Source organism: Schistocerca americana, chromosome 10 (assembly GCF_021461395.2).
Source record: "Schistocerca americana isolate TAMUIC-IGC-003095 chromosome 10, iqSchAmer2.1, whole genome shotgun sequence".
NCBI classification, from domain to species: domain Eukaryota; kingdom Metazoa; phylum Arthropoda; class Insecta; order Orthoptera; family Acrididae; genus Schistocerca; species Schistocerca americana.
Window position 1 is genome coordinate 106125613 of NC_060128.1, and position 283105 is coordinate 106408717.

General features: G+C 43.3%; 2 protein-coding genes and 1 pseudogene across 2 annotated transcripts in view; 2 read left to right on the forward strand and 1 right to left on the reverse strand.

The window, feature by feature from the left end:
- LOC124552279 (synaptic vesicle glycoprotein 2A-like) overlaps window positions 1–3537 on the reverse strand; it is a 160095-nt gene extending 156558 nt beyond the window's left edge. The window contains exons 1-2 of the mRNA XM_047126557.1: window positions 3517–3537; window positions 3160–3286 (exon numbers count right to left, since the gene is read on the reverse strand). Coding sequence (XP_046982513.1) covers window positions 3160–3286; window positions 3517–3537 — 148 coding nt within the window. The remainder of the gene's footprint in view (window positions 1–3159; window positions 3287–3516) is intronic.
- A 94826-nt stretch (window positions 3538–98363) lies between these two features.
- LOC124552280 (tyrosine-protein kinase Fer-like) lies at window positions 98364–217232 on the forward strand. The gene is made up of 6 exons (XM_047126558.1): window positions 98364–98438; window positions 142289–142798; window positions 156166–156336; window positions 180608–180827; window positions 202298–202450; window positions 217108–217232. Exons 1-6 carry the CDS (start codon window positions 98364–98366, stop codon window positions 217230–217232), a joined length of 1254 nt encoding a protein of 417 aa, XP_046982514.1.
- A 16093-nt stretch (window positions 217233–233325) lies between these two features.
- On the forward strand, window positions 233326–233443 carry LOC124552759 (annotated as a pseudogene).
- The last annotated feature ends 49662 nt before the right edge of the window (window positions 233444–283105 follow it).

Consider the following 283105-nt stretch of genomic DNA (forward strand, 5'->3'; position numbering starts at 1 on the left):
TTGACTTACACCTTCTAGAGCACGTTCGGTGGCACGGGATACATGCGGAAGTGCATTGTCCTGTTGGAACAGCAAGTTCCCTTGCCGGTCTAGGAATGGTAGAACGATGGGTTCGATGACGGTTTGGATGTACCGTGCACTATTCAGTGTCCCCTCGACGATCACCAGTGGTGTACGGCCAGTGTACGAGATCGCTCCCCACACCATGATGCCGGGTGTTGGCCCTGTGTGCCTCGGTCGTATGCAGTCCTGATTGTGGCGCTCACCTGCACGGCGCCAAACACGCATACGACCATCATTGGCACCAAGGCAGAAGCGACTCTCATCGCTGAAGACGACACGTCTCCATTCGTCCCTCCATTCACGCCTGTCGCGACACCACTGGAGGCGGGCTGCACGATGTTGGGGCGTGAGCGGAAGACGGCCTAACGGTGTGCGGGACCGTAGCCCAGCTTCATGGAGACGGTTGCGAATGGTCCTCGCTGATACCCCAGGAGCAACAGTGTCCCTAATTTCCTGGGAAGTGGCGGTGAGGTCCCCTACGGCACTGCGTAGGATCCTACGGTCTTGGCGTGCATCCGTGCGTCGCTGCGGTCCGGTCCCAGGTCGACGGGCACGTGCACCTTCCGCCGACCACTGGCGACAACATCGATGTACTGTGGAGACCTCACGCCCCACGTGTTGAGCAATTCGGCGGTACGTCCACCCGGCCTTCCGCATGCCCACTATACGCCCTCGCTCAAAGTCCGTCAACTGCACATACGGTTCACGTCCACGCTGTCGCGGCATGCTACCAGTGTTAAAGACTGCGATGGAGCTCCGTATGCCACGGCAAACTGGCTGACACTGACGGCGGCGGTGCACAAATGCTGCGCAGCTAGCGCCATTCGACGGCCAACACCGCGGTTCCTGGTGTGTCCGCTGTGCCGTGCGTGTGATCATTGCTTGTACAGCCCTCTCGCAGTGTCCGGAGCAAGTATGGTGGGTCTGACACACCGGTGTCAATGTGTTCTTTTTTCCATTTCCAGGAGTGTATTATGTGGCAGGTGTCATTAGACGCCGGCCTGAGTGGCTGAGCGTTTCTAGGCGCTACACTCTGGAACCGCGCGACCGCTACGGTCGCAGGTTCGAATCCTGCCTCGGGCATGAATGTGTGTGATGTCCTTAGGTTAGTTAGGTTTAAGTACTTCTAAGTTCTAGGGGACTGATGACCACAGCAGTTAAGTCCCATAGTGTTCAGAGCCATTTGAACCATTTTTTGTCATTAGAGCACAATCAATAAAGTGATTTCTTGAAGTAATGGATAAACCAGGCACTCATCTTTTGTGTTTACCACGCTGGTCTCGTTGTGAACTCATGGCTCAATCGTCGAAAATCTAGGCAGTGATGATTCCAAGCTCGGATGCAAAGAGGCCTAGGTGTTATTCTGCGATATTCAAAAGTTTTACAGATGTGTTTCATAAACCATTCTTGAAGATTAAACTTTTGCAAGTTACGACAATGGTGATGTAAAAAAGTAATCAGCACTCCGAATTTAAGTTACATTCTTTTTTATTACTTTTGTTGCAATATCACGTAACTCGTTCCAAAACATCACTTCACAATATAAAACATACTTGAAAATATCTTCCTCACTGTTAAAGTTCGCATTTCATAAACTGGCTAATATTTGTGTCTTTTTAACATGACGACCAAAGTTTGACTCTCTAATAACCGCTTACGTACCCAAAAATCAGAGTTACAAGTACGTCAACGATCATAATGACAAAAGAAAGAATACACATAAGAATAATATCATCGCAATATATACATATCGATGTATCGAAGTACCTCTACATTAATGAAAGCAAATCTGAATGTTGTCACAGAAATATGTTAACTATTATACAGAAACACAGTAGAATATTGCTGGTATCGAGAGGTTGAGGTGAGGTGCTGTAATGGTTACGTAATTCAAGTACCATTACACGCTGTAGTTGGAGGAGGGCACCCTGGATGGTCTGGACTATTTTATCTGCTGGATACGAATGTTGCAATGAGTGAAGGGCACTTAGTGAATCGGAACAGACAAGAAATTTAGGACAGGAAGAATGTCTCATCTGCTCCAGTGCCCGCAGTTGCTACGTTTTCCCTTTCCTTACGTTCTACTTTCTTACGTAGCATTTTCCTTCTTTTCCTGCTTTCTTTTTGCGTGTGTGCTTCAGTTTTACTGGGTCTGTCCACATTCGTTCCTTTTAATGTGTGTCAGGGCGTTGATGACCTGGACGTTGAGCGCCCATAAGCCCCAACACACACACACACACACACACACACACACAACAGAACTCTCCCGAATGTTGTGAAATGTTCTGGAACATTTTGCACCATTCGAAGCCTTTTGGTATGCTCTGGAATTCCCCTGTGGTGGGGCTACTCATTTAAAACAAGGCCCGTCTTGGATTCGAACGTCAGTTTCTTATCAGTGACGAAAGAAGGAACCGAAAAAGTAGTGCAATGAGTGAATAAAAACAAACAGTGGAGTGTACTGTGAGTCTTACTGTGACAGGGCAATGTTTTCAGGACATTAATACCGGAGTCGTAACTGCTCTTCCGCGCGGATTAGCCGAGCGGTCTGAGGCGCTGCAGTCGTGGATTGTGCGGCTGGTCCCGGCGGAGGTTCGAGTCCTCCCTCGGGCATGGGTATGTGTGTTTGTCCTTAGGATAATTTAGGTTAGGTAGTGTGTAAGCTTAGGGACTGATGACCTTACCAGTTAAGCCCCATAAGATTTTACACACACAAAAATGGTTCAAATGGCTCTGAGCACTATGGGACTTAACATCTGAGCTCATCAGTTCCCTAGACTTAGAAACTACTTACACCTAACTAACCTAAGGACATCACACACATCCATGCCCGAGGCAGGATTCGAACCTGCGACCGTAGCGGTCACGCGTTTCCAGACTGAAGCGCCTAGAACCACACGGCCACACCGGCCGGCGTTGAGAACGAATGCGGCTACTACAACGAGAAATAGTGTTTGGCGTATGTCAGTGAATTTGTAAGTTTTTAGTGCCGGCTCACACACACACAACTTATATGGACTCTTAGGTGTAATTATAACAGGTGGCAGTGGGCTTTCAAACTGGAAACAAGGCGCCAGCGAAGGATATTTCACTGACCTGTGAGGCCGATGGCGACCTCGAAGGGCGTCGCGGCGTCGACGTCTGCGTTGGTGAGGCCATTCACTTGGCCGCCCTTCTTCTGCCCACTCTCCGTATCCTGCCCTGCAACAGAAGAACCAAACATCTGCCGTGTAAACTAACCGTGTGAATGAACCTGGGGGTGCAAAAGACAGCCGGGCGGAGTAGCTGCGTGGTCTTATGTGCCCCCCCGTCCGTCCGAGGCTGGAGTCCTCCCTCGGGCACGGGTGTGTGTGTGTGTGTGTTGTTCTTGGCGTAAGTTAGCTTAAGTTAGATTAAGTAGTGTGTAAGCCTAAGGACTGACGACCTCAGCAGTTTGGTCCCACAGGAACTTACCAGCAGCACCACAAAAGCCATGGCCTTGGTTCAAATGGCTCTGAGCACTTTGGGACTTAACATCTGAGGTCATCAGTCCCCTAGACTTAGAAGGGGACGCCGCCAATTGTGAAGTTCAGATTCGATTCATACTGCGCATAATAAAAGCTCATGGCCAGAGGTGTAATGTGGCAAAGCACCAAGATGCACTTCTCAGCCGCTGTCGAGAAAATCGAGTTAAAAGAAACCGTTGCGGTGAAATACTCTCGACGATTAATAATTTTCTACAGCGTCGTGGCGCAGCGGTAAGCGCTCGGGTTCGTATTCCGAAGGTCGCCGGATCGAATCTCGCGCCATGCACATTTTTTTTTATTATTAGTATTTTGTAATATATACATATATATATATATATATATATATATATATATATATATATATATATATATATATATATAAAGTATTAATGAATTGCTTATGCATGTTGGTGAAGGCGGATCGCTCTACAATTGTACCGCCTCCACTTTTCCGATTTTTTTAACAGGGTGTACCAAAGCTCTCCCGTCCGCACTGATTTTCGACAATGTTATAAGTTGCGCTAGGGACCGCATCTACCTTCTTTCAAAGTTAGCAGGCAACTATGCTGTTATGCGGCGGCTCGTTTCAGCCCATTCAACATCTGTCATTCAAGTGTAACGAGCGAGTAACGGAGTTTGTCTTTCATACCTGCCACAGTAAATTTGTGTTCGTGGGGTCTCTATTCTAATTCGAACGTTTGACTTAACGCTATACGTATTCGTTTCGGAATATCGTTTCTACGTCTTCCGTTAACTACACGTGGTTAACATTATGAAGACAATTAATAACATTTGTGAAATACAACTTTGTTTGCGGAAAACATAATGATGTCGCCAGTTTTTCCACGACAAACGACTTTCAACAACTTATTATATGCATAATTGTTGCAACTGATTGCCGGGAATTATATATATATATATATATATAAAAGAAGGTTGCATAGCGCGAGATTCGATCCGGCGACCTTCGTATTACTAAACCGAGCGCTTACCGCTGCGCCACGACGCTGCAGAGAATTGTTAATCGTAGGGAGTATTTCACCGCAACGGTTTCTTTTAACTGTCGATTTTCTCGACAACGGCTGAGAAGTGCATCTTGGTGCTCTGCCACAGTACACCTCTGGCCATGAGCTTTTATTATGCGCAGTATGAATCGAATCTGAATTTCACAATTGGCGGCCTCCCCTTGTTAGTACTACTTAAACCTTGTGGCCCTCGCAGCTACAGCCCCTCGATACGGCAGTGCCTGCGTGCCGCCAGCGGTCCCGGCATGTCCTCGCGCTGCCGGACCTTACTACTGCTCTGTCCCAACCGAACTTCTCGACACACTCTGACCCGGAAAACACTTGACGCCCTTCCAAAGATAGAACTAGAGAACTAGATATCGATAACCGCTGCTGCTGCAACTCATGGACAGACAACAATAACAAATGTGGTGGCGCTAGTAAACACGAGAATAAACGAGACGCCACTATCCCTATTACATGATGCCAACCTACCAACGTCACCAACGCGAGCCGCAACATGGCTCAACCCATACCTCGATCATCACATGTGCCAGTTATCGAGTACACTGACGTGGATACATAGTCGATTGATGAGTTTAAACCATCATGATCAGACCTGTAACTTTTCCTGAACATAGAGAGTCACTAATGTCAAAACGATCCTCCTTAAAACGAAGAAACCCATTTTGTTGGTGTGCACTGACCAGCAGTGTTTTCCCCAGACACGGGGCAAATGTTTCTGGCTGCCTCTGGTGCTATTACTGCTCTATTGAACTCAGACAGTAGAGTATGTAGGAAATGTTCCGATATCCCCACTCGACAATCCATTTTGTAGCGTCCACAGCTATCTCGAAATGGCCAAATAACAATACGTAAATTCAAATACAAACAGTGAACCAGAAATAAAAAATGACAGTCTATAAATAAGCCGATAGCAACCGGAATACCAACATGCACGACAAAAACGCTGGTAACTTATGCGCCAAGCCTAATAGAAGCAACTGCCCGCGGGTGTGGCCGAGCGGTTCTAGGCGCTTCAGTCTGGAACCGCGTGACCGCTACGGTCGCAGGTTCGAATCCTGTCTCGGGCATGGATGTGTGTGATGTCCTAAGGTTAGTTCGGTTTAAGTAGTTCTAAGTTCTAGGCGACTGATGACCTCAGATGTTAAGTACCATGGCGCTCAGAGCCATTCTTTTAATAGAAGCAACAAAGTATTGACAGGAGAGATAAAAATGGAACTGACACAATGGCTCACTAAACGCATAAGACGATGAATGGTAATTTTAAAAGTCAGACTAACTACAAATGAAAGAAAATAACAAGCCGTGAATTCTAAATGAAGCTTAAGTTAATGGCACTATTTGTTGCATACGTAAAATAATCTCCTTACGTAGCTGACGACTCGTAGCCGTGGTGGAATTGGGTTCGATTGCTGGTGACAGCGAAAATGCAAAATTACACACTCGTCACTGGAAAGGCCTCAGATGAAAATACCAGGGTCGTTCAATAAGTAATGCTCCGCATTTTTTTTCTCAGAACGTATTTATTGTTAAAAGTCAGAATTTGGTGACAATATACATCAACATGTCTTGTCTACGTCCTATTTCTCTACGTAGTCTCCATCACGTTCCATGGCCGTACGCCAACGTCGTTGAAGAGCATGTAGTCCCTGCTGGTAAAAGCTCTTGTCCTGTAGGCGTAGCCATGTTTTCACTGCACGACTGACACTCTCGTCATCTTCAAAGTGTGTTCGCCGTAGAGAATCTTTAAGCGGCTCAAAGAGATGGAAGTCCGAGCGTGTCAGGTCTGGACTAGAGGGTGGATGCGGCAATGATGTCCAACTCAATTTGGCGATGTGTTCCCGGGTTCTCAGACGTGTGTGGGCGTGCATTATCGTGTTGGAGCAAGATTTCTGCTGGATTCTTGTCCGATCGAACACGTCGAAAATGGTTCTTGAGTCTATTGAGTCTTCACGTACGCCTCTGAATTGATGGTTGACCCTCTTGACATCACGTCCACGAGAATGGCGCCATGGCAGTCCCAGAAGACTGTCACCATGACTTTTCTGGCAGAGTTGTTTGTCTCGAATTTCCTCGTTTCTGCTGAACGAGGATGATGCGACTCTGTGGACTGCCTTTTTGTTTCAGACACAAAGTGGTGCACCCAGCTTTCGTGCCCCGTAACGGTCCGTGGCGGAAAGGCCTCTCCAACAGTCTCAAAAACCTCCAACAATTCATATGAAATGACTTCCTTTGAATCTTGTGATCCCCTGTGAGCATTTGTGGAACCCATCGTGAGCACCTCTTTGAATTTGCGAGAGTCTCGATCATTGCAGATGCACTTTCAATGCTGACCGACAACTGTAGAGGCAATTGTGGAGTTGTGATGCGCCGGTCGGCACGAATAATGGCATCCGCACGATTCAGCCTGTCTGGAGCAGTGGCTGTGACAGGACGTCCCGAGAGTGGCTGATCATTGAACTCTGTTTCTGCATTTCATGAGACTGTGACTTTCTTTACCCATCGCCCAACTGTACTATCATCCGCAGCATCGCCATACACTGCACACAAACGGTTACGGATGTTCACAACGGTTTTTTTTTTTGTGCACACAAGAATTAAATAACAGCCCTCTGCTCGTAACGTGAGTCGTACAGGGTGTTTCAAAAATGACCGGTATATTTGAAACGGCAATAAAAACTAAACGAGCAGCGATAGAAATACACCGTTTGTTGCAATATGCTTGGGACAACAGTACATTTTCAGGCAGACAAACTTTCGAAATTACAGTAGTTACAATTTTCAACAACAGATGGCGCTGCGGTCTGGGAAACTCTATAGTACGATATTTTCCACATATCCACCATGCGTAGCAATAATATGGCGTAGTCTCTGAATGAAATTACCCGAAACCTTTGACAACGTGTCTGGCGGAATGGCTTCACATGCAGATGAGATGTACTGCTTCAGCTGTTCAATTGTTTCTGGATTCTGGCGGTACACCTGGTCTTTCAAGTGTCCCCACAGAAAGAAGTCACAGGGGTTCATGTCTGGCGAATAGGGAGGCCAGTCCACGCCGTCTCCTGTATGTTTCGGATAGCCCAAAGCAATCACACGATCATCGAAATATTCATTCAGGAAATTAAAGACTTCGGCCATGCGATGTGGCCGGGCACCATCTTGCATAAACCACGAGGTGTTCGCAGTGTCGTCTAAGGCAGTTTGTACCACCACAAATTCACGAAGAATGTCCAGATAGCGTGATGCAGTAATCGTTTCGGATCTGAAAAATGGGCCAATGATTCCTTTGGAAGAAATGGCGGCCCAGACCAGTACTTTTTGAGGATGCAGGGACGATGGGACTGCATCATGGGGCTTTTCGGTTCCCCATATGCGCCAGTTCTGTTTATTGACGAAGCCGTCCAGGTAAAAATAAGCTTCATCAGTAAACCAAATGCTGCCCACATGTACATCGCCGTCATCAATCCTGTGCACTATATCGTTAGCGAATGTCTCTCGTGCAGCAATGGTAGCGGCGCTGAGGGGTCGCCGCGTTTGAATTTTGTATGGATAGAGGTGTAAACTCTGGCGCATGAGACGATACGTGGACGTTGGCGTCATTTGGACCGCAGCTGCAACACGGCGAACGGAAACCCGAGGCCGCTGTTGGATCACCTGCTGCACTAGCTGCGCGTTGCCCTCTGTGGTTGCCGTACGCGGTCGCCCTACCTTTCCAGCACGTTCATCCGTCACGTTCCCCGTCCGTTGAAATTTTTCAAACAGATCCTTTATTGTATCGCTTTTCGGTCCTTTGGTTACATTAAACCTCCGTTGAAAACTTCGTCTTGTTGCAACAACACTGTGTTCTAGGCGGTGGAATTTCAACACCAGAAAAATCCTCTGTTCTAAGGAATAAACCATGTTGTCTAAAGCACACTTGCACGTTGTGAACAGCACACGCTTACAGCAGAAAGACGACGTACAGAATGGCGCACCCACAGACTGCGTTGTCTTCTATATCTTTCACATCACTTGCAGCGCCATCTGTTGTTGAAAATTGTAACTACTGTAATTTCGAAAGTTTGTCCGCCTGAAAATGTACTGTTGTCCCAAGCATATTGCAACAAACGGTGTATTTCTATCGCTGCTCGTTTAGTTTTTATTGCCGTTTCAAATATACCGGTCATTTTTGAAACACCCTGTATGTAGACGCCATTTTGACGCTGTACTACGGCTCTGCCATCTGCCAGAACGGTTCGAAATTTCACCGGCGCACAGATGAAACATCAGATGTGAAGCACCAACAAGGACGTTTGTCTATGTATATTAATGGCTTTTAAAAAAAAAGATGTGGAGGATTACTTATTGAACGACCCACGTACCTCGCATGCTCGGAAAGTACTATATTTTAATTATTTTAGAATAATCGTATTTGAAAAAACGCAGGATATTGATGATACAGTTGTTGAGTGTTTTTCGACAAGTTTCTTTATGCCCTCCTCGAACAACGGCCCCCACCAGCGCCTTCCCACGTTTCAGAACATCTTTCCCCCACTTGCTCGGCGGTCGAAAATTTAATACAACTCATGTGTGCCTTCAGGGAGGTGAAAAGATGACAAGCTTTAGGCTCCAAGTCAGTGGAATACCGAGACTGGCTCAAAACATCACAACCAAATGAGACCAGGAGCGCCTCGGTGACTAAGGTTGTGTGAGGACGGGTGTTGTTGTGGAGTGACCACACTCTTCTCGTTAGCATTCCTCACACTCTGTCCTGAAAGCTCCTTCTTAGTGTTTTTAGGGTCTCGCAATATCGTAGTGCACTGTTAGTCACCGCCTGAGGTAAACATTCGACCAAAATGATGCCTTCTCTGTGACAAAACACCAAGGCCATGCTCGGTCGCAGGTTCGAATCCTGCCTCGGGCAGTGCAGTCCGGCAGTGTGAGGACATGCCTGGACGGCTGGCGGCACGCAGGCACTGCCGTATCGAGGGGCTGTAGCTGCGAGGGCCACAACCTCGTTCTCCACTGGACCCAGGACGTTTGAGTTGAGTGAACATTAACCCAGTAGTGAAACCTCCACTATTTTGAGATCACGCCGTTTGTTCGCGCGTTGCTGCTCGTAGGGTCACTGAGATGAAGAGCAACGAGTGGAGTGTTTGCAGTTGGCGAAATTAATTAGCTGTCCTTCATCTTTTATTATTAATCATTTAATTCCTTCTGTTCATTGATAAAGTTCAACCAGCGGTATTTTTCTGCCTAGTGGCCGCTAACGCCCCAGTTACCTGCCTTGGAGGTTAGCGTATTTTCGCCTCAGCGTACCTTTTCTCGCCTTGCCGCTGCTTTCCAATAAGGCGGATATTTATTTCTTTCGGACTACTTTGGTCACAGTGGGTCCTTGTGCTTCTGGATGTTCTAAACACCGGACTCTGAAGACGTAGTGCTGTCCGCCGGTTCCGCGTTGCCTGGGTTATTCCATTGTTGTGTTGGTTACCAGACGTTAGGCAGATGTTGCAAGAGTGTTGGTCTGCGTTTAAACTGTCACTAGTTTGAATTGCCATACGGTTAAGTGAATACAACTCCTGGCTGCCTGTCTCATTGTTTACAAAGCTGAGCGACTTTTCCAGGTCAGTCCTTGGAGTAGTGTCTGAGGCTCACTTCTCTCTTGATTTGGTCAGATTGTGATAATTGTCAATAAGGCCTTCAGCCGTGAAAGCAATTTGTCTTAATAATTTTTAATTAGATATTGTCTCTTAATAGTGAAAATTTGATGATAGTCCTTTTTTGTAATATTTTAGTATCTCTTGGAGAAGTTTAATTCGTTCTTAAGAAATTGCTATTCAGGCCTTCAGCCGTCAAATTATTTTTTGAGTTATTACTATTGGGGCCTTCAGCCGACAAATAAGTTGAATTTCTGGTCAGTAAGGCCTTCAGCTGTGAGTGCAAATTGCTTAAGAAAATTGTTATTAGAAATTGTATCTTAATAGTCAAATTTGAAAATTGTTCCTTATTGTCAACCTTATTTGCAATTGTTTTCAAATAAAGTGCGTGAGATTTAAAAATGAAACTGAGCAACCAACGGTAACTGAGTACATCCCCGTCCACGCTGAGTGCTGCCTTTCCCTGAGTACCACGTCTCATGGCTACAGCATACTCTAACCCAAAATCACAGAAACAGGTGGGTGGCATCACGTGCATCTCTGTTTGCTCGCCATTAATTAGCTCGTGAACATCAGGGACCATTCCTATCCTGCATCGCTCCTGGTGACGAGAAATGGTCTCTTTATGCTAACGTCAGTAAAAGAAAGGAATGGTTGAGCCCTAAAAAAAAGCAGCAACTGCCCGTACAAAGATCTGCGCACATCCATCTGATGGAACAGCGATCCTGTGGTGTCCTACGAATTGCTTCCGCCAGGTATAACCTTCACTGCTGAAATTTGTCAACAAATGAGACGTGTTGTAGACACAGTCCAAGAACAACATCTACATCTACATACATAATCCGCATTCCACCATACGGTGCGTGGCGGAGGGTACCTCGTACCACAACTAGCATCTTCTCCCCCTGTTCCACTCCCAAACAGAACGAGGGAAAAATGACTGCGTGTATGCCTCTGTACGAGCCCTAATCTCTCTTATCTTATCTTTGTGGTCTTTCCGCGGAATGTAAGTTGGCGGCAGTAAGATTGTACTGCAGTCAAACTCAAATGCTGGTTCTCTAAATTTCCTCAGTAGCGATTCACGAAAAGAACGCCTCCTTTCCTCCAGAGACTCCCACCCGAGTTCCTGAAGCATTTCCGTAACACTCGCGTGATGATCAAACCTACCAGTAACAAATCTACCAGCCCACCTCTGAATTGCTTCTATGTCCTCCCTCAATCCGACCTGATAGGGATCCCAAACACTCGAGCAGTACTCAAGAATAGGTCGTATTAGTGTTTTATAAGCGGTCTCCTTTACAGATGAACCACATCTTCCCAAAATTCTACCAATGAACCGAAGACGACTATGCGCCTTCTCCACAACTGCCATTACATGCTTGTCCCACTTCATATCGCTCTGCAGTTTTACGCCCAAATATTTAATCGACGTGACTGTGTCAAGCGCTACACTACTAATGGAGTATTCAAACATTACGGGATTCTTTTTCCTATTCATCTGCATTAATTTATCTATATTTAGAGTTAGCTGCTATTCTTTACACCAATCACAAATCCTGTCCAAGTCATCTTGTATCTTCCTACAGTCACTCAACGACGACACCTTCTCGTACACCACAGCATCATCAGCAAACAGCCGCACATTGCTATCCACCCTAGTCAAAAGATCATTTATGTAGATAGAAAACAACAGCGGAGCTACCACACTTCGCTGGGGCACTCCAGATGATACCCTCACCTCCGCTGAACACTGACCATCGAGGACAACGTACTGGGTTCTATTACTTAAGTAGTCTTCGAGCCACTCACATATTTGGGAACCAATCCCATATGCTCGTACCTTACAACGACCAGGAAGACTGCATGAAGTGATGCTACTCCATGGTAACTGACTGTGAGACTGGCAAAAAACACTGTACAGGAGGTGGGTTTGGAAGTCATTTCGCACCCACCTTATCCGCCAGATCCTGCGCCCTTCAGGTTTTCACCTTTCCCTCTCTCTAGAAGACAATCTTCAAGGAACTTCCTTTCTGGATGAAAATGCGCTCGGAACATGCCTCGAAGAGTTCTTCGCCTCAAAACTAGGTAATTTCTACAGTCCCTGAATTGAAAAGTTACGGACTGTTGTAAATAATCAAGGAGAACATATTGTGTAAGTAGGCTGTTTAGGTTTTTACATTGGTAACGCTACGTAGCACTCTGTATGAAAATCACTGACTGTGCTGTGTGCAGTCTGTGGCTGGTTTGCATTGTTTGCATTGTTGGAATATTCGCTATTGTAGTGTTGGGCAGTCGTATGTGAACAGCAGGTAGCATTGTGCAGTTGGAAGTGAGCCGCCAGCAGTGGTCGATGTATTGAGAGACATGGCGAAGTTTTGAGAGCGGACGATCTGGACGTGTGTCCGTCAGAAAAAGGAAATTTGTAAGACTAAATGGTTCAGATGGCTCTGAGCACTATGGGACTTAACATCTGTGGTCATCAGTCCCCTAGAACTTAGAACTACTTAAACCTAACTAACCTAAGGACATCACTCACATCCATGCCCGAGGCAGGATTCGAACCTGCTACCGTAGCAGTTGCGCGGCTCCGGACTGAGCGCCTAGAACCGCGAGACTTGTAAGACTATATGTCACGATATATATATATCTTTTGAGCACTATTAAGGTAAATACATTGTTTGTTCTGCATTTGCTAACTATGCCTATCAGTAGCTAGTGCCTTCAGTAGTTAGAATCTATTACTTAGCTGGCAGTATTGGCACTCGCTGTATTGCAGTAGTTCGACTAACGAAGATTTTTGTGAGGTAAGCGATTCATGAAAGGTATAGGTTATTGTTAGTCAGGGCCATTGTTTTGTAGGGATTATTGGAAGTCAGATTGCGTTGCGCTAAAAATATTGTGTGTCAGTTTAGTGTTGATCAGAATAAGTAAAGAGAGAAATGTCTGAGTACGTTCAGATTTGCTCAACTGTTTGAAAAACAAATAACGTAAGACGTTTTCCAGCACGGTAATTGATAAATTTTTCTAAGGGGATGTTTCAGTTGGTGACTACAGTCTCTGTTCCGTGTACGTGAGGTGTTTATTAAACTTATGGGAAAACGCTACGAACTTATTCACTAACCTAATATAACAATAATAATAATAATCCGACTGCGCGTTGCCAAAAACAAATCATATCTTGCATTTCCAGACGACCCGGCGATATTAACAGAGGATGAGCAAACTATAGTCAAACAGCTGTAAATACTCAAAGAATGTGCAGAAAAAGTAGGTATACAAATTTAATTTGAGAAAACTGAATTCTTTTGTTCAAAAACAGAAATTGCAAGCATGAAAACAAAGTATGGTAAAATTAACAGGGTCCCGTATTTTAAATACCTTGGAGGATTCATCGAACCGACAGGTATTGAAAAAATCTCACAGCAACATAGGCTTCAAAAAAATTAAAAAAAGGATTAGAGTGAACGCAAAACCTCTACAACAAAAAATCAATGTCAAGAAGGGCAAAAATTCGACAGTACAGTACTGCCATAAAACTAACAATCCTCTTCACAAGTGAAACACTAACCCTTAACAGAACACAACTTCAAGACAGCAAAAAAGAAGAGAGAAACATCATCAGGAAAATTCTAAAATGTTGGTGCCTAAGTTCGTAGCGTTTTCCCATAAGTTTAATAAACACCTCACGTACACGTAGCAGAGACTGTAGTCACCACGGCGGTTATAGTCTACAATCAATTAAAACAACAGAAAAGTTTTCAAACACCGAAACTGATATTGGGAAAACGGCGAATGAAATCCTTTGGTCATCTCAGCCGACTACCAGAAAATCGATTGACAAAGAGAATGATAGATTATGTAGCCACACTTAAGAATTCCACACCTTGGCTAGATGAAATTGAAAAGGTCCTAAATAATGCAAACATAACACCAGCCGGCATTGTAGGAAGAGACACCTTCAGACACAAAGTAGACAAATGGGAAGTTATATCAGAGCAGTCAAAACAACATCAGTACAGACCAAAGTGGTCGGATAAGCGTAAACAATCCCCTTCTGGAAGAATGAAAGCAGTTCTAGGCGCCTCAGTCCGGAACCGTGCTGCTGCTACGGTCGCATGTTCGAATCCTGCCTCGGGCATGGATGTGTGTGATCCCCTTCCCCCAGCCAGAGATACATGGCCGTCATCTAGCTTCTCACAACAGGAAGGGCTCCCTCAAAACACTCTCCTCCAAAGTTTCTGCCAGTCTGCAGCCAGATGTCAGCCAATGTCTGTAGCAGCTCCAGGCCGCTGGTTGTAGGGCTTCACGATCTTCTTCAGCCTTTGAAACTGGTTCAGGGAAACACTACCAGTCGTCCAATCCTCCTAACGAAACCAAAGACAAAAAGAAGTGGCCCTCTCGCCACTATATCTCACACGTTCTGCTTCTGTGTCCATGGCAACGACCCCAGTGGACGCCGAGGCTCCATATCACACCACACAACATGTCTCAGAACCTATGTGTCTTGATACCATACTCTACCAACCAGAAGTAGCAGGTGACCCTGGGACATAACCTGCCTCTTTGGTCCCTTCATGGCCTCACGTTATATCGACAGCATGATTCTCCAGTGGAACTGTAGTGGCTGAGCTATGACGTTTTCTGCATTGCCCTTCCATAAACCTGGTTACCAGCAGAGCACACTCCTGACCTTCATGCTTACAATGGATACTTTGAAAATCTTGGCAATAGGGTGGTTTCTACATATGCTCTGGACTCTGTGTATAGTGAACTTGTATCTTTTGATATAACTCAGGATGCTTTGCCTGTCTGGGTAAGGTCATTTCAGGATTTTACTATATGTAATCTTTATCTCCCTCCTGATGGTGGAGTGACTCAGGACGTATTGGCTACATTGATTTCCCAGCTCCACTAGCTTGTCCTAATTTTAGGCGACTTGAACGCCCATAACCCTGTGTGGGATAGAACAATGATCACTGGGCATGGTAGAGACACTGAAAACTTACTGACAGATGTCGACCTCTGTTTCTGGTGCTTCCACACACTTCAGTGTGGCACATGGAACTTACTCACCCACTGATATTTCTATTCTCAGCTCTGGTCTTCTCCCATCCATCCACTGGAGGGTCCAAGATGACATAGATGGTAGCGACCACTTCCCAATCTTCCTGTCACTCCCTCAGCGTCACTTCACTGAGCACCCACCTAGATGGGCTCTCCGCAATGCTGTCTGGGATGCTTTCACCTCCACTGTCGTTCTGAGCTTCTTGATAATTGGAGGCATTGATGAGGCTGTCCATGAAGCAACAGCAGCCATTCTAGTGGATGCTGACGTAGTGCTCCCCTATTCTTTGGGATCCCCCCATTGGAAGGTAGTGCCTTGGTGGACTCTGCAAATCACCGACGCCATTAGAGATCAGAGACAAGCTCTCCAACACCATAAGTGACATCCATCAATGGAGTACCTCAGTGGTTTTAAGCAGCTCCATACACGGGTCCACCACTTAATAACATGAGAGAAGCAAGGATGCTGCGAATGGTATATTTCAATACTGGACCACATGTGTCTCCTTTGGGCGACGATCGGATGCCTCTATGGATACCAATCCTCTGCAGGTATTGCCTCGAGTGGAACTGTTTTCATTGACCCGGATACTGTAGCCAAACATTTTGCTTTGGATTATGCTCGACCCTGTGCATCTCAGAACTATCAACATGTCCTTAAACAGGGGAGTGAGTGATTGTATTTAACGTGGAGCCCTATAATTCACCATTCAGTGAGTGGGAATTCTTAAGTGCCTTGATACCTTCCCACAGGACCAGACCTCATCCACAACCAAATGCTCACACACCTATCAATCAATTGTCAGCGCCATCTCCTTACCATCTCCAAACATATATGGAGCGAGGGTGAGTTCCCATCTCAATGGCGGTAAAGCATCATAATTCTGAAACTAGATAAGTGTGTCCTACAGACGGACAGCTACTGCCCAATTGCTCTCACCAGTGCTCTGTGTAAGCTGATCAAATGCATGGTGACTGTGTTGGCTCCTTGAGTCTCAGGGCCTTCTGGCTCCACCCCAGTGCGGTTTTCGCCGAGGCCATTCCAGTGCTGATAATTTGGTTTTCCTGCATTTTGCCGTTTGGACAGTTTTCAACCGATGTCAATACCTTATTGCTGCCTTCTTCGACCAACAAAAGGCTTATGACATCACATGGGGACACCCCATCCTCGCTACCTTACTTGAGTGTTGTCTCTGGTGCCCAACTCCGATTTTTACCCAGAACTTCTTGTCGCATCATATTTTTTGGGTTCAAAATTGTGTTTCCTACAGTATCCCCCATATCCAGTAGAATGGAATCAAATGGTTCAAATGGCTCTAAGCACTATGGAACTTAACATCTGAGGTCATCAGTCCCCTAGACTTAGAACTACTTAAACGTAACTAACCTAAGGACGTCACACACATCCATGCCCAAGGCAGGATTCGAACCTGCGACCATAGCAGTCGTGTGGTTCTGGACTGAAGTGCCTAGAATGGAACCCTTCAGGGTTCTGTATTAGGTGTCCCTCTCTTTCCAGTGGCCATCAACAGTCTTGCAGGAGCTGTGGGATCTTCAGTATCACCCTTCTTTTACTCTGACAGTTCTTGCTTTTACTGTTGTTCCTCTAGTGTGGATGTTGATGAACGCCGAACACAGGGCGCCATTAGAAAGACGAACTCATGGATCCTGACCCACAACTTCCAGTCTGCCACGAGCAAGACTCAAGTCATACACGTCCACAACCAGACTTTACCTCAACGACCAATTAATGTTATTGAGACTTATAGCGTTTTTGGGATTGGTCTTCGATGCCTGGCTGAGGTGGCTGCCCCATTTTCGCTAACTTAAGCAAGGGTGCTGGCTATACATTAATACGCTTCGCTGCCCTAGTACACCTGCTGGGGTGCATACTGCTCTATCCTTCTGCAGCTTTTCAAAGTCCAGATCCTCCCCAGTCATGATTATGGGAATCTGGTATATGGTTCAGCACGGCCCTCAGCATTACACTCACAGGACGCCATACACCATTGTGGAGTGCAAATTGCAACAGTAGCCTTTCGAACTAGCCGTAGAGCAGTCTGCATTCTGAGCAGAGTACTTTGCGTGGAATAGCTGCATCGTCTGAGGTGCCTTGCCATGGTTCACGCAGATCCCCCTGTCGGAGGTTCAAGTTCTCCCTCTGGCATGGGTCTGTGTTTTGTCTAAAGTTAAATGTTCAAATGTGTGTAAATTCCTAAGGGACCGAACTGCTAAGGTCATTGGTCCCTAGACTTACACACTACTTAAACTAACTTATGGTAAGAACAACACACACATTCCCATGCATGAGGGAGGATTCGAACCTCCTGTGGGAGGGGCTGTGCCATCTGTGACATGGCGCTTTAGACTGTGCAGCCACTCTGTGTAGTATTGTAAGTTAGTTTAAGTTCGATTATGTAGTGTGTAAGCCTAGGGACCGATGACCTCAGTAGTTTGGTCCCATAGGAACTTACCACAAACGCAGAATGGCTCACCCGCCATACCCCCTCTCACTCCTCTCTTACTTCTCCCTGATTTTATCTTTGTCATACAGGGTGATTCAAAAAGAATACCACAACTTTAGGAATTTAAAACTCTGCAACGACAAAAGGCAGAGCTAAGCACTATCTGTCGGCGAATTAAGGGAGCTATAAAGTTTCATTTAGTTGTACATTTGTTCGCTTGAGGCGCTGTTGACTAGGCGTCAGCGTCAGTTGATGCTAAGATGGCGACCGCTCAACGGAAAGCTTTTTGTGTTATTGAGTACGGCAGAAGTGAATCGACGACAGTTGTTCAGCGTGCATTTCGAACGAAGTATGGTGTTAAACCTCCTGATAGGTGGTGTATTAAACGTTGGTATAAACAGTTTACAGAGAATGGGTGTTTGTGCAAAGGGAAAAGTTCTGGATGGCCGAGAACGAGTGATGAAAATGTAGCACGCATCCAGCAAGCATTTGTTCGCAGCCCAGGAAAATCGACTCGCAGAGCTAGCAGAGAGCTGCAAATTCCACAATCAACTGTATGGAGAGTGCCACCACATTGGACTTATCTGTCCGTAACTACCTGAATGTCAACTACCCGAGGCGATGGATCGGCCGCCAGGCAGCCCGTGACAGAGCACTACATCGCTGGCCTCCAAGAAGCCCTGATCTTACCCCCTGCGATTTTTTCTTATGGGGGTATGATAAGGATATGGTGTTTTGGCCACCTCTCCCAGCCACCATTGATGATTTGAAACGAGAAATAACAGCAGCTATCCAAACTTTTACGCCTGATATGCTACAGAGAGTGTGGAACGAGTTGGAGTATCGGGTTGATATTGCTCGTGTGTCTGGAGGGGGCCGTACTGAACATCTCTGAACTTGTTTTTGAGTGAAAAAAAACCTTTTTAAATACTTTTTGTAATGATGTATAACAGAAGGTTATATTATGTTTCTTTCATTAAATACACATTTTTAAAGTTGTGGTATTCTTTTTGAATCACCCTGTATTGTGTCTTGCTCACAGCTGGTCTTCCCCGGATTTGCGATTTGCATCCCTCTTCTGATAAGTATTCCTGGTTCGACACATATAGGATAAAGGGACTGATGACGTTGCAGTTTGGTCCCTTTAACTTCAACAACTAATCAACTAATTACTTGACAGATGATGTTATTAGCAGCGTCACGCGTTTCGCAGATGATACAATTATCTATAATGAAATACTGTCCAAAAGAAGCTGCACAGATATTCAGTTGGACATGGGAAGATTTAGCCCGCCCAGCTAGCCACGCTTTCTAACGCGCTGCTTCCCGAGCGGGAAGGCGTGCCGGTCCCCGGCACGAATCCGCCCGCCGGAGTAGTGACAACGTCCAGTGTGCCGGCCAGCCTGTGGATGGTTTTTAAGACGGTTTTCCATCTGTCTCGGTGAATGCGGACTGGTTCCCCTTATTCCTCCCCAGTTACACTATGTCGAGCCGGCCGCTGTGGACGAGCGGCTCTAGGCGCTTCAGTCTGGAACTGCGCCGCTGCTACGGTCGCAGGTTCGAATCCTGCCTCGGGCATGGATGTATGTGCTGTCCTTCGGTTAGTTAGGCTTAAGTAGTTCTAAGTTCTAGGGGAGTGATGACCTTAGATGTAAACTCCCGTAGTGCTTAAAGCCATTTGAACCATTTTTAAACACTACGAGGTGCGGCTAGAAAAAAACCGGACTGATGCTGGAAAAAACATTTATTTACAATTATTTACAATTTCATGTTATCTCCTTCAATGTACTCTCCTCCTCGGTCTCTACACCGCTCCATACGAATTTTCCACTGTTCATACCAATGCTGCAGATCATTTTCGGTAAGTCCATACATTACTTCCGTCGCTTTTTCTTTTACTGCTTCAACAGTCTCAAATCTAGTTCCTTTCAAAGCTGACTTGACTTTAGGGAAAAGAAAAAAGTCACAGGGGGCCAAATCAGGTGAGTAGGGTGGATGATCTAAGATGGGAATGTTGTGTTTTGCCAAAAACGTCTTCACTGACAACGCACTGTGAGTTGGGGCATTGTCTTGGTGAAGGATCCATGACTTTTTTCTCCACAAATCGTTTCGTTTTCTCCGTACTCGCTCACGTAGGGTAGCCAGGACGCTAATGTAGTAATGCTGATTCACTGTTTGTCCCTCTGGTACCCAATCAGTGTGCACAATCCCTTTGATGTCAAAAAAACAATCATCATTGCCTTGAATTTCGATTTTGACATTCGTGCTTTTTTTGTCGTGGAGAACCAGGAGTTTTCCAATGCATCGATTCGCGTTTAGTTTCGGGATCGTAAGTAAAAAACCACGATTCATCGCAAGTAATAACATTTTGTAAGAAGGTGGGATCACTTTCAATGTTTTCCATGATGTCAGAACAAATCATTCTTCGGCGTTCCTTCTGTTCAATTGTGAGACACTTTGGAACCATTTTTGAACACACTTTGTTCATGTTGAAACTTTCATGAAGAATCTGCCTAACACTTTCCTTGTCAACTCCTGTTAACTCAGACACTGCTCTGATTGTTAAACGGCGATCTTGTCGAACAAGTTTACCGATTTTTTCAATGTTTGCATCAGTTTTTGCTGACAATGGTCTGCCAGTGCGAGTGTCATCACTGGTGTCTTCGCGGCCATCTTTAAATCGTTTAAACCACTCAAACACTTGTGTTCGCGATAAACAATCATCGCCGTACACTTGTTGTAACATTACAAACGTTTCACTTGCAGATTTTCCTAGTTTGAAACAAAATTTGATGTTAACACGCTGTTCTTTCTGTACACTCAACATTTTCCGACGCACAGACAAAACGTCAACTACTTAAAACAGACGCCACGGGCAGACTGAGTGCAGGAGGCAGATGAAACTCGAGCAGTAGGCGGAGCGAGAGTCACGTGACAGGCCACGCGACTTTCAGCCTTATTGCATTCGTTTTATTGTTTCACCAGTACTAGTCCGGTTTGTTTCTAGCCGCACCTCGTATCGCCTCAGTTGTGCGACTGCATTCGTGATTTCTTGTCAGAAAGGTCACAGTTCGTAGTAATAGACGGAAAGTCATCGAGTAAAACAGAAGTAATATCCGGCGTTCCCAAAAGAAGTGTTATAGGACTTCTGTTGTTCCTGATCTATATCAACGACATAGGAGACAATCTGAGCGTTCCTCTTAAATTGTTTGTGATGATGCTGTCATTTACCGTCTTGTAAAGTCATTTAATGATTTGTATAAGATATCAGTACGGTGCTGAATAAAGAAAAGTATCAAGTTATTGATATGAGTACTAAAAGAAATCCGCTAAATTTTGATTACGCGATAAGTAACGCAAATATGAAGGCTGTAAATTCAACTACTACTAGGGATTACAATTACAAATAACCTAAATTGGAACGATCACATAGTTAATGTTGCGGGTAGAGCAAACCAAAGACTGCGATTCATTGGCAGAACAGTCAGAAGGTGCAACAGGTCTACTAAAGGGACTGCTTACACCTCGCTTGTCCGCCCTATTCTGGAGTAATGGTGTGCGGTGTGGGATCCGCAACATTTGGGACTGACGGATGGATGGTATCGAAAAAGTACAAAGAGGGGCAGCTCGTTTTGTATTATCGCGAAATAGGGGAGACAGTGTCACATACATGATACGTGAATTGGAGTGGCAGTCATTAAAACAAAGGAGTTTTTCGTTGTGACGAGATCTTCCCACACAAACATTTGGGGTTACACTCATATTGTATGACGCTCCGGGGAGGTGGGTGGTGGGGGGGGAGGGGTAGGGGGAGGGGGGTCCACTGGGGGTGGACCGGTGGGGCCTGTTGTGGAGTAGTGAACCACTGAGGGCTACGGTGGGGCGATGCCTCTCCATGATTTCTACGTCCCCAGTTTAATACACAGTACACAATACGGGAAGATTTCGTAGGAAATTGCTTTCGATGATCAGAAATGTAAAATCGTGCATTTCACGAAACGAAACTACATGTTATTCTATGACGAAGGATCGAATAGAGTAACTAGGTTCAACTGCGTTAAATCTCGGCTAGATAAATCGCAGAAATTTGAAGGCTGTCAGTTTCAGTAAATACTTAGACATTACAACAACGAATAACTTAAATTGGAACTAACACATAAATAACGTTGTGGGGAAGGTGAAACAAAGACTGCGTTTCAGTGACAGAAGACTCAGAAGATTCAACAGATCTACTAAACAGAGTGCCTGCACTACGCTTGTCCGCCCTCTTATGGAGTACTGCTGTGCGGTGTGGAATACTTAACAGATAGGATTGGTGAGGACACTGAAAAAGTACAGAGATGGGCAGCTCGTTTTGTATCATCGCGAAATAGGGTAAACAGTTTCACGGACATTTGACACATGTACACCACAATGCATGCACATCTGAATGCACATTCAAGATTCTGACGGATACACTCGTTGTTAATGTACCAACATTTCGCATTTCCCAAGGCATATCATGTGCTTAAGGACCTGGAATAGCAGTTCAATACAATGGACCGTGTCTTGAAAGGAGGATATAAACTGAACATCAACAAAAACAAAACGGGCGTAATGGAATGTAGTCGAATTCAAGCAGGTGATGCTGAGGGAATTAGATTAAGAAATGATACACTTAAAGTAGTATATGCGTTTTGCTATTGGGCAGCAAAATAACTGACGATGGTCGAAGTAGAGACGATATGAAATGTAGACTGGCAATAGCAAAAAGAGTGTTTCTGAAGAAGAGAAATTTGTTAACATCGAGTATAGAGTTAAGTGTCAGGAAGTCGTTTCTGAAAGTACTTGTGTGGAGTGTAGCCATGTACGGAAGCGGAACATGGACGATAAATAGTTTAGACAAGAAGAGAATAGAAGCTTTCGAAATGCGGTGCTACAGAAGAATGCTGAAGATTAGATGGGTAGACCACATAAGTAATGAGGAGGTATTGAACAGAATTGAGGAGAAGAGAAATTTGTGGCATAACGTGACTAGAAGAAGGGATCGGTTGGTAGGACATGTTCCGATGCATCAAGGGATCACCAATTTAGTATTGGAGGGCAGCGTGGAGGGTAAAAATCGTAGAGGGAGACCAAGAGATGAATATAGTAAACAGATTCAGAAGGATGAAGGTTGCAGTAGTTATTCGGAGATGAACAAACTTGCACAGAATAGAGTAGCATGGAGAGATGCATCAAACCAGTCTCCGGACTAAAGACCACAACATCATGTGCTTAACATTTAACTGTGATCTTGCAATGTTAATCACTTAAATGCGTTACCTAGCCAAATTTATTCCCAAAATTCCATTGCTCTACATTACTTATTTTTTGGTGTTGTAATTTTTTTCTGTCAGTGTATATCGATTCTAGGTAAACGAGAAGAAAGGGGCTAAGCAGCCGAACAGACAGCTAGACGGACAAAAAAATCATTGCTGGCACTGAAAGACATAAGTATCCGTTTTCCCGCGCGCCGTTAGACAGGAGATCGGTAGAGAAATAATCTGAAGGTGTTTCGATGAACTCTCTGCCATGCACTTCACTGTGAATTGGAGATAAGTCATGAAGGCGTAGATGTGGATGTTGCAGTGGTTGGGCGGAAGTAGCGTGGAGAGCTCTACGAAACCAGTCTACGGACGGAAGACCACAACAAGAACACTGGCCATAGCTGCGGGTTGTCGCAGGAGCGCCGTGACAACACGGGGACGCGAAAAGCTTTCGTGCTCTGCTACTCACCCGCGTCCATGCTTGCCCGCCGCCGTCGTACAGTGCCGCCGGGGCAGAGGACAAACGGGAGTCCCTTTGCCCTGCCGTCACCAGGTGGGCCTTATCTGTCGAGGCCGATGACAGTTAGATCCTGAGATAAAAGAATGCAGTCTCATACGCACACGCAGCTATTGCGCAACTTTGTTGCATACACCATAAAGTCTGCACAAGTGTTTTCGCTCTTTCGCGCGTATAATCACGGGAAGACGACGTTTAGAAGTCGTTTCGTCACAGCAGTTGACATGGTTCGTATATATACTTTTTTAATTTCATTACTCGTCTGACTGGTTTGGATGTGGTCCGCCATGATTCCCCTTGCCCACGTCTTCATCTCAGAGTAGCACTTAAACCCAATTATTTGTCAGATCTCCATCTGCATCTACACTACTGGCCATTAAAATTGCTACACCACGAAGATGACGTTGCTACAGACACGAAATTTAACAAACAGGAAGAAGATTCTGCGATATGCAAATGATTACCTTTTCAGGGCATTCACACCAGGTTGGCGCCAGTGGCGACACCTACAACGTGCTGACATGAGGAAAGGTTCCAACCGATTTCTCATACACAAACAGCAGTTGACCGGCGTTGCCTGGTGAAATGTTGTTGTGATGCCACGTGTAAGGAGGAGAAATGCGTACCATCATGTTTCCGACTTTGATAAAGGTCGGTTTTTAGCCTATCGCGATTGCGGTTTATCGTATCGCGACATTGCTGCTCGCGTTGGTCGAGATCCAATGACTGTTAGCAGAATATGGAATCGGTGGGTTCAGGAGGGTAATACGGAACGCCGTGCTGGGTCCCAACGGCCTCGTATCACTAGCAGTCGAGATGACAGGCATCTTATCCGCATAGCTGTAACGAATCGTGCAGCCACGTCTCGATCCCTGAGTCAACTGATGGGGACGTTTGCCAGACAACAACCATCTGCACGAACAGTTCGACGACGTTTACAGCAGCACGGACTATCAGCTGGGAGACCATGGCTGCGGTTACCCTTGACGCTGCATCACACACAGGAGCACCTGCGATGGTGTACTCGACGACGAACCTGGGTGCACGAAAGGCAAAACATCATTTTCTCGGATGAATCCAGGTTCTGTTTACAGCATCATGATGGTCGCATCCGTGTTTGGCGACATCGCGGTGAACGCACATTGGAAGCGTGTATTCGTCGTCGTCATACTGGCGTATCACCCAGCGTGATGGTATGGGGTGCCATTGGTTACACGTCTCGGTCACCACGGTACTTTGAAAAGTGGACGTTACATTTCAGATGTGTTACGACCCGTGGCTCTACCCTTCATTCGATCCCTGCGAAATCCTACATTTCAGCAGGATAATGCACGACCGCATGTTGCAGGTCCTGTACGGGCCTTTCTGGATACAGAAAATGTTCGAGTGCTGCCCGGGCCAGCACATTCTCCAGATATCTCACCAATCGAAAACGTCTGATCAATGGTGGCCGAGCAACTGGCTCGTCACAATACGCCAGTCACTACTCTTGATGAACTGTGGTATCGTGTTGAAGCTGCATGAGCAACTGTACCAGTACGCGACATCCAAGCTCTGTTTGAATCAATGCCCAGGCGTATCAAGGCCGTTATTACGGCCAGAGGTGGTTGTTCTCGGTACGGATTTCTGAGGATCTATGCATCCAAATTGCGTGAAAATGTAATCACATGTCAGTTCTAGTATAATGTATTTGTCCAAAGAATATCCGTTTATCATCTGCATTTCTTTTTGGTGTAACAATTGTAGTGGCCAGTAATGTATGTGACTATTCTCCAATTCATACTTAAGTGCCTGGCAGAGGGATCATGGAACCGCTTTTACACTATTTTTGTACTGCACCATTGTGTAACAGCGAGCTTTATATCTTCATTTATACCCACATAGATATTCCGCAAGACACCATATGCTGCATGGCTGAGTGTACCATGTACCACTCTTCCACTCGCAAACAGAGTGAGGCGAGAACAACTCTCTACACTTGTATATTTGCCATAATTTCTCGTATGTTGCCTTCTTGGTCCTTACGCGCAATGTATGTTGGTTACAGTAGAATCGTTCGTCGGTCAACTTAAAATGCCGGTCCTTTAAATTTTCTCAGTGTTGTCCCTGGCGAGGATGTCGGGTTCTCTCCAGGGATTACTATTTCAGTCCCCAGAAAACGCAAGCACTCCCTTTTCAGGTCACATGTGGCCCATCGGGACTATCCGACCGCCGTGTCATCCTCAGTTGAGGATGCATATAGGAGGGGCGTGTGGTTAGCACACCGCTCTCCCAGTCGTTATGATGGTTTTCTTTGACCGGAGCCGCTACTATTCGGTCGAGTAGCTCCTCAATTGACATCACGAGGCTGAGTGGACCCCGAAAAATGACAACAGCGCATGGCGGCGGGGGTCGGGTGGGGGTGGTCACCCGTCCAAGTGCCGGCAACGCCCGACAGCGCTTAACTTCGGTGATCTGACGGGAACCGGTGTATGCACTGCGGAAAGGCCGTTGCCCTATTTCAGTCCCCAAAGCGTCTCCGTAACACCTACGTGCCAGTCGAGCTTTCCAGCAACAAATCTAGCAGCCCGCCTCTGAACTCCTTCAATGTCTTACTCTAATACGATCTGATATGGATCCCAAACACTCGAGCAGTACTCAAGAGTAGGTCACACCTGCGTCCTACATGCAGTTTTCTTTACAGATGAATCATTCTTTCTTAAAACTCTCCCAATACACCAAAGTCGACCGTTCGCCTATCCTACCACAGTTCTCACATGCTCATTCCATTTCTTATCTCTTTGCAACGTTACGACCAAATATTTAAACTACTTGCTGTGTCTAAACATTACAGGTTTGATCTTCCTACTCATCTGCACTAATTGACATTTTTCCACATTTAGGGCTAGCTCCAATTCATCACACCCTACTGGTAATTTTACTTAAGTCGTCTTGTATCTTCCTTCAGTCACTCAACTTCCTTACTGTACACCACAGCGTCATCAACAAACAATATGAGATTGCTGCCCACCCTGTGCGTCAAATGATTTATGCATACAGAGAACAACATCGGTCCTACCACACTTTCCTGGGGCACTCCTGACCATATCCTTGTCTCTGGTGAACACTCGTTGTCGAGGACAACATATTGCGTTTTATTACTTAAGAAGCCTTATTGCACATCGTGAAACTTCTCCATATGGTCGTACCTTCGTTAACAGCCTGCAGTGGGGCACCGTGTCAATTGCTTTCCGGAAATCTAGGAACATGAAATCTCACTGTTGCCCTTCATCCATAATTCGCAGAATATCGTGTGAGAAAAGGGCAAGCTGAGTTTCGCACGAACCGTGCTTTCTAAAACCATCTTGATTCGTGGATAGAAGCTTCTCGGTCTCCAGAAAATGTATTATATTCGATCCGGGAATACGTTCAAGGATTCTGCAGCAAACCAAAGTCTTGGTCGGTAATTTTGTGGGTCCTTTGTTTAAGCCCTCTTATACACAGGTGTCTTCTGCGCTTGGGACTTTCCTCTTATGCTATGGAAACGGCCATTTCTTCCAATATAGGTGGGTGCCATCAAAATATTTTCAAAGTCGGAGGAAAACGTTGGCGTTTGAAGTTTCATGAAGAGATTTCGCTGCTACGAAGAATGTCTCTGTTTTTATGATTGCCGCCCCAACCCGTGTATTATACGCGTGACACTCCCTCTCCCCTATTTCGCGATGATACAAAACAAGCTGGCCTTCTCTGAACTTCTTCGAATTCCTCCGTCAATCCAGTCTATTAAGGATCCCATACTGCACAGCAGTATTCTTGAAGAGGACGAGCAAGCGTTATAGGGGCAGTCACTTTGGCAGACCTGTTGCGTCTTCTAAGCGTTCTGCTAGTAAAACTCAGTCTTTGATTTACCTTCCCTACAACATCATCTATGTGATGGTTACAATTTAAGTTGTTCGTAATCGTAATCTCTGTTATTTAGTGGAATTAACAGGCTTTCTCACACAACCGAAATCCAACGGATTCCTTTTAGTACTCGTGTCCTTATTTAGGGTCAATTACCACGTTTCACACCATGCACATACCTTGTATGAAGCAGTTTGGCATTGTTTTTGTTCTTCTGATGACTTTACTGGATGGCAAATGACAGCATCCACAGTCTCTGTCTTCCACTACAGTTTTTACTCTCTACAGCTCCCTCTGGTACCAGGGACGTTATTTCCAGATGTCTTAATTCTGTCACTGTTCTTCACCTATTAGTATCCTCATTGACAGTGTGGAGAACATCCTTATTCTGTACCTGTCCACCTGGTCTTCAACATCTTTCTACAGCAGCACATCTCAAACCCTTCCTTTTGCCTGTCGTCAACATCTTATCAGTGTCTTCTTCCACTTGCAAATGGCTTAAGACACCACATGGCATCACATCTTGGTGCCCTACAGGGGTCGAGTCTCTGGGGTCATTCCAGATTTTTGTTGGGAACTTCTTGTCTCACCGTATTTTCTGGGCTGAACTTGCTGATTCCCACAGTACCTACTCCCCCGCCCCCTGGTTCCCACCTACATGCAAAGAGTGTCCCTCAGAGCTCTGTATTGAGTGTGCCCCTTTTTCTGTTGGCTATCTATGGTCTAGCTGCAGTTGTGGGGGTCTACGGTGTCACCCTCCTTGTATGCTGACGACTTCAGAATCTCGTATTTTTCCTCATCTGGAAGTTTTTCTGAACGCTGACTAGAAAATGACGTACTAAAGGCACAGTCCTGGGCTCTCAGCCACGGCTTCCAGTTTTACGCAGACGAGACATGTCTCGTACATTTAAGTTGCAGTTGTACTGCCCATCACCAACCAGAATTCAACATCGAAGTCAAGTGCGCAATGTGGTGGGTTCTTATCTCTTTTTGGCATTCGTCCCCGAATTCCAATTGATGCGGCTTCCCCATTTTCGACAACATTAGCGGACATTCTGGTGAGACCTTATTACTCCTCGCTGCCTCAGTAACATCAGCTACGGTGCAGACCGCTCTTCAAAGCTCTGATTCTGACCTCTCATCATTACTGTAGCCTGGCATGTGGCTCAGCATCGCTTTCAGCGGTTCGGATGGTGGACTCAGTATAATCTTGTGGAATTTGATTTGTGACAGGTGTTTTTCGGAACAACCCTGCGAACAGCCTACTCGCGGAGGCTACCATTCGTCCCCTAGAGATCAGACACCAAGAACTGCTGCTTACTCAGAGTTATGGCCAAGCTGATGCCCTTTCTAAATTTTTAATTCTTCTCATTCTTCTACTGGGGTGCACTCAACCCTTGTGAGGCAAACTGAGGGGCTACTTGATTGAGAAGCAGCGGCTCCGGTCTCGGAAACTGACATACGGCCAGGAGAACGGTGTGCTGACCACATGCCCCCCCCCCTCCCGTATCTGTACCCAGTGACGCCCCTGAGCTGATAGGATGGCACGGCGGTCGGTCGGTGGCGTTGGGCCTCCCAGACGGAGTTTTCAGTTTTGTATTCTTTTACATCTGTCGTTGTTATCACTCCTAAGATTTTACCAAATCGTCCATGTGGTTAGTTTTTTTGTGGTAATGAAGACTATGGATGCCATGGTCACATGCAGAGAGGCTGCGTCCATCATCGCATAATGTGTCTCAAATGCCTCCACTTGCTTGCTGCCTGTGGCAACTCTCGCAGCTCCACCCCTTTCTCCCCTCTCTTTACATCTCTTCTTGCATCTCTCTCCTGGATACTGAGAGGTTCATTCGACTTTTTGTTAAAATTCATGGTGAAACCTTCAGCTATTATTTATTTTTCGCAAATCGCTATTAATTTCGGTCAAAGACCATTATCAAGTTTAGCCTAGAAAGAATAAATCTCCATTAGAGACTGCATAGCTTACAGCAAAATATGAGGTTAAATCGTATTTCACCTAGTAGTATAAATGGCCGAAAAGTTCAACCATATTCTGAACAAAAGCAATATTCTAGGATTGTTTGCACAAGTGATTTGTGAGCAATCTGCTTTGCAAACTCCATTTCCCCAATCTTCTAACAATAAACCGAAGTCTAGCACCTGTTTTACCCACAGCTGAACGTATTTGATTGCCGGCCGAAGTGGCCGTGCGGTTAACGGCGCTGCAGTCTGGAACCGCAAGACCGCTACGGTCGCAGGTTCGAATCCTGCCTCGGGCATGGATGTTTGTGATGTCCTTAGGTTAGTTAGGTTTAACTAGTTCTAAGTTCTAGGGGACTGATGACCTCAGCAGTTGAGTCCCATAGTGCTCAGAGCCATTTGAACCATTTTTGAACGATTTGATTATTCTGTTTCACATCCCTACAAATTGTTATACCCAGGTATTTGTATGACTTCAGGTTACAACTGTGACAACCTGATACTGTAGTCATAAGATACCTTTTCTTTTCATTTTGTGAAGTGCACAGTTTTATATTTCTGAACTTTTAAAGCAAGTTGCAAACATGTTCACCACCCACACACGGCACAATATTGATAGGAAACGTAATATTTGTCCACAAAATGCGACTTCCGCTGTGCGCAATTCCAAGACGCACGGGAATAAAAGCACGCACAAAAATTAGTGGATTTCCTCGTGTCCACTCTTTGCCTCATATCACAAGCTGTGCTGTGCATTCCCTTCTTCACTTGTGTGCATCTGCTCCAATTGCCACGTAAAGTCGACAGAAAAAGTAAATGCAAAAGCGGCTGTAGGTAAATTATCTAAATACAATAATAGGTGTTAGCAATTGTGGCGTTTTGTTTGCAGATTCGACGTCACAGCAGAAATCTTAATTTCCTACTTGGAAAAATGCAACAATAAGGGTGGAAATAAGTTAGCTAGTAACCAGCAACTTACAAACTAGTATTTATTTCGCAGTTAAAAACAAACCGTTTATTATTCCTGAAACTGAAAAATACTTCAGGGAGTTTGTTAGTCATTACGTGAAGATTAACTTTCAACGCATCAGTTTCATTTCACAAAGTTATTCACACAAATTTAATAATGAAAAACGTTAACATCCTCCAACTCGACAAATTTGGAAATTTCATGGACGCCAAAAGCAACTAGAATAGAGGTTGTTTCTTCCATTTGTTTCTTCAGAGTCCTATGATGTATTCCTAGCAGTTCGTTGAGGAGCTGCACACACGCTGCGAAGTTAAGTATTGTGTCTTTTCGTTTTGTAATAAAACTCATTAATACCATTTGATTGAATTGTTTGTCTACCGAACCGAATACGAAGGATTCTTAGACCGCATATATGACGACGAGCAAGGAGACAAAATAGTTAGTCATAGGATACTGCTTTTTGGTTTTGTGGAGTATACAATTTTAGTGTTCTGAGCATTTGAAGCAAGTAGCCAATTTTTTGGAGCACTATTATCAAGATATGACTGAATATTTATGTTGCGTCTCTGATTATAGGTAACTGCATCATCTGCGAAAAGCCTGATTTTACTGTTCATATTGTCTCAAAGATCATTACTATATATCAACAGCAAGGGTCCCAAGACACCTCCCTGGGCACACTTGAAGTTACTGCTACGAGGGTTGACTGAAAAGCAATGCCTCGACCTTTGTAACTGTTCAACAGTTGGCAGCATTGGTATGCAGCAGGTACTGGCTTATTCCGTAGCCTCTTCTCTACAGCTCCAGTTGGCGGGTAGCCTTGGCATTAAACGGCTGTGTTGTTACAGTGGTAGCGTTCTCGCTTCCCACGCCCGGGTTCCCGGGTTCGATTCCCGGCGGGGTCAGGGATTTTCTCTGCCTCGTGATCACTGGGTGTTGTGTGATGTCTTTAGGTTAGTTAGGTTTAAGTAGTTCTAGGGGACTGATGACCATAGATGTTAAGTCCCATAGTACTCACAAGGGAACCTCCACATCGCACCCCCCTCAGATTTAGTTATAAGTTGGCACAGTGGATAGGCCTTGAAAAACTGAACACAGATCAGTAGAGAAAACACGAAGAAGTTTTGTGGAACTATGAAAAAATAAGCAAAATATACAAACTGAGTAGTCCATACGAATATAGGCAACATCAAGGTATACGTGAGATCATGAGCGCCGTTGTCCCGTGGTTAGCGTGAGTAGCTACGGAACGAGAGGTCCTTGGTTCAAGTCTACCCTCGACTGATAATTTTACTTTCTTTATTTTCGCAAAGTTATGATCTGTCCGTTCGTCCATTGACGTCTCTGTTCACGGTAATAAGTTTAGTGTCTGTGTTTTGCGACCGCACCGCAAAACCGTGCGATAAGTAGACGAAAGGACGTGCCTCTCCAATGGGAACCGAAAACATTTGATCGCAAGATCATAGATCAACCGATTCCTCCACAGGAAAACACGTCTGATATATTCTATACGACACTGGTAACGGCATGTGCGTCACATGACAGGAATATGTTGTCGACCCACCTAACTTGTACACTTGCCGAATGGGTAAAAAGATTCTTCTACTTTGCCCGATTTAGGTTTTCTTGTGAATGCGATAATCACTCCCAAAAAAGTGATGAAAACATAAGAGTTTATCACATAAACTGAAAATAAAAAACTAAACTTTTCACTCAAGGGAAGACTTGAACCTAGGACCTCTCGTTCCGTAGCCGCTCTCGCTAACCACGGGACCACGGCGCTCCCAGAGTCCCATTGTCCTTGATGTGGCCTATCTTCGCATGGACTACTCAGTTTGTATATTTTAGTAATTTTTTTCATAGTTCCACACAACTTCTTCCTGTTTTCTCTATTGATCTGTGTTCAGTTTTTCAAGGCCTATCCACTGTGCCAACTTATAACTAAATCTGAGGGGGGTGCGATGGGGAGGTTCCCTTGTCAGAGCCATTTGAACCATTTTATTTTTTTTTTGTTACTGTGTAAAGTATGGAGCCCTGCGCAGACGGTAGGTCAATGCGATTTGCAGTCATTGAATTCTTGACAGCGGAAGGTGTCATCCCAAATGAGACTCATCAGAGAACGAAAGCAGTTTATGGTGACTGTGTTGATGTGAGTACTGCGCGTCGTCGGGCGAGTAAGTTTAAAGATGTTGAGGCGGGAACATTTGACCTGGGTGACAGACAAAGAGTTGGGCGTCCTGTGACAGCAACCACCGAGTTTCACGAGCAAAATGTTGACAGATTGTTTCAGGACGATCGTCGTATTACTCAGAGAGAAATTGCAAGCATAATCGGCGTTTCACAAGAACGTGTGGGTCACATTATTGCTTTTCTTGGCTATCGGAAGATCCCTGGACGATGGGTATCCCGGATGCTGACTCCTGAAAGAGCAAAGACCAGACCTAAAATTTGCCAGGAACTCCTCTCGCGATTTAGCACCGTCCGACTACCATCTGTTGCCGATAATGAAAGACGATCTGCGTTGACATCATTATGCTTCTGATGGAGACAGAGAGAGAACTGTGAGATTATGGTTGCGGAAACAGAGTGTCAACTTCTTCCGTGACAGCTTCAGAAAACTTGTTCATCGTTGGCAGAAATGTATCCAACTGACTGGTGATTATGTGAAAAAGTGAATATTGGCAATTAAAGATCACATTCTAAGGATTATTTCTACGTTTGATTTATTAAAATATTCCCATCCAAACCCAGTTATCGAAGGTGGAGGCATTACTTTTCATTCAACCCTCGTATATGTGACGATGACTCTCCATCCAAGATAAGATTCTGTGTCCTCCCTACCAAAAACTCCGCAGCTCGTGGTCGTGCGGTAGCGTTCTCGCTTCCCACGCCCGAGTTCCCAGGTTCGATTCCCGGCGGGGTCAGGGATTTTCTCTGCCTCGTGCTGACTGGGTGTTGTGTGCTGTTCTTAGGTTAGTTAATTTAAGTAGTTCTAAGTTCTAGGGGACTGATGACCACAGATGTTAAGTCCCATAGTGCTCAGAGCCATTTGAACCTACCAAAAAGTCATCAATCCAGTCACAAATTTCAGTTGATATGATCGTATTTTTGACAATAAGCGTAGGCGCAATAATGAGTGAAATATTTTCATAAATAAAGAAATGCGGCATCTCCTCGTGGGCCTTGGTCCACAGCTTTCAGTATGTAATGTGAGAAAAGTGAGTACTGGATTTCACATGATCGATGTTTTCGGAATGCATTCTGGTTGGCGCTGAGATCATTCTGTAAAAAATACCTAATTATGTTTGAGGTCAGAATAGATTGTAAGATTATACAAAAAATGGATATCAATGATACTGGACAGTAGTTTTGGGTATCACTTCTACTACCCTTCTTGTAGATGGTGTGACCTGTGCCTTTTTCCAAGAACTGGGCACAGTTTTTTTTTTTTTTTTTTTTTTTTTTTTTTTTTTTTTTTTTTTTTTTTTTTTTTTTTTTTGGAGGGATGTACAATAGATTACACTTAGAAGCAGGGTTAACTCGGCCACAGTTTAGTGTAGAATCTCACAGGGATTTCATCAGGCCCTGAAGATTTGGTCATTTTCAAAGATTCCAGCTGACGCTAATACATACTTCATTAATCTTTTCAATAGTACAAGGATTAAATTGAAGCTATTTGTGGTGTGCATACTGTAAGACCTTCCGTACACACACCATCAGATTATTTGACTTGTCGCTCTAACGAAGTAGGCGAGTGTCAGCAATATGCCTCGTGGTCTTATCGTGGCGTGTTTATCTTCTGCCGTTAGGTCAGACGATAGAAATGCCACTTGCACGCTTAGAGTAGCAGATTGACGGTGACCAATTTTAAACAGAACTTGATTAATTTTCACACACATTTATTAAAATAATAACAAGCATAAAAATAACTTAACTTGGTTCTGGATACTATTTAAAATTGCCAATCAGAAGTTCCTTTGGTCTTGGTATGTTGTTAATCTTATTCTCACATATCTCTGATACTTGACAAAGTGTCTATACATTTATCTTCATGGCTATGTACAGGAATATGATAATCTTATTAGGTGCAGACTGAAACTTGACTATAGACTGGTACAGACAAATGCAGACTTGTACAGACTGACTAATCAGAGATCTGTACACTCATTATAATACCTCGCGTGTTCAGGTATCACTGCGCGAGTGTGATCTGTGAGGAGAAAAGGTTCTACGTTAGCAGCAATCTCATTGGCTGCGTTACATATTAATACTCGGATCGGCAGAAGCAGAATTTGGTCCGTCTCTATGGCAGCGCCATCTCGTAATGCGGAGATGGACGAGCGCTGCACCTGCGCTGTTGTGCTTAGCGGGGCGCACTCTAGTAGGAAAGTTGTGTACACGCTGACTACGCGGAACTGTGTACACAACACTATTCCACTGGGTTATCCTTCCTAAAGTAACATTGGAAAACAAAGTTGAGCATTTCAGCGTTTGCTTTGCTACCCTCAATGTCAGTTCCCGTCTCATTCACTAGGGACTGGACACTAACTTTGTAACCACTAACAGCCTTTACACATGACCAGGATTTCTTTGGGTTCTGTGAAAAATCACTTGACAATATTCTGCTACAGTAGTCACTGAAGGTATCATTCATGGCTCTCTTGACACCCGAACGCATTTCATTCAGCATATCTCTATCTATAGCCCTACAATTTGTTTTACAGCAGTTATGCAGTAATCTCTTTCTTTAGTTTCTTTACACTGACAGTATACCATGGAGGTTCCAAACCATTATGCACTGCTCTACTGGATACATGTGTATCCAGTGCATGGTCGACTGTTCTTTTAAACTTGAGCCTGAGTTTCTTTACATGCTCCTGCCCTGTGCTGAAAGTTTCAAGTTTCTCACTGAGATATGACACTAATCTAGTGTTCTGAACATATATATGTTTCTGCATGTTGTAATTGTTATCTTCGTTGCCACAAGTGCGTCACGATCACTGATACCAGTTTCTATGTGGACTTCCTCAGAGGTCATGTCTGTCTGTTGCCATTATATCCAATATATTCCAATCATGAATGGCGTTCCTAACTGTCGTATGTAGTTTTCAGAGAAGGCATTTTCTACTGTTTCACAGGATGTCTTATCAAGCCCAACACTAACAGAACTGTAATTTTCCCAGTTAATTGTTGGATGATGAAAGTATGCACAAGTGATCCCAGTGTGATTGGGGAACTTACATACAAGTGAACTGGGATATTTTCTGAAGTTTTCGGTTACATCAGGAAAAAGTCTGCTGGACTATAGAAGGAGTCAATCATTTTATTCCCAGCCCTGATACTGAGTCTCATCCAGTCGCTCATGCCCACCAGCTTCAGTGGATTTAAGTTTGTCTGTTGTGACAAATACACGACCTCCATTTCCCATTTGCCTATCCTTTTGATATACTTAGATTTTCCCCAAAGATCAATTTCAGGTTTTAACCAGCTTTTTGTACGTAGATTCACTGCTTCTCATAGGCTCTTCAAACTCTGGCACTTGGTTGCGAATCCTTCGACAGTTTACCATTGAGAATTCTATACTCTTACCTGTGGGAGGCATCTCTTTCGATATTTCTGTGTTTCCTACAGCTATTGTTATCTGAATTCAATAGTGAGACGCCTGACGCAAAAAAAACCCTTGTGTGCAGTGCAGTGCAATTCTTTCAATCTGAGACGTCTATTCTCACGAATTCCTTCCTCTGTTCTCCGAAGAAGGGCATCAGAGATCACAGATGGCCGACCTGTTCTTTGTTCGTCATGAACATCGGTCCTACCTTCAGAGAAATGACGACACCATTTCGTTACATTTTGTCGATTCATAATGTTCCCATAAACATAAACAATTTCTTTGTGAATATCCGCTGGTTGCTGACCTTTATCATGAAGAAATCGTTTGACGGAGCGCACTTCGCATTTGGCGGGATTCTGAATCGGCGCAGCCATTTTAAACACGACCTCCTCCAACCAGAAGCAACGTTCAACTGCCGAACGACCGCGAGGAGAAAGCTAACGGTTCAAGGTTAACACCAGTGTTGCCAACTTGCTCGCCAAAACTCTTCTGTTCCTCTGGCGTACAGTGTATCTTTACTTTCCGAAATACCCTCGTAGAAACAATTTTTGCCATTTTAGATGGTCTTCCTCTCGGTGTAGCAACACGGTAGTTTGATTCCAGAATTGCAGTGACGATTCATCACCAAAACGCCATGTCATCTAATTTACCACCATCCTCCCTGTAGAGCCGCCATACATTGTCCTCAGCTCCATCAACAAAATGTGCAATTATGGGGAAGTACCATTTCTTGCCCCTGATAGATACTCTGTAGAGTGAAATATTTTAGTGATAAATGACTCTTCATTGTTGAATTACTATCTGTCTCTCCTCCAGACGTTAATATTGCATTACTGAATGAGTTGGATATATAGTGTTAAAGTACATTGCTATTGCCACCACACTGTTGTCATTCCATGAAGCCACTAATATATTAGCTGAACTGTCTGATCTGAAGTCAAATGTCCTTCTAGGATTCTTTTTCAAATCTTCTCCCTTTTATAACTGACAATCTTTGCCAATTTTGTTGGTTCTTATATTAGCTACCTGTGGTTTTGGTATTTCGTAGATGAAATTCAAACAGAAAGTGAAACACAGTAAATAAATTGTCAAAATACAGTCTATATGGAATTTCTTCCAGCTGGTCGACATAAGCTATGACTACTCTGTAACCAAAATCGTTGTGGACACATTTTATTGGCAGTGTGCCAGTTGCTTGGTATGGTTCAAGCCATGTCAGATAGCCATTACTGGACCCCCCCCCCCCCAAACCAGAACTTAAACCCATAGTTTATAGGTTTGCCTCGAATAAACTGTTTTGCCCCATGTCGCCCAAAATAAGGCACCATGTTTTCGTCGACTGAATGATTTTGCATATGAGGCGTATGCTCTCAGCATTTTTCAGTTATCATTCTTATAAGGGGGCGAACTTTAGAAAATGGTCCCTGGATATTGCATTAGAAACTAAAATCTTGTGTACATCTGTTGACATGTCTTTCCTTGTCAGAACGACGTAACCACTAACAAGCAAAATAGCTGAAAAACATTTCATTTCCTCATCAGAGCAATCTCCAAGTCGGTTCCTCTTCGCTGCATGTTGGTTGGTGTATTTCACCATCATGCATATAAATAACATCATTCTCAAAAAATAGTTCAACTTCAAGGAATGTTTTGCAGTACTCATTTGTGGCCAGACTTTGGTTGTAGGTGAAAGTGTCTTTTTTACCCAGTTGTACGTACGAGACTGGTTAGTTGAGTTTTTTTGCTTTAGTGAAGTGGATTTTTTTGGTGTTTCGTCGGATACTGAAGTAGTGGATGTGGAAAGCAGAGAATGTCTACTTGTTGGAAGGGCAGTATCTGCATCATAGGTAAAGATAGATGGAATTGGAATTTCTATGTTTTTAGACATAGCCTTACTGCAAATTGCAGCTGGAGCTTTCAACAGACTTACTGCAACATTATCAATATTTGGTGCTTCTCCATCACCAGAATCTTCATCTTTCAGATCATCTGCAGCGTTTGTGGGTGGTAACAAAGCGACATCCAACCATTTTCAGGAATGCCATCACCAGTACTCTCTGGAAGTTCATATAATCTCACTTGTTCTCTGCAAATAACTGTTCAGGAAATGTAATTTTTTTCTTACATTGCCGATACTTTCATTAGTATTTACTCTAACTGCTGGATTTTATTTTCATATAACTAAATAAGAGCAATCCTATTCAAAGCTGTAGGTTATAAAAAAAAATTTTGTAAATAAGATTTTTATATGAGAATGTATGAAACAGTAATTTAAACCTGCGTTCTCATTTCTGATATAAGAAACAACGAAAATTTAAAAACCCATTGTGATGTTAAACATGTTTAAGAGCATATTTTATACATTTCAGTGATTAAAACCACAACCTTTATTGCTAAAATTTTGTATAAGCACATGTAATTACGTTGCAGCAAAATGAGAATCTCAGAAAACATTGTGCCTGATTTTTGTGTGCAATAAGCTAATTTTCTTCTAGAAGGATGTGCTTAAATAGACGGTCATGGAGGTAATATTTGGCAAAGAAATATCTATATTACCCTTTAGTATGCTAATACGACATTCTGAGATAAAATGTGAATAGTTAAATCTCTAATAAATACACACATCAAAAAACATTTTTCTTCACCTCGGTTCCGGAAGTTCCGGAAACTGTACAGAAAATTGGAATAGAGATCAACATAAACATCATTTCCGCCCTTTTTATTGTTCATGAAAACCACACGTTGCATGTTGTACCACCATACAGCGAGACCTTCACAGGTGGTAGTTCTCATTGCCGTACACACCGGTACCTCTAATACCCAGTAGCACGTCCTCTTGCATTGACGCATGCCTGTATTCGTCATGGCATACTATCCACAAGTTCACCAAGGCACTGTTGATCCAGATTGTCCCACTCCTCAATGGCGTTTTGGCGTAGATCCTTGAGAGTGGTTGGTGGATAACGACGTCCATAAACAGCCCTTTCCAATCTATCCCATGCATGTTCGATAGGGTTAATGTCTGGCGAACATGCTAGCCACTCTAGTCGAGCGATGTCGTTATCCTGAAGGAAGTCATTCACAAGACGTGCACGATGGATGCACGAATGGTCGTGCATGAAGACGAATGCCTCGCCAATATGCTGCCGGTAACCATATCAGACAGAGGATGGCATTACATACTATACAACCGTCATGGTGCCTTCCATGACCACCAGCAGCATATGCCAGCCCGACATAAAGCCATCTCAAAAGAGCATGGATCCTCCACCTTGCTGCACTCGCTGGACATTGTGTCTGAGGGGTTCAACCTGACCGGGCTGTCTCCAAACACGCCTCCGACGATTGTCTGCTTGGTGGCACATGCGACACTCATCGGTTTCTCGTGATGCCAATCGGCATGTTGTTTGGCCCGTCTGTACCGCGCTGCACGCTGTCATGATTGCAAAGATGGTCCTCGCCATGGACGTCAGGCGTGAAGTTGCACATCATGCAATCTGTTGCACACAGTTTGAGTCATAATATGGCGTCTTGTGGCTGCACGAAAAGCATTATTCAACATGCCAACGTTGCTGTCAGGGTTCCTCCGAGACATAATCCGTTGGTAGCGGGCATCCACTGCAGTAGCAGCCCTTGATCAGCCTGAGCGAGGCATGTCATCGGCAGTTCCTGTCCCTCTGTATCTGCTCCATGTCCAAACAACATCGCTTTGGTTCACTCAGAGACGCCTGGACACTTCCTTTGTCGAGAGCCCTTCCTGGCACAAGGTAACAACCGTGGTATTGACTGTCTAGGCATGGTTGAACTACAGACAACACGAGCCGTGTACCTCCTTCCTGGTAGAATGACTGGAACTGATTGGCTGTCGGACCCCCTCCGTCTAATAGATGCTGCTCATGAATGGTTGTTTACATCTTTGGGCGGGTTTAGTGGCATCTCTGAGCAGTCAAAGGGACCGTGTCTGTGATACAATATCCACAGTCAACGTATATCTTCAGAAGTTCTGGGAAATGAGGTGATTCACAACTTTTTTTTGATGTGTGTACAGGGTGTGGTAGATAAGTAATGAGACTCAGTCTAGAAAAACAAATTTATTGATCCAATTTGTACAAAACGTTAATACTCTTCAAAGTACTCGCCTTGGGCGTCGACACAACGTTGCCAGCGCGTTTTCCAAGCTTCATAGGCCCCACTGTAGTCCGTTTGAGTTATCCCAGTTAGTGCCTTCGTGACAGCACGTTGGATGTTCGGAATATCGTCGAAACGATGACCCTTCAGGCATCTTTTGACCTTCGGAAATAGGAAGAAATCAGGAGGACTCAAGTCAGGGCTGTATGGTGGCTATGGCAAAACTTCAACTCCAATTCGGGTCAAGTAGGAGGTCATGAGGAACGCTGTGTGTGCTGGAGCGTTGTCGTGGTGGAGACGCCAGCGTTGAGCAAGGTCCTGTCGCTTCCGTTTGACAGCTCTGTGCAATCGCTGAAGGACTTCTTTGTAGAGTTCGGCATTGACAGTCTTCCCCTGAGGGACAAACTCTTTGTGAATTAACCCCCGCTTGTCGAAAAACACAATCAGCATTGTCTTGATGCGGGACTTTGACATTCTTGCTTTCTTCGGCTGCGGGGATGCCGGTGTGTGCCACTCCGAGCTCTCGGCTTTCGTCTCCGGGTCGTACTGGAATGTCCACGATTCGCCGCCTGTTACTACGTTGTCTAAAAAGTGTGGATTATTTTCCAAATCATTCAACATCTCACGGCAAACGTCCACTCGTTGTTGCTTTTGTTCGGCGGTGAGCACTCGGGGAACCAATTTTGCGCAAACTTTCCTCATCATCAAATCTTGCGTAACAATTTGGTGAACGGTAAATTTATTCGCGGAGACCTCAGCGGCGATCATTTTGAGACTTAAACGACGGTCGGAGTCCAGGAGTTCTTTCACTTTGGCCACCGTTTCATCCACACGACTCGTTGAAGGGCGTCCAGATCGTTCCATGTCTTCAACGGATTCCCTCCCGTTTTTAAATTCATTAAACCACCGGAACACTTGAGCTCTTGATAGGGAGTCTTCTTTGTAGGCCTCCGTAATCATAGCAAAAGTTTCCGAAGCAGTTTTGCCCAAGCAAAAGCAAAATTTGATTGCATACCACTGTTCTATCAAGCGATCCATCTTCAGCGTTTTCACAAGTGTCACGGGCACACAAACAACGTAATACGCGAAGCTCGACCCTCACTGCACCAGAGCTCCGACGCGACTGCGAACTGGTTCTATTGTTAGCTCAGATCCCCCACCACGTGACGTACAGGTGGAGACCGCCCTGCGAGCGACTGGGGCGCCGCGCGGCGGCCAGTCTCATTACTTATCTACCACACCCTGTATTTGCACATAGACGCTACACTTACCTGTTGACGAGAAGTTCGGGCAGATAATCCATTTTCAGCACACCAAGTTTTCACATGCACACAGAACAAGCGTGACTCGAAATGGAAGCTAAATTATGTCTTAAACAATGGAAAGGATCTATTGGATGAAATGTATACTAATCCCATCTGTTGTCATTCAGAATAACAAAGTGCTATAAGCAGTTTTAAGCGCCACTGTAAAAATCCTTCCAAAAGGACAGAAGCTGTATCTGGGTTAAGTCGTACACTCGGTCTCACACAAACAAAAATTCCGAAGTCAGCTTTTATGTATACATAAACGTGTATACTGCACCGATTTTTCACTTAGGTGATTCTGTGCACACTTCTAGACCGGTGTGCCGAAGAACAGCACTGCAGCGTGAATTTATCTCAATCAAAATTGCTAAAATGTGACACCAACAGAGCATGTCTTCTGCCTGTTGCAACTAACTACCTAACAGGTCACCTTTCATCTTCCAAAATCAAAGGAAATATTCCATGCCTCTCCCCCTCCCCCCACACTCCCTTTCACGGTCAGCCTCCCACCTCTGCTTACATAACAAGTCAAGATTTTGTCTGGTGCAGTAGTGAAAAGTACACGCGCAATGAAGTTTGTAAGTTAGCACTACGTGCATTCAAATGCGCAATCAGATGACACTGCTGCGATTGGCTGGCTGATATCGCCACAGCATTTGTTACTGTTAATTTAATAAAAATGTGACGATATGTTAGCTATGTAAAGAAACTGGTCAATTTTTACAAAAAGTCAAAAGGAAGGGGCCACTGTTTATATGACTACTTTATAAAATAGCGGAGTTGCCATTTACAAACCCAAAGGTTAATCACATGGCAGTTCCCGTTTGTCAGTTTTCTTCTCTCTTCTGTTTTTATAAAAATGCAACGAAAGATATTTGAGATTTAAATTTCTAAAATGTAGTTATGAACACGCTGGTTCGATACAGATGACAATGCTCTTCTACATGGATAGCGATACTAACTGTGGTGTGCGTACTGTAAGACCTTCGGTACACACACGAAGTAGGCGAGTGTCAGCAATATGTCTCGTGGTCTTATCGTGGCGTGTTTATCTTATGCCGTTAGGTCAGACGATAGAAATGCCACCTGACGGCTTAGAGTAGCAGATTGACGGTGACCACCTTTAAACAGAACTTGATTAATCTTCACACACATTTATTAAAATAATAAAAAGCATAGAAATTACGTAACTTGATTCTGGATGCTGTTTACAATGGACAATCTGAAGTTCCTTTGGTCTTGGTACATTAATCTTATTCTCACATATCTCGGATACTTGACAAAGTGCCTATACATTTCGCTTCATGGCTATGTACAGGAATATGATAATCTTATTAGGTGCAGACTGAAACTTAACTATAGACTGGTACAGACTGATGCAGACTGGTGCAGACAAATGCAGACTGGTACAGACTGGTGCAGACAAATGCAGACTGGTGCAGACAAATGCAGACTGACTAATCGGAGTTCTGTACACTCGTTATAATACCTTGCGCGTTCAGGTATCACTGCGCGAGTGTGATCCGCGAGGAGAAAAGGTTCTACGTTAGCAGCAATCTCATTGGCTGCGTTACATATTAACATGCAGAACGGCGCAAGCAGAATTTGGTCCGTCTCTAAGACAGCGCCATCTCGTAGTGCGGACACGGACGAGCGCTGCGCCTGCGCTGTTGTGGTTAGCGGGGCGCGCTCTAGTGGGAAAGTTGTGTACGCGCCGACTACGTGGAACTATGTACACAACACTAACAATTGTATTAAATGGCAGTTTTAATTTTAAAAATTAATGCCAGTTCTTAGTCTTCCGCAAAACTCCTAGGGCTCTATTGTCACCTAGAGCATTGAAGCAGGGATAAAACACTCTTATAGAGGAGACTGTTTAAAAAATTAGTGAGGACGAGTGGGATATAGTTTTTGCATCTGCAGTACAGCATTTTCGTCGCTGAAGACTAAGTTTATAACTTAATCATTAATTGACATGACGGACACTATTTGCTTGTTGAAAGTGCAGTTAATTAACCATGCTAGGAAGTTGGTTTGTGTATAAATATGCACAGCAACAAAGCAGACATGAATCGAAGGTAGCATTACTGAACTTTGTTATAACCTGCAGCTAATGGATTGTTCTTAAAAATACTGAGACAATTAGGGAGTCTACTCATTTGACACAGTAATACCATCAAATTAAAGCTTCTTTAGGAACGTTCTGTGGTGTATTATATCAGTAACTGCAGTTAGGATTAAATATACATGCTGTTTCGTTTTTCGGTATCATTTTTCCAATACATCTAAAAATATAAGTTTTTTTGCCGTGAACTGATAGTCATTATTCTTCTCACGCACCTTTGAAAATAGAAATTGCTGTGTTTCCAACAATTCAGGAAGACTGCCCCATTCAAATGATCTGTTACTTAAGTGACAGATATCTATTACATTGTGGTTGGAAACCTGTAAGATAGCGTTGCATGTGCCATAAAATTTGTAAGAATGTCACTAAATTGAACAACCTCAGTTTCATCCCTGTGAACATGACCAACAACCATCATTTAAAATGTGTAACACACAGCAAATGTGTAATCATAACTAATCTGCTTTCTGATAATGAGGAAGTACCAGTACACTATGAGCTCAACCGGATATTAGGTTTACAGTAATACATTTTTGTGAACACTAATGCCAAATAGTTCAAAATTGCACTCATGTTAGCTATTATTATTTGATGCACTTCATGAGGCTATTCATTTCATAATTTTACTTAGCATCTAGCAGCTGCTTTGTACATCAAAATTGGTTCAAAAGGCTGTAAGCACTATGATACTTAAAATCTGAGGTCATCAGTCCCCTAACTAACCTAAGGACATCACACACATCCATGCCCGAGGCAGGATTCGAACATGTGACTGTAGCAGCAGTGCAGAGCCTTTGTTCATCAACAGCAGTTTCACGTGCAGTTTCTGTATGTTCAGTTTTGCATTCACTCAACAGGAATATGCCCCATTTGGGAAAGAAACGTGTCTTCATAAAGTGAGTCATATTACACACGCCAAAAAAGTTTTGCATCACCCCAGTTCCCTGAACTCCTGAAGATAGACATTGACTGTAGATATTGATTGTTCCGAGATGTCATTAAAACCTGCCCAAAAATGTAAACAACCATGCATGAGCAGCGGCTATTAGACAAAGGGTGTCCAACAGCCAATCCATTCCAGTCATTCCACCAGGAAGGAGGTACACGGCTCATGTTGTTTGTAGTTCAGCCATGCCTAGCCGGTCAATACCATGGTTCGATCGCATCCCCATTGTTACTTAGTGCCAGCAAGGGCTCTCAATAAGGGAAGTGTCCAGGTGTCTCGAAGAAAACCAAAGTGATGTTGGTCAGACATGAATGAGATACAGAGAGGCAGGAACTGTTGATGACATGCCTCGCTCAGGCCACCCAAGGGCTACTACTGTTGTGGGCGACAGCTACCTACGAATTATGACTCAGAGGAACCCTGGTAGCAATGCCACCATGTTGAATAATGCTTTTTGTGCAGCCACAGGATGACGTGATACAACTCAAACTGTGCACAATAGGCTGCATGATGCGCAACTTCACTCCCGACGTCCATGGTGAGGTCCATCTTTGCAACCATGACACCATGCAACACAGTACTGATGATCTCAACAGTATGCCGAATGGATCTCTCAGGATTGGCATCATGTTCTCTTCACCAATGAGTATTGCATATGCCTTCAACCAGACAATCGTTGGAGACGTGTTTGGAGGCAACCTGGCCAGGCTGAACACCTTAGACACATTGTCCAGTGAGTGCAGCGAGGTGGAGGTTCCCTGCTGTTCCGGGGTGGCATTATGTGGGTCAGACATACACCTCTGGTAGTCATGGAAGGTGCTTTAATGGTTGTACTATACCTGAATCTCATCCAATAGGTCAACCATATTGGCAGCATATTGGCAAGGCATTTGTCTTCATGGACAACAATTCGTGCCCCCATGATGCTCATCTTGTGAATGACTTTCTTCAGGATAACGACATTTCTTGCCTAGAGTTGTCACATTCTCCAGACACGAACCCTATCGAACATGCCTGGGATAGATTGAAAAGGGCTGTTTATGGACAACATGAACCACCAACCACTCTCAGCGATCTGTGCCAAATCACCATTGAGGAGTGGAACAATCTGTACCAACTGTGCCCTGTTGAACTTGTGGATAGTATGCCATGACGAGTATAGGCATGCATTAATGTAAGAGGACGTGCTACTGGGTATTAGAGATACCGGTGTGTACTGCAATTTGGACCACCACCTCTGAAGGTCTTGCTGTATGGTGGTGCAACATGCAATGTGTGGTTTTCACGAGCAGTAAAAAGGGCGGAAATGATGTTTATGTTGATCTCTATTCCAATTTTCTGTACAGGTTCCAGAACTCTTGCATCCAAGGTGATGCAAAACTTTTTCTGATGTCTGTAGTTGGTGTAGTTAGTAAGTAAGGGTTGGTGTACATAAACTTCAGATATTTTGGAAAGTAATAATAAATATTTGTTGTAATATTTGACAATGCCAATGCAGTTAAGTCTGCAACTTCTAACAGCTTTTGACCATACTAGTTCAAAATATAAAAAAATGCCAACATCTTCAAAAAGTTTTTCAAATTTGACTAAAATTCACGGTTGAAACTACAGCTAGTAATAAACAATCATAGGACCTAACAAACTACAAAAATTTAACTGTTATTGGCGTGCTTTTTGAACTATGTAGATCAGAAAAAAGTTCTTGTTCAGATTTAGTAACTCATCTTATGCTCTTGTACTGAATTCACTGCATTGTTTTGTCAGGCTGCGGGTAAGCATACTCCTTGAATGGTAAATGAAGTATGCAGACCATTTCATACCACCATACGTCCTGACTGACTGAAACGTCACTAAAGCTAGATAAAGTAAAATAGCCTTAACCAACAGTGCCAATTTGGTTTGTGGGAGCAGCCTAGCTTTTTGAAAAAAATTGTCTCAAAAGTCAGAATTAAAGTCCATTTGTGTCGATTTATTTTTTCTTGCGTATTCCCTGAAGTTCCAAGAAATATTAAGCCCAAGCCATCTATTGAAAAGGTCTATACTTGGAACATGAACATCATAATCATCATCTGTTGCAAAAATCAGAAAGAATGTCATAAAATTTCAAGTAGAAAGCGATTGCTTTCTGCAGGTTGTATTTTTTATCCCTTACCAGAAACTGTAAAATGGCAGGTGTGTCACATAAATTTGTACTGTTGTTACTCTATTATATTGTACTGTCAGCCAGCTGATCGTGCAGTAATACACCACCTGAGTTTACACAATCTACTTAAATCAGTAGACCAGTTCTGGCAAATTACTTCATCCTCAGTCTTGATTTCACATCATGATAGCTCATGAGATGCTGTCATCAGATCTATCAAGAGACTGCCTAAAATATACATCCAAGCTTGGTATTTTGTCAAAATTTTCATTTTGGATTCACAGAATCTTTCCTCTGACATTTCTTGGAGCTGTGGTGGTGATGAAGTGTCTGTGAGACATCTGCTATGATGTAACTGGCTGCTGCTCCCAAACACTACCTATTGTATGATGAGTACTTCAAACGCAAAGTGCACATGACAGATGTCATGTTAAATACGTAAAAAAAACATAGGTTTACAAAACAAGTTTCTTAACACTAATTACAAATAGCCATGCTACAACCCAGTACATTTACCCATTCATACTTGGCATCAGGAAGCAGAAATTTTTATCTTGTAACTTTTGCACATTTGTTCCTGTAGTCCCAATTTCTGCACACTTCAGAAGAAACACACAGAAGAAATATTCAATTTAATTAATGAAAGGAGAAAATATGAAAATGCAGTAAATGAAGCAGGCAAAAAGGAATACAAACGTCTCAAAAATGAGATCGACAGGAAGTGCAAAATGGCTAAGCAGGGATGGCTAGAGGACAAATGTAAGGATGTAGAGGCTTGTCTCACTAGGGGTAAGATAGATACTGCCTAGAGGAAAATTACAGAGACCTTTGGAGAGAAGAGAACCACTTGTATGAATATCAAGAGCTCAGATGGCAACCCAGTTCTAAGCAAAGAAGGGAAGGCAGAAAGGTGGAAGGAGTATATAGAGGGTTTATACAAGGGCGATGTACTTGAGGACAATATTATGGAAATGGAAGAGGATGTAGATGAAGATGAAATGGGAGATAAGATACTGCGTGAAGAGTTTGACAGAGCACTGAAAGACCCGAGTCGAAACAAGGCCCCGGGAGTAGACAACATTCCATTAGAACTACTGATGGCCTTGGGAGAACCAGTCATGACAAAACTCTACCATCTGGTGAGCAAGATGTATGAGACAGGCGAAATAACCACAGACTTCAAGAAGAATATAATAATTCCAATCCCAAAGAAAGCAGGTGTTGACAGATGTGAAAATTAGCGAACTATCAGTTTAATGTCACAGCTGTAAAATACTAACGCGAATTCTTTACAGACGAATGGAAAAACTGGTAGAAGTGAACCTCGGGGAAGATCAGTTTGGATTCCGTAGAAATGTTGGAACACGTGAGGCAATACTAACCTTACGACTTATCTTAGAAGAAAGATGAAGAAAAGGCAAACCTACGTTTCTAGCATTTGTAGACTTAGAGAAAGCTTTTGACAACATTAACAACATTAACTGGAATACTCTCTATCAAATTCTGAAGGTGGCAGGGGTAAAATACAGGGAGCGAAAGGCTATTTACAATTTGTACAGAAACCAGATGGCAGTTATAAGAGTCGAGGGGCATGAAAGGGAAGCAGTGGTTGGGAAAGGAGTGAGACAGGGTTGTAGCCTCTCCCCGACATTATGCAATCTGTATATTGCGCAAGCAGTAAAGGAAACAAAAGAAAAATTCGGAGTAGGTATTAAAATTCATGGAGAAGAAATAAAAACTTTGAGGTTCGCCGATGACATTGTAATTCTGACAGAGACAGCAAAGGACTTGGAAGAGCAGTTGAACAGAATGGACAGTATCTTGAAAGGAGGATATAAGATGAACATCAACAAAAGCAAAACGAGGATAATGGAATGTAGTCAGATTAAATCGGGTGATGCTGAGGGGATTAGATTAGGAAATGAGACACTTAAAGTAGTAAAGCAGTTTTGCTGTTTAGGGAGTAAAATAACTGATGATGGTCGAAGTAGAGAGGATATAAAATGTAGACTGGCAATGGCAAGGAAATCATTTCTGAAGAAGAGAAATTTGGTAACATCGAGTATAGATTTAAGTGTCAGGAAGTCGTTTCTGAAAGTATTTGTATGGAGTGTAGCCATGTATGGAAGTGAAACATGGTCGATAACCAGTTTGGGCAAGAAGAGAATAGAAGCTTTCGAAATGTGGTGCTACAGAAGAATGCTGAAGATGAGGCGGGTCGATCACGTAACTAATGAGGAGGTATTGAATAGGATTGGGGAGAAGAGAAGTTTGTGGCACAACTTGACTAGAAGAAGGGATCGGTTGGTAGGACATGTTTTCAGGCATCAAGGGATCACAAATTTAGCGTTGGAGGGCAGCGTGGAGGGTAAAAATCGTAGAGGGGGACCAAGAGATGAATACACTAAGCAGACTCAGAAGGATGTAGGTTGCAGTAGGTACTGGGAGATGAAGAAGCTTGCACAGGATAGAGTAGCATGGAGAGCTGCATCAAACCAGTCTCAGGACTGAAGACCACAACAACAACAACTTGGCATCAGGGAGCAGAAATTTTTATCTTGTAACTTTTGCACATTTGTTCCTGTAGTCCCAATTTCTGCACACTTCATTTTTGTATAGCAATAATTAAAGAAATTCCTTGTATTACAAATATTTTTTATTACTTAAATACCTAATCAGGTTTATCAAAAGTGTAGGAGTAAAAGAGACTACTGAGTAGCAGAAGCATGGTTCTCAACAGGCACACAAGAGAAAATTGTTAGCTTTTGGAATAAATCCTTTGAGCTAATTTAGTTTGTAGTAAGCACAATAGCTCAACTTATTTTTTGAAGAGAAATACTGATTTCAGTTGTTCTAAATTCTTTTGTAATGTACCTAATTTTGTCAATCTAGTACCTCACGCCACAGAAGTCGAACACGCGCCAGAACAAATGGACGTGGTCAGCCCATAGAGGCCTCCGCGTCCGCGGTGGCTATTCCGCGCAGCGGCTCTCGCACAGCGAGGGCGCCACCGCTACGCCACGTGCAGACAGCGGCCAATAGCCGCTCCCTCTGGTTTCGTATGCAGGGACCCGCTCTGCCCTAGTCCAGTCAGTCTGGTACTCGCTCTGGATTGAGTTTCAACCTCGGCGGTACTGCGTTCTTGTTGTTGCTCGTTGTTGACTTTTGCCTGGCTCTGGTTCCAAGTGGATTTACTGTTGGTGTTTGGTGTTGTGGTTTCTACAAACCTCTGTTGTTTATCACTTCCCTGTTGTGTCAGTCATAGTCAGTCGTGGTCGGTTGTTGCCAGTTGTCGTTGGTCTGTCGTCCGATTCGTCCTGTGTTTACCCAGTGGTGCGTGCTCCACCGCCGGTGGTTCCCCGCCTGGCAGCTCTGATCCGCAGCCCGAGGTGTTCCCGCAGTCAGTTGTGGTTACTACAGTTAAGACCCCTTCCTCAGTTTGAAATTTAAACCAGTGTCTGAAAAGATTTGAAAACTTTAGCAAAAGCAGTGGTTAGACTTTCAGAAATGTCTGTGGGCTTCAATAAGTAAAGCAAGTGTAATATTGTTAACAAACAAAAGCTTAAACCAAGCTCTTTCCAATAACTTAAATTTCAGGTTCATGACATCAGTAGTTTCGAATTTAGATTTTTTTGGCAGTATCACAAAAAAGAAATTTTCAAATCTTAAAAAGATATGTGCACTGAAAGTACAAAATATAGTACCACATGTACATACAATACACTAGAAGGTCCAAACCACTGTTTGATTTTACAGACTGACCTGTGACTGCTATAAAACATAAATTCATAGTTTAAAAAGTCAGTAATGTAACATTGTTATAAATAGTTCAGGTTAATCTTTCTAATGCTGTACTTTTTTAATGTCAAAACCCCTTTTTAATTAAACAGAGGCGAGACTAAAGAACTGCTCAATGACTTTTTGAATGTTTCTAAGATTGCAATAATTTGATAGTTACTTTCCACGTAACATAAATTGTGAGGCTCCATTGTACTGGAAGTGTGGACATGATAGAAGTATACAGACCAAATTCAAATGTGATAGGGAACAATGATTGTGGAGGCTGACCAGATGAAAAGGACTTTAATGCATCTAAGGTAAATTCTTTCCTATCAGATAAGCTAACTTACTGAACTTCACAGTGAGTTTAAGGCTCTAAAAGTCTGAAGAGTACAAACAGGATTTTAGTCCTGCAGTCCCATCTTGGAAGCCAGTGTGTAATCAGAAGGCCAACTTCATCTGATGCTTAGTTCTGAATTGGTAGAAACCAGACATAGGGAAGTGACTTGCCCTGATACTGCTCCTTTAGGGAATTAATGTTAATTTTTCCTGCTCATGATTGATTTAGATATTTTCCTTCTCAGTACCAAAGATGACTTGAGGCTGTTTTCATACTTCTTACTCAGACAGTAATTTGTGTTCAGGGATTTTTATTTTGCTTATTTTAATTTTAGTACCTTGTGCTCAGATTTGTCACTTCACCAGTCTTTCATTAGTTATCCTCCAGGCTACAGTTTGAAAGTACAGTTTTGTGATTACGTATGCTTGTATGCAAACATTTGAAAATTTTTAAGATTTCATTCTTCATATAAATATAGTGGACACTGCTTAAATGTTAAATCAAAAAAGAATGATCTGATCTGCATTTAAAAAGGCAAGTGGGTTACAATGTGATATAAGAACATACTGATGTAATTAACTGATGTTACTTGGCAATTTTGAAGAATGAAAAACATGCCACTTCAGTTTTACGTAGGGATGGTTATCTGTATTTCTACATGTTGAGGAATTTAAATGCAGTCTACAGAATTTAGTAATTAACCTTTCACATTCAGGTATCTGATGTGTAAAGGGTCTGCAATGATGAGGATTTTGCATGTGATGATGGAACCTGCATTCCAGATGGCTGGGTATGTGAGGGCCTCAAGGACTGCCAGAAGGCAATGATGTTTTGGGCTGCTCTAAAAAGTAACAGATTTAATTTTTAAATGTGTCAGTAGCTTCTAGGGCATTAGTAAAGAGACAGGTCATAGTTCCCTCTGCCCACAAATCTTAATAAGCAGCAATATCCACAACACTTGTCTTAACTAACATCTAATTAGTTGAAACTTCCTAGCAGATTAACTGTGTGAGAGACCAGGTCTCGTTTGGGAACTTTGTCTTTAGCAGGCAAGTGTTGACTGAGCTACCCAAGCATGACTCAAGACTTGTCCTCACAGCTTCACTTGCATCAGTACCTCATCTGCTACTTCAGTTGTTCTGTGTAACTTACAAGACTAGCACTCTGGGGATACATATGTATGTTATAAAAAAAACCAAACAAAAGCCTCTGCAAAGAAACCTCAATTAGCACTTTACCTGTCACTGAGTGTTAATTGTGAAACATACTGCACTGGTGCTAGAACAAAACTAGATGTTTCCATATAGTCAGGTGGATGCACATGCATGCTACTAGTAACATCTTCATGAAAATTCTGTTCATTTAATTATTCAGATTTCTTGGTCTTTACTTGAAATTTCATCTCCTTTAAAACATGTCAACCTAAATCACATGACAAATTTCAGTGAAAGTTGACAAGCATATCCCTTACTTTTGGGCAACAGTCACTGTGGGAGGTAAGAACCACCTACATATCACAGAGGTATCATAAACTGAACTGTATGAAAAAACACTGAAACATGCAGAATTTCAATGCATTTATTCTTTACTGCTAAGACCCTTGTGCAGTAGTAGAATTAAGGAAATCTGACACCTGGCAGAACTTTTGACAGCTTTCAAATGAAGTGCAAATGGCTATAGGGAAAAAAATTGCTTAGAACTATGAAGAGGCATTTCCACAGATGATAAAACAGACACACTGTAAACATACAAACAGCTGCACCCACAGTAGACACTGTCTGGGACATTACTCTAGTTCGTTTTTGTTTTGCTTATAGAAAATTATCAAAATGAATGCCTGGGCAATGCCAAGTTTGTCAGCTAGTTTATATAAAGTTACATTACTAATTTTTCCATCTCTCTTGTTATTTGATGAAACCTGATCAAATTTCATCTCATGTGATATGTCAGAGTAAGATTTGAACTCAATCCTCATTACTTGGATATATTTGGACATCTTCCCCTACATATTTCACCCTCTATACCTCCCTCAGGTACCATAGAAATTATTCACTAATTTCTTAATATTTTGTCATTTTGTCACTTCTCCATATTTTCCACATTCATTTCTGTGTCTTTTCAGACAACCTAATTTTCAGCAACTTTTTATAGCACCATGTCTCACACTTAGATTCTCCTTTCAAGTTTTCCCACAGCCACGATTTCCTTCTGTACAATGCTGTGTTTCATATGTACAAAGTTAAGGCCAATGTTTACTGCAAATAGGCACTGACCAAGAATTCTTTCTGTGTGATAGTTTGTTTTTCACCCTTGCTTTGTCAAGTGTGGATTATTCTGCTTTCAAGGTCATAGAATTCCTCCACTTCACCAGTTTTGGCAATTTTCTTGCTATTCTCATTTCTGCTGCTCTTCATTACTTTCAGCTACCGAGAATTCTTCCAGGTTCTTTGATGTTTTCTGTGTATTCTTAGTCCATATTGTACACTCATTGCTGTTCATTCCATCCAACACAGTCTGCAATTGTTTCTCACTTTTGGTGGGAAGTACAGAAGTAAAAATAGGCCTTTACAAAAACACAATAAAAATGCATTTTACTTAGCCCACACTAATCAACAGGCACAGCTTTTTTTACTTGATTTTTTTAAAGAGCAGTTGAATTCCTTGGGGATATACATTTTAGACCCTACTTGGCTATGGATGAACTTAGTCTAATGTCACTACCTAATTTTCATGTAGGGTGGAAATTTTTGGTATTAGATGTAAGTGTCCAACTGTTGATAGAGAATTGGGGTTTGGTTTCTAGGGAGTCATAGACTAAAATTTAGGATTAAAAGTATGTTTAAATAATGTTTTGCCTACTCAGTCAAACTGATGCATTTCTACTTAACCTAAGCCGATGCTACACTACAGATTAGGCTACGACCACAGATTACAGCCTACCTTCCACACAATACATACACAAAAATTTTCTATCCACTGGTTGGAGTAAATGTCTGGTATTAGAAGTTTCAGTTGAGGCACTTCTTGTATTGTAATGCTTGTCACAATGCTGATAGTTATTTCCTCGTTTATAGTTTTGAAGCTGTCAACTTTCAGATAGTAAAGCTCAAAATTTTACTACATAGTGTGAAGGAATTGATATTCTTTGGTTGATGTACCTATCTGTGTGGATTCTTTGGGTGGATGGCAAAAAGAATGGCCAGTTTTTACTGTTAAGAATGTAACTTGAAAACAGTTTTTCAGTTGTGGTTATTTAACTCAAAAAATTAAACTGTTATTAGCAACTGAGCAACATCATTTAACTAAATGAATGATTTATTTTAAAAAGCAAAAGTAGTTGCAAACCAAATGCACTTAAATTACGCAAAGCTCAAGAAATTACATTCTGATTGTACTGTTATGTAACATTAGAGTCCAGTGTTCAAAGTTCAGTCTATTGATGCACAACTCACTTTTTGTATGCTATAAGCCTAAGATTTCGTACCAACAGAGATGTCAATCATCAATTGGCTCAGTGTAGACTTCCCAAATACTAAATTAAATGTAAAGCTTCAAGTTTTCACACTCGTGTTCTTCCAATGTTCACAAAAAATTAAGATTGGGGCTTGAACTTGGGCCACTGAAGACAATGCCCTTGGAAAACTCTAAAACTATCTCGCTTTTAATTTCCCTTGGATGTGTGTACCTCTTAGCATCACAGTACTTCCAATCACGAAGCACATGGGAACTAATACTGTATGGGCTTTAATCTACTCAAGTTTTATTATTTTGTAACGTGTTAATTTTAGCATGAGGAAATTGGTTGTATAAATTACATTTGAGTGCTTATGTGCCTAATACTTAGTCTCTTAATGTTAGACATTCTCAGAGGTTGTGAAGACATTGTTAGATCTTCAAACTCAAACAAGCTTGCTCAATTTTTCAAAAACGTCCTAACAGCCACTGGGGACATCTCCAGCATTAAAAGATGCAGCACTAAGCATATAAACATGCCTAAGGCTGAAAATGCCCATGTAACTGAAATCACAAAGGATATATACACATTTGTGTAAAGCACCCAGTATTTTACCAGTACATAAGGCTTTAAAATATGTACATTTATGCAGTCTAAACTGTGGTATGAACTATAATAGAATTTAGTATTGGAATGTGTCACAATCTTACCCAAATGACACTAAACTGAAGTTGTCTAATGCTCTCAGATTTGTCACATATTTGTGAAAAAGTACCTGAATTGTCTTCAGTGTGAGCCTTGTCATTCTCATACAATTTTGTGGCTCTCGTAATGCTGACAGAATAGTGATAGTAATAACTTGGTATTGGTCTGCTTACTCTTCCCAGAATTATTTGTACTAAAGTCTCATTTTTGTAATGAAGACAAAAATAAATTTATTCTGTATACCCAAAATTACTTAATTGATAAACTTACTGAAATGAGAAATAGTGTGTACAGGCATGGCAGAAGCCTCTTAAAATATTGAAATTATTACTCATAACCCCCAGCCCCCCTGTGTATTTTCTTTGTATATATTTTTGGTTATGATATTGACATACCCTCTAACTCAAGTTATTCTCAAATTTTTCATGTATAACCCCTATAAAGAAGTGGTACAAATAGACAGTTGGTAATACAGATGGAGATAAATGACTGAACACCATCTCCAGTAATTTTACCAGAGGAAAAATCCAGTGTTTAATTTCAGGAGGCAAATCTATTGCTGCTGGTACATAGTAGCTAGGATTCAGAACAAATATTTCCTTAGTCAACTGGGTGGGGGTCTGAGGAGTAAGTTGGGAAGGTCAAAGAAAGAGCTCTTCAGACCCACCTTTAATAAGTGAAGGGAGACAAAGTTGGAGAGGAGGGTGTCAGAGTAAGAGATGGGATATCAGTAAGTTTTGTACTAGTTTTTAAAGAGGTAAGCACAGTGAGAAGTAAAGGTAGGGGGGAGGGGGCGGAGCATGTCCTTGGCTAGAATTGTATTCAGTATATTGTATTCTCCCTGCTTAAAACTGCACATAATTTGTAGACAAATAAGTTGGCTTTCTATTTACTAGAGAATAATCTGAAAATATAATGCTGCTGAGTTTGTTTCCAATTTGTTTCCTGGTTTTATTTGCACTTGGATTGTAGCAATGGCTACCAGTGCTCTAACCACCACTGCATTCCCATGGCCTGCGAGTGTGATGACAACAATGACTGTGGGGCCAGCAGTTATGAAGTAAACTGTGAATTCTAAATTTAAATATGTTAAATGCCTTCATGTTAAAAACAGCTGATTTGTGGCAAAGGATCCCGACTTCTTCAAATCCTATCTGCTTGAGGACCCTTCAGTATAGAAATATTGTGGCCATGTATTCACCATCAGACCTACATATACTTCATCCTTCTTGAGTGTTTTTTTGTCAGTATGTGATATAAAGCAGTACATGATCATGATAGCATTATTTACTATTTTCTGTTCAGACTAATTTTTCACTCCATCAAACTTTAAACTGACAAATGTTGTCCAGTTTATAAAATAAAAACCCATAAGGATGGAACATATTAATTTGTGTTTCTCGTGTATGTCATTCCTAGTCACTTCTTTCAGTTGCTGGTAATTTCCATCATTTGTCTGTAAATAATGTTCATTTATATATACACACTTTCAGCTTTTAACTCTTTCAGTAATACTGAATACTGGCAGTTCAAGAGAGTTCAGTGATGTGTAGTCTTCATTAATAGAGTGTAAAAGACTAGTTAGTTAAATTTCTCAGTTGACTGACAGTGGCTTGGGAACACTCCTAGCTACTTATCATTCTGTGCTGTCTCCACACTGTGCTATGGAGGTTCTGGAAATCTGAGCCATAGCCATTCATACTATTTACAAATTCATGATGATAGCTTCTCTGCCTTGTTTTTTATTTGCTAGACAGATGATTCATGCTCTTTCAATGTGCTTCATTGGGGTGATTGTCTTTAAATGCACAAATTTAATGACAGACCATAATTCCCTACTTCCTTGTAACTTGCATGTAAGAAAGCTCTGAAAATAGGGATAATTCCTTCATGCTGGTACATGGTGAGTACAAGCTTGACTTGAAACCTCTGTCCTGAATTCATTTATTAAAATGATTTACTCAGTCTTGGAGAAGAAAGTGAAGGGATACTACCACAAAACTTCAAACAGCAGTACTATGTTTATCTTTAAAAAATTAAAATTTCATTTCACTTTAGTATGGACAAATTGTTTCAGAATTGGGGCAGAGAGAATGGCTGGCCATTATATAGTCAAAATTCCAGGCTCTGCAAGTACACATTTAAAAGTGGAAAATATTACTGAGCTTTAGAAATTCAGCTGTTTGCTTTTCACAAAGGAACAGTCAAAATTTGAAGGTTGTTCTCGGTGTTCCCTCATATCAGCCTGCCACCCTTTCCTCCCTGAGGGAGGAGACAATTCTGAAGGCTGAAATAGTTTGTGCCACTAAACATGTTCACTTCCAATACTTGAAATTTTATCTCCTATAGCCAAGTCCTGACAAAGAATTTTGCTTCATTGTAATTTGTTTCAAATTTTTCTTTAGTACTTGAGATTGCATTTACAATCCTTATGGTTAACTTTACAAGGAATCTTGGAGACTTAAAACTTTGAAGATAGTCATATAGAAACTGTCTGGGTTCAGAAAAACAGCCATTTATACCATTATTTAAAATGGTACAGGAACATCTTTGAGATTTTAGAGCAGTATACATGAAGTAAAGCAACTTAGTTGTCATCTTTTAGCCCTGATTACAAATATTACTATAACAGTGTACTTGTACATCAAAAAGTGAGGTACATTCCTTGTTTCCCACATAATTGGCTTTTGTATGGAAAATTCTCAAACACTGTCAAGAACAAAAATGTTACAATAAAGAAAACACCAGCCTGTTTTTTCCTGCTTGTTTCTCATAATAATGTTTCATTTCCTCCAGACAAATTTTTCACATGTGTTACATGCATCATCATCTCAGTTGCAAAAATTTTATCAAGAGAGTGGTGTCCCATAAACATACTGCTGATAGTTGAAGAAGGAAAAATTCCTTGAGCTAGTGCTGTACCTTTCTAGAATAATCCTTCAAAAATTTCTGTTCCAATTAGAATATTTCTCATTCCATTAACAATCACTGATGTTTCCAAAATTCCTTCATTAACAAATGTGACAAAATTTTAGCAGTACTATAAAAGTATATAAACCAGTTACATGCACAAATCTCTAAAGGACACTGGCTCAGTTGGTCACGATAGCAGCTTTTATGTTTGCTACTACTTCTATGTAAGTCTATGCTCATACCAGGTGGCAAGACCTACCATGAGAGTTCTAATGAGATGTCACAGACTGTTCTCATATGAAACCAATCCTATTTTAATGATTTATGGGTTGGACTTCATGACACATTGTGGTCTGATAAAATGGGCAATCTTTAGAAGACAATATTGTGAACAGAATTATGCTCAGGCTTGGTAGCCAAATAGCTAATGGTACTGTTTAGATCGTAGTGACTGCAAAGATTCATTTCCTGTAGTCAAATGACATCTCATAAAACTGACAAATGTTAATCTCCAGGTAAGCTGAAAGATGTTACTGAAGGCTGCACATCAGGCAACTCATTCAGTTGCCATGACAAGTTGAAATAGGTCAAGTTGCCAAAGTATGTGACAGGACGCCACACTGTTTGAATGGTTTAGATGGAGGTCTCTTGTGCCTGAAAAGTAAACTGACACATAGTGAAAATATTGACTGTGCTACTTTTGTTTAACATTTGAGTGGCAGCGTAAAATGTTTTAGGCAAAACTCTATATCCCTACCAGAACTACAGCTTCAGATGCCCTCCAAACATCCAGTGGATCTGTCTGTGTCTGCTTGACGGGCTTCAACTTGGTAAATGAAAAGTACTGCACAGGTAATGTGTGTTTTCCATTTCAAACTGTCTAACTTATGTGTTAGAGATATTTTTATGCTTGGAATATTATTTTGTGACTACATTTTATTTTTTTCTTAGCCATTTGGGATACACTTCCATCTTTGAGAAATATACTTTTTGGGTGACTTCTGCTTCAGGTTTTAATCATACAAGATATTTGAAAAGATTAGTGAAAATAGTATGGTATCCTTAGTGCAGTGTATGCTAAAAAGTAAAAACAACAAATATGCCACTGAGTCATTTCACTTCATGGAAACAGAAAGATGCTTAATGCTTCCTCAAATGATAAATTCATAAGTAGAAACATGCAGAAGACTAATTATATGGTTCAATTAAGATACTAAGTAAATGTGGCAGCATGTTCCTGAAGTCTTCAGCCAGAACGAGGTTTGTCTTGTATAAAGTGTCAGAACAATTTTTGATACAATTGGAAACAATCATACATTATTCATCACTTTCCAAATTATATAATGCTGAAATGCAAACCAAAAAACAGATTTAAGAAAATTGCCTCAGAATTCGAAGTATGACTCACCCTGCTTATTCATCCTTATGGCCTCCAAAGAATCACTCCAGGCAAATTCTGGAACAGTGTCTTCAAGGTAACAGCTAACTACTTGTCCTCCTGTTCCTTGGTGTGGAGTTATATGCATGTTTAACTTCCATTCTTGATATTTAACTAATGAGTCTTAATTATTGTAAGATCATCATACATTGGTAATAGTTAGTTTGTTTATTAGCCTCATGTGCAACTCATTTCATAAAACTGCCATTCATTGACTGCTAGGTGTTGGGAGTGAGGCAAATATAATGACCTCCATGTAATCATTAGAAATAGTCATAGCTCTGAAACAGTTTGGTCTTAACTTAAAAAATTGATTGAAACCTATGTATTACTGGCAAAGACATTCTAATCCAAAACTAATCACAACCCCTACTGTCAATGTGTGAAACATTATTAGATGCTAATCATGAATTTACCATTCATAAAATGCAGGTTACACTAGTTCATAAATGCTGTTCGCCACCCTCTCCCAAGTCTAAAACTAGTTCATGGCTTAACAGCCTAAGTTTAGTACCCTCGAAAGCCAAAGTAACAGAAAAATTTTGGCTAACAAAGATTTTGTGAAGCCTCGCAAGAGGAAAACAGATTATAAAATATTTATTGGTATGTATGATCACCAAAATGATGCAGATGTTCTGAAATTTTTCAGACATTGACGGGTGCAAGATGTACAACATACGCTCCCAGAAATGAAGGAACACATACGGCAGCTATGTGACCAGGGCTACATCTTGCAAACTGATAACCTCTCTTGCTTCTATAAAGTACGCATTTTGATTTCTTCGGTGAGATTTTTCTGTCAGTGATTTTGTACATATCCAACCTGAAATTATCCGTCATTCTTCACACAATTTCCTCTTATTATTGAAGGTATTTTCTTGTTCATAATTCAGTTCATTTCACTTCCAGAAGTTTTCATAACCACATTTGAAAAAGTTATGTACTCCACAGTCAATGAACCTTAGATGTTATAAAAAGCTGATTTTTTTCCCACCTAACTTGTTAAGTACCTGAGATTTTTACTTGTTCAAACAATTTACCTTGCAGTGATAGTCTAATCAAAACCTTCCGGTTTGATTTTATTCCCTCGTTACTTTTGAAATTCATTCTGTATGTTCTTGTTTTCCACTTCTGGTCCTCTCCATCACAAACTGTTGGTCCGATAGTGTAAAGACTGTTAGTTCTCTGTACTCATCTACATCAATTCTATTCCTTCTAGTGTTTATTGTCCAGCTACAAATGTCCTGTTAATCAGACAAGGGCACTGAAACTTTCTAGCAGATTAACTGTGCTCTGGAGTGAGACATAAACTTGAGACCTCTGTCTTTTGAATGCAAATGAATGAAATGTATTGTAAACTACTTCCAAATTTTATCTACATCTTTGTCACCAAAAATGTAATTTTGATGTCTGTTATGGTAATGTACAGTTCTTGATATTATGCTTGCCAAACAAAAATATATGGTATAACAGCCTGATTATTTACTGAAACAAAAGGGGTGAGTCTCAAATTTGCAGGTTCAAAGTGTGGACAGTGAGTGGCCATTGTTGACATCTTTAGAAAAGACATTTAATATATTTGGTGCTTATAATTAATTTTCAGCTACACAGAGGTTCAGTGTGAGCTGCAATTGTCTTATGGCAGTGAAGTTGGTAGATAATTTAATGTTCATGTGGAACAGATTTATGCTGGAAGAACATTAAATTTTTGACCAGCAGGTGCAAATCTGGTAGAGTGAATGTATGAAAGATCACAGCAAGATTTTCACAATTAGTGGATTAGGGATGTAATGTAAGTAGAAAGTCAAATAGGAGAGAACCACCACTTGCACTATTTGTTCTGTAGGAGCACAAGAGATGCCAAGATGCTGTAGTGCCACACTGGTGGTCAACATTGAAACTTTCTCAAATGAAAACTGGTTCCACATTAACACATTAGTGCATCTACCAACTTTTGTAGCATATGGTAGTTACACCCCACACTGGACCTATACTTTATAATCACCCAGTAACTTTACCGAGTACATCAGATTACCAGTTTGACCTACCTTAGACTTTTAACAAATTCATTCCTACCACATCTGAAAGACAAATACCATGTGAATATACAAAACAAAAAATTTGCTGTTACATAACTTGTGTAAATGAACACTCATAGAAAAAATATAGCTTCATCACATCCTCACATTATTGTGAAGACACAAAGTTTTTGGTGTTGGTAGGAACTGAATGTAAAGGGTGACAATTATTGAACTACATGGAAAAGTAACATAAATTAGTTACAAACTATGGCATGCACAGCACTACAGATATTCATATTTATGTTATAATATGTCTGACATGCCTGCCATCATTGGTGATGATATTGTGCAAACAAACAGTGAAACTCTGCATGACCCACTGAAGTGTCAGAATACTGATGCTGTCAATGACATCCTGAATGGCTGTTTTCAGCTTAGCTATGGTTTTGGGGTTACTGCTGTACACCTTGTCTTTAATACAGCCCCACAAAAAAAAAGAGTCAAAGATGTTCTGATCTGGAGAAGATGGCAACCAACTGAGATCCATGCCAGTGACCTCTGGGTACCACAGAGCCAGAATGCGGTCCTAAAAGTGCTCCTCCAGGACATCAAACTCTCTCCTGCTTCAGTGAGGTCAAGCTCCACCATGCATGAACCCCATCTTGTTCGAATCAGGGTCACTTTGGATAATGTGGATGAAATCATGTTCCAAAACTTTCATGTACAATTTAATAGTCACTGTCCCATCAAGGAAGTATTCCCCACATCTTCACTCAATAGAACCCTGCACTTCATAGTTTTATGCAGGGAAGGTTAAATACCTCCACACTTCGTACATAAGCTGGCTGATAGTTTTTAGCCTTGTGAGATGAAGAATATGCTTAATCCATTTCTAAAAGTCACTTGGAGTGTTTATGGAGATGTTAAACTAACTTGGCTACAATAAATCTGAATATCTGCAGGACTGAAGTCTTAGGCCAAGGTATTTGTACTTGGACAGACATCACACTCTTACTGAGCACTGTAGCAAACAGTTGCTAGCCAGACTATTACTATGTTGTCACCCTGTCTTTTGCTTCGTTTTTCTCCCTCTTAGCAAAATTATCTTAAAGAATTGTTATATGCTCCCTTATAACATAAGGGATTGCTTTCCTTCCCCTAAAGTAACTATCATTACAGTAGTCACTGGCTTTCCACATAAACTTCATCAGATACTTGTCTCTTCACAGTCCATTGTGGTATTGCTCAGAATCTCCCAAAAGACTGAAAGTTGATTTGTCATAAATCTGGTTTATATGGTGACTTCATGTTGAATTTGGGTTAAGTGAACAGTCTGTTATTAAAATTTGACAGCCCCAAATATTGAGAGTTAATTAATCAGTTATGCAAAGTCTTGAGTGCCAACCAATACTTCCATGGCATTATGTCTGTGATATGGCCAGACAATTGTGAAGGCTTGATTAGTTTGTCAAGAAATAAGTATCTTGTCTCCTAGCATATGCAAACAAAATCATAGCTTGAAGTTAAAGAATTTGCCAAATTTTTCTCCCTCTTGTTGTATTTCAGTGATGAAACTGCTGTCCACAGTTCAGTAATATCCAACACTGAACACACTGAATTTGTCAAAATCATACTGTCAACTTCTGTATTAGATGTAATCTTCACATAACAAATAACTACAACTTAGAAATTTGCATAACTATGTTGAATTTAAAGGTTCATTCAATTTCTTCTGGTCTTGCCACCTACTGTTTAAAGCAAAATTTAACCACGTAGTTGCAGAAAAGGTGTCATGTGAAATATCTGACTGATTACATTAGTCAGTATTGAAATGAAATGTCAAAGATGATTCCATCTACAGTTTCCAGGTACTGTTAGCATTGTTACTCCATTTCTAAGAAATGAGGACCAGTTTGCATACCAGAAACACAAAGACAAGAAACTCTTTTTGGACAAATTTTGGGGTGAAAGTACAGCTTATGTGGGCCAGCACTATATGAAATTAGAAGTAGTGTTTATTCACATAATATGCCATCAAATCTGACCCCTAATTTTAAGGGAGCAAAGAGATATTAGCCTTAATTTGTTTTATTTAAAGAAAATCATTCTAACATGATTCTATTCATAATAACTAGTGGAATTATCATAGTCAACATCTTCCCATAGAGCATAGTTCTCAGTACCATCTAGTTAATGTGTGATAAATTTTAAGAATTTTTCCACCAGTGCTCATGGAATATGGAGTCCCAGGCACATTTCATCCACTCACAGATCCAGGAGTTTGATTTTCCACTCACTGTGAACTAGATGTTTTCATCTGCCATACATTATGCATATTGCTTTTTAACTGCAGCTTTGACAGATTACTATGCACCTGTAGTGGTTGCCAGACAGATGTTAGCCATCTGGGAATATTGAGTCAGTTTTCACTTTCCATAATTTATCTCGGACTTTCTCAGTTCAAAGTCTGTGGAAACTGTCCAGGACCAACATGTTCCATAAATTGAGGAACACCTGGCTGATGCTGCCAAATGTGGGTTACACTGTCAAACAGTCATTGTCCATCCACTCTTTCAGATTTGCTCTCATCAATATGCCTTTCACTGAAATTTCGAGAGTCGTTTTCCTTTAAAATATCATGGAAGGTGGTAGGTTAGATCCATAACCAGTTACACACATCAGTCAAAATTTTAAACATGGCTGCAACAGCAACTGTTGAATTTCTTCACGATGAAGGATGACAGCCAAAAACAGTTGCAGGATAAAAATTTATTAAAATTTCTTGACCAAGGTTTCGGTACATATAAATATACCTTCATCAGAAGTAAAAAATCCTGAACAGGAAGACACTTTCATTAGAAAAGCCATAGCATTGGAAGTGAGAAACAAAAGCTTATGTAACAGTAAAATTACCAAAGTAATACAGGCGCAAAATCTTGAAATTACATCATGTAATGGAGATTAATAAAACAATTGTGCCAAAGGCGTCGTAAATAATTGAGACATCTTCTCCATTAGTACAACATGGCTATGGGCACAGTGCCAAAGCGAACAGTTTAGCACCATTACCTCGCCTATGAACTATTGAGACAAGAGTGTGAAAGCACTAGGGCAGATGGTTTCGCCGAGAGAGGGCACTTGTGTGTGCCAGACACTCGCACATATTAAAATCCATGAATACATACATAAGCGCATCAAAAATTATTAAAAGTTGTGTTAATTCAAACTTTCTGTCATAATAAATAAAACGTATCAGGTCATTTAAAAACATTTATGTAAAATAGAAAATATAGAACCAATTTACCTGTGTCCTAGTGTCAAACAGATAAAACTTGCGCTATGGAACATCTGACGAGAGAGGGCACTAGTGTAATGCGCGAGAATCTCGCGTAACGTAGGCGATGAAATTATTGACGACGCCTTTGGAACAATTGTTTTATTAATCTCCATTACATGATGTAATTTCAGTAAGTAACTAAAGATTTTGTGCTTGTATTACTTTGGTAATTTCACTGTTACATAAGCTTTTGTTTCTCACTTCCGATGCTATGGCTTTTCTAATGAAAGTGTCTTCCTGTTCAGGATTTTTTACTTCTGGTGAAGGTATATTTATATGTACCGAAACCTTGGTCAAGAAATTTTAATAAATTTTTATCCTGCAACTGTTTTTGGCTGTCATCCTTTATCATGAACACACATCAGTGTACATCTTTGCTTCTCATTGCAACCTTTTCATATCATTATGCTGGATTTCACTTTCCTGTTCAGTGTTGTAGAGTGGCAACTCAGAATACATTCGCATTTGACCTTTTACCAATTTGCAATAATGTATAGGAATGTTCACAGTGCTAATTTATCATGTCATGATGAAAAGCCACTTTTATTCATCATTGGAAAGCCATAAAGTGACAGTTTCCCTCCAGAAATCTGATCTATTTCATTGATCAAGCAAGGTGGGGCAGTGGTTAGCACGCTGGTCTCGCATTCGAGAGGACGACAGTTCAAACCCACGTCCAGCCATCCTGGTTTAGTTTTCTGTGATTTGCCTACACTCCTTCAGGCAAATGCTGGGATGGTTCCTTTGAAAGGGCACAGCTGACTTCCTTTCCTAATCCGATGGGACTGATGACCTCGGTGTTTGGCACCCTCCCCCAAATCAACCATCCAACCAATCATTTCGTTTATCTAATGGTATTAAGATTTCTTACATGAATTTCAACTTTATCTTCAATAATTATGGAAGCTGAAGAAATGAATGAAGATTTGTGCCATGACTGGGACTCGAACTCTGGTCTCCTGGACTGAAGCTGTAAATATAACTTTGTGTTAGGAAGGGTACTGCGCTAGTGTAGTCTGTGGAGCTATGTTCAACATACTGGTACATTGAAGTAATGGTTTGCACATATGCATAGTAACCAGGAGACCCAGGTTAGTCTCAGCTGTGGCACGAATCAATTCGTTCCATCAGCTTCTATCATCAATTTCAGTTGAAAAATCTTGGTAGCCCACCCTGGCTGGTTTTGACACCAGTGATGCCTAGTTCTTCTCTCTCTCTCTCTCTCTCTCTCTCTCTCTCCCTCCCTCCCTCCCCCTCCCTCCGTCCCTCTCTCTCTCCTCCCCCCCTTCTCCCCCAAGCATCTGGATTTGCTTTTCTTTTTGACGGTCACAAATACAACCCTCACTCACATTTTACTTTATTCCCACAACTTCCAATGTTCTTGTTGTCACTTTTAATGAGCACCTGACATGTCAGACTCATGCTGCAATGCTACAGGATAACAGGATCTGTTGTTGGTGGAACAGTACCAATCTTACTACAAATGTCTCCACACACCACAGTTTTTGTCCTTGAATTCAGGAAAAATGTGCAGAGTATTCATGTATACTTTGTATGTTGAACAGGATCTATAGTACAGATTATTGTTAACAGTACTAAGGTAGCAGTATGCCCTGTATACCTTACTGTTGCAAAACTTTGAGAAATAACTGTACTAATTCTTGCTGTTGTGCAGAAGGGGAAGCTGTCTTGCTGTTCTCAACAAAGACTGAAGTTCAGGGGTACTTCATGCAGAATAAGGTGTAAAAGTTTGTGGGAAATGGATTCAGTTGTTGATGTTAATTGTTTTGAATTTCTCACACCAGTGCCCAATGTTTCAATAATACTCATGTCAGTATTATTAAATCATTACTCAAACAGTGGCAGTATTTTCACAAGAACAGTAGTTCTTGATAATTCAAGAAATAGAGCACCGAGAAATCACTTATCTTCTTAGATTTGGTTTTAACAATTATCATTGATTTAGATTGGTGTTTCTTCCTAAAATGCATGTCTAAATTGAGCTTCATTGTTCAGGCATTTATGATTCAAAAGTCATAAAAATACTCCTAAAACGTTTAGCTATTTTTGGTTCACTCAATCTTTAAAAGATAATTCAAACTGTTGGAGCAAATCGTGACAGAGAAAAATACATTGGAAGCACTGGTTTACATCTCTCCATGTCATCAGAATACTGGATTATTGACTAACATCTTGGTTACTGTAGTCAAATCATTGGCAGTGGCCAGGGGAATGGAGGTGTATTTGTACAGCCATTAGATAACCTTTACTCTGTGTTCTGGGAAAGCTGTACTTCAAGATATTTCCCACAGCCTAGTTTGTGTAACCATGTAGAATGGAACTTTGACAGCTGTTGAATGGTAAAGGCTCAATATTGAGTAACCTCGTAAAACACACACAATTTTCATTTTATGTTGATAGTGACTATGGCTAAGTTTTCCTACTTATCAGAAAAGCATATAGCCCAAAGAAAGTAAACTGAAATGTGAAGGTTAGATGTGCACTTTTCCACAAGTGTATACTGTCCTAATAAATGGAAACATTCATAATTACAAATACCATTTGAAGAGTTGAATTTGTTATTAAAGAAACTGCAGTTAAATGAAACTTCAATTACACAAAGAAATAAGGTTGACAGTCCTAAAATGGATGGCACAGTGGTTAGCACACTGGACTCTCATTCGGGAGGATGACGGTTCAATCCCATCTCCGGCCATCCTGATTTAGGTTTTCCGTGATTTCCATAAATATTTTCAGGCAAATGCCAGGATGGTTCCTTTGAAAGGGCACGGCCGATTTCCTTCCCCGTCCTTCTCTCACCCGAGCTTGCGCTCCGTCTCTAATGACCTCGTTGTCGACGGTAGGTTAAACACTAATGTCCTCCTTCTCCTAAAATGGTACGTTTCTGAAACCAGTTGCCTTTGATTAAGCCTACATAAAATTAATACTATGGGTATGGGCAATAAGTCATGGCTCATGGGAAGCTGGTTTGTATTGACAAGTCATTACAAAAATTGGAGCACATACTGTGCATGAGATATTACCTGCAAACACTATGGAGAAAAGAAAAGATGAAGATGAATGGGAAGTTAGTGAAGAAGATGTGAAGATCGTAATCAAAGGACTCAGAAACAACAAAGCCCCAGGGGAGGACAGAGTAACATCAGAACTAATGACGGAAGGAGGTGAGAGCTTAGAGATATATAAACTGATCCAGTTGATATGGAAGAAGGAGAGACTGCCAGAAGAATAGAAATTGGCAATAATATGCCCAATATACAAGAACAGAAGCAAAATGGAATGCAGTAACTACTGAGGAATCAGCTTGTTGAATGTAACGTATAGGGTGCTGTCCGTCATCATCTTCTGAAAATTGCAACAATTCATAAAGAACAACATACAGGAGTACCACGTTGGCTTTCGATCAAACTGATTCACAGTAGATCACATTTTCACACTTAGACAATTGTTTGGAAAACGCTGCGAATGTGATAAATATATCTGCAGCCTGTTTTCAACGTGCATATGACAGCACCCACAAGAATAGCCTAATAGAATGCAATGCGCGACTTCAGAATCCCTGAGAAGATAGTGAGAATGGTGCAAGCTTGTACGGAAGGGTCAAAGGCAGCAGTACGTTTCCAAGGAGTGGCATCAGAAACATTCGATTTTGAGACAGGCCTCAGACAAGGGGATGCTCTCTCATGTGTTCTGTACAATGTCATCTTAGAGAAATTAATAAAAGAATGTAGGCAACAGGGGTGTACCAGAAAATAGACAATTATGCACAGAAGGTAGGGCTCAATGTGAATCAAGACAAAACAGGGTTCATGCAATTAGGAAGAAGACAAGATCAGGAAGAATTTCTTGATATAGATGGCAAGAGGTTCAAGAGAGTACACCAGTTCAAATACTTGGGATCTTGGTTTACCACGGACAACAACATAAAAATGGACATCAAGGAAAGAACAGCAATGGGGATGAAAGGCATCCATTCCCTCAGAGAGACGCTCGGCTCTAAATCGATCTCAGATGAAAATCTACAACACAGTGATATGGCCAGCAGTAATGTACGGTTCAGAAACATGGAGCATGACTTTGCGAGTAGAGGAAAACTATTAATACTTGAAAGAAGAGTAATGAGGATGATATGGGGACCAGTTTTAGATAACGGAGCAAGGAGATCAAAAGCAGATTAGCAGTGGCAAACAGGGAATTCCTGGCCAAGAGAAGTCTAATAATATCAAATATCGGCCTTAATTTGAGGAAGAAAGTTCTGAGAATGTACGTCTGGAGTACAGCATTGTATGGCAGTGAAACATGGACTGTGGGAAAACCGGAACAGAAGAGAATCGAAGCATTTGAAATGCGGTGCTCCAGTAGGATGTGGGAAATTAGGTGGATTCATAAGGTATGCAATGAGAAGGTTCTTCGCAGAATTGGCAAGGAAAGGAATATATGGAAAACACTGACAGGAATAAGTGACCAGATAGTAAGACAACTCTCAAGACATTAGGGAATAAGTTTTTGTTTGTCCATCCTTCTGATTTGACGTTTGATGGACTTTGGCCATTCACTTATGTAATGAAATGGATAACCTACAGCCGTCCTTACGAGGTTATTTGTTATACAGGATGTATCAAAAAGAATCTTCTTATTTGGCAAGTATATAGGGTGGTCCATTGATCGTGACCGGGCCAAATATCTCAAGAAATAAGTGTCAAACGAAAAAACTACAAAGAACGAAACTTGTCTAGCTTGAAGGGGAAACCAGATGGCGCTATGGTTGGCCCGCTAGATGGCGCTGCCATAGGTCAAACGGATATCAACAGCGTTTTTTAAAATACGAACCCCCATTTTTTATTACATATTCGTGTAGTACGTAAAGAAATATGTTTTAGTTGGACCACTTTTTTCGCTTTGTAATAGATGGCGCTGTAATAGCCACTATCATATGGCTCACAATTTTAGACGAACAGTTGGTAACAGGTAGGTTTTTTTAAATTAAAATACAAAACTTAGGTACGTTTGTACACTTTGTTTCGGTTGTTCCAATGTGATACACGTACCTTTCTGAACTAATCATTTCTGAGAACGCGTGCTGTTACAGCGTGATTACCTGTGAACACCACATTAATGCAATAAATGCTCAAAATGATGTCCGTCAACCTCAATGCATTTGGCAATACGTGTAACGACACTCCTCTCAACAGCGAGTAGTTCGCCTGCCGTAATGTTGGCACATGCATTGACAATACGCTGACGCATGTTGTCAGGCGTTGTCGGTGGATCACGATACCAAATATCCTTCAACTTTCCCCACAGAAAGAAATCCGGGGACGTCAGTTCCGATGACGTGCGGGCCATGGTATGGTGCTTGGACGACCAATCCACTTGTCATTAAATATGCTATTCAGTACCGCTTGAACCGCACGCGAGCTATGTGCTGGACGTCCATCATGTTGGAAGTACATCGCCATTCTGTCATGCAGTGAAACATCTTGTAGTAACATACACTGCACCATTTAGATTGCCATCGATAAAATGGGGGCCAATTATCCTTCCTCCCATAATGCTGCACCATACATTAAACCGCCAAGGTCGCTGATGTTCCACTTGTCGCAGCCATCGTGGATTTTCCGTTGCCCAACAGTGCATATTATGCCGGTTTACGTTACCGCTGTTGGTGAACGACGCTTCGTCGCTAAATAGAACGCGTGCAAAAAATCTGTCATAGTCCTGTAATTTCTCTTGTGCCCAGTGCCAGAACTGTAGACGACGTTCAAAGTCGTCGCCATGCAATTCCTGGTGCATAGAAATATGGTACGGGTGCAATCGATGTTGATGTAGCATTCTCAACACCGACGTTTTTGAGATTCCCGATTCTCGCGCAGTTTGTCCGTTACTGATGTGCGGATTAGCCGCGACAGCAGCTAAAACACCTACTTGGGCATCATCACTTGTTGCAGGTCGTGGTTGACGTTTCACATGTAGCTGAACACTTCCTGTTTCCTTAAATAACGTAACTATCCGGCGAACGGTCCGGACACTTGGATGATGTCGTCCAGGATACCGAACAGGATACATAGCACACGGCCGTTGGTCATTTTGATCACAATAGCCGTACATCAAGACTATATCGACCTTTTCCGCAATTGGTAAACGGTCCATTTTAACACGGGTAATGTATCACGAAGCAAATACCGTCCGCACTGGCGGAATTTTACGTGATATCACGTACTTATACGTTTGTGACTATTACAGCGCCATCTATCACAAAGCGAAAAAAGTGGTCCAACTAAAACATTCATATTTCCTTACGTACTACACGAATATGTAATACAAATGGGGGTTCCTATTCAGAAAAACGCAGCTGATAGCCGTTTGACATATGGCAGCGCCATCTAGCGGGCCAACCATAGCACCATCTAGTTTCCTCCTTCAAACTAGACGAGTTTCGTTCTTTGTAGTTTTTCGTTTGAGGCTTATTTCGTTGAGATATTTGGCCCGGTCACTATCAATGGACCACCCTGTATATTTCTGAAACTAATAAATATATACAATGAATTTTGTTTTCTATGAGCGGGAAACTCAAAAAGTTTTTTTCCATACCTTTTCATATTTGTTCAGTATGCCTCCTTGAGATGCATGGCATTATGTCAGTGCGGTATTCAAATTGTTCCCACAATGCAGCGAGCGTGTCTTTAGTTACAGCTTCCACAGCTGCAGTTATGTCTTAGTTCATTCACTGTTGTTGGTAACAGAGGCACATAAACAGAGTCTTTTATACAGCTCCACAAGAAGTAATCGCATGCAGTCAAGTTTGGTCACCTTGGAGGCCAAAAATTTAACGTTGAACCATTTGGCCCAGCGCAACCGATCCATCGTTCAGTAGCCGGCCGATGTGGCCGAGCGGTTCTAGGCGCTTCAGTCTGGAACCACACGACCGCTGCGGTCGCAGGTTCGAATCCTGCCTCGGGCATGGGTGTGTGTGATGTCCTTAGGTTAGTTAGGTCTAAGTATTCCACAAGATTTCGGGATTGCAGCCGGATCTCATCGACTTCTTTCCACGATATTTCGGCTGACAACCTTACAGCCATCTTCAGGCGAGTGTTTGACACTGGAGATTGCTAGTGCAAGTCGCTCTATTTATACGTAAAAGTGCCGCAGGCGCGCATGCGCAAGTTACCGTAGCATGCGCGCCACCTGTCGATTCCAAGGCCCTCTACAATATTACTGCATCTATGGAGCGCAATCGAATACGTGAAAAAAGTAAAACATACACGCAGACGTGTCCAAAACAATAAAATTTCAATATTAAAGTTACTTGTCGCTCGACGTGTCAGAAGCCATAAAAAGTTTTCTTTTGGTTGAAATTAAAGAAATCAACGGGTCCCAGGCCTTATTCAATAAAAAGCCGCCATCACGATTAATGAGATTATCCGCTAAACGTATTTCCACGGATTCCTTCACAACTGAATCCCAGAAGGATCTCGATGGGGCCAAGATTTTCGTGGCCGAATAATCCATAGTATGTCCTGTGGAAATACAATGTTCGGCTATAGCCGACTTACTTGGCTGTAAAAGGCGAGTGTGGCGCTCATGTTCAACGCAGCGGTCGTGTACTGTGCGTGTGGTTTGACCAATGTAGGCTTTCCCACACTCGCAAGGTATTTTATAAATTCCAGCCTTCCGTAATCCCAGGTCATCCTTGGCTGAGCACAGAAGAGCACGAGTCTTTGTAGGTGGCCGGAAGATTGCTTTCACACGATGTTTCTTTAAAATTCTGCCTACTTTCGATGAAATGTTCCCGACACACGGGAGAAACGCTTTGGACTTAAACACCTTCTTATCCTCTTGATCTTGTTGGTGGTCACGTTTTTTCCTCCTTAAAGCAGTACTGACCTGATGTGCAGAATATCCATTACGTTGAAATACAGATTTCAAGTGCTCTAATTCGTCTGCAAGGCTGTCTTTATCAGACACGACATGTGCCCTATGCACCAACGTTCGAAGGAAACCCATTGTTTGTCACGGGTGATGACAGCTTGACGCCTGTAGGTACAGATCGGTATGCGTGGGTTGTCGATAGACCGAATGCCCCAATGACCCATCCACCCTGCGTTTAACCATGACGTCCAGAAATGGTAGGCAACCATCCTTTTCAACTTCCATCGTAAACTGAATGTTTGTGTGGATGGAATTCAGATGTTGTAAAAACCGTGAAAGCTCTTCTTCACCGTGAGGCCACACTACAAAGGTATCGTCCACGTACCGCCAGAAGACTGTTGGTTTCAACATCGCCGAATCGAGAGCCCTCTCCTCAAAGTCTTCCATATAAAAGTTTGCCACCAGAGGGGACAGAGGACTACCCATGGCAACACCGTCAAGTTGCTCAAAATATTCATTATTAAATAGAAAGTAAGTAGAAGACAAGGCATGGTGAAACAGCGCCGCTATATTGGCCGTAAACTTATTGCCGATAAGTGACAATGAATCCAAAAGAGGGACCCTCGTGAAGAGTGAAACGACATCGAAACTTACTAACAAGTCCGAATCCTTCAGCTGTAGTGTTCTCAATCTGTTGATAAAGTCCGCAGAGTTGCGAATGTGGTGCGTACATTTGCCAACAAAAGGTCTCAGTAGCGAAGCCAAATGACTAGATAAATCATATGTTGGAGCACCGACATTGCTCACTATGGGGCGTAAGGGCACATTATCCTTATGGAACTTTGGAAGACCATATAACCTCGGTGGAACAGGTGAGGTCTCAATCTTTTCACAACTTCTTGCGGCAGAGAAGAGGAGTTTAGTCACTCTGACGTTTTCCTTTCTACTTTCCGAGTAGGGTCTTTATCGAGCTTGCTGTACGTTGTCTCACTCAGCAAACTATATATCTTCTGATCATACATCCGGCTGCAATCCCGAAATCTTGTGGAATATTCGATACGCCGGGAAAACTTCAATAGGTTTAAGTAGTTCTAAGTTCTAGGGGACTGATGACTTCAGATGTTAAGTCCCATAGTGCTCAGAGCCATTTGAACCATCGTTCAGTAATCTTTCGATTTAAAAATTCCCGCACTTCCAGATGCAGTGTGGCGCTGCCCAATCCTGTTGGTAAATGAAGCCATTCGAATCAGCTGAACTGTGGGTAAAGAAAGTTCTCGAGCATATCAAAATACACTCCTGCAAATTGAAATAAGAACACCGTGAATTCATTGTCCCAGGAAGGGGAAACTTTATTGACACATTCCTGGGGTCAGATACATCACATGATCACACTGACAGAACCACAGGCACATAGACACGGGCAACAGAGCATGCACAATGTCGGCACTAGTACAGTGTATATCCACCTTTCGCAGCAATGCAGGCTGCTATTCTCCCATGGAGACGATCCTAGAGATGCTGGATGTAGTCCTGTGGAGCGGCTTGCCATGCCATTTCCACCTGGCGCCTCAGTTGGACCAGCGTTCGTGCTGGACGTGCAGACCGCGTGAGACGACGCTTCATCCAGTCCCAAACATGCTCAATGGGGGACAGATCCGGAGATCTTGCTGGCCAGGGTAGTTGACTTACACCTTCTAGAGCACGTTGGGTGGCACGGGATGCATGCGGACGTGCATTGTCCTGTTGGAACAGCAAGTTCCCTTGCCGGTCTAGGAATAGTAGAACGATGGGTTCGATGACGGTTTGGATGTACCGTGCACTATTCAGTGTCCCCTCGACGATCACCAGTGGTGTACGGCCAGTGTAGGAGATCGCTCCCCAAACCATGATGCCGGGTGTTGGCCCTGTGTGCCTCGGTCGTATGCAGTCCTGATTGTGGCGCTCACCTGCACGGCGCAAAACACGCATACGACCATCATTGGCACCAAGGCAGAAGCGACTCTCATCGCTGAAGACGACACGTCTCCATTCGTCCCTCCATTCACGCCTGTCGCGACACCACTGGAGGCGGGCTGCACGATGTTGGGTCGTGAGCGGAAGACGGCCTAACGGTGTGCGGGACCGTAGCCCAGCTTCATGGAGACGGTTGCGAATGGTCCTCGCCGATACCCCAGGAGCAACAGTGTCCCTAATTTGCTGGGAAGTGGCGGTGCGGTCCCCTACGGCACTGCGTAGGATCCTACAGTCTTGGCGTGCATCCGTGCGTCGCTGCGGTCCGGTCCCAGGTCGACGGGCACGTGCACCTTCCGCCGACCACTGGCGACAACATCGATGTACTGTGGAGGCCTCACGCCCCACGTGTTGATGAATTCGGCGGTACGTTCACCCGGCCTCCCGCATGCCCACTATACGCCCTCGCTCAAAGTCCGTCAACTGCACATACGGTTCACGTCCACGCTGTCGCGGCATGCTACCAGTGTTAAAGACTGCGATGGAGCTCCGTATGCCACGGCAAACTGGCTGACACTGACGGCGGCGGTGCACAAATGCTGCGCAGCTAGCGCCGTTCGACGGCCAACACCGCGGTTCCTGGTGTGTCCGCTGTGCCGTGCGTGTGATCATTGCTTGTACAGCCCTCTCGCAGTGTCCGGAGCAAGTATGGTGGGTCTGACACACCGGTGTCAATGTGTTCTTTTTTCCATTTCCAGGAGTGTATTAATACTTGAAGGAAGAGTAATGAGGATGATATGGGGACCAGTTTTAGATAACGGAGCAAGGAGATCAAAAGCAGACTAGCAGTGGCAAACAGGGCATTCCTGGCCAAGAGAAGTCTAATAATATTAAATATCGGCCTTAATTTGAGGAAGAAAGTTCTGAGAATGTACGTCTGGAGTACAGCATTGTATGGCAGTGAAACATGGACTGTGGGAAAACCGGAACAGAAGAGAATCGAAGCATTTGAAACGCGGTGCTACAGTAGGATGTGGGAAATTAGATGGATTCATAAGGTATGCAATGAGAAGGTTCTTCGCAGAATTGGCAAGGAAAGGAATATATGGAAAACACTGACAGGAATAAGTGACCGGATAGTAAGACAACTCTCAAGACATTAGGGAATAAGTTTTTGTTTGTCCATCCTTCTGATTTGACGTTTGATGGACTTTGGCCATTCACTTATGTAATGAAATGGAAAACCTACAGCCGTCCTTAAGAGGTTATTTATTATACAGGATGTATCAAAAAGAATCTTCTGATTTGGCAAGTATATAGGGTGGTCCATTGATCGTGACCGGGCCAAATATCTCACGAAATAAGTGTCAAACGAAAAAACTACAAAGAACGAAACTTGTCTAGCTTGAAGGGGAAACCAGATGGCGCTATGGTTGGCCCGCTAGATGGTGCTGCCATAGGTCAAACGGATGTCAGCTGCGTTTTTTAAAATAGGAACCCCCATTTCTTATTACATATTCGTGTAGTACGTAAAGAAATATGAATGTTTTAGTTGGACCACTTTTTTCGCTTTGTAGTAGATGGCGCTGTAATAGTCACAAACATATGGCTCACAATTTTAGACGAACAGTTGGTAACAGGTAGATTTTTTAAATTAAAATACAGTACTTAGGTACGTTTGTACACTTTATTTCGGCTGTTCCAATGTGATACATGTACCTTTGTGAACTGATCATTTCTGTGAACGCATGCTGATACAGCGTGATTACCTGTAAATACCACATTAATGCAATAAATGCTCAAAATGATGTCCGTCAACCTCAATGCATTTGGCAATACGTGTAACGACATTCCTCTCAACAGCGAGTAGTTCGCCTTCCGTAATGTTGGCACATGCATTGATAATACGCTGACGCATGTTGTCAGGCGTTGTCGGTGGATCACGATACCAAATATCCTTCAACTTTCCCCACAGAAAGAAATCCGGGGACGTCAGATCCGATGAACGTGCGGGCCGTGGTATGATGCTTGGACGACCAATCCACTTGTCATTAAATATGCTATTCAGTACCGCTTGAACCGCACGCGAGCTATGTGCTGGACATCCATCATGTTGGAAGTACATCGCCATTCTGTCATGCAGTGAAACATCTTGTAGTAACATCGGTAGAACATTACGTAGGAAATGAGCATACACTGCACCATTTAGATTGCCATCGATAAAATGGGGGCCAATTATCCTTCCTCCCATAATGCTGCACCATACATTAAACCGCCAAGGTCGCTGATGTTCCACTTGTCGCAGCCATCGTGGATTTTCCGTTGCCCAATAGTGCATATTATGCCGGTTTACGTTACCGCTGTTGGTGAACGACGCTTCGTCGCTAAATAGAACGCGTGCAAAAAATCTGTCATAGTCCTGTAATTTCTCTTGTGCCCAGTGCCAGAACTGTAGACGACGTTCAAAGTCGTCGCCATGCAATTCCTGGTGCATAGAAATATGGTACGGGTGCAATCGATGTTGATGTAGCATTCTCAACACCGACGTTTTTGAGATTCCCGATTCTCGCGCAGTTTGTCTGTTACTGATGTGCGGATTAGCCGCGACAGCAGCTAAAACACCTACTTGGGCATCATCACTTGTTGCAGGTCGTGGTTGACGTTTCACATGTGGCTGAACACTTCCTGTTTCCTTAAATAACGTAACTATCCGGCGAACGGTCCGCACACTTGGATGATGTCGTCCAGGATACCGAACAGGATACATAGCACACGCCCGTTGGTCATTTTGATCACAATAGCCGTACATCAAGACTATATCGACCTTTTCCGCAATTGGTAAACGGTCCATTTTAACACGGGTAATGGATCACGAAGCAAATACCGTCCGCACTGGCGGAATTTTACGTGATATCACGTACTTATACGTTTGTGACTATTACAGCGCCATCTATCACAAAGCGAAAAAAGTGGTCCAACTAAAACATTCATATTTCTTTACGTACTACACGAATATGTAATACAAATGGAGGTCCCTATTCAGAAAAACGCAGCTGATAGCCGTTTGACCTATGGCAGCGCCATCTAGCGGGCCAACCATAGCGCCATCTAGTTTCCTCCTTCAAACTAGACGAGTTTAGTTCTTTGTAGTTTTTCGTTTGAGGCTTATTTCGTTGAGATATTTGGCCCGGTCACTATCAATGGACCACCCTGTATATTTCTGAAACTAATAAATATATACAATGAATTTTGTTTTCTATGAGCGGGAAACTCAAAAAGTTTTTTTCCATACCTTTTCATGTTTGTTCAGTATGCCTCCTTGAGATGCATGGCACTATGTCAGTGCGGTATTCAAATTGTTCCCACAATGCAGCGAGCATGTCTTTAGTTACAGCTTCCACAGCTGCAGTTATGTCTTAGTTCATTCACTGTTGTTGGTAACAGAGGCACATAAACAGAGTCTTTTATACAGCTCCACAAGAAGTAATCACATGCAGTCAGGTCTGATCACCTTGGAGGCCAGAAATTTAACGCTGAACCATTTGGTCCAGCGCAACCGATCCATCGTTCAGTAGCCGGCCGTTGTGGCCGAGCGGTTCTAGGCGCTTCAGTCTGGAACCACACGACCGCTACGGTCGCAGGTTCGAATCCTGCCTCGGGCATGGGTGTGTGTGATGTCCTTAGGTTAGTTAGGTTTAAGTATTCCACAAGATTTCTGGATTGCAGCCGGATATCGTCGACTTCTTTCCACGATATTTCGGCTGACAACCTTACAGCCATCTTCAGGCGAGTGTTTGACACTGGAGATTGCTAGTGCAAGTCGCTCTATTTATACGTACAAGTGCCGCAGGCGCGCATGCGCAAGTTACCGTAGCATGCGCGCCACCTGTCGATTCCAAGGCCCTCTACAATATTACTGCATCTATGGAGCGCAATCGAATACGTGAAAAAAGTAAAACATGCACGCAGACGTGTCCAAAACAATAAAATTTCAATATTAAAGTTACTTGTCGCTCGACGTGTCAGAAGCCATAAAAAGTTTTCTTTTGGTTGAAATTAAAGAAATCAACGGATCCCAGGCCTTATTCAATAAAAAGCCGCCATCACGATTAATGCGATTATCCGCTAAACGTATTTCCACGGATTCCTTCACAACTGAATCCCAGAAGGATCTCGATGGGGCCAAGATTTTCGTGGCCGAATGTCCTGTGGAAATACAATGTTCGGCTATAGCCGACTTACTTGGCTGTAAAAGGCGAGTGTGGCGCTCATGTTCAACGCAGCGGTCGTGTACTGTGCGTGTGGTTTGACCAATGTAGGCTTTCCCACACTCGCAAGGTATTTTATAAATTCCAGCCTTCCGTAATCCCAGGTCATCCTTGGCTGAGCCCAAAAGAGCACGAGTGTTTGTAGGTGGCCGGAAGATTGCTTTCACACGATGTTTCTTTAAAATTCTGCCTACTTTCGATGAAATGTTCCCGGCATATGGGAGAAATGCTCTGGACTTGAACACCTCCTTATCCTCTTGATCTTGTGGGTGGTCACGTTTTTTCCTCCTTAAAGCAGTACTGACCTGATGTGCAGAATATCCATTACGTTGAAATACCGATTTCAAGTGCTCTAATCCGTCTGCAAGGCTGTCTTTATCAGACACGACATGTGCCCTATGCACCAACGTTCGAAGGACGCCCATAGTTTGTGACGGGTGATGACAGCTTGACGCCTGCAGGTAGAGATCGGTATGCGTGGGTTGTCGATAGACCGAATGCCCCAATGACCCATACACCCTGCGTTTAACCATGACGTCCAGAAATGGTAGGCAACCATCCTTTTCAACTTCCATCGTAAACTGAATGTTTGAGTATATGGAATTCAGATGTTGTAAAAACCGTGAAACCTCTTCTTCACCGTGAGGCCACACTACAAAGGTATCGTCCACGTACCGCCAGAAGACTGTTGGTTTCAACATCGCCGAATCGAGAGCCCTCTCCTCAAAGTCTTCCATATAAAAGTTTGCCACCAGAGGGGACAGAGGACTACCCATGGCAACACCGTCAAGTTGCTCAAAATATTCATTATTAAATAGAAAGTAAGTAGACGACAGGGCATGGTGAAACAGCGCCGCTATATTGGCCGTAAACTTATTGCCGATAAGTGACAATGAATCCTAAAGAGGGACCCTCGTGAAGAGTGAAACGACATCGAAACTTACTAACAAGTCCGAATCCTTCAGCTGTAGTGTTCTCAGTCTGTTGATAAAGTCCGCAGAGTTGCGAATGTGGTGCGTACATTTGCCAACAAAAGGTCTCAGTAGCGAAGCCAAATGACTAGATAAATCATATGTTGGAGCACCGACATTGCTCACTATGGGGCGTAAGGGCACATTATCCTTATGGAACTTTGGAAGACCATATAACCTCGGTGGAACAGGTGAGGTCTCAATCTTTTCACAACTTCTTGCGGCAGAGAAGAGGAGTTTAGTCACTCTGACGTTTTCCTTTCTACTTTCCGAGTAGGGTCTTTATCGAGCAAACTATATATCTTCTGATCATACATCCGGCTGCAATCCCGAAATCTTGTGGAATATTCGATACGCCGGGAAAACTTCAATAGGTTTAAGTAGTTCTAAGTTCTAGGGGACTGATGACTTCAGATGTTAAGTCCCATAGTGCTCAGAGCCATTTGCGCCACCGTTCAGTAATCCTTCGATTTAAAAATTCCCGCACTTCCAGATGCAGTGTGGCGCTGCCCAATCCTGTTGGTAAATGAAGCCATTCGAATCAGCTGAACTGTGGGTAAAGAAAGTTCTCGAGCATATCGAAATATGTGCTTCCTGTAACAGTGTTCTCTGCAAAGAAATATGGACTGTATACCTTATCACATGAAACTGCTCAAAACATATTAAATTTTGTGGCGTCCCTCTCACTTTGTACAACTTTATGTGGTTGCTCCGTACTGCATATTTTCACATTATGACTGTTCACCTTGCCATTTAAATGGGATGTTGCCTCGTCTCTAAACGCCAAGCGTGGAAGAAAGCTGCTGTCCTCTGTCTTGCCAAGACTCCAAACGTTGTTGTTTGTCACCTTCACGAAGAGACTGAAGTAGCTCAATATTGTATCGTTTCGTGCGTAAACGTCGACGCAACACACGCCAGACGGACATCGGGGCCATGTTGAGCTGTCGAACTGCGCGGCGAACGAATTTCTGCGGACTCCTTGTGAAACTATGGCGGATGCGTCCGACGTCTGTGTCAGACACTCGGGGGCGGCGCCCTTATACAAACCACCAGTTTCTCGGAATTGTTCGTGCCATCATGTAATGCTCTGTGCTGTAGGAGGATCCACACCATACCTAGTACGAAAGTCATGCTGAACAGTTATTGCTGATCCGCACTGTGTAAAGCATAGAACACCAAACTTTTTGTTCCGACACCATTTTCACTAGAACTGAAGTGGGCGCACACTGCTGCTACCTAGCGGGAACCATGTAAAACTCAAGAGTTTGCTCTTTCCAGCAGTAAATTGTGCACGGACATATGTCAAATAAAATAATAGTTAATTTTTTTTATCGGATGATTGTTTTTTGATACACCCTACATGGGTACCAGTTTTGGGGCTTCAGTGCACCGTCTTCAGGCCTTAACTGATGACCGAGCGAGGTGGCGCAGTGCCTAGCGCACTGGACTCGCATTCGGGAGGACGACGGTTCAATCTCGCGTCCAGCCATCCTAATTTGGGTTTTCCGTGATTTCCCTAAATCGCTCCAGGCAAATGCCAGGATGGTTCCTTTGAAAGGGCACGGTCGACTTCCTTCCCCAGACCTTCTCTAATCCGATGAGACGGGTGACACCTCGCTGTCTGGTCTGCTCCCCAAACAATCCCAACCTTATGAGGTTAGGTCCAATTGTATACACGATTCATCAGTGGCCAACATCTATAAACTGGTCTTTGGACACTACCTGTAACAGTGATGCTGTGTCCCTGACATCAACTTTGGGATGGATCCATCAGTGGCCAACATCTATGAACTGGCTTTTGCACACTACCTGTAACAGTGATGCTGTGTCCCTGACATCAACTTGGGGATGGATCCATCAGTGGCCAACATCTATGAGCTGGCTTTCGCACACTACCTGTAACAGTGATGCTGTGTCTCTGACATCAGCTTGGAGATGGATCCATCAGTGGCCAACATCTATAAACTGGTCTTTGGACACTACCTGTAACAGTGATGCTGTGTCCCTGACATCAACTTTGGGATGGATCCATCAGTGGCCAACATCTATGAACTGGCTTTTGCACACTACCTGTAACAGTGATGCTGTGTCCCTGACATCAGCTTGGAGATGGATCCATCAGTGGCCAACATCTATGAACTAGTTTTCGCACACTACCTGTAACAGTGATGCTGTGTCTCTGACATCGACTTGGACCCACCAGTGGCCAACATCTATGAACTGATTTTCCCTCAGTACCTGTAACAGAGATGCTGTTCCTCTGACATCAACTTGGAGAAGGATCCATCAGTGACCAACATCTATGAGCTGGCTTTCGCACACTACCTGTAACAGTGATGCTGTGTCTCTGACATCAACTAGGAGATGGATCCATCAGTGGCCAACATCTATGAACTGGTTTTCGCGCACTACCTGTAACAGTAATGCTGTGTCCCTGACATCAACTTGGGGATGGATCCGTCAGTGGCCAACATCTATGAACTGGCTTTTCCACACTACCTGTAACAGTGATGCTGTGTCCCTGACGTCAGCTTGGAGATGGATCCATCAGTGGCCAACATCTATGAACTGGCTTTCGCACACTACCTGTAACAGTGATGCTGTGTCTCTGACATCGACTTGGACCCATCAGTGGCCAACATCTATGAACTGATTTTCCCTCAGTACGTGTAACAGAAATGCTGTGTCTCTGACATCAATTTGGAGAAGGATCCATCAGTGGCCAACATCTATGAGCTGGCTTTCGCACACTACCTGTAACAGCGATGCTGTATCTCTGACATCAACTAGGACATGGATCCATCAGTGGCCAACATCTATGAACTGGTTTTCGCGCACAACCTGTAACAGTGATGCTGTGTCCCTAACATCAACTTGGGGACGGATCCGTCAGTGGCCAACATCTATGAACTGGCTTTTGCACACTACCTGTAACAACGATGTTGTGTATCCAAAGATTAGTTTGGCTACTCCAGCATTTTATGTAAATGGAAGGGAGATCACTTCTGTCAGCTGCAGCGGGACATTAAGCAGAATCAGCGAAGTCGAGCGAAAATGTTGCCGGACTGAGATTCGAACCCGGGACCTCCTGCTTACTAGGCAGGTGTGCTAAACATTACGCCATCCGGGATGGAGCGTTATTATTCCTGCGGACTGTCTCGGAACTAACACGGGCAATGCATGCTACCACCGAGCAGCAGCTATCCGCAGTCCCTGTTCATTATGCCAGCCTTACCAGCTACATGAATGCGTGGTTTCTGTTACTTTGAAGGAACAGACACCATGCATTCATACCCTACTGGCCATTAAAATTGCTACACCACGAAGATGACGTGCTACAGACGCGAAATTTAACCGCCAGGAAGAAGATGCTGTCATATGCAAATGTTTAGCTTTCCAGAGCATTCACACAAGGTTGGCGCCGGTGGCGACACCTACAACGTGCTGACACGAGGAAAGTTTCCAACCGATTTCTCATACACAAGCAGCAGTTGACCGGGGTTGCCTGGTGAAACATTGTTCTAATGCCTCGTGTAAGGAGGAGAAATGCGTACCAACACGTTTCCGACGTTGATAAAGGTCGGATTGTAGCCTATCGCGATTGCGGTTTATCGTATCGCGACATAACTGCTCGCGTTGGTCGAGATCCAATGACTGTTAGCAGAATACGGAATCGATAGGCTGGTTCAAATGGCTCCAGGCACTATGCGACTTCACATCTGAGGTTATCAGTCACCTAGAACTTAGAACTAATTGAACCTAACTAACCTAAGGACAAGACACACGTCCATGCCCGAGGCAGGATTCGAACCTGCGACCGTAGCAGTCGCTCGGCTCCAGACTGTAGCGCCTAGAACCGCACGGCCACCCCGGCCGGCGAATGGGTGGGTTCAGGAGGGTAAAACAGAACGCGGTGCTGGATCGCAACTGCCTCGTATCACTAGCAGTCGAGATGACAGGCATCTTATCCGCACGGCTGTAAAGGATCGTACAGCCACGTCTCGATCCCTGAGTCAACAGATGGGGACGTCTGCAAGACAACAACCATCAGCACGAACAGTTCGACGACGTTTGCAGCAGCATGGACTATCAGCTCGGAGACCACTGCTGCGTTTACCCTTGACGCTGCACCACAGACAGGAGCGCTTGCGATGGTGTACTCAACGACGAACCTGGGTGCACGAATGGCAAAACATCATTTTTTCGGATGAATCCAGGTTCTGTTTACAGCATCATAATGGTCGCATCCCTGTTTGGCGACATCGCCGTGAACGCACATTGGAAGCGTGTATTTGTCATGGCGTATCACCCGGCGTGACGGTATGGGTTGCCATTAGTTACACGTCTCGGTCACCTCTTGTTCGCATTGACGGCACCTTGAACAGTGGACGTTACAGTTCAGACGTGTTACGACCCGTGGCTCTACCCTTCATTCGATCCCTGCGAAACCCTACATTTCAGCAGGATAATGCACGACCGCATGTTGCAGGTCCTGTACGGGCCTGTCTGGAAACAGAAAACGTTCGACTGCTGCCCTGGCCAGCACATTTTCCAGATCTCTCACCAATTGAAAATGTCTGGTCAATGGTGGCCGAACAACTGGCTCGTCACAATACGCCAGTCACAACTCTTGATGAACTGTGGTATCGTGTTGAGTACCTGTACACGCCATCCAAGTTCTGTTTGACTCAATGCCCTGGCGTATCCAGGCCGTTATTACGGCCAATGGTGGTTGTTCTGGGTACTGATTTCTCAGGATCTATGCACCCAAATTGCGTGGAAATGTAATCACATGGCAGTTCTAGTATATTTGTCCAATGAATACCCGCTTATCATCTGCATTTCTTCTTGTTGTAGCAATTTTAATGGCCAGTAGAGTAAATTTCCTCTCGTTATTACGGGCAATGGTGGTTGTTCTGGGTACTGATTTCTCAGGATCTATACACCCGAATTGCGTGGAAATGTAATCACATGTCAGTTCTAGTATAATATATTTGTCCAATGAATACCCGTTTATCATCTGCATTTCTTCTTGTTGCAGCAATTTTAATGGCCAGTAGTGTACATTTCCTCTATTGCATTCATATATATAAGCAAAAAATAACACAGTATCTGTGTCTGAAACATATCAGCATTTACTTCAGAAGCAGATTAAGGGTTTTATCAGCATAGCTTCGCCATATCTCAGCGGTACTACTTTTGTCGGTCTGGTAACCACTATCTGTGTCCGATTATCAACAAACTGCTGCCTGAATTCCTCATCAGTTTCTCTTGCTATTTTTTATTGTGTATTCCTGGTACCTTGTATTTACTTCCCTGATCAGCTAACCTTTACACATTAATTCCGTCCGCAGATTTTCTTTCTTCGTTGGCGCTGGAAGTAATCCATAATAATGGCAAAAACGTTACAGTATAGAAGGTTTCACAGGATAAGCTGCTTACAGATGTATGTTTAACAGGTAACGTATGGTTACCTTACAAATGTGTTAGCATGTTAACTATTTGACTTGAAGCATCGAAGCAAGAAGAAGTTGAGAAAAAGTTTGAAATTATGCTTAAAGTGTGTTGGAAGCCGCTAAATACTATTATTACGAAACATTGAGTGAATGTAGTGTGGGTGTTTTCGCTGCAAAAAAATGGTTCAAATGGCTCTGAGCACTATGGGACTCAACTGCTGAGGTCATAAGTCCCCTAGAAATTAGAACTACTTAAACCTAACTAACCTAAGGACAACACATAGATCCATGCCCGAGGCAGGATTCGAACCTGCGACCGTAGCGGTCGCGCGGGTCCAGACTGTAGCGCGAGAACCGCTCGGTCACCAGCGGCCGGCTTTTCGCTGCATTTTATGCAAAACCTTGTCTGTCTCGCCATCTAAATATACGTAGACATTTTTTGAAAAGTGTGTTCCGAATGTAGTTAATACAAAAGGATAAATAAATGAAAACGTCATGTCTGATGTTGAAGTTTTACTGCGTGGACACCGAAAATCATTTCGTGAGACGTGTCAGAAACTAAAAGTTTCGTAACGGTTTAAAGTTATGTGTGGATTGTTGAAAGTCGCTTGGTTCTCTCACTCTGGAGTACTACATCTACATCTACGAGATTACTCTGCTTTTCACAATAAAGTGTGTGGCAGAGGGTTCAATGAACCACCTTCAAGCTGTCTCTCTACCGTTACACTCTCGAACGGCGTGCGGAAAAAACGAGCACTTACATTTTTCTGTTCGAGCCCTGATTTCTCTTATTTTATCGTAATGATCATATCTCCCTATGTAGGTGGGTCCCAACAGAATGTTTTCGCAATCGGAGGAGAAAACTGGTGATTGAAATTTCGCGAGAAGATCCCGTCGCAACAAAAAACGCCTTTGTTTTAATGATTGCCACTCCAATTGACGTATCATGTCTGTCTCACTATCTCCCCTAGTTCGTGATAATACAAAACGAGCTGCCCTTCTTTGTACTTTTTCGATGTCATCCGTCAGTCCCACCTGATGCGGGTCCCACACCACACAGCAATACTCCAGAATAGGACGGACAAGCGTGGTGTGAGCAGAGTCTTTAGTAGACCTGTTGCACCTTCTAAGCGTTCTGCCAATGAATCGCAGTCTTTGGTTTGCTCTACACACAACATTACCTATGTGATCGCTCCATACCAAAAAACAGTAAAAGACCTTGGAATAATCTTGCAAGAAGACCTGAACTGGGAAGAACAAACAGTCACATCATGCCGGAAATCACTCTCCTCCCTACGTGCAATCCAAAAATTTAGAAAAATATTTCCAACCCATGTTAAACAAAAATTAGTCCAAACACTAGTCTTGCCTAATCTTTACTACTGTGATGTAGTTCAACACGGCACAAATAGTGAAAATTCGAGATGCCTCGAGCTAGTGGTGAATGCTTGCGTTAGATACGCGTGCAATATACGGTTGTATGATCATATCAGCCCTTCATACTCCCAGCTAGGTTGGATACGCCCACATAAGGTACGCGATCTCCACACGATGTGCTTGATACAGTTCCCCACAGTCGTTTAATGAACAAAGTAAGAGCATATGGACTATCAGACCAATTGTGTGATTGGATTGAGAAGTTCCTAGATAACAGGACGCAGCATGTCATTCTCAATGGAGAGAAGTCTTCCGAAGTAAGAGTGATTTCAGGTGTGCCGCAGGGGAGTGTCATAGGACCGTTGCTATTCACAATATACGAGGGGCGTTCAGAAAGTAAGCTCCGATCGGTCGCGAAATGGAAACGACTATGAAAATCCGATAAAGCTTTGCACAGATGTGTTGGGTAGTGTCTCTAGTATAACCCCAGTTAGCATCACGTCGCTCTTCTCATTTCTGAGCTCGCAGTGAGTGCGTAAAGATGTCTAGAAAATAGTGTCTGCCGCCAAGTACGAGGGCCTGGTGAGAAATTTCGCCTGAAGCTATGCAGCTAACATTACATAACTGTCGTGCTGTTTCTTCTTCAAGACAATTCTCAGCCGCACTCTGCAGGGGCAATGAAGATGCTCCTGCATCGTTTTCAAATGGAAATGTTAGATTACCCACAATACAGTCCGCAATTGTCTCCCCCTGAGTTTCATCTCTGGTCACATGAACCGCTGTCTTTGAAGACAACATTTTGACACAGACAACGAGGTGTAGGCCAGCGTGGAGAATTGGCGGAAAGCACTGGCGGCTGCCTTCTATGATGAGGCTATTGAAAAGTTGGTACAACGCTATGACAAAAGTCTAAGTCAGAACGGCGACTACGTAGAGAAGTAGCTGAAAGGTGTAGCTAATTGTTACAAGTAAAACATTTCTGATGTTCACTGTGGTTTCAATTTGGCAATCAATCGGAGCTTACTTTCTGAACAGGCCTCGTACATAAATGACCTTGTGGATGACATCGGAAGTTCACTGAGGCTTTTTGCGGATGATGCTGTGGTGTATCGAGAGGTTGTAACAATGGAAAATTGTACTGAAATGCAGGAGGATCTGCAGCGAATTGACGCATGGTGCAGGGAATGGCAATTGAATCTCAATGTAGACAAGTGTAATGTGCTGCGAATACACAGAAAGATAGATCCTTTATCATTTAGCTACAAAATAGCAGGTCAGCAACTGGAAGCAGTTAATACCATAAATTATCTGGGAGTACGCATTAGGAGTGATTTAAAATGGAATGATCATATAATGTTGATCGTCGGTAAAGCAGATGCCAGACTGAGATTCATTGGAAGAATCCTAAGGAAATGCAATCCGAAAACAAAGGAAGTAGGTTACAGTACGCTTGTTCGCCCACTGCTTGAATACTGCTCAGCAGTGTGGGATCCGTACCAGATAGGGTTGATAGAAGAGATAGAGGAGATCCAACGGAGAGCAGCGCGCTTCGTTACAGGATCATTTAGTAATTGCGAAAGCGTTACGGAGATGATAGATAAACTCCAGTGGAAGACTCTGCAGGAGAGACGCTCAGTAGCTCGGTACGGGCTTTTGTCAAAGTTTCGAGAACATACCTTCACCGAAGACTCAAGCAGTATATTGCTCCCTCCTACGTATATCTCGCGAAGAGACCATGAGGATAAAATCAGAGAGATTAGAGCCCACACAGAGGCATACCGACAATCCTTCTTTCCACGAACAATACCAGACTGGAATAGAAGGGAGAACCGATAGAGGTACTCAAGGTACCCTCCGCCACACACCGTCAGGTGGCTTGCAGAGTATGGATGTAGATGTAGATGTACTTCATCGATTTCTTAGTCGCTGATGCCCCCAATACCTATCTTCTCACATTATACACCTATCATCATTCCACAACCGCAATACCAGATCGGATACGTCTAGCATCTTGGCTGTACCTTTACATAACACAAAATCTTTCTCCGTGTCAGTCTCCATCTCAGCCATACGACTATGGAACGCGCTCCCCTGTGATCTGCGTCTTATCCAGAACCACTCAACATTCAAGAGGGAACTCAAGACTTACATATTAGGGACGGTATAGCCACCATTGTTGTGTCCCTCTCATCTCTTCCTTTCTCCTCTCCATCATAGCTTCGAATTTTACCATTCTATTTCTCTTCCTCTAACATAGCTACCTCTTTCTATGTTCTGAGGCATCAAGGGATCACAAATCTCTGCTTGATGTGAATAACTCACAAGCTGCAAGAACATAACAAGAAAATTCCAACTAGCAATAGGACTGACATTCATAAAAGAAAAATATGTTTACTTTCATACACATAGCCATTACTACCACTACTACTACTACTACTATTATTATTATTATTATTATTCTTGATTGTTATAATTAGTTTTTGATTGTTATAATTATCCTTGTACTACTGTTATAATCTCTATTTTTCTTTAACAAATACTGTATAACACGTGGTATGTCCATAATGTTCTGTACAAACTGAAATTCGTTCAATGTGAGTATGCCTGGTTAGGTGTAAGAGAGGGCCTGAAGGCCCTAATCTTGCCAGGTAAAATAAATGCATAAGTAAATAAATAAATAAACATTGATTGGAAAGGATTACTATGTTCGGCTACTTGGACTCCATTTGCAGCCATTCATGGACTTCCTGTTCCAAACAACAATGCAAAAAATGGCTCTAAGCACTATGGGACTTAACATCTGAGGTCATCAGTTCCCTAGAGTTCTTAAACCTAACTAACCTAAGGGCACCATACACATCCATGCCCGAGGCAGGATTCGAACCCGTAGCAGCCGCGTGGTTCCGGACTGAAGCGCCTAGAACCGCTCGGCCACAATGGCCGGCCAACAACGATGCAGCTTTTATGGATCTACATCTACATCTACATTTATACTCCGCAAGCCACCCAACGGTGTGTGGCGGAGGGCACTTTACGTGCCACTGTCATTAACTCCCTTTCCTGCTCCAGTCGCGTATGGTTCGCGGGAAGAACGACTGTCTGAAAGCCTCTGTGCGCGCTCTAATCTCTCTAATTATACATTCGTGATCTCCTCGGGAGGTATAAGTAGGGGGAAGCAATATATTCGATACCTCATCCAGAAACGCACCCTCTCGAAACCTGGCGAGCAATTTACACCGCGATGCAGAGCGCCTCTCTTGCAGAGTCTGCCACTTGAGTTTATTAAACATCTCCGTAACACTATCACGGTTACCAAATAACCCTGTGACGAAACGCGCCGCTCTTCTTTGGATCTTCTCTATCTCCTCCGTCAAACCGATCTGGTACGGATCAAACACTGATGAGCAATACTCAAGTATACGTCGAACAAGTGTTTTGTAAGCCACCTCCTTTGTTGATGGACTACATTTTCTAAGCACTCTCCCAATGAGTCTCAACCTGGTACCCGCCTTACGAACAATTAATTTTATATGATCATTCCACTTCAAATCGTTCCGCACGCATACTCCCAGATATTTTACAGAAGTAACTGCTACCAGTGTTTGTTCCGCTATCATATAATCATACAATAAAGGATCCTTCTTTCTATGTATTCGCAATACATTACATTTGTCTATGTTAAGGGACAGTTGCCACTCCCTGCACCAAGTGCCTATCGGCTGCAGATCTTCCTGCATTTCGCTACAATTTTCTAATGCTGCAACTTCTCTGTATACTACAGCATCATCCGCGAAAAGCCGCATGGAACTTCCCACACTATCTACTAGGTCATTTATATATATTGTGAAAAGCAATGGTCCCATAACACTCCCCTGTGGCACGCCAGAGGTTACTTTAACGTCTGTAGACGTCTCTCCATTGATAACAACATGCTGTGTTCTGTTTGCTAAAAACTCCTCAATCCAGCCACACAGCTGGTCTGATATTCCGTAGGCTCTTACTTTGTTTATCAGAGCGACAGTGCGGAACTGTATCGAACGCCTTCCGGCAATAGGTCATGTCACTGGGCCTAAATTCTTCATGACTGGTTTGAAGTACATTATGGTCAACTTCAGCGAATAATTTGGTCACCCAGACCGGTCGCCATGATTCCCATCGAACATTTATGGAACGTAATCGAAAGATCAGTTCGGGCACTAAATCCTGCGCCGGGAACGCTTCTCCAATTACGGACAGCTAAAGTGCCAGCATGGCTCGGTATTCCTGCACGGGACTTCCAACGAACGACTTGCTGAGTCCATGCACGTGGAGTTACAGCACTACGGAGGGTGAAAGGAAGGTCGACACTGAATTAGGAGGGAACGGATGAGTTTGGTCACCTCATTCTGCTACGCGAGTTGGGGTGGCAATCATTAAAACAAAGGGCTTATTCGTTGCTGCGAGACCCTTTAGCGAAATGTCAATCTCCAATTTTCTGATCCGAATGCGAAAATATTTTGTTGGCGCCTATCTATACAGGGAGAAATGAGCATCGTAGACGTAGATTGGAGGGAGTTCACTTTAACGATGAACTGCAGCGCTCGCTTTCGTTAGCATTGTTCGAGAACTTGACACGATCGTCGGTTGACGTTTTTCGCTGACTTTCCAATGCAACTGAGAAGGGAACTTAAAAGCAGGACATTAATTACCGATCACCAACATAACCTGAAGAAAACCCAGCATTTGCAGTCTGGTTATTAACAACTGGAGACATTTATGTCAGTGTTTCGTATTTCAGTAGCTGCTATGTATCAGATAGTTTCTGATGTCAAAACTGACACATCCGAAGCACTTGACGAATTTCATTTAGCTGCCTATAAGGAAGATACTGTCAATAAAATATGATTAATGAGATGTGTAATATACATACCACCTGTCACAAAGGCTACTTGATAAAATTTGCTGCATACTTTGTTAGAAATTTATTCGATTATTACACGAAAACACTCTACGATAAGAGTGATACATAAACCATGTAATTATAGATCCCATGGACTAAAGCAACAAGAATGAGCAGTGGACGAGCTGTTCTAGGCGCATCTGTCTGGAACCACGCGGCTGCTACGGTCGCAGGTTCGAATCCTGGCTCGGTCATGGATGTGTGTGATGTCCTTAGGTTAGTTAGGTTTAAGTAGTTCAAGTCTAGGGGTTGATGACCTCAGATGTTAAGTCCCATAGTGCTTACAGCCATTTGAACCATTTGAGCAGGTCTTTCCTAATTTTTAATTGTGATGATATTTTTTACTTTTGGTCCGTCTAATTACAGCTAAATGAAGCACAATTCTCGCACCATACTCGTTGTTGTTGTTGTGGTCTTCAGTCCTCAGACTGGTTTGATGCAGCTCTCCATGCTGCTCTATCCTCTGCAAGCTGCTTCATCTCCCAGTACGTACTGCAGCCTACATCCTTCTGAATCTGTTTAGTGTACTCATCTCTTGGTCTTCCTGTACGATTTTTACCCTCCACGCTGCCCTACAATACTAATTTGGTGATCCCTTGATGCCTCAGAACATGTCCTACCAACCGGTCCTTTCTTCTAGTCAAGTTGTGCCACAAACTCCTCTTCTCCACAATTCTATTCAATACCTCCTCATTAGTTATGTGATGAACCCATACAATCTTCAGCATTCTTCTGTAGCACCACATTTCAAAAGCCTCTATTCTCTTCTTTTCCAAACTATTCATCGTCCACGTTTCACTTCCATACATGGCTACACTCCATATAAATACTTTCAGAAACGACCTCCTGACTCTTAAATCTATACTCAATGTTAACAAATTTCTCTTCTTCAGAAACGCTTTCCTTGCCATTCCCAGTCTACATTTTATATCCTCTCTACTTCGACCATCATCAGTTATTTTGCTCCCCAAATAGCAAAACTCCTTTACTACTTTAAGTGTCTCAAATGGCTCTGAGCACTATGGGACTTAACATCGATGGTCATCAGTCCACTATAACTTAGAACTACTTAAACCTAACTAATCTAAGGACATCACACAACACCCAGTCATCACGAGGCAGAGAAAATCCCTGACCCCGCCGGGAATCGAACCCGGGAACCCGGGCGTGGGAAGCGAGAACGCTACCGCACGACCACGAGCTGCGGACTAAGTGTCTCATTTCCTAATCTAATTCTCGCAGGAAAGCTTCCAACACGATTTCACGTACACAAACAGCAGTTGATCGGCCAATCATAGGGCCGAAATTTCACAGGGAGGCGACCTCGCGACGTTAAAATTGAGCAGAAATAGCGTTTACAAGGTTGGTAAGGCAGGTTGGAGAACTGAGAACAGGAGAAACGTTGACCACTACAGAACTTTCAATCGACACCACGTGCTACCATGGCGATCGGAAAAGGGATGGGAAACGGGAAGCCATCATGGCTGCTAGGAAGACTGCTGCCCTCGCCGATAAATAAAGAAAATTCCTGGAGCCAAGCTCCTCTCTCAGATCAGTGTGAGATAAGCTGCAAAAATCGTCAAATAAATCAGGTAACCCATATAAATTATTAATATTACCTGAATTATTACTTTACCGATTACCAGAATGCTTGGATTAGAAATATGAAATACGAGCACTGAATGTTGAATGAAGTGCACGTCTTTCAAGGTGTCGATCTGCTCGGGGGGTGGTCAGGGGTGGTGCGAACTGACACAACTCGTTGTTTCCAGAATGAGATTTTCACTCTGCAGCGGAGTGTGCGCTGAAATGAAACTTCCTGGCAGATTAAAACTGTGTGCCCGACCGAGACTCGAACTCGGGACCTTTGCCTTTCGCGGGCAAGTGCTCTACCATCTGAGCTACCCAAGCACGACTCACGCCCGGTACTCACAGCTTTACTTCTGCCAGTACCTCGTCTCCTACCTTCCAAACTTTACAGAAGCTCTCCTGCGAACCATGCAGAACTAGCACTCCTGAAAAAAAGGATATTGCGGAGACATGGCTTAGCCACAGCCTGAGGGATGTTTCCAGAATGAGATTTTCACTCTGCAGCGGAGTGTGCGCTGAAATGAAACTTCCTGGCAGATTAAAACTGTGTGCCCGACCGAGACTCGAACTCGGGACCTTTGCCTTTCGCGGGCAAGTGCTCTACCATCTGAGCTACCCAAGCACGACTCACGCCCGGTACTCACAGCTTTACTTCTGCCAGTACCTCGTCTCCTACCTTCCAAACTTTACAGAAGCTCTCCTGCGAACCTTGCAGAACTAGCACTCCTGAAAGAAAGGATATAGCGGAGACATGGCTTAGCCACAGCCTGAGGGATGTTTCCAGAATGAGATTTTCACTCTGCAGCGGAGTGTGCGCTGAAATGAAACTTCCTGGCAGATTAAAACTGTGTGCCCGACCGAGACTCGAACTCGGGACCTTTGCCTTTCGCGGGCAAGTGCTCTACCATCTGAGCTACCCAAGCACGACTCACGCCCGGTACTCACAGCTTTACTTCTGCCAGTACCTCGTCTCCTACCTTCCAAACTTTACAGAAGCTCTCCTGCGAACCTTGCAGAACTAGCACTCCTGAAAGAAAGGATATAGCGGAGACATGGCTTAGCCACAGCCTGAGGGATGTTTCCAGAATGAGATTTTCACTCTGCAGCGGAGTGTGCGCTGAAATGAAACTTCCTGGCAGATTAAAACTGTGTGCCCGACCGAGACTCGAACTCGGGACCTTTGCCTTTCGCGGGCAAGTGCTCTACCATCTGAGCTACCGAAGCACGAAGCAGGAAGTTTCATTTCAGCGCACACTCCGCTGCAGAGTGAAAATCTCATTCTGGAAACATCCCTCAGGTTGTGGCTAAGCCATGTCTCAGCTATATCCTTTCTTTCAGGAGTGCTAGTTCTGCAAGGTTCGCAGGAGAGCTTCTGTAAAGTTTGGAAGGTAGGAGTCGAGATACTGGCAGAAGTAAAGCTGTGAGGACCGGGCGTGAGTCGTGCTTGGGTAGCTCAGATGGTAGAGCACTTGCCCGCGAAAGGCAAAGGTCCAGAGTTCGAGTCTCGGTCGGGCACACAGTTTTAATCTGCCAGGAAGTTTCACAACTCGTTGTGTTCTGCGTCCTTCCGTGAACCATTCTGCACAGACACTGCTAAAAAGTTTTCCGCATGGATACATCACATGGTCTCATGGCAATAATGCGCCCTCTTTCAAACTCACTGGTTTGACGCTACGGTTCGCTCATATGTCTGCGAGGCATCCTGCATGTCTGCTCAATTCACGCAGATTCATTACTTTCGGTTTACAGCGACAACGGAAGCCGCAGGCACATTTTACCGGTAGGTGGTGCTGCGCCGCAATATCGATATTGACCTTGAACCCGCGTGCCCACATGGTTCACATGGCACTCATGTCTAGAGAACATACTAATGTACAGGTCCTGTGAATATGAATATCGTATTTCTAGTCGCTCAAGGTGTTCTTTTTTTCTGAACATGAATGTACACTCATGCTCAAAAATGAAGGATAATGATGGCCGGCCGGAATGGCCGAGCGGTTCTAGGCGCTTCAGTCTGGATCCGTGCGACCGCTACGGTTCTAGGGGACTGATGACCTCTCCACATACGGTGTGTTGGTGCACGTCAGAGTACGGTGCAGCGAGTACGTGTGCAGACGTTTTCAGACGTGCTAATGGTGACTGTGTGTTGAAAACGGCTCAAAGAACACATATTGATGATGTTATGAGGGGTGCAATACTAGGGCGACTGGAGGCTGGTCAAACATGGAAGGTCGTACCACGGGCCCTCCGTGTGCCACAAAGTGTGATCTCAAGGTTGTGGCAACGATTCCAGCAGACAGGAAACGTGTCCAGGTGCTACAGTACGGGACGTCCACAGTGTACAACACCACAAGATGACCGACATCTCACCATCAGTACCCGAAGACGGCCACGGAGTACTGCAGGTAGCCTTGCTCGGGACCCTACGGCAGCCACTAATACAGTTGTCTCCAGACACACAGTCTACAAACAAAAAAAATGGCTCTGAGTACTATGGGACTTAACATCTATGGTCATCAGTCCCCTAGAACTTAGAACTACTTAAACCTAACTAACCTAAGGACATCACACAACACCCAGTCATCACGAGGCAGAGAAAATCCCTGACCCCGCTGGGAATCGAACCCGGGAATCCGGGCGTGGGAAGCGAGAACGCTACCGATCGACCATGAGCTGCGGACAGACGACTGAACAGACACGGTTTATTCGCCCGGAGACCTGCAAGGTGCATTCCACTGACCCCTGGTCACAGGAGAGCCCGTAAAGCCTGGTGTCAAAAGCACAGTACATGGTCATTGGAACAGCGATCGCAGGTTATGTTCACGGACGAGTTCAGGTATAGTCTGAACAGTGATTCTCGCCGGGTTTTCATCTGGCGTGAACCAGGAACCAGATATCAGCACTTAATGTTCTTGAATGGGACCTGTATGGAGGTCGTGGTTTGATGGTGTGGGTTGGATTATGATTGGTGCACGTAGACACCTACATGTCTTTGACAGCGGAACTGTAACAGGTCAGGTGTATCGGGACGTCATTTTGCACCAGTATGTCCACTTTTTCAGGGGTACAGTGGGTTCCATCTTCCTCCTGATGGATGATAACTCACGGCTCCACCGAGCTGCCATAGTGGAAGAGTACCTTGAAACAGAAGGTATCAGACCAATGGAGTGCCTCCCTGTTCTCCAAACCTAAACTCCATTGAGCACGTCTGGGATGCTCTCGGTCGAAGTATCGCTGCACGTCTCCAAACCCCTACGACACTTCAGGATCTTTGACAGGCACTGGTGCAAGAATGTGAGGCTATATCACAGCAGCTGCTACACCACCTGATCCAGAATAAGCCAACCCGTTGTGCGGATTGTGTATGCGTGCATGGTGATCATATCCCATACTGACATTGGGGTACATGGAGTTTTGTAGCACATGTGTTTTGGGACGGTTTTCTCAACTTATCACCACTACCGTGGACTTACAGAACTGTGCCGTGTGTGTTCCCTATGTGCCTAGGCTATTAGCAGCAGTTTTGTGTAGTGCCACGTTGTGTGGCCCAGATTCTGCAGTTATCCTTAATTTATGAGCTTGAGTGTAGTGACCTTTGCTACATGTGACCTGGAACGTAGAAGATATTTCAGCGCATGTTTCATACTTACAGTTCTATTTAAATTTTATAGAGCATTAAAAATATTAGGACAGGTCGTTGTGATAGCACCAACAAAAGCCACTAGATTGCAGACGGATTAATAGCCCGAACAGTACCCGAGATTTCCCGAGCTCTGACGTAAACCGTCTGAACAGTTCGAGTCGTGTTAAGATATAGCCCTACTTGTTGTTGTTGTTGTGGTCTTCAGTCCTGGGACTGGTTTGATGCAGCTCTCCATGCTACTCTATCCTGTGCAAGCTTCTTCATCTCCCAATACTTACTGCAACCTACATCCTTCTGAATCTGCTTAGTGTATTCATCTCTTGGTCTCCCTCTACGATTTTTACCCTCCACGCTGCCCTCCAATGCTAAATTTGTGATCCCTTGATACCTCAGAACATATCCTACCAACCGATCCCTTCTTCTAGTCAAGTTGTGCCACAAACTCCTCTTCTCCACAATTCTATTCAATACCTCCTCATTAGTTATGTGATCTACCCGTCCAATCTTCAGCATTCTTCTGTAGCACCACATTTCGAAAGCTTCTGTTCTCTTCTTGTCCAAACTATTTATCGTCCACGTTTCACTTCCATACATGGCTACACTCCATACAAATACTTTCAGAAACGACTTCCTGACACTTAAATCTATACTCGATGTTAACAAATTTCAGTTCTTCAGAAACGCTCTCCTGGCCATTGCCAGTCTACATTTTGTATCCTCTCTACTTCGACCATAATCAGTTATTTTTCTCCCCAAATACGAAAACTCCTTTACTACTTTAAGTGTCTCATTTCCTAATCTAATTCCCGCATCATCACTCGACTTAATTCGACTACATTCCATTATCCTCGTTTTGCTTTTGTTGATGTTCATCTTATATCCTCCTTTCAAGACACCGTCCATTCCGTTCAACTGCTCTTCCAAGTCTTTTGCTGTCTCTGACAGAATTACAATGTCATCGGCGAACCTCAAAGTTTTTATTTCTTCTCCATGGATTTTAATACCTACTCCGAACTTTTCTTTTGTGTCCTTTACTGCTCGCTCAATATACAGATCGAATAACATCGGGGAGAGGCTACAACCCTATCTGACTCCCTACCCAACCACTGCTTCCCTGTCATGTCCCTCGACTCTTATAACTGCCTTCTGGTTTCTGTACAAATCGTAAATAGCCTTTCGCTCCCTGTATTTTAGCCCTGCCACCTTCAGAATTTGATAGAGGGTATTCCAGTCAACATTGTCAAAAGCTTTCTCTAAGTCTACAAATGCTAGAAATGTAGGTTTGTCTTTCCTGAATCTTTCTTCTAAGATAAGTCGTAAGGTCAGTATTGTCTCACTTGTTCCAACCACTGTATAAATGGCTTCAAAAGGTCAGCCCCACCACTGGGGACTCCTCTTTCCCAGCAGGAAAGATTTTCCCCCAAGAAACTGCCGATAGCGCCTTCTGCATCTTGTACCGTGAGTGGCCGCAGCCGCTTTATCATTGTTATCTCTGACTGCTCCGTTACTTCCTCGAACGTTGCGCGTCAGTGAAGCAGGTGTTTGTGTCAGCCGTAGACTGAGTGGCTGGCGTGGACATTTGTTGTCGCTGTTACTGTTTGCTCGTCTTGGCTTGGGGTTTGCGAGCGAGCAGCCATGGACTGCTGGCGTTGGCCGCGGAGTAAACGTCACGACGACCGGGAGCCGCTGGAAGAGGTTGACCCGCTCCAGGTAGGTCTCTGCATCACGTTCCAGGCGCGACATCACCTCCTCCCCCGCTGAATTACAGACCTGTATCACTACATCTACATTTACATTTATATCCCGCAAACGTTATGTGGCGGAAGGCACTTTTCGTGCCACTGTCATTACCTCCCTTTCTTGCTCCAGTCACGTATGGTTCGCGGGAAGAACGACCGCCGGTAAGCCTCCGTGGGCGCTCGAATCTCTCTAATTTTAAATTCGTGATCTCCTCGGTAGGTAGAAGTACGGGGAAACAATATATTCGATACCTCATCCAGAAACGCACCATCTCAAAACCTGGCGAGCAAGCTACACCGCGATGCAGAGCGCCTCTCTTGCAGAGTCTGCCACTTGAGTTTGCTAAACATCTCCGTAACGCTTACCAAATAACCCTGTGATGAAGCGCGCCGCTCTTCTTTGGATATTCTCTATCTCCTTTGTCAACCAGACCTGGTATGGATCCCACACTGATGAGCAGTACTCAAGTATAGGTCGAACGAGTGTTTTGTGAGCCACCTCCTTTGTTGATGGACTACATTTTCTAAGGACTCTCCCAATGAATCTCAACCTGGCACCCGCCTTACCAACAATTAATTTTATATGATCATTCCACTTCAAATCGTTCCGTACGCATACTCCCAGATATTTTACAGAAGTAACTGCTACCAGTATTTGTTCCGCTATCATATAATCATACAATAAATGATCCTTCATTGTATGTATTCGCAATACATTACATTTGTCTATGTTAAGGGTCAGTTGCCACTCCCTGCACCAAGTGCCTATCCGCTGCAGATATTCCTGCATTTCGCTGCAATTTTGTAATACTGCAACATCTCTGTATACTAGAGACTAATGTCGATTAGCAGTAGGGTTTTGGAACATGTACTGTGTTCGAACAGTATGAATTACCTCGAAGAAAAGGATTTACTGACACATAGTCAGCACGGCTCTAAATGGCTTTAAGCAGTATGGAACTTAACATCTGAGGTCGTCAGTCCTCTAGACTTGGAACTACTTAAACCTAACTAAGCTAAGGACATCTCACACAGCCATGCCCGAGGCAGGATTCGAACCTGCGACCGCAGTAGCAGCGCGGTCCCGGACTGAGGCGCCTAGAACCGCTCGACCACAGTGGCCGGCATAATCAGCATGGATACAGAAAATATTGTTTTTGTGAAACACAACTAGCTCTTTATACTCATGAAGTAATGAGTGCTATCGACAGGGGATGTCATTTTGATTCCATGTTTTTAGATTTCCAGAAGGCTTTCGACACGGTTCCTCACAAGTGTCTTCTAACCAAACTGCCTGTCTATGGAATATCGCCTCAGTTGCGCGGTTGCACTCGTGATTTGCTGTTGTAGAGGTCGCAGTTCGAAGTTATAGACGGAAAGTCATCGAGTAAATGAGAAGTAATATCCGGCGTTCCCCAAGGACGTGTTATAGGCTCCCTATTGTTCCTGATCTATATTCACGACATAGGAGTCAATCTAAGTAGCCCTCTTAGATTGTTTGCAGATGATACTGTAATTTAGTGTCTTGTATAGTTATCAGATGACCAAAACGAATCGCAAAATGATTTAGATATGTGTATGGTGTGAAAAGTACCAATTGTTCCTGAATAAAGAGAAGTGTGAAGTTATTCACACAAGTATTAAAAGAAATCCGCTAAATTTCGATTACGCGTGAAACCTTCCCGTCTCCTCTATATCTCTTTTGTGTTACGCAACCTTCCGTTCTACAATAACCTATGAAACCTTCCCTTTCGATTTCTACCTCTTGCTTAACAATAACAAACGAAATCTTCCCTTTGAAATTTATTCTCTTTCTCAATCTTCGCATACAAATTTAAATGCTGCTCATTAAAAGTTATTTTCTCATTATTTCAACGAAACATAGAATGTGTCGTCGCCGTGGTCCTCAGTCGTTACCTGCAATAACCCAGAACTGTTCCTTACCTTTTTTACTGTTACTGGATCGCCATCTGACTGCTACATCAAACTGCGACATGAATATACTTACTGTGTTTTACTATACTCTATTAGCTGCTGGTGGGCTTTCATAATAAGTGGCTGTATTTATTACCAAAGCTGACGTTATTCTTTAATAGCAAAGCTGACGTTATTCTTTTGTTAATTTGACTGAAGTTACGTAATTCATAGTTAATCTTTTTCTTGACAACAAAAAAATTCTGCAAAGTTTTACGTTGATGGTTTTTGGGATGGATTATAATCAGTAATGCAATATTGCTGGCAAAAAATAATTATATTCTGAATGAAATGATTTTACAAACGTTCAGATGGGACTTACTTTTTACAATAATCTTACAACTAGCAAAGCGCAAACATACCTTCAGTAGTCTTGAGTTTCTCAACAAATTAATTCAATAATGTTAGTTCCTCTTGTGATAACAGTTAGCTGTTGTCTCTGTACATCCGTTTATTATCTCTTGTAAATCATAGCTGGTGGCTGGCAGGCACACCGCTCCTCTCAACCTCTCGCTTCAGACCTGCTACCGACTCGCTTCACTTCTCGCTTACTACCGACTTCCTACGCAAGTTAAAGTGCGGTCTCTCCTGCCAACAGTGCTTTCTGGTGCAGACAATCCCTGCTACCATTACAAAATGTGTCAATGCGCGGTCTTTCCCGCTCTTTTCTTAAAATGTATCCATATGCGGTCTCTCCCGCCCTTTTTAAAATTATATCAATGTGTGGTCTCTCTTGCCAACAATATTTTGGTGCAGACATTCCTTGCTACCATATTTCTTTCCAACATGACATATATTAATTATTCCTACTTAATCCTATTAATAAAATATAAGCATCCTTCATAAATTGTGGTTTGACAGTAGACAATAGAAATATACACGTGTTGCATAACCCTCCACTGGGTTTCCTTAAAATTTTCCTACGTCATTAAATCACTTGGACTTGACGTAAGGAGAAAATTTGATTATAGAAATATGTGTAGTAATAAGTACATTAATGATGGAATATTTCTTTCAACAAAGCACATACATATACTGTCATAAGAATTTGTTTTTCTAAGTCCAACAAAGAGAATATTCAAAAGAGTATACATCAAAATATACAAGTAATATGAGTCAGTAAGTTGGAGGTGTACATCAGGTAGTAAAAGTTATTTATATCTCTAATAGTAATGGATGGAAAAAATTAGAATAAATTTGTTTCTCTGGTAAAATTGGCATCTATTAGTACCATATTCAAGGAAGGGAAAAAAGGCATTGGATAGCATGGTCAAAGCACTGGCAACAGTGCCTCACATAGCACAACACCAGGTTTTGCCATGTGATTCCGTCGTCTCTTTGATCCATAGTTTTAGTGTAACCAAACACTAAGTTAACCGTCGAATTGCCTGAGTTGCCGCAGCTGCATCAGTTACGAGTTCCAACTCCAATATTCCGTTAGTAGTGATGGTGTGCATCTTGGTATGCAAGCACCTATTGACGTACATAATGACTGTGGTGTGCATCTTGGTACGCCGACACATCATAGAAAACATCGTAGATTGAAGTAACGTGGGTCACTATTCACTTTGTTTGTGCTCCATAACCATGGGGATGCACAGGGATTAAAGTACAGATATAATCATTTTGTCAAAAGGTTCACAGATATGGTTGATACCGTTATTACCAAATTTTACATCATCTCTTTCCTCTGTGCTCATAAAAATTATCTTTAACGTATTCCTATTTTACGTTTAAAAGGAAAAAATATGTCACCTTGTGTGACTCTAGAAAAAGTTTATAGTTTTAAACAATTACATAAAAAAAAACATTTTCCATCTGCAATGAATTCAGCCTACAGTAGATATGACGTTACGTGACAGTCAATAACAAACAAATATTCCTGTACGTGGAATTTAGTAGTACATTTAGGCATCAACTTTTTAAATAAAATACACAAGTACCTTTATACAAACTATGTCACTTTCTGTGACTTTAGCAGATACATTTCCTCTAAATAAATCATAATCTGGTGCTCATATAAATAATTACATAAAGGCACTGTTATATTATTTCACAGATTGTGGATTCACAGTTTTTGAAATATGAAATTACATTTTGACAATCTATGTCATTTTCTGTGACTTTTGTATGTTCGGTAATGTGGTTGTCAGTTACGAGTCATATTGTCAGTCGACTATATATTTTGTGTGAGTGCTGTAGCATACATCGTAATTGTTATTTAAGAGAAAACATTTGTATTTTACGCAGAGTGCGAATCGGTATGCTGACATTTGGTGTGATGTGTTTTTCCTATGTATGTATCTGATGTAAAAGATATCATGTTCAATGCAGAAAAATTTTTTCGAATAGCAAAGTACATATAGCAATCAATTTAATGTGGTTTCTCCATCCGTAGTGCTGTGCTGCGCTGTGTCACCTGTTATCAAAATAAGCCATTACTAAATTATATTCCTTGCATCTAACATCTTCATTCTCCTCTCTCCTTTGTACCTCGTGTCATCTCTCTGCATAACCTATAATAAAATATTCATTGTTAATAATCATCAGCGCACGGCATGACTTCAACATCTCTCTGCATCTGGAAAATCACGTCAGCTCTCGGCATGACCTCTAAAGCATTTATCCATATTTCTCCGTATTCGATATTTATATTATAATTAAAACTACGTTTATTTTGGTGAACTATGACAACAATGCTGCATGCACAGGTTAAAGAATACATCTAATTGCTACTACTGTATGAAAATCATTTGTACGTGTTATACTTTTACACTGAAAGTAGTCCCGTTAATTGGTTCACTTACCTTACGTAATGTGAAATAAATGTCCTGAGAGAACGCTTCTAAGACTGCTATTAATGTTCAGTGTATTTATCTATGGTCGAGTCGAGGTGACCTGTTGTGCACGTAAATAACCCGTTAGTAGCTCACTGTGTTCGCGCTTGCTGGGATGTGTCAAAAAGCTCATTGTTATACTCTGTCTATATGTATCCCTGCAAGAAGGTTTTTCTGTTTTAAGAATTTCTTTATGTTTGACATATGATCGTTTCCTCTCGATTTTTTTGTTCTGAGTGTCTCAATGTGTACTACATTAGCGTGCGGAATATTTCGAATTCTGTATGGTCCTGCATATAGAAGTTCAAATTTTTTGTATCGATTCTTCCCTTTATGTGACAGATAGTGGGTACGGACCAGTACCTTATCGCCAATCTCGTACTTGCGTAATCTACTTACCTGCTTCTGCTGTCTCTTCCGACGATCTGCAGCTCGTTTAATGTTCGCTAATGCCATGTCACAATGACAAAATCTACACTTCTTTGGAAAAGTAATCATTTCAGTAAGTTTATTCGGTGGGTCTTTATTCGTCAGTATTACAGCTGGTGAGAGCATCATTGACTCTTTAGGTATTGCATTTATTACTTCCTGAAACTGTAAAATGTATTCGTCCCATGTTGTATGCTTTCTGTGGCAATAAATGCTACATAGTTTCCCGATCTCTTTCATTATTCTTTCTGACGGGTTAGAAGAACTTTGATATCTTGATATGTAAACTGGTGTTATGTTCTTACTCTCTAACATTTGTTTCCATATGTCTGACCTAAACTGCGGTCCGTTATCTGAAATAACCTTCTATACATGTCATACTACTGATAGAAAATCTCTTACAAATGCTCTTGATACTAATCTAACTGCTGCTTTCCTTAGTGGAGAAAATGTTACACATTTGAATGTCAGTTCTACGGCTACTAGAATATAACTATAACCTTCACTTGTTCTGGGGATTTCACCGAAAAGATCTACTGCTGCCATGTGTCTTAACTTAACCGGTATGATGGGATACAGTGGTGGAATATGTGATACTGTTGATTATTTAGCTTTCTGACATATCTTGCAGGATGCTATAACTTTGCGAATCTGTTTTTCCATATTGTTGAAGTGACAATTTTGTCGAAGATTTAGAAAGCATTTCCTAGCTCCGTAATGTGCAAAGCTTAGGTGCGTACACCATATCAACTTGTTTCTGATCCCTTCTGGAATGCATAAAAGCCAATTGTAGCCGTCTGGGTACGAGCGAATAAACAGAATATTTTGATGTATAGTGTAATTATGTCTGATTTTTGCGTTGCTCTTGTCTCGCCAAGGCGTTACAATCTCGTATAGTGTTTCATCTTTCTGCTGTTCTCTCTCTATGTTCTGTACTGCTGATGATATAAAATTTTCGAAAGCTACGTGTTTGATATACATAATACTATGGTTGTTGTGGCAGAAGGTATTTTCTTTCTCTAGTCGTTTATGGTGAATAGATCTCGATAGTGCGTCGGCAACAATATTCTGCGTGCCTGGAATGTGTACAATAGTAAAGTCGATCTCTTGTAGATATAATTTCGAACGGCTTAGTCTATCATGCGTAAGTTTTGCTGATAATAAAAACTGGATTGCTCAGTGATCAGTATATAGATAGTGACGGAATCTCTTAAATTCCCTACTACGCATAGTGTCTCTAATTCTGCTACAGAATAATTGCGCCCTACTGGAGAAAGTATTCTGCTTGCAAACGCAATATGTTTAACGATTGTCTTACCTTCCTCCTCTACTTCCTGGAAAATATGTACTCCTAGTGCTGTAGTTGAACCATCTGTTGCAATGGAAAAGTTTTGTGTTGGGTCAGGATGTGATAACAAAGGTGCCCTTAGTAACGCTTCTTTCAAATTCTCGAATTCAGCTTCAGCGTCTTCATTCCATGACCAAATTGTGTTTTTACTTGTGAGCTGGTATAGCAAGGGTGTGTCTAATGCTTTATAATGAATGAATTTTCTAAAATAATTAATAAGGCCTAAAAAGCTCCCAAGGTCCTTCTTATTTGTTGGCACGTCGATATCTTTCAATGCTTCCAATTTGTCGGAGTCTGGTGCAATACCTGTTTGTGGAATGATATGACCTAGAAATTTTATTGAGGCTTTTCCAAATTCCAATTTACGGAGGTTTATAGTTACACCGCTCTGCTCGAATGTATTCAGTAATTGTTGAAGGGCGTGGTTGTGCTGTTCCCAGTTTTCTGCTGCGATTAGAATGTCATCTACATGTGTAGTAATTTTGTTTTTAAGATCCTGTGGGAGAATTGTATTCATGCTTCGAATAAAGACTGCAGACGAAATCGTTAGTCCAAACGGAAGTTTACAAAATTGGTAACATTCATCAAAGCAAAGAAATGCCGTACATTTTCAGCAATTTGGATGCAACTGTACTTGCCAAAATCCTGATTTGAGATAGAGGGTGGTATATATAGAGGTGCCATGAAACTTCTGCAGCAACTCTTCTAACGTCTGTGGTGGGTCAGTTTCTGTAATGATTATTTCATTAACCTGACGTGAATCTAAAACTAAACGGAGCGATCCATCCTTCTTTGCAACGATGTGTAATGTATTTATATATTGGCTTGCTGCTGATTCAATTATACTCTGGTCAATCATTGCTCGTAACTCTTTCTTAACTGCTTCTGTGTGTACATGCGGGATTGGATAGTGTTTTGCTTTGTAAGTCTCGTGTGGTTTCACCTGAAATTCGTACATAAATCCTGTCATCGTTCCTGGAACATTGTTAAAAACTGTTTTATGTTGCACAAGAATATTTTCTGAACCTGTGCGTTCTGTGTCGTCTTTTGCTATACTGTCTCTAACCTTGCGTGTAATTGTCTCTAATACATTATACTCCTGTTCCTCTGCCATGTCGTTATTATGTGTATTCGTGTATAGTGTGAGATAACAATCGTTATCTTTAGAATCTGCAATAATCTCGATCCTGTGCATATTTTGTTCTTCTGAGGATACTGTGTTTTGAAATCTCACTACCACTTTATTCTCTTCCTTCTGTATTGTTAGGTATGACGATTTGAAGTCAATCTTTGCGTCGTACTGTACGAGAAAATTGATTCCTAATATTATATCAGTTGTTAAATGTGGAAGTATCCAACAATTGCTGTGGAAAGTTTGCCCTGCAAAAACAAACGTTAATTGTGTCTATCTTTTGACTTCAATGCTTTTTCCTGGAAATGCTCCCTTAACTTTAGTTTTGTTTATTGGGAATACTGGGTAACCATTATTGCTATTGCATCTGTTAAATATGTCTTCGATAATTACGCACATTGGTGAGCCTGAATCAATTATTGCTAAAATATTTTGTGACTTTAAATTTATCTGGATTATTGGGTGGCATATAGTTTTCTGCATGATCGGTTTTTCGTGTAACAATGTGTCTCGCACGTCGTCCAATGTAATGGCATTCTCTATCGTTATCTTTTCTCTGTCCTTGTCCATAGTGTCGTCAGTTATAGATTCATCACAGGCTCTCTAGTCATAAATGTTCTGACGTTTCATTTTCTGTTGGGGAGTGTTTTGTGTTTTCTTTGAGCTGTACTGTTCTACCGTTTTGATTATTAGCGGTAGGTGTCGGATGAAATCTTGTGTCTGGTACATTCATACGATGACATAGTAGTTGTGCAATGTTTGAATTTCTATGAAAATTATCATTGTAGAATGTCCTTTGCGGTCGGTGTTCGTTTTCTCTCCTTGTGTCGTTATAGCTGTGGTTATACGGCGAGGCACGCGTGTTTCTCTGAAAAGGCTGTCTTTGTTCGTTTTGTGTATTTTGCGGCTAACCCATGTAATTGCTTGCACCTGTCCCATTTCCTGGCCGTTGACTCATGTGAAAGTTTGACCGGTTTGGCATTTCCTGTCATATATGTGTCGTGTTGTTTGGATGGCTTTGTTGCTGTCTTGAATTGTAATGTACATTGTTATTATACGGCCGTTCATTGAATCCTTGTGTGTATTATACATTAAAATTTTCATTTTCACTGCGAAAGCGTTTATTACGATTGTTATTGCCAAATCATGTTTGCTCAAAAGTAGCATTGTTTGTCTGGTTTGTGTTATGCCGTGAAAAGTTCTTATTAACAAACACATAATCAGTCTGGTGTACCCCCAGCAATTGCAGGATGTCTTTAAATGCGTACACACTGTCCTTTTGCTGGCCTGTTAATAATGACACTTTCAATGCTCTGGGAAGTTCTGAAATACACAGCTGTATTAATGCGGATTGACTGTATGGCTCATTGAGGTATTGGTTTTGTTCAACCATATACTCGAGGAATTGTGTGATTGTTTGGAAAGTAGATTTCTCGAAATTTGGCAGACTAATTAGCCGATCTTTAATGCTACTCTGTGTGGTATCTGACCAATATGCTGCTAGAAATGCTTCCTGGAATTCTTCTACTGAAAAACGCTGTCTAGCAATTGGTCGCATTCTTCTCGCTGGTTCCCCTTCAAGAAAACTAATAATAAATTCTAGGTTATGTTGAACTGGCCATGACAGTGGGCGTGCCGCATAGAATTGTTGGATACAGTCCAGTGGACGTATTTGCGTCCTGTCGTTTTTAAATCTTTTAAACTTTCTCACAGAAAGGAAATGCTTGTGGTCGAAACCGTCATGCCTTTGTGTGTAATTATTTTCGTAATGTTCTGCATATGAATTTACGAGTCTTTCTGCCTGATTAAGATCTCTTACTCTCTGAAGTCTACCGACATTGTATATATTGTGCATCTGAGGCATGTCGTAATGGTGTGTGTTCTGTTGGAATTGAGTGTTTGCGGTTGTTTCTTCTGTGTCAGCTATCCCTTGCTGTAAAGAATTGGTTTTCTGATGTAACAAATTATTACGTGATTCTAGGTCTGCGGTTGTTTGTTGCACATTTGTAATTTGCGTATCTTTACTATTACAAATCTGTTGAACTGAGACTGGTGTAGTGTCATCTGATTTACTGTCATTGTTAGTATCTAACAGGTCTATTCTTGTAGTGAGTTCGTTGATCTTTTCTGTTAATTCTTTTCGTAATTTACGATTACTTTTAGTTACTTTCTTAAAATCTGCTTTCAAATTTTCTGAGTCTTGATTAATTTCTATGTCTTCTGTTTTGTCAGTTAGTGTCAGAACTTCTTCTGTTAATTTATCCCTAATATTCTATTTCAGTGTCTGTAGAAATTTTCGCCTCAATTGTGTGTGATTGGATTTCCGTGAGCCTCTCTTGTATTTGAATATTTGCCTCCTTAACCGTTTCGATTTCTTCCGAAATCGAGTGTATGTGATTGTCCACGTAAGTTTTTCCCTGAGCAAACACTTTCTTTTTGTCGTCCTGTCGCTGTTTAGTAATTGTTTGTAATAGTTATTTTCGTTCTTTATCCTGCGATCGCACCAGTTTGCGGTGACGTATCAAACAGTTTTCTGTGTGATTGTTAAAACGTTCATCAATGTGAGAGTTTTGTTTAGAAAAGTTCTCTGCCATTGTTTCTCGTATGCTAGCCGCGAATGCTTCTTGTTTATCTGTTATTTCTTGAACCTTGACGTGTAATTCTTGGTTTGATTGTGAACATTTTTCGGCGACTGCTTGAATTTCTACCTTGATTTCGTTTTTTATGTCTGCTGAGTCTTGTGCCCTTCTGCTAAAGTTCTGATTCATGTCTTGTCTCATTTGTAGCAAAAATGCCATTATTGGATCCGTTTCAGATTGACTTCTACATCTACATCTACATTTATACTCCGCAAGCCACCCAACGGTGTGTGGCGGAGGGCACTTTACGTGCCACTGTCATTACCTCCCTTTCCTGTTCCAGTCGCGTATGGTTCGCGGGAAGAACGACTGTCTGAAAGCCTCCGTGCGCGCTCTAATCTCTCTAATTTTACATTCGTGTTCTCCTCCGGAGGTATAAGTAGGGGGAAGCAATATATTCGATACCTCATCCAGAAACGCACCCTGTCGAAATCTGGACAGCAAGCTACACCGCGATGCAGAGCGCCTCTCTTGCAGAGTCTGCCACTTGAGTTTATTAAACATCTCCGTAACGCTATCACGGTTACCAAATAACCCTGTGACGAAACGCGCCGCTCTTCTTTGGATCTTCTCTATCTCATCCGTCAAACCGATCTGGTACGGATCCCACACTGATGAGCAATACTCAAGTATAGGTCGAACGAGTGTTTTGTAAGCCACCTCATTTGTTGATGGACTACATTTTCTAAGAATTCTCCCAATGAATCTCAACCTAGTACCCGCCTTACCAACAATTAATTTTATACGATCATTCCACTTCAAATCGTTCCGCACGCATACTCCCAGATATTTTACAGAAGTAACTGCTACCAGAGTTTGTTCCGCTATCATACAATCATACAATAAAGGATCCTTCTTTCTATGTATTCGCAATACATTACATTTGTCTATGTTAAGGGACAGTTGCCACTCCCTGCACCAAGTGCCTATCCGCTGCAGATCTTCCTGCATTTCGCTACAATTTTCTAATCCTGCAACTTCTCTGTATACTACAGCATCATCCGCGAAAAGCCGCATGCAACTTCCGACACTATCTACTAGGTCTTTTATATGTATTGTGAAAAGCAATGGTCCCATAACACTCCCCTGTGCCACGCCAGAGGTTACTTTAACGTCTGTAGACGTCTCTCCATTGATAACAACATGCTGTGTTCTGTTTGCTAAAAACTCTTCAATCCAGCCACACAGCTGGTCTGATATTCCGTAGGCTCTTACTCTGTTTATCAGAGCGACAGTGCGGAACTGTATCGAACGCCTTCCGGAAGTCAAGAAAAATAGCATCTACCTGGGAGCCTGTATCTAATATTTTCTGGGTCTCATGTATTTGTATTCGTTGTTAAAGGATGTACATCTGTGTTCATTTGAACATCCTCTGATGATTGTAATCGTGTAACCTCTTCCGTGGTTTCGGAATCTCCGTTAGTAAAAGTGTGGTATCTGCCACGCAGATTGTGTAGCTGTGTACCGTTTGACTCTGTTACGGCACATAATGGACTCACACCGCTTGACTGCATTATAGTGGTATCGTTACTGAAACTATTATGTCTGCTAGGCGTAATTGGTGGCTGTGTAGCGACTGTTGTATTTAAAAACAAATTATTTTGCACTAATGTCTCATTATCAGTTGGCATTTCTGAAGTTGATTGTTCGACAAAAGATTCCATATTATTACTACTCTCGAATGCCTGTTCACCTAACGTTTCACTATCCTAAGGACAAACACACACACCCATGCCCGAGGGAGGACTCGAACCTCCGCCGGGACCAGCCGCACAGTCCATGACTGCAGCGCCTCACACCGCTTGGCTAATCCCGCGCGGCGGGAAATTTTTAAATCAAGGGTTACTGAAGGATGGATCGGTCGCACTGGACAAAATGATTCAGCCTTACATTAGTGGCCTCCAGGGTCACTGGACCTGATTGTATGTGAATTTCTTGTGGGGTCTTATAAAAGACTCTGCTTGTGTGCCTCCGTTACCGACAACAACGAATGAACTCAGACATCACGTATTATTTCACACGTATTATTTCTGTCTATCCCTGAAAAGAATTTCTCATCAATATTTTCTACCCTTTTATCACTCTGAGAACGAGTAATTATTCTACATCTACATGACTACTCTGCAATTCACATTTAAGTGCTTGGCAGAGGGTTCATCGAACCACAATCATACTATCTCTCTCCATTCCACTCCCGAACAGCGCGCGGGAAAAACGAACACCTAAACCTTTCTGTTCGAGCTCTGATTTCTCTTATTTTATTTAGATGATCATTCCTACCTATGTAGGTTGGGCTCAACAAAATATTTTCGCATTCGGAAGAGAAAGTTGGTGACTGAAATTTCGTAAATAGATCTAGCCGCGACGAAAAACGTCTTTGCTCTAATGACTTCCACCCCAATTCGCGTATCATATCTGCCACACTCTCTCCCCTACTACGTGATAATACAAAACGAGCTGCCCTTTTTTGCACCCTTTCGATGTCCTCCGTCAATTCCACACCGCGCAGCAATATTCTAACAGAGGACGAACGAGTGTAGTGTAAGCTGTCTCTTTAGTGAACTTGTTGCATCTTCTAAGTGTCTTGCCAATGAAACGCAACCTTTGGCTCGCCTTCCCCACAATATTATCTATGTGGTCTTTCCAACTGAAGTTGTTCGTAATTTTAACACCCAGGTACTTAGTTGAATTGACAGCCCTGAGAATTGTACTATTTATCGAGTAATCGAATTCTAACGGATTCCTTTTGGAACTCATGTGGATCACCTCAACTTTTAGTTATTTAGCGGCAACTGCCACCTGTCACACCATACAGCAATCTTTCCTAAACCGCTTTGCAACTGATACTGGTTTTCGGATGACCTTAATAGACGGTAAATTACATCATCATCTGCGAACAACCTAAGAGAACTGCTCAGATTGTCACCCAGGTCATTTATATACACTCCTGGAAATGCAAAAAAGAACACATTGACACCGGTGTGTCAGACCCACCATACTTGCTCGGGACACTGCGAGAGGGCTGTACAAGCAATGATCACACGCACGGCACAGCGGACACACCAGGAACCGCGGTGTTGGCCGTCGAATGGCGCTAGCTGCGCAGCATTTGTGCACCGCCGCCGTTAGTGTCTGCCAGTTTGCCGTGGCACACGGAGCTCCATCGCAGTCTTTAACACTGGTAGCATGCCGCGACAGCGTGGACGTGAACCGTATGTGCAGTTGACGGACTTTGAGCGAGGGCGTATAGTGGGCATGCGGGAGGCCGGGTGGACGTACCGCCGAATTGCTCAACACGTGGGGCGTGAGGTCTCCACAGTACATCGATGTTGTCGCCAGTGGTCGGCGGAAGGTGCACGTGCCCGTCGACCTGGGACCGGACCGCAGCGACGCACGGATGCACGCCAAGACCGTAGGATCCTACGCAGTGCCGTAGGGGACCGCACCGCCACTTCCCAGCAAATTAGGGACACTGTTGCTCCTGGGGTATCGGCGAGGACCATTCGCAACCGTCTCCATGAAGCTGGGCTACGGTCCCGCACACCGTTAGGCCGTCTTCCGCTCACGCCCCAACATCGTGCAGCCCGCCTCCAGTGGTGTCGCGACAGGCGTGAATGGAGGGACGAATGGAGACGTGTCGTCTTCAGCGATGAGAGTCGCTTCTGCCTTGGTGCCAATGATGGTCGTATGCGTGTTTGGCGCCGTGCAGGCGAGCGCCACAATCAGGACTGCATACGACCGAGGCACACAGGGCCAACACCCGGCATCATGGTGTGGGGAGCGATCTCCTACACTGGCCGTACACCACTGGTGATCGTCGAGGGGACACTGAATAGTGCACGGTACATCCAAACCGTCATCGAACCCATCGTTCTACCATTCCTAGACCGGCAAGGGAACTTGCTGTTCCAACAGGACAATGCACGTCCGCATGTATCCCGTGCCACCCAACGTGCTCTAGAAGGTGTAAGTCAACTACCCTGGCCAGCAAGATCTCCGGATCTGTCCCCCATTGAGCATGTTTGGGACTGGATGAAGCATCGTCTCACGCGGTCTGCACGTCAAGCACGAACGCTGGTCCAACTGAGGCGCCAGGTGGAAATGGCATGGCAAGCCGTTCCACAGGACTACATCCAGCATCTCTACGATCGTCTCCATGGGAGAATAGCAGCCTGCATTACTGCGAAAGGTGGATATACACTGTACTAGTGCCGACATTGTGCATGCTCTGTTGCCTGTGTCTATGTGCCTGTGGTTCTGTCAGTGTGATCATGTGATGTATCTGACCCCAGGAATGTGCCAATAAAGTTTCCCCTTCCTGGGACAATGAATTCACGGTGTTCTTATTTCAATTTCCAGGAGTGTAGATCAGGAACTGCAGAGGTCTCAGGACGCTTCCCTGGGGAACACCTGATATCACTTCAGTTTTACTTGATGATTTACCGTCTATTACTACGAACTGCGACCTTCCAGACAGGAAATCACGAATCCAGTCGCAAAACTGAGACGATACCCCATAGGCCCGCAGCTCGATTAGAAGTCGCTTGTGAGGAACGGTGTCAAAAGCTTTCCGGAAATACGGAATCAACTTGAGATCCCCTGTCGATAGCGGCCATTACTTCGTGCGAATAAAGAGCTGGCTGTGTTGCACAAGAACGATGTTTTCTGAAACCATGCTGATTACGTATCAATAGATCGTTCCCTTCGAGGTGATTCATAATGTTTGAATACAGTATATGCTCCAAAACCCTACTGCAAACCGACGTCAATGATATAGGTCTGTAGATAGATGGATTACCCCTACTACCCTTCTTAAACACTGGTGTGACCTGCGCAATTTTCCAGTCTGTACCGGTGAGCGAGCGGTTATATATGAGTGCTAAGTAGGGAGCTATTGTATCAGCGTAATCTGAAAGGAACCTAATCGGTACACAATCTGGACCTGAAGACCTGCCCGTACCAAGCGATTTGAGTTGCTTCGCAACCCCTAAGGTATCTACTTCTAAGAAACTCATGCTAGCAGCTGTTCGTGTTTCAAATTCTGGAATATTCCATTCGTCTTCCCTGGTGAAGGAATTTCGGAAAACTGCGTTCAATAACTCCGCTTTAGCGGCACAGTCGTCGGTAACAGTACCATCGGCACTGCGCAGCGAAGGTATTGACTGCGCCTTGCCTCTTGTGTACTTTACATACATTCTGCGGGACATTGTCTATAATTAGCACAGTCAACAAAATATATCACTGTTTAAAGCGGATTCAACACTGAACACTTTTCAACGCAGCATAAGACCAAACAGAATTCCTGATGGGTTGTGAATTAAAGGTATGCACTTTAGTATAAGCGTTGCGCCACTTAACACGCTTATTTATACAATTGTAAGAGTCAGTTTATTCATTTTCGCAGTAGATTCACTAAAGAGTCTTACTGATTGGATGTCGCCAAGTGAAACCCGTCTCCTCTATATCTCTTTTGTGTTACGCAACCTTCCCTTCTACATTAACCTATGAAACCTTCCCTTTCGATTTGTACCTCTAGCTTAATAATAACAAATTAATTCTCTTTCTCAGTCTTCGCATACAAATTTAATTGCTGCTTATTAAAAGTGATTTACTGATTATTTCGACGAAACATAGAATGTGTCGTCGTCGTGGCCCTCAGTCGTTATCTGCAATAACCCAAAACTCTTCCTTACCTTTCTTACTGTTACTGGATCGCCATCTGACTGCTACATCGAATTGCGACATGAATATACTTACTCTGTTTTACTATACTCTATTAGCTGCTGATGGGCTGTCATAATAAGTGGCTGTATTTATTACCAAAGCTGACGTTATTCTTTAATAGCAAAGCTGACGTTATTCTTTAATTAATTTGACTGAAGTTACGTACTTCATAGTTAAACATTTTCTTGACAACAGTAACATTTTGCAAAGTTTTACGTTGATGGTTTTTGGAATGGATTATAATCAGTAATGCAATATAGCTGGCAAAAATTAATTATATTCTGTATGAAATAATTTTACAAACGTTCAAATGGGACTTACTTTTTACAATAATCTTACAACTAGCAATGCGCAAACATACTTTCAGTAGTCTTGAGTTTCTCAAAAAATTAATTCAATAATATTAGTTCCTCTTGTGATAATAGTTAGCTGATGTCTCTGTACATCCGTTTACAATCTCTTGTAAATCATAGCTGATGGCTGGCAGGCACACCGCTCCTCTCAACCTCTCGCTTCAGATCTGCTACCGACTCGCTTCACATCATGCTTACTACAGACTTCCTACGAAAGCTAAAGTGCGGTCTCTCCTGCCAACAATGCTTTCTGGTGCAGACAATCCCTGCTACCATTACAAAATGTATCAGTGCGCGGTCTTTCCCGCTCTTTTCTTAAAATGTATCCATACGCGGTCTCTCCCGCCCTTTTTAAAGTTATATCAATGTGCGGTCTCTCTTGCCAACAATGTTTTGGTGCCGACATTCCCTGCTACCACAATTCTTTCCAACATGACTAATATTAATTATTCCTACTTAATCCTATTAATAAAATATAAACATCCTTCATAAATTGTGGTTTGACAATAGACAATAGAAATGTAGACGTGTTGCACGCGGTAACTTAAAACATATCTGAAGGTTGCAAATTCAACTAAACACTTAGAGATTACAATTATAAATAATCTAAATTGGAACGATCGCGTAGATAATGTTGTGGGTAGAGCAAGGTAAAGACTGCGATTCATTGGCAGAACACTTAGGACGTGCAACAAGTGTACTAAAGAGACTGCTTACACCAAGCTTGTCCGCCCAATTCTGGAGTATTGCTGTGTGGTGTGGGATCCGCATTAGGTGGGACTGACGGATGACATCGAAAAAGTACACAGAAGGGCAGCTCGTTTTGTATTCTCGCGAAATAGGGGAGATAGTGCCACAGATATGATACGTGAATTGGAGCGGCAGTTATTAAAACAAAGCCGTTCTTCGTTGCGACGGGATCTTCTCACGCAATTTCAGTCACCAGTTTTCTCCTCTCCGTCAGTTTCGGCCGCTAAATGAATATTTCCACTCACTCTCCGGGACTGAGTGATTTTATTTATATACTTTTTCAGACTTTTCGGTTGTACATGAACCATGACTAGGGGTTTTAACTTTTCTAGAGACAAGTAAAGTATTTCATTTCAAGGGCGTGTGAATGAAAAATTTATTTCTAAAAATAAACTGCAGGGTGTATCAAAAAGAATCATTCGATTTGGCACATCTATATTTCTCAAACTAATAAACATATACCATGAATTTTGTTTTTTGATGAACTGGTAACTAAAAAAGATTTTTTAAATACTGTTTCATAAGTGTTCCATATGCCTCCTTGAGGTGCATGGGATAATGTCAATATGGTATTCAAATTGCTCCCGCACTGCAGAGAGCATGTCTTGAGTTACAGCTTCCACAGCTGCTGTTACCTGATGTCTGAGTTCATTCGTTGTTGTCGGTAACGGAGGCACACAAACAGAGTCTTTTATAAGACCCCACATGAAAATCACATACAATCAGGTCCAGTGACCCTGGAGGCCACTAATGTAAGGCTGAATCATTTTGTCCAGTGCGACCGATCCATCGTTCAGTATCCCTTGATTTAAAAATTTCCCGCCGCGCGGGATTAGCCAAGCGGTGTGAGGCGCTGCAGTCATGGACTGTGCGGCTGGTCCCGGCGGAGGTTCTAGTCCTCCCTCGGGCATGGGTGTGTGTGTTTGTCCTTAGGATAGTTTAGCTTAAGTAGTGTGTAAGCTTAGGGACTGATGACCTTAGCAGTTCAGTCCCATAAGATTTCACTCACATTTGAACTTTTTTTTTTTTTAATTTCCCACATTTTCAGTTGCCAGTGTGGCAGTGGCCCATCCTGTTTGTAAATGAAGTCGTTCGAATCAGCCTCCAGCTGTGGGGAAAGAAAGTTCTCTAGCATATCGAGATACATGCTTCCTTTAACAGTGTTTCCCGTGATACTGCACAAAGCACATTAAATTTTGGAGAGCTCCTCTCATATACAGCTTCATATGATTGTTCCGTACTCCATATTCTCACATTATGACGGTTCACCTTTCCATTTAAATGGAATGTTGCCTCGTCACTAAACACTAAGAGTGGAAGAAAACTGGTCGTCATCCATCTATCCAAGAGCGAAATTACATAATTCTACACGTTGGTTTGTCACCTTCATGAAGAGCTGTTTGACACCTTCACGAAGAGCTTCTTTTTTTTTTCTTTATTGAATTTCGATTCCCCCCGAAGGGGGCAGGGTGGCAGCAGCGCATTACGCTGCTCTGCAGGCTACAGACTTTTTACAACGTAAGAAGAAGTTAAGAAACAATAAAAGCAGGCGGTAAAACTTGGACTTTAATTGTAAAACGGCGGAAAATTGTGGAAAGTTAAAACATGGCGCCAGTCTGGTTTCTGTTCACAAGAGATACAAAATCACACCCAGCGACAGTTTGATGCCCGTTCGCAACACTTCGGAAAAGACACACAACACTGAACACTCACTGTAAACACTGCACAAAAATGTCGGCACAAAGAGGACACACCATAGCCTAGAGCAGAAGGGGGGGGGGGGAGCTGGACAGATTAGGGGGAAACAAGGAAGGAGGAGAGGAAAAATGAAAGGGGGGGAACCAAAGGAGGGAGAGGACTCATAAGGGGTGGGGGGCGGGCAGGGCAGATGCGAGAGGAAATGGGAAAAGGCAGAGGATGGAAATGCAGAAAGACTCGTGGGAGAGAAGGGGGGCAGAGAGAGGGTAGGTGGGGAAAAAAGAGGATGGTAGGGGGGGAGAGGGAGCCCAGGAAAAGGACAGAGAAAAGGAGGGGGAGTGAGGATCAGAGTTGATATAAGGGATAAATGGAGGGAGAGAGGGCTTCATCTGGGAGGGGGAGTTGATGGCACCTTGGGAAAGGAGATGATGAAGAGCTTCCAGTAGCTGAATTTTTTATGGTTTCTCGACGTCTGCGTCAGACACTCGGGGTCAGCCCGGCGATTTGCCTTTATACGAACAACCTGTTTCTCGGAATTGTCCTTGCCACCGCCTAATGTCTGTTCTGTAGGAGAATCCACACCATACCTAGTACGAAAGTCACGCTGAAAAATTATTACTGACCTGCACTGCATAAAGCATAGAACACAAAACTTTTTCTGTTGTCCTGGCACCAATTCTATTAGAATTGAAGTGGGTGCACACTGCTGCTACCTAGCGGCAACTATGTAAAACTCGAGAGTTAGCTCTTTACAAGAATACATTGTTGACGCACATATTTCAAAGAACATAATAGTTTTGATTTTTTTTAAATCGGATGATTCTTTTTGATACAACCTGTGTTTTAAAATGTATTATTCACTAACTCAAATACGAAGTTCCGTACTTGCGATATCAAAAATCAACTTTTGGTTTGTTCCAAAAGTGTGGTGTCTGGTGCCGCACTGTAAATTTACGTATATATAAATGAACTTTGTAACACGCCTTTAGCTGCGCGGAGTGGCCGCGCGGTTTGAGGCGTCATGCCACGGATTGCGCGGCCCCTCCCGCCGGAGGTTCGAGTCCTCCCTAAGACATGGGTGTGTGTGTGTGTGTGTGTGTGTGTGTGTGTGTGTGTGTGTGTGTGTGTGTGTGTGTGTTGTTCTTAGCATAAGTTAGTTTAAGTAGTGTGTAAGTCTAGGGACCGATGACCTCAGCAGTTTGGTGCCTTAGGAATTCACACAACACGCCTTTATGAGGCCTGTTTCTTTTCAGTTCGTTCGGTAAAAATTTTTCAATTGATTTTAAACTAACTTCCTCATAAGCTAGAAACTTCAAACTTTCATCACAGCTCAGAAATGAATGACACTGCAGTATTAACTGGCTTTAGTGTCTGGTGTGCGGCGGGGGGTATTTTGTTTTTCTGTGTGTGTGTCTGTCCGTCTTTTCGTACAAATTTTGCAATTGATTTTAAACTAACTTCCTGGTAAGCTAAAGACTAACTTTCAACTTAGCTCAATACTGAATGACAATACAGTATTAATTCGCTTTCTTTTTTGGCGTGCGGCGGAGAGCACTTTGTGTAGCATTGTTATTTCCCTGTTTTCCTGTTCCAGTCGCGAATGTTTCGCATTTGAAAGCGACTGCTGCTAAGCCCCAGTGTGGGCTCGGTTCTCTCAGATTTTTACATTCGGCGTCTTTTTTCGGGATATGCGTAGGAGGCAGCAAAATATTGGTTGACTCAATTGCAGAGAAACTGAAATAACACTGAAATTTACCTCATATCTCTGTTGTAATCTCATGAATGAAATCAATTGGAAAATCTGACACGCACGAAACTAAAAAGCGGACAATGACTATTTAAATAAAAGTGGTTTTTAATATAACAAGTTTTTCATTTGAAAAGAAAGAATTACTTATTCAGTTCAATATGCAAAGCTGCAACGGTGTCGAAGGTTTTCATTGGATAGCTTTCATTCGAAAAAATAAATGAATAGTCATCCAACAGACGCGTGAAGATACAACAGACGTATTCGATCATTTTCATTCGGCTGTTTGCACAGATTGGTTTCAGTCAAAACAATGAATGAGCAGTCCGACCAATTGGATGATTGTTTTCATTCGGTTGCTCTCACAGGCTGGTTTCACTCCGAAGAATGAATGAATCATTCAGCCGATACGTAAAACTACAACCAAACACGCCGACTCTTTTCCAACAATCGAATGAGTCGATTGTTTCCATTCCGTTGCTCCCATCAACAGTGTAGGGTATGACTAGAGCTTCAAGATATGTAAACAGGAAAACGCTACTCTCAACCGTTTTAGGGAAGATCAAAAATGGTTCAAATGACTGTAAGCACTATGGGACTTGACACCTGAGGTCATCAGTTCCCTAGACTTATTAAAAGTAACTAACCTAAGGACATCACACACATCGATGCCCGAGGGAGGATTCGAACCTGGGACCGTAGCAGCAGCGCGGTTCCGGACTGAAGCGCCTAGAAGCGCTCGGCCACAGCAGCCGCCTAGGGAAGATCTAGTTTGAATATTTTAGGCGTGCTTATATGCATTCTGTGGTCGAAAATGATCAGCCTGGAAAATAAGTACGTAGTTTCACAACCCCCAAGTCTGTGGGTCGAAACTCGATACTGCTACTTCTTCTTTTCATTCTCACGTAATTCTAACTACAGATTTATTACGAGTATGGGAGTTATCAATATTTGTGGAGTGGGAATCAAGAACGGGCTAAGTACCAGAAGACTGATTCCAAGTAATCGTTTTTTTTTTTTCTTTTTTTTGTTGTGACAAAATGTTTCAGGGATAAAACCTCAACAATATTTTTTTTATTTATTGTCTACGGTAAAAGTCAAACAATCATTGCAAATTTTTTGATGTACCCTTACTTTTGCCGATGAAAATAAATATTTTGTTCCGAAAAACGCAGAATCTGCTAAATACCACACAAGTACCGGCAAAAACGTGGTAAGCGCCAGTGAAAGAAATCTCGAGCGTGTTGTTGATAATGAACATTTTACAGGTACATTTCACAGATACACTATCAAGTGATTAAATTATTTTTCCTTCTTTTAATTTTATAGAGCACAAAGCAATTGATGAATTATTTGAAAAATGTTCCATAGCGACTTTCAAATAGGGCAGCATTTGTTGTAGCTCCTTTTTCATTTCAGCTGACTGTTTTTTACAATGTTGTGACGGTAATTCAAACTTCTTCATTATGTCAGAGATAGTCCCATTCCTGAAACTGTTATAGGTGCTCCAGTCTTCCAAGTTCGTTAAACATTGCTCTCATCTTGATGACACCGGTTGCAATTTTTTTCACATGAATCCTACTAGATTTGGAAATATTTATTTTCGTTGTGTTAATGTGTGTATCGGCAGCTTTTTTAAAAGAAGGAAAAGGTTCTCAGGCTGGAGAGTGTAGTAGCCCCAAATGGACTGTTAAGGTGTCGCGTTATCCATAACTTTTACGAGGTCCTTAGGTACTCGACGCTCTGACATTCTTCCAACATGAATGAGATTTTCACTCTGCAGCGGAGTGAGCGCTGACATGAAACTTCCTGGCAGATGAAAACTGTGTGCTAGACCGAGACTCGAACTGGAGACCTTTGCCTTTCGCGGGCAAGTGCTCTACCATCTGATCAACCTAAGCGCGACTCACGCCCCGTCCTCACAGCTTTAATTCCGCCAGTACCTCGTCTCCTACCTTCCAGACTTCACAGAAGCTCTCCTGCGAACCTTGCAGAACTAGCACTCCTGGAAGAAAGGACATTGCGGAGACATTGCTTAGCCACAGCCTGGGGGATGTTTCCAGAGTGAGATTTTCACTATGCAAGTTTCGAAGGTAGGAGACGAGGTGCTGAGAGAAGTAAAGCTGTGAGGACGGGGCGGGAGCAGGCAATGTGATGCAGCGTCAAGGGTAACCGCAGCTGTGGTCTCCGAGCTGATAGTCCGTGCTGCTGCATACGTCGTCGAACTGTTCGTGCAGATGGTTGTTGTCTTGCAAACGTCCGCATCTCTTGACTCAGGGATTGAGACGTGGCTGCACGATCCGTTACAGCCGTGCGGATGCCTGTCATCTCGACTGCTCGTGATACGAGGCCGTTGAGATCCAGCACGGCGTTCCGTATTACCCTCCTGAACCCATCGATTTCACATTCTGCTAACAGTCATTGGATCTCTATCAAAGGGAGCAGCAATGTCGCGATACGACAAACCGCAATCGTGATAGGCTACAATCCGACCTTTATCAAAGTCGGAAACGGTACGCATTTCTCCTCCTTACACGAGGCATCACAACAACGTTTCACCAGGCAACGCCGGTCAGCTGCTGTTTGTGTATGAGAAATCGGTTGGAAACTTTGCTCATGTCAGCACATTGTAGGTGTCGCCACCGGCGCCAACCTCGTGTGAATGCTCTGAAAAGCTAATAATTTGCATATCACATCATCTTCTTCCTGTCGGTTAAATTTCGCTCGTGGTGTAGCACTAGTGTATGATATCTGTTTGGTTCTCGTGCAAAAAATAAAATTGTTTCCGGACTTAATGTACTCTCTGTATGTCAAAAATGTGCAAACGAACAGTTACAGCACATACAGATAAGTACCATTATCACTGCTTAGCAATACGCAGCAATTCAATTATAGTTCTCTTGTAACCTATAGATATTTAGTTTCCTTTTCAGAGTTAAAATTTTTTATTGAAAATGCTTAAGAGATTCGTACGCTACACTTTGAGCCAAACGAGTTTATGATTACGGAAAGGAAAAAAAAATTAAATATTGGATCAGATACGTTGATGATGTGCTGCATTGGTGGACTCGTACAATTAGACAAATAAATACATTGCTACAAAATTTGAACCCCCAACATAAAAAAATTCAGTTGACCATGGGGCTGGACGATAACGTAGACATTAGCACAAGAAGACACTTATTTCGCACGTATAGGAAAACCGCAGCTACAGATACGATAATCCGTGAAACCGCCGATAGCCCACAGAGTCACAAACACGGAACTTTCCTTTCGATGGAGTATCACCTGATTTCTCTTCCATTACCTGCATCTGGCTTTCAGACAAAGCCGCAAATTATTAAACTTATCGTCTGCAGTAATGGCTACCGCTCTGCCGTGATCGATAAGTAAGAAGTGAATATGCACGCTGGCCAACAATCACTAGCTTTTAACACTTGTGAGTCACCACATATTTCAGTAAAATTTCAGATAACGTAGCAAAACAGTCTCGCAAAAGCAGTCCTGCGTTTTATAATACCAATAATTCAATTTTTATTCTAGTAGAAAAGAGAACAGCAACAATCGCCACAGAGCGGTGTTTGCAAACAAATCGCGTACACGCACTATGGAAACCTATATACTGCACTGATCAAACGGACGGAACTGTGGCAGTTAGGTTATCTCAACATGAGAGAAGCTAGAGATAAAAAAGACATTAAGTATATCAAACCTTTGTGGAACAACTTTTAACAGAAAACCACTGACATGACGCAGAATGTGAAGTTTTACGCACTGTGAAGAAGAGCAGAAAGATGACCGCATTGGAAATACTAGAAATACCAACGTAGTAGTAAATGACCAAACACAATTTCCTGTTTCCACCTCTATTGAGTTTTAGCTACGCAAATATTAGAACGAAAATTGTAAATTCAACTTCGATTTTCATCTTTAGCTAAATGTAACTCCACATAAAAAATTTTATTTTTGCTTTCAGTTAAATGGAAAAGCTCAGCGCGGCATAACAATGTACTTCTGTACTTTGTAAATACTCTACCTGTCACAAATTTTGCATCATCTGTAGAAATACACTATTGGCCATTAAAATTGCTACACCACGAAGATGACGGGCTACAGACGCGAATTTAACCGACGGGAAGAAGATGCTTTGATATGCAAATTATTAGCTTTTCAGAGCATTCACACAATGTTGGCGCTGGTGGCGACACCTACAACGTGCTGACATGAGCAAAGTTTCCAACCGATTTCTCATACACAAACAGCAGCTGACCGGCGTTGCCTGGTGAAACGTTGTTGTGATGCCTCGTGTAAGGAGGAGAAATGCGTACCGTTTCCGACTTTGATAAATGTCGGATTGTAGCCTATCACGATTGCGGTTTGTCGTATCGCGACATTGCTGCTCCCTTTGATAGAGATCCAATGACTGTCAACAGAATGTGAAATCGATGGGTTCAGGATGGTAATACGGAACGCCGTGCTGGATCCCAACGGCCTCGTATCACTAGCAGTCGAGATGACGGGCATCTTATTCGCACGGCTGTAACCGATCGTGCAGCCACGTCTCGATCCCTGAGTCAAGAGATGCGGACGTTTGCAAGACAGCAACCATCTGCACGAACAGTTCGACGACGTTTGCAGCAGCACGGACTATCAGCTCGGAGACCACAGCTGCGGTTACCCTTGACGCTGCATCACATTGCCTGCGATGGTGTACTCAACGACGAACCTGGGTGCACGAATGGCACGAATGGCCGAGCAACTGGCTCGTCACAATACGCGAGTCACTACTCTTGATGATCTGTGGTATCGTGTTGAAGCTGCATGGGCAGCTGTACCTGTACACGCCATCGAAGCTGTGTTTGACTCAATGCCCAGGCGTATCAAGGCCGTTATTAAGGCCAGAGGTGGTTATTCTGGGTACTGATTTCTCAGAATCTATGCATCCAAATTGCGTGAAAATGTAATCACATGTCAGTTCTAGTATAATATATTTGTCCAATGAATACACGTTTATCATCTGCATTTCTTCTTGGTGTAGCAATTTTAATGACCAGCAGTGTACAAAAATATATAAACAGGCAGAATACGGCGTTGCGATTGGCACGCCTATATGACAAGTGTCTTGCGCAGTTGTTAGGTGGGTTACTGCTGCTACAATGGCAGATGATCAAGATTTAACTGAGTTTGAACGTGTTGTTACAGTCGGCTCATGAGCGATGGGACACAGCATTTCCGAGGTAGCGATGAAGTGGGGATTTTCCCGTACGAGCATTTCTTGATTGTGCCGTGAATATCAGCAAACCTCCGACATGACTGCGGCCGGAGAAATATCCTGCAAGAACGAGACCCACGACGACTGAAGAGAATCGTTCAACGTGACAGAAACGCAACACTTCCGCAAACTGCTGCAGATTTCAGTGTTGGGCTATCAAGTGTCAGCGTGCGAAGGGTTGAACGACGCATCATCGATATGGCCTTTCAGAGCCGAAGGCCCAGCTCTTGATGACTGTACGACACAAAGGTTTATGCCTCACCTGGGCCCGTCAACACCGACATTGCACTATTGACTACTTTTAACATGTTGTCTGGTCGGATGAGTCTCGTTTCAAATTGTGTCGAGCAGATGAACGTGTACAGGTATGGAATCCATGGACCCTGCATGTCAGCAGGGGACTGTTCAAGCTTTTGGAGGCTCTGTACTGATGTGGGACGTGTGCAGTTGGAGTGATATGGGACCCCTGATACGTCTAGATAAGACTCTGACAGGTGACACGTGCGTAAGCATCCCATCTGATCACCTGCATCCATTCATGTCCGTTGGGCAATTCCAGCAGGACAGCCAGCCGGTGTGGCCGAGCGGTTTTAGGCGCTACAGTCTGGAACCGCGTGACCGCTACGGTCATTGGTTAGAATCCTGCCTCGGGCATGGATGTGTTTGATGTCCTTAGGTTAGTTAGGTTTAAGTAGTTCTAAGTTCTAGGGGACTGATCACCACAGATGTGCTCAGAGCCATTTGAACCATTTTAACCGGCAGGACAATGCGACATCCCACACGAGTAGAACTGCTACAGGGTGGCTCCCGGAACACTCTTCTGAGTTTAAAAACTTCCAGTGGCCACCAAACTCCCCAGACACGAACATTATTGAGCATTTCTGGTATGCCTTGTAACGTCCTCTTCAGAAGAGATCTCCACCTCCTCGTACTCTTACGGATTTATGGAAAACCCTGCAGGATTCATGGTGTCAGTTCCCTCCAGCATTACTTCAAACATTAGTCGATCCCATGCCACGTCGTGTTGCGGCACTTTGCGTGCTCGCAGGGGCTCTAACACGAATTAGGCAGGTGTACCAGTTTCTTTGGCTCTTAAGTGTATTATGTATGTAAAACTGTGGCGTGCTTACTGTAAAACCTTCAGTACACACATCATCAGATTATTTGACTTGTCGCTCTAGCGAAGTAGGCGAGTGTCAGCAATATGTCTCGTGGTCTTATCGTGGCGTGTTTATCTTCTGCCGTTAGGTCAGACGATAGAACTGCCACTTCCATGCTTAGAGTAGCAGGTTGACGGTGACCAACTTTGAACAGAACTTGATTAATTTTCACACGCATTTATTAAAATAATAACAAGCATAAAAATTACTTAACTTGGTTCTGGATGCTATTTACAGTTGACAATTTGAAGTTCCTTTTGTACTGGTATGTTAATCTTATTCTCACATATATCTCTGATACTTGGCAAAGGTGTCTATACATTTATCTTCATGGCTATGTACAGGAATATGGTAATCTTATTAGGCGCAGACGGAAACTTGACTATAGACTGGTACAGACAAATGTAGAACTCATACAGACTGGTACAGACTAATGCAGAACTCATACAGACTGGTACAGACTAATGCAGACTGGCGCAGACTGTTGCAGACAAATGCAGACTGACTAATCGGAGGTCTGTACACTCGTTATAATACCTCGCGCGTTCAGGTATCACTGTGCGAGTGTGATCCGTGAGGGGAAAAGGTTCTACATTGGCAGCAATCTCATTGCCTGCAGTACATATTAATACGCGGATCGGCGGAAGCAGAATTTAGTCCGTCTCTATGGCAGCGCCATCTCGTAGTGCGGAGGCAGACGACCTCTGCGCCTGCGCTGTTGTGCTTAGTGGGGCGCGCTGTAGTGGGAAAGTTGTGTGCGTGCTGACTACGCGGAACTATGTACACAAAAAAAACATATTAGGCATTTATGTTGTCTGTATGTACTTATGTATAAGATATTATGTATGTATAACAATAAGCGCCAGTTTCTTTGGGATCCGTGAAAAAGTTTAATACCATTTTCACGGAGCCTTTTTATCGTGTCTCTGTCCATCTGTCCTCAGGATCCGCATGTTTAAAATAGTTTTAAAAATACTGTTTAATACACATAACAGATGGTTTCATTAAAGTGCTTTAACCATTGTTTAATACAAAAATCTGCCTTTCATTCAGCGATACATCACCTAATGTCCACCCCATGGGTGAAAGCAACTACCAAATGGACAAACGCAATCAGACAAGTAGCACCTAGCAATTACTATTGTCGTACTAGGCCTGCTGATAACATATCGATATGTTTTCCAAAAAATAGCTATAGATACCAACAACATTTTCTTTCTGACATATCATGTACTGGGGGGTGGCGGAGCGAATAGAATAACAAGCTTTTTCCGATTTGAAAAAGTTGCACCCAGCTGTGTTAAAAAACAATTTTTAACGCAACTATAGTTCAATTCTTGTATCTTGGCGGTTCGCACATGCCCACCCAGACTTGGGAGATTGCTGCATTGCCAGTTGCACGCGCCAAGAGAAGCAGCGCCATAGTATAGCATAGTTTGCTAACTTACGTTTAGGGGGGAGCGCGCAGTTTATGAAGTAAAGCCACCACGCCGCAGAGACGTGCTCCCTGCATTCCGCGCTGTGCGCGATTTTGTCATCACTGCACTGCTCGCCTGTGCAGACACATGTGTTCCGACTTCTTTGACACACTTTATTATTCGATTTCACAAAAACTGTTCGGTCCAAAAATTTGATTGTTACACGTCTTCTTGACTGATACCTTCCCCCCATAAATGACTTAATTTTGTTTCGATGTTCAACACAGTTGTTGTGCTGCATTAAATGTAGTAAACCATTACACGAAATTTTGAAGAGTTTGCAGAGGTAAAAGTCCTTAGCATATACTTTCAGTATGGTTGATTTTAGTTGCCACTAGAAATTTCAAAAAATTACATTCAAACGAATAAAATTCATGAAGTATGACACTTCGGCATTGTTTTTAAATGAAGAAAACATTAAGCACCATACAAGGTTTGTACTCAAAACCTTTCGCTTAGCAACCAAACACTTTAACCATTACACTAACACAGCTCGTCTTTCAACAGAGTTCCTAGAGGATTTTAAAATATGACGCAAAATACCGACAAACAACATTGGTATGACTATGAATTACTCACGTTTTGTCGAAGTACAACAGGAAATAAACAATTACCGCTGTTCTTTATTGCGAAAAAGCAGTTAGAGAGAATGATACAAAGTCCTTTCCTTGCTAACGCCAGAATTAGGAAGCTTATTGCTTGTTTGGTTTAATTAGTTAATATAATATGAAGCAATTGGTATAAAGAATGCTTTTTCCAAACTTTCTGTAAAAGAAATTCTGCTATCAAGACATTGCTTTTCTTCAATTACTTTATTTATGACTGAACGTTTCTAAAACTGAAGCCACTGGTCCGTGCTCTGCACTGCAGTCGAGCTCTGGCAACGTCGCTCTCTGTTCATTGGCTGACAGTGTTTTGTGACGTCAGATGCACAGAACGAACCTAAACTCGGCCGCCGTCGTAAATGACGCGCACTGTAGTGTGCTGTTTCTTTACGCTGACATTCTTCGAAAACAGTTGCTGAATATGATGAACAAAAATCTAAACGATAGGATTGGCCTTTGTGTAGGACGGAGAGATGTGAGGGGGGAATGGTGACGTAATCGGCGCTCTGCGCTACCAACAGAAACTGCAAGCTTTAGCTTCACCACGCACTTTTGACACTACAACTGCTGGGTCGCTGGCGTCTGGAAAAAAAAAGAAAAAAAAACGGGGAAAAAACAGGTGACCAAAGGGAACTTGCATGCGGCTGCAATTGTTAGCAAAGTGGCTATCGCCAATCGTAAACGTGCACTGTTTTCCTTGCACTTCTTGCTCTAAGGGGGATAAGTAGGCTGCTAGTTTGTTGAACTACAGAACATTTAATGATAAATGTTTAAGATTTTGGAATAAATCAATACCTAAATATACAGCTCTAAAACCGGCAGTATATTTACAATATGCAGACGATATTTTTATAGGGCTATACATTGATATTATTTCCGTCGACATATCGATGTATCGTAACTTTTTTCAACATATATAGTGGGATGAGGAAACAAAAGAAAAGATTTTTGAGCTTCTCCCGGCGTATTTGATAATTAAAATATCCACGGGTGTACTGGCGGTCTACAGTGTCCAACGGGCACAATATTTCGGCGATCATACATGTCGCCATCATCAGGTGAACTGACGGACTGAGCTCCTGTGAACGTGCCGGCACGGAGATCCGTACGCTATGGCTGCTCAGGGGGAACTGGGTTCGGTTGCGGCGGCGGCCGATTTAAATACCCTCCACCCGCGGCGCGCTCCCTCCTCTGTCCGCGCCCCGCGCCACGGTCGCGCGGTGGAACAGATTGCGACGGCGTCTGAGATGACGTCGGTGTGATGGCTCTGTCCGCCGTGGTCGTCACAACTATACGTTTGCTCGATTTACTCTCGATTAACCCAATCGCTGGTTCCGAAGCCTTGCTAAGATTATAGCCACAGTCACGGTTTATGAGGTCGTCATTGGTGCGAATTTCGATGGCCTTTCTAACAACGCTGTCCCAGTATCTCGACGTCTGTACCAGAATCCTCGTGCGTTCGTACTCCATAGCGTGATTTTCCGACAAACTTGCTCGGATACATCAGTCGAGTGTGCCTCTGGTGTTCACGGCATCGATCCTCGACGGTACGCATCGTCTGACCAATATACGACTTGCCACATTGACACGGAATCTGGTACACGCCGGCCTTCCTCAAACCGAGGTCATCTTTGGCGCTGCCCACCAGTGCACGAGTTTTATTCGGAGGACAAAACACAGTTCCGACCCGGTGTTCCTTCAAAATGCGGGCGATTTTCCCCGGGAGTGCGCCTGTATATAGAATAAACGCAGTGCCTACCTCCGTGATTTCATCCATCTCCACCGTGGTTCAACAACAAAGTTAGGAAACTACTGCGAAAGCAAAGAGAGCTTCACTCCAAGTTTAAACGCAGCCAAAACCTCTCAGACAAACAGAAGCTAAACGATGTCAAAGTTTGCGTAAGGAGGGCTATGCGTGAAGCGTTCAGTGAATTCGAAAGTAGAATTCTATGTACCGACTTGACAGAAAATCCTTGGAAGTTCTGGTCTTACGTTAAATCAGTAAGTGGCACGAAACAGCATATCCAGACACTCCGGGATGATGGTGGCATTGAAACAGAGGATGACACGCGTAAAGCTGAAATACTAAACACCTTTTTCCAAAGCTGTTTCACAGGGGAAGACCGCACTGCAGTTCCTTCTCTAAATCCTCGCACGAACGAAAAATGGCTGACATCGAAATAAGTGTCCAAGGAGTAGAAAAGCAGCTGAAATCACTCAACAGAGGAAAGTCCACTGGACCTTACGGGATACCAATTCTATTCTACACAGAGTACGCGAAAGAACTTGCCCCCCTTCTAACAGCCATGTACCGAAAGTCTCTAGAGGAACGGAAGGTTACAAATGATTGGAAAAGAACACAGGTAGTCCCAGTCTTCAAGAAGGGTCGTCGAGCAGATGCTCAAAACTATAGGCCTACATCTCTGACATCGATCTGTTGTAGAATTTTAGAACATGTTTTTTGCTTGCGTGTCATGTCATTTCTGGAAACCCAGAATCTACTCTATAGGAATCAACATGGATTCCGGAAACAGTGATCGTGTGAGACCCAACACGCTTTATTTGTTCATGAGACCCAGAAAATATTTGATACAGGCTCCCAGGTAGATGCCATTTTCCTTGACTTCCAGAAGGCGTTCGATACAGTTCCGCACTGTCGCCTGATAATCAAAGTAAGAGCCTACGGAATATCAGACCAGCTGTGTGGCTGGATTGAAGAGTTTTTAGCAAACAGAACAAGGCACGTTGTTATCAATGGAGAGACGTCTACATACGTTAAAGCAACCTCTGGCGTGCCACAGGGGAGTGTTATGGGACCATTGCTTTTCACAATATGTATAAATGACCTAGTAGATAGTGTCGGAAGTTCCATGCGGCTTTTCGCGGACGATGCTGTAGTATACAGAGAAGTTGCAGCATTAGAAAATTGTAGCGAAATGCAGGAAGATCTGCAGCGGATAGGCACTTGGTGCAGGGAGTGGCAACTGACCCTTAACATAGACAAATGTAATGTATTGCGAATACATAGAAAGAAGGATCCTTTATTGTATGATTATATGATAGCGGAACAAACACTGGTAGCAGTTACTTCTGTAAAATATCTGGGAGTATATGCACGGAACGATTTGAAGTGGAATGATCATATAAAATTAATTGTTGATAAGGCGGGTGCCAGGTTGAGATTCATTGGGAGAATCCTTAGAAAATGTAGTCCATCAACAAAGGAGGTGGCTTACAAAACACTCGTTCGACCTGTACTTGAGTATTGCTCATCAGTGTGGTATCCGTACCAGGTCAGGTTGACGGAGGAGATAGAGAAGATCCAAAGAAGAGCTGCGCGTTTCGTCACAGGGTTACTTGGTAAGCGTGATAGCGTTACGGAAATGTTTAACAAACTCAAGTGGCAGACTCTGCAAGAGAGGCGCTCTGCATCGCGGTGTAGCTTGCTGTCCAGATTTCGACAGGGTGCGTTTCTGGATGAGGTATCGAATATATTGCTTCCCCCTACTTATACCTCCCGAGGAGATCACGAATGTAAAATTAGAGATTCGAGCGCTCACGGAGGCTTTCCGGCAGTCGTTCTTCCCGCGAACCACACGCGACTTGAACAGGAAAGGGAGGTAATGACAGTGGCACGTAAAGTGCCCTCCGCCACACACCGTTGGTTGGCTTGCGTAGTATAAATGTAGATGTAGATGTAGTCGATGGAGGACGTCTGCGTAGTACTTTATGGTGTTTAGAAATTCTTCCAATCCATATGTGGCATACAGCAAACCAGCGCTTAACAGTATTGGTTAAAAACAGTCTTGGTTGCAATTTTATTTTTTTATTCTTGAAGGACGCGTTTCACCTTATTTTGGCATCTTCAGGTTATCTACATAGAAAACAGAGAACAAATACATCTATTTAAGAACCGCGATCGCGTTGTGCACAGTTGGATAACCTATAAGCGTGTATAAACAGATCAACTATTGAAAGAGCTAATACCTTAATTTGGTATTTCCTAGAAGAATCCTTTAGTCAGTGTAGCCAAAGGGCATCGTCGAATATATCATGGCAACATCACCTTCGTTAAACTGAGTAAAAACTAGAAATATAAAATAGTAAAATCATTACCTTTTCCAGATGGACGCGAGATTCACCAAGATCTGCATAGCGAGTAACAGAGTAAGATGGGGGCTCAGGTAGTAAGCATAATGCGCCACAGCGTCGTGTGCCAGTACTGAAGACTAATACAGAATCACCTCAGGAGGTGAGAGATCGTAAACTGGATATACATACCCAGTAAAGGTTTATAAATGTAATGCACTTAAAACATTGATACGTTAGAATTACTAGGGGCAACACCTGTGCATAACTTATCCTAAAATTTTGACGAAGTAAAATATAAATGAAGGCGGTAAATTTAAAATGAGAAAACAAGGTGTATAATACAGCACACAGATGCAGTACATAAACAGATGTTTCGTATCATATACCACTAGAACGAGAACATTAATGGGGGTAGGACGTCAAACGGGCCGACTTGGAGGAGGAGAGGCACCACAGGACATTTTATTTTACACTGTCTATACTTTTACAAATAAATTCATAAAACTTTGTCATCATGACCAGGAAGGATTCAGGATTCACACTCATAGCAGTGGAAGTGCAAAAAACATAACAAAATAATATTTTTTACATGTGAAAGTTCATCATGTTTTCACTTACTGTTGGCTGCATTTGTTGGTATAGGTATATTTTTCTTCACAAGTAAGAGAGATTCTTTGATGAATTTTGCAGAGCATACAAACCATACTTACAGATGTGTGAAACTCTAGAATCTTCCAAATCTATTAAAAACTGTGGTAAAAATTGAGATAATTAACTACAAAAATTGATTTTTTTTCTAAAAATAAAGTTTAAAACGTAACAGCTCATTAATTTTTTCACTAATTGAATAGATTCTAGAGTTTGAGACACCTGTGAGTACGGTTTGTATGCTGTGCAAAATTCATCGAACAGTCTCTCTTACTTATGTTGAAATGTGTACCTATAGCAATAAATGCAGCCAATAGCAAGTGTACAAATGATGAAATTTCACACGTAAAAAATATTATTTTGTTATGTTTTTGAAATTCCGCTGCTATGAGTGTGAATCCTGAATCCTTCCTGGTCATGCTGACAAAGTTTTATGAATTTACTTCTAAAAGTATAGACAGTGTAAATTAAAATGTCCTGTGGTGCCTCTCCTGCTCCAAGTCAGCCCGTTTGACGTCCTACCCCCTTAAAAACACTGCTCCGTAATTTCAGATAAAGAGGCCGCCCATATAAATCTCGATATTGCTACATTCGGAGCTAGAACTTTTAGAAGGGAAACTTTTTTTATAAAATACAAGTAAAATTATTAGACTTAAAAATACAAACTAACGTGGAAGAAGGACGTTATGCGGCTAAACTCCCCCCCCCTTTTTTTTATAGCTGCATTGAAATGTGCAAAATGCGTCATCATTTAAAGCGACAAACTCGCAAGTATCCTATTTGCGTCAAAAAAACACTAATGGCTTGGCTAAGAAGACGACATAAGACGAAAGAGGAACAGGGCTCTTATTTAGGCAGAATAACGAGAGCTCCAGGATTACACTAATAACACCGATTTCATAACTTCTAAAAAGGCCTGGTTGGAGCCAAATATCTGGCCGTTAAGGAGAGACAAATCTTCGTCTTCCATATGCCTAAATATTTCAATTTCTTCCAAAATGTTTAGCCTCTTACCCTTTTGCGCAAAATGCAAAATCTTAAGATTTTGTACTTGAGGAGGACTATGGCCACTGGCTTTAAGGTTTTGGGCAAAGGCAGAGCTCTGCTTTACCTGTCCCCATCTATTAAGAAGATGTTCTTGCAATCTATTCTATCTTGCAATACCTTTATCTGAAATTACGGATCTGCGTTTTTAATGTTATCGTTCTAGTGGCATATGATACGAAAAATCTGTATGTGTACTGCATCTGTGTATTGTATTATACACCTTGTTTTCTGATTTTAAATTTACCGCCTTCATTTATACTTTACTTCGTCAAAATTTTAGGATAAGTTATGCACAGGTGTTGCCCCTAGTAATTCCAACGTATCAATGTTTTAAGTGCATTACATTTATAAACCTTTACTGGGTATGTATATCCAGTTTACGATCTCTCACCTCCTGAGGTGATTCTGTATTAGTCTTCAGTACTGGCACACGACGCTGTGGCGCATTATGCTTACTACCCGAGCCCCCATCTTACTCTGTTACTCGCTCCTGTGAACGGGAACGCGTTATGCAGATCTTGGTGAATCTCGCGTCCGTCTAGAAAAGGTAATGATTTTACTATTTTATATTTCTAGTTTTTACTTAGTTTAACGAATGCGATGTTGGCCTGATATATTCGACGATGGCTACACTGACTTAAGGATTCTTCTAGGAAATACCAAATTAAGGTATTTGCTCTTTCAATAGTTTATCTGTTTATACACAATTATAGGTTATCCAAGTCTGCACAACGCGATCGTGATTCTTAAATAGATGAATTTGTTCTCTGTTTTCTATGTAGATAACCTGAAGATGCCTAAATAAGGCGAAACGCGTTGTTGAAGAATAAAAAACCTAAAATTGCAACCGTTTTTAAGCAATACTTTATGGTGATTGTTCGACCCTGTGGTGCGTACCCATGGTTTACCACACCGCGTGAGCCAAAGAAAGCAGTCAGTATCACTTTCACGTTACTGCACACTAGGCAGGCCTTTGTGGTCTCTTTGACGAGGAATGCTTGTGCTGGGACGATTGAGATGCGGTTCGTAGGTCGTACCCATACACTCGGGACTTGTCAACACTGACAATGGTATTCACGAAGTCGGGGCCACTGTTGGTTGTGTCCAGCATGTCCTGTGAGACTTGAGCATGGAGTCGCTTTTGCACCACCGTCTGAAGCTTTGGCACGAATTTTGCCGACACTCTCTTCGTGGCCAAATATTCGGTAACATTGGAAAGAAGAAAAACCGCTGCTGCCTACCTCTTCCGCAGTTTCTCTGACAGTCCCACGACAGCCCAGAGTGTTCACTCTGGGAATGATCTGGTCATTTGGGCACGTTGATGACCGACCGGAGCGTGGCTTGCTCTCCACCGATGTCCAGCTGCCTTTAAACCGGTCGTACCATTCTTTAATCTATGTGATGACCGTAGCATCGTCACGTGAAAAGCGTCTGAATGTTCTGAATGGTTTCCACATGGCTCTCGCCCAGATTCTGGAGAAACTTTATTCAGTATATATAAATGACCTGGGTGACAATCTGAGCAGTTCTCTTAGGTTGTTCGCAGATGATGCTGTAATTTACCGTCTAGTAAGGTCATCCGAAGACCAGTATCAGTTGCAAAGCGATTTAGAAAAGATTGCTGTATGGTGTGGCAGGTGGCAGTTGACGCTAAATAATGAAAAGTGTGAGGTGATCCACATCAGTTCCAAAAGAAATCCGTTGGAATTCGATTACTCGATAAATAGTACAATACTCAAGGCTGTCAATTCAACTAAGTACCTGGGTGTTAAAATTACGAACAACTTCAGTTGGAAAGACCACATAGATAATATTGTGGGGAAGGCGACCCAAAGGTTGCGTTTCATTGGCAAGACACTTAGAAGATGCAACAAGTCCACCAAAGAGATAGCTTGCACTACACTCGTTCGTCCTCTGTTAGAATATTGCTGCGCAGTGTGGGATCCTTACCAGGTGGGATTGACCGAGGACATCGAAAGGGTGCAAAAAAGGGCAGCTCGTTTTGTATTATCACGTAATAGGGGAGAGAGTGTGGCAGATATGATACGCGAGTTGGGATGGAAGTCATTAAAGCAAAGACGTTTTTCGTCGCGGGGAGATCTATTTACGAAATTTCAGTCACCAGCTTTCTTTTTTTTTTTTTTTTTTTTTTGTGGTTTTCGGGCGCACAACTTCAATGGTCATTAGCGCCCTGACTACTCTAAGAATGCACCGCGAGGCACAAGTTGACAACAACAACTAAAAGGGAAAACACAATAAAAGACAGACTGACAGGCATAGGATTAAAAAACATCATCAAATGTCCTTAGCGAGGTGTGTCAAATTGATAAAACAAAGAACACGAGCAGCTGCTCGTGGGTCATCCGCTAAAATGGCATCGAAAGTATTAGGCAGGTTAAGATCGAGGCGCAGTGTGTTAAGATCAGGACAGGACATTAAAATGTGTCTAACCGTCAGCAAGTGCCCACATGGGCAGAACGGCGCCGGCGCAGCCGTCAGCAGATGGCGATGGCTGAACCGGCAGTGTCCAATTCTTAACCTTGCTAAAACGACCTCCTCCCGCCGAGAAGGGCGTGAGGAGGACGTCCAAGCCACGGGAAGAGGTTTTAAGGCCCGAAGCTTGTTGTCGGTAAGTGCAGCCCAATCGGCATGCCACAGCGACACAACGCGCCGACAAATGACCCTGCTAAAATCGGACGAAGGGACACAACAAGAAGCTGTCCGAGGCTGGAGGACCGCAGCCTTGGCCGCGGCATCTGCAGCTTCGTTCCCAGGGATACCGACATGGCCAGGAACCCACATAAAGCTAACCGGCGTACCGACGTCCACCAGCTGCTGAAGAGAGCGTTGGATCCGGTGTACGAAAGGGTGAACCGGGTACGGATCACTGAGGCTCTGGATGGCGCTCAGGGAATCTGAGCAGATGACATAAGCAGAATGTCGGTGGCGGCAGATGTAAAGAACAGCCTGGTAGAGGGCAAAGAGCTCAGCTGTGAAGACCGAACAATGGCCATGGAGCCGGTATTGGAAACTTTGTGCCCCGACAATAAAGGAACACCCGACCCCGTCATTGGTCTTAGAGCCATCTGTATAAATGAAAGTCATGATGTTGAACTTCGAACGAAGTTCCAAAAAACGGGAGTGGTAGACCGAACCGGGGGTGACCTCTTTTGGGAGCGAGCTGAGGTCGAGGTGAACGCGGACCTGAGCCTGGAGCCAAGGTGGCGTGCGGCTCTCGCCCACTCGAAAGGTTGCAGGGAGTGAAAAATGAAGGTGTTGAAGGAGGCGACGAAAGCGAACTCCAGGGGGTAGCAAGGCAGAGACATACAACCCGTATTGAAGGTCAAGAGAGTCGTCAAAAAAGGAACGATAAGACGGATGGTCGGGCATTGACAGTAGCCGACAGGCATACCGACAAAGCAGTATATCGCGCCGGTAGGTGAGTGGCAATTCGCCAGCGTCAGCATGAAGACTCTCTACGGGACTGGTATAAAATGCTCCGATCGCAAGTCGTAAACCCCGATGTTGTATGGAGTTGAGGCGGCGTAAGATGGATGGCCGTGCAGAGGAGTATACGAAGCTCCCATAATCCAGCTTGGAGCGGACGATCGACCGATATAGATGAAGTAGGACGGTTCGATCCGCTCCCCACGACATACCACTGAGAACACGGAGGACATTTAAAGAACGGGTACAACGGGACTGGTATAAAATGCTCCGATCGCAAGTCGTAAACCCCGATGTTGTATGGAGTTGAGGCGGCGTAAGATGGATGGCCGTGCAGAGGAGTATACGAAGCTCCCATAATCCAGCTTGGAGCGGACGATCGACCGATATAGATGAAGTAGGACGGTTCGATCCGCTCCCCACGACATACCACTGAGAACACGGAGGACATTTAAAGAACGGGTACAACGGGCGGCCAAATATGACACATGTGGAGACCAGCTAAGTTTCCTGTCAAAGGTAAGGCCTAAAAATTTGATTGTCTCCACGAGTGGGAGAGCAACGGGACCGAGTCGTAAGGACGGTGGGAGAAACTCTTTGTAGCGCCAGAAGTTAATACAGACCGTCTTCTCGGCAGAAAAACGGAAGCCATTGGCGACACTCCAGGAGTAAAGACGGTCAAGAGAACGCTGAAGACAGCGCTCCAGGACACGTGCACACTGTGCGCTGCAATAGATGGTAAAATCGTCCACGAAAAGGGAGCCTGATACATCAGCTGGGAGGCAATCCATTATTGGATTGATCGCGATGGCGAAGAGAGCGACGCTCAAAACTGAGCCCTGTGGCACCCCATTCTCCTGGCGAAAGGTGTCGGACAGGACAGAACCCACACGTACCCGAAACTGTCGATCCATTAAAAAGGAATGAATAAAAAGAGGGAGGCGACCGCGAAAGCCCCATGTATGCATGGTGCGGAGAATGCCCGCCCTCCAACAGGTGTCGTAAGCCTTCTCCAAATCAAAGAACACAGCCGCGGTCGGGCGCTTCCGCAAGAAGTTATTCATAATGAAGGTCGACAAGGTAACCAGATGGTCAACAGCAGAGCGGCGCCTTCGAAATCCACATTGTACATTGGTAAGTAGGCGTCGAGACTCGAGCAGCCAAACCAATCGAGAGTTAACCATTCGCTCCATCACTTTACAGACACAGCTGGTAAGCGAGATAGGTCGATAACTGGAAGGCAAGTGCTTGTCCTTCCCCGGCTTAGGAATCGGGACAACAATAGACTCGCGCCAGCATGCGGGAACATGTCCCTCAATCCAGATGCGATTGTATGTACGAAGAAGAAAACCTTTACCCGCAGGAGAAAGGTTCTTCAGCAACTGAATATGAATAGAATCAGGCCCTGGAGCGGAGGACCGTGATCGGCCAAGTGCGGTTTCGAGTTCCCGCATGGTGAATGGGGCATTATAACTTTCACAATTCGAGGAGCGGAAGTCAGGTGGCCTAGCCTCCTCTGCCTGTTTGCGGGGGAGGAAGGCAGGGTGGTAATGAGCGGAGCTCGAAACCTCGGCGAAAAAGCGGCCGAAGGCATTGGAGACAGCCTCAGGGGCCACAAGGACTTCATTCGCGACCTTCAAGCCAGAAACTGGGGAGTGGACCTTAGTGCCAGATAGCCGGCGCAGGCTACCCCAGACAACAGAAGAAGGGGTAGAACTGTTGAAGGTGCTTGTGAAAGCAGCCCAGCTGGCTTTCTTGCTTTCTTTAATAATACGACGACACTGAGCACGTAATCGTTTATAATTAATACAATTCGCCACTGTAGGGTGGCGCTTAAAGTTGCGTAAAGCACGTCGACGAGCACGTAAAGCATCTCTACATGCTGCGGTCCACCAGGGGACCGGTACGCGACGTGGAGAAGAAGTAGGGTGAGGGATGGAATATTCAGCAGCAGCGAGAATGACTTCCGTGAGGTGTGCGACCTGACGATCGCAGCTTGTGAAGGTTTGATCCTGAAAGGTAGCCCTGGAAGAGAAGAGCTCCCAGTCTGCCTTGGAGATGGTCCAACGAGAGGAGCACGGAGAGGGAGTATGCTGCAGGAGATGGATAACACACGGGAAATGGTCGCTCGAATATGTATCAGAAAGTGCATACCACTCAAACCGGCGTGCAAGTTGGGGAGTACATATAGAGAGGTCTAAATGGGAATAGGTGTGAGATGTGTCCGAAAGAAAAGTAGGGGCGCCAGTATTGAGGCAGACAAGATCGAGCTGGTTGAAAAGGTCTGCTAACAAGGAGCCCCTCGGGCAGGATGCTGGAGAGCCCCAAAGGGGATGGTGGGCATTGAAGTCTCCAGTTAACAAAAATGGTGCAGGTAGCTGAGCAATAAGTTGCATCACGTCTGCCCTGGTAACGGCAGATGACGACGGAGTGTAAACGGTACAAAAGGAAAACGTAAAAGTGGGGAGAGTAATGCGGATGGCAACTGCCTGCAGGCCGGTGTGCAACGTGATGGGATCGTAGTAAATATCATCCCGGACCAGCAACATAACCCCTCCATGAGCTGGGATACCTACCACAGGGGGTAGGTCAAAACGCACAGAGGTGTAGTGTGCCAAGGCAATTTGATCGCATGGGCGTAGCTTCGTTTCCTGGAGGGCTACGACGAGCGGACGGTGCAAGCGGAGCAGCAACTTCAAGTCCTCTCGGTTGGAGCGAATGCTGCGAATATTCCAGTGAATAAGTGCCATCGTAAGAAAAGAAAGATGAGAGAAGTGGTCACCTCGAAGGCCGCTTAGGGCCTGGCTTCGAGCGAGCACTGCCGCCGCTATCAGTAGGCGGACAGTCATCGTCCATTGGGTCTATAGGGTCATCGGCCATCTCGGGAGGATGGCCGGGAGGGGGAGCTTCCTCCGCCAGTGAACGGCCAGATGTACGGCGACCAGCGGTGCGGCCAGGCGAAACGGATGACGGCCTGGGGCGGCAGCCGCTGGGTGGCGCAAGAGAAGAAATGCGCCGTGGCGGGGAAGGAGAACTGTGCTTCCTATGCGCCTTTTTGGAAGGACGTGTAGTGGAAGTACCGGTCGAAGGCTGTGAGGTCGAGGTACGGAGGAAGTCTGCACGGGATGGTTCCTTCTTGAAGGCCCGTGCATCTGACTTCGGTGTCTTCGTTTTAGCAGAAGCTGAAGAAGGTGCTCGTGTCTGTGGGGTGATGGGAGGAAGAGGAGACGTCGACCGCGCGATCTTAGCACTGGCCGAACGGACGACCGTGGTGCTGAAGGTCAGATCGCATGTCTGGGTTGCTACCTCCCGGGTAGTCCGAGGAGAGGCGAGGACAGTACTGTATTTCCCCGCTGGGAGCAGCGTGGGCTTCCTACTAGCCAATAGCTTGCGAGCAGCCGAGGTGGACACTTTCTCTTTGACCCGAATTTCCTGGATACAGCGTTCTTCCTTATAGACAGGACAGTCGCGGGAGGATGCTGCATGGTCACCCTGACAGTTCACACAACGAGGAGACGGAGGTGGACAGTCACCCTCATGGGCATCCCTGCCACAGGTGACACATTTAGCCGCATTGGAACAAGACTGTCGAGTGTGATTGAAACGCTGACACTGGTAGCAGCGCGTAGGTGTCGGGATATAGGGGCGAACAGAAATAACCTCGTAGCCCGCCTTGATGCGCGATGGCAGCTTAACACTATCGAAGGTCAAGAAAATTGTCCGGGTCGGTACAAGGTCATTGTTGACCTTTTTCATGACCCTATGGACAGCCGTCACGCCCTGCTCAGCGAGGAATGATTGAAGCTCCTCGTCAGTCAATCCGTCGAGGGAGTCAGTATAGACCACACCACGAGACGAATTCAAAGTTCGGTGGGCCTCCACTCGGACAGGGAACGTGTACAGGAGGGTGGCCCGAAGCAGTTTTTGTGCCTGAAAGGCATTCTCAGTTTCCAGTAATAAGGTGCCGTTACGCAACCTGGTACAGGATTTGACAGATCCGGCTATGGCATCTACGCCCTTCTGAATAACGAAAGGGTTGACAGAGGAAAAATCCTTTCCGTCCTCAGTTCGAGAAACTACGAGGAACTGTGGGGCAGGCGGTAGTACTTTTGTCACTGTTGGCTGGTCACGTTTCCGTTTTTGGGTCGAAGTCGAAAGAGATGGAGTAGAATCCATTGCGGAGGAATCCCCCATGATTGCCAGCGTCTCCGATGGCGCGCTCCTTCCTTGTGGGGACCCTCTCAGAGGGCACTCCCGCCTTAGGTGAATGTTTACACCTCAGGTCACACCTCCCGAGAAACAGACGGAGGGACCAATCGGCATGGTCAGAAGGTATCAGCTCAGGCAATCACCCCTCCCCGGGCCTGGCCTTTACCAGGGGGTACGCGCGTGCCTTACATGTCTACCCAGGGCGGGGACTTACGCGTTACCCCGTCACCGGCTACGCGTGCGAACGCGTGGGTCGGCCTTCAGACACGCACAGGGAGGAAGGAAGAAGAGGAAAAAGAAGAGAGAGAGGGAGAAAGAGGACAGACTGTCTCAAACGCCGAGGCGGAGACCAGAGAAGGCAAGGAGAAGAAGGCAATGAGAAAGCAAGGGGAAGAAGGCAATAAGAAGGCAAGGAGAAGAAGGCAATGAGAAGGCAAGGAGAAAAAGGCAATGAGAAGGCAAGGAGAAAAAGGCAATGAGAAGGCAAGGAGAAGGCAAGGGAAAGAGTAAGGAAGACAGTGAGGTGGAGAAGAGCAAAGAAAGGAACCAACAAAAGGAAGGAAGAAACGAGAAGTGAAAAAACCAAAAGGACCACGATGATAGGTCGTGGAACCGTCCGTCTCCGGACGCAGGCGCGAACTACCCCCGTGAGGGGGATGGATTCCTTTTAGTCGCCTCTTACGACAGGCAGGAATACCGCGGGCCTATTCTAATCCCCGGACCCGCAGGGGGGACCAGCTTTCTCTTCCGAATGCGAAAATATTTTGTTGAGCCCAACGTACATAGGTAGGAATGATCATCCAAATAAAATAAGAGAAATCAGAGCTCGAACAGAAAGGTTTAGGTGTTCGTTTTTCCCGCGCGCTGTTCGGGAGTGGAATGGTAGAGAGATAGTATGATTGTTGTTCGATGAACCCTCTGCGAAGTACTTAAATGTGAATTGCACAGTAATCATATAGATGTAGATGAGTAGCGCCGCTCCAGTAGTTCCGACATTTCCCCCTCAATGAAAAACCGACCCGACTACTACACACTACCTCACTCAACTGCTGTTTGCCAGCATTTGACAATGCCGACAAGCTGAAAAAAAAATTCTAGCTTGCTCAGGCAGGTTCAAGGTTGGCTCATGCAAGCGCACTAGATTCATATCCATCAGGTGTTCTCGCAAAAAGAAAACACCTCGTGGACAGGTTTTCCAGAAATGGTGAGAGCCACTGTGTGGTGTTTCGCAGGCCCTGCTGGAGCTGGAGGAGGACTCGTATTTCCACGGGCGGCTGGACCGCATGTCTGCGGAACCACTCAAGTCGTTCCGACATTTCCCCCTCAACGAACAACCGACGCTAGTACTACATACTACCTCACTCAACTGCTGTTTGCCAGCCACAGATGCTACCGACAAGCTGGAAAAAAAATTCCAGCTTCCTCAGGAAGGTTCAAGGTTGGATCATGCAAGCGCACTAGATTCATATCCATCAGGTGTTCTCACAAAAACAAAACACCTCGTAGACTGGTTTTCCAGATATGATGAGAGGTCGCTGTGTGGTGTTTCGCAGGCCCTGCTGGAGCTGGAGGAGGACTCGTATTTCCACGGGCGCCTGGACCGCAAGTCCGCAGAACCACTGCTGCGGCGGGACGGAGACTTCCTGGTGCGGGAGACGCTCTTACTGGGTGTCTGGCAGCTGGCGCTGTCCGTGCGCTGGAGGGGCCAGCACCGCCACTTCGTCATCCAGACGACTCCAGAGGTCAGTCGCTGTGCTCTGAGGCTGGAGGCTCGCGTGGTTGTGGCTGTGTGTGTGTGTGGGGAGGGGGGGGGGATGCGTTCAGCGTAGCTCTGGAACTACTGGTAATGCTACATTTCATTTCCTTGTCTTTTATTTAATTTTATTTACTACTTTCTTTTAGTCTGTTATCCGCAGCCTGATCCAGTATTACCGGGCGGTTATAATTAAACTTTCCCTACCTAACAGGGAAAGTACACTACTGGCCATTAAAATTGCTACACCACGAAGATGAAGTGCTACAGACGCGAAATTTAACCGACTGGAAGAAGATGCCGTGATATGCAATGCTTTTCAGAGCATTCACACTAGGTTGGCGCCGGTGGCGACACCTACGACGTGCTGACATGACGAAAGTTTCCAACCGATTTCTCATACACAAACAGCAGTTGACCAGCGTTGCCTGGTGAGACGTTGTTGTGATGCCTCGTGTAAGGAGGAGAAATGCGTACCATCACGTTTCCGACTTTGATAAAGGTCAGATTGCAGCCTATCGCGATTGCGGTTTATCGTATCGCGACATTGCTGCTCGCGTCGGTCGAGATCCAATGACTGTTAGCAGAATATGGAATCGGTGGGTTCAGGAGGGTAATACGGAACGCCGTGCTGGATCCCAACGGCCTCGTATCACTAGCAGTCGAGATGACAGGCATCTTATCCGCACGGCTGTAACGGATCGTGCAGCCACGTCTCGATCCCTGAGTCAACAGATGGGGACGTTTGCAAGACAACAACCATCTGCACGAACAGTTCGACGACTTTTGCAGCAGCCAGACCGTGGCTGCGGTTACCCTTGACTCTGCGTCACAGACAGGAGCGCCTGCGATGGTGTACTCCATGACGAACTTGGGTGCACGAATGACAAAACGTCATTTTTTCGGATGAATCCAGGTTCTGTTTACAGCATCATGATGGTCGCATCCGTGTTTGGCGACATTGCGGTGAACGCTCATTGGAAGCGTGTATTCGTCATCGCCATACTGGCGTATCACCCGGCGTGATGGTATGGGGTGCCATTGGTTACACGTCACCACTTCTTCGGATTGACGGCACTTTGAACAGTGTACGTTACATTTCAGATCTGTTACGACCCATGGCTCTACCCTTCATTCGGTCGCTGTGACACCCTACATTTCAGCAGGATAATGCACGACCGCATGTTGCAGGTCCTGTACGGGCCTTTCTGGGTAGAGATAATGTTCGACTGCTGCCCTGGCCAGCACATTCTTCAGATCTCTCACCAACTGATAACGTCTGGTCAATGGCGGCCGAGCAACTGGCTCATCACAATACGCCAGTCACTGCACTTGATGAACTGTGGTATCGTGTTGAAGTTGCATGAGCAGCTGTACCTGTACACGCCATCCAAGCTCTGTTTGACGCAATGCCCAGGGGTATCAAGGCTGTTATTACGGCCAGAGGTGGTTGTTCTGGGTACTGATTTCTCAGGATCTATGCACCCAAATTGCGTGAAAATATAATCACATGCCAGTTCTAGTATGATATATGTGTCCAATGAATACCCGTTTATCATCAGCATTTTTTCTTGGTGTAGCAGTTTTCATGGTCAGTAGTGTATTTCAAATAACATAATAGTTATGATATTTTAGAATCGTATGATTCTTTTTCTTACACACTGTGTATTACAGACAGTTGCGTTTCCAAATACATTCCTGTTATGATCTGGAACATCTTGTCTAACTTCACACTGACGGACTATGTCACCCAGGTTGCCGATTGCTGTGTCTCTGGCGCGCTGTCGTATGTTTAGTAGGTAGAAGCCGTGTCCCCACAAATAGTGTACAGTTCCCTCGGTCTGAAAGAAGTGTGTCATTCTCATTCCTTCTTTTATGTTAGGATGGAATTCGTAGGTTCTCCTCGATGTTTCTGGACACGTTTCCTGTTTGCTGGATTCGTTGCCATAATCTTGAGATGACACTTTGTGGCACACGGAGAGCCTGTGCTACGACCTGCTGTGTTTCACCAGCCTCCAGTCGCCCTAGTATTCTACCCCTCATAACGTCATCAATATGTGTTCTTTGATCCATTTTCAACTCACAGTCACCATTAGCACGTCTGAAAACGTCTGCACACTTACTCGCTGCACCGTACTCTGACATGCACCAACACACCTCTGCATATGTGGACTGCTTCCAGCGCCACCGTGCGACGACCGCAAGTCAAATGCACCGCATGCTCATACCCCGAGGTGATTTAACCCCGTAAACCGCCCACCAGAGCTTTGTTTGACCACGTGTCAGCATTATCCTTAATTTATGAGCATGAGTGTAGCATTCCGCCTTCAAAGTCTGTTAATCCAGTCGCGCAGCCATAATGACGTCGGAAACCCCTTCACATGAATCACGGGAGTACAAATGGCAGATCCGTCAGTGCACTGTCCCCTTATACCTTGTGTTCGCGACACAACCGCCGTCTGTAAATGTGCATATGGCAATCACATGACTGGTTAACCAGATGTGGAATGTTAATTTGAAGGGGTGGCCGAATGCCCTTCCTATCGCCACCCCTTACCCCCCAGGAAGGGATTTTTTTTTTTTTTCATCAGTCTACTGACTGGTTTGATGCGGCCCGCCACGAATTTATTTCCTGTGCTAACCTCTTCATTTCAGAGTAGCACTTGCAACCTACGTCCTCAATTACTTGCTTGACATATTCGAATCTCTGTCTTCCTCTACAGTTTTTGCCCTCTACAGCTCCCTCTAGTACTATGGAAGTCATTCCCTCATGTCTTAGCAGATGTCCTATCATCCTGTCCCTTCTCCTTATCAGTGTTTTCCACATATTCCTTTCCTCTCTGATTCTGCGTAGAACCTCCTCATTCCTTACCTTATCAGTCCACCTAAGTTTCAACATTCGTCTATAGCACCACATCTCAAATGCTTCGATTTTCTTCTGTTCTGGTTTTCCCACAGGCCATGTTTCACTACCATACAATGCTGTACTCCAGACGTACATCCTCAGAAATTTCTTCCTCAAATTAAGGCCGGTATTTGATATTAGTAGACTTCTCTTGGCCAGAAATGCCTTTTTTGCCATAGCGAGTCTGCTTTTGATGTCCTCCTTGCTCCGTCCGTCATTGGTTATTTTACTGCCTAGGTAGCAGAATTCCTTAACTTCATTCACTTCGTGACCATCAATCCTGATGTTAAGTTTCTCGCTGTTCTCATTTCTACTACTTCTCATCACCTTCGTCTTTCTCCGATTTACTCTCAAACCATACTGTGTACTCATTAGACTGTTCATTCCGTTCAGCAAATCATTTAATTCTTCTTCACTTTCACTCAGGATAGCAATGTCATCCACGAATCGTATCATTGATATCCTTTCACCTTGTATTTTAATTCCACTTCTGAAGCTTTCTTTCATTTCCATCATTGCTTCCTCGATGTACAGATTGAAGAGTAGGGGCGATAGGCTACAGCCTTGTCTTACACCCTTCTTAATACGAGCACTTCGTTCTTGATCGTCCACTCTTATTATTCCCTCTTGGTTGTTGTGCCCCAAGTGTCTGCGTGTAGTGTAATTCATGAAATAGTTTGATGCGTTCAGATGTCTGCAAGCCGTGTAACGTGGGGACCAGCCCAGTATTCACCTAGTGGGATGTGGAAAACCGCCTAAAAACCACATCCAGGCTGGCTGGGACACCGGCCCTCGTTGTTAATCCACTGGGCTGATTCGATCCGGGGCCGGCGCACCTACCTGAGTCCAGGGAGAAGTGCATTAGCGCTCTTGGCTACCCAGGCGGGTCACTGCACTATGACTCTGCTTCAAATATACTCTCCAATTGTTTGCGACAACCAAACCGCCCTCACTACATCAGTGTGTTTACTACATGTTATTACATAATCCTTTTTTAGATACTGTGTAATGTTGATGCATTAATTTGTTCTGAAAGCGGTGCTGATATTCAAGACAATAAAAGCGGGTTAAAAGCTGGATATATATATATATATATATATATATATATATATATATATATATATATATATATGTATATATAAAGACAATTTAAATAAAAAGAAACAAATGAGTTTATATTAGGTCATTTATTTTAACATTGATCATTGTTCTGTTAAAATTTCAGGATATTAAACTTGATTCATAACTAAACTGGTGCCTTATTTAGGATTGTGAAAATGTGAGCTTGTAATCTTACGGAACACATCAAATATGGAGGCAAGATTGGGAGACTGCATACAACACTGCATTCATAAAATAACACGAAGAACGTTGAAACATATGCAAGAGGAAATTAACCACAACCAGCCGATTCAATTTTCACCCAAAGAAGTTACGTTCGTAGCGCAATCCTGTCCGTCATGAAATTACCACACGCTGGTATACTAAATTCATACTAACTCTCTGTGAAATCTTCCTGAAAAGAGTAGCTGAGGGCTACTTTGATGATTACACTACATGCTTCACGTGTGCAACTTGGTTTACACAAAGAGTGTAACTCTATATTTAATTTTGATAGTTAAAATAAATTACATCGAAACACAAATTACAAAAGAAAAACCTCGAACTGGTTACTATCGTCTTACTATTAACCTGATGGGTCAAACAATTGTATAAGCACGTGGTACTGGTCTCATGAAGTACACCCCAGGTGGGTTGAACATAAAGAAAAGTTGCTATATTGAAAAATATTGTCAAGACGAGATGTTATAATCTCACGCACACTCGCATTTAAGATTGATGATCTTAGTTAGAGTTACTGATCAACACGTGGTTCCACTTTACTCACAAAGTAGAGACAAAGCAACTAGTGGAAGATATTCTGAACTTCACACTCGAATTACACTGCGTTGCAATTTAAGATAACATTAGATAGTTTAGATCTAAACCTGAAATAAAGGCGATTAAATTTTCAGTTAGGTTGCATTTAAGAAATCCCTTGTCCTATGGGCTTAGCAGAGACGCGCTTAGCCGGAGATCTTACCACTTCAGATGCTCGCCACGGACAGCCTGCCGTGGCCCCTACCGAGGGTGCTTCCAGAATAAAAACGGAAGTGACCAGAGAGGCAGCTTCCTATACCAACATGACGAGGGACGGACAGGACCATACTAAGAATAGAAACCTCTTTGCTTTTAGAATGCATAGCTACCTGTTCTGACGTTGGTCCTACTGTTCTCTAGCAGACAGGCTTGTCTGCTACCATCAAGCATGCAACTAGAAATACCTTTGCTCATTCATCCTTTCACACAGAAGGGAAGGGGGATGACAGTATCTTATCATATACAGTATATAAAAGAAAGCGGATGTAGGTTCCGTATGAGACTGTGTGACATGAATTACATATAAACTGTGTTTTAAAGTGTAGTAGTGTGACAGATCGTTCTTGATTATGTGTGAAAGTAACACGTTCCACTGCTCAGTCTCCTCCCAGATAGTCAGAAACACCACAGTAAATTTAGAAGTGGAATGTATGCCGTAAATGACAACAGTTTTAAAAAATTAACATGAAAGGAATCCAACACATACTTTTCAACTGCATTTAAATTACATAAACATATCCATTCACAACAAAATTATTTACCAAATAATGACAAAATCTCTTACGTTAAAAATTACTCTGTCTCTCAGAATTACAACACCAATGAAAATTCCCTGTGTCAGACACCGTATAGTGCAACATACGCTGCTTGCCACTAGCCCTGTTTACACTTGAGCTCCACCCAATTATCACCTCATGTCAGCTGTGTCTGTAGAAAGTAATGGCCCTCTTTTTTTATTATTTTTATCTGGCAATCTGTTATAAAGTTTCACCATCAGATATTATCACAGATCTTATCTCCTTATTTTTTTCTCCGACCGTTCATAAGGAGAGATATCGTTGGATGACATGTTCGATTTCTTTTGTTTTCAATAGTCTGTTTGCAGGGAAGGGAGATTAAGTTTTGCACTCGTGTCTGAAAGGACGGGCAGCGTTTGCGATTCCCAGCTGCACGAAAAACTTCTAAATTATTTCGCTGGCTGCGAATTTGTTGACGTCAGCTGCCCACTACGTATGGACCTACTACCCAATTCTAACGGTTCTTTCAGACATGCACGTAAGAATTACAAGCCTATGCAGGCACACGGCCATAACAACACTGCTCTCGATTCTGTGTTCTCTCATTCGGCCTGTTGCGGGAATCCAAGTGACGTTCTGAGCATTACGCGATGAACCTAGTGGCAGTGTGACATAAGGAGGTTTGGATGATACCGAGAAGCGTGCACGGATAGCCGAAGTGGATGAGGGGGACGTATTTGAAGCTGCAATACTTTGAAAAAAAAATCCTATAAAATCCAACATTGTTAAGGCAATGTAACAAAATTTCGCACGGTTGCTATGGAATGTTATACGGATATACACGTTCGATTTCATGCTTGTTGAAGTTATCCATTTTTTGTTGTAAGCAACTGCAATTTTACGACAAAGTGAATACGAAAGTTCATTTTGCGAAAAATCTATCAGGACGAGATTATTGCATTTTCTTACAAAGTTTCACATCCCATTATTAAAATACCTGAGGAACAGAACATGAATATCCTATTTTTGCTAGATTTTTTAGATCTTTCCAAATTTCTGTGAAAAAAAACAAAGGTTATCACTTTTCTCTTACATAAACACCTCACTATTGCAGTAGAAGAAATTTCCTTACACAGATTGTTTCACTACAGCATTCTCTAATTGCAAGCCAGATTTCAGTATCATAATGTCAAAAGTTTAGGTGCAAATAGTTGTCAAAATGTAACTTACAAGAACCTGAATCAAAGATTTGACGCCGTTTGCATTAGGCCTTACCTTATCTGGGTGAACTAATGCAAATCGTAAGCATTTTCCTCTTCATCCCCAAACAATCTTTTCTTTGCTTGTCCAATTAGTTTAACATGGCCAGCCGCTGTGGCCGAGCGGTTCTAGGCGCTTCAGTCCAGAACCGCACTGCTGTTACGGTCGCAGGTTCGAATCCTGCCTCGGGCATCGATGTATGTGATGTCCTCTTAGGTTAGTTACATTTAAGTAGTTCTAGTCTAGGGGACTGATGACCTTGTTAAGTTCCATAGTCCTTAGAGCCATTTGAACCTTTTTTTTTTTTTGGTTAACATGATTTTCGAACCGAGTAACAAGAATGTCACGTGCATGAATTCTCCTGTTATCAATTTCCTTCAGTATCGACAGTGTGAAAGTTCCTGGCTCAAATCTTAGCCTCTGTAGGGACCGCAGTCTGCCATGATTAGCTCAGTTAAAATTAAACAACCATCATACGCTGCAAGCTCATCAGCAGTTGTGGAGAGAAATGTGTCTTGGGGCATCATTTTCGCATCAAAGAGCTGTAACGTCTATTAGGATTTTGAGATTTTCCGTGCAGTCACATTCGTAGAAGTTTTCGACCTGATAAAGGCCGAAATATTCCCCACATTGTGACTGCATAAAACTGGAAGGAAACACCGCAGGAATAAACAGTTTGAGGAAACACAGAACAACAGAGGGGTGTGGTTCAAAATGGCTCTGAGGACTATGGGACTTAACTTTGAGGTCATCAGTCCCCTAGAACTTAGAACTACTTAAACCTAACTAACCTAAGGACGTCACACACATCCACGCCCGAGGCAGGATTCGAACCTGCGACCGTAGCGGTCGCGCGGTTCCAGACTGTAGCGCCTAGAACCGCTGGACCACCCTGGCCGGCCAAAAAGGGGTGTGGCCTTGTGCAAGCTTTTGTTAATTATTATTTTTATCATACTTAGGAGTTGAATTGGAACGTAATATTCAGGAATTGAAATTTCAGATCCATGTAGTAAATGAAGATTCTATAAAAATATTTTACAATTTTGGTCATTTTTGCGTAGGTCCCCCATTAGGCAACTGCTTGCAATAAGTGGTAAATCTGGAACTGAGACCCAGTCATGCACAAATTGTCATACGTCGCTACTGAGTAGTAGATGTGTACCTAATGCAGCTGATGTCAAGAAATTCGCGATCATCGAATTAATGTCAGAGATTAAGTTTTAGTTTCCCATTCATGTCGAGGTCTTTAAAGCCACAGCACAAGTTTGCTTTAAGAACGAAATTCGCAGAGTCCTGTGCCGCCATGAGGTGAAACGCTCCCCCCCCCCCCCCCCTACAACCTAGATATGTATGGTTCTGTACTTGAGTCGGCAGAGGGCATGCGGAATAATGTGGCTGGTAGATGCACAGTTGGCTGGAGAAGTGTGGAGTGGGTGGCAGTAGTGGGGTCCCGCTCGGAGTTCTGTAGGGGAAATGCGGAGCGCTGAAGGGGAAGTGCCGTTCTATACTGCAGCCTACACTCATATTTTTTGTAAACATTGAATGGAGCCTCCTTACGCCCGCACTTTGATAGTGACCATCCAGAAAGACCTACTGTTGGTTTGGTTAGTATCTAAAATGCCGCAAAAAGATCTGTTTACTTTCGCCTGACTTGTTAATCATTTGTGACTTTCAGAGAAGCATCACCAGTGGTGAATTTTGAGTGAAACCAACACATTTCTCTAGTTGCCATGTCAAAATTTGTGCCGGCCGCGGTGGTCTAGCGGCTTAGCGGTTCTAGGCGCTCAGTCCGGAACCGCGTGACTGCTACGGTCGCAGGTTCGAATCCTGCCTAGGGCATGGATGTGTGTGACGTCCTTAGGTTAGTTAGGTATAAGTAGTTCTAAGTTCTAGGGGACTTATGACCACAGATGTTAAGTCCCATAGTGCTCAGAGCCATTTGAACAATTTTTTTCAAAATTTGCATATTTTGCCAAAACACAGCGGTGTTTACACTGTCTCACCTCACTAACAAGTGTTTTGTTACGTTCATTAAGTGAGGAACAGAGGAAAAGTAAGTTCAGCATCTTATGAAAAAGCACATCCTCGGTATAAAACTAACTGTGTAATCTGCTCACTTACACTGTTCCAGAACCCACAGAATTTCTCGTTTCACCAGCTATCGATGGCGCTTAAAATATTACGTTCTTTCATGGAAAAAGTATATACCAGGGTAATCCCAAAAGTAAGGTTTCCTATTTTTTTATATGTACATAGACCTGTTTATTTCTGCAATGGTTTACATCAGTTTACAGCTTGAACATTTAGCTATTTTTCGACATAACCACCATTTATGTCGATGCATTTTTATAAACGCTGTGGCAGTTTTTGTATGCCCATGTCATACCAGCTCGCTGCCATGCTGTTCAGAAAGTTGTGAACCTCTTCTTTCACCTCGTCGTCGGAGCTGAATGGCTTTCTGGCCAAATGTTCTTTTAACCTAGGAAACAGGTGATAGTCACTGGGAATCAAGTCAGGACTATAGGGTGGGTGGGTGATTATGTTCCACTGAAACTGTTGCAGGAGAGCAACGGTTTGCCGAGCCTTGTTATGGAGAATGTGTACGCCCTTGCTCAACATTCCTCTTCTCCGGTTCTGAATTGCCCGTCTGAGTTTTATCAGAGTCTCACAGTATCTGTCAGCGTTAATTGTGGTCCCAGCGATTCAGCTCCGACGAGGAGGTGAAAGAAGAGGTTCATAGCTTTCTGAACAGCATGGCGGCGAGCTGGTATGACATGGGCATACAAAAACTGCCACAGCGTCTCCAAAAATGCATCGGCAGAAATGGTGATTATGTCGAAAAATAGCTAAATGTTCAAGCTGTAAACTGATGTAAACCATTGTAGAAATAAACAGGTCTATGTACTTATAAAAAATAGGAGACCTTACTTTTGGGATTACCCTCATAGTTAGTGCAATAACACGGTAGGTAGCCTAGTTTTGTGTACTAGCCATTTAACGAAACACTTTCGTTTTTGCATCCTATCATTTGCTAAAATCTTGTCTCAATACCACAAAACGTTTATGAGATACGACGAATGTTACGGAGTTCTGGCTTTATCGCGATCGCGAATGAGGGAGTTACGTAAGATGAGTTTTCTCGCGATTTGTGACAGGTAGCCACCTCCAACCAAGTCTAAAGAAAAATTCAGTGCGATGGATAAATTTCTTATGCAACGATATTATGTGATATGCGCCAGACCAAAAAAACATACCGTCCCCTACTTTTGATCGGAAACTTTTTCTATCTTCAAAGTGTCATACGTAAATCTACATATGATAATAGCTATGAGCATTAAGAAAATGATAGGCTCTCCATCATGAAGCTGACATGCAAAGCTGTAACTAACGCAAAAATAATTTTTTTTTGTACCGAATAGTTTCTGTCAAATTGTATGAGAAAGGCGCCAGGGCGTGCGCATCGGTTCTGTAATCGCTAGCCGGCCGAAAAGTTCGTAAACGCTTGTCGGCCTCTCCTTCGGAACAAACGAATGAACTCGCACAGCGCTTTGGACGAAAATTGGTCACTGCGCGTAGGGCACCGTATACTGCACGGACTTTACAAACGGAACTTTTACAGGATAGATTTGTCTCCACATTTATGTCTATCTGCCTATCTATCTCTCACACTGATAAGAATTTGTCTCAGGAACGGATAGGCGGATCGACTTCACATTTATATGACACAACAAAGTCCATACTCCCTTGCCGGTGTAAAAATTTTAAGCTTCTAACTCACTTCAGTCAAGAGATACGGCTACTTACACTACTGGCCATTAAAATTGCAACACCTCGAAGATGTGCTACAGACGCAAAATTTAACCTACAGGAAGAAGATGCTGTGATATGCAAATCATTAGCTTTCCAGAGCATTCACACAAGGTTGGCGACACCTACAACGTGCTGGCATGAGGAAAGTTTCCAACCGATTTCTCATACACAAACAGCACTCGACCGGCGTTGCCTGGTGAAACGTTATTGTGATGCCTCGTGTAAGGAGGAGAAATGCGTACCATCACGTTTCCGACTTTGATAAAGGTCGGATTATAGTCTATCGCGATTGCGGTTTATCGTATCGCGACATTGATGCTCGCGTTGGTCGAGATCCAGTGACTGTTAGCAGAATATGGAATCGATGGGTTCATGAGGGTTATACGGAACGCCGCGCTGGATCCCAACGGCCTCGTATCACTAGCAGTCGAGATGACAGGCATCTTATCCGCACGGCTGTAACGGATCGTGCAGCCACGTCTCGATCCCTGAGTCAACAGATGGGGACGCTTGCAGGAAAACAACCATCTGCACAAACAGTTCGACGATGTTTACAGCAACACGGACTATCAGCTCGGAGACCATGGCTGCGGTTACCCTTGACGCTGCATCATAGACAGGAGCGCCTGCGATGGTGTACTCAACGACGACCATGGGTACACGAATGGCAAAACGTCATTTTTTCGGATGAATCCGGGTTCTGTTTACAGCATCATGATGGTCACATCCGTGTGTGGTGACATCGCGGTGAACGCACGCCGGAAGCGTGTATTTCTCATCGCCATATTGGCGTATCACTCGGCGTGATGGTATGGGGTGCTATTGGTTACACGTCTCGGCCACCTCTTGTCCGCATTGACGGCACTTTGAACAGTGGACGTCACATTTCAGATGTGTTACGACCCGTGCCTCTACCCTTTATTCGATCGCTGTGACACCTGGTCTTTCTGGATACAGAAAATGTTCGACTGCTGCCCTGTCCAGCACATTCTCCAGAACTCTCACCAACTGAAAACGTCTGGTCAATGGTGGCCGAGCAACTGGCTCGTCACAATACGGCAGTCACTACTATTGATGAACTGTGGTATCGTGTTGAAGCTGCATGGGCAGCTGTACCTGTACACGCCATCCAAGCTCTGTTTGACTCAATGCCCAGGCGTATCAAGGCCGTTATTACGGCCAGAGGTGGTTGTTCTGGGTAGTGATTTGTCAGGATCTATGCACCCAAATTGCGTGAATACCCGTTTATCATCTGCATTTCTTCTTGGTGTAGCAATTTTAATGCCCAGTAGTGTACACGAGGTGCGGCTAGAAAAAAACCGGACTAGTACTGGTGAAACAATAAAACGAATGCAATAAGGCTGAAAGTCGCGTGGCCTGTCAGGTGACTCTCGCTCCGCCTACTGCTCGAGTTTCATCTGCCTCCTGCACTCAGTCTGCCCGTGGCGTCTGTTTTAAGTAGTTGAAGTTTTGTTTGTGCATCGGAAAATGTTGAGTGTACAGAAAGAACAGCGTGTTAACATCAAATTTTGTTTCAAACTAGGAAAATCTGCAAGTGAAACGTTTGTAATGTTACAACAAGTGTACGGCGATGATTGCTTATCGCGAACACAAGTGTTTGAGTGGTTTAAACGATTTAAAGATGGCCGCGAAGACACCAGTGATGACACTCGCACTGGCAGACCATTGTCAGCAAAAACTGATGCAAACATTGAAAAAATCGGTAAACTTGTTCGACAAGATCGCCGTTTAACAATCAGAGCAGTGTCTGAGTTAACAGCAGTTGACAAGGATAGTGTTAGGGAGATTCTTCATGAAAGTTTCAACATGAACAAAGTGTGTTCAAAAATGGTTCCAAAGTGTCTCACAATTGAACAGAAGGAACGCCGATGAATGATTTGTTCTGACATCCTGGAAAACATTGAAAGTGATCCCACCTTCTTACAAAATGTTATAACTTGCGATGAATCGTGGTTTTTTACTTACGATCCCGAAACTAAACGCCAATCGATGCATTGGAAAACTCCTGGTTCTCCACGACAAAAAAAAAGCACGAATGTCAAAATCGAAATTCAAGGCAATAATGATTGTTTTTTTTTGACATCAAAGGGATTGTGCACATTGATTAGGTACCAGAGGGATAAACAGTGAATCAGCATTACTACATTAGCGTCCTGGCTACCCTACGTGAGCGAGTACGGAGAAAACGGAACGATTTGTGGAGAAAAAAGTCACGGATCCTTCACCAAGACAATGCCCCAGCTCACAGTGCGTTGTCAGTGAAGACGTTTTTGGCAAAACACACATTCCCATCTTAGATCATCCACCCTACTCACCTGATTTGGCCCCCTGTGACTTTTTTCTTTTCCCTAAAGTCAAGTCAGCTTTGAAAGGAACTAGATTTGAGACTGTTGAAGCAGTAAAAGAAAAAGCGACAGAAGTAATGTATGGACTTACCGAAAATGATCTGCAGCATTGCTATGAACAGTGGAAAATTCGTATGGAGCGGTGTAGAGACCGAGGAGGAGAGTACATTGAAGGAGATAACACGAAATTGTAAATAATTGTAAATAATTGTTTTTTCCAGCATCAGTCCGGTTTTTTTCTAGCCGCACCTCGTATACCTTGTCTTGGCTAGTAGAGTTCTGTCTCGTCATTGTCTTTGTGTGCAGACGACGTGGCACGAAGACAGTGAGGACTATACTGAGGTGGTTGGTGGTGCAGGGCTGGTTGTCCACCGGCGGCCGGAGCTTCCGCACTGTGCAGGACTTGGTGTCTTACCACTTGAAGTTGTCGGTGCCGCTGGACGACCAGTGGGGCGCCGTGCTGAGGAGGCCCGTGTCTGCGTGGCTGCTCAGCAAGGCGGACCTCGACATCGGGCACACCCTTGGCAAGGTAATTTGGCTGCACCTGTGCTGCACGGGGTGCAGCCACTGACTGTTGTCACTAGCAGACAGCTCTCTGATAATGCCGCCTCATACGAGTACGCAGTATCTCTGTAGCCTTCGCAGTCGTCATTGAACAGCTGATGCTCTCCACGTGTCTCCTATAGTGGGTGGTTATAATTAAATTGCAGCTGCTCGTTAAGATGCAATGTGGACTGCAATTCTCTAATGGCAGCATAAACTGACACACAGCTGGGAGAGTGGTGTGCTTGTGCCACCCGCATCCATCGACGCGTGTGGGCTGAGGACGACACGGTGGCCGGTCGGTACCGTTGGGTCTTCCAAGGCCTGTTCGGCTGGAGTTTAGTTTCATTTAGTGTAGCATAACTTTTTTTAGGTATACCAATGTGCTAATGTGAAACTGATTCACTCTGGAAAAACATTAGTACCAGTTCTGAAGGGCATATGTAAATCTGGCACTGTACAGCATCTTGTCTCCAACATATTGAATACATTGCGTAAGCGGCAGCTAATAAAATAATTAACATTATGCCTATCTCACTACTTTGACCTTTTCTGGCCATGTCCTGTTCCTAGTCCATTACACATGGGGACATTTTTATATTTCTTGCATTCACAGCGCCAGATTTACACCCGGTGGCCGAAATGGGAACTAATTTTTTTCCAGCGTAAATCGGTTCCACATTAACACATTGGCATATCTGTCAAGTTTCGCTACCATACGATAATTACAGCCCACACTGGACCTTCATAAGTAGGTGGACGTTAATTATAAACAGCCAGTTCCCTGCTAGGTCTGGTTACAACACGGAACAAGAACTGTCGTAGTGGCGCCTTATCAGTTAGAGGGCCCACACAACAGCTAAGCAAGGTAGGCTGCCGACCTCCCTTTAAGAGCTCATATGCAAACATCGCCAATGGATGTAAACATCGCCGGCTGGAATGGCTGAGCGGTTCTAGGCACTACAGTCTGGAGCAGCGCGACCGCTACAGTCGCAGGTTCGAATCCTGCCTCGGGCATAGATGTGTGTGTTGTCCTTAGGTTAGTTAGGTTTAAGTAGTTCTGAGTTCTAGGGACTTATGACCACAGCAGTTGAGTCTCATAGTGCTCAGAGCCATTTTTTAAATGTAAACATCAACAGACTCTCCGCATAACCACGGCACTACTTCATGAAAAGCCGTGTGACCGAGATCCACAAATTGAAACTAAAGTGACTAAGTGTAGCAGTCCACAGAATCGGTGTTATAAGCATGCCAGGAGAGTCAGACCGGCAGTGTGTACCTACAGCTACGACAGCTCCGGCCGATACCTACGCCAGCTATAGCCCAGTAGAAACTCGCCGTATTCTTCCATAGAAAGTTGTGTAATAGGATGTCCGGAGCAGGTGAAGTGGTCGGGGTTGTAGGGCATGGCTGGGTAGATGAAGGTGGTTGTTTTTAGCAGTCTTCCTCTAATGTCGATCAGTTGTAGAATTTTGGAACACGTATTGTGTTCGAGTATAATGACTTTTCTGGAGACTAGAAATCTGCTCTGTAGGAATCAGCATGGGTTTCGAAAAAGACGGTCATGTGAAACCCAGCTCGCGCTATTCGTCCAGGAGACTCAGAGGGCCATAGACACGGGTTCCCAGGTAGATGCCGAGTTTCTTGACTTCCGCAAGGCGTTCGATACAGTTCCCCACAGTCATTTAATGGACAAAGTAAGAGCATATGGACTATCAGACCAATTGTGTTGTAACAATGGAAAATTGTACTGTAATGCAGGAGGATCTGCAGCGAATTGACGCATGGTGCAGGGAATGGCAATTGAATCTCAATGTAGACAAGTGTAATGTGCTGCGAATACACAGAAAGATAGATCCTTTATCATTTAGCTACAAAATAGCAGGTCAGCAACTGGAAGCAGTTAATACCATAAATTATCTGGGAGTACCCATTAGGAGTGATTTAAAATGGAATGATCATATAATGTTGATCGTTGGTAAAGCAGACGCCAGACTGAGATTCATTGGAAGAATCCTAAGGAAATGCAATCCGAAAACAAAGGAAGTAGGTTACAGTACGCTTGTTCGCCCACTGCTCGAATACTGCTCAGCAGTGTGGGATCCGTACCAGATAGGGTTGATAGAAGAGATAGAGAAGATCCAACGGAGAGCAGCGCGCTTCGTTACAGGATCATTTAGTAATCGCGAAAGCGTTACGGAGATGATAGATAAACTCCAGTGGAAGACTCTGCAGGAGAGACGCTCAGTAGCTCGGTACGGGCTTTTGTCAATGTTTCGAGAACATACCTTCACCGAAGAGTCAAGCAGTATATTACTCCCTCCTACGTATATCTCGCGAAGAGACCATGAGGATAAAATCAGAGAGATTAGAGCCCACACAGAGGCATACCGACAATCCTTCTTTCCACGAACAATACGAGACTGGAATAGAAGGGAGAACCGATAGAGGTACTCAAGGTACCCTCCGCCACACACCGTCAGGTGGCTTGCGGAGTATGGATGTAGTTGTAGATGTAGATTGTTGGTTCTTCCAATACATTTTCCAGTAGCTCAGCCCCACCACTCGTGTCATGGTGGAGACGTGCTGATACGCGCAGCCCGGGGAACGCGACGCCGCGCTCGGTCGGCGGCTGCGCAGGCAGTAGGAGGTTAGCAGCACGAGGCCCGGCCTAGCTCGCCTCCTGGGGACGCTGCGGCTCGTAACGATGCCGGGAGTGGCCGGTGCAGCAGCGGGAAACACCCTCCGCTGGCCGGTCCTTGGGGACAGCGTCAGTGATGACGACGACGTAGCAGCGACCGAACGCCCAATCGGTCGAACTGATGCCGACGCCCACCACTGATGTCTTTAAATAGTGCAGACCGCTGCTGAATCCGCCGGTTACGCGGCGCCATGTTTATTAGGAGGTTCCCGCTGAGTTGGCTAACGCAACCGCGCCACACGCGGTCTGTGCCTGCGTAATTCTGCTAATGCTGCATTCTGGCTGTGATGGCTGCCGCGCACGTACACACATACCGTCGCTCATTGCAAAACTGTGTCACCTGCATAACGCACCGGCCAGCCTCCGTCTGCCGTCTGCCGTGAGGCTGGCGCATCGCGCACTGAAACACACTAAATCACAATTTCGCACCATATTTCCTAAAAATAACCCCTTGTCCTCTACAATTGTATCTTGTTGGGCATAAAGCCACTTTGGTATTGTGTAGCGTAGTACTTTGGTTATTATTTGTTTTCATTGTCTTCTACTCTTATCTAGGTTGGCTCAAATGGCTCTGAGCACTATGCGACTTAACTTCTGAGGTCATCAGTCGCCTAGAACTTAGAACTAATTAAACCTAACTAACCTAAGGACATCACACACATCCATGCCCGAGGCAGGATTCGAACCTGCGACCGTAGCGGACGCTCGGCTTCAGACTGTAGCTCCTAGAACCGAACGGCCACTCCAGCCGGCTCTTATCTAGGTTTTCCCACCTAAAGAATTGTTGTTCGTTTGCAAGATAGTGCACCACAAGTAGGCGTTTTAGTTAAATAATGTGTGTTCAAACTTGTTCGTTATTTCTTTCCTTCCGACAGCAGGACGCTACAAGAACAACTGTAATGCATTCCAGTTTGCCGTTTTCTATGAGAATATCACAACTGTAAAAATTTAGACACTCATTGACAGTGTGAATATGCACTTCGTGGCATTGGAATAAGACCATGTATTTGGGCGCTTCATTGTCATACAGTGTATTTCGCTCAAATGTGGAAACACCTAACGGCACAAAAGTGAAAAATACTAATGTATAGAATAATAACTGCTACCAGTAACAACAGAAGGTATTTTTACTTAATGCAGAACCTCTTTTGGGCTGGCGCCCATCTTCACATGATTTACATTGAGTTATATGTTTCCACGTTAAGTGTTGGATTTCAGTACAGCCAGGTATCAATGTATTTTCCACATTACATTTATAAGATTTTTTTACAGAAAACCTCGATTTTTTTTTTTACACGTTGACTATTGTTATTCACCATGGTAGTTATTGGCACTTTCATGTGGCGCTTTTAACACAGTAGATGTTTGTAACTTCAGAAGCACATGCATTCACTACATCCAACGTGTTGACACAGGAAAATATGTGGACCTGGTATGGGTTGCTGTTCTACACACTACAGGGTGTCTCTCCTAAGAGCCTTCTGGTGCATTTTCTCTGTCTTTTTCGGAAGATACTTGCGGTTTCGTTTCGGCAACGTATAACTCAAGTCAGCCCAGACTAATACTGATCATCATGTCTTTCATGGGACGATGTAAAACGTCAGTTTGTTTCCGGTTACAAAGAGAATGATTTTTAAAGCGGAATTTTGTGTGGCCATCAGATAGAGCAGCAGCACATTAGTCTGTTCCAGTATTCGTTTTACTGATATGCGTTAACAGAGACAGTGAAGTGTTGAGGATTAGATTAGATTCAGTTTTTGTTCCATAGACTCAAAAAAAAAAAAAAAAAAATACAGATGATTCTCTTGGGTGTTGAACACATCAGAAAGTATAACATAAAAAGCATAAACTATTTGAATATAATACTTACTACCCTAAACTTTTGTCAGGAGATTGTCAAAACAGGTAAATACACTACAGTAAACTGGAACTGCTAATACTGACAGAATTAAAAACCATCAGAAAGACACATTTTAATAATATTATCATAAACAAAATATCTAATCTTGACTGTTGTGACCAAGTGCTTTAAAAGCAGAAATCTAACGGGTATTTTTACTTTAGCTGGTCTAACAGTCCCTGCTAAGATATTCATCTATAGAGTAAAAAGTGTGTTTAAATTGTGTTTTATCTGAAACCAAGTTTTTAATGGGTGAAACTTCCTGGCAGATTTTTAATGGTTGCCGGCACTTTATTGAAAATGTGTGTTTCTGAATATTGGACCGCTCTTTGGAACAAGGAAAGTGATTTTATATGTGTATGTAGATTATTCTTATTCCTAGTATTGAAACTATAAATTGAGCTATTAGTTGGAACTACAGATATATTACTTGCAGCAAATTTCATTAAGGAATAAATATGCTGAGAAAAAGTGGCTAGAATACAAATTTCCTTGAACATGTTTCTACATGATGATCGTGAATTTACACGGCAACTGATTCTTATTGCACGCTTTTGCACACAAAAAACTTTTGCTCAGTTTCTTGAGTTATCCCAGAATATGATACTGTATGATGTAATAGAATGAAAGTAAGCAGAGTATGCAAGTTTTTTTTATATTTGTATCTGCTACATCTGACATCATTCTCAATGCAAATACAGATTTGTTGAGGCACTTCGCCAATTCTGTGGTATGGCCTTTCCTACTGAATTTATTATCGAGTTGTAATACCAGAAATTTAACACTGTCAACCTCTTTGATCTGCATGTCTTCATATGTTATACACTTGCTGGAAGCAATTCTCTTACAGGTTCTGAACTACATATAGTGGGTCTTATCAAATTTGAATGACAGTGAATTAGCTTCAAACCATTTATTAATGTCTGTGAAAATTTGATTAGCAGCTACTTCTAAATCTGCACATGAATTGCTATTTATTGCAATGTTTGTACCATCTGCAAACGAAACAATTTATTAGCCTCTGGTAATGTAACATACCAGAGGTTATTAATGTACACACGAAAAAGCAATGGACCCAAGATGGAACCCTGAGGAACACCAGATGTGATTAATTCCCGATCAGATGACGGCTGATTGCTTACTGCACAGGTATTTAGCAACGACACCCTTTGTTTGCTGTTTCTTAGATAAGATTCAAAGCATTCCGCAACATTGCTTGTGTCACAATAATATTCTTATTTACTTCATTATTTAACAACCGGTATTCCAGCAACTACAGCACCGCCATCGGCTGCACTGCTCACAAGGAAAACTCTCCATAAAACCCTCTCAGATTTAGTAGTAGTAGTAGTAGTAGTAGTAGCAGTAGCTTTATTTACCTGTAGATCTCTTTTTTACAAGGATATAGTACATGTCAAAGTATTTATAATTTTAGACCAATTTAAAATAAGGTAATTCGTATACACATATATTTACAGACTTCTAGTTAGACAATCATTAGATTTACTCCTGGTATACAATCATCATCATACAATACTGTTTTTACTAATAGCTTATTTAATAATGTAATGCCAAAATGTTCATTCATATCTCACTATCAGTCACTGCACACTCTATACACACATTGTTTCAAAACACTTCACTCACTACCCACACGAACATACACATACACACACACTGACTGGTGATCTCTGGGCCATTTTCTGTACCCCAACTTCCCATTTGCTATCCTGAAAAACTGTGTCAACATCCATAAATAATGAGTAAGATGTTGAGCTCAGAAAGAGGAAGAGGTGTTAGTATTGTGCTATGCATAGCTTGGGGACAACTATTTCTAGAAAGGAAAAAAATAAGGAAAAAAACATAAAGTGAAGGTGTTACATGGAAAGTTGGATGTTTTATAATCATTATTATTATTTATTTGTATAACGTTTTTTATCAAACTCCTACTCTATTTTACTCCTTCAATGTTTTACTACTTCAATGTATTAAATGTATTGCATAACATGAACTTTTTAGCTGTCTTTTTAAATAAGTGTTTTTTTGGCATTTCTTTAATCTCTTTTGCTACTTTGTTCTACAGTTTTATTCCTTGGCAGAAAATGTTGTTCTATGTTCTATGTTTTATGTTTATTTTTTCTTGGTAAATGTAAGCTGAGTCTATCTCTTGTTGCATGGTCAGGGACAGAGCTATTTGTGCAGTAATGACCAATGTTATTTTTGATGTGTACAGCTGACTGGTAAATGTATTCACGTGGAGCAGTTAAAATCTCCAGTGTTTTGAACAGATCTTTACAATGAGCTCGACTAGTATTTTTCGTTATGATTCCTATGTTTTTTTTCTGGAGTTTGAAAATTGTGTTCATATTTTGTGCGTTTGTTCTTCAAAAAAGAATGCCATAGCTAAGAATTGAATGTACTGTACATATGAATAATATGTAACTAAAAGACACTGCATGTTACATACTGATGATAGGATTCTAAGGGCATAACATGCTGACGTTTGCAAGTACCTATGTGTGTTCGCACCACTTCAATTGAGAATAAATATTCATTCCAAGAAATTTTGCATTTGTTACACAGTCTATAGAGGTGCCATCTACATTTAATTTAACATTGTCATTTTTCCTCTTCGAACTGAAATTCATGGCATTAGTTTTCTCTGTGTTCAATGTCACTTTATTGCTTATTGACCAATCATAAACGTCCTTGAGAGTTTCATTTGCTTTCTCAGCAAGGAGTTGTCTTGTTTTCTCAGTGACTACAATATTGCATTTAGTGGAAATAAGCCCAGGGGGCGGCCTGTCAAAAACTGAACACAGGTCAAGCGTGAAATCAGGAAGCGTGTGTACTGAACTGTGAAAAAAAGCAAAATATAAATAGTGGACGGTCCAAGAACAAATAGTGTTGTGTAGAGCATCAATGGAGTGAATTGACGTCGTGGTGTAGTGGTCACGATTTGGACTGCCCTGAGGGACAGCCGTGTTCAAACCTCCCTCTTGCCATTTATTTATTTATTTTTTTCGCTGTTCGCTTTAATCAAATTTGTGTCTGTGTCGTGGTATTACGTCCGTTTCCAACAGCGAGCTGTAAGGAAAAGCATCTATAATGACAGTTGATTCTGCACAACTATTCTATTAGCATCCGGAAGGAAGTGGCTTTTGAATGGGATCCAGAAACTTCTGATGACAAGGTGACAGGTCAACAGAATCCTCCACCGGAAAACACGTCTAGTGTGTCACATACGGCATTAATGACAGTACGTGTGTGTCATATGACAGGAATCTCTTGTTGACGCACCCGATTTGTAAGACTGGTGAGTGAGTGAGATATGCCTCCTTGCCCGATACTGGCTTCCGAATGAATGCGAATGTGATCACTCCCAGGGAAACGATGAAATCATCACAGTTTGTCGCATAAGCTGTCACAATCACACAGTTTCTCTGTGATCCGTCAAAACATATGTTTCTCAGTTTTTTGAAGTAGCGTTCAATTTAGTATTCACTCCTGAATTCCTTTGTCGTAACAAACACTGAAGAGCCAAAGAAACTGGTTCACCTGCCTAATATCGTGTAGGGCCCCCGCGAGCACGCAGAAGTGCCGCAACACGACGTGGCATGGACCCGACTAATGTCTGGAGTAGTGCTGGAGGGAATCGACACCATGAGTCCTGCAGGGCTGTCCCTAAATCCGTAATAGTACGAGAGGATGGAGATCTCTTCTGAACAGCACGATGCAAGGCATCCAAGACATGCTGAATAATATTCATGTCTGGGTAGTTTCGTGGCAACCGGAAGAGTTTAAACTCATAAGAGCTTTCCTGGAGCCACTCTGTAGCAATTCTGGACGTGTGGGGTGTCACGTTGTTTGCTGGAATTGTCCACGTTCACCGGAATTCACAGTGAACGTGAATGGATTCAGTTGACCAGATAGGATTCTTACGTACGTTTCATCTGTCAGAGTCGTATATAGACGTATCAGGGGTGGCATATCACTTCAACTGCACACGCCCCACACCATTACAGAGCCTCCACCAGCTTGAACAGTCCCCTGCTGACATACAGGGTCCATGGGATTCATGAAGTTGTCTCCATACCTGTACACGTCCATCCGCTCGATACAATGTGAAACGAGTTTCGTCCGACCAGGCAACATGTTTCCAGTCATCAACAGTCCAATGTTTGTGTCGACGGGCCCAGACTAGTCGTAAATCTTTATGTCATGCAGTCATCAAGGGTACACAAGTGGTCCTTCGGCTCCCAAAGGCCGTATCGATGATGTTTTGTTGAATGGTGTTGTGTACACAGTTCCGCATAGTCAGCACGTACACAACTTTCCCACTAGAGCGCGCCCCGCTAAGCACAATAGCGCAGGTGCAGCGCTCGTCCATCTCTGCACTACGAGATGGCGCTGCCTTAGAGACAGACCAAATTCTGCTTCCGCCGATCCACGTATTAATATGTAACGCAGCCAATGAGATTCCTGCTAACGTAGAACTTTTCTCCTCGCGGATCAAACTCGCGCAGTGATACATGAATGCACGAGTCTGCATTAGTCTGCACCAGTCTGTACCAGTCTGCATTAGTCTGAAACAGTCTATAGTCAAGTTTCAGTCTGCACCTAAGAAGATTATAATATTCCTGTACATAGCCATGAAGCTAAATGTATAGACACTTTGTCAAGTATCAGAGATATATGAGAATAAGATTAACGTAACAAGACCAAAGGAACTTAAGATTGTCAATTGTAAACAGCATCCAGAACGAAGTAATTTTTATGCTTATTATTATTTTAATAAATGTGTGTGAAAATTAATCAAGTGCTGTTTAAAGTTGGTCACCGTCAATCTGCTACTCTAAGCGTGCAAGTGGCATTTCTATCGACTGACCTAACGGCAGAAGATAAACACGCCACGATAAGACCAGAAGACATATTGCTGACACTCGTCTACTTCGTTGGAGCGACAAGTCAAATAATCTGATGGTGTGTGTACCGAAGGTCTTAACAGTATCCACACCACAAATGGTTTGCATGCTGACACTTGCTGATGGCCGAGCATTGAAATCTCCAGCAGTTTTTTGCCGGCCCTAGTGGCCGCGCGGTTCTAGGCGCCACAGTCTGGAACCGAGCGACCGCTACGGTCGCAGGTTCGATTCCTGCTTCGGGCATGGATGTGTGTGCTGTCCTTAGGTTAGTTAGGTTTAATTAGTTCTAAGTTCTAGGCGACTGATGACCTCAGAAGTTAAGTCGCATAGTGCTCAGAGCCATTTGAACCATTTTGCAGTTCTTTCACGTTGAACGACTCTCTTCCGTCGTCGTCGGTCCCGTTCTTGCAGGATCTTTTTACGGCCGGAGCGATATCGGAGATTTGATGTATTATCGGATTCCTGATATTCGCCGTACAGTCGTGAAATTGCCGTACGGGAAAATCTGGTACTTTCTGCCGATGATAAAAGTATAGCTATCACACCCAACAGACAGGAATTAACTGGTGAAATTGTAAAGGATATTTTTCAGAAAATCATTAAGTGGTTCTCTGCAAATGGGCTGTCATTAAACTTTGACAAAACACAGTACATACAATTCCGCACAGTAAATGGAATGACACCATTAATAAATATAGACTTCGATCAGAAATCAGTAGCTAAGGTGGAATATTCAAAATTTCTAGGTGTATGCATTGATGAAGGGTTGACCTGGGAAAAAACACACTGAAGATCTGCTGAAACGTTTGAGTTCAGCTACTTATGCTATTAGGGTCATTGCAAGTTTTGGCGATATACATCTCAGTAAATTAGCTTACCACGCCTAGTTTCATTCTCTGCTTTCGTATGGCATCATATTCTGGGGTAACTCATCATTGAGTGTTCATTGCACAAAAACGTGTAATCAGAATAATTGTTGGAGCTCATCCAAGATCATCCTGCAGACACTTATTTAAAGAGCTAGGGACCTTCACTGTAGCCTCACAATATATATATTCACTTATGAAATTTATTATTAACAATCCGAACGAATTCAAAAGTAATAGCAGTGTACACGGCTACAACACTAGGAGAAAGGATGATATTCACTACTCAAGAATAAATCTAACTTTGGCTGAGAAGGGGGTAAATTATGCTACCACAAGTCTTTGGTCACTTACCTAATAGCATCAAAAGTCTGACAGATAGTCATATAGCACTTAAAAGGAAATTAAAAGAATTTCTTAATGGTAACTTCTTCTACTCGTTAGATGAATTTTTGGATATAGTAAGTGGGTAATTTCCCCAAACCCCCACAAAAAAAAAAAAAAAATTGAAAATATTACGTGTCATGTAATATTTTGTGTAATGTAATATCTTGTGTAGACACCTTTTATTAACCTGACACGTTCCACATCATTACGAAGTGTCGTATTCATGATCTATAGAACAAGTACTAATCTAATCTAATCTCCCACTTCATCGCTATCTCGGAAATGCTCAGCAGTAACCGATCTAACAACTGCGCCAGACACTTGCTGTCTTATACAGGCCTTGCCGACCGCAGCGCCGTGTTCTGCCTGTTTACATTTCTCTGTATTTGTATACGCGTGCCTATACCAGTTTCCTTGGCTCTTCAGTGTAGTTCACACCCGTTTATTTGTTGTTTTCATTTCTGTGAGACGTCTATGTGATATCTTGCCTGCTCTCGCCATTCATCATATTTACTTGCGTCGATAACGTCTTCTAACCACGTGGCTCATATTCTATAACCAGTGTAGAGTGTGACAACTGGCAAGATTACAGAACGAGAACAAACATATCAATGACTAGGCTCACAGTTCATAACGTTCTGAATAAATAAATAAATTGCGCGCGGGAGTTTCGAACACAGCTCGCTCGCGTGGTAGTCCAACGCCCTGGCCACTTAATCACTTCTTATTCGTGGACTGTTCTCTGTTTCAATTTTGCTTCTTTTTCAGTGTTCAGACCACCTTCTTCCTGTTCTCATGTTTTACCTGTGTTCAGATTTTCAATGGCTATCCCTTGGGCCATATTCTCAATAAATCTGGCTGCTGTAGTACTGTTTGGTATTCTCTGCAATAAACTGTCCCTGTTAAAGCATATCGATAAAACAGATTTCGAACTAGAGTAATTTGGGAGCTCTCTATCGATTGGGCGCGTAAAATTGCACTTCAAAAATCGGTTTGTGTAGCGGGAAACAAACCGACACTTTCCCACGGGAGTGGGCGGGGAATGAAAGACGCGATGAGTGGTATTTTACTGCTCGTTCGAGTCGATTCCAGCTAAACGTTGCAAAAACGAAACTGCAAATATCTGAGCGAAACACCAGTGGAAAATGCCCCTGATGGTTCTTAAGGTGAGACACCTGGCCTAATCCATCCGAAACCTTCCAGCATCTCCGCGCCGATTCCACGTATCCAGTCCTCTTTCGTGATTCTTAATCGATTGAAGTTTTCTCCGTGGCTTTCCTTGTCATTCCTTCCTCGAGTCCATGTTCTGCAGCTACTTCATGTTCTCCTCCTTTCCCTACTACCGAATTCGAGCCCCTCACCGCAGTTACATTTCTGTCTCTCTCAACGATCTGAATAACTTCTTTTATCTCATTACGCATTGTTTAAATCCCTTCGTCACCTCTGATATTACTAGGCAGGTAGACGTCTACCACAATGATTGGCGATGGCCTTGTTGCTGCCCCTCCTTTGAAAACGCTAATGACGTTTTAATAATTGAGTAGAGTATGTGATCTCAGTATAACTGACTGGTGGGGAAACTGTTACTAATGAATACCTACCGCATAAGAAATAATGTACCATGACCATAGAAAACTGCATTTATGTTCTGATAATTGCTACAGTCATAAAAAGAAGTTTTGCATCACCCTGGTTCCCAGAACTCCTGAAGACAGACGTTGACTGTGGATATTGTATCACACACACAGTCCCTTTGGCTGTTCACAGATGTTGCTAACCCCACCCAAAGATGTAAACAACCATGCATGAGCAGGGCCTGTTAGACGGAGCGGGTTCCGACAGCCGATCATTTCCAGTCATTCCACCAGGAATGAGGTACACGGATCGTATTGTCTGTAGTTCAACCTTGCCTAACCCCTCAATACCGCGGTTCGATCGGGTCCGCATTGTTACTTTGTGCCAGGAAGGGATCTCCACAAGGTTAGTGTCCAGGCGTCTCGGAGTGAACAAAAGCGATGTTGTTCGGACATGGAGGAGATACAGAGAGACAGGAACTGTCGATGACATGCCTCGCTGTGGTGTGCGTACTGTAAGACCTTCGGTACACACACCATCAGATTATTAGACTTGTCGCTCTAACGAAGTAGGCGAGTGTCAGCAATATGTCTCGTGGTCTTATCGTGGCGTGTTTATCTTATGCCGTTAGGTCAGATGATAGAAATGCCACTTGCACACTTAGAGTAGCAGATTGACGGTGACCAACTTTAAACAGAACTTGATTAATTTTCACACACATTTATTAAAATAATAACAAGCATAAAAATTACTTAACTTGGTTCTGGATGCTATTTACAATTGACAATCTGAAGTTCCTTTGGTATTGGTACGTTAATCTCATTCTCACATATATATCTGATACTTGACAAAAGTGTCTATACATTTATGTTCATAGCTATGTACAGGAATATGGTAATCTTATTAGGCGCAGACTGAAACTTGACTATAGACTGGTGCAGACAAATGTAGAACTCATACAGACTGGTACAGACTAATGCTGACTAATCGGAGGTCTGTACACTCGTTATAATACCTCGCGTGTTCATGTATCACTGCGCGAGTGTGATCCGCGAGGAGAAAATGTTCTACGTAAGCAGCAATCTCATTGGCGACTTTACATATTAATACGCGGATTGGCGGAAGCAGAATTTGGTCCGTCTCTATGGCAGCGCCATCTCGTAAAGCGGAGATGGATGAGCGCTTCGCCTGCACTGTTGTGCTTAGCGGGGCGCGCTCTAGTGGGAAAGTTGGGTATGTGCTGACTATGCGGAACTATGTACACAACACTCGCTCAGGCCGCCCAAGGGGTACTACTGCAGAGGATGACAGCTACCTATGGATTGTGGCTCAGAGAACCCTGACAGCAACCCCACCATGTTGAATAATCCTTTTCGTGCAGCCAAAGGACGTCGTGTTAGGACTCAAACTGGGCGCAGTAGGCTGCGTGATGCGCAACTTCATTGTCGACGTCCATGGCGAGGTCCATCCTTCCAACCACGGTACCATGCAGCGCGGTAGAGATGAGCCCAACAACATGCCGAATGGACCGCTCAGGATTGGCATCACATTCTCTTCACCAAAGTGTGTTGCATATGCCCTCAACCAGACAATGGTCGGAGACGTGTTTGGAGGCAACCTGGTCAGGCTGAAGCGAGTGCAGCAAAGTGGAGGTTCCCTGATATTTTGGGGCCGACGTACGCCGCTGGTGGTGGAAGGCGCCGTAACGGCTGCACGATACATGACTGCCATCCTCCGACCAATAGTGCAACCATATCGGCAGCATATTGGCGAGACATTCGTCTTCATGGACGACAATCCGCGCCCCCACCGTGGACATCTTGTGAATGACTTCCTTCAGGATAATGACATCGCTCGACTAGAGTGGCCAGCATGTTCTCCAGACATGGACCCTATCGAACATGCCTGGGTTAGATTGAAAAGGGCTGTTTATGGACGACGTGACCCACCAACCACTCTGAGGAATCAACGCCGCATCGCCATTGAGGAGTGGGACAATCTGGACCAACAGTGCCCTGATGAGCTTGTGGATAGTATGCCACGACGAATACAAGCATGCGTCAATGCAAGAAGAGGTGCTACTGGGTATTAGAGGTACCGGTGTTCAGCAAACTGGACCACAATCTGTGAAGGTCTCGCTGTATGATGGTACAACATGCAATGTGTGGTTTTCACGAGCAATAAAAAGGTCGGAAATGATGTTTATGTTGATCTCTATTCCAATTTTCTGTACAGGTTCCGGAGCTCTCGAAACCGAGGTCATGCAAAACGAGGTCATTAGAGACGGAGCACAAGCTCGGATTAGGGAAGGATGGGGAAGGAAATCGGCCGTGCCCTTTCAAAGGAACCATCCCGGCATCTGCCTGAAACGATTTAGGGAAATCACGGAAAACCTAGATCAGGATGGCTGGAGACGGGATTGAACCGTCGTCCTCCCGAATGCGAGTCCAGTGTGCTAACCACTGCGCCACCTCGCTCGGTAACTGTTTTGATGTATGTATATTAAATGCTATTATGAGACTCATAGGTACTTGTTCTTCTTGAGAGATCATGTTTCCAACTGTAGTCGGCTACATAATGAGACAGAGAACAATTAAAGACGGAATTTCATCGAATATGTCGACGATGAAGTAAGAAATAAATGAAATGATCGCGTGGAACTGATGGCTAGAAGGCCTCGTTTGGGGAAGTTCGGCCGCACAGTCGCTAGTCTTACTTTTGGCGACGCCACACTGCACACATTGCGTGTCGGTGATGACGCAACGATGATGAGAACAGTACAGTCCACGAGCAGAGAAAAGCTCCAACGCGGCTGGGAATCGAAATCGGTCCTGCGGCGTGGTAGGCAAACACGTCACCACTCAGCTAAGCAGGCGGACTCTGAAACAAGAAAACACGAATAACGGAATATGTAAAAGAACATACCATAAAGAAAATAGAAAGTTGCTATATCTTCACTTAACTTCGTCTTTCTTTCATGTAATACCATGGTGTAGTTAATCACATGCACTGACACGCTTTCAACAGTCATAAGATTTTCATGATTTAGGGTCTGCCGCCAATTTACGCAAAATTCAGATATCTTTTATAAATCGGCTTGCAATTTGGTTTCATCTTCTGATGAGTCCGCACGATGTTATTTGTAATAATTTGCGTTTTTTTTTTCCTTATAGTTCAATATCTGTCACCTTGTAAGTTGTAAAGAAGCAAACCTACATTCATGACACTTGCAGTCTTACGGAAAGTTTGTGTTGATGTTGAGTGGAATACACTCTTTGAACTTATGAAAGTCGGTGGAGTATAACCCAGAGTGCGAAAGTTTATTTACAACTTGTACGCAACCAGACGGTAGTTATAAGAGTTGATGGGCTAGAAAAGGTAACGAATGTTTGAGAACAGGGTGAGACAGTGTTGTAGCTTACCCCCAATGTTATTCAATCCGTACATCGAACAAGCAGTAAAGGAAACCGAAGAAAAAGTAAGAGAAGGAATTAAAGTTGTGAGAGAACAAAAAAAAAAACTTTTAGGGTTACGAAGGACATTGTAATTCCGTCAGGGATGGGAAAGGACTTGGAAGAGCAGCTGAAAGGAATGAATAGCATCCAGAAAAGAGGATATAGTATGAACATCAAAAAAGCAAAACATGGGCAATGGCTTGGTTCAAATGGCTCTGACCACTATGGGACTTAACTGAGGTCATCAATCCCCTAGAACTTAGAAGTACTTAAACCTAACTAACCTAAGGACATCACACATATCCATGCCCGAGGCAGGATTCAAACCTGCGACCGTAGCGGTCGCACGGTTCCAGACTGTAGCGCCTAGAACCGTTCGGCCATGGGCAATGGAATGAAATGGAATTGAACTAGGCAGTGCTGTGGGAACAAGATTAAGATATGAGATATTAAAAGTAGTAGATAAGTTTGGCTATTATTTGCTGGAGTCTAGTTGAATTAAAGCAGGCAATGGTGTGGGAATTCGATTATGAAAAAAAGTCGATGAGCTGTTCTATTAGTGCTGGACTGTTGTTGAATTAAAGCAAGTGACGATATGGGAACTTTTTTAGGAGATCAGACACTAAAAATTGTATATGAGTTGTGCTAGTAGTGCTGTAGCGTAGTGAAATAAAGCAGGAAGTTCTGCAGGAATTAGTTTTGAAAATGAGGCAGTAAGAGTATGAAATGAATTTTGCTATTAATACACCAAAATAACTGATGATGTCCGAAGGAGAGAGGATGTGAACTGCAGTATGGCTATAGCAAGAACAGCACTTCTCAAAAACAGAAATTTGTTAAGGTATAATACAGATTCAAGAGTTAGGAAGTCTTTCCTGAACGTATTTGGAGTTTTTGTATGGAGGTGAAATGTGGACGATAAACAGTTCAGACAAGAAGAGAATAGAAGCTTTTGCAATGTGAGACTACACAAGATTGGCTGAGCAGTAGATTGTTAGATCGTATAACTGGTGTAAGTTGGAAAGATTCCATAACTGATGTATACTGATCAGCCAGAGCATTATGGCCAGCGACCTACTACCGGTATGAACCCGTCCAGGCCATAGCAGCGTCACCTGGCGTGGAATGACTGTTAGTCAGGCACATGCACGGTGCGTGTAGTATTAGAGAGCATGCTGTCCGTGTGAACAATGGGGAAAGCGCTCGACCTATCTCAGTGGCAGATTGTGTTGGCCCAGAGACTCGGCACGAGCATTTCGGAAACTGCACGACTTGTCGGGTGTTCGAGGAGTTATGTGCTGACTGTCTTCAAACAATGTGAAGCCATGTCCAGACATCGTGGGTTTGGGTGGCTGCCCCTTATTACAGATGTTGGACACTGAATAAACTGGTAGAACAGGACAGCCGGCGAACTGTGCCGGAACTAACATCAGACTTTAATGCTGGGCAGAATACAAGTGTGTCTGAATAAATAGTGCACTGTAGGGTTAAGGGGGGGTAGGAAGTCAAACGGACCGACTTGGAGCAGGAGAGACAACACAGGACATTTTAGTTTCCACTGTCTATACTTTTACGAATCAATTCATAAAACTTTGTCAGCATGACCAGGAAGGAGTAAGGATTCACAATCATAGCAGTGTGTTGTGTACATAGTTCCGCGTAGTCAGCGCGTACACAACTTTCCCAATAGATTGCGCCCCGCTAAGCACAACAGCGCAGGCGCAGTGCTCGTCCGTCTCCGCACTACGAGATGGCGCTGCCATAAAGACGGACTAAATTCTGCTTCTGCCAATCCGCGTATTAATATATAACACAGCCAATGAGATCGCTGCTAACTGAACGCTCGAGGTATTATAACAAGTGTACAGACCTCCGACTACTTCACCATCTATGGCCGTCCTATCACCCTCACTCCCACCCTTAAGTACCTTGGCGTCACCCTCGACCGTCGCCTCTCCTGGACTCCCCACCTCCGGACAATCCAAGCCAAGGCACGCTCCCAATTCAGTCTCCTCAAGCTCCTCTCCAGCCGTACGTGGGGTCTGGACCCCTCCACCATCCTCCACACCTATAAATCCCTCATCCGCCCTATCCTTTGTTATGCCCATCCGGCTTGGATCTCCGCCCCACCTACCTTTTATAAATCCCTCCAAATCCTTGAACGTCATGCTCTCTGCCTCGCCTATCGCATCAATCTCCCCTCCCCCATGCGGATCCTGTACGACCTCATCCCCTTCCCCCATCTCCTCCTTTTCCTTGAAAGGATACGGATCCTGTACACCTCCCGCAAACTCGATCCTCCTCACCCGCTCGTCTCCCCGATCCTCTCCGACCCCTGCCCGCTTTCGCACGTCCCACCCGGTCTCCATCTCTCCACTCTCCTTACTAAGGCGGCTTCCGCCAGTTCCCCCTCCCTGATGATGCCCTCCTCCCCTCCATCTACCCCTCCTACCAACTTTGATCCTCCCGCCCTCCTCCTGTGCTTGCTCCTCTGGGCACCCTACTTCCCTTCTCTCCCTTTTACCTCCCTCCTCCTTTTCTCCCCCCTCCTCCCCCAGGTCTCCCCTCCCCTGCCCCTCTCCTCCTGCCCCCGTTTCCTCAGCCATTGGCATCCTTTTTCTCCCCTCTCCCCCACCTCACCCCTGTTCCCCTCTTGGCAGGTCACCAGACTCGCACACGCTAAGTGGACATTCGCGCGCCGGAGATCACCGCCATCAGTGTTTCGTGTGTGCCGTCATGTTTAGTGTTCAGTGTTCACAGTCACACTCCATCGTTCACCAGTGCCATCGTCTTCTTCAGTGTTTGTGTGTCGTATCAACAGTTTGCAGTGTGGATTATCGTCGAGTGTGAACGGCTCCGTGTTTGTCTCTATGTGTCTACTGTTTTATTGCCCACCGTTCTGTAACTTATGTGTCTTCTCCGTGTTTCTTCTCTTTGTGTATCCTCTGGCTGAAGAGCGGCGTAGAATGCTGCTGACAGCCTGCCTGTTGTACAGGTTTAAAATAACAATAAAGAAAAAAAAACTCCGATTAGTCAGTCTGCATCACTGCATTAGTCTGCATTTGTCTGTGCCAGTCTATAGTCAAGTTTCAGTCTGTGCCTAATAAGATTATCACATTCCTGTACATAGCCATGAAGATAAATGTATAGACACTGTGTCAAGTATCAGAGATATGTGAGAATACGATTAATGTACCAAGACCAAAGGAACTTCAGATTGTCAATTGTAAATAGCATCCAGAACCAAGTTAAGTTATTTTTATGCTTGTTGTTATTTTAATAAATGTGTTTGAAAATTAATCAAGTTCTGTTAAAAGTTGGTCACCGTCAATTTGCTACTCTAAGCGTGCAAGTGGCATTTCTATCGTCTGACCTAACGGCAGAAGATAAACACGCCACGATAAGACCATGAGACGTATTGCTGACACTCGCCTACTTCGTTAGAGCGACAAGTCAAATAATCTGATGGTGTGTGTCCCGAAGGTCTTACAGTACGCACACCACACAGTGGAAGTTAAAAAAAAAAATAACAAAATGAATTTTTTTACATATGCAAAAAAATGGTTCAAATGGCTCTGAGCGCTATGGGACCTCACTTCTGAGGTCATCAGTCGCCTAGAACTTAGAACTACTTAAACCTAACTAACCTAAGGACATCACACACATCCATGCCCGAGGCAGGATTCGAACCTGCGACCGTAGCGGTCGCGTGGTTCCAGACTGTAGCACCTAGAACCGCTCGGCCACCCCGGCCGAATTACATGTGAAAGTTCATCATTTTTGTCACTTCTATTGGCTGTGTTTGTTGCTATATTTACACGTTTCTTCATAAGTAAGAGAGATTCTTCGATGAATTTTGCACAGCATACAAACCATACTTACAGGTGTATGAAACTCTAGAAATTATCTAATTTATGAAAAAATGAGTGTGCTGTTATATTTTAAACTTCATGTTTAGAAAAAATTCAAATTTTGTAGTTAATTATCTCAATTTTTACCACAATTTTTAATAGATTTGGAAAATTCTAGAGTTTGATACACCTGTAAGTACGGTTTGTATGTTGTGCAAAATTCATCGAAGAATCTCCCTTACTTATGAAGAAAAGTTTAGCAACAAATGGAGCCAATGGTAAGCGAAAAAAAGGTGAAATACAAATGTCAAAAAAATAAATTATTTTCTTATAAAACTTCCTGACAGATTAAAACTGTGTGCCGGACCGAGACTCGAACTCGGGACCTTTGCCTTTCGCGGGCAAGTGCTCTATTGCTGAGCCACCCAAGCACGACTCACGCCCCGTCTTCACAGCTTTACTTCTGCCAGTACCTCGTCTCCTACCTTCCAGACTTTACAGATGCTCTCCCGCGAACCTTGCAGAACTAGCACTCCTGAAAGAAAGGATATTGCGGAGACATGGCTTAGCCACAGCCTGGGGGATGTTTCTAGAATAGCTATGAGGACGGGCCGTGAGTCGTGCTTGGGTAGCTCAGCGGTAGAGCACTTGCCCGCGAAAGGCAAAGGTCGCGAGTTCGAGTCTCGGTCCTGACCAATTTTTATGAATTTATTTTTAAAAGTATAGACAGTGGAAATTAAAATATCCTGTGGTGTCTCTCCTGCTCCAAGTCGTCCCGTTTGACGTCCTGCCCCCCTTAAGTTTAGTTTATTCCAGATAATGTTAATTCGTGACGGTGTAAGTCAAAATAATGATGGGATTAGTAGTAATCCTATAAATGTTATAGTCCTAAAGACGGACCTCCTCAGCCGACGACCAAGAGATCGGCAGCTATGACTGAAATTGGTACGTGACCATCGATACTGGACGTTGACGCAGTGACAGAGTGTTGCACGATCTGATGAATTCCGATACCTTCTTCATCATGCTGATGAGAGGGCACGAATCCGTCATCTTACAGCGCAACAGCAGCTCCATGACACCTGTATTGTGGGATGGAGACAACCTGGTGGCAGCTCCATTATGCCCTGGGGAACATGCACGTTAGCATCTGTGGTATAGTCAATGCCCACACCGTGGCGCCTGCAGCTGTGTGGCCGTGGTCCTTACGTCATACAGCCAACGGCCGGCACGCCCCGCTTATGCGCAGCTCTGCGCAGCTGTACAGCGCATGCGTGGGCCTCATGCACTGAGTGCCTCCACCCTGTCATGGCAACCTCGGCCGGCGTCCCCCTAAGAGATCGTCACGTGAGGCTGCGCCGCCAATCATTACAGGACACGACAGGTGGACTCGGTTACGGCGGGCATATTCCTCCGCCACTCGCCCTATATAGCCGCATGCGCCGCCACTCCTGGATCCTTCCAGGAGATCATTGTAGGCAACAACCCCTTCATTCCGCCTCTTCGATTTCTACATCACCATCTATGGCAATCCTATCGCCCTCACCCCCACCCTAAAGTACCTTGGTGTCACCCTTGACCGTCGCCTCTCCTGGACCCCCCACCTCTGGGCGATCCAAGCCAAGGCATGCTCCTGACTCTCCTCAAGCTCCTTTCTGGCCGTACTTGGGGTCTGGACCCCTCCACCACCCTCCATACCTATAAATCCCTCGTTTGCCCTATCCTTTGCGACGCCCACCCTGCCTGGATCTCTGCTCCCCCTACCTTTTACAAATCCCTTCAGATCCTTGAACGCCATGCTCTTCGCCTCACCTATCGCATCCGTCTCCCCCACGCGGATCCTGTAGGACCTAATTCCCTTCCCCCACCACCTTCTTTTCCTCGAACGGATACGGATCCTCTACACCTCCCATAAACTCGATCCTCCTCACCCGCAGGTTTCTCCCATCCTCTCCTGCCCTGTCCGATGCCGCGCCTGTACTTCCAAGTCCCACCCTCTCCCAAGGTGGCTTCCGCCAGCTCCCCCTCCCTAATGATGCCCTCCTCCCCTCCATCTACCCCTCCGACCAACTTTGATCCTCCCTCCCTCTTCCTGTGTTTGTTCCTATGGGCACCCTCTCTCCCTTCTCTCCCCCTTCGCTCCCTCCTCCCTTTCTCCCCACTCCTCCCCTGGGCTTCCCCTACCCCCATACTTCCATTCCTCCTATCCTCTCCTCTGCCATTGACATCTTTGCTCTCCTCTCCCCCTCCCCCTTCTCGCCAGACTCGCACACATTATGTGGACATTCGTGCGCCGGAGATCATCGCCATCCGTTTCTCGTGTGTGAGCCATCGTGTTTGTGTTTAGTGTTCGCCATCACGCATTAACGTTCACCTGCGCCGTCGATATCATCAGTGCTTGTGCACCGTGCCGACGGGTTTTCGTGTGTTTCTCGTCGAGTGTGAACGGCTTCCTGTTTTTTGTATTCTGTGTCTACCGTTTTTTGCCCTCCAATTTGTTCAATCTCTTATGTGTCTTCTTTATGTTTTCTCATTGTTAACTCTGAGGCTGAAGAGCAGCGTAAGATGCTGCTGCGAGCCTACCTGATGTACAGGTGTTGAAATAACAATAAAAGGAAAAAAAAGCACGCCTGGCAGTCACGTGTTGGGCTACCTACCTGCTACTTCGACGTCGCACCCAGGAACGACGCTACACTGTGCTACGACTGTTTACCATACCGGACTTGGACTCTGCAGCCCAGTTGCTGCTCTTGATCAAGCACCAAGTGGTGTTAGTATTGTGGAACTGTTGGCAATAAACAGAATTTGGAAATCACGCCAATCGTTATTTGTTGTTTCTCCAGTTATGGATACAACAGCAGCTGTGGGTCCAGTGAAGCTCTTGCAAGCCGCCACGATGGTCAAGGAGTTGTGTACACTGGTTGCAGGCCAACACATCTGGGATGTGACTGGACTTGACGTCACAGCTCACCACCACCTCCAGAGAATTCATGGAAATTACACTACTGGCCATTAAAATTGCTACACCACGAAGATGACGTGCTACAGACGCGAAATTTAACCAACAGGAAGAAGATGCTGTGATATGCAAATAATTAGCTTTTCAGAGCATTCACAGAAGGTTGCCGCTGGTGGTGACACCTACAACGTGCTGACACGAGAAAAGTTTCCAATCACTTTCTCATACACAATCAGCAGTTGACCGGCGTTGCGTGGTGAACGTTGTTGTGATGCCTCGTGTAAGGAGGAGAAATGCGTACCATCACTTTTCCGACTTTGATAAAGGTCGGATTGTAGCCTATCGCGATTGCGGTTTATCGTATCGCGACATTTCTGCTCGCGTTGGTCGAGAGCCAATGACTGTTAGCAGAATATGGAATCGGTGGGTTCAGGAGGGTAATACAGAACGCCGTGCTGGATCCCAACGGCCTTGTATCACTAGCAGTCGAGATGACAGGCATCTTATCCCCATGGCTGTAACGGATCGTGCAGCCACGTCTCGATCCCTGAGTCAACAGATGGGGACGTTTGCAAGGCAACAACCATCTGCACGAACAGTTCGACTACATGTGCAGCAGCACGGACTATCAGCTCAGAGACCACGGCTGCAGTTACCCTTGACGCTGCATCACAGACAGGAGCGCCTGCGATGCTATACTCAACGACGAACCTGAGTGCAAGAATGGCAAAACGTCATTTTTTCGGATGAATCCAAGTTCTGTTTGCAGCATCATGATGGTCGCATCCGTGTTTGGCGACATCTCGGCGAACGCACATTGGAAGCGTGTATTCGTCATCGCCATACTGGCGTATCACCCAGCGTGATGATATCGGGTGCCATTGGTTACACATATCAATCACCTCTTGTTCGCATTCACGGTACTTTGAACAGTGGACCTTACATTTCAGATGTGTTACGACACGTGGCTGTACCCTTCATTCGATCCCTGCGAAACCCTACAGGATTATGCACGACCGCATGCTGCCCTGGCCAGCACGTTCTCCAGATCTCTCACCAACTGAAAGCGTCTGGTCATTGGTGGTCGAGCAAATGGCTCATCACAATACGCCAGTCACTACTCTTGATGAGCTGTGGTATCGTGTTGAAGCTGCAAGGGCAGCTGTACCTGTACACACCATCCAAGCTCTGTTTGACTCAATGCCCAGGCGTATGAAGGCCGTTATTACGGCCAGAGGTGGTTGTTCTGGGTACTGATTTCTCAGGATCTATGCACCTAAATTGCGTGAAAATGTAATCACATATCAGTTCTAGTATAATATATTTGTCCAATGAATACCCGTTTATCATCTGCATTTCTTCTTGGTGTAGCAATTTTAATGGCCCGTAGTGTAGGTGACTTGTGTGCGCAGATGTGGTTCGAATGCCCTCCAGCGACCTACCAAGGCTTCGCTGGTTCCATGTCATGATATGTCACCGCTATTATTTGTGCCAGGGTGGACATACCAGCTATTAGGTAGATGGTCATAATGTTCTGGCTGATCAGTGTAAGGTTGCTCAAACAAAATGGAGAGAAAATAAATTTGAGCCTCAGAACTACCAGAAGACCGCGAAGGGGACACTGTGTGGATGTTTCAGGGTCAGTTCGGTGAAGTGCGCCTGGCCGTGCTGCGCAACACCGGTAAGCAGGTGGCGGTGAAGAAGTGCCTGAGGGACGGCGATGTGACGCTGGGGCAGCAGAGGGCGCTGCTGGAGGAGGGCCGGCTGATGCGCAGGTACCAGCACCCCAATGTGGTGCGCTTCATTGGCTTCTGCCTGGACGCCCGCTCCCCCATGGTCATCTTGGAGTATGTGAAAGGTGTGTTGCAATACTACACTTCCCTCTCATTTTGCTTTTTTAATTCTGTAGTAATACAAGGAAATTCTACAGCATGTTGAGAGGCACCCACATGCCTTGTTCGTACTGTGGCATCAAGCAGTCATGCCTGCGAGATGAGTGGTCTGCCAAGCGCGTGGATTCATTCTTACTTATCGAGTAACATGAGCTCTAGTACTCACAATTAAGTTACAAATTATTCTCCTGTTTGAATATTACGCAACGGAAACGGATAACGCACATCTGACTATTAGTAATTTACACAACTCTGACTGTTCACTACGCACTGGCAATACCACATTTTCTTTCTTACCCAACGGCTTTGATCAACACGTGGCCATCGCACTGAATATGAATGTCACACACATTATAAATTCTGGATATCATGACTACAGACTATTCGAAGGAAAAGGCCACCAATCTTTTTCCTTTCACTATCTTTTTATTCCGATAAATTCTATAACCTAAACACACCATTACATTTTCTACAACAATTACACATGAGAAACTCCGCCCAGTGGGCATGGCTTTACATTGGTGATTCTCTATCTTATGGTCTCGTAATTATCTAACACTACCGTGCACTTTCTGGATAGGATGGTGGATCTTTTGCTATATCTCACACTTCGACTCTCACACCCATCATCACAAAAATTTCCTCCAGACCGAGCGGTACAAAAAGGAACATGCATGACCCACTGCCTCTGAACCTATCTTGCTACTCTCCCATGCAAACCACACATACTTAAATTACATGAAATACACCACACTGGCGACATGGAATACAACACAAGGAATAGTCACAACGTTATAATCACATCACTTTCAGCTTTCCCACTTCAATTAGTATTCATCCCAGTTTCACACGACACTGCCCCACTTCGTAACTTTTCTTTCCTACTATGAACTCTGGAGGATATATGCACGTCTTCCTGTGCAGTGCAAGCCAAGTGGCGTTGCTGGATAGACGGCTGACTCACCTTGCTTCACTCTCAGAGTATTATAGTTTGAATCAAGCGTCACATGGAAACATAACACGCAAATTAATATTAAGAACATATTCGTCACACACGCGAGTCCTCAACTGATACCTTGGACGAGTACTTCTCTTTATCCTTTCTCTCATACACAGATTGAGACTCACACAGTACTCACCACGTGGAAGTGCTCTAATTTCAAGTCCTGCACACGCCATTTCTTAAATATTTCCAACTTATAGTAAACACGCCAGTAATTCAGCTTAACTTTAGCACTCGGAAGTATTTCAACTTATTTCTGCACGTGCTTTCATTGTGACCGTTGGTCGCTTCCGAAGGTTACTATGACCCCCTCACTATTACCTGCCTGTCATTTAATTCTCCCCTCAAAAGTTCCTCAAACAGAGAAATGATTATTCCAAACTACTCTTAAGTATTTCACATGCATACCATGTCTCCACTCTTTTTTCTTTATGGAGCACACCTAAGACAGGTCTTACCAACACAAGATCCAGCGCCAGAGTGCTGAAACAGGGCCGTTCTTCAGGTCAGCTCCCATCTCCGTCGCGGTGTGGGAGCACCTTGCTACCGTATTGGTCAGCCACATTTCAGGCGCCCAAAGCTCACGTAAATTTCATCTCTTTGGTTCCACCAAAGGTGAGCAAAGGACCGTCTCAAAGATGATCATATATTGCCCATTCACTATCTGCGGTTAGCAGACGACCATACATTCATTCATTTCACAGATCTCACCAAATTGGATATAGGGATTTATTTTGTAGGAGTGCACATGTGATCAATTAAATAAATAAATTTTCCTTCTTTCCTACACTGGTATCTGGCTTCAGTGTATTAAGTGTAATTGAGTTATTATTACAAAAAATATGTTGTTCTGACAAGAATAATGAAGAATGTTGTACCTATTTTCAATGTCAGGCGGTACTGTACCCTTTCAATGTAACATAAATGTTTGGCAGAACTTTCAAGGAACAGTCTTCACATGTAGAGGAATAACATGTGTTGGATGGAGATGTGGAAAAGAAACATTTGATTTCCATGTTACAGCTCAATTTCTCTTCACAATCACATTAGCGAATCTTCTGAGACCAAAAAATCTGCACATCACAAAAGAGCGATACCAGTTGTTCACAGATTGATATTCATACAGGTATCGACGGAAAATGCAAAAATTCTGAAGTTTCACAGCCGATGGATGATAGTGTGTTGCTGCAGCACTGTGTGCACGCACAACTCTCAAGGGTAGTAAACAGGGGACATATCGACACCAGGTCATATTGTGGATTTAACTCCATCTATTCGGTTGGACAATAACTATGCCTTGCAGTCAGGCACATGAGCATTATATGCAAATGTCAGCATTTGAGAAAGGGCTCAAAGAGTAATGGCCGAATTGCTCAACATTGGAGTTGGAGCGATGCTACTATTCAATCATGTTGACAAGAAGGGATGAACCATGCCCGATCAAGTCTCAAGAAGGAAGCCCTCGACCTAGAGAGACGACACAATGGAGGACCGAGCAAATCGTCAAAGAGCCACTCAGAGATCCAGATTCATCATCATCGTCGATATGACGCACAGCTGTTGCTTCATTCACCCCAAGGACCATTAATAGGTGCTCACAGAAAGGGGGCGACTACCATTGACCTCCATACACCAGCAAGTTCGTTTTCAGTGGTGTAGAGCACATTCATCTTGAAATCTCATTCATTCGATATGAGCCCTGATGATTAGCGAAGATGTGTCTGAAGACTCTCCAGGCTGCGGTGGGATATTAACCTGACTGACGCCCACCACAAGCCCTGGAAACCAGAAATGACGGTCTGAGCTGTCATTTCTTTCCACAACAGGACCAGTTTGATTGTCATCCTTGGCACGGTTACAGCATAGCGGTATGTCAACGATATTTTACATCATGTTTTGTTGCCCTTCGTGGCAAGTCTTCCCGACCTTACATTTTAGCAAGATAATGCTCACTCCCACACGCCGTGAGTGTCTACTGCTTGTGTCCGTGCTTGGCAAACCATACCTTGGTCAGAAAGGTCACCAGATGTCATGAAGCTAGTCGCAATTAATGAATCATTCCGTGGTTGCGCGTCATACCAATTACTTTGTAACTTCTGGTTTGTTTTTGAAACGCCCTGCTAAACCCGCAGCACAGGACAGATAGTTTAAGTTGTGGAAAGGGGCCAAAATAAGTGGCTGTCACTTACACTCGAGCATACAACCTCGAGCATACAACCTTTTATTTGATCAAACATTACAAGAGCCAAGAAATTAAAAAAAACACACAGCTTTAAAATTGGAACTTAATTAGCGGCTGAATGCGCCGTAGCCGGCCGATGTGGCCGAGCGGTTCTAGGCGCTTCAGTCTGGAACCGCGCTGCTGCTGCAGTTGCAGGTTCAAATCCTGCCTTTGGCATGGATGTGTGTGATGTCGTTAGGTTAGTTAGGTTTAAGTACTTTCTAAGTCTAGGGAAATGATGTTAAGTTCCATAGTGCTTAGAACCATTTGGATGTGCGATACAATCTCATGCCTTAAGGGCAAGACCGCTTTAATTTAAAAACGGCTGAAAGCCAATAAAGCACAACCAAAATCACAAATTTAAAAGGCAAAGCCTTATCATAAAACAGTTCCTTAATTAGGCTAAAGGCCCAAAGAATCTGACACATGAAGAGCAAACAACTTAAATTCAAAATCGGCTGAAGGCCTAAAGAATCCTACAGTTTAAGAGCAAAACAACTTTAATCTAAAAATCGTCTAGGAGCCATACAAGTACAAACAACAAGAACAAACAAGAAAAGGCAGTACACTCAACGGCACTCAGAAGTTCTGAGGGTCGGCCTGGAATTCAAACACTAATGCTCGCTTAGGTGAGACAGGCAGTCGTCCCAACCATTGTCGACCTGACGACGACAACCCAACTGACAGACAGTCAACGGACCCACCGACAAGATAACCTCTGCTTCACCCGACCAGCACACAACAGGCAGTTCAATGGAACAACGTAGAAGGTATTGGCGCCTACAACCAAGTAAACATTGAGCTGTCAAATTACACAGCATGCTGGACAGCGGCAACACAATGAGGAAACTACACTGCCTAAATTTACATCAATGGCCAGGGCAGGTAACTAGAACGTTAACGGCCACAAGGCAGAAGATTCTGCTGGTGCACTTCAATTCAAATACCCAAGTACAGTTAAACTCCACCGGAGGGTGGCTTAAATTTGCCAACTTGAAAACAGACGTTGTTGCTTGCAGGAATATCCCAACAGCCGACAACGAACTCCAAACGACACAATGTGAACAATCGTGACTTGCTGGTAGATTAAGCGAAAACTCAACTTTCATGTCCAGGATCGGTGAGCCACGAACCTCATAGCAATGGGAACAGCACCACACACTCTGACGCCGCATAGAGGTCGCCAGCAGGCCCGGCCCAACTAAGCGCTGTGGAGATTTCCTCACTGCTCCACACCAACCGACCGACTGCCCGCACACAGCCCAGCCAGGAACTATAAACGCCAGGCCGAAGATAGTCCAAGGTGGGAAATCGATACACACCGCTAATGCTACCCACGGAAAGAGAGGATAACAGCATAATCACGATAACTGCGTGAGACTAAACATAGAATAGCAACCAAGGTTTAATCCAATGCATAGCATGAACCAGCCATGCCTCAGTTTTGTCTGATGGTTTTAAAAAAAAACAAATATGCAGCAATCCCATTGATAAGGTTGAAGCACTTGGACAGCGAACTGTATACTCTCGTCACATGTCGTGAGATGATGTGGGTGCGCCTGAAACAGTAACTCAGTACATTGATGAAGGCCGCATTGTACCCAAGTGCGGGTATGACAGCTGGAATATGTCCCAAAGAGTTACAAGTATTCATTAAATTACAGTATTTGACATGCTTAAGTAAGTGTTGCATTTCTTGTTATGGTATTCTGTGAAATTTGACCCTATTTATGGGAGGACGAAAACGTCATATAGTAGACAAACAGTTATCAGCATCTATAAGAAGGGCGATCGAAACATATGTGATAACTACTGTGACATATTCATGTTCTGCATGGCTGGTAAAATTTTTACTACAATTTTGTTGAATCGGCTCCAGACTCTTTCCGAAACTGTACTTCTAGAATCTCAGTGCAGATGTCGCCCCTATGGAGGAACTATTAATGTGATCGTCTGTGCACAACTGCAGTATAAGTGCAGGGAACAACGCCTTTGATATAGTGCCCAGAGAAACTATTTGGGAGATCTTAAAACGTTTTTGCTGCCCTGAACACTTTGTTAAACTGATTCAAGCTTTCCATGACGATATGTCTGGGCAAGTGCTATACTTTAATGGTACATCTGACAAATTTCGAATTTCTGACGAACTGAAAGGATGTGTCCTCACTCCAACGTTGTTTGCTCTGTACATAGCAGCCATGCTTCAGGAGACGTAGGTCTGTAAAGAATGCAAGAGTGGAAACTAAATACAAATTGGACAGAAGACTATTTAATAAGTCCAGACTGCGCTCTAAAACGTTCACAAGCTTCACTCAAGTAACTGAACTACAGTACACTGATGACAATGGTACTCCAACTCACACACCCACAAAGCTGCAACTGTAAATTGTTTTGGTACACAACATAAACGGTTTGGCATGACCATCAACATCAAAAAGACAAATGTACTAACATAGCCAGATCCTGTAACTGCCTTTCTGGATCTAAATGTCTCTATTTGAGCACACCTTTGGAACAAGTAGATCAGTTTCTCTATCTAGAAAGTATATTATGAACTAACTCCTTGCTGTGAAAGCACATGGAGAACACGATGTGTGCCACATATGTTGCTTTTGGACGTCTCCTACATTGGGTCTTCCTGAATAAATAGCTGACACTATGCACCAAACTGATAGTGTATCAAGCAGTTGTTTCTCCCCTAATCTATGGTTGCGATAGCTGGAGGCCACATCGCCATGATCTTCAGAAATTAGAATGCTTCAACCATCACAAGCTTAGGTACATTATGAACATCAAGCTGGGCAACTTCACATCAAACACTACGCTTCATTAGAAGGCAATGATGTATTGTATAGAAGCCATAGTTGTTGGTCACCAACTCAGATGGACTGAGTATGACGGACGGATGAACAACAACAAACTGCCTCGACAAATTTTGTATAGTGAAGTGAGCCCACGTAGGCTCCTCTGAAGTGCTATAAGGACCAAGTCAAGGAGAATGTCTGTGGCAGGAAAATGAGAAACGTCAGAAATGCAAACTTCGCCAGGTGCAGCCTTTCACCTTCTGTTATGTGTAATGTTATGTGGCTGCATGTTTCGTACCAGAATTGGTCTGCTAAGCCAACATAGGCGTCTCCATACTTGAACTGCCATGCAGTAATGGAAACCCAGGAGAAAAATTAAAACTCGGATATGAGTATCAGTCCCAGACCGAAAACGTTTACAGTCAAATACCTTTGCACTAGATAGGGCAGTATTTGATATTGCACCCACTGCCAGCTGGCAGCAACACATTTATAATCATCTTTGAAATTTCATGTTTGCATTATATACTACAAGCTTTTTACTCAAGTTCTCGTATAGTTCCACTAGTGTCAGTTTTTGTAACTCCATGCACTGATGAGCCAAACCATTATGACCACTGTCCACCCACTGCTCGCTTTGTGGCCATGTGACATGACAAGGAAAAGTATGCGAGCAGAGTGGAGACAAATGGGGGATCATTCCGTCGCCAGTGTGGGAGGCAAATGGGGAAATACACTGACGTAAGCAACTTTGATAAAACACATATTGTTATGGCCTGATACTTGAGAACGAACATTTCGGAAACGTCGAAGCTGATCAGCTGTTCGCATGTTACTGTCGTGAGCATATACTGCCTTTGTCATAAAAGTTCTAGGACAGGTTTTTTTCCTGAATTTACAGCACTTTGTTACATGGTATGTGTGATCCTAGAAATGATCTTGGCCATGTTTCTGTACAAACTCACTAGGTGGCAGGGCTGTGCATAGCAACCACTGTTTGGAGTGACATAGTCAATGCTGATTGTGAACAAAGAGCAGAAAGTTAAGTTCTGTGTTAAGCTTGGGAAAACCTCTAGTGAAGTGTGGACATTGATTAAGGAAGCATATGTGGGCAAAGCACTCTCAAAAAGTCGTATTTCGAGTGGCACAAAAAGTCGCACGAAACCAGAGATTCAGTGCAAGACCATCCCAGAGCTGGTGGCCTGTCTACAGCACATACCGTGGACACAAGTGATTATGCGAAAAATAAGATTTAAAATTACACAAGTAAACAAGGAAGTTTTAAGAAAAATGAAAATGGTGGAAATATTATGCAAGAGCACATTAGTTTAAGATCAACAATGTATGCTTATTGAGTAGATGAAAAAGAATATAAAATTTAAAATGCTAAAAAATCTGTTTGAGAAAGTGTAATTATTTTTGATGATTATAAAAACGTGCAGACAACAAAATAAAATTAAATAAATTATTTGAACACGAATTGTCTGTAGTTGAATATAGTAAAAATATTATAAAATCTGATGATGATAAATGTATTATATTAGAAGAGGGAATAAGTGCTTTACCATATAGAGAATATAAAATAAAACATCTAACAAATTAAATTTTTTATAAGTCTGTAATGAATATGTATGAAAATTTAAAAAGTAAAAACCTTAAAATGTGTTCTTAGTTAAAAAATGTTTTATAATATTTTTTCATGATAGGGTGATTTTTGTTGTCTTTTCATATATCTTTTATAAAATGTTTAGCCAAAAAAATTGAACCTGTCGACAATTCTTTTCCTTTTTTCCTAATCACAAGCTTTTTTCTATTTCCTTGAATCACCACAACTATGAATATATGTAGAAGAAATTTTTTACTTCCTTTTCAAAATTTTTGAAGTAAATGTGTTTGTATTCAAGTTAGTGATAAGTTCTTTTATATGTTTTGACTAACTTTCTCTATAGTTATTTTGTTTCTTTTTGTACAATCAATACAGCTAATTCTAAGGCATATGCATCCTTGTTATTTTTAGTTCTTAGTTAATTTTTTGCTTGTTTACACAATGGACTAATCATGTTATTAGCATTTTACATTTAAATACAAAAAATTATTTTTATTAATAAGAATAAGAATTTAATGAATTTAATTACATGTTAATAGAGTCTTATTTAGATCTTAAAAATAAAAATCTTATATTTAAGGATAAACAAATGTTGATAATTATTTATGAGGAATTATTTAGAATTAATTATCAACCTAATTTTTCAAATTTATCAAAAGAATGAAAAATATATTGGATATTATTGGTTGACGTATTATTTCGTAATTTTGACAAATTTTTCCAGAAAAGAAATTTTTGTGATTTAATTATAAATTTCCTCAGAATATGAAATTAATTTTTGAAATACTTTTTCCATAAATAAATTTTAAATATTGTTTATAACGATTTTTATATAAATCTAATAAACTAAAAGTCTTTAAACCAAAATTAAAATTCCAAAATAATTCTGACACTGGGTCATTTTTATTAACTTTTGTTTTAATATCAAAAAATGTTCTTTCTTCTTTAAGAAAATAATAACCATCCAATACCAAACAAGATTAAATTTTCAATAACTAACTCCATTTATACAGAAACAGTTATATTAGATAATTTTATTTCTACTCATTGTTATATGGATTATTAAATTCTAACCATTTAACATTGTTTGTTTCAAATATTTCTTTTGACCAGTTTGCTAACCATACTTTTTCAAAACTTTAAATTTGGTTTTAGTAACTTATAAATTTCTTAATTAAAATTTTTCAATAAGATTTTTTTCATTTTCTTGGTTTACATGTCTGATTTTATTTTATTGTTGATTATTTGTGTTATTTGAGTCATCAAGTTTATTAACTAAATTAACCCATTTATAATTTTCTTGTAAATTAAATGCTTCGACACATTTTTCTGTTAATAGCATAATAAATCATTAACAACAGATGCTTTTAATTCGCTAATAGTTAAATAAGGATAAATAGAAAAATTTTTTATCCTTCAAATGCTTTATCATAAAATTCTTTACCATTATTGTTTGTAAATTTTTTATTTTTTCCCACTGTTCTGACTTTAACTGGAATGGCCCAGCAAATTTTTAAAATATGTCAATAATAATTAGCAAACATTTATATTCATTATTAATTTTTTATTCTGTCTAATGTACCATGAATCCATTTCGACTAAGACAGCTTACTATAAATTAGCTATTAAAATTGAAATTACATTTTTTGTAAATTTTTTGCATTGATTTTGATTCATTAATATATAATTTATTAGTGAATATGTAATCAATTAACTGCAATGTTTTTAACAAATTTTTTTTGTACCACAAATTGAACAATTGCTTCAGTTTTTTGTTTTGTTTTCTTAAGTCTTGTTCTATGATGATTATGTGTTTCAGGAAATGTATTACACCTTAAATAGTGGATGTGATTGTCATTTATATAGACAAAAAATGTTTTAGTCCTAAATTATTTCACTAAATATAATTAATTTTACATCAACTGCAATAGAATCTTCTAAGCTAATAACCAGAAAATTTGATTTGTACACTATTTTTATTGATTTGTTAGACTTAGTTCATACAAACAATAATAATAATTCTTTATTGATATTTCGACCCACAAAAACCACAAACCAAATTTAATTATTTGTTTATCATATACTTTCTGAACAATATTACTTAACTCCTTTCAATATGGAGTTAGATCTCGTTTAGAGTAGTAACCTGAATAAACCATTTTCTACTTCACTTTTTTGAAAAGTAGTTTGATAGATTTGTTTTATACTAATATTTATTAAACTTTTTATCAGATGGGCCAGTTACATTTACTATTCTTCTACTTTTGAAAGGAATATAATTTTTAATAAATAAAAAAGTTAGATATTTATTTCTGAAACTACATGATTGGTCTCTTTAATCTTGGATTTACAGATGACTGAAAACTTTCGACATATTAAGTTTGTTTGGTAATGTTTGTAGTAATAGTTCTATTTTTTCATTTATTGAGTATTTTATAATTTTATTCGTTGTTATTCATTACTCTGTTGATGTATTTATTTTTGGACTTCCTGTTTTTCATTTTTGATCGAAATTTAGTGATATTTGAGTGAAATTTTTCAAATTTTGAAAATTTATTTTTTATTTTTATTCTAATTATTGAAAACTTTAGATTTTATAAAAATTGCGCTTGAGTTAGCACGTAACTTATTTCCATATATATCTGTTTACTAAGTGTATAATATGATTAAACATTTAATACATATATAATACATTTAAAATAAATTGACATAAGGTACCACAAGTAAGTTTGTTATAATTTTAAATTCTTTCGACTTTATAATACAATTTATTTATTCCTAAATAATTTACTAGTTGTTTTGGTGTTTTTCCTACAAATGAAACAAAAACAAGTTTTATACCTTTATTCTTATATTTTCAATTGCAGTGGCTGCCAATATGATGAGATATATCTAAATATACTAATACTCATTCTAAATTTTTCGTTTATCGGGTAATTCATAAATCATAAAACACCACAAAAATACTTAATTTTAATTATTTAAGTAAATCTTTGTTAAAATTAGATTATGGGTTATTAAATTTTTTGATTGCTTTTGTGAAATCTCTCTTACTTTTTTCAAACATTTATACTTTTTTCCATTAGTAGAGTGTTTTCTTCCTTCTTCCAATTCATTATTTTCTTTGATTATCATGAATTGATTTTGCATCTAATGCTGCATCACCAGCTAATGAACCAAATCCATCCAATGCAACAAGTAAAATTGGTGAAAATCTACTTTCATGTTTCGTTTCTTTTTTCATTAAATATTCAACAATTTGTTTTACATCGGCAGTACCAAATGTAATAAGCAAATTTTCAACAGGTTTTTGTATCTATGAAGTTTTTGTGCATCAGTTATAAAATTATCAATACCTGACAACTGATCATTTTTTAATTTAACTTTAATAAATTTTTGTTTTATTTTACATTTGGAAGTTTAATATAATGAACCTTAACATTGTTCATTTACACACAGTAGGAATGTTATTAAAAAAAAATAAGCCCCTTTCCTTACCATCAACATTTAAACATTTTCCATACATTATTCCTTGAACAGCTGTTGCTTCTAACTTTTCACTGATTGAAGAATCACTATAATATGTTCCTTGTTTTCCAATTAACTGAAGTGCTTTATCTGCTTTATGTTTTTTCCAAATCTTTATTTCCTCTATGAGCAATATCTTGTTTTCTACAAGCTTCATCTAGTTGGCTTATTCGTTTAACACTTCTAGCTATACTTTTTTCTAATGTTGTTCCAGCTATATATCATGCAAATAGCAATTTATTGATTAACATTATTAACTAATCCTTCCCCATATTTGTCACATTTTCCAAAAATCCGATTAAATAAGGAAACCCTTTCAATCTATTATAATAAAATCACTAAATCATTTTGTTAACATCTTTGTTATTACAAGATTTTCACTTTTTTAATTTTATTTTAGCTAATTCTTCAACATGATTTATTTAGAATATATTGATTCAGCAGAGAGTACTTTTCATCCAAATATATTTGGTTGGTTCTTGTGTATGGTTTTCAATCAAATGTTCACTTTTTGTAATGAACCCTTAGATATCTTTCTGAAAAACTGAGAAATAATTTCCAATAAGTTTTTTTATCAATTTGTTAGCTTTTTTGTCATAAATTTGGAAAATTCAACAGATTAAAATTCATTGCCTACATATCCCATAGCAATTTGTTTTCCAGTTAAAACATTAATTAAACCATCTGTAGCATCATATACTTTATTACTAATGGTTTATTATCGCAATTGAATTTAACTGGTAAATTACCAACATATTTACAATCAGCTGAAGGACTTAATCCAAAAGTTCTCTTTGTTGTGATTTACATCTGTTATAGAATTCTTTCAAATATATTTATTTCCTTAACATCTTTGTTTTTAATTTTTTCCTTCCTTTTTGATTATTCTCTAACAAATTATTTATTTCTGATTCACATAATGTATGATCCATCTTACCACTATCAAATTGTTTAATTGTTCGAGTTTCGTTAAATTCTTCTAAATAATATGGATTATAAGGCACCATTTCTTTTTCAGCTTCTCTATTTTCTTAAGAAGCGTTTAACACATTATCTCCTAAACCTCAATTCCTTGTTTATGTTATTCAATTGCATCGATAACTGGCTAATCTTCCTTTTAATATGTCTCATATTCTATTCTTTGTTGTTTTTTCCATGTTTAACTCTTCTGTTTATTTGTCTTTTAGTTTTGACTCATTCAGCATTTTAAGAAACTCTGGCTTGTATTTTGAAAAACTTTTTTAAGGATGAAAAACAATAATCAATTTAATGTTATGTTCATCATTTTACTCAACTTTTTGAAGTTCAATGCTTTATGTTCAACATTTATGTGTTCAAACCTTAAAAAAATTTCAGTCTTTTCTCTGTATTCACTACCATTCACTACCATTAACTTCTTTTCACATTTATTGACATAAAACCAAATTCTTCTCTATTCCAACATTTAGTACATATTTTTTTAAAGTGTTGAATTGCAAATCATCACTAACAAATTCATATTACATATAATTTAAATTTTATTATCTTGCCTAAAAATATTTTTAAAATGTAAAATAACTCAAAGAAATTGTTTTGGTATTTTTGAAAATGTTGGACTTCAATAAAAACAATCTATTCCTTTGGGCCCACCTTAAGTAAAATAATCTGTAACTATATCTTGATTTTTATGAATGAAAGCATCAAAAACTACAACTGAATTATTTTCACATTCATCTAATGGAATAATTTCATCACTGTTTCCAATGGAAGTAGTAATTATTTCGTAATTTTATATTCTACTTTTTGAATCTTTTTATAAATTCCTGATATAGTTGTTAATGTAAAAATGATTAATGTTACTCCAGTTTAACCTTGCCAGTGCTAGAATATAATTATCAGTCATTAGTGTTGCTTTTCTACAACCACTTCGTCCTATTATTGAAAACTGAATAGAATTTGGTAAAAGTTACGATTTTTATTTTTCAGTTGTTTTCTCGAATTCTTATTTTTGGTTCCGAAGTTTTATTAATATAAATGATTAATTAATACAGTTTAGTGATAATTCATCTGTTCTTAATAAATATTAACTATTCCAATAAAAGGGCCTTGCAAAAATGTTCACTAGTTGATTTTTTATTCAACATTTTTAACTGCAAATAGTACATCAAAATACAATAAATTATACACTAATGAAAAAACAATACAAATTCTTGTTGCCCAATATAGTTTGAAAAATTTGGAAAAATCTATTCAATTAGAAAACCCGATATACACATTACAGAAGGCAAATTTTTTTATAGTGATTCAGTTGGTGAAACTTCAGGATTTAATTATCAAATTGCCGAAAATAATTTGAAATTAATGAAAAAATTGCTTATGATGTTTATGAAACTATTCCATTTGAATTAATAATTATTAATGTTAGTTTATCTGATTGAATATTTCTTAAACATAGTGGCCATTTCGATAGAGTAACTAATATTATTTTTTCATTGAAACCAAATGTAGAATTTTTGGAAACATTAATTTGTAACCAAATTATCCGATAAATATTTCAGTGTTTTATAGTTTTTAAAATTTAGAAATAGCTTTAATTGACGAAAATGATACTTTGATTGACTTGAACGGTCTTGTGTAAAAGTAATTTTTAAAATCTCTTACTAAAGTTTTTCGTTAATAAATCATGAATGAACACGAGAGTTATAAATTTTACTCACTTCCTGTTAATGAGGAAGCAAAAAATAATTCAAATTGTCCAAAGAAGGTAACAGGAATTAACATTAACATTGGTGAAGGTTGGATCTACCTACATATTAACGTCATATGGCATTTGATGTTTCACATGGACAGAACAGATTTTTCAGCTATGATAGTAACTCAAATATTAAATAATTGATACTTAGATGTTAAAGTTGTTCAATGATATTAAATTAAAAAAGGAACTAAAATTTTGTCCGGAAATGAATATTCACTTGTTCCCTCATCAATTCAAGTAAATTTATTAACTATGTAAGGTAGTGGTGAAATTGAAAAAGAAAGATATACTTTATCTATTAGTATTATTAGAAAGATTTTTTGGATTTTAAAGGAATAATTCACTTGGAGTTCAAGAAAAGACCAAGAAGATTCTGTTCTGAGTTGGTAATAATGATAATAGTACACCCTTAAAAGAAAAGAAAATCAATGTTAAAAGTATGGAAGTTCATGTTTCTGTTGTTAAATATGAACAAACAACTTCACTTGAACTAGAACAGGAAAATCTGAAAATCCATAAATTCCAATTTCTGTTTTTGAACAAGAATCTGTTAATATTGCTGGATTAAATCGAAAACGATATGTATTACATGGAAAAAATGACATGTTTCGTAAAGAATTATGGAATCTTGATCCACAGAATATTTAAAAAAATGTATTATTCATGTAGAGATTTTCAAAGAATAACACAAGAAATAACAAAGTAAATGTAAGTACATTCAAATTTATTGAAAATTATCCTATGTATGTAATGAACATGTCTAGAAGAATGAATGTTTTAACTACTCAGAAAACAACGACATTCTGTGAATTTTTAATGAAAATGTTCCAAATGATACAATTGCATATATAATTATGTATGGTAAAAGGAATGTAATTTATGATTTACAACACTGAACAGTATTTTTGAATAAATATACGAATCAAAAATTAGAAAAAGTTGTAGAAATGTTAACTTCATGTTTACATTTCTTTTGAAGTATTGTTGGAAAGATATAGGAAACTAAAATTGAAGAATTATATTTTAAGAAATTAAAACCTTTGATAAATATTTTATTTTTGGAAAATCCAAATTTTTGAAAATACTAACTTTTTGAAATTGAAAATAGCAATTTTCTGAAATTTTCAGTTTCAATAATTTAGTATTTTCAACTTTTACAAATTTGAAAAATCTACATTTCTTCTACATAAATAAAAGGAAAACGAAATAGATATGAATGGTAGCATTGAAAATGTAAGTGAACTTAAGAACTGTAATAATATTTATGCAGAAGTGTTCATTAGATTAACTGAACTGAAAAAAATTAATTTTCCAACAATTGAGAAACTGAAATTTTGGTAACTAAAAATTGAAAAAAATTTTACTTTTACATGATAAATATAAAATTACTCCTTGAGATCGTCATATTAAAATCATTTCTGAAGGTGATAATAAATTAGAGAAAATTGTTGGATTAAATTTTATGTACAGTAGTAAAAAAACAAAATAAAGATCATTCAACTCATGTTATTGAAATTCAATAAATTTTAGAATTTTTGTATATTTTTATATTTTTAACTGAATAAATTTAGTTTGTTGAATGTTAAATTTTAAGTAAAAAATTAATTTTTGTAATGAACTGGAATTTTTTGTGGGTAAGATACATTTTTGAATGGGGGATACAGCAAAACTAAAATCTTAGTTTTAAAACAGGGAATTTTAAAAAGATATGCTCTTTAGTCCAAAACTCTCATATATATATATATGCTACTCGAAAAATTAATATAAAACTCGTCTGTCACACACTAACAAATGAACAGAAAAAGCAAGGACGAAAAATTTCTACTGAACTTCTGGATATAGCCAGAAGGTATTGAACATTTCTGTCAAAGCCTACCGCTGGAGATGAAAGTTGGGGAAACCAGTATGACCCTCCCACAAGCGCCAAAGTGCTGAATGGTGGAGCCCTAGATCACCAGCCTCCAAAAGAATCAAACGACACCCTTTGACAACATAGACAACGGTGATCACATTCTTTGCTAGTAAAGGATTAGTTCGCCATGAATATGTTCCTCGAAATCAGTGAACCAAACTCTTTACATAGAAGTCTCGAAACATTTGCAATGGGCAATTAGAAGGCACGTCCTCAATTGTGTTATACTCAGCACTGGTTCTTACTGCATGATAATCCAAGATCCTGAACCGAGTATGTGGCGACACATTCTGTTATTGCCATCCCACATCTGCTGTATTCGCCGGACCTCTCGTCTTGCGATTTTTCTTGTTCTTGTGAGTGAAAAGCGCCTGAAAGGAAACCTTCAGCGAGATACCGCAGACGCCCAACAGGATTACAAGCAGCACATTTGAAAATTCCCCTGCTTGCTTCTAATACCTCCAGAAACGTTTGCAACTGTGTATGGAGAACCTTTGATAGGATCTAGGTTCACTACTTTGTAAGTGAAATATTCTATTTTTTTCTATACCTGTCCTGGAACTTTTCTGACAAAGGGAGTATCCAAAGTGGTTGAAGAACGATCAAACCACGAGCGGCCAACCAGATATCAGATGCCAATGACTCGTCACAGGATGTGGAGGGTGGTGGCTTGCTGAACCAAGAAGCTATGAAGCTGGCGGTGATATTTTTTGGTTCTTCAGTGTGTGATATGCCCTATACAGGAAGGAAGGAAGATTGGGTTTAATGTCCGTCGACATTGAGGTCATTATGGCACAAACTCAGGTTGTGTCACAGATGGCGACTGGTCATGCCTGTTGAAAAAAACCTTTCTGGCACTTGCCTGGAGTGATTTACAGAAATCATAAAAAGCCCACATCTGGATAGCCGGATGTGGGCTTGAACCAGCTTCATTCTGAATTTGAGTCCAAGCTGCTAACCACTGCACCTGTTCGAGTGGTTGGCCAGTACAGGAGACAACGGAGATATCTGAAAGAATGTCGCAATATGTTATTCACCATTGTCATGCAAGCATTTAGATTGTCAGGTTCGTGTTGACCAGTTGCTATCAGCTTAATTTGTTGCTATAAGGTGGAAGGTGTTTATGTCATGACTGAAAAACCTTTCCAGTGGTCGGTCCTTCATATCAGAGCGCTCAGTTTGGGACGCCTTAGCTACCATCTGTGCAGCTTATCGCACACCTTCGTGTTGACCCATCAAGTGCGCGCCCAACATCACTGCTCTTCGCCTCTGGCGCTGCTCTGAGAGTTATCGATCTGTTTACATCTGTTATAGTCTGCGTCAAATAGGAAGGCGCTTCTGTACATTGAGGCGGAGGGGTGGGAAAGCCTGGAGGGGAAGAGTTTGTGCATGTGTGGTGACAGAGAGCAGGCAAACGAAGTCAGTGTTGCCGAACTGTGATGGTGCAATCAACAATCAGTTACAGTTAGCTATGGTACATCATATAATACTTTCAAATCTACGAGGAGAATAATACATTTTAAAACCTATTTCGGTCAATCGCCTACAAGAGAGAAATCTTACTCCACATCTTGACGTTCCATCTACCACTCCACAACATTTGTCTGTGTGACATTGGAAGGGGAGAATAGTCGACATAGCTTTGTGAGGACGACAAGTACAATTTTTCCAAAAATGTTGGTTGTCTGATGTGAAGATATTCGAAGGTGGTTGCGACAATTGTAATTTATTGCGATTTGGTCTGTATTATAAGTAAAAATTGTAATACACAAGAAAATTAACTTAAATCCAAATCAGTGCATATGATTGACAGCTGATTGTACTGTACATAATTTTTTAATTATGTGTATATGAAACTGTCTGATTGTAGTTAAATGTAAATCAATCTATACAGATTGATTTACATTACTGGTAGCAGACACGAGAGTAAAAGATTACCGTAAAAATTGTTAATGTGTTGTCATATTTTTCGCTTTCAACGGGCATTACAAGTGTAAACTGACTCCTTCGACATTATGGTGAAAGACACTTTTTATAATCCATTGAAAAAGCAAACAATTCGCCATCTTCTGTGAATAACTCGAGGGAATTTCGACCGATAACGTCGGAAAGCACCTATATCTCGACAGGGGTTTCTGAAGTTTTTATCCAGCCATGCTCTCTCCGGTAAATAGAGTGTACAGCACGTTGGCGAAAGCTTAACTTCTCCTTGGGCAACATGTTGAAAATTATAGAGTACATACTTCATAGGAAACAAATTCCTAATCAGTATAGGTTAGGAAATTCCCATGTAATATGTACGCAATGATATGTTGATGAACATATTTTTGATGTCATAAGTCTTTAAAACCAAGAAACGACATTACTTCACTTTATTCCAAAGTTTATATCATAAGACCATCGTTACTGCTATCAGAGGGCGTGTGTGAACCACTTGACTGCACATTTAGTATGATGGGTTCAAGGCATTTATCCATCTTCACCTCCCTATCAGCGTCTTCTTTCCGAAGCTTTTCACTGTGCCACACACAGCGTACCCAAACTGAAGGGAGACGTTGTATGTTGCTTCGTCCACAAGCGATTCAGTGTCTGTTAACTTGAATGTTTTGTTTCTTGCACTCACAACATTTTAACCTGTGCCCAAATTAATTCTGTCGGATTATACTGACAGTAATGTGTGGGCAAACGTAAAATTGCTGTGACCACATTCAGGTGCAAGAAGGCCAAATTTGTACATTCCATCGGGTTACCTATATATGTTAACGAGCTGTAAATGTTCGCCACTAGTCTGGCCTAAACTGTGCAGAATTTTTTATTTTGAAGCCAGAGCACAATATGCTCTTTTGTTGTGTTCGTATTTCGTGTTTTCTTTGTAATTGCTGAACGATAACAGGCACGAAAATCACAATGACCGAATTCGAAGCAAAATATGGCAAGAATTGTTCTCTGAACGACTTCTTGAAACTGAGAGCTTTATTTTCCGCATAACAGTCACTGCTTATGTTCTTACATCTAAATACAGGTTTACTCTCAACAATAAAATCAAAAGAAGAGAATAATTATCCGAGACCCTTCTCCCATAGGAATTTTAAAACCGACAGTACCATCACTCATTAACCAACAGGTATTCACGGAATTTTTCCAATTCACCCAAGTTTCATCGAGATAATAGGCTTTGAACTACCGCCTTCTCTTGAATTGTGCATCTTTATGAGGGTTGTTGTTTGTGTTGCACCCATGTCACTTCTTTCAATAAAAACCCTGTTCTTAACTTACTTGCAACCAATGTCTTTTTAAATGCTTTGAGTTTATGGCTTTGAAGCCAATTTTCTCATGCATATTAGAAACAAGCTTTTGTAATCTCGAATATTCTCTACTCATATACATTTCAAATTCAGAGCACTTTTATATATCGTTGTCAAAACCATCCATTTTTCTTGCAGGTTTTTTGCAATTTAGATGCTTTCCAGGCGGCATGAATCCAAATTTTCCTGAGATTTGTACACCTCTGATATTTTCATTTACTATTCCCTGTGCAATGCTTTTGCTGACACATGCTTCTGCGGTTCATTATTGCGTTTTCAAAATGTCAAAAATAGGAATCCCACTTTCAGATCAATGTTTGAAAAAATTGTAAAAGCGATAAATAAACCTACTCGCTTGCTTACAAAGTTCTTCACGTATATTGTAGTCACCTGACGTATTTATTCGGAAATCGCACCAAAGCATTTACAGAAACATACTCACAGCCATATAGCTAGAAGAAAATAACATCGAAAAGCGAATGAACAATTCAGTCGTACTATGAATGAAACACACTGCCGCGCAATATGACAACAGTGCAGCGGGTGAGAGGGAGATTATCGCAGTCTAGTTGTAAATCGCTGCTAGCAACTTGGAGAGAGAATGAACCTTATTGGCAGTTTGCAGTTAACGGGGATACGACGTCAAAAATTAAAAAAAAATAGATTTTTCAAAAATATGCTTATTTTGTAGCGCACATCTTCCTGAATAATTTGATGTATAAAACATATATATTTGAGGAGTTATAAGGTACGTAATTTGGTCTTAAGTGTATGAAGGTGCAGCGTCACGCCCCTCTGCACAGCATTCTTCTGTCATACCTTAGTGTATTTCGCTCTGTAGAATTCTAATGAATTATTTGTGCCAAAGATAGTCATACGTGAAATAAAGGACTATCGATATCGATACTTTCTCTGCTGCTATGGACATGCATTGTTTTGATCGCTTGTTTTGTTTGTTCTGTGTTTTGACAGGCGTGAGTGTGGTGCTGTGATTTTCGACACAATTTTCAATTTGCTGTGTTGTCTTGTGTTCGTTTGTGGCATATTATCGCACAGGATGCCTTGAAAAATATGAAGCAAGCAGTTTGGGCCTTATATTTCCACAGAATATCCACAGAGAATAACCCTATCCACAACTTATGCCCAAAGGAAGTGAATCATGGTCTGGCTACCAAAGGTCAATTGCTGGTGGTGAAGAATATCATCATAGGAATTCTCTACCAACTGCTGTAATGGAAGCCATCAAACCTATATTCAGGGACCTTGCAAATGAAAACTTACTGAAGAAATGCCTTCATGGTGGTACCCAAAACCGAAATGAAAGTTTTAACCAATGTGTATGGGAAAGATTGCCAAAAACTGTTTTTGTGGGAAGAAATGCACTTGCTATTGGTGTTTATGACGCAGTATGATGTTTTAATGACGGTGTGCAAAGCAGGAAATATGTATTAGAGAAAATGGGAATTAAGCCCAGAGTGAACTGTATCAAAGCTTTGTATGCGGTAGACAGAGAGCATGTAGTGAAAGCAGATAAATCAGTGCATCATAGGTATTTGAAGAGGAAGGAAACTGATATTGAAAACGAAAAAGAACCTGCTTACGGTGCTGGACAGTTCTAAAAGAATGCCAAATACAAGCAGAAACTTTCACGATCATTTTACGCAAAACACAATTTTCTGTACTTAGGTACATGTAGCGGCCAAAATAAATATCCTATTACTATCAACCTTGGTATGCTTATTAAACACAAACTCCTTAATGCAAAACTCTAGGATTTTCCAAATCTATTAAAAATTGTGGTAAAAATGGAATAATTAACTATAAAATTTGAGTTTTTTCTAAACATGAAGTTTAAAATGTAATAACTCAGTCATTTCTTTTATAAATTAAATAAATTCTAGAGCTTCATACTCCTTTAAGTACGATTTGTATGCTGTGGAAAACTCATTGAAGAATCTCTCTTACTTATGAAGAAAAGTGTACCTAAAGCAATTAATGCAGCCAATGGTAACGGAAAAAATGGTCGAATTTCACATATAAAACAAATTGCTTTTGTTATGTTTTTCAACATCCACTGCTATCAGTGTGAATCTTGAATACTTCTTGGTCATGCTGACAATTTTTTATGAATTTATTTGTGAAAGTAAAGACAGTGGAAATTAAAATGTCCTGTGGTGCCTCACCTGCTATAAGTCGGCCCGTTTGACGTCCTACCCCCCTTAATGGAGGGGGATATACAGAACGGCTGAAAATTGGGCCACCTCCCTGCATGGAGTGAACTACAGTACTTGTGTGTCACCTGATACCTGGATTTTCCTCGCAGATGGACAGCTCCGTCAGTACCTTCGCAAGAATGGCAGGTCGCTGCTTCCTCACCAGCTGGTCGCCATGTGCCGTGACGTGGCACACGGTATGTGCTACCTCGAGTCCATGAACTGCGTGCACAGGGACCTCGCTGCCAGGAACTGCCTCAAAGGTATTCTCTGCTCTAAATTTAATCAGTTTTTTATTACGAGGGTGGTTTGAAAAGTTCTCAGAACAGAATAGAATAAAAAGTACGTACATCACTGAAACTTTTCTTTTTTAAATGTAGTCTCCTTGTAGATTAATGCACTTGGTCCAACGATATTCCTGTGCCGGCCGCGGTAGCCGAGCGGTTCTAGGCGCTTCAGCCCGGAACCGCGCGACTGCTACGGTCGCAGGTTCGAATCCTGCCTCCGGCATGGATGTGTGTGATGTCCTTAGGTTAGTTAGGTTTACGTAGTTCTAAATTCTAGGGGACTGATGACCTCAGATGTTAAGTCCCATAGTGCTCAGAGCCATTTGAAGCATTTTGATATTCCTCTGCCTTGATCCCATCTCGAAAATGAGTTTCCTCCAGGCCTGAAACATAGTTGTCAACTCTGGCAATAAATTCTTCGTTTGAAGTGAATCTTCGTCTACCAAGAAAAATTTCAAGTTTTGGGAAGAGATGGAAGTCTGACGGAGCGATATCAGACGAATAAGACAGGTGTGGCAACAATTCACACCTTAGTTTGTGTAATTTTGCCACGGTGACGGCACATTTGTGCGGGCGCGCATTGCCTTCCACATCTACATCTACATGATTACTCTGCAATTCACATTTAAGCGCTTGACAGAGGGTTAATCGAACCACAATCATACTATCTCTCTACCATTCCACTCCCGAACAGCGCGCGGGCAAAACGAACGCCTAAACCTTTCTGTTCGAGCTCTCATTTCTCTTATTTTATTTTGATGATCATTCCTACCTATCTAGGTTGGGCTCAACAAAATATTTTCGCATTCGAAAGAGAAAGTCGGTGACTGAAATTTCGTAAATAGATATCGCCGCGACGAAAAATGTCTTTGCTTTAATGGCTTCCATCCCAACTCGCGTATCATATCTGCCACACTCTCTCCCCTGTTACGTGATAATACAAAACGAGGTGCCCTTTTTTGCACCCTTTCGATGTCCTCCGTCAATCCCACCTGGTAAGGATCCCACACCGCGCAGGACGAACGAGTGTAGTGTAAGCTGTCTCTTTAGTGGACTTGTTGCATCTTCTAAGTGTCCTGTCAATGAAACGCAACCTTTTGCTCGCCTTCCCCACAGTATTATCTATGTGGTCTTTCCAACTGAAGTTGTTCGTAATTTTAACACCCAGGTACTTAGTTGAATTGACAGCTTTGAGAATTGTATTATTTACCGAGTAATTTAATTCCAGAGGATTTCTTTTGGAAGTCAAGTGGATCACCTCACACTTTTCGTTATTTAGCGGCAACTGCCACCTGCCACACCATACAGCAATCTTTCCTAAACCGCTTTGCAACTGATACTGGTCTTCGGATGACCTTACTAGACGGTAATTTACAGCATCATCTGCGAACAACCTAAGAGAACTGCTCAGATTGTCACTCAGGTCATTTATATAGATCAGGAACAGCAGAGGTCCCAGGACGCTTCCCTGGGGAACACCTGATATCACTTCAGTTTCACTCGATGATTTGCCGTCTATTACTACGAACTGCGACCTTCGTGACAGGAAATCACGAATCCAGTCGCACAACTGAGACGATACTCCATAGGCCCGCAGCTTGATTAGAAGTCGCTTGTGAGGAACGGTGTCAAAAGCTTTCCGGGAATCCAGAAATACGGAATCAAATTGAGATCCCCTCTTAATCCTCTCTTAATGAGAGATGACTTTTCTCCTTGCTAATTCTGGCCTTTTTTCGCGTATCTTTTGTTGCAATTTCTCCAGGAGGTCAGCATAGTATCCTCCTGTAATTGTTTGCCCAGTGGGGAGATAATATACAAACAGATGCCCCTTCGCGTCCCAGAACCTTTCCCGCCGAAGGAATTGTCTTTTCTTTCATTGGTGGAGGAGAATCAGACTGTTTCCAATGCTTTGACCTTTTGTCTCTGGGGTATACTAGTGCACCGAAGTTTCAGCTGTGATCATAAACCGGCGCAAAAAATCTTGCTCGTTTCTCCTAAAATGGGCCAAACATTGCTCCAATAGTGGTCCATTCTCGTGCGTTTTTGATGCAGCGTCGAGAGTCGTGGCACCTATCTTGCAGATATTTTTTTTTTCATTTCTAACTATTCAGTTAAAATGTGATACACCCTTTCTGATGACATCTGACAAGCGTGAGCAATTTCATGCACTTCAATTGACGATTCTCTGGGACCATTTTGTGCACTTTTGCAATGACTTCTGGAGTAGTGACACATCTTGGCCGATCACTACGCGGATCACCCATGGTACACAAAACAGGTCCGAACGCTGTTGCAGAGACAATGGAAAAAGCATGCGAAGTTCAAAAGAACGCGAAATCCCGAAGATTGGCTAAAATTTACAGACGCGCGAAATTTGGCACGGACTTCAATGCGAGATGCATTTAATAGGTTCCACAACGAAACATTGTCTCGAAATTTGGTAGAAAATCCGAAGAAATTCTGGTCGTATGTAAAGTACACAAGCGGCAAGACGCAGTCAATACCCTCGCTGCGCAGTGCCGATGGTACTGTTACCCACGACTGTGCCGCTAAAGCGGAGTTATTGATCGCAGTTTTCCGAAATTCCTTCACCAGGGAAGACGAGTGGAATATTCCAGAATTTGAAAAACGAACAGCTGCTAGCATGAGTTTCTTAGAAGTAGATACCTCAGGGGTTGCGAAGCAACTCATATCGCTTGATACGGGCAAGTCTTCAGGTCCAGATTGTATACCGATTAGGTTCCTTTCAGATTACGCTGATACAATAGCTCCCTACTTAGCAATCATATACAACCGCTCGCTCACCGATAGATCTGTACCTACAGATTGGAAAATTGCGCAGGTCGCACCAGTGTTTAAGAAGGGTAGTAGGAGTAATCCATCCAACTACAGACCTATATCATTGACGTCGGTTTTCAGTAGGGTTTTGGAGCATATACTGTATTGAAACATTATGAATCACCTCGAAGGTAACGATATATTGATACGTAATCAGCATGTTTTCAGAAAACATCGTTCTTGTGCAACGCAGCTAGCTCTTTATTCGCACGAAGTAATGGCCGTTATCGACAGGGGATCTCAAGTTGATTCCGTATTTCTAGATTTCCGGAAAGCTTTTGACACCGTTCCTCACAAGCGACTTCTAATCAAGCTGCGGGCCTATGGGGTATCGTCTCAGTTGTGCGACTGGATTCGTGATTTCCTGTCACTAAGGTCGCAGTTCGTAGTAATAGACGGCAGATCATTGAATAAAATTTAAGTGATATCAGGTGTTCCCCAGGGAAGCGTCCTAGGATCTCTGCTGTACCTGATCTATATGAATGACCTGGGTGACAATCTGAGCAGTTCTCTTAGGTTGTTCGCAGATGATGCTGTATTTACCGTCTAGTAAGGTCATCCGAAGTCCAGTATCAGTTGCAAAGCGGTTTAGGGAAGATTGCTGTATGGTGTGGCAGGTGGCAGTTGCCGCTAAATAACGAAAAGTGTGAGGTGATCCACATGAGTTCCAAAAGGAATCCGTTAGAATTCAATTACTCGACAAATAGTACAATTCTCAGGGCTGTCAATTCAACTAAGTACCTGGGTGTTAAAATTACGAACAACTTCAGTTGGAAAGACCACATAGATAATATTGTGGGGAAGGCGAGCCAAACGTTGCGTTTCATTGGCAGGACACTTAGAAGATGCAACAAGTCCACTAAAGAGACAGCTTACACTACACTCGTTCGTCCTCTGTTAGAATATTGCTGCGCGGTGTGGGATCCTTACCAGGTGGGATTGACGGAGGTCATCGAAAGGGTGCAAAAAGGGGCAGCGCGTTTTGTATTATCACGTAATAGGGGAGAGAGTGTGGCAGACATGAGACGCGAGTTGGGATGGAAATCATTAAAGCAAAGACGTTTTTCGTCGCGGCGAGATCTATTTACAAAATTTCAGTCACCAACTTTCTACATAGGTAAGAATGAAATAAAATAAGATAAATCAGAGCTCGAACAGAAAGGTTTAGGTGTTCGTTTTGCCCGCGCGCTGTTCGGGAGTGGAATGGTAGAGAGATAGTATGATTGTGGGTCGATGAACCCTCTGCAAGCACTTAAATGTGAATTGCAGAGTAGTCATGTAGATGTAGATGAAGAGCCAGTCGGGCCGACCGACCGCCGCGTCGTTCTGTACCAATGCCATCATCGGATATAGTATGGAGAGGCATGTTGTCAGCACACCGCTCTCCGTCTGGACCTCAGGACGACGACTACCCAGCCATGTAGCCTCTTGAGGCTCGGAGCCCACCATACCTGCCGGTACCAGGAATTGAACACAGGTCCCCGGCATGAAAGTGAGCCGCACTGACCATTGTGGTACTGGTGCGACCCCATATTGCACGTAGTATGAGGGAAAATTGGAAAGGTCAGAAATAAACTTTCTTATCGTAACTGCATCCATTTAGTCAATTGTGCATTTCAGCCACGAATAAACAATGGCCGGCCAGAGTGGCCGAGCGGTTCTAGGCACTACAGTCTGGAACTGCGAGACTGCTACGGTCGAAGGTTCGAATCCTTCCTCGGGCATGCATGTGTGTGATGTCCTTAGGTTACTTAGGTTTAATTAGTTCTAAGTTGTAAGGGACTGATGACCTCATCAGTTAAGTCCCATAGTGCTCAGAGCCATTTGAACCATTGGAGCAAACAGTGCAGAAGGAATGGAAAACACTTGTCTAAAGATAACATAGTAAATATTAACTCCTCCTGCACAGGCCATGAAGACCCAAAGGTACCGACTGGCCGCCAGGTCGTCCTCAGACAACAGGCGTCACTGCATGCAGATATGGAGGGGCATGTCGTCAGGACACCACTCTCCCGGCCTTATGTCGGTTACCAAAACCGGAGCCACTACTTCTCAGTCAAGTAGCTCCTCAGTTTGCCCCACAAGGGCTGAGTGCACCCCGCTTGCCAGCAGCACTCAGCAGACCAGATGGTCACCCATCCAAGTGCTAGCACAGCCCGACAGCACTTAACTTTGGTGATCTGACGGGAACCAATGCGGCAAGATAACATAGTCCCTTTATATAAATAGAAAGTTAATCCATTTACAATGATCAGACAGAAAATTATGACCAATGACCTACTATCAATATAAACCCGTGGTAGCAGTGTCGCATGGCAAGGAATGCCTGGTAGTCAGACACACACACGGTACATGCAGAGTCAGTGAGCATGCTGTCTGTGTGTAGAATGGGGAGGGTGGGCAGTCTACCTGAGTCTGACCACCGACCGGAGTGGCCATGCGGTTCTAGGCGCTACAGTCTGGAACTGAGCGACCCCTATGGCCGCAGGTTTGAATCCTGCCTCGGGCATGGATGTGTGTGATGTCCTTAGGTTAGTTAGGTTTAATTAGTTCTAAGTTCTAGGGGACTGATGACCGCAGATGTTAAGTCCCATAGTGCTCAGAGCCATTTGAACTATTTTTTCGAGTCTGACCGAGGACAGATTCTGATGGCCCAGAGGCTCGGCACAAGCATTTTGGAAACTGCAGGACTTGAGTATTCGAGGAGTGCTGTGGTGAGTTTCTTCAACATGTGGTGAAACCACATCCAGACGTCGTGGAGTTGGGTGGCTGCGCCTCATTACAAACGTCAGACGTCGTAGGTTGGACAGTGGTAAAACTGTGGCAGAACTAGCATCAGACTTTAATGCTGGGCAGAGTACAAGTGTGTCTGAACACATGGTGCACTGAACACTCCTAGCAACAGGCCTCCACAGCTGATGAACTGTGCCTGTGCCAGTGTTAACACCATGACATCGGCTACTACAGCTCAAATGGGCACGTGACCATCGGCAATGGACGTCGGTGCAGTGGCAGAGTGTTGCACAGTCTGATGAATTCCTATAACTTCAGCATCATGCTGATGGGGAGGCGCGAATCTGTCATCTTCCAGGAGGACAACTCACTGACACCTGTACTGTGGGGCAGAGACAAGCTGGCGGTGCCTTCATCGTGCTCTGTGGAATATTCACGTGGATATCCAGGGCCCAGTGGAGCTTGTGGGAGGCAACATAACAACCAAGGAGTACTGTACACTGACTGCAGACCACGTACACCCCTTCAAGACGATCCTGTTTCCCGACGGCAGTTTTTCAACAAGATAATGCACCATGTCACAAGGTCAGGATTGTGACTGGACATGGCGTCAAAAAAAATGTGTGTGAAATCTTATGGGACTTGACCGCTAAGGTCATCAGTCCCTAAGCTTACACAGTACTGAAGCTAAATTATCCTAAGCACAAACACACACACACCCATGCCCGAGGGAGGACTCGAAGCTCCGCCGGGACCCGCCATACAGTCCATGAATGCAGCACCTTAAACCGCACAGCTAATCCCGAGCGGCACATGGCGTCAGAGCTCATCACCACCCTCCGCAGAAATTATGGGACTTAGGTGGATTAAGGAAAGGCAAACCTACATTTCTAGCATTTGTAGACTCAGAGAAAGCTTTTGACAATGTTGACTGGAATATTCTCAAATTCTGAAGGTGGCAGGGGTAAAATACAGGGAGCGAAAGGCTATTTACAATTTGTACAGAAACCAGATGGCAGTTACAAGAGTTGAGGGGCATGAAAGAGAAGCAGTGGTTGGAAAGGGAGTGAGACAGGGTTGTAGCCTATCCCCGATGTTATTCAATCTGTATATTGAGCAAGCAGTGAAGGAACGAAAAGAAAAATTTGGAGTAGGTATTAAAATCCATGGAGAAGAAATAAAAACCTTGAGGTTCGCCAATGACATTGTAATTCTGTCAGAGACAGCAAAGGACTTGGAAGAGCTGTTGAACGGAATGGACAGTGTCTTGAAAGGAGGATATAAGATGAACATCAACAAAAGCAAAACGAGGACACCGGAATGTAGTCGAATTAAGTCGGGTGATGCTGAGGGAATTAGATTAGGAAATGAGAACGTTAAAGTATTAAAGGAGTTTTGCTATTTGGGGAGCAAAATAACTGATGATGGTCGAAGTAGAGAGAATATAAAATGTAGACTGGCAATGGCAAGGAAAGCGTTTCTGAAGAAGAGAAATTTGTTAACATCGAGTATAGATTTAAGTGTCAGGAAGTCGTTTCTGAAAGTATTTGTATGGAGTGTAGCCATGTATGGAAGTGAAACATGGACGATAAATAGTTTGGACAAGAAGAGAGTAGAAGCTTTCGAAAAGTGGTGCTACAGAAGAATGCTGAAGATTAGATGGGTATATCACATAACTAATGAGGAGGTATTGAATAGGATTGCGGAGAAGAGAAGTTTGTGGCACAACTTGACTAGAAGAAGGGATCGGTTGGTGGGACATGTTCTGAGGCATCAAGGGATCACCAATTTAGTATTGTAGGGCAGCGTGGGGGGTAAAAATCGTAGAGGGAGACCAAGAGATGAATACACTAAACAGATACAGAAAGATGTAGCTTGCAGTAGGTACTGGGAGACGAAGAACCTTGTACAGGATAGAGTAGCATGGAGACCTGCAACAAACCAGTCTCAGGACTGAAGAACACAACAACAACAGGTGGTTTGTGTGTGCTCCTGTGCGGCCAACTTCCTCCAGCGTCTTACCAAGGCCTCTTTGCTTCTATGCCACGAAGAGTCTCCGCTGTTATAGTACATAAATGTGGACATACCGCCTATTTGATGGGTGGTCATAATGTTCTGGCTGATGTGTGTAATTTGAAAGCTGCTTTGCCAGAGATGTGTAAGAAAAGAATACATGTGCATACGTAGCCATTCAGAGAGGTAAAAGGAAGCGGACATACACACCTGTGAAAAGTTTTCCTCTGTGTCTCACTTGGCTACCAATTTCTACCCCGATTGCTGTTCATGTTCTATCGTAGAACTGACACATGAAAGTAACAACGTTTAGTGGAACTGCATTTGCCTGCCGTTGGGGCCGAGAGGTTCTAGGCGCTTCAGTCTGGAACTGCGCGACCGCAACGGTCGCAGGTTCGAATCCTGCTTCGGACATGGATGTGTGTGATGTCCTTAGGTTAGTTAGGTTTAAGTAGATCTAAGTTCTAGGGGACTGATGACCTGAGATGTTGAGTCCCATAGTGCTTAGAGCCATTTGAACCATTTGGAACCGTATTTCATCTGCAAATCTGCAGATGGTTCATTTGCCGTAACACACACGAATGGGAAAGCTATATTGTCACAACTGTTAGATGGTTGATGCTGTCAGCCACGGAAAACAAAACATCGCGGCAACGAAGCCTTCGCGGGCAATGCAGGCTGTACAGAACGTTGTTTACTTTTGCTTGACAGCAAGCTGGACTTGCCACGGTTCTCACAAAATCTGAAGTACGTTGATAATTTGTACTTCCTTAATTCTGAGTAGCTATGACTTTCCTTACTGTAATCAAACTATACTTGTTTCAGGCTATACCTCGGAGGTCGCTAGTTTCTGCGCAGACGAAGTAATAAGAATAATGTGGACGTTGATAATGATAACTGTATTGTTCCCAGAATGAGATTTTCACTCTGCAGCGGAGTGTGCGCTGATACGAAATTTCCAAGCAGTTTAAAATTGTGTGCCGGACCGAGACTCGAACTCAGGACCTTCGCCTAATTTTCAATTGTCTTGTTTTTTGAAAGAAACATTTAGTTGTGCACTGAACGTAATTTCATATAGTTTTGAGAGTTATAATTACGGCTCGATCAATTTGAAGTGTAAATTTTACGTGATAAACTCTGACACATTACACGCAGGTAAGCATCCTGTCTGATCACCTGCATCCATTCATGTCCACTGCGCATTCCGACGGACTTGGGCAATTCCAGCAGGACAATGCGAGATGCCACACGTCAGAATTCCTACAGAGTGGCGGCAGGGCAACTCTTCTGAGTTTAAATACTTCCGCTGTACCACCAAACTCCCAAGATGTGAACGTTATAGAGCGTGATGTTCTGAAGATTTCTCGACGGCCTCGTACTCTTATGGCAGCCCTGCAGGATCCATGGTGTCAGTTCCCTCCAGCACTACTTCAGACATTAGTCGAGTCCATGTCACGTCGTGTTGCGGCACTTATGCGTACTTTACATCTACATCTACATTTATACTCGACAAGCCACCCAACGGTGTGTGGCGGAGGGCACTTTACGTGCCACTGTCATTACCTCCGTTTCTTGTTGCAGTCGCGTATGGTTCGCGGGAAGAACGACTGCCGGAAAGCCTCCGTGAGCGCTCGAATCCCTCTAATTTTACATTCGTGATCTCTGGAGATATAAGTAGGGGGAAGCAATATATTCGATACCTCATCCAGAAACGCACCCTCTCGAAACCTACACCGCAATGCAGAGCGCCTCTCTCGCAGAGTCTGCCACTTGAGTTTGCTAAACATCTCCGTAACGCTATCACGCCTACCCAATAACCCTGTGACGAAACGCGCCGCTCTTCTTTGGATCTTCTCTATCTCATCTGTGAACCCGATCTGGTACGGATCCCACACTGATGAGCAATACTCAAGTATAGGTCGAACGAGTGTTTTGTAAGCCACCTCCTTTGTTGATGGACTACATTTTCTAAGGATTCTCCCAATGAATCTCAACCTGGCACCCGCCTTACCAACAATTAATTTTATATGATCATTCCACTTCAAATCGTTCCGTACGTATACTCCCAAATATTTTACAGAAGTAATTGCTACCAGTGTTTGTTCCGCTATCATATAATCATACAATAAAGGATCCTTCTTTCTATGTATTCGCAGTACATTACATTTTTCTATGTTAAGGTTCAGTTGCCACTCCCTGCACCAAGTGCCTATCCGCCGTAGATCTTCGTGCATTTCGCTGCAGTTTTCCAATGCTGCAACTTCTCTGTATACTACAGCATCATCCGCTAAAAGCCGCATGGAACTTCTGACACTATCTACTAGGTCATTTATATATATATATTGTGAAAAGCAATGGTCCCATATCACTCCCCTGTGGCACGCCAGAGGTTACTTTAACGTCTGTAGACGTCTCTCTATTGAGAACAATATGCTTTTATCTGCAAAAAACTCTTCAATCCAGCCACACAGCTGGTCTGATATTCCGTAGGCTCTTACTTTGTTTATCAGGCGACAGTGCGGTACTGTATCGAACGCCTTCCGGAACTCAAGGAAAATTGCATCTACCTGGGAGCCTGTATCTAATATTTTCTGGGTCTCATGAACAAATAAAGCGAGTTGGAAATCACACGATCGCTGTTTGCAAAATCCATGTTGATTCCTACAGAGTAGATCTTGGGTTTCCAGAAATCACATGATACGCTAGCAAAAAACGTGTTCCAAAAATTCTACAACACATCGATGTCAGAGATATAGGCCTATAGTTTTGGGCATTACTCGACGACCCTACTTGAAAACTGGAACTACCTGTGCTCTTTTCCAACCATTTGGAACCTTCCGTTCCTCTAGAGACTTGCGGAACACGGCTGTTAGAAGGGGGGCCCTACACTATATTAGGCCGGTGTACGAGTTTCTTTGGCTCTTCGGTGTACCATTCCGCGTTGTAAGTCTGTTAAATTCCGTCGTGCGGCCAGAATCACGTCGAAAACCTTTTCACAAGAATCACCTCAAAACAAATAACAGCCGCGCCAATACACTACCCTTTTCTACATTGTGTATGCGATGCCACTGCAATCTGTATATGTATATATCAGTATCCTATCGTAAACCTAGGAGGGAAGCGAAGCCGATGGCGTATCCAGAAAAATGGACTACCCCAAGGCAGTGTCCTCGCACCCACTCTTTCCAACATATATGTGAATGATCAAGCAGTTGCACCAGGGACTAGGAGCTTTGCTTACGAGAACGACCTTGCAATAGCCGTGCAGAGTCGGGACTTTAACGACATAGAAATTAGCCTTACGAATGCCCTCAACGGTCTAACGCCATACTACGAAACCAACTGCCTACGCCCGAACGCAGCAAAACCATTATCCTGCCTATTCCATCTTCGAAACCGAGACGCCAAACGTACCCTAAACATCACGTGGAACTACCAACGGATCGCGTTCAGCAGCACTCCTTGTTATTTAGGCGTCACCCTTGATCGCACCCTTACTTACGGACATCATGCAGACAAGGTCAGGGGCAAACTATCAACAAGAAACAACCTCCTGAGTAAGCTCACCTCCACAAAATGGGGTGCCGACCCACATACTTTACGTACGTCGGCACTTGCACTCTGCTACTCGGTTGCTGAATACGCTGCCCCAGTTTGGGAAAGATCAGCGCATGCGAAACGAGTGGATCCTCTGCTGAACGATGCCTGTCGCGTAATCACGGGATGCCTAAGACCCACCCCGGTTATCCAACTTTATTTGCTTAGTGGCATAGCTCCACCCAACATCAGACGAGCTATAGCAACCGAAGCAGAGCGCCTCATGCAGCTGCGCGACCAGCGCCATCCTCTCTTCGGACAAAACCCTCAACACACGCGTCTAAAATCAAGACGGAGTTTCCTCACCTCAGTTGAACCGCTCGAAACCTGAAAACAAAAGGCCAGACTGTCAAAATGGCAAGCAACACTGCCTACGGGAGACCAGGCACCTCTAATCTCACCCAACGAAGAACTGGCCTCTGGAAATGAACTAAAATGGCCATTATGGAGAACCCTCAACCGCCTACGAACTGGGGTGGGCAGATGCAACGTAAACATGTGTAAATGGGGATACCGAGACGGGACAGACACGTGCCAGTGCGGACAGACCCAAACAGTGGACCACCTCCCGGAATGCAGCAACATGGGGGAAGTGTGCAGGAGAGAAGGTCTGGCAATCGCTACGGCAGTGGCAGTTAAATGCGCTGAATTTTGGCGGGACGTGATATGATATACAGGGCTATTACAAATGATTGAAGCGAATTCGTAAATTCACTGTAGCTCCATTCATTGACATATGGTCACGACACACTACAGATACGTAGAAAAACTCATAAAGTTTTGTTCGGCTGAAGCCGCACTTCGGGTTTCTGCCGCCAGAGCGCTCGAGAGCGCAGTGAGACAAAATGGTGACAGGAGCCGAGAAAGCGTATGTCGTGCCTGAAATGCACTCACGTTAGTCAGTCATAACAGTGCAACGACACTTCAGGACGAAGTTCAACAAAGATCCACCAACTGCTAACTCCATTCGGCGGTGGTATGCGCAGTTTAAAGCTTCTGGATACCTCTGTAAGGGGAAATCAACGGGTCGGCCTGCAGTGAGCGGAGAAACGGTTGAACGCGTGCGGGCAAGTTACACGCGTAGCCCGCGGAAGTCGACGAATAAAGCAAGCAGGGAGCTAAACGTACCACAGCGACGGTTTGGAAAATCTTACGGAAAAGGCTAAAGCAGAAGCCTTACCATTTACAATTGCTACAAGCCCTGGCACCCGATGGCAAAGTCAAACGCTTTGAGTTTTCGGTGCGGTTGCAACAGCTCATGGAAGAGGATGCGTTCAGTGCGAAACTTGTTTTCAGTGATGAAGCAACATTTTTTCTTACTGGTGAACAGACACAATGTGCGAATCTTGGCGGTAGAGAATCCTCACGCATTCGTGCAGCAAATTCGCAATTCACCAAAAGTTAACGTGTTTTGTGCAATCTCACGGTTTAAAGTTTACGGCCCCTTTTTCTTCTGCGAAAAAAACGTTACAGGACATGTGTATCTGGACATGCTGGAAAATTGGCTCATGCCACAACTGGAGACCGACAGCGCCGACTTCATCTTTCAACAGGATGGTGCTCCACTGCACTTCCCTCATCATGTTTGGCATTTCTTAAACAGGAGATTGGAAAACCGCTGGATCGGTCGTGGTGGAGATCATGATCAGCAATTCGTGTCATGGCCTCCACGCTCTCCCGACTTAACCCCATGCGATTTCTTTCTGTGGGGTTATGTGAAAGACTCAGTGTTTAAACCTCCTCTACCAAGAAACGTGCCAGAACTGCGAGCTCGCATCAACGATGCTTTCGAACTCATTGATGGGGACATGCTGCGCCGAGTGTGGGAGGAACTTGATTATCGTCTTGATGTCTGCCAAATCACTAAAGGGGCACATATCGAACATTTGTGAATGCCTAAAAAAACTTTTTGAGTTTTTGTATGTGTGTGCAAAGCATTGTGAAAATATCTCAAATAATAAAGATATTGTAGAGCTGTGAAATCGCTTCAATCATTTGTAATAACCCTGTATATACTATGTTTGTCTTTATATTGTAATGTGACTCCCCATTTTGGGTTTGTTTTATTTATACATATGTGTATTGTATTTGTACTTGTGTGTATATGTAATATGTGGGTTGTCTATGGCTTGGACACGATTAAATAAAATAAGTATCCTATGACTTTGTCACCGCTGTCTAAAATGTCCTTTATGAATTGTCTCTATGCCATCTGCGTTTGAGACCAAGAACTTTCACCTCACACTATGTGAGCATTGGGAGGACCTAATGAAATACGAGGCTTGGAACTTTAATAGTGGCAACTATTTACTTACAGCTCGTACAAAACAGATACGTGTTTCAAAGTTTTACTGACCTTCAAAGTAGTCACCAGCATTGTGTACAACCCGTTGCCAGCGATGTGGAAGTCGTAGGATACTCTTAGCAGTGCCAGTTGTGTTGACAGTTCGAGCTCTGCGGTGTATTGCCCGATGAATTTGTAGCAGTTTTGAAGCGAATGTCGTGAAGTGTTTCCTTCAGTTTAGAACTCGAGTTGAACTCACGAGGGCTTAAGTCAGGGGAGTGCAGTAGGTGATATAGCACTTAGCAGCCTCATCAGTCAAACAAATCAGTAACAGCTTGCACTGTATGTGCTTGAGCATTGTCCTGCAAAACGAAGGTCAGGTCCTGCAGAAAGTGTCATCACTTCTGTCTCTATGCTGTTCATTTTTGGATGACAATCTACGACCAGCTTAGAGACAGAAGTGATGACACTTTCTGCAGGACCTGACCACCATTTTGCAGGTCAATGCTCAAGCACATATAGTGCAAGCTGTTACTGATTTGTTTGACTGATGGGGCTCCTAAAAGCTATACCACCTACTGCACTCCCCTGACTTAAGCTCTCGTGAGTTCAACTCGATTTCTAAACTGAAGGAAACACTTCACGGCATTCGCTTCAAAACTGTTACAAATTCGTCGGGCAATAGACCGCGCCACTCGAACTGTCAACACAACTGGCACTGCTAAGAGTATCCTACGACTTCCACATCGCTGGCAACGGGTTGTACACAATGCTAGTGACTACTTTGAAGGTCAGTAGAGCTTTGAAACACGTATCTATTTTGTACGAGCTGTAAATAAATGGTTCAAATGGCTCTGAGCACTATGGGACTTAACTTCTGAGGTCATCAGTCCCCTAGAACTTAGAACTACTTAAACCTAACTAACCTAGGGACATCACACACATCCATGCCCGCGGCAGGATTCGATACTGCGACCGTAGCTGTCTCGCGGCTCCAGACTGTAGCGCCTAGAACCGCTCCGCCACCCGGCCGGCAGCTGTAAATAATTAGTTGACACTATTAAAGTTCCAACCCTCGTATTTCGACTGATCGCTGTTACACTTTCACACGACAGTGAGCCGCAAAAATGACTGTCGATTAACGTTGTTGTCTTCTTCCTCTCTGCAGGTGACGTAGTGAAGATATCCGATTTTGGATTGTCACGCGAGGTGGAGCAGTATTACCGGAGCGTCAACCAGATGAACCTGCCACTAAAGTGGATGGCGCCAGAATCAGTGTACGAAGGTCAGTAACTGGTGCCCACACTTAGCGGTCGCTAATGTTCTCAACACTAATTCGCTGAAGAAAATCTGACCTACAGTCCCATACAAACTGATCAAATATTAAATGGAAACACTGTCACGAGCGAGAACACTATGGCCACTGCTGACCACTAAACTGAATGTCTGCTGTTGGCGTTGCAGACAAGTGACGTGGTAAGGAAAGTATGTAAGTGGAGCAGAGGCGAATGACGATTCTAACCATGATACGGGCCACAAATTGGAAAGCCCATTGTCATAAGAGTTGTTGACAAAGCAGAGTGTGTTAGGGGCTACGACTTGGAACGAGAAACTGCGGAGCTGGTCGGTTGATCACGTGCTACGCGGGCTATCCACAAAGTACATTACGTTTTGGAATTAAAAATAAATAAAGTATTAGAATTTTTTTTATTATATACAGATGAAAACCACACTTAAATGCTACTTTTCTACATGGTTGCCATTTAAATTAAGGCACTTATCGTAGTGATAGACGAGCTTGGAAATTCCTTCGTCGTAAAATTCGGCCGCCTGCGCCTTCAACCACGTGGTTAAACAGTAACCCGGTAGAAATACGATTTTTGTGGATTTCCTGGAAAGAGGCACTACAATAAACTCTCAAAGGTATTGCCAAACTCTGCACAACCTCAGAAGAGCAATACAAAACAAGCGCAGGGGAAAGTTGGGCTCAAAGATCTTGCTGATTCACGACAACGCCCGGGCCCAAACGGCAAATGCCACTCGTGAAGTTCTCGAATCTTTTAAGTGGGAGTTGTTCCCTTATCCGCCGTACAGTCCCGACCTGGCACCTAGCGAATTCCACTTATTCCCAGCAATGAAGAAGTGGTTGGCTATGCAGCGTTTTGATGACGACGAACAGCTTCAAGAAGAGGTAACCACGTGGTTGAAGGCGCAGGCGGCCGAATTTTACGACGAAAGATTTTCCAAGCTCGTCCATCGCTACGATAAGCGCCTTAATTTAAATGGCAACTACGTAGAAAAGTAGTATTGAAGTGTGGTTTCATCTGTATATAATTAAAAAAAAATTTCCAATACTTTTTTTATTTTTAATTCCAAAACGTAATTTACTTTGTGGATAGCCCTCGTACTATCGTGAGCATCTACAGAAAGTACACTACTGGCCATTAAAATTGATACAACACGAAGATGACGTGCTACAGACGCGAAATTTAACCGACAGGAACAAGATGCCGTGATATGCAAATGATTAGCTTTTCAGAGCATTCACACAAGGTTGGCGCCGGTGGCGACACCTAAAACTTGCTGACATGAGGAAAGTTTCCAACCGATTTCTCATACACTAACAGCAGTTGACCAGCGTTGCCTTGTGAACGTTGTTGTGATGCCTCGTGTAAGGAGGAGAAATGCGTACCATTACGTTTCCGACTTTGATTAAGGTCGGATTGTGGCCTATCGCGATTGTGGTTTATCGTATCGCAACATTGCTGCTCGGAATGGTCGAGATCCACTGACTGTTAGCACAATATGGAATCGGTGGCTTCAGGAGGGTAATACGGAACGCCGTGCTGAATCTCAACGGCCTCGTATCACTAGCAGTCGAGATGACAGGCAACCTATCCGCATGGCTGTAACGGATCGCGCAGCCACGTCTCGATCCATGAGTCAACAGATGGGGACGTTTGCAAGACAACAACCATCTGCACGAACAGTTCGACGACGTTTCCAGCAGCATGGACTATCAGCTCGGAGGCCATGGCTGCGGTTACCCTTGACGCTGCATCACAGACAGGAGCGCCTGCGATGGTTTACTCAACGACGAACGTGAATGGCAAAACGTCATTTTTTCGGATGAATGCAGGTTCTGTTTACAGCATCACGATGGTCGCATCCGTGTTTGGCACCATCGCGGTGAACGCACATCGGAAGCGTGTATTCGTCATCGCCATACTGGTGTGATGGTATGGGGTGCCATTGGTTACACGTCTCGGCCACCTTGTGTTCGCACTAACAGCACTTTGAACAGTGGACGTTACATTTGAGATGTTTTACGACCCATGACTCTACCCTTCATTCGATCCTTACGAAACCCTACATTTCAGCAGGATAATGCACGACCGCATGTTGCAGGTCCTGTACGGGTCTTTCTGGATACAGAAAATGTTCGGCTGCTGCCCTGGCTACCACATTCTCCAGATCTCTCACCTACTGAAAACATCTGGTCATTGGTGGCCGAGTAACTGGCTCGTCACAATACACCAGTCACTACTCTTGATGATCTGTGGTATCGTGTTGAAGCTGCATGGGCAGCTGTACCTGTACACACCATCCAAGCTATGTTTCACTCAACGCCCAGGCATATCAAGGCTGTTATTACGGCCAGAGGCAATTGGTCTGAGTACTGATTTCTCTGGATGTATGCACCCAAATTGAATGAAAATGTAATCACATGTCAGTTCTAGTATAATATTTTTGTGCAATGAATGCCCGTTTTTCATCTGCATTTCTTCTTGGTGTAGCAATTTTAATGGCCAGTAGTGTAGCTGTAGGACAGTGAGACCACAGGTGGTGACAAGGTGTCTGGCGTCGATGCCTCATCTCAGGACTCAGGGGTGAGAGGGCTGTCCTCTCTGTAGCGGCACCACCGTCTAGAATAGGGAAGTTAGATTTGGTGCAATATTTCGGAGTGCACAAGTTACAGCCGGGTGTGGGCTGGTTTGCAGTAAGTTACACTGACCAGCGGTTGCGAAGTGTAATGGAGGCTACAGAGGCCGTCGAACCGCTGAAAAGAGTAAATGCAGCGGTTCGCATGTCGTAAGGTATAGGCAGAAGAGGCTCACTGGTATAACCCGGGTGTGGGGCTTACGTGACTCGGAGCGATGCGTTACCGAAACAGAGGCGCGCAGCCGAGTATAAATAGGTGTGGTTTTCTAACGAGAAGTGTGGCAGCTCTCCTGGTCGGTGGCGTGTCACACCGCCGGGCTACACACAGCAACAGATGGGGAAACAGCGTCCCAGTCCACAGCGGGTCGTTGGTTCGACCCTCTGAGGCAGACGCGAGGTCTGCAGCCAGCCAGGGCGGGCCAGTCCTCGGCTCGCTACCGCTGGCAGTCGTCTCGGCTCCCGACACACTCCGGAGACTTCCGTGGCGAGGGGACGCAGGTTCAGACGCCGGATCGGGGGCGGTCATTGCCGCTGCGCTCCCAGCTACGCCAGCCGAGGAAGGAGCAGCAGTGGGGCCAGCCTACAGCTCCCGGCGGAACAATGCGGAGTCAACGGGGATGGTAACCGCTGAGTCGGCTGCTGTCGCAGCCATCCTGACATAATCGGAACTCTACAGGTGGCGAACAAGGCCGGCACGACACGGCATTGCGTTGCACAGGTCGCTGGGGCGGTGGCCTCAGCATTGGTGGACCGAGGTGAACGAAGCTCTGTAGTGGAAACGCATAAATCATTTGACAAGCTCGGACGAGTTTCAATACGCCACATCCGCACACCATCCACTACATCTCTGTAAGGCAGGATAAGTGGTGATCTGTGCCAAATCTGATGACAGAGTACAGTGCTGTTGCACGAACAAGCGCTTCAGACACACCCTTCAGAGCACGCCGTTGAACGCACAGATCCACAAGAGACGAGCAGTCCATGTTTCCGCACTGGCTGGACGAACATCGACGATTAAGACTGCAGTATGCACGGGATCGAGGAGATTGGGTCAATGGACATGTAGTCCAGTGAAACTGTCAGAAAAAAAGCCTGCACCTTGCAAAAGGTGGGGTAGAAGATTTTATTTTTTTAACTCGTTCATATTGTTGGAAAGGTTAGAAAACGAAGTTTTGCCAACAAAATTTCTCTTGGGAAAACTTTCTGCAGTCAAAAAACTTCGAAACTTTCGGACTTTTTTCATTTTTTCAAAATATCTCAGTTTCAGTTGCTCCTATCGCTTTGACATCTATTTTCGTTTTTAAAGAGCACAAAATTTTCTACAAATTTAATTCTTACCATTTTTTTCTACTCCCAGTATCTAAGGCGCTACAGCACGTCAAAAAATACCATTTTTTTCAAATTTGGAGGAAAGTGGCAAATTACCTAATTTTTGAACACTGTTATTTCAGTTTCTATTTGTGTAGTATAAACATATTACTCATCATGTTATTCATTGGGATTTACCATCTCACTCTGCTGCAGGGCCAGGACAAACAGCATCATATTCAGTAACTACGAACACATTTACGTCGGATTGCGTGAAGTTTATTTGTGTTACAATATGTAATACGATTGCATGCAGGTGCCGTACATTTTCTACAGTTAATTGACGTTAATGATCAGTTATAAGAAAATATACCTATGAGCGAAAAATATAGGGAGACTGAAATTAATACCGTTAAGAGAATAGCGATGAACAACGGTTACAGAATAGATATGGTTAAAAAACTGTTACGGAAAAGTAATAAGCGCAAAAAGAATAAACCTGATGGAGAGAAAGTGAAAATTATCACGTTGCCATACTACGGAACAGTCTCACAAAAGACAGCAAATATTTTTAAGCCATACGATGTTAAAATAGCTTTTCAGACTAATAACCTAGTGAGGTATAGCCTTAAGCACGATATTGGCGAGAAGAGAAATAAGTTTGAAAGATCGGGAGTTTATAAGATTCAGTGCAGAACTTGTGATGCAAAATATATAGGGCAGACAGGAAGATCATTCGCGATCCGGTGTAAAGAACATAAAGATGCGTTCAGGTTAGGAAATTATGACAAATCACCTGTTGCGAACCATATATATGAAACAGGCCATCCCCTTAAAAGCATAGAAGACAACGTAGAAGCCGGCCGGAGTGGCCGAGCGATTAAAGGCGCTACAGTCTGGAGCCGCACGACCGCTACGGTCGCAGGTTCGAATCCTGCCTCGGGCATGGATGTGTGTGATGTCCTTAGGTTAGTTAGGTTTAAGTAGTTCTAAGTTCTAGGGGACTTATGACCACAGAAGTTGAGTCCCATAGTGCTCAGAGCCATTTGAACCACAACGTAGAAATATTGCATGTAGAAAAGAAAGGGAGGAAACTTGATTTACTGGAGGAATTCGAGATAGCTATCCACGAAAAGAAACAAAGCAATATTCTAAATGCACAAGATAATTTTGAAGAAATGAGATTTTTCAGCAGGTTTTTAGAATTATTTTAGGGTAGGTATGCGACTTTAAACTTACAGCATGTCACTGACGGAGTTGCGAGAGGCTAACGATGGCAGACCAATGGAATAAGGAAATAAGGCGCCCAATAGCATAGCGTTACCGTCAAGCACACGGCTGTAACCACGCCACAACACCTAGGCACGCCAGTCCACAACAGCTCCCGAGCCGGCACAGTGCGACAGCATACTTGGTAGCTATGGGACGGCCATCGACTTGTGTCAACAACTTCAATGTAAGACGAGGACCCACAGTCCAATATACTTTTAATTCTGTTTTACTATATGGACTTCACAACTATTTGTGATGGTGTTTTGTCTTTTTAGTCCGTTTAATTTCATGACATAGATTTTACAGCCTGATGATGGGAGCATTGTCTCTTGAAACGCGTTGTTAAAATATATGTATAAGAATCGCGGTTGAATGCTAACAGTGATAACCAGGTATTGTTAGGTGTTATAATTACCGAACTATCAGTTTAATAAGTCACAGCTGCAAAATACTAACGCGAATTCTTTACAGACGAATGGAAAAACTTGTAGAAGACGACTTCAGGGAAGATCAGTTTGCATTCCGTAGAAATGCTAGAACACGTGAGGCAGTACTGACCCTACGACTTTTCTCAGAAGATAGATTAAGGAAGGGCAAACCTACATTTCTAGTATTTGTAGACTAAGAGAAAGCTTTTGACAATGTTGACTGGAACACTTTCTCTCAAGTTCTGAATGTGGCAGGGGTCAAATACAGGGAGCGAAAGGCTGTTTACAATTTGTACAGAAACCAGATGGCAGTTATAAGACTAGGGGGGCATGAAAGGGAAGCAGTGGTTGGGAAGGGAGTGAGACAACGTTGTAGTCTATCCCTGATGTTAGTCAGTCTGTATAATGAGCAGGCAGCAAAGGAAACAAAAGAAGAATGTGGAGTAGGAATTAAAATCCGTGGAAATGAAGTAAAAACTTTGAGGTTTGCTGACAACATTGTAATTCTGTCAGAGACAGCAAAGGACCTGAAAGAGCAGTTGAACAGAATGGACAGTGTCTTGATAGGAGGATATAAGATGAACATCAACAAAAGCAAAACGAGGATAATGGAATGTCGTCGAAGTAAATAAGGCGATGCTGAGGGAATTAGATTAGGAAATGAGACACTCAAAATAGTAGATGAGTTTTGCTATTTGGGGAGCAAAATAACTGATGATGGTCGGAGAGGATGGCAATGGCAAGGAAAGCGTTTCTGAAGAGTCTACATCTACATCTACATGGTTACTCTGCAATGCACACTTAAGTGCTTGGCAGAGGGTTCATCGAACCATCTTCATACTACTTCTCTACCATTCCACTCTCGAATGGCGCGTGGGAAAACGGAACACCTAAATCTTTCCGATCGAGCTCTGATGTCTCTTATTTTATTATGATGATCGTTTCTCCCTACGTAGGTGGGTATCAACAAAATATTTTCACATTCGGAAGAGAAAGTTGGTGATTGAAATGTCGTAACTAGATCTCGCCGCAAAGAAAACCGCCTTTGTTTCAGTGACTGCCACCCCAACTCGCGTATCATATCGGTGACTCTCTCACCCCTATTGCGCGATAACACGAAACGGGCTGCCCATCTTTGCACTTTTTCGATGTTCTCCGTCAATTCTACCTGGTAATGATCCCACACCGCACAGCAATATTCCAGCAGAGGACGGACAAGTGTAATGTACGCTGTCTCTTTACTGGGTTTGTCGTATCTTCTAACTGTTCTGCAAACAAAGCGCAGTCTTTGTTTCGCCTTCCCCGCAATATTATCTATGAGGTGTTTCCAATTTTAGTTGCTCGTAATTGTAATTCCTAGGTATTTTGTCGAACTGACAGCCCTTAGATTTGTGCGATTTATCGTATATCCAAAATTTATTGGATTTCTTTTAGTACCCATGTGGATGACCTCTCACTTTTCTTTGTTTAGTACCATACAGAAATTCTCTCTAGATCATTTTGTAATTGGAACTGATCGTCTGATGATTTTACTAGACGGTAAATTACAGCGTCATCTGCAAACAATCTAAGGGGGCTGCTCAGATTATCACCTAGTTCATTCATGTAAATCAGGGGCAGCAGAGGGCTATGACACTACCTTACGGAACGCCAGATATCACTTCTGTTCTGCTTGATGATTTACCGTCTGTCACTACAAACTGTGACCTCTCTGAGAGGAAATCACGAATCCAGTCACACAGCTGAGACGATACTCCATATGCACGCAATTTGATTAATAGTCGCTTGTGAGGAATGGTATCAAAAGCCTTCTGGAAATCTAGGAATATGGAATCGATCTGAGATCCCTTGTCGACAGCACTCATTACATAAAGAGCTAGCTGTGTTCACCAAGAACGATATTTTCTGAATCCGTGTTGGTTATTTATCAATGAGTCGTTTTCTTCAAGATGATTCATAATGTTCGAGTACAGTATACGCTCCAAAATCCTGCAAATTGAGGTCAGTGATATGGGTCTGTAATTCAATGGGTTACTCCTATTTTCTTTCTTGAATATTGGTGTGGCTACTTTCCAGTCTTCAGGAACAGATCTTTCGTCAAGCGAGCGGTTGTATATGATTGCTAAGAAAGGCGCTATTGTGTCTGTATACTCTGACAGGATCTTGACTGGTATACCATCTGGCCCGGAAGACTTGCCTTTCTTAAGTGCCGGCTCTAGGCGCTTCAGACTAGAACCGCGCGACCGCGACGGTCGCAGGTTCGAATCTTGCCTCGGGCAGGTTAGTTAGGTTTAAGTAGTTCTAAGTTCTAGGGGAGTGATGACCTCAGATGTTAAGTCCCATAGTGCTCAGTGCCATTTGAACCATTTTTTCTTAAGTTGTTTCGCAACACCTAAGATATCTACTTTTATGTCACTCATGCTAACAGCTGCTGTTTTAAATAGATATATTTTGCGTTTATTTTTAGTGGTTTTGGTTGATTTGGTTTTGACCCTCGCCACAATGACCCTGTATCCGTCATGACAGTCTCTTTTAGATCAGGATTATTTGTGACTAAGAGGTCAAATGTGTTTTCGCAACCATTTACAATTCGTGTGGGCTCATGAACTAATTGTTCAAAGTAATTCTCAGAGAAAGCATTTGGTACAATGTGGAAGATGTTCTCTGTCTTCCACCGGCTTTGAACATGTATTTTCGCCAACAAATCGAGGGTAGGTTGAAAAAAAATGGTTCAAATGGCTCTGAGCACTATGGGACATAACATCTAAGGTCATCAGTCCCCTAGAACTTAGAACTACTAAACCTAACTAACCTAAGAACATCACACACATCCATGCCCGAGGCAGGATTCGAACCTGCGACCGTAGCAGCAGCGCGGCTCCAGACTGAAGCGCCTAGAAACGCTCGGCCACACCGGCCGGCGAGGGTAGGTTGAAGTATCCACCAAAAAATGGTTCAAATGGCTCTGAGCACTATGGGACTCAACATCTATGGTCATCAGTCCCCTAGAACTTAGAACTACTTAAACCTAACTAACCTAAGGACATCACACAACACCCAGCCATGACGAGGCAGAGAAAATCCCTGACCCCGCCGGGAATCGAACCCGGGAACCCGGGCGTGGGAAGAAGTATCCACCAATTATAGCTGTATGTGTGGGGTACTTATTTGTAATGAGATTCAAGTTTTCTTCGAACCGTTCAGTTATCGTATCATCTGAGTCAGGGGGTCGGTAGAAGGAGACAATTATTATTTTGCTACGGCTGTTGAGCTGTTGAGTATAACCTCTACCCATAGTAATTCGCAGGAACTACCTATTTCAACTTCACTACAAGATAAACTACTGCCAACAGACACACCACACCACCACCTACTTTATTTAATCTATCCTTTCTGAACACGGTTTGGACCTCTGTAAAAATTTCGGCAGAATTTATCTCCGGCTTTAGCCAGCTTTCGGTTCGTATAACGATTTTAGCTTCAGTGCTTTCTATCAGCGCTTGAAGCTCTGGTACTTTTCCAACACAGCTACGACAATTTAGAACTACAATACCGACTATTGCTTGGTCGACTCTCGTCGTTTCTTTGTCCTGTACCCTTTGAGACTGGAGTCGTTATTGGTCTTTCCCGAGACTGTCCAACCTAAAAAACGTCCCAGTCCACGCCACACAGCCCCTGCTACCCTTGTAGCCGCCTCCTGTGTTTAGTGGACACCTGGCCTATTTAGCGGAACCCGAAACCCCACCACCCTATGGCGCAAGTCGAGGAATCTGCAGCCCACATGGTCGCAGAACAGTCTGAGCCTCTAATTCAGACCCTCCACTCGGCTCTGTACCAAAGGTGCGCAATCGGTCCTGTCGACGATGCTGCAGATTGTGTGAGCTCTGCCTTCATCTCGCTAGCAAGACTGGCAGTCTTCACCAACTCAGATAGCCGCCGGAAACCAGAGAGGATCTCTTCCGATCCATAACGACACACGTCATTAGTGCCGACATGGAGCACCACCTGGAGTTGACTGCACCCTGTACCCTTCATGGCATCCGGAAGGACCCTTTCCACATTTTGGGTGACTCCCCCCCGGTATGCACATGGAGTGCACATTGGCTTTCTTCCCGTCAGCTACCATATCCGTAAGTGGCTCCATCACCCACCTAACACTGGAGCCCCCAATGACAAGCAATAGATTTAATTGTCAGGAAGTCTTTTCTGAAAGTATTCGTATGGAGTGTAGTCACGTATGGAAGTGAAACATGGACGACAAATAGTTTAGACAAGAAGAGAATAGAAGCCTTCGAAATGTGATGCTACAGAAGAATGCTGACGATTAGTTGGGTAGATCACATAACTAATGAGCAGGTACTGAATATAATTGGGGAGATAGGAAATGTGTGGTACAACCTGACTGGAAAAAGGGCTCAGTTGGTAGGAGAAACTGTGAGGCATCAGTAGATCACCAATTTAGTGTTGGAGGGAAGCGTGCCACAACTTGGCTATGAAAAGGGTTCGGTTGGTAAGATATGTTCTGAGACATCAAGAGATCACCAATTTAGTATTGGAGGGCACACGAAGAGATCAATACAATAAGCAGATTCAGAAAGATGTAGGGTGCGTAATTATATGGAAATGAAGAAGCTTGCACAGGATAGAGTAGCATAGAGAGCTGCATCAAACCCGTCTCTGGACTGAAGACCACAACAACAACAAGAACAACAACCCTGAAACTTCCTGGCAGATTAAAACTGTGTGCCCGACCGAGACTCGAACTCGGGACCTTTGACTTTTGCGGGCAAGTGCTCTACCATCTTTTTTTTGTTTTTTTGACGCTACCCCTTTTTTTCTTTTTTATCCATCTTTTATTTATTTATTTATTTATTTTTTTATTTTTTTAAGAGTGTTCAGTTATGAGTAGTTGGAGACAAGGAGGGCAGGGGTCGGAACCCGAGGCCTGGTCGCGATGTCTCCCCCTCCCGTCCCTGAATCACTCCCTCAATGTAGCTTTTTGATTTATTTTTATTTTATTTTATTATTTTTATTATTATTTTTTTTACCAGGAACAGGGTAAATGAACAAAAGATCTTTATTGGTACAAACCATCTAAGCTACCGAAGCACGACTCACGCCCGGTCCTCACAGCTTTACTTCTGCCAGTAACTCGTCTCCTACCTTCCAAACTTTACAAAAGCTCTCCTGCGAGCACTTGCCCGCGAAAGGCAAAGGTCCCGAGTTCGAGTCTCGGTCGGGCACACAGTTTTAATCCGCCACGAAGTTTCATATCAGCGCACACTCCGCTGCAGAGTGAAAATCTCATTCTGGAAACATCCCCCAGGCTGTGGCTAAGCCATGTCTCCGCAATATCCTTTCTTTCAGGAGTGCTTGTTCTGCAAGGTTCGCAGGAGAGCTTCTGTAAAGTTTGGAAGGTAGGAGACGAGTTACTGGCAGAAGTAAAGCTTTGAGGACCGGTCGTGAGTCGTGCTTGGGTAGCTCAGTTGGTAGAGCACTTTCCCGCGAAAGGCAAACGTGCCGAGTTCGAGTCTCGGTCGGGCACTCAGTTTTAATCTGCCAGGAAGTTTCATATCAGCGCACACTCCGCTGCAGAGTGAAAATCTCATTGTCTAACAACAAACTTGTTTACATAATACCACTACGTCATATTCGCCAAAATGTAGTCTTATAACATCCACAAATCGCTACTATCTATTATTCCGTTATAAAATTTTACGTTTACATTAATGTTTGAAACTTCAAAGTTCAGTAACACCCAAACAATTTCAACGTCTTTTGTTTGCTATACAATCTGTCAATCAGTCCATCCCCAGGATTATGTCTAAACTCAAATCGGGTATTACAAAATGTTATGCGCCAAAGTAATTCCCCTGATTTCGGATTCAGAAAGTACTCAACGTTTCACCATTTCACTCAATTTTTCCTTAGCTCCGATAGTTTTATGGACACGTACCTGTTCATAATTTAATTATACGCACAGAACACTGGTCCACAATTTATGTGAATTTCGTGACCTTTGTATACCTCAGGGAACCTGAATCGCTGCAGAATTACATTCCCAAGGTCTACCGACACAATATTACAAATGTGGCTGAATTGTTTTGCCTCATCAGTGTCCACCAGCTGAAAGGGATATGCAGACACGAGAATCAGTCTTAAGGATGAGATGCAGGCTCAGATCTCTTATCAAAGGGTAACATCTGGTCCTGAGTCGCTGAGAGATTTGTCTGCCACCGTAACTGGCAAAGTCTGGATCACAGCGTCGAATGACGTGCCCTTAGCTACCATGCAAGCTCGCACTTGAGTGTCCAATCATTCATGCTGCAAAAGTTGGCCATCGAAAGTCCTCCTTTAATCGACTGGTCTCCCCACAAGACTATATGTATAATGAGTAAAATTATTGTTATTTGTTATCCTTCTTCGTGCTGCAGATGTAACTGCCTGTTCTTTGTTGATACCGGTGTCTTTGAATAAACTGTGTCTTTTGCAGCCAAGTACTCATCGAAGAGCGATGTATGGAGTTATGGCGTGCTCATGTGGGAGATATTCTCGAGAGGTGGTGAGCCATATTCGAATATGAAAGGCCGGGAAGCTGTCCACCTGGTGAGTAACGGTAAGTATGCTAGCCCATGGCAGGTTTACGCAATTTTTAAATTTATTTTGCAATTTTTGCTGTAGCTGTGTTTTACTCATTTGTCATGCTGACTTATTAGTTGAACTTTAAACCACACCGTCGTGCTATTTGTATACCTGAGATGGTATATTTATTGATCTACACAGAAAGAAAAAAAACCGACACACTACGAAGGAATTATCTGAACGGGACATAAATTGGTAGATGTAATGTACATGTGGAGACCAGCATATGTTTACAATATCAGAAACATTGGACTGTTTATTCAAGAGACAGGGGCCCACGCATTGAGCAAGTCAATAATGCATTGGTCCACCTTATACAGGCAGTTTATTCAGCTTAGCTTTGATAGACTTGAAAGTCTCTTCGGGTTTGCTGCCGGATCCTAAAATCAACTTGACTCGATATTTCGACGATCCAACTGGTCGCCATCTTCAGGAAAATGCTGCTTCTGCTGATGAGTCCCGCTGAGAACTGACGCCAGGTTGCAAATCGACGTCTTATATAGGCCACCGCTGAGTACACGGCGCATGCACCGCCCATCACGGTTTCTGCCTTCCAAAACACGGAGGTGGCGCCGCCCTTAGTGAAACACTGCTGGCATCGATATATCGCAATCAAGGCCGCATCGAAGAACGTTCAGTTTTGATGCGAGATAATACAGGATTCCACGTCTTGCTAAGAGGAAACCCATTGTCTCTGTTGATCAAATTATCAGCCAACCTAATTTCAATAGCCTCTTTATAGACACTGTTCCAAAAACCGGAAATGTTGGCAACCACAACAGTTTCCTCAAATTTCATATTGTGTCCCTCATTTAGGCAGTGTTCTGCTACCGCCGATTTTTCCGGCAGTTGTAGCCTCGTATGACGACGATGTTCCACACACCTATCATGCACTGTGCGAATAGAACGGCCAATGTAAGCTTTCCCACATTGACACGGAATTTTCTACACCCCGGGTTTCCTAAGCCCCAAATTATCCTTAACAGAGCCTAGCAGAGCCCTAATCTTAGAAGGTGGACGGAACACACTCTTAATGTTAAAATTTCTTAAAATTCGTCCAATCTTAAAGGATAAGCCTCCAGCATAAGGAAGAAAGGCCACAGATCTATGTTCCTCTTCGTACACCTCCGGAGATGGTCCAACCTCCATAGGCCGACGAATCTGTTTCTCGGTGTATCCATTTTCCTTAAAAACAATCATCAAATGCTCAAGTTCTTGGGTTAAGCTGTCTGCGTCGGAAATGGCATATGCTCTCCGTACCAAAGTCCTAGGGATGCCACTACGTTGGTGTGGTGGATGACAACTCTTAGGATGCAGATACCAATCTGTGTGTGTGTCGGCTTTCGGTGAACACTGTGTCCCAAAGTTCCATCTGGTTTTTTATAAACCATTACGTCCAAAAATGACTTTCAAGACTTATTACGCCGTGAAAGCCTAGGTAATCACATTAGCTTTGATAGAGTTGCTGAGGGATATCGTGGAAAAGTCTGTCCAATTGTCGCCTTATATCTGTACGAATGCTCTTTATGGAGCATTTCCAAGACATCGGCTTGGACACGGCTCCTGCAAAGCCGAGCTGTTTTTATCGCTACGTCGACGATACCTTCGTCATTTGGCTACATGGACAAGCACTTCAGCAGCATTCACGACCACAATGGAAGTAGAGAAGAAGGGTTCCCTGCCTTTTTTGGACGTGCTTGTCGCCGTAAACCCAATGGGTCCCTAGGTCATAGCGTTCACCGCAATCCCACCCACAGGGATCGGTATCTGCACGCCACCAGCTTCCATCACCCAGCACAGAAACAGTTCTGAGGACCTTAGTACATCGAGCTGATCCGGCAGGTGTGGCCGAGCGGTTCTAGGCGCTACAGTCTGGAACAGTGCGACCGCTACGGTCCCAGGTTCGAATCCTGTTTCGGGCATGGACGTGTGTGATGTCCTTAGGTTAGTTAGGTTTAAGTAGTTCTAAGTTCTGGAGTCCCATAGTGCTCAGAGCCATTTCAACCATCGAGCTGAAACCGTCCCAAAGGCCGAGTGAATTGAGCCACTTACGCAAAGTTTTTGAGGAAAACGGTTACAACAACAAACAGATCTCACGAGCAGTGTCATCCAAGCCTCAAAGGATGAAGACCTCTGAAGAAGACACGAGGCAGGTTGCATTCTTACAGTTTTGTGGTTCAACAACAGGGAAGATAGTTTAGACAAGAAGAGAATAGAAGCTTTCGAAATGTGGTGCTACAGAAGATTAGATGAGTAGATCACATAACTAATGAGCAGGTATGGAATAGAATTGGGGAGAAGAGGAGTTTGTAGCACAACTTGACCAGAAGAAGGGATCGGTTGGTAGGACATGTTCTGAGGCATCAAGGGATCACCAATTTAGTACTGGAGGGCAGCGTGGAGGGTAAAAACCGTAGAGGGAGACCAAGAGATGAGCACACTAAGTAAATTCAGAAGGATGTATGTTGCAGTAGGTACTGGAAGAAGCTTGCAGAGGATAGAGTAGCACGGAGAGCTGCATCAAGCCAGTCTCAGGGCTGAAGACCACAACAACAACAACAGGGAAGATTAGTCGGCTCATGAAGAGGCATAAAATAGTCTTCAGGCCTCCGGCAAAGATCCGGCAACTAATGACATCTGTGAAAGAAGATGTAGGTCTCAGAACGTCAGAAATTTACAAAATACCGTGTGGATGTGGGCGGTTCTATGTCGGCCAGACTGTTCGCACTATTCAACAGCACCACATAGAACATGAAAGGTGTTACCGTTCGCGCTATCCCGAAAAGTCAGCTGTAGCAGAACAAGCTCTGGAAAACGAACACCGAACTGCATTCGATGAGACAGCTCTTATTAAACGGACTAATGACTTCTGGGAGAGGGTGATAAACGAGGCCATAGAGATTAGAATTTCTGACAACACCTTCAGTAGAGACGGTGGACTGCAGCTGAGTACAGCGTGTGATCCGATGTTGAGGAAGTTGAAGCGGGCCCGGCGGTCGCGCGGCCAAAACATTACCATATATGGTTCGGGACCGAGCACCAGTGACGTCACGGGCTACGTCACGTGCGACGGCGCGGCTATATATGCACACTACATCCACTTGAGAATGGCATAGGAGATCTCTGCGAAAGCTCGTGGGCAGTAAACCACTTGGCGCGGCTTGAAACTCGAGAGTGTTCATTGTCGCCTTATATCGTCGAGCTGGTTGGAAGGCCCTGTCCATAATACTCCAAATGTTCTGAATTGGATGAGGTCCAGAGATCTTGCCGGCCAAAGTAGGGTTTGGCAAGCACGAAAACACCCAGTAGAAACTCTAAACGTCTGTGGGCGGGCAGTATCTTGCTGAAATTTAACCCCAAGATGGCTTGCCATAAAGGGAAGCAAAATGGGTTTGGTTCAAATGGCTCTGAGCACTATGGGACTTAACATCTGAGGTCATCAGTCCCCTAGACATAGAACTACTTAAACCTAACTAACCTAAGGACATCACGCAGATACTATGAAAGGGAAGCAGTTATGAGAAGGTAGTGCGACAAGGTTGTAGCCTGTCGCCGATGTTATTCACTCTGTACGCTGAGTAAGCAGTAAGAGAATCCAAAGAAAAATATGGAATGGAAATTAAAGCTCAAGGAGAAGCAATGAAAACTTTGAGGTTTGCCAATGGCACTAGAATTCTGTCGAGGCAGGATTCGTGCCTGCGACCGTAGCAGTCTCGGGGTTCCAGACTGTAGCGCCTAGAACCACTCGGCCACTCCGACCGGCAGCAAAATGGGGCGTAGAATATTGTCGACATGGCAACGGCCTTGCCGCAGTTGATACACCGGTTCCCGTGAGATCACCGAAGTTAAGCGCTGTCGGGCGTGGTCGGCACTTGGGTGGGTGACCATCCAGGCTGCCATGCGCTGTTGCCATTTTTCGGGGTGCACTCAACTTCGTGATGCCAATTGAGGAGCTACTCGACCGAATAGTAGCGGCTTCGGTCAAGAATACCATCATAACGACCGGGAGAGCGGTGTGCTGACTCCAGACCACTCCCATCCGCAACCTCATCTGAGGATGACACGGCGGTCGGATGGTCCCGGTAGGCCACTCGTGGCCTGAAGACGGAGTGAGTGAATATTGTCGACATCATACAGCTGTTATGTAAGGGTGCTGCGGCGAAATGCGTCCTGGTATGAAAAGCAATGCCACCCCAGATCATGCCTCCTGGTTGTTGGACTGTATGTCAGTCAACAGTCAGTTTGGTATGCCACCGTTGTCCAGGGCGGCGTCACTGACGTCTTCACCATTGAATCTAATTTACTGTCGTATAACTATCTTCACCGATGCGTCCTGCTTCGAATTCAGCCCCAATGACCAGCGAAGAGTGGAGAACCTGAAGTAACGGTCTAGGGGAACCTTTGTATCATTTGCTTTCACAACAGGGTTGTGTAGTGGTACGGGTTGATTTTACTTTGTTGGGAACGTGTATTTGTGCTGCGCTACTTGTACAGAAATCAGAGGGGGTTATAAGAGTCGGAGACTGCATAAGCAGAAGTAAACAGTTTATTGGACTGTTCAATTAACGAAAACAAATTCTCCAAGTATAACACCAACACAAAACAGTGATCCGTCTTCGAATCACAACTACATACATGAATAAGATAGAAAACAACGGAAATAATTTCCTACTAGTCTCCGCCAGAGACTTTGCCGATATACGAATCCCAATCCAGAGATCAGAGAGAAGATCCAAGCTGGGCTGCTGGGGCGGCAGCTATCCACATCTGCTGGAGGTCGATGAACTGCCGGTGTGCGGCCGAGCACCGGCCTTTATAGCGCTTCGGCGGATGAGTACCTCAGAACTATTTTCCATCATGTGGTTTGACGTGTGAAAATAGTTCCGGGATCTGCAGTGACCTCTGCCTTATGTTTACTTAAGACGGTAGTGGCCCCTGGTGGCCGCTGGTGTCTTTGCTGTGGTGTTGTTGTTGTCGCCATTCATCAATATTGCCTGTCGGTTGTGTAGTGCTTCGGTGTGCCCGCGAAGCGGGCAACCAGCGGCTGTAGGCTGTCAGTTTGGTTGCTGATACTCTAGGCGCCGTGATGTCTGGTGGAGAAGGCCACAGCAGAGACTATGAAAGGGAAGCAGTTATGAGAAGGTAGTGCGACAAGGTTGTAGCCTGTCGCCGATGTTATTCACTCTGTACGCTGAGTAAGCAGTAAGAGAATCCAAAGAAAAATATGGAATGGAAATTAAAGCTCAAGGAGAAGCAATGAAAACTTTGAGGTTTGCCAATGGCACTAGAATTCTGTCAGATGCAGCAAAGAACTTGGCATGAACAGTGTCTTGAATGGAGGATGTAAGATGAACCTCAACAAAATCGAAACAAAGACAATGGAATTAGTCGAATTAAATCATGTGGTGCTGAGGAAATTGGTTCAAAAATGGCTCTGAGCACTATGGGACTTAACATCTGAGGTCATCAGTCTCCTTTTTTTTTTAGTCTAATTTTGTTCGCTTTTGTTCGTTACATCTGCTCGGGGCGGACATCGTAAGACATCCGTTTAAGTTCGTTGTTCATCCATTAACTCAGTTTTTTTATTACAGAGGGCTTAGCTGCCCTCTGACCGAACACGCTGAGCTACCGCGCCGGTGTCTCCTAGAACTTAGAACTACTTAAGTGGGGTAGGACGTCAAACGGGCCGACTTGGAGCAGGAGAGGCACCACACGACATTTTAACTTCCACTGTCTATACTTTTGGAAATAAATTCATAAAAATTTGTCAACACGACCAGGAAGGATTCAGGATTCAAACTCATAGCAATGTAAGTTCAAAAGTATAACAAAATAATTTTTTTTACGTGTGAAATTTCATTATTTTTTCACTTACTATTGGCTGCATATGTTGCTATAGGTACACTTTTCTTCACAAGTAAGAGAGATTCTTCGATGAATTTTGCACAGCATACAAACTATACTTACAGGTGTATGAAACTCTAGAATTTATTTAATTAATGAAAAAATGTGTGAGCTGTTGCATTTTAAAGTTCATGGTTAGAAAATAACTCAAATTTTATGGTTAATTATCTCAATTTTTAGCACAGTTCTTAATATATTTGGAAAATTCTAGAGTTTCATACACCTGTAAGTATGGTTTGTATGCTGTGCAAAATTCATCGAAGAATCTCCCTTATTTATAAAGAAAACTGTACCTGTAGCAACGAATGCAGCCAATAGTATGTGAAAAAATGATGACATTTAATATGTAAAAATATTTTGTTATATTTTTGAACTCCCACTGCTATGACCGTGAATCCTGAACCCTGCCTGGTCATGCTGACAATGTTCTATTAATTTATTTGTAAAAGTATAGACAGTGGAAATTAAAATGTCCCGTGGTGTCTCTCCTGGTCCAAGTCGGCCAGTTTGACGTCCTACCCCCCTTAAACCTAATTAACCTAAGGACATCACACACATCCATGCCCGAGGCAGGATTCGAACCTGAGACCGTAGTGGTCGCGCGGTTCCAGACTGAAGCGCCTAGAACCGCTCGGCCACTGCGGCCAGCGAGGAAATTGGATTAACAAATGAGACCCTTAAATCAGTTTATGAGTTTTGCTATTTTGACGGCATGGTAACTGATAACGGCCAAAGAATAGAGGATATGAAGTGTAGATACTCACGTGTATTGCGTTTGTCCTGATAAACCATGTCTTTCATACATTCCCATACAAAACAGTCCATTGGTGTTAAATCGGGCGATCTGGGTGGCCACAGACGTGTAACACCACAACCAATCCATTTCTGGGGAAAATGTTCATTAAGTGTGTAGTAACGGCGTTGATGAAATGTGGAGGCCCTGTCGTGTTCAAAATACATTTGCAATCGCGTAGCAGGTGGAACACCTTCGAGCTAGTGGGGAATTTCTTCTTGAAAGAATTGTAAGTACCTCTCAGCAGTTAGACGTCCTAGGAAAATGAATGGTTCAGTAAAGTGTGTGTTGGTTATACCACACAACACATTTATACTAAATCGTCGCTCGAAGTTGCGTTGCACTGTTGCATGTGTGTTTGCTTCACACCACACGTGCGCGTTACGTAAATTGTTTATACTATCTCGAGTAAACTGTCTCACCAGTAAATAAAATGTATTACCGATTAGTATTTAACCAGGTGCACAACTCCAAGCGAAGGGCGGCATCTCCTACATGTAAATGATGCATTTTTTGTTTATGGTAAGGATACAGTTTATTGTACTTCAGTGGTCGCCATACCTTAGCTTGTGAAATGCCTAATCATTGAGAGATACGTCGTGTACTGGTACCCGGGCTACGTTGGACACTAACCATAACGTCCTCATCATCGTCTTCACGTATCGAGCGCTCGTACTGATTATGAACGCTAGGTAGAGAACTTGTCTCCCGTAACATTCGAAATACTGTACTAATGGTTCGTGCATTCGGAATTCTCCGAGTTGGATAACGTACGCAATTTTCGTTAACTGCAGGCGTAGCCTTACCATCACGTTTGCTATAAATAGACACCATATCGGCGTATTCCTCTGTGGTAAATTTGAAAGGCATCCCTATTTCATAAATAATCTATAAACCAGAGCAGTTACTATGTGGTTTGACTTAAATACACTGTTGTTCTTATGTCCTTTCACTGAACAATACACAAAACTAACACGTTTCACGGTTAGGAAACGACTGAAACAACTTACTAACAGCTGTCAACAATGACATAAACGTTTCTACATTCTTAATGGAAATTAAACAAATTTACTTGTCTAATAATCTTTGCTTCTCTGGGTGTTCTGCGGAACTACTGAAGATACAAGTCTGGGACATGTTTTATTAGATTCACCAGACCTATAACAAAAAAGTAAATGGAAATTGTGGTTTACTTTAACCTTGTATAATTTTTCGATGCCTTCATGTTAGTGAAGTTGCTAAATTTCAGGTAAAATCTTTTATTAGCCGTAACTCTGTAACCAAACATATGCGGACCTGTGTTTATATGCACTTTATTCTTTAGTTTTACTTGTAGAACAACATATTGAAATATTTGCATATCTTCGTGAATCACCCTAAAAGATTGTGTGTGTGTGTGTGTGTGTGTGTGTGTATGTACACCACTGGCCATTAAAATTGCTACACCAAGAAGAAATGCACATGATAAACGGGTATTCATTGGACAAATATATTATACTGAACTGACATGTGATTATATTTTCACACAATTTTGGGTACATAGATCCTGAGATTGTAATTCTGTCAGAGACAGCAAAGGACTTGGAAGAGCAGTTGAATGGAATGGACAGTGTCTTGAAAGGAGGATATAAGATGAACATCAACAAAAGCAAAACAAGGATAATGGAATGTAGTCGAATTAAGTCGGGTGATGCTGAGGGAATTAGATTAGGAAATGAGGCACTTAAAGTAGTAAAGGAGTTTTGCTATTTGGGGAGCAAAATAACTGATGATGGTCGAAGTAGAGAGGATATAAAATGTAGGCTGGCAATGGCAAGGAAAGCGTTTCTGAAGAAGAGAAATTTGTTAACATCCAGTATTGATTTAAGTGTCAGGAAGTCATTTCTGAAAGTATTCGTATGGAGTGTAGCCATGTATGGAAGTGAAACATGGACGATAAATAGTTTGGACAAGAAGAGAATAGAAGCTTTCGAAATGTGGTGCTACAGAAGAATGCTGAAGATTAGATGGGTAGATCACATAACTAATGAGGAAGTATTGAATAGGATTGGGGAGAAGAGAAGTTTGTGGCACAACTTGACCAGAAGAAGGGATCGGTTGGTAGGACATGTTCTGAGGCATCAAGGGATCACAAATTTAGTATTGGAGGGCAGTGTGGAGGGTAAAAATCGTAGAGGGAGACCAAGAGATGAATACACTAAGCAGATTCAGAAGGATGTAGGTTGCAGTAGGTACTGGGAGATGAAAAAGCTTGCACAGGATAGAGTAGCATGGAGAGCTGCATCAAACCAGTCTCAGGACTGAAGACCACAACAACAACAACAGATCCTGAGAAATCAGTACCCAAAACAGCTGTGTATGGCCTTGATACACCTGTACATTGAGTCAGACAGAGCTTGGATGGCGTGTACAGGTACAACTTCAACACGATACCACAGTTCATCAAGAATAGTGACTGGCGTATTGTGACGAGCCAGTTACTCGGCCACCATTCACCATACGTTTTCAATTGGTGAGAGATCTGGAGAATGTGCTCACGAGGGCAGCAGTCGAACTTTTTCTGTATCCAGAAAGGCCCGTACAGGACCTGCAACATGGGGTCGTGCATTATCTTGCTGAAATGTAGGGTTTCGCAGGGATCGAGTAAAGGGTAGAGCCACGGGTCGTAAAACATCAGAAATGTAACGTACACTATTGAAAGTGTCGTCAATGCGAACAAGAGGTGACCGAGACGTGTAACCAATGGCACCCCATGCCATCACGTCAGGTGATACGCCAGTATGGCGATGACGAATACACGTTTCCAATGTGCGTTCACCGCGATTTCACCAAACACAGATGCGACCATCATGATGCTGTAAACAGAACCTGTATTCGTCCGAAAAAATGACGTTTTGCCATTCGTGCACCCAGGTTCGTCGTTGAGTTCACCATCGCTGGCGCTCCTGTCTGTGATGCAGCGTCAAGGGTAACTGCAGCCATGGTCTCCGAGCTGCTAGTCCATGCTGCTGTAAATGTCGTCGAACTGTTCATGCTGATGGTTGTTGTCTTGCAAACGTCCCCATCTGTTGACTCAGGGATCGAGACGTAGCTGCACGATCCGTTACAGCCATGCGGATAAGATGCTCTTCATATCGACTGCTAGTGATGCGAGGCCGTTGGGATCGAGCACGGCGTTCCGTATTACCCTCTTGAACCCAACGATTCCATATTCTGCTAACAGTCATTGGATCTCGACCAACGCGAGCAGCAATGTCGTGATACGATAAACCGGAATCGTGATAGGCTACAATCCGACATTTATCAAAGTCGGAAACGTGATGGTAGGCATTTCTCCTCCTTACACGAGGCATCACAACAACGTTTCACCAGACAACGCCGGTTAACTGCTGTCGGTGTATGAGAAATCGGTTGTAAAGTTTTATCATGTCAGCACGTTGTAGGTGTCGCCAACCTTGTGTGAATGCCCTGAAAAGCTAATGATTTGCATATCACAGCATCTTATTCCTGTCGGTTAAATTTCGCGTCTGTAGCACGTCATCTTCGTGGTGTAGCAATTTTAATGGCCAGTAGTGTATGTGTGCATGCACTGTGCGTGGGTGTTAGAACGGGTGATGGATCTGGCCAGCCTGAAGATGGGAAGAGGGAGCTGGCCTGAGAAATAAAGACTGTGTTGAACCAGTGCTCGATGTTGTTCTTCCTAGGATACCGGATGCAGCCTCCACCTGACATGCCCCCCTCTCTCGCCGGCCTGATGGCGGAGTGCTGGAAAACGGACCCACATCGGAGGCCTAACTTCCAGAGTATTGCCGAGTTCCTCGAGAGCGAGCTGGCCCACTACTAGGAGACACTGGGCACCTGCCTTCCAGACTCCTACAGGGCCGGACTCCCTGCAGGACCTCCTGTGGTGGTGACACCAGGATGGTCACCACTTTGAGACGCTCCCGTCAAGTGGACAACGGACACATTGCTGTGCATTTCAGCTTATGGCCACCCCTGCTGAGACAATTCTGTGTTTTGCATATGTACTCACAATATCATCCAGTCCATACAGACACAGATTTTTTTTTGTTTCATCAATCGTCTTGCTGACTTGATAGTGTCCTTTTCACTTGAAAGTCAGCTGTTTAGTTTGATTTAATAATTGAACTATCGCATCAAAGAATTAATTCAAATGGTTAAGCCATAGAAACGAGTAGCACATGACCATGGCTTTAATCTCAATAAGCAAGAACCCACATGCAAACAAGTTGTTCATGCCAACTGTATCACATCGTCACTACATAAAACTGAGAAATATTCACGCATCTTTGTACCACTCTACACGGTGTCGAGGATAAAGAGAGCCCATTCAAGTGTACAGGAAATGCAGTAAAATTACAGAAAGGAAAAGCTCAGATGCTCTTACCATTTATTTACAGTGAAAATTACAGTGGAAAATACGTTTACAGAAAATCTTGAAAGTAACCCCTGCTCGTGCAACATCAGTACACAGCTACACTCGTCTAAGCAGTCCTGTGACGGTCGCCACTTTATAATATAACAAAAAATAAAATTTAGATATATGGAAATAATGAAATTAATTAATGGCAGATAAGAAATTAACAAAGAAGTGGTCTGAAATTGGAATTTTGATTACTGTCTATTATAAAATTTTCTGGCATGCCGGACAAGCACAATAAGCTGAGCTATGCCTGTAAATGAGTAAAAAATCTTTTCAGATTAGTTCCACATACACGAAACAGTCTTCCGTTGTAGATTTATGCTTACCGTTAACAATACTACGTCCAATCGCCGTATCTACCTACAAAATCTTGACTGTGTCCTTTATATTGTCATAATCGGATCTTCATGATAACTCTGAACTATGCAGGTGGGCTTCTTTGTTTTATATATATTGCAGTACTACTTGGAATAATGACTCATACATCTTTTCACTGGCAAAATAATACTATATTCTTGCTACGATGCATATAAAAAATACAGACTTTTTGTTATTCTTATAACCAAAATGGCTACCGCCGATTACACTCTAAAATAACGTGCGTCTGCCTTCATTCAGTAGCAGAGAGTGAGTCCTTCCTTTTACCGAGGAACAGGAAAACAACTTCTGCAGACAGTACATCATAATATTCATATACACCTGGCATACACTTCAGATATCGATGGCGGAAACTTCATGGCTGATGTCTTCCTGTGTTTGGTATGGATTAGTTTCATAGACCTCGTCCCTAAATTAAAAAAAATCATATGTCCATAGATCGAGCGAACTCAGTGGCCATAAATGTTTGCTAACAGTTCGTTCCTCAGTGAAGACATCATGGACTCGTTTCAGGGATGTTGCCTCATCTTGCTGGAAAATGCAGTATTGTCTTTTATATTCAGTGAGTTGAGCACAAAATGTATCAGAATTTCTATGTATGCAACTGTGTTGACCATAGTGCCAAAAAAAAAAACAAAATACAAAAATCAGTCCAAAGATGCGCGTTCCTGTTACGCCGTACTGAACGCCGATTTTTTTTCATCATGGAGTGACTGCTGACACACAATGTTCGGATTCTCCATTGCCCAGTAACTCGTCTACTGTGAATTCACATGCTTCATCACTCACGATGTAATGGAAAGGGTCTAACAAACCATCGTTGATGTTACTGAAAAGCCACGTGTTGTAATCTACACGTTTCTGACTGTCATCCTGCCATAACTGCTGCACAACCGTCACAGGATCGGCTTCACATCCAGACTTTTCAATATCTGCTGGCAACACCTCCTGCTTACATGCACCTGATGGGCCAAAATACATGTAGACTTCTTTGGGATCTTAATACTTGTTCGAAGAAAGTCTGCAGCATCTTCTACTGTGTGAACTGAAGAACTTCTTTGTTGTTTTAAATTTTTATACCGACTCTGTATTGCTCTCTCTGCTTGTAGCCTTCCGTCCGGATACTTGACCTTCAAAATTCTCAACTTTCCTTAATCGAACCTGTATTCACATGTGTGATGTGTTGGTCTCCAGTCCAAAGTCTGGTTTGATACAGCTCTCCATGCTACTCTATCCTGTGCAAGCAACTTTATCTCTGGGTACCTACTGCAACCTACATCCTTCTGAATCTGCTTTCTGTATTCATCTCTAGGTCTCCCTTTACGATTTTTGACCTCCACTATTCCCTCCAGTTCTAAATTGGTGATTCCTCAGAACGTGTCCTACCAACCGATCCCTTCTTCTCGTCAAGTTGTGCCACAAATTCTTTGTCTCCCTAATTCTGTTCAGTATCTCCTTATTATTTACGACATCGGACCATCTAACCTTCAGCATTATTCTGTGCGCCCAAAGTTCAACGCATCTGTTTTCTTTTTATCTAAACTGTTTATCATCCATGTCTCACTTCCATACATTGCTACAATCCATACAAATACTTTTAAAAATGACTTCCTGACACTTAAATCTTCATTCGATGTTGGCAAATTTCTCTTCTTAAGAAACGCTTTTCTTGCCTTTGTCAGTCAACGTTTTATATCCTCTCTACTTCAGCCACTACCAGTTAGTTTGCTGCCAAAACAGCAAAACACATCTACTTCTTTTAGTGTCTCGTCTCCTAATCTAATTCCCTTAGCATCACATGATTTAATTCGACTACATTCTCTTATCCTTGTCTTGCTTTTATTGATGTTCATCTTATATCCTCCTTCCAAGACACCACCCAGTCTGTTCAACTGCTCTTTCAAATCCTTTGCTGTTTCTGAAATAATTACAATGTCATCGACAATCTTTACAGTTTTTATTTCTTCTCCATGGATTTTATTTCCTATAACACATTTTTCTTTGGTTTTCTTTGCTGCTTGCTCAATACACAGATTGAAACACATTGGGGATACGTTACAAGTTTGTCTCATTAAAGGGAATGCCCCTCGACTCTAATAACGGTCGTATGGTTTCTGTGTAAATGGTAAATAGCCTTTCGATCCCTATTTGGTACCCCTGTTACGTTCAGAATTTGAAAGAGAGTATTTCAGTCAACACTGTCAAAAGCTCTCTCACCCTTTCCGTCTGTCCTTTTCATATTCATAGAGCTGCTTCTCTTTTCCTGTAGGTCAACTCAATCTTTCCACTAGAGATATATACTTTTAAATCCATTCCTGCTTACCAATTTTGCGCTTCCTGTCAATCTAATTTTGTAAACATTTGTATTCCCTTTCGTCTGTTTCATTTGCTGCATTTTTTAATTTTTTTCTTTGGTCAGTTAAATTCAATATCTGTTGTGCTATCCAAGGATTTTTACTAAGCATTGTCTTGTTACCTATTTGATCACATGCTTCCTTCACTATTGCATCTCTTAAAGCTACCCATTCGTCTTCTACTGTATTCCTTTTCCCTGTTCTAGCAAACTGTTGTGTAATGCTCCCTCTGAAGCTCTCTACAACCCCTGGTTCTTTCTGTTTATCCAGGTCCCATTTCTTTAAATTCGTAGCTTTTTGCAGTTTATTCAGTTTTAATCTACAGTTCATAACCACTAAAATGTGCTCAGAGTCCACATTTGCTCCTGGAAATGTGTAACAATTTAAAGTCTGGTTCCTAAATGTCTCTGTTATCATTAAACAAACTACCTGCAATATTCCGGTGTCTCCAGGTCTCTTCCACGTACACAGTCTTCTTTTATGATTCTTAAACCAAGTGTTAGCGATGATTAAACTATGTACTGTGAAAAATTCTACCAGGTGGATTCCTCTTTCATTCATATTCACCTACTTATTTCTCTCTCTTTCTTTTCCTACTATCGAATTCGAGTCCTTTCACTATCTGAATAATTTCTTTTATCTCTTACATTTGTTCAAACTCTTGATCATCTACGGAGCTAGTTGGCATATAAACTTGTACTGCTGTGGCAGGCGTGGACTTCGCGTCTGTCTTGGCTGCAATAATGCGTTCACTATGCTATTTGTAATAACTTATCTGCAATCCCAATGTGTTATTCATTATCATGCCTACATCTGCGCTAACCATATTTTATTTTGTATTTATAACCCTGTATTCACCTGACTAGAAGTCGTGTTCCTCCTGCCACAGAACTTCACTAATTCTCACTATAACTTGAACTTATCTGTTTCCCTTTTTAAATTTTCTAACCTACCTGCCCACCGTTAAGGGATCTGACATTCCACGCTTTGATCCATATCAGGCCAGGTTTGTTTTTCCTGGTGATGATATCCTCCTGGAGATCCGAAATTAGGACTATTTTACCTCCGAAATCATTTAGTCATACAGTAGAGGTGCATATCCTCGGAAAAATTATGGCTCTAGTTTCCCCTTGCTTTACGGCATTCGCAGTCTCAGTAGAGTAAGGCTGTTTTGGTTGATGTTACAAGGCCAGATCAGTCAATCATCCAGACTGTTCCCTTGCATCTAATGAAAAAGCTGCTGCCCCACTTCAGGAACCACACGTTTGTCTGGCCTCTCAACAGATACCCATCCATTGTGGTTGCACCTATGGTACAGCCATCTGTATTGCTGACGCCCGCAAGCCTCCCCACCAATGGCAAGGTCCATGGTTCATGAGGGTTGGGGTTTTCACATATGTTTCCACAATTACTTCCATGGAGAGAATCATTTGGCAGAGCTCAAAGAGAAGGGTCTATCTTCACTGAAGTAGTAAACTAAAATGCTGACAGAAGAATGGTAACAATCGATAAGTGCATAAAACAGTCCATTATTTCAGAAGTTTAAATACTGCATTCAATTTCAGAAGGGAGGTGGGCTTTAGCTGCGCCTCTCTGTACATTCCAATAGTTTATCTACGAGCCCAGAAATATCCATACATTAACAAACTTTTACCAACTCGATGAACCTCAACTGAATTGCACACCTGATTCACATAGAAAAGTTTGCGCAACGCTGAACTTACCTTTATGAAGCAGAAAAGCTATTAAAAACATATTGCTTCTCTGCTGTGGGAAGTTGTAGAAGCCGAGCCTATCAGAAGACTCTGGGCCTGGAGCAGGCTTACGATGGTCTCTGGCAACGTTGAGAGAGAAAGTGTAATTTTCTAGGACAAATACTTGTCTTGCAAGTCATATGATCACTGACAGCGCTGAACAAGGCAATACCACAAAGCACCCTACAATAAAACTATATTATCTATCGTTATCAGATATTCTCTACAAATGTTCAAATGTGTGTGAAATCTTATGGGACTTAACTGCTAAGGTCATCAGTCCCTAACACACTACTTAACCTAAATTATCCTAAGGACAAACACAAGCACCCATGCCGAGGGAGGACTCGAACCTGCCGGGACCTACCGCACAGTCCATGACTGCAGCACCTTAGACTGCTCGGCTAATCCTATGCAGCTCTCTACAAAAGAGTGTATTTTCTCATTTCCATTTGAAAGAGGTTGTTTCCACCTGAAAGAGCCTGCCAATGGGATTGTGTATTGAACAGGGGACATAGAAACAACGGAGAGGCTTCATCCCACTGTAGCCCTCAGTGGTCCACAACCCCACAACAGACCACAGCAGTCCACCCACCCCACCGCCGCACCACACTGAACCCAGGGTTTTGTGAAGTTTGGGCCCCAGTGGACCCACCCGGGAACATCTCATACCAGACGAGTGTACCCCAAATGTCTGCATGGCGTACGCCTACGTGGAGACAGTGTGTGCACAGAAATCCCTGACATAGTGTAACTGTGGTGGAATAAGGGGAACCAGCCGAAGCAGATGGAAAACCGCCTAAAAACCATCCACAGGTTGGTCGGCACACCAGACCTCGAGACTAAGCCACCAGGTGGGTCCGTGCAGGGGACCAGCACGCCCTCCTGCTCGGGAAGCAGCATGTTAGACTATATGGCTAGCCGGGCAGGTGCCAATGGGCTGGCCACTGTGGTAACACGGCTGGCTATCAGATCAGACCACCGAAGTTAATTGCCATCGAGCTTGGCTAGCGCTTGTATGGGTCACCGTCCCTGTCTGCCAAGTGCTATTGGAAAGTGGGGTGCACTCATCCCTTGTGAGGCCAACTGAGGAGATACAACAGGCCACAACAGTCCACCCACCCCAACACTGCACCACACTGAACCCAGGGTTTTGTAAAGTTTGGGCCCCAGTGGACCCACCTGGGAACATCTCATACCAGATGAGTGTACCCCAAATGTCTGCATGGCATACGCATATGTGGAGACAGTGTTTGCACCAAAATCCCCGACATAGTGTAACTGAGGTGGAATAAGGGGAACCAGCCGAGGCAGATGGAAAACCACCACAAAACCATCCACAGGCTGGTCGGCACACCGGACCTCGAGACTAAGCCACCAGGTGGATCTGTGCAGGGGACCGGCACGCCCTCCTGCTCGGGAAGCAGCACGTTATACTACATGGCTAGCCCGTAAGGTGCCAACGGGCTGGCCACTGTGGTAACACGGCTGGCAATCAGATCAGACCATCGAAGTTAATTGCCATCAAGCTTGGCTAGCGCTTGTATGGGTCACCGTCCCTGTCTGCCAAGTGCTATTGGAAAGTGGGGTGCACTCATCCCTTGTGAGGCCTACTGATGAGCTACTTGACTGAGATTTAGCCTCTCCAGTCTCGTAAGCTGACCACAGCTGGGAGAGCGGTGTCTTGATCGCATGCCCCTCTGTATCCGCAACAAGTGTCCCCTCAGGGCTGAGGATGACACGGCGGTCGGTCGGTACCGCTGGGCCTTCTAGGCGTGTTTAGACGATGTTTGTTTTTTTGGTGTTTCAATGAGGCTAGTTGCAGCTGATGCAGGTGCTGAAGCGCAACTATTGAATGGATACACGCGCTCACGAGGCCACCTAGTGTAATACCATGCACAGAACCTACAATTCCCTCTTCCATACAAAATTACGAGATCAGTTTGAAGTGAAACCGAAACAGAACTCATACGAAACCTTGGAAATAGACCAACTATTTACGAATGGTACCAGAATTTGACGACACCGACGTATTTCACGGTCAAAGCATGACCATACCTCACAAGAAAAAATCACTTGTGAGGGCGTCGACGTCTACGTCTTCCCAGCTGAGTCATCACCACAGCAGTCGCTCTCCAACAAACCGTGGCTTTCCTTGTCGCTGAGTAATCAAAAAACTCCTAAGACTTGTGAAATCTCTGTACAACAGCGGACTAGACAATTAGTGTTCCACCTACTTTTGCAGATGCCGTTCGTTAGCAAATCTGTGCAAGGAACAATTTTATTGGAGTAATGGAACGAGGCTAATAGCTGCGTTTCACTCGCTACACCCTCAATTACTCGTTGCATATGCGGGTAGTTCTATCTCTTTCTTCCACTACAATTTGTACTATCTCTGGCTGCCTCGAGTACCATGTAATGTTGACGTCTTACCACTTCTCCTGTCTTGAAATTCCTCCTTGCAGTCAGATCTATATATATTTTTCCTTCCCAAATTAATTCTGCAGACCACCTCCTAATTTCTCGTCTAATCATTCCCTTAATTTTCAGTATCACACCATACAGTCGCATCTCAGCACTTGGATTTCCTTGTTTTCCTGGTTATCCACAGTCCATGATTCACGTCCACATAGACACGCAGTCCAGACATACAGTCTGACACCTTTCTTCCTCAAGTTAAGTCCTATGTATGATATTGGTAGATTTCTTTAGGTGAGTAATGCTTCCTTGGCCTGTGCTGTCTGCATCTTACGTCCTCATGATTTGGCTTCTGTACACTACTTTCCTCCCAGGACTGACCTGGATAGCTGGTGTTTTAAACCGCCGCTTGTAAGAGCGACCCCGTGTGTTAGACGATCCCCCAGTTTGATATTAGACTTCTCAATGGTCCTAATCTGTATTCTACACTCAGTAGACTTGTCATTGCACTTGACAGGTCGTGTAACGCCTCATAGTTTCTACAATGAAGAACAATGTCATCAGCGAGTTTCATAATTGGTATCAATGATATCATACACCTTAAACTTAAGTGAAAATGTGACCACTGATAGCCACGTAAAGTCTAGCATGGGACCAACATTGATAGTTCTCATTTAACCATTTATAACCTTAATTTAATTATGTAAAAAAAGGGATCCATATACTGACAGACATAAAAACCCCACTGAGTCAGAAAAAATTCCAACATGGACAGTATGATAGCAGATTTCTTGTAAATAGCTTGCATCAAATATCGAAGAATGTAAATTTGTGTGTGTATAAAATAACAGTATACTTTTCATTTAAAACTCAAAACTAACTGTAAAAAGCCATATTGACAATCATGTGTCACCTCATTGAAATATGACACGCACTGTACATATTTTAAGCACCCATTTTTGTAATTTCTCACCTCTCTCTTAATTTTTGTGTTCCACTAATGTTTTCATTTGTAATATAAATAATATGAGTTTATTATTTTTAAATATGCAAAATTGTGTGATGTTCTAATGCAATTCGCTGATGTGAATGCTTGTATTATTTCTAGCAAACAGTCCAATACAATCGTCTTCATGTTTTTTAATCATAACAGAAATTTGATTATTATACTCTCCATGGAATTCCAGTACCATATACTTTAACGACGTCAAACAGAATATGTTTCACTTTTTAAGTAAATATTTCGTTAGAAAAGGCTATAACCTATCACGAAACTGCGTTATCTGGAGCTAAACAAACCATGTACACTATTGGCCATTAAAATTGCTACACCAAGAAGAAATGCAGATGATAAACGGGTATTCATTGGACAGATATCTTATACTAAAACTACATTTTCACGCAATGTGGGTGCATAGATCCTGAGAAATCAGTACCCAGAACAACCACCTCTCGCCGTAATAACGGCTTTGACACGCCTGGGCATTGAGTCAAACAGAGCTTGGATGGCGTATACAGCTAAGCTGCCCATGCAGCTTCAACACGATACCACAGTTCATCAAGAGTAGTGACTGGCGTATTGTGACGAGCCAGCTGCGCGGCCGCCATTGAGCAGAGGTTTTCAATTGGTGAGACATCTGGAAAATGTACTGCCTGTATCCAGAAAGGCACGTACAGGACCTGCAACATGGGGTCGTGCATTATCCTGCTGAAATGTAGGGTTTCGCAGGGATCGAATGAAGGGTAGAGCCATGGGTCGTAACACATCTGAAATGTAACGTCCACTGTTCAAAGTGCCGTCAATGCGAACAAGAGGTGACCCAGACGTGTAGCCAATGGCACCCCATACCATCACGCCGAGTGGTACGCCAGTATGGCGACGACGAATACACGCTTCCAAAGTGCCAGACACGGATGCGACCATCGTGATGCTGTAAACAGAACATGGATTCATCCGAAAAAATGACGTTTTGCTATTCGTGCACACAGGTTCGTCGTTGAGTACACCATCGTAGGCGCTCCTGTCTGTGATGCAGCGTTAAGGGTAACCGCAGCCACAGTCTCCGAGCTGATAGTCCGTGCTGCTGCGAACGTCGTCGAACTGTTCGTGCAGATGGTTGTTGTCCTGCAAACGTCCCCAACTGTTGATTCAGGGATCGAGACCTGGCTGCACGATCCGTTATAGCTATGTGGATAAGATGCCTGTCATCTCGACTGCTAGTGATACGAGGCCGTTGGGATCCAGCACGGCGGTCCGTATTATCCTCCTAAACCCACCAATTCCATATTCTGATAACAGTCATTGGATCTCGACCAACGCGAGCATCAATGTCGCGATACGATAAACCGCAATCTCGATGGGCTACAATCCGACCTATATCAAAGTCGAAAACGTGATAGTACGCATTTCTCCTCCTTACACGAGGCATCACATCAACGTTTCACCAGGCAACGCCGGTCAACTGCTGTTTGTGTATGAGAAATCGGTTGGAAACTTTCCTCATGTCAGCACGTTGTATGTGTCGCCACCGGTGCCAACCTTGTGTGAATGCTCTGAAAAGCTAATGATTTGCATATCACAGCATCTTCTTCCTGTCGGTTAAATTTCGCGTCTGTAACACATGATCTTCGTGGTGTAGCAATTTTAATGGCCAGTAGTGTATTTTCAATACTATAATAATATATTATTTGTTCTGAGTATCACTTGCATATAATAATTCAGAAATGGAATGTCACCTGTAAAAGCAGTTGCTTTTGTAGGCGCTTTCTGCTATTGACCTTTTCTATGTTCTTACAGTCGAGAAGCGTTTTCTGCTTGCCAAGAACAACACAAAGTGTCTGCAACACTGTGTCTCAGGTGGACAGTGAATGGGACATTGCAAACAGAGATCCTTGTTCGAACGAATTCTAGAGTTTTGCTTGTCTAGCAACATTACAGGATTTGCAGGGTGGAGCAAAAAAAAGTGCCCTGGAGAACAGAGTTCCAGGGTACAAAGGAACACAGTAGAGGGAAGGAAATACAGTAGTAACCAGACTGTAGCACATGTTGAAGGTGACCACCATGCATTTCGTGGTACTTTTGGGCTCTGATCAGCAAGTTGCTGATGGAAGATCTGCTGAAGTTCTTGAAGACTATGAGGGTTGTTGCGATACACCTTAGACCTGAGGGCTCCCCACGCAACGCAGATTGACCTCTGCTAACAACTGTGTCAAGCGCGAAGACTGTGTAAATGTGCCCCAAGGTTCGGGTGGCTGTCTGGGCAATTGCTCAATCGTGTTGGAAGTAACTGTAGGTGTTTCCCTGCTCCATTAATGCTGCCGCAGATGATTTCAAGATGTTGGCCGTGTGACACAAGTCAGGACCTGATGAAAGACGACGGGGCCGATAATGCGGCGTGTAAACACCACACCAAATACCAACCTTCTTATCGTCCAATGGTGTTACGTGGTTTCTCTGCTTCCCAGAATCTGTGATTATGCGAGATAGCGTAAACGTTCAGGTGAGATCAGTCTTCATCCAGCATAAAGAACAGATTGGTGTCAGAGCCATTCATTGTTATCCAAGTGCACAGCCACGCACAAAACTGGAGACGTTGAGGAGCATCTGCTGGTTTTAATGCATGAGCGACAGACACTCGGTAGGGATGAAACTTCCTGGCAGATTAAAACTGTGTACTGGACCGAGACTCGAACCTGTGCCTCTCGCAAGCAAGTGCTCTACCAACTGAGCTACCCAAGCACGACTCACGCCCCGTCCTGTGAGGAAGGGGCGTGAGTAGTGCTTGGGTAGGTCAGTTGGTAGAGCACTTTCCCGCGAAAGGCAAAGGTCCCGAGTTCGAGTCTCGGTCCGGCACACAGTTTTAATCTGCCAGGAAGTTTCACATCAGCGCACACTCCGCTGCAGAGTGAAAATCACATACTCCATAGGGATGCATGCACGATTGACTGATATGCCGGTTTCTTGCGATAGGCGTCGCGTTGATTTAGTAGGGATCTGAAGCATTTTCTGGTGAACTACCACCACTTTTTCTAGTGTACGGGCACGTTTTGGAATGTTTTTTGATTTGTTTGAGACATATCCTGTCTGATGCCATTTTCTACATCTACATCTAGATATACACTCCTGGAAATTGAAATAAGAACACCGTGAATTCATTGTCCCAGGAAGGGGAAACTTTATTGACACATTCCTGGGGTCAGATACATCACATGATCACACTGACAGAACCACAGGCACATAGACACAGGCAACAGAGCATGCACAATGTCGGCACTAGTACAGTGTATATCCACCTTTCGCAGCAATGCAGGCTGCTATTCTCCCATGGAGACGATCGTAGAGATGCTGGATGTAGTCCTGTGGAACGCCTTGCCATGCCATTTCCACCTGGCGCCTCAGTTGGACCAGCGTTCGTGCTGGACGTGCAGACCGCGTGAGACGACGCTTCATCCAGTCCCAAACATGCTCAATGGGGGACAGATCCGGAGATCTTGCTGGCCAGGGTAGTTGACTTACACCTTCTAGAGCACGTTGGGTGGCACGGGATACATGCGGACGTGCATTGTCCTGTTGGAACAGCAAGTTCCCTTGCCGGTCTAGGAATGGTAGAACGATGGGTTCGATGACGGTTTGGATGTGCCGTGCACTATTCAGTGTCCCCTCGACGATCACCAGTGGTGTACGGCCAGTGTAGGAGATCGCTCCCCACACCATGATGCCGGGTGTTGGCCCTGTGTGCCTCGGTCGTATGCAGTCCTGATTGTGGCGCTCACCTGCACGGCGCCAAACACGCATACGACCATCATTGGCACCAAGGCAGAAGCGACTCTCATCGCTGAAGACGACACGTCTCCATTCGTCCCTCCATTCACGCCTGTCGCGACACCACTGGAGGCGGGCTGCACGATGTTGGGGCGTGAGCGGAAGACGGCCTAACGGTGTGCGGGACCGTAGCCCAGCTTCATGGAGACGGTTGCGAATGGTCCTCGCCGATACCCCAGGAGCAACAGTGTCCCTAATTTGCTGGGAAGTGGCGGTGCGGTCCCCTACGGCACTGCGTAGGAGCCTACGGTCTTGGCGTGCATCCGTGCGTCGCTGCGGTCCGGTCCCAGGTCGACGGGCACGTGCACCTTCCGCCGACCACTGGCGACAACATCGATGTACTGTGGAGACCTCACGCCCCACGTGTTGAGCAATTCGGCGGTACGTCCACCCGGCCTCCCGCATGCCCACTATACGCCCTCGCTCAAAGTCCGTCAACTGCACATACGGTTCACGTCCACGCTGTCGCGGCATGCTACCAGTGTTAAAGACTGCGATGGAGCTCCGTATGCCACGGCAAACTGGCTGACACTGACGGCGGCGGTGCACAAATGCTGCGCAGCTAGCGCCGTTTGACGGCCAACACCGCGGTTACTGGTTTGTCCGCTGTGCCGTGCGTGTGATCATTGCTTGTACAGCCCTCTCGAAGTGTGCGGAGCAAGTATGGTGGGTCTGACACACCGGTGTCAATGTGTTCTTTTTTCCATTTCCAGGAGTGTACATCTACACGGATACTCTGCAAATCACATTTAAGTGCCTGGCACGTTCACAAGTCTCTATTATACCAATCTCGCATAGCGCACGGAAAGAATGAACACCTATATCTTTCCGTACGAGCTCTGATTTCCCTTATTTTATCTTGGTGATCGTTTCTCCATTTATAGGTTGGTGTCAACAAAATATTTTCTCATTCGGAGGAGCAAGTTGGTTATTGGAATTTCGTTGGAAGATTCCGCAGCAACGAAAACCGCCTTTGTTTTAATGATGTCCAGCCCAAATCCTGTATCATTTCAGTGATACTCTCTCACGTATTTCGCGATAATGCAAAACCTGCTGCTCTTCTTTGAACTTCTTCGATTTACTCCGTCAATCCTATCTGGCAAGAATCCCACACCGCGCAGCAGTATTCTAAAAGAGGACGGACAAGCGTAGTGAAGACAGCCTCCTTAGTAGATCTGTTACATTTTCTAAATGTCCTGCCAATAAAAACGCAGTCTTTGGTTAGTCTTCCCCACAACATTTTCTATGTGTTCCTTCCGATTTAAGTTGTTCGTAATTGTAACACCTAGGTATTTAGTTGAATTTATGGCCTTTCGGTCTGACTGATTTATCGTGTAAGCGAAGTTTAACGGATTCCTTTCAGCGCTCATGTAGATGACGACACCATTTTCGTTGTTTAGGGTCAATTGCCAATTTTCGCACCATACAGAGATGTTTTCTAAATCGTTTTGCAGTTTGTTTTGATCTTCTGATGACTTTATTAGTGGATAAACGACAGCGTCAGCTGCAAACAACCTAAGACGGCTACTGAGATTGTCTCCAAAATCCTTTATACAGATAAGGAACAGCAAAGGGCCTATAACACTGTGTTGGGGAACACCAGAAATCACTTGTGTTTTACTCCATGACTTTCCGTCAATTACTACGAATTGTGACCTCTCTGACAGGAAATCACGAATCCAGTTACATAGCTAAGCACGCAATTTCACTACAAGCCGCTTACTTGGTAAAGTGTCAAAAGCCTTCCGGAAATCCAGGAATACGGAATCGATCTGAAATCCCTTGTCAATATCACTCAGCACGTCATGCTAGTAAAGAGCTAGTTGTGTTTCACAAGAACGATGTTTTCTAAATCCATCTTGACTGTGTATAAATAGATCGTTTTTTCTATGTAATTCATGATGTTCGAACACAGTATATGTTCCAAAAATACTGCTGCATGTCGACGTTAATAATATGATCCCGTAATTTAGTGGATTACTCCTACTACCTTTCTTGAATATTCGTGCGACTTGTGCAACTTTCCAGTCTTTTGCCACGGATCTTTCGTGGAGCAAGCGGTTGTATATGATTGTTAAGTACGTAGCTTGCATCATCATACCCTGAAAGGAACCCAATTGGTATACAGTCTGGACTGGAAGACTTGTTTTTGTTAAGTGACTTAAGTTGCTTCACTACTCCTGCGATATTTACTTCTACGTTACTCATGTTGGCAGCTGTTCTTGATTCGTATACTGGAATACTTACTTCGTCTTCTTCTGTGAAGGCATTTCGGAAGGCTGTGTTTAGTAACTTTGTTTTGGCAGCACTGTATTCGATAGTATCTCCACTGCTATCGCTCATTGACTGTGTCTCGCCGCTAGGTTACTTGACATGCGACCAGAATCTCTTTGGATTTTCTGCCAGGTTTCGAGACAAAGTTTCGTTGTGGAAACTATTACAAGCACTTATTTTAGGAAGTAGTGTTCTATGGCACTCATCGCTGGCACTTTAACACTATTAAACTTCCCCGCAAATATCTGATCACTTCGTTTCCACGACTTTGTTGTCACGTAACTTTCCACAACGAACATCTACATCTACATCCATACTCCGCAAGCCACCTGACGGTGTGTGGCGGTGGGTACCTTGAGTACCTCTATCGGTTCTCCCTTCTATTCCAGTCTCGCATTGCTCGTGGAAACAAGGATTGTCGGTATGCTTCTGTGTGGGCTCTAATCTCTCTGATTTTATGCTCATGGTCTCTTCGTGAGATATACGTAGGAGGGAGCAATATACTGCTTGACTCCTCGGTGAAGGTATGTTCTCGAAACTTCATCAAAAGCCCGAACCCAGCTACTGAGCGCCTCTCCTGCAGAGTCTTCCACTGGAGTTTATCTGTCATCTCCGTAACGCTTTCACGATTACTAAATGATCCTGTAACGAAGCGCGCTGCTCTCCGTTGGATCTTCTCTATCTCTTCTATCAAGCCTATCTGGTACGGATCCCACACTGCTGAGCAGTATTAAAGCAATGGGCGAACAAGCGTACTGTAACCTTCTTCCTTTGTTTTCGGACTGCATTTCCTTAGGATTCTTCCAATGAATTTCAGTCTGGCATCTGCTTCACCAACGATCAACTTTATATGATCATTCCATTTTAAATCACTCCTAATGCCTACTCCCAGATAATTTATGGAATTAACTGCTTCCAGTTGCTGACCTGCTATTTTGTAGCTAATTGATAAAGGATCTATCTTTCTATGTATTCGCAGCACATTACATCTGTCTACATTGAGATTCAATTGCCATTCCCTGCACCATGCGTCAATTCGCTGCAGATCCTACTGCATTTCAGTACAATTTTCCACTGTTACAACCTCTCAATATACCACAGCATCATCCGCAAAAAGCTTCAGTGAACTTCCGATGTCATCCACAAGGTCATTTATGTATATTGTGAATAGCAACGGTCCTACGACACTCCCCTGTGGCACACCTGAAATCACTCTTACTTCGCAAGACTTCTCTCCATTGAGAATGACATGTTGCGTTCTGTTATCTAGGAACTCTTCAATCCAATCACATAATTGGTCTGATAGTCCATATGCTCTTACTTTGTTCACTAAACGACTGTGGGGAACTGTATCGAACGCCTTGCGGAAGTCAAGAAACACGGCATCTAACTGTGAACCCGTGTCTATGGCCCTCTGAGTCTCGTGGACGAATAGCGCGAGCTGGGTTTCACACGACCGTCTTTTTCGAAACCCATGCTGATTCCTACAGAGTAGATTTCTAGTCTCCAGAAAAGTCATTATACTCGAACATAATACGTGTTCCAAAATTCTACAACAGATCGACGTTGGAGATATAGGTCTATAGTTCTGCACATCTGTTCGACGTCCTTTCTTGAAAACGGGGATGACCTGTGCCTTTTTCCAATCCCTTGTAACGCTACGCTATTCTAGAGACCTACGGTACACCGCTGCAAGAAGGGGGGCAAGTTCCTTCGCGTACTCTGTGGAAAATCGAACTGGTATCGCATCACGTCCAGCGGCCTTTCCTCTTTTGAGCGGTTCGAACACAGTATATGTTCAAAAATCCTGCTGCATATCGACGTTAATAATATGATCCCGTAATTTAGTGGATTACTCCTACTACCTTTCTTGAATATTTGTGTGACTTGTGCAACTTTCCAGTCTTTGGGTGCAGATCTTTCGTTGAGCGAACAGTTTGTATATGATTGTTAAGTATGGAGCAATTACAACATCATACCCTGAAAGGAATCTAATTGGTATAGACTCTGGACTGGAAGACTTGTTTTTGTTATGTGATTTAAGTTGCTTCACTACTCCGGGCATATTTACTTCTACGTTACTCATGTTGGTAGCTGTTCTTGATTCGAATTTTGGAATATCTACTTCGTCTTCTTTTGTGCAGATACACTCCTGGAAATTGAAATAAGAACACCGTGAATTCATTGTCCCAGGAAGGGGAAACTTTATTGACACATTCCTGGGGTCAGATACATCACATGATCACACTGACAGAACCACAGGCACATAGACACAGGCAACAGAGCATGCACAATGTCGGCACTAGTACAGTGTATATCCACCTTTCGCAGCAATGCAGGCTGCTATTCTCCCATGGAGACGATCGTAGAGATGCTGGATGTAGTCCAGCGGAACGGCTTGCCATGCCATTTCCACCTGGCGCCTCAGTTGGACCAGCGTTCGTGCTGGACGTGCAGACCGCGTGAGACGACGCTTCATCCAGTCCCAAACATGCTCAATGGGGGACAGATCTGGAGATCTTGCTGGCCAGGGTAGTTGACTTACACCTTCTAGAGCACGTTGGGTGGCATGGGATACATGCGGACGTGCATTGTCCTGTTGGAACAGCAAGTTCCCTTGCCGGTCTAGGAATGGTAGAACGATGGGTTCGATGACGATTTGGATGTACCGTGCACTATTCAGTGTCCCCTCGACGATCACCAGTGGTGTACGGCCAGTGTAGGAGATCGCTCCCCACACCATGATGCCGGGTGTTGGCCCTGTGTGCCTCGGTCGTATGCAGTCCTGATTGTGGCGCTCACCTGCACGGCGCCAAACACGCATACGACCATCATTGGCACCAAGGCAGAAGCGACTCTCATCGCTGAAGACGACACGTCTCCATTCGTCCCTCCATTCACGCCTGTCGCGACACCACTGGAGGCGGGCTGCACGATGTTGGGGCGTGAGCGGAAGACGGCCTAACGGCGTGCGGGACCGTAGCCCAGCTTCATGGAGACGGTTGCGAATGGTCCTCGCCGATACCCCAGGAGCAACAGTGTCCCTAATTTGCTGGGAAGTGGCGGTGCGGTCCCCTACGGCACTGCGTAGGATCCTACGGTCTTGGCGTGCATCCGTGCGTCGCTGCGGTCCGCTCCCAGGTCGACGGGCACGTGCACCTTCCGCCGACCACTGGCGACAACATCGATGTACTGTGGAGACCTCACGCCCCACGTGTTGAGCAATTCGGCGGTACGTCCACCCGGCCTCCCGCATGCCCACTATACGACCTCGCTCAAAGTCCGTCAACTGCACATACGGTTCACGTCCACGCTGTCGCGGCGTGCTACCAGTGTTAAAGACTGCGATGGAGCTCCGTATGCCACGGCAAACTGGCTGACACTGACGGCGGCGGTGCACAAATGCTGCGCAGCTAGCGCCATTCGACGGCCAACACCGCGGTTCCTGGTGTGTCCGCTGTGCCGTGCGTGTGATCATTGCTTGTACAGCCCTCTCGCAGTGTCCGGAGCAAGTATGGTGGGTCTGACACAACGGTGTCAATGTGTTCTTTTTTCCATTTCCAGGAGTGTATTTCGGAAGGCTGTGTTTAGTAACTTTGTTTCGGCAGCACTGTATTCGATAGTACCTCCATTGCTACCGCGCATTGACTGTGTCATGCCGCTAGGTTACTTGACATGCGACCAGAATCTCTTTGGATTTTCTGCCAGGTTTCGAGACAAAGTTTTGTTGTGAATACTATTATAAGCACTTATTTGAGGAAGTAGAGTTGTATGACACTCTTTGCTGGCGCTTTAACACTATCAAACTTCCCCGCAAATATCTGATCACTTCGTTTCCACGACTTTGTTGTCACGTAACTTTCCACAACGAACATCCGCTGCTTCACTGCTCCACTCACTCTGACACAGTCCCCACTACCCTCCGAACCGATTAGGACCGCATGGCGACGTACACGTGGTGTGTGCGTCACGGGGTGTGGTTATATGCCCACATACACGTCCAACTGTATACACTAGATCGGGCTACTTTTATGTGCCCCACCCTCTAACATTCTGCGTGGTGTCTGTTTGTTCTAAGTCGTGTCTCCCTACTACTTTCGCGCAACGACGCTCTGTCCGTGTTTTTTTAGGGAATTGACTAGTTTGAACCTGGGACCTGTTGCTGGTAAGGAGACGCCAGACCACACATGACATGTAGAGTTCAGAAGAGTTCAGTGAGACTAGCGATGATATAACCAAATACTTAATGATTTCAGCGTCAGCTCCACTGCACTCCCTGTAAAAGAATCTTAATACTAACTAAATTTAGTGGAAGGGGTTCAAGGCTTTCCTAATTTTCGTTAGCTGGTAACATAACGTCGAAAAAGCAGTTAAGTTTACCATTGGAAATTTTATTCTACTCACAAAACATTGTTTATAAATTGCACTATTGATAAAAGGAAATATTTTAATACAGGATGATAAAAACCAATTGCGTTCAACAAAAATGTGAACGAATATTCCCTGAATGGGTTTCCAAGTTCTACAATGGATCGAAGGATGACCTATGCCATATCACATCTAAAATCTAGATTTAAGTTAAGTTTCATAAAAGAGAAAACTATCAAAATGGTCTATAGTGACCCTCAATTATCTTTAATTACTTATTTAACTTGTCGTAAATTACAGTGGCTGATGTGGCTTCTCAATAATTATATAACAGAAAAATCATCGCGTTTCAGTATTTACTTACGTAGCAAATGTCAATACCATGAGCTTTAATTGACGATCGACACTAGTATTACGCAAAAAGGGGATGTAATAGATGAGACTTCTGCAGTTCTGATTGAAGCCTTATGCGCTCAAAAATGCGACATCACGTGCGTTCATTACGTTGTCGGTGTTTAGTCAGTGTCAGGGGGCGGTGGGCGACGCAGCTCCACACCTCCCCGTCTCGGTAGAAACTCTCACGAACTTCTCCTTACTACAATTTACCGAAGTTGGTTTAAAAAAAAACTATCTGGCTGTGTTTTCAACTGACCAATCAGGGTCTCAATGTTAACCTTAAGCTCCGCTTATAAAAATTCTGTCTATCCAATGAGAAACGTTATACACTTTTCGTGGCGGGGCAATGTTTTTAACGATTGCAACGTAACGGAGACGTGTATAGTCCCACGCTAAAACTTGCAGCTGGTGTGGCCCTTTTAGTGTTATCGTAAGATCTATACTGTTCTTCTGGAGGGCTCTATCTTTTAACATGGGCTGGGGGGTGGTTCTGGCGGTCAGCTGCCAATGTGGGTGTCCGTCCCTTATCGTCGCGCCTCCTAGCCTACACGGCTCTGCTCTCGCTTCTGCTCTCGTTTCTCCCCTCGGAACTGCGTCTGTTTCACGGTGTGACGGCATGACATGCATTTAGGCGTTCTTGTGTTAGTCTGTGGTATTCCATTTGCTCACTCGTTGATCGTATTACTTTGGTTGATTTAATGTCAGGATTTATTCGGAGCTATGTGACATACTGCCGGATTTGCTTATCATGTCAGGGTTTTCATGGAAGGTGTTGGATTTGCCTGACACCTTACAACCCTGTATTAACAGAAGATGTGGATAACGTCCAGAAAAGAACGACGCGTTTCGTCACGGGATCGTTTAGTTGGCACAAGAAGATGCTCGATAAACTCCAGTGGAAGACGTTACAACAGAGCTGGCGAGAATTCTTCCGGGTTGTATGGCCGTGGTCCATGGAACTCATCCACCCCTGACGTTTCGTCCAAAGCTACGTTGGACATCTTCGGATGTGCTCCTCGTTGTGTTAGTCGGCTGGACTCAGCACAACTAGGAACACCTGCGATGATGTCCAACGTACCTTTGGACGAAACGTCAGCGATAGAAGAATTCCATGGACCACGGCCATTCAACCCGGAAGAATTCTCGCCAGCTGAAACATCCGGTCGTGAAAGCCTTCATTGTATGGTTAGAAGAGAGGCCACGAGCTTGTAAGTCATTTTCAGCCAGGTGTCCGGATACTCTTGGTCACATAGTGTACGAGGGGGGACCCAAAAGAAACCGGATTGTTGTCATAAAAAATTTATTGGTGAACCTTTTTACAAAATTTCTTCAGTCACCTTCGAAATACTCTCCATTACATGCGATGCACTTGTCAAGTCTCTTTTCCCACTGTTGGAAGCATGTTTGGACTCTTCAAGTTTGCTCTTGTCCAGTGCCCTTTGCGAAGCGTTTTTACCGCCTCCACATCGTCATAACGCTCCCCTTTTAGCGTTTTTTTTTTTCATTCGTGGAAATAGGAAAAAGTCGCACGGGGCTAGGTCCGGCGAATACGGAGCGTGGGGAACGACAGACCACCTCTGAGATGCCAAATAGTGGGTCACTCGTAAGGCCGTGTGTGCTGGAGCGCTGTCGTGATCCAGAAACCGGTCACCTGATCGCCAAAATTCCGGGGCGTTTCCCCCTCACATCCTCTCGCAGACACCTTAAAACATCCAAGTAAAAGTGCCGGATAACAGTCTGGCCAGGAGGTACGAATTCCCGATGCACAATTCCACGAACATCAGACAAGGCAATGATCGTCGTTTTCACATTTGACCTCACTTGCCTTGCTTTTTTTTGGTCTGGGAGAGTTGCGAGTCCTCCACTGGCTTGACGCTTGCTTGGTTTCTGGGTCATACCCGTAACACCAACTCTAATCCCCTGTAACGATTTTGTTCAAGAAGTTTGGATCACGTGCAATCTCTGTTTTCAAGTCCTGACACACATTCATGCGGATGGTTTTCTGCTCCTGTGTGAGAAGGCGCGGAACAAATTTAGCAGCAACACGTCTCATGTGCAAATCCTCACTCAGAATCCGCTGGCACGAGCTCCAACTGATTCCTGTCCCTGCTGAAATTTGGTCGATCGTTTGGCGACGATCCTCGATCTTTTGGCGGACCTTTTCAATGTTCTCCTCATTTCGCGATGTTAAAGGGCGTCCAGAACGAGCTTGGTCTTAAACACACATCTCAACACGTTTAAAGCGCCCAAACCACTCGAAAACCTGTGTGCGGCTCATAGCGTCCTCCTGGAAAGCTTCCTGAAGCATTCAGTGTGTCTCCGTTGCAGTTTTTTTTTAAAGCAGGAAACAAAATTTCAGACACATTCTTTGTTCTTTTAAAGTTGCCATAACGACTTCGCAGAGGTAACCCGCCAACAGTCAGAGAAACACAATACCATACTTGCACGTTCAGTTCTACACTGACGTCGTCTGCACAGCTGTTTCATGCAGGTCTCTACTAACACCGTCTAGCGTGAGAACCCTGAACTACGTCTGCGAGTGGCAGCGCCCTCGGAGTCCGGTTTCTTTTGGGTCCTCTCTCATATGATATACAGAAACATACCATGTATCATGCGAGACTAGAAGCTATTGGTTACACATCGATGCCCAGGTCTTGCATCCACATCATAGCTCGAGGTGTGACTTCTACGAACTCCTGATCCACTGAATTTCCTAGTAGGGCAGTCTTTTGTGATGTGCTCCAGAGTTACCTCAGGTGCTCCACAGTCACAGCTTGGGTTATCCACGAATCCCCATTTATAGAGCGTTGCCTTGCATCTAGTATAGCCACTTCGGATACAGTTGAGCTCAACTCAATCGTTCCTAGTAAAATAGAACCCTTTTATTGCTTTTGAGGGGTCAGTTGTTGTTGTTGTTGTTGTTGTTGTTGTTGTGGTCTTCAGTCCAGAGACTGTTTTGATGTAGCTCTCCATTCTTCACTATCTTGTGAAAGCTTCTTCATCTCCCAGTACCTACTGAACCTACATCCTTCTAAATCTGTTTAGTGTATTCATCTCTTGGTCTCCCTCTACGATTTTTACTCTCTGCACTTCTCTCCAACACTAAACTGGTGATCCCTTAATGCCTCGGAATATGTCCTACCAAGCGATCCCTTCTTCTAGTCAAGTTATGCCACAAATTACTCTTCTCTCCAATTCTGTTTAATACCTCCTCAACCGAGCGAGGTGACGCAGTGGTAGCACACTGGACTCGCATTTGGGAGGACGACGGTTCAATCCCACGTCCGGCCATCCTGATTTAGGTTTTCCGTGATTTCCCTAAATCACTCCAGGCAAATGCTGGGATGGTTCCTTTGAAAGGGCACGGCCGACGTCCTTCCCCATCCTTCCCTAATCCGATGAGACCGCTGTTTGGTCTCTTCCCCCCAAACAACCAACCAACCAATACCTCCTCATTAGTTATGTGATCTACCCACCTAATCTTCACCATTCTTCTGTAGCACTACATTTCGAAAGCTTCTATTCTCTTCTTGTACAAACTATTTATCGTCCACATTTCACTTCCATGCATGGCTATACTCCATACAAATACTTCCAGAAACGACTTTCTGACACTTAAATCTATACTCGATATTAACAAATTTTCTTCTACAGAAACGCTTTCCTTGCCATTGCCAGTCTACATATTATACCCTCTCTACTTCGACCATCATCAGTTATTTTGCTCCCCAAATAGCAAAACTCCTTTACTACTTTAAGTGTCTCATTTCCCAATCTAACACCCTCAGCATCACCCAACTTAATTAGACTACATTCCATTATCCTCGTTTTGCTTATGTTGATGTTCATCTTATATCCTCCTTTCAAGGCACTGTCCATTCCGTTCAGCTGTCCTTCCAGGTCCTTTGCTGTCTTTGACAGAATTACAATGTCATCGATGAACCTCCAAGTTTTTATTTCTTCCCCATGAGTTTTAATACCTGCTCCGAATTTTGTTCTGTTTCCTTTGCTGCTTGCTCAGTATACAGATTGAATAACATTGGGGATAGGCTACAGCCCTTTCTCACTCCCTTCTCAACCACTGCTTCTCTTTCATGCCCCCCTACTCTTATAACTGCCATCTTGTTTCAGTACAAACTGTAAACATCTTTTCGCTCCCTGTATTTGACCCCTGCCACATTCAGAATTTGAAAGAGATATTCCAGTCAACATTGTCAAAAGCTTTCTCTTAGTCTATGAATCCTAGAAATGTAGGCTTGCCTTTGCTGAATCTAGCTTCTAAGATAAGTCGTAGGGTCAGTATTGCCCCACGTGTTCCAATATTTCTACAGAATCCGAACTGATCTTCCCCGAGGTCGGCTTCTGCCAGGTTTTCCATTCGTCTGTAAAGAATTCGTGTTAGTGTTTTGCAGCCGTGGCTTATTAAACTGATAGTTTGCTAATTTTCACATCTGTCAACACCTGCTTTCTTTGGGATTGGAATTATTATATTCTTCTTGAAGTCTGAGGGTATTTCGCCTGTCTCATACATCTTGCTGACTAGATGGTAGAGTTTTGTTAGGCCTGTCTCTTCCAGGGCTGTCATGACAATACGCGTGGTACCAGGTTGGTATGGTGGCTTCTCTGCTAGACAGGGGCGCAGTGTTCTGCAGTTGTGCAGGCTCCTGATGTTGCTGCTGTTCGTAGAGTTGATGCATCTGCACCCCAGGAACTACCCGCCAATTGCCTCATAATACTGTTCCGTGTTTTGAGCTTCAGACCGACATTTTAAGGTGTTCTTTGTTGTAACTAATAGTAATGACACCATCATGCCGAACAAATATACATCTGTGCGCAAAGACTACTTGCACATAGATGCATGTTTCCTCGTTTTACTCATTTTTTGGTTTCTGTGATAAAAGTACCATTTTCTACAGCTATTTTTGTCGTTTAGTGGGTTATTTCAGCTTTGTGCAGATAATATATCGTCCAACTGACCATAAAAACCATAGAATAATTGTATTGTATGTTAACCGGGGGCCTAGAAACGACGGAGAGTCTCCGTCCGCGCCGCAGACGCAGTGGTCCACAACCCCACGACGACTACCGCAGTTCAAACAAATGTGTGTGAAATCTTATGGGACTTAACCGCTAAGGTTATCAGTCCCTAAGCTTACACACTACTTAACATAAATTATCCTAAGGACAAACACACACACCCATGCCCGAGGGAAGACTCGAACGTCCGCACAGTCCATGGCTGCAGCGCTTTAGTCCGCTCGGCTAATCCCGCGCGGCTACCGTAGTCCACCCCTCCACCGCCCCACAACTAGCCCAGGTTTATTGTGCTGTTCGGCCGCCGGTGGACCCCCCCAGGGAACGTCTCACACCAGACGAGTGTAACCCCTATGTTTGTGTGGTGGAGTAATGGTGGTGTACGGGTATGTGGAGAACTTGTTTGCGCAGCAAACGTCGACATAGCGTAGCTGAGGTGGAATAAGGGGAACCACCCCGCATTCGCCGAGGCAGATGGAAAACCGCCTAAAAACCATCCAAAGGCTGGCCGGCTCCGCCGGACGGATTCGTGCCGGAGACTAGGCGCTCCTTCCCACTCCGGAAAGCCGTGCGTTAGACCTCTCGGCTAACCAGGGGGCCATGGAATATTTAATTAATGAATTTGTTAGTAAATATTATATTTATACGATATATATAGTGGAAAATCGTTGTGGCATACTTTATGACAAAGGATGTACACTATGTTATCAAAAGTATCCGGACACCTGGCTGAAAATTACTTACAAGCTCGTGGCTACCTCCTTCGGTAATGCTGGAATTCAACATGATGCTGGCCCACCCTCAGCCTTGATGAGAGCTTCCACTCTCGCAGGCATACGTTCAGTCAGGTGCTGGAAGGTTTCTTGGGGAATGGCAGCCCATTCTTCACGGAGTACTGCACTGAGGAGAGGTATCGATGTCGGTTGGTGAGGCCTGGCACTAAGTCAGCGTTCCAAAACATCCCTAAGGTGTTCTATTGGATTCAGGTCGGGACTCTGTGCAGGCCAGTCCATTACAGGGATGTTATTGTCGGGTAACCACTCCGCCACAGGCCGTGCATTACGAACAGGTGCTCGATCGTGCTGAAAGATGCAGTCGCAATCCCCGAATGGATCTTCAACAGTGGAAAGCAAGAAGGTGGTTAAAACATCAATGTAGGCCTGTGCTGTGATAGTGCCACGCAAAACAACGAGGGGTGGAAGCCCCCTCCATGAAAAGCACGACCACACCACAACACAACGGCATCCGAACTTTACTGTTGGCACTACACACACTGGCAGATGATGTCCACCGGGCATTCGCCATACCCACACCCTGCCATCGGATCGCCACACTGTGTACCGTGATTCGTTTTTCCACTGTTCAATCGTCCAATGTTTACGCTCCTTACACCAAGCGAGGCGTTGTTTGGCTTTTCAAATGGTTCAAATGGCTCTGATCACTATCGGACTTAACAGCTATGGTCATCAGTCCCCTAGAACTTAAAACTACTTAAACCTAACTAACCTAAGGACATCACACAACACCCAGTCATCACGAGGCAGAGAAAGTTTGGCTTTTACCGGCGTTATGCGTGGCTTATGAGCAGCCGCTAGATCGCAAAATGCAAGTTTTCTCCCCTCCTGCCTAACTGTCATAGTAGTTGCATTGGATCCTGATGCAGTTTGGAATCCCTCTGTGATGGTCTGGATAGATGTCTATTACGCATTACGAACCTTTTCAACTGTCGCCGGTGTGTGTCAGTCAACAGAAGAGATCGGCCTGTACGCTTTTGTGCTGTACGTGTCCCTTCACGTTTCCACTTGACTATCGCATTGCGAACAGTGGACCTAGGAAATGTTTAGGAGTGTGGAAATCGCGCGTACATACAAATGACACAAGTGACACCCAATCACCTGATCACGTTCGAAGTCCGTGAGTTCCGCGCAGCGCCCCATTCTGCTCTCTCGCGATGTCTGACTACTGAGGTCGCTGATGTGGAGTACCTGGCAGTAAGTGGCAGCACAATGTCCCTAATATGAAAAACGTATGTTTTCGGCGGTGTCCGGATACTTTTGATCACATAGTGTATATCCAGACGTGACCAGTCGAAAGCCTTGTATGTAGGCAAGTGTGCAAAATCTTCTCCCGTACAGAAATACGACGACGAATCAAAAAGTAACTTACATTTCCAAGTTATGGTCACTTATTAATTGACATATGCGTCCATCACGACGTACAATGTAAGTTTGCTTTTCCACATAGTCCTGAAGAGACTGTAAACATTTCCCAAAACGGGTACCCGACTTTACGATTACGGGTGTGTCGAAAACACCTCCAGCGCTATGGCATCATTCGGATATAGCTGCTTTCACCTCCGCCTTGATCCCATCAATCCTCTCAATTAATCAATCAATCAATCAATCACCACCTGCACGCGTTAAGTCTGGCAGGCTGTGGCTGGCCATAGTTTTCAATGTGTGAGTGAGATTGTGTACGATGTTGTGTGTGATGTAAACACCACAAGAAACGAACTTGCGGCCACTGCATACGGTGCCACAGGTTCCGCTAAAACTTGTGCACGCAACACGTTCATCTCGTATATTCACGTTGACCCACTTGATGATGCAGCTTGAAGTCCCTCAGACGCCTGTAGTAGATACCACATATATTGTGACTGCTAACAGGTTACCTGTTTTTAGAACTGATAACACAGATAAAATGAAGTGTGAAATAGTTAAAGCGAAGTTGATTTGCAGGGGAAAAAACTTGTGAAGATAGCGATAAGGTAACGGTCTTCAGAAGGGCAGATTGTGAAGTAGCGTCAGCTGTTTTGAGTAGTTTGTTCAGTCGTAGCTGTTGGTTGGTAACGTTCGTAAAATCTCTGCATTTCATCATCCACTCGATAGAGGTTTGTCGAATATTTCCTCGGTAACAACAAAATAGTTCAAATATTTCTCACCTGCAGTCGTCTAAGCTGACGTCTCACCTACTGTACTCAAATGGGTAGGTTTCCTGTAATGCAAAGAGAAATAAGGCTGAAACCGCCTTTAAGGGAAGTACCGAGTGATCAAAAAGTCAGTATCAATTTGAAAACTTAATAAATCACGGAACAATGTAGATAAAGAGGTAAAAATTGACACAAATGCTTGGAATGACATGGCGTTTTATTAGAACCGCCCCATATTGCTAGACCCGTGAAAGACCTCTTGCGCGCATCGTTTGATGATGATCGTGTGCTCAGCCGCCACTTTCGTCATGCTTGGCCTCCCAGGTCCCCAGACCTCAGTCCGTGCGATTATTGGCTTTGGGGTTACCTGAAGTTGCAAGTGCATCGTGATCGACCGACATCTCTAGGGATGCTGAAAGACAACATCCGACGCCAAATGCCTCACCATAACTCCGGACATGCTTTACAGTCATGTTCACAACATTATTCCTCGACTACAGCTATTGTTGAGGATTGATGTTGGACATATTGAGCATTTCCTGTAAAGAAAATCATCTTTGCTTTGTCTTACTTTGTTATGCTAATTATTGCTATTCTGATCAGATGAAGCGCCATCTGTCGGACATTTTTTGAACTTTTGTATTTTTTTGGTTATAATAAAACCCCATGTCATTCCAAGCATGTGTGTCAATTTGTACCTCTCTATCTACGTTATTCCCTGATTTATTCAGTTTTAAAATTTATACTGACTTTTTGATCACCCGGTACAACTCCTCTTTTGATCAAAATGAACTCCTTCGCCGACGAACAACTTATTCTTGCACACTGAAGCGCCAAAGAAACTAGTATAGGCATACTTAATCAATTATAGAGATATGTTAACAGGCAGAATACGGCGCTGCGGTCGGCAACGCCCATATGAAATAACAAGTGTCTGGCGCAGTTGTTACATCGGTTACTGCTGCTGCAATGGCAGGTTAACTAGATTTAAGTGAGTTTGAACGTGGTGTTATAGACTGCGCACGAGCATCTCCGAAGTAGCGACGAAGTGGGGACTTTCCCGTACGACTATTTCACGAGTGTACCGTGAATATCAGGAATCCGATAAATCATATCTCAGACTTCGCTCCCGCCGGGGAAAGATCGTTCAGTGTGACAGAAGTGCAACCCTTCCGCAAACTGCTACAGACCTCAGCCGGCCAGTGTAGCCGAGTGGTTCTAGGCACTTCAGTCTGGAACCGCGCGACCGCTACGGTCGCAGGATAGAATCCTGCCTCGGGCATGGATGTGTGTGATGTCCATAGGTTAGTTAGGTTTAAGTACACTCCTGGAAATGGAGAAAAGAAAACATTGACACCGGTGTGCCAGACCCACCATGCTTGCTCCGGACACTGCGAGAGGGCTGTACAAGCAATGATCATACGCACTGCACAGCGGACACACCAGGAACCGCGGTGTTGGCCGTCGAATGGCGCTAGCTGCGCAGCATTTGTGCACCGCCGCCGTCAGTGTCAGCCAGTTTGCCGTGGCATACGGAGCTCCATCGCAGTCTTTAACACTGGTAGCATGCCGCGACAGCGTGGACGTGAACCGTATGTGCAGTTGACGGACTTTGAGCGAGGGCGTATAGTGGGCATGCGGGAGGCCGGGTGGACGTACCGCCGAATTGCTCAACACGTGGGGCGTGAGGTCTCCACAGTACATCGATGTTGTCGCCAGTGGTCGGCGGAAGGTGCACGTGCCCGTCGACCTGGGACCGGACCGTAGCGACGCACGGATGCACGCCAAGACCGTAGGATCCTACGCAGTGCCGTAGGGGACCGCACCGCCACTTCCCAGCAAATTAGGGACACTGTTGCTCCTGGGGTATCGGCGAGGACCATTCGCAACCGTCTCCATGAAGCTGGGCTACGGTCCCGCACACCGTTAGGCCGTCTTCCGCTCACGCCCCAACATCGTGCAGCCCGCCTCCAGTGGTGTCGCGACAGGCGTGAATGGAGGGACGAATGGAGACGTGTCGTCTTCAGCGATGAGAGTCGCTTCTGCCTTGGTGCCAATGATGGTCGTATGCGTGTTTGGCGCCGTGCAGGTGAGCGCCACAATCAGGACTGCATACGACCGAGGCACACAGGGCCAACACCCGGCATCATGGTGTGGGGAGCGATCTCCTACACTGGCCGTACACCACTGGTGATCGTCGAGGGGACACTGAATAGTGCACGGTACATCCAAACCGTCATCGAACCCATCGTTCTACCATTCCTAGACCGGCAAGGGAACTTGCTGTTCCAACAGGACAATGCACGTCCGCATGTATCCCGTGCCACCCAACGTGCTCTAGAAGGTGTAAGTCAACTACCCTGGCCAGCAAGATCTCCGGATCTGTCCCCCATTGAGCATGTTTGGGACTGGATGAAGCGTCGTCTCACGCGGTCTGCACGTCCAGCACGAACGCTGGTCCAACTGAGGCGCCAGGTGGAAATGGCATGGCAAGCCGTTCCACAGGACTACATCCAGCATCTCTACGATCGTCTCCATGGGAGAATAGCAGCCTGCATTGCTGCGAAAGGTGGATATACACTGTACTAGTGCCGACATTATGCATACTCTGTTGCCTGTGTCTATGTGCCTGTGGTTCTGTCAGTGTGATCATGTGATGTATCTGACCCCAGGAATGTGTCAATAAAGTTTCCCCTTCCTGGGACAATGAATTCACGGTGTTCTTATTTCAATTCCCAGGAGTGTAGTTCTAAGTTCTAATGGAGTGATGACCTCAGATGTTAAGTCCCATAGTGCTCAGAGCCATTTGAACCATTTTTTTTTTCAGATCGCAATGCTGGGACATCAAAAAGTCTCAGAATGCGAACCATTCAACGAAACATCATCTATATGAGCTTTCGGAGCCGAAGGACTACTCGTGTACCCTTGATGACTGCACGACACAAAGCCCCGCCTTGGCACGTCAATATCGACATTGGACTGTTGATGACTGGAAACATACTGTCTCGTTGGACGAGTCTCGTTTCAAATTCTATCGAGCGGATGAACGTGGACGGGTATGGAGACAAGCTCATGAATCCGTGGACCCTGCATGTCAGCAGGGGACTGTTCAAGCTGGTGAAGGCTCTGTAATGGTGTGGGGGCGTGTGCAGTTGGAATGATACGGGATCCCTGGTACATCTAGATACGACTCTGAGAGCTGACACGTACGTAAGCACGCATTCGTGGCCACTGTGCATTCCGACGGACTTGGTCAATTTCAGCAGGACAATGCGACACCCCACACGTCCAGAACGCTTCTGAGTCTAAGCACTTCTGCTGGCCACCAAAATCCTCACACATTTACGTTACTGAGCATATCTGGGGTGCCTTGCGCCTTGCTGTTCAGAAGAGATCTCCACCCCCTCGCACTTACGGATTTATGCACAGCACTGCAGGATTCATGGTGTCAGTTCCCTCCAGCACAACTTCAGACGTTAGTCGAGTCCATGCCACGTCGTGTCGCCGCAATTCTGCGTGCTCGCGGGGGCCCTACACGATATTGGGCAGGTGTAGCAGTTTCTTTGGCATTTCAGTGTATGTTCGTTTGCATGGACGTCATAAGCAGCAATTGTTATGTATACATTATTGCTGTTTTTTTCGTCTTAAACTTGATGCATTTTAAGGCTGATTTACACAAGACACGTTTCACTTTTAACTGTGACGCATTTTCTGCGATCATTCTGGAAATATGGTATAAATCATATGCCTTTACATTTTGCTAATTGTTGTTGTTGTTGTTGTTGTTATTGTGGTCTTTAGTCCTAAGAATGGTTTGATGCAGCTTTCCATGCTACTCTATCCTGTGCAAGCTTCTTCATCTGCCAGTACATGCTACAACCTACATCCTTCTGAATCCGCTTAGTGTATTCATCTCTTGGTCTCCCTCTACGATTTTTACCCTCCACGCTGCCCTCGAATACTAAATTTGTGATCCCTTGATGCCTCAGAACATGTCCTGCCAACCGGTCCCTTCTTCATGTCAAGTTGTGCCACAAACTCCTCTTCTCCCCAATTCTATTCAACACTTCCTCATTAGTTATGTGATCTATCCATCTAATCTTCAGCATTCTTCTGTAGCACCACATTTCGAAAGCTTCTACTCTCTTCTTGTCCAAACTATTTATCGTCCATGTTTCACTTCCATACATGGCTACACTCCATACAAATACTTTCAGAAACGACTTCCCGACACTTAAATCTATACTCGATGTTAACAAATGTCTCTTCTTCTGAAACGCTTTCCTTGCAATTGCCAGTCTACATTTCATATCCTCTCTACTTCGACCATCATCAGTTATTTTGCTCCCCAAATAGCAAAACTCCTTTACTACTTTAAGTGTCTCATTTCCTAATCTAATTCCTTCAGCATCACCCGACTTAATTCGACTACATTCCATTATCCTCGTTTTGCTTTTGTTGATTTTCATCTTATATCATCCTTTCAAGACACTATCCATTCCATTCAACAGCTCTTCCAAGTCCTTTGCTGTCTGTGACAGAATTACAATGTCATCGGCGAACCTCCAATTTTTTATTTCTTCTCCATGGATTTTAATACCTATTCCGAATTTTTCTTTTGTTTCCTTTACTGCTTGCTCAATATACAGATTGAATCACAACCTGTACATTGAAAACAGTTACAAATTTGGCGTGCAAGTTACTTGCGGTGGCTCTATTCCTCTTGTTTACGTATTCTGAAGTTCCTTGTTTTTCCCCCTTGTTGTCAACGGCGCTAGAAGTCGAAAAAAGGCTGGTTCCACCCTCAGCATTCGTCATTTATCGGCTTTTACGCTCTTAAATTGCAGTAAGCTTAAGAAAATAATTCTTCGCTTCTGTGTTGTTCCCGAACATCCAACACTCAAGACAACCCAACAGTACCTTCCACATCTGAAAATGTTAACGTAACTGCTCGATATAGTACAACTAACGTAATGTCAGCGACAGGTAAGTCTGTAAGTGATCTACATCTACATCTGCATTTATACTCCTCAAGCTACCAAACGGTGTGTGGCGGAGGGCACTTTACGTGCCACTGTCATTACCTCCCTTTCCTGGTCCAGTCGCGTGGAAGAACGACTGGCGGAAAGCCTCTTGCGCGCTGTCGAATCTCTCTAATTTTACATTCGTGATCTCCTCGGGAAGTATAAGTAGGGGGAAGCAATATATTCGATACCTCATCCAGAAACGCACCCCCTCGAAACCTGGCGAGCAAGCTACACCGCGATGCAGAGCGCCTCTCTTGCAGAATCTGCCACTTGAGTTTGCTAAACATCTTAGTAATGCTATCACGCTTACCAAATAACCCTGTGACGAAACGCGCCGCTCTTCTTTGGATCTTCTCTATCTCCTCCGTCAACCCGATCTGGTACGAATCCCACACTGACGAGCAATACTCAAGTATAGGTCGAACGACTGTTTTGTAAGCCACCTCCTTTGTTGATGGACTACATTTTCTAAGGACTCTCCCAATGAATCTCAACCTGGCACCCGCCTTACCAACAATTAATTTTATATGATCATTTCACTTCAAATCGTTCCGCACGCATACTCCCAGATATTTTACAGAAGTAACTGCTACCAGTGTTTGTTCCGCTATCATGTAATCATACAATAAAGGATCCTTCTTTCTATGTATTCGCAATACATTACATTTGTCTACTTTAAGGGTCAGTTGCCTCTCACTGCACCAAGTGCCTATCCGCTGCAGATATTCCTGCATTTCGCTGCTATTTTCTAATGCTGCAACTTCTCTGTGTAGTACACTAATATCCGCAAAAAGCCGCATGGAACTTCCGACACTATCTACTAGGTCATTTTGTGGTGTCACAGCCAGACACCACACTTGCTAGGTGGTAGCTTAAATCGGCCGCGGCCCATTAGTACATGTCGGATCCGCGTGTCGCCACTGTGTGATCGCAGACCGAGCGCCACCACAAGGCAGGCCTCGAGATACGGACGAGCACTCGCCCCAGTTGTACGGACGACATTGCTAGCGACAATACGGACGAAGCCTTCCTCTCATTTGCCGAGAGACAGTTAGAATAGCCTTCTGCTAAGTCCATGGCTACGACCTAGCAAGGCGCTATTAGCCTTACCTAGTTTGAGAGTTATCTTATAAATGTCTCAAGAAGAACGTTGTAAACCAACAAAGAATAAAGTTAAGTATATTCCAAAGCTACGTATTTTCTTTATAGCAGTCATAACGTATCCTGTTCCAGACTTGGCGCCAGTCGGCGTGTGTGTACGCGTGCCTTTCGGCTCCCTTCTCAGTGTGGCGTAGCTAGCTTGTTACGCCACAACACATTTATTTATATCATTTGCATCTGTGGTTGTATGGTAACTGTGCTTTATGAATGTGGTGCAGCGAATCCAGACACAGAGCGGCAACCGTATGGTTAGGTCGGGTCTTCCCCTTCTCGTGCGCTCATGTGTGTATTGAAGGAATACTGACTCTGTAAACTCGAATCATATTACAAACAGGTAATGTGCTCACAAAACTCTTAACTCAGAACGCAACGGTAAATTCATACCCGCGCCTGGCTCAGACGTAGCTCCATATCACACTGCCATTACCGAAACATTAACTCATATGGAATTATATAGCTGTTAATCGTAATATTACTACGTGAACATAAAAGTTGAGGCACCGATTTTTAATATTAACTGTACAAGATGCCAATGAAACTTACGTAACTCGAAAGGTATTTCGACACAAATGTGCACAAACAAGACGTCGTGTGTGCGTAGCCGGTAAGAGTGGTCAAAGGAAATGGGTACCTCCATATTCACAACTATGACGATACCTTCTCTGTCATGCATTAAAGTCATCAATACGTGAACATCGAAAACTGAAGTGCTACCAACTTCTAGCTGCATACCCATCAGATAGTTGTTGTTGTTGCTGTGGTCTTCAGTCCTGAGACTGGTTTGATGCAGCTCTCCATGCTACTCTATCCTGTGCAAGCTACTTCATCTCCCAGTACTTACTGCAACCTATATCCTTCTGAATCTGCTTAGTATATTCATCTCTTGGTCTCCCTCTACGATTTTTACCCTCCACTCTGCCCTCCAATGCTAAATTTGTGATCCCTTGATACCTCAGAACATGTCCTACCAACCGGTCAATTCTTCTTGTCAAGTTGTGCCACAAACTCCTCCCCAATTTTATTCATACCTTCCTATTAGTTATGTGATCTACCCATCTAATCTTCAGCATTCTTCTGTAGCACCACATTTCGAAAGCTTCTATTCTCTTCTTGTCCAAACTGGTTATCGTCCATGTTTCACTTCCATACATGGCTACACTCCATACAAATACTTTCAGAAACTACTTCCTGACACTTAAATCTATACTTGATGTTAACAAATTCGTCTTCTTCAGAAACGCTTTCCTTGCCATTGCCAGTCTACATTTTATATCCTCTCTACTTCGACCATCATCAGTTATTTTGCTCCCCAAATAACAAAACTCCTTTACCACTTTAAGTGTCTCATTTCCTAATCTAATTCCCTCAGCATCACCAGACTTAATTCGACTACATTCCATTATCCTCGTTTTGCTTTTGTTGATGTTCATCTTATATCCTCCTTTCAAGACATTGTCCATTCCGTTCAACTGCTCTTTCAAGTCTTTTGCTGTCTCTAACAGAATTACAATGTCATCGGCGAACCTCAAAGTTTTTATTTCTTCTCCATTGATTTTAATACCTAATCCGAATTTTTCTTTTGTTTCCTTTACTGCTTGCTCAATATACAGATTGAATAACATCGGGGAGAGGCTACAGCCCTGTCTCACTCCCTTCCCAACCACTGCTTCACTGCTTCCCTTTCATGCCCCTCGACTCTTGAAACTGCCATCTGGTTTCTGCACAAATTGTAAATAGCCTTTCGCCCCCTGTATTTTATCCCTGCCACCTTTAGAATTTGAAAAAGAGTATTCCAGTCAACGTTGTCAAAAGCTTTCTCTAAGTCTACAAATGCTAGAAACGTAGGTTTGCCTTTCCTTAATCTTTCTTCTAAGATAAGTCTTAAGGTCAGTATTGCGTCACGTTTTCCAACATTTCTACGGAATCGTAACTGATCTTCCCCGAGGTCGGCTTCTATCTGTTTTTCCATTCGTCTGTAAAGAATTCGTGTTAGTATTTTGCAGCTGTGACTTATTAAATTGATTGTTCGGTAATTTTCACATCTGTCAACACCTGCTTTCTTTGGGATTGGCATTATTATATTCTTCTTGAATTAGGTGCTATGGTAGAAATAACAGCTGATAGAAATAACAGCTGACAGTAACAAAATTTCGTGAAATCGCATTTTAGGGGCTTTCAAGTTGACATGGTTCATCTGCATTAAAACATGCTACAATGCTACGACTGATAGATCGAACATGTCAGCAGTGGAAATCAACATATCACAGTATCGATAGCTGTAAATATCGTTATATACACAGAAGAGACAAAGGAACCCGTACACCTGCCTAATATCGTGTACGGCCCCCACGAGCACGATCGAGTGACGCAACGAGATGTGGCATGGAATCGACTGATGTCTAAAGTAGCGCTGGAGGGAACTGACACCGTGAATCCTGCATGGCTGTCCACAAATCCGTAAGAGTACGAGGGGGTGGACATCTCTTCTGAACAGCACGGTTCATGGCACCGCAGATATGGTCGATAACGTTCCCGTCTGGGCAGCTTCCTGGCCAGCAGAAGTGTTTAAACTCAGGTGATCAGACAGGATGCTTACGCACGTGTCACCTGTCAGAGTCGTATCTAGACGTAGTAGGTGACCCATATCACTCCAACTGCACACGCGCCACACCGTTACAGAGCCTACACCAGCTTGATCAGTCCTCTGCTGACATGCAGGGTTCATGGGTTCAAGAAGTTGTCTCCATACCCGTACACGTCCACCCACTCGATACAACATGAAACGAGACTCGTCCGACCAAGCAACATGTTCAATATTGTTGACAGGACCAGACGTGGCGAAAGCTTTGTAATATGCAGTCGTCAAGATGACACGAGTGGGCCTTCGACTCCGAAACCCCGTATCTACATCTACATACATACTCCGCAATCCACCATACGGTGCGTGGCGGAGAGTACTTCGTACTACAGCAAGCATCTTCTCTCCCTGCTCCACTCCCAAACAGAACTAGGGAAAAATGACTGCCTATATGCATGCCTCTGTACGAGCCCTAATCTCTCTTATCTTACCTTTGTGGTCTTTCCGCGAAATGTAAGTTGGCGGCAGTAAAACTGTACTGCAGACGGCCTCAAATGCTGGTTCTCGAAATTTCCTCAGTAGCGATTCACGAAAAGAACGACTCCTTTCCTCCAGGCTCCCACCCGAGTTCCTGAAGCATTTTCGTAACACTCGCGTGATGATCAAACCTACCAGTAACAAATCTAGCAGCCCGCCTCTGAATTCCTTTTATGTCTTCCCTCAATCCGACCTGATAGGGATCCCAAACGCTCGAGCAGTACTCAAGAATAGGTCGTATTAGTGTTTTATAAGCGGTCTCCTTTACAGCTGAACCACATCTTCCCAAAATTCTACCAATGAACCGAAGACGACTGTCCGCCTTCCCCACAACTGCCATTACATGCTTGTCCCACTTCACATCGCTCTGCAATGTTACGCCCAAATATTTAATCGACGTGACTGTGCCAAGTGCTACACTACTAATGGAGTATTCAAACATTACAGGGTTCCTTTTCCTATTCATCTGCATTAATATACATTTATCTATATGTAGAGTTAGCTGCCATTCTTTACACCGATCACAAATCCTGTCCAGGTCATCTTGTATCCTCCTAGAGTCACTCAACGACGACACCTTCCCGTATACCACAGCATCATCAGCAAACAGCCGCACATTGCTATCCACCCTATCCAAAAGATCATTTATGTACATAGAAAACAACAGCTGACCTACCACACTTCCCTGGGGCACTCCAGATGGTACCCTCACCTCCGATGAACAGTCACCATCGAGGACAACGTACTGGATTCTATTACTTAAGAAGTCTTCGAGCCACTCACATATTTGGGAAGCAATCCCATATGCTTGTACCTTAGTTAGGAGTCTGCAGTGGGGCACAGAGTCAAACGCTTTCCGGAAGTCAAGGAATATGGCATCCGTCTGATACCCTTCATCCATGGTTCGCAAGATATCACGTGAAAAAAGGGCGAGTTGCGTTTCGCAGGAGCGATGCTTTCTAAAGCCGTGCTGATGCATGGACAGCAACTTCTCTGTCTCAAGGAAATTCATTATATTCATGGGAAACTCATTAAATGGTCGTACCGGAATATCCCCACTAACTCGTAGATGGGAACACATCGCCAAATTGGGTTGGACATCATTGCCTCATCCACCCAACAGTCCAGACCTGAAACCTTCGCACTTCCATCTATTTGGGCCGGTTAAAGATTCTCTATGGGGAGCACAGTTTGAAGATGACGAGAGTGTCAATCATGCAGTGAAAACATGGCTAAGCCTACAGCACAAGAGCTTTTACCAGCAGGGAACACATGCTCTTCCACGACATTGGCATACAGCCATAGAACGTGATGGAGACTACGTAGAAAAATAGGACATGAACACGACATCTTGAAGTATGTTGTCACCAAATTCTGACTCTTAATAATAAATACGTTCCTAGAAAAAGAATGTGGGACATCTCAGAGTTCAAGAAGAATATAATAATTCCAATCCCAAAGAAAGCAGGTGTTGACAGATGTGAAAATTACCAAACTATCAGTTTAATAAGTCACGGCTGCAATATACTAACACGAAATCCTTACAGACGAATGGAAAAACTGGTAGAAGCCGACCTCGGGGAAGATCAGTTTGGATTCCGTAGAAATGTTGGAAAACGTGAGGCAATACTGACCCTACGACTTCTTTTAGATAATAGATTAAGGAAAGCTAAACCTACGTTTCTAGCGTTTGTAGACTTAAGAGAAAGCTTTTGACAATGTTGACTGGAATACTCTCTTTCAAATTCTGAAGGTGGCAGCGGTAAAATACAGGGAGCGAAAGGCTATTTACTATTTGTACAGAAAGCAAATGGCAGTTATAAGAGTCAAGGGATATGAAAGGGAAGCAGTGGTTGGGAAGGGAGTGAGACAGGGTTGTAGCCTCTCCCCGATGTTATTCAATCTGCATATTGAGCAGGCAGTAAAGGACACAAAAGAAAAATTCGGATTAGGTATTAAAATCCATGGAGAAGAAATAAAAACTTTGAGGTTCGCCGATGACGTTGTAATTCTGTCAGAGATAGCAAAGGACTTGGAAGAGCGGTTGAACGGAATGGACAGTGTCTTGAAAGGAGGATATAAGATGAACATCAACAAAAGCAAAACGGGCATAATGGAATGTAGTCGAATTAAGTCGGGTGATGCTGAGCGAATTAGATTAGGAAATGATACACTTAAAGTAGTGAAGGAGTTTTGCTATTTGGGGAGCAAAATAACTGACGATGGTCGAAGTAGAGAGGATATAAAATGTAGACTGGCAATGGCAAGGAAAGCGTTTCTGAAGAAGAGAAATTTGTTAACATCTAGTATAGACTTAAGTGTCAGGAAGTCGTTTCTGAAAGTATCCGTATGGAGTGTAGCCATCTATGGAAGTGAAATGTGGATGGTAAATAGTTTGGACAAGACGAGAAAAGAAGCTTTCGAAATGTATGCTACAGAAGAATGCTGAAGATTAGATGGGTAGATGACGTAACTAATGTGAAAATATTGAATAGGATTGGGGAGAAGAAAAGTTTGTAGCACAACTTGACAAGAAAGTGGGGTCGGTTGGTAGGGCATGTCCTGAGGCATCAAGGGATCACCAATGTAGTATTGGAGGGCAGCGTGGAGGGTAATAATCGTAGAGGGAGACCAAGAAATGAATACACTAAGAAGATTCAGAGGGATGTAGGTTGCACTAGGTACTGGGAGATGAAGAAACTTGCAGAGGATAGTGTAGCATGGAGAGCTGCATCAAACCAGTCTCAGGACTAAAGACCACAAGAACAACAACATACTTATTGAACGAACCTCATAATAACACCGCACAGCTTATGCTTGGGAGCCAGCTGATCGAAAGGATGGATAAGTTTTGATACCTAGGAAGCACAATTACACCAAATCGTAGTGCAACAAAGGACACTAACAGCCGCGTCAACAAACCAAAAGAATGAAATGAGGATATGGTATTGTTGGCTGGGGGGCTCCATTCGGGGAAGTTCGGCCGCCAAGTGAGAGTCTTGTTGCAGTCGACGCCACATAGGGCGATTTGCGTGCTGGTGATGAGGATGAAATGATGATGAGGACAACACAACACCCAGTCCACGAGCGGAGAAAATCTCCGATCCGGACGGGAATTGAACCTGTGTCCACTTGCACGGGAGGCAAGCACAATAGCGATGGAACTCTGTTGCTTTTGAAGCAAAACAACACGTGATGGACGAAGCTGAGTGGACATAAAAAGCAGACCAGCGCAGAGATATGGGGCATTCATGGCCGACAGATATCTGAAATTATCAAACTTCGACAATAGTTTGCGGATCAGATTTGTGAGAATGTACGTCTGCAACACGGCATCGCATAGTGACGAATCACGAACTCTTGGAAAACCGGGAAAGTACAGAATCGAAGCGTTGCAGATGTGGTGCTGCAGGAGGGTGTACAAAATTACACTACTGGCCATTAAAATTGCTACACCACGAAGATGACGTGCTACAGACGCTAAATTTAACCGACAAGAAGAAGATGCTGTGATATACAAATGATTAGATTTTCAGAGCATTCACAGGAGGCTGGAGCCGGTGGCGACACCTACAACGTGCTGACATGAGGAAAGTTTACAACCCATTTCTCATACACAAACAGCAGTCGACTGGCGTTGCCTGATGAAAGATTGTTGTGATGCTTCGCGAAAGGAGGACAAATGCGTACCATCACGTTTCCGACTTTGATAAATGTCGGATTGTAGCTTACCGCGATTGCGGTTTATCGTATCGCGACATTGCTGTTCGCGTTGGTCGAGATACAACGACTGTTAGCAGAATATGGAATCGGTGGGTTCAGGAGGGTAATACGGAACGCCGTGCTGGATGCCAACGGCCTCGTATCACTAGCAGTCGAGATGACAGGCATCTTACCCACGTGGCTGTAACGGATCGTGCAACGTCAACAGATGGGGGCGTTTGCAAGACAGCAATCATCTGCACGAACAGTTCGACAACGTTTGCAGCAGCATGGACTACTATCAGTTCGGAGACCATGGCTGCGGTTACCCTTGACGCTGCATCACAGACAGGAGCGCCTGCGATGGTGCACTCAACGACGAACCTGGGTGCACGAATGGAAAAACGTCTTTTTTCCGGATTAATCCAGGTTCTGTTTACTGCATCGTAATGATCGCATCCGTGTTTGGCGACATCGCGGGGATGCACATTGGAAAGGTGTATTCGTCATCGCCATACTGGCGTATCGCCCGGCGTGACGGTATGGGGTGCCATTGGTTACACGTCTCGGTCAACTCTTGTTCGCACTGACGGCACTTTGAACAGTGGACGTTACATTTCACATGCGTTACGACCTGTGGCTCTACCCTTCATTCGATTCCTGCGAAACCCTACATTTCAGCAGGATAATGCACGACCGCATGTTGCAGGTCCTGTTCGGGACTTTCTGGATACAGAAAATGTTCGACTTCTACCCTGGCCAGCACATTCTCCAGATCTCTCACCAATTGAAAACGTCTGGTCAATGGTGGCCGAGCAACTAGCTCGTCACAATACGCCAGTCACTACTCTTGACGAATTGTGGTATCGTGTTGAAGCTGTATGGGCAGCTGTAACTGTACACGCCATCCAAGCTCTGTTTGACTCAATGCCCAGGCGTATCAAGGTCGTTATTACGGCCGGAGGTGGTTGTTCTGGGTACTGATTTCTCAGGTTCCATGAACTCAAATTGCGTGAAAATGTAATCACATGTCAGTTCTAGTATAAAATATATTTGTCCAATGAATACCCGTTTATCAACTGCATTCCTTCTTGGTGTACCAATTTTAATGGTCAGTAGTGTAGGAAGACTGGTATGATCAGTATGGAAGAGGCTGTACTTTATTTCGTTTTACTTTATTTTATTTTACTTTTTTAATGGTGCTCTTTCACTACTTCATTTTACTCCGGTGTCTAATTCCCTTTAAAAACACACATAAAGCTAGACAACAACGCAACCCCAACACTTGTAGAATTTTTAGAAATCTGAACATATCTGCCAGTAGAATAATTATGGTGCACGCCGTGTAGGACATTTCTTTGCTAGATACAAACATGTAAAGTCAGTAACAAGAACACAAGCTGTTTGTGTCGACGAGATTGTCTCCTCTTCATGCATGTGCGCTACCAAAACTGTAAGTAAATACAACAATAATTAGGCCTCCGAGAACGGTTCTAAAACGATTTGTTTCATTAAATAACAAAGGAATGTATTCAATCCGTATATTCGTTGAAAATGTAAATTCTTATCACCCTTTGAATGCACATGTAAGTTCATTTTTGGTTCGTTTCTATGGCTTATGTTTTTCTGACGTCAAAGCTGAATGCAGGTAAATTTGCACGTACCTCGTGACGTATGTATACGGCGAGACGCGCTGCAGTCTCTGATGCTGTATCCTGTATGGCGACTTCTCTTCTTGAGTACAGGGTGGCGGAAAAGTCACTGGACAGTTGGTTAAATGAAGACAAAAGTAACAGTAGAAAGTTTTAACCCGGTAAATCGTTATTACCAAATGGTGACAATTACGCCTTGTCAAGTTGGTACACAATGCTATGACAAGCAAAACAAACACAGTAACCAAACTAGTTGAAGGCGTGATCTGTAAGCCGTGTTTACAGCTGTAGTTACGGATTGTTACGACGTTAAAGGAGAGAAGAGACGATTTTCGCGTCAAAAAGGCTACATAAAAGTGATGCTATTGCAGTTGTTAATGAGTGGGGCAGACACTTCATATGAAAACCATCGTCTCGAGAAACAATGTACGATATACGAGATAGACTTGAAGAACATGGATTTGTTATGGATGCATCATGGCCGCCAAACAACACTCACAACAGAGAAAAATGAGCTGCAAGTATGTATAGTCCGCGAAAATTAAACAGGCGATTAGCAACTGAAAAATAATTGTAGGTATTGTCTGCATTTGTAACGAAACATAAATTCAGTCTTTCGTTTAAGGGGGGTAGGCCGCCAAACGGGCCGACTTGGAGCATGAAAGGTACCACAGGACATTTTAATTTCCAGTGTCTATACTTTCACAAATAAATTCATAAAACTTTGTCAACATCAACAGGAAGGATTCAGGATTCACACTCATTGCAGTGGAAGTTCGAAAACAAAACAAAATAAATTTTTTTACATCTGAAATGTCAACATTTTTTCACTTACTAATAACTGCATTTGTTGCTATAGGTACACTTTTCTTCATATGTTAGAGAGATTCTTCGATGAATTTTGCACATCATACATACCATACTCAGAGATGTATGAAACTCTAGAATTTATTTAATTTATGGAACAACGAATGAACTGTTATATTTTAAACTTCATGTTTAGGAAAAACACAAATTTTGAAGTCAATTACCTCAATTTTTACCACAGT

Coding starts and splice junctions, on each gene's coding strand:
- LOC124552280 (XM_047126558.1), top strand. CDS start 98,364: ATGGACTGCTGGCGTTGGCCGCGGAGTAAACGTCACGACGACCGGGAG. Junction 98,439..142,288: donor AAGAGGTTGACCCGCTCCAG/GTAGGTCTCTGC, acceptor GGTGTTTCGCAG/GCCCTGCTGGAGCTGGAGGA. Junction 156,337..180,607: donor TCGGGCACACCCTTGGCAAG/GTAATTTGGCTG, acceptor TGGATGTTTCAG/GGTCAGTTCGGTGAAGTGCG.